The sequence below is a fragment of the Ursus arctos genome, unplaced genomic scaffold, assembly GCF_023065955.2.
Source record: "Ursus arctos isolate Adak ecotype North America unplaced genomic scaffold, UrsArc2.0 scaffold_11, whole genome shotgun sequence".
Taxonomy (NCBI): Eukaryota; Metazoa; Chordata; class Mammalia; order Carnivora; family Ursidae; genus Ursus; species Ursus arctos.
This window is the reverse complement of record NW_026622775.1, coordinates 61,298,305-61,585,042: the sequence shown is the minus strand read 5'-3', so window position 1 is coordinate 61,585,042 and position 286,738 is coordinate 61,298,305. Positions and strand designations below refer to the sequence as shown.

Sequence of the window (286,738 nt, the reverse complement as noted above, 5' to 3'; positions counted from 1 at the left end):
GCCCCAATTCTTCCCTTCGTAATCTACCAGGATGGTCACTTTGTGCCACCATCACCACAGACATTTCTACTAGTGATTCCTGAGCTCTTTTAAGGGACCTGGGGAGTGATGGTCTTTAGGTGAGATTGTGCTTTGTCCTAAGGGCCTCTTCTATCAAATGCTTCAGCCTCTCATCTCTGGACTTCCCTAACTGGTCCTCAGTCCATTGACAAGAACTATCGCTCCAATCACAGCCAACCTGCTGCCTGTGGAAGCTCAGTTTCCTAGGACATCCCTCTCTTTTCATCCCAGCATGCCTCCCACCCCAGGATTCCATCCAAAGGTTGAATCCTTTATAAAAGAGTTAAAGTGGAAGTAGCACAATGGATAGGGACATTGCTGCTTGGAGGCAGATACACATCTGGTTAGAAGGGAAAGTCTCAGCCGGATAGCTCGATTGGCCTCTTGGGTTCAGTCAGTTCATAATTTCAGTTTATTCAGTACATGTGTTTCACAACTCTGCATGCTCCAGAAAGTGCATGTGAGGGTTTTTTTTTTTTCCCCCAATACTGGCTAAAATGTGAGAAGTTCATAAGAAGCATACAGTAGGTTTAAATATTTTTCTTTCTTAATGATTCTCTGAGTGAATTAACTCTTTGTTTCCCATTGAGGTGAAATTCACATAACATTGAATTAATTTTAAGGTGTATATTCAGTAACATTTAGTACATTCACAATGTTGTGAAGCCACAACAATCACCCCTATCAAATTCTGAAATATTTTCATCATCCTAAAAGGAAACTTCATACCCCTTAAGCAGTCACTACCCATCCCCCTCTTGCCTAAGCCCCTGGCAACACACACCCGCTTTCTGTCTCCATAGAATTACCTATTCTGGAGATTTCTTATGAATGAAGATCTCTCTTCTCAAGAATGGGATCTTTTGTGCCTGATTTGTTTCACCTAGAATAATGTTTTCAAGGTTCATCCACATCGTAGCATGTATCAGTATTTTGATCCCTTTTTATGACTGAAGCATATTGTATGGATATACCACATTTTATTTATCCAACAGTCTGTTCATGGACATTTGGGGTTTTCCTGCCTTCTAGCCATTGTGAATAGTGTTGCTATGAACACTCATGTTAAAGTATTTGTTTGCCTACATGTTTTCTATTATTTTAGGCATATAGCCAGAAGGGGAATTTCTGGATCATGTGGTAATTCTATATTTAATTTTTTGAAGAACCACCATTCTACTTTCCACAGCAGGTGAACCATTTAACATTCCTGCCAGCAATGTACAATAGATCCAATTTCCCCACATTGTCTCCAAAACTTGTTATTTTCAGTTTGTTTTTTTCATTTTAGCCATCTTAGTGGGTGCGAAGTGGTTTCTCATTGTGGTGTTGATTTGTATTTCCCTAAATACTAATGATATAAGGCATATTTTCATGTGCTGGTTGGCCATTTGTATAACTTCTTTGGAGAAATGTCTATTCAAGACTTCTGCCCATTTTTAAATTGAGGTTTTTGTCTTTTTGTTGTTGAGGTGTAAGAATTCTCTATATATTCTGGATACTAGATGTTTATCAGATTTAGGATTTGTAATATTTTCTACCATTCTATGAGTTGTCTTTTCCCTTTCTTAATGCAGAAGTTTTTAATTTTGGTGAGTCTGATTTATCTATTTTTTCTTTTGCTCTTCTTGCTTTTGATGTCATATCTAAGAGAGTATTGCCAAATCCAAGTTCATGATTATTTATCCCTATCTTTTCTTCTAACAGTTTCATAGTTTTAGCTCTTATATACAGGTTGTTGACCCATTTTAAGTTAATTATCGTAAATGGTGTGAGGAAGGGATTCAACTTCATTCTTTGACATGTAGATATCCAGTTGTCCTGACACAATTTGTTGAAGAGACCATTCTTTCCCCATTGAATGGTCTTGGCACCCTTGTTGAAAATCAATTGGCCATCGATGCATGAGTTTACTTCTGGATTATTTTAGTTCAATTCTGTTCCATTGGTCTATATATTTATCCTTATGCCAGTACCGCACTGGTTTGATTACTGTGGGTTTGAAATAAAATGAGGAAGTGTGAACTCTCCAACTTTGTTCTTCTGTTTCAGTATTGTTTTGGTGAATTGACTAACTTCAATTACAGAAAGGGCTCCTTCCTGGGTCCCCAAGTCATCCTATGAGGCAACTTATTATAGTAGAAGGATCCTTGGAGAAAGAACTTGGAGACCTGGGTTCTGCTGGCTTTGCCACCAACTATCTAGGTGTCTTTTGTAAACCACGTCTCAGGTCTTGCTTTATTTAATCTGCAAAATGGGGACAAGCAGGGCCCAAACTTAAATTATCTGTTTGTTGTGGGACCTGAAGCTCTTTAAAAGCTCACCCTGAAAATTTCTTGGAATCCTCAGACCGAGACCCCAGTTGTCAAGGAAGTAACTGTCAGACAACTGTACTCCCACATCTATAGGTAACCAGCTTCTGCCTGCTCCTTCCTGGGTCATCAATAAAGGTGTTGTTCTAGAAAGCACTAAATTGGCAGAGAGGTGAGAAGACTGGATCAGGGAGAAAGTTAGAGATCAGGTCACCTTCACTTCTTCCTCCAACTGTCATTGAATTATGCTTGATATTTTTTAGCACTTATTTGATGAATAAAGAATGGAGTCTCATATATTTTATTTTATTTATTTTTTTAAGTCTCATATATTTTAGATGGTAGACATTCATTTATTCAAAAACATGTATAGAGAACTATTAGGTGCTGAGCATTAGGTTGGGTACTATGAGTCCCACCCTCTGGTAATCAGTTTCACATTTGAATAATGTGAAGAGGAATTTAAATTATGTTGAAAGTCCCTACTTTTTTCATTGATTTGGGTATTGCTTTCAATTTTTTTCAATTGCTACTGCACACGTTGACAGCCTTACAGGAAATCAAAGCCCTGGGCATAAAAGGTCAACTACTTACACACCTGGATGTCACCCTCAATTCCAAGCATAGTCTGTGTTACATGGCTGCAATCAGAGTATACTTGCCACAACATGTTGATTTTCTTAACTTGATGTAATTTCATAGAATTGTGCTCTTGTAGAGATATAGACCATGTGCTAGAATGTCAGCATTTCAACAGTCAGTCTACATCTGTCTTTTGTCCCCATTTCCACTTTAACTGCTCTGTATCTCCTATTCTAATGTTGGAGTGTGGATAGACCATCAGGGGGCTACGGAGGAAATAATGGTAGGTTGCACAAGGGTGGCGGACAAGATGATGGACTGCATATGGTGAGGGAGAGAGAAAAAGAGGTATCAAGCATGAATCCAAGATTCCTGGCCCACAGTACTGTTTTACTGGTTCATTCAATGAGTTCAGGAGCACAAAGAGGACCAGATTTGGGGAGAAGAACGAGACACCACTTCACTCAACAGTGTCCCGCAGAGTTAAACAACATGGGAATCCCAGAAAGATCACAAGTTAAGTTTGAGGTGTCATTGAGGCATCCAAATGACATCAGTCAGGAGGCAGATGGAGCACAAAGAAAAGGAGAGAGCTGGAGTTGTGTGTGGGTGTGGGTGGTGGTAGAAACAGTGCGACTGGTTGGGATTGCCAAGGGAGAGAGTGTAGGGAGTGGGGAGAGAACCTAGACTTGAGCCTTGAGGAACACCAACTTAATAAGCACTAGAGGGAGGATTTCCTGCCGTGGAGACAGAAATGTGACCAAAGTAGTCAGAGGAAGCAAGGATCCTGCGGAAGTACAGAAGCAAAGGAAGAGAACGCTTCAAACTGAAGGAGGGCATTGTGTCAACAATGTCAAACGCTGCTGAGAGGTCAAGATGAAGAGAGAACATGTCCAACAGATTTAGTGACATTGAGGTCATTGGTGACCTTAAGGGCCGTTTCTGTGGCATGACTGGGGGAGGCAAGAGTGAAGGGCACTGCAGAGCAAGTGACAAAATGGAGAAAGTCAAGGCAACTCCTTTGGCAAATTTGGCTTCCGAGCACAGCCGGTTTCCAGTCCTTCCCCACCTTCACTGAGTGCTGCGTAACTTTCGGTAAATCTCATCACCTCTCAGGATCTGTTAGTCCCTAAAGAAGTCCAGGGAAGTGGGGAGATACAGTATCTCTAAGTGCATTGATAATCTTTTGCAAACCAAAGTCAGCATATGTAATCTGGAAAAGAAAACTAGGCACAATGGATCAAAAGAGGGTTAGGTGGTGTCATTTCTCTAGGGATTCCCCCCCTCCCCATTTTCTTTGAGTTAAGAAGGGCACAGAGCTCTTTAGGGAATGGAAGGTGCTAAACAACCTCCAAGGGTCAAGTGGGCAATGAGTCTGCTTAAGGAAAAATGACGAAAGGGGAGAGGTGGGGCAACAGCGATAGAGCTGATCCAACAGGCCCTGAGAGCCAGTTAGTGTTGGGGGAGGGGATCTGGTCTTGCCAGTTTATTCTTTCCAGAAACTGCAGAGGAGGAAGGAGGCCAGGCAGAATTGCTCCCCCACATCTACTGTAGGCCTGAGGGAAGGCAGGGCTGGGCTGTGAAGGGATGAGGAAGGTGGAGAGGAAGGGCAGCAGGAATAATTATTTTAGCTGGCAGCCGGCCCCAACTAGAGGGTGACCCCTGGGACCCCAGGGTAGAAAAGAGTGAGCGTTCCTTTAATGGCCACAGGTGTTAGAGTAGAAAATTTTCCATGAAAAGGGGGCTGTTCCACATGATTAAAATAACCACTTGGGCCCTCTTGGCAAGCTCGGGCCTTGTTTTTTTCACACTTCGCAGCGTGTCCTTCAACTCCTTTTGGAGGCTGCTCCGAGGATAAATGGCAAAAGAAATTCCTTTTCTTCTCACACACACACTAATAAGGAAGGAGTGGGAGAGAGTGGGCCCCCCAAGGGCAGGCTGGGGAGGCAGAGGCAGGGCCCTGGGGTTTTGCTGCAGACAGAGGGAGGCTGGGGGCTGCAGGGTGAGGAGGTGCTGTGCCGGGAGTGAAAGCTTGCTCTGGCACTTGGCAACCAGTTGGGGTGGGGTGGGGGTTGGTCCAGAGACACTGTCTGGTTGGGGGCTGCTTTGCAGGCAAAGCTGGAAATAGAGTGACAGAGACTGAGGCCCTGTCCAAGACAGAGAGTGCGGGACCTGGTTTCTGGTGGTCTTAAGGGTAAGCTGACCAGGGCAACGTACTGGGAAGAAGGCTGAAAAGAAGACAAATGTGTACCTTCTGGGATGTTTCGAGACTGCCCCGTCTGTAGGGAGAAGCCAAGACCAGACACAGCCTAACAGCAGGCTTGCGCTCCACTTCCTACTCTCTGGGCAGGTAAGTGGATGGCTCACTGTCTTGGATTCCCCTCTAAAATGCAGTTGCATAGGGGCTGAGTGAGGCATTGCCCAGAAAGCACATAGCAGGTAATGTTAATGATGATGACAACGACCATCTCTCTAGCCTCATTCGACCCAGGACCTCCAGGGTTCCCAGCCACTCTCATCTCCTCCCCAGTCCTAAATTGCACTTGGGTTTTCTCGGTTTCTGTAGTCCTACATCAGGTATCAAATAACATCTCCCTCTTCACCATGGAAGGTCCATGTAGCCCCTAGAAATGAATGCAGGAGGTTACCCACTTGCACTGAAGCAGCTGGTGAAACCGTTCTTGTTACTATTGTGGCATTATTGGTAACAGGCAAAAGCCAATTATGGCCTTTTCCTGCCATCTTGCTTCCTAGAAAACACCCTTCACCCCCTCACGGGCATGCCTCTCACTATCATGGGAGGATGCCGGGCCTTTGGCAGGTTGCCAGCTCCCGGATCATTCTCCCCTTGCCACAGCACATCCTCCCAGAGTTCCCTAGGCCCTCTCAGGGGATGTCAGAGTGCCTGGCCGTGACCCCATATGGTCTCCCCTGACCATCTCAGGTCTCACCGATCCTCTCCTTCTCTGAACAACACTGTCCAGACAGCTGTGTTTCAGGGTGTGACCTGAGGGTCAGATATATCAGACACCCCTGGGAAACTTGGAAAAGCAGATTCCCTGAGCCCCTCCCCCATTCTGAATTGGAATCTCTGGGACAGGCCAGGGAATCTGCATTTGTAATGATCCCTATGGGGGAATCTTAGGAGACACGCACGTTTGATGCCCGATCATCTATCGTCCTTCACTGTGCCAAACTGGCAGAAGCGAAACACGTTGCAGTGCCTGTCACAGTGTCTTACATGGAGCATGGCTTAATAATGGTGATAGATGAGATGGAGAGCTGAGAGAGAGAGAGAGAGAGATAGACATATGATGGATGGATAGAGAGATGGTAGAGCAAAACCTTATTACAGTTTGGGTCACAGTTCTTCTGGTATCTCATGGAACCAAAATGTAGGAAGCCTGGATGTACAAAGCTGTTAAGAGCAAAAGCAGCAGGAAGATTACACTTGGACTCAGTAACCTGGCAGGACAGGGTTCAAGTTCACCACTCACTGGCTGAGTGCCTTTGGGTGAGTTACGGAAGATCTCCAAGCCTGATTTTCCTATCAGGATGGGAAGTAACAGTAACGTACTGTTACTACGTGCTCTCGGGAGGACAGTGAGATTTGACTTAGAGGATGCAGACAGCAAGAGGCCCTGTAGGCCGGTGTTGTGCACTCCCGGTCCCGCCTGTCTCTGCATGGCTGCCTCTTTCTCTCTCTCGAAGCCTGGCTTCTATGGATCCTCCCTGCTTGGAGCCAACTCCTAGCTAGTTCACAACTCCTCAGAGGCAAACACCCAGAGATGGAGGCCCATCTCTCTCAGTTTTAAACCCAGGTCCCTAGAGAAGAGAATCTGGAGGGCCTCTGGGGTCCATCACAGACCTAAACCTCCCCGGTCAGGCATAGGAATCCATGTGGTGCAGCTCCCCCCTCCCGCCGCCCAGCCCATCTCTCAGAGAGAGGGAAGGAACTTGGTGACAGGCTGAGCAGACACCCCCAGGCATCGACCGTGACTCCCCAGAAATAAACATCCTCCCAGCCCTAACCCCATGGCTGCTTTTCATCTCAAAGAGCCTTCCCTCCACATCTTCCTGGGATTAAGTCCTTCAGCTTCAGAGTTGTTCACCTCTTCGCCTGCTCCGTCCCCTAGTCCCACAGGCCTCCCTACCAGTGATCCTCCCACAACTAACCATGTGTCCTCCACTGGCGGGGTGGCGGGGGAAGTCCCTAAGTATAAGCCTTACCCTCAGGGCGCTGACAGTCTAGTTGGCAACGTCAAGCCAACATACCCAAACTGACTGGAGATGTGTCTGGTTGTAAGCCATGAGCAAAGGCTCTGAGGGCGCTAGGAATCCAGAGGAAGGGGAGTCCCACGTAGGCTGGACTGATCAGGGAAAACTTCCCGGTGGAGGAAGAACGAGCTTGAAGGCGGTGGGGGTTGGGGAGAACATTCTGGGCAGGCCCTGGAGGAATGGAGAAAGCCCTACTGATAAGCTGTCCAGGTGGGAATGATTGCAGGGAAAGGGGTGGCAGGAAGGAGAGGGAGAGAAGGCCAGCTCAGCAGGTGCTGTAATTATGGAGGGCCTCGTTGGCCAAGCATGGGCCTCCAGACTGTGTGCTGGAGGTCAGGTGAGCCATGGCCTCCCTCCCACCCGGCTCAGGCAAGCTGGCTGTCAGGCCTCCCGCAAGTCCCGGTAACACCCAGGGCTGCCCCATTGATTGGCCTGTGAAAGGCCACTTGGTGGGCCGGTTGCCGAGAGACGGCCCCAGAGGCCAGGGCTGGGATTAGCGAGTGGCCCTGTTTGCTCTCCTTGCTGGAAGGAAAGAGGACTTTGGTCTCAGCTTATCAAACTGCCCTGGGTTTGAAAGCCCAGGAATGCAGCCTTGGGCAAATGTGCAGGTTCACAGGACACCCATTAATCAAACAGTTCCCTTCCCTCCACCCCTAATAACCTGACTCCCACTGTACACACACACACACACACACACACACACGCACTCCCGCTGCACTTTCATATGGTCTTTTGGAGGTCTCAGCTCAGTGGGCAGCTGTGCCAGGTCCCAGTGGAGGTATTTCGGGAGAGGAGGTTAGCTGGGATACTATGTCTTTCACCCAGTTTGCCTGGTGGGCCTCCCGGAGGCAGCTCCAAGGGCAGCTGTGGGCTTCCACAAAGGTGTGTGGGGCTGGCCTGCCACCCCACTGCATCTTTGCTCCATACAAATAACAACACGTTGTCCCCCCAAGATGGAAAGAAAAACATTCTAGGCAGTAACTTCTGGAGAAAACTTTTACAAATCATAAAAATATTTTTTTCAAGTCTGTGGAATGAAAAAGGACATTATTTGTTCTTTTATACAACAGATGGAACTATAGTAGAAAGTCCCATATCAATCCAGAGGTCACACCTCATGGCTTCTATCCCAAGTGCACTTAAGGGCAAAGGGGTGGAGACAAGAGCACTGAATCTAAGAAAATTGAATTTCTTAGGAATAAATGTCAAGAAAAATTATAAATGTGAGTTCCTATTAATTAGGTTCTAGAAACCAAACACCCAAATCCCAAATGGGGGCACATAGCTTTGAAACAGCCCATGGGCCAACTGTGGGCTGTGGCTACCAGGTCACAGATGTCAGCCCTGGTGGCAGAAAGGCTAGAGACAAGAAGGGAGGAGAGAAAGAGCCAAGATATCCTACACTGTTCAGACATTGTCCAAAATACTGCATTCCACCGTGGGCGGCACACTTGAAGTTGCCCTAAATCGTAAAGGGGAGCCCCGCCCAAGAGGGCAAGCTGGCTGAGAAGTGTGTGCAGACCCTGGAGATGCGTGTCCAGAGAAGTTTGTCAGCTCCCCTGGCACACATACGTGACCGCCTCTCTGCAGCTGCCCTCCACCCCGTGGCTAGTGCCTTAACACAGACACCCAGCCTCTCTGGCCTAGACGCCTCCAGCAGCCCCTCCTGGACACTCTAGCCGCGTGAGAGGACAGCCCTGGAAACGCCTTCTTTACCACCAGCCACGGTGGCCTTATTCATATCCACACCTGATCCTGCCCTTCCCCGCTTAGAAGCCTGCAGTATGCTCCCACCCACTCCCCTTACCATGGCCCCAGGAGAAGGTCCAAATGATGCCCCCACATCCTGCAGTTGTCTGTGACCCCCATGCTCTAAGTTGCCTGCAGTTTGGGGGTGCTATGCTGCACCTCCAGCCTTTGCATACCATGTTTGGAGTGCTGATGGCCCCGGCACCCCCATCGGGGTCCTCCCTGCATGACCTCCAGCACTGGGCTTGCTGCCCTCTCCTCTGGGTAGCACAGCCGCCCAGCGCTCCCCCAGCTTGGCAGGGTCCTCTCCCTGCGGGGCCTGCTCCCCGCTCCTGTCTGCCCTCTCCCCAGACCACCAGCTGCTCATGGCCAATCAGGTGTCTGCTCCCAGCTCCCAGCTCCAGGCCTGGCACCTAGCAGGTCCCCTATCAAGTATTTGCCAAATGTATGAATGCCAGCTGTTTTCAAATATTTGAGAGGCCGTCATGTGGGAGAAGGGTCAGTCCTAACCTGAGTGGCTCAAGAGGCACAATCAGAACCTGTAAGTGGAAGTGACAGAGAGGCAGGACACCGGGGGGTTTCCCCTATAACATACACTGCTCCTGAGGGGGTGAGCCCCCTGTCACCTGCAGTCACCCAACAGAAAAGGATGGCCCCTTGAAGCGGGTGGCAGTCGGGGGGATTTTGTTTAAATGAGATTACCTCCATGCCTTCAAGGTCTGGGACTCTTTAAGAGTTAGTTCCATTTCTATTTCGGGGCCGCCTCCGCATACACACGCCAGTCATGGTGCAGAGTTGAGCTCTCCCCGTTAAGAAGCCTCAGGGCTGTCGAGGAGCCGGACACAGCCCCAGCTAGGATGGAAAATCTGTCACCATTCTGGAGAGGCATGCTTTGTGTCTTTGGGAAGGCAATGAGATGGAGGTTTGGCCCTCAGCCCGCGGGCCCCTAGGAAACAGATGGACTCTTCTCCACCCCAAAACCTGCGGGGCCAGGGCTTGGCTCTCACCCTCTCCTGCAGAATCAAGCATTGTGTTCCTGCCTGGAGCTGGGATCGGGGTCTTTGACATCAGATCCAACCCAGGTGCAGCAGGGGAGGGGAAGTGACCTCAGCTCAGCCAGCACGGCTCCTTGGCCTCAGCTGGGCTGTCCTCCCTCACCGGCAAGGTCACTGTTATCTGCTCTGTGAATGCGCTCGCAGGGCCTGGACGCGCTCCAAATATGTAGAGGGAGTTTTAACCTAACCCAAGACTAGAAGGCCTCCCACGCCTGACATTTTCCAAGTGCTGTAAACTGCAGGCAAGGACAAGAAAGAAAGGCACTGGAAAGCACTTCTGCGGCCAGCGCTGTCCACGTTACCCTCAGTCGTGAACGTGTGTGTGGCACTGCGTGTGGCTATGTGTCAGTGTGTATGTCTGCGACAACGTGCATGCATGAGTGTGCATAAGTCAGTATGTGTCCTGGGTGTATGTGAACACATGTGTGTGTGCACATGCGTGTGTACGTGCATGTGCACACGTGTGTGTGCACGTGTACGTGTGTGTGTGTGTGTTGAGAAGGTGTAGAGAAGCCATTTGCCTTGACTTCAAGGCTGGAGTTAGAGAAGCATTTTGTCCAGAACCCTCTCCAAGGCTGGGAAGACAGAATAAAATGGCCCCAGTTCTCAATCTGCAACTGCTTGTTGGACGTGGTCACCAGAAGTCCCCTCGGCGCCTTGGAAATCTTGAGCTGTGAATCCAGCCTCTGCAGGAACTTCTGCTGCCCCATTGCTGTCAGAGGTGCCGCCCCTTCCGGAGGGTCTAATCCTCCAAGCCCAAGGGAAAGAGTGAAATGTACCGTGGGACAGTCCTGAATCCCTCCATCCCGTTGCCAGTTGTGTGACTCCGGTGCGTCAGCCTGTCTGTGCCTCAGTCTCCCCAACTGTCCAATTTGGAAATGGTCTGATGAGCCATGGGCAACACTATTACTTATGGCTTCCCAAGCCCTTGTGAACCGTTCTCTCTGCATTTTTTGTGGTTCCCCACATTGTAAAGCCACTTTCACAAAACAAAAAACCAACGGAACAATTCCCCAACTACCTCTCCTGCAAGGGCACAGGCCCATGACTCAGGTGGCACCAGGCGATGCCCCTGCGGGCGACTTTGAGCTGCCATGGAGTGTGAGGAGCGACAGAGGCCACGGAGCCACCCAGCCGGTCCCACATGGCTCTGGGAGTTGTTCCTAGAGATCAACCTAGAGCCTGGAGCTCATGCTCGTTCTTAAATTCTTTCCTGCCCTAATTACTAGCCAATACTGATTCTGGGGTCTGCAGCTAAGCACCCAGCCACCTCAGAGAATTCACTACCGTCTTAGGGCATTAAAGTGGGAGCAATTATGACTGTGTTAAATGAGATTGGATGTACAAAGCGCCTAGCTTTGTGTCTGCTTCTCTCTGGGTAAAGCCTCTGGCATCCAGCCCTCAGAAGACAGCCAGGCTCCTTCTTGAAGCACATGCCCTTTTCTGAGCTTTGCCATAAAGCCTGTTGGACCAAGCCCCAGATATGTGTGCAAAGTCGCATGCCCTGTATCGCCTGCTGTTGGTGTTTGGGAAAAGAAGCCAGAGGTGGTGTGTTATGGAGACAGAGCCTCGAGCAGACCCTAGAAACTATCCTAACCTTATGGTCTCGCTTTGAGATTTTCCTCCATAGCTCATGAAGACCCACCAAGCACCAGGTTCTGAGTTAAATAGTTTGGGGAGTGAAAAAAAAAGGTAGACAATCCAGTATCTCATCCTAAAGAAGTTAGCTGGGTTGAGGAGACATCTCAAATGTGCTGGAGAAAAGAATGACCAATAAGAAAAAATAGATTTGATCTTTTATTATTGAGAGGAGCTGACTGTGTACCCCTGCTCCCTGTCACAAAGATGAGATGGGTCTTGCTGGAGGGGACAGGGAGGTTTCCCAAAGGAAGCTAGATAGAGCTTGGGCCATAGAGGGTAGGCAGGACCTGGAGGGACAGAAAGTCAGGGGCAGGGGTCTCAGGATGAGGCTAATTGGCTAGAAGAGAATGGCTAATCAGCTAGAATGGAGGCTCGTGGGGAAATAGAAATCTATCTGGAATTACTGGGACCATCAAAGCCTGAATAAGGAGCTTGGGTTTCAGGGGCGCCTGGGTGGCTCAGTCGTTAAGCGTCTGCCTTCGGCCCAGGGTGTGATCCCAGGGTCCTGGGATCGAGCTTCACATCAGGCTCCCTGCTCCACTGGGAAGCCTGCTTCTTCCTCTCCCGCTCCCCCTGCTTGTGTTCCCTCTCTCACTGGCTGTCTCTCTCTGTCAAATAAATAAATAAAATCTTTAAAAAAAATTTTTTTTAATTAAAAAAAAAAAAAGGAGCTTGGGTTTCAGTCCAGGATGAACATGTGGTTGGGTTGGAACAGAGATGACGTTGACTACACCTGTGTGGTCCCGCTGTTTCGACTCAGAGTATTTTGAGCATCTCATTTTGATCTCATCTGCTTCTCTCCTGGAGTCAAAATACGCTGGACCCATTTTTGGAAGATTAACCCACTGTACTCTTCTACTTCACCAAACTTACTCCTTCTACTTAACTAAAACTGCCTTGGCAAAGAACACCCAGACTCTGTCAGACTTTGTCTTCCTAGACCCCTAGTGTTTACTGCTGTGAATCTCTCTTTTGTTCTTAAAACTCTCCTCTCGTGGCTTCTGTCCAGCATGTTCCTTGTCTCTCCTCTCCTTTCTCTGACCATTCTGCCACCCCTGGCCCACCACACTTTTCCCTCTGTGACCTGGGTGATATCATTCGTTCTCATGATTCCAACCTCCACCTACCTGCTGACAACACAGCCACCGCCCAGACCTCTCCCAGAGCTTCAGGTGTGCACGCTCGAGCACCTGGATTTGACCAGCTCCTGAAGAGTGGTGCAAAATACAGGCATCCCAGACACCTTCAATTCAACATTTCCAAGAACAAAGTCACGATTCCTGATCTCCCACCACCCACAGCTCTTCATCAAACTGCTTTCCTTCCCTCTACTTAGTGATCCAGGCCAGAAACGAGGGAATTGTCCTTTTCTTCCTCCCTTGGCCCCACCCCCTACTCAATCAGGGTCCCTCCAGACTCCCCCTCCATCTCTGCCCTGTTCTCCCACACTGCCCCATCTCAGTCAGGGCTCCCAGCATTTCTCGCCAGCTCTGCGTTAGCCCCTGCCTGGGTGCTCAGCCCCCATGTCACCCCTTCCCACCCATGCTCACTCCACTAACACGAGCTCCTGGATATACAGATGTGACCACATCACCCCCCTTCCTGCATCTTTCAGTGAGTCCCCGGTGCTCAAAATAAAGTGCAAGCTCTTTAGTGAAGCGTATCTGCCCCTCTGTGACACGGTCCTGCCTCCCTCTCCAGCCTTTACCTTTCACTCTTCCACTGCGTGCTCCATGCTCGTAATCATTACCTGCTTGGGGTTCTCTGAGACCATCACGCTGTTTTCTGCCCCAATGCCTTTATCTGGGCCGTTTCCTCAGCCTGCATTATGGACTGAATATTTGCGTCCCCCCCAAAGTTTGTATGTTGAAATCCTAATCCCCAGTGTGATAGTATGAGGCAGCAGGGCCCCTGGGAGATGATTAGGTCATCCATGATTAGGTCATCATTAGGATGAAGGTCATTAGGATTAGGTCATCATTAGGATGAAGCCCTCATGAATGCAATTAGTGCCTTTATAGAAGAGACTCCAGAGAGATCCCTTCCCCTTTCTGCCATGTGAAGACACAGTGAGAAGACAGGTGGCTAAAAACCAGGAAGCAAGTCCTCACTAGACACTGAGTCCGCTGGACCTTGATCTTAGACTTCTCAGCCTCCAGAACTTTGAGAAATAAATTTATAGTTTATAAGCCACCAATCTATGGTATTCTGGAATGGACTACTGTGCCTGGAGCCCCCTTCCTTCCCTCCTTTACCCAGCTAATGCCTATCTACCTTGCAGGGTGCATCTCAGGAGACGTCTCTTCCAGGAAGCTTTCTTACCCCAGACGGTATTGAGCGCTCTCCTCCACACCCCGATGCAGCCGATACAAAAACACAGCAATGTGAATGTTCTTAACACTACTGACCCATGCACTTAAAAAATGGGTAAGATAGGGGCGCCTGGGTGGCGCAGTCGTTCGGCGTCTGCCTTCGGCTCAGGGCGTGATCCCGGCATTCTGGGATCGAGCCCCACGTCAGGCTCCTCTGCTGGGAGCCTGCTTCTTCCTCTCCCACTCCCCCTGCTTGTGTTCCCTCTCTCGCTGGCTGTCTCTCTCTCTGTCAAATAAATAAATAAAATCTTTAAAAAAAAATGGGTAAAATTATAAGTTTCATGTTATATATATTTTACCATAACTAAAAATAAAAAGCATTTACTGTACTGTACTGATTTTATCTGATTATAACCACATCTCCCTTTACCTTTGAGGTAAAGGCCTAGGACTCTGCTTAATCCAGCTTTGTCAACCTGTCACCTAGCACTGTGCCTGGCACAAAGAGGGAGCTCCATTCATTTTGTCAAATGGAACCAAACTAAACTGCAGGACGCTTTGGAAGTGGGGGTGGCCAGGGGACAGGGAGGATAGAGCCGATCCTGGTACAGAAGTCAAAGTATAGGGGATCAAGTTCAACCATGAGCTCTTTCCTTCTTCCTCTGAGGAAATCTGAAACCAGGAGGGATCCCTGAGGTAGGTGATTAGGCAAGTCAAGGGACAGATCGTCTTCCCTCTGCTCCCTGGGACTGCTTCTCACCAGGGTTCTTTGCCTTTTGAGAAGGTGTTGAGCCATAGGTCAGAACGGCTAGGTCAATGGTGAGGGGTGGGGGGTGGGGGTTTGGAAGACGTCTGGAATCCTTGGGCCACAGGGCTTTTCCCTTAAGGGATAAGCAGGGGACAGAGCACCAAGCTAAAAGACGTCATGGGGGAATCGACGAGACAAATCCAGAAGGTGGGAGACTGTGCACAGCTGCTAGCTCCAGTCTCACCAGCACATCAGCACCACTAGATAAAAGAGCATTAAGGGGTAAAATAACCAGGTGCAATGCACGATCACAGATTAGAGTCTAGTTAGGACATCTAGAGAAATTTGAATACAAAAAAATGGGTATTAGAGGAAACTAAGCAACTCATTAATTTTTTTGTATTATAATGTTATTTTGACTATGTAAGAAAATGGTCTTTTTTTTTAAAGATACATTGTGAAATACTTGGAGGCGATATGTTATGATAGCTGTAATTCACTTTAAAATGCTCCATCAAAGACAGTGAGTTTAGAAGGGAAAATGCTGTTTTCTCAACTTCAAGTTAGAGACACTATGAGTTAATAGCAATTATCTTATGAAAGTAATTACAACTGTTGAGTTTATGCCGATAATAGATTCATATCATGTTGTCTGTGGTGTATAACAGGTCAAATCATTTATAAATTTGTCATACAAAGAGCTGGATAGGTGTGCATTATGGACTGAATGTTTCTGTCCCCCCCCCCCAAAATTCATATGTTGAAACTCTAAACTCCAATGTGATAGTTACTTGGAGAAGGGGTCTTTGGGAGCTAATTAGGGTTCGATGAGGTAAAGAGGGTGGAATTAGTTCCCTTATAAGAAAAGGAAGGGATAAGATCCTCACGGTCTCTCTCATCCATGTGAGAAACAAGGAGTAGGACCCTCACCAGAACCCGACCATGATGATACCCTGATCTTGGACTTGCCAACCTCCGGAACTGTGAGAAATAAGTGTTTGTTTTTTAAGGCCCTCAGTCTATGATATTCCTGTTATAGCAGCCCAAACAAAATAAGTCAGTATGAGTGAAGTCAACGTGTCCAGTCAAAATTATTTTAATGACAAAGGGAGACCCTTGCATGTCTGTGACCGTGTATGTGCAGTTAATGCGGAGACTGAGAGCTAGCTGGGAGGGAGATCAAATGCCTGAGAAGTGACTCAGAGAATGAATGAAACAATACTTGGCAATGGCCAAGACCATTTAGATCCAAAGAGCAACAGATCCCAGAAGAGCAACTCAAGAATCAGAAGCCGGGTCTGGGCTGTGCTGAAAATCCAGGAGCCAAAACCAGGGGAAGCTTGAGCAGATGTTGGGGAAGCAAAGACAAGGACCCCAGAGGAAAGACTTTGGGACAGGCAACACACAGAAACTATGTTTTGTATATGTTGTGGTCCTCTGCATGTGGCCCGTGTGACGCCTGTCCAGTTAGGATGCAAGTATCAAATCAACTCTACAACCCAAGGGTGGTCATGCTGGAGAGAGTGAGTGTATGTGCAAGTGTGCACGCACACACATATGTGTTTGTCTTGGTGTCTGGCCCACAGCAAACAGAAGGGGTTCCTTGGAGAGCCATGCACATTAATATTAGTGAAATCTGGGTTGACAGTCTAAGAGTGAGTTTACTAAAACTTAAACCATGAAAAGCAGACCAATATGGTAATTTAGCTTAAGGGCAGATAGCTGTACGTATCTCAGTGGTCTTGGAGGACGTCACTGTGTTACTGTGAAGTACATGACGCCTCTCTGTCAGAAACAGTTATATACAGTCATGCCCTTCATTTAAGAAACCAGGGAGTTCTATGCCAGTTTTGGGGTCATCAAACATTATTGACATATTTTAAAGTGGTATTTTCAAGGAGTGTCATTCATCAGAATATTAGTCTACAAATACCTCATGTACAAATGTCACGTAACTGAAGGCGACAGTAATCGAACAGCCTGAATTAGTTTATTTCCAGGGTAGATGGAAACTTTCGAAAAATACTGCTTCTTTACTTCTCTATGTGCAAAAACTCAGCAATTCTTGGGCCAAAGAAAACCAGGAAAGCATGAAGAAATGTTCTTTATCATGGTCAAAACTGTTAATGACTACTCAAGTCCTGCGAGATGTATTTAGTTGGCATCCAAAAGAACCCACCAAAAGATACATTTGAAAACTAACTTGCGTGCGTGGACTGAAATACATTTTTCTTGCAAAGAACATATGTGTACATTATCTGTGTTTTTAGAATAAGGAGTGAGGGAAGATAAGATGCCATCTATCCCATTTTTACTGAATGAGCTTTTGCGTCCATCCTGCCATCCCCAAATACCTGATGCATCCCACAATGCGGGACTCACCCCTCCCAAAGCAGTCCTCTCCAGATTTGCAATGCTGTTTGTAACACTTCTCTGGAGTATGGTGCGATGCATTTCCCCAGACTCCCGCCTGTCGTCCTAGCCGGATTCCTGAGAAAGTTAGGACTCTTAAATTGCACATACGAAAAACAGCTGAAGTTAGCTTAAGCTAAGAAGACTTTAGATTAATCATGCAGGATGTTTCCCTGGATCTCAGGGCAGAAATGCAGGGGAAAAAAAAAAAAAAGCCAAGCATAAGAAAGGCTCTGAGGCTCTCTCCATCTTACTGCCCAGCTTTTTTGGATGAATCTAATTCAAAGAAAGTCCAATTCAAGAAAAGAGTCCAATTTATTTTTCAGCAAAGCACCTTGCACTTTGCTGTGCTATGGTGTTCCAAAAAAGACTGAGGGGTGAGGGAGGTGGCTGTCCATGTTTCCCAAAGTCACAGTTCAAGATATGCAGAAAAATGGACTCCCAATCTCACAGAACTAAAAGGTGTCCTCTGAAAAGTCTAGCCATCCTTCTTCATAGCGGCCTTCCAAATACCCAAGTCCAGGGTTGTGTCTCCTTTGTATCTTCTGCCAAAAAGACTTCAGTCTTTTGTCACCTGACCTGTGTGTCCCTTCCCCATCCTGACAGTTATCCAACATAACTGTTACCCAATGCCTCATTGTTGGCATTTATGGATACTTGAAAAAAAATCTATTTTTTCCAATATTATGACTATTCTTATGTGGCCTTAGCCAGGGAAAGTGAGCTGGTCTCTAGATTTCCATACCACCCAAGAGATACTTCTTACCAAGTGATATGAGCCCTGAGAGGAAAGAAACACACAAGTGATGAGAACCAATACAAATGGCTCAAATGTTCATACTGGGAGAACAATTGTTCCAACATTCTCATATTATAGGAAGGAAACAAGTCAGCCAGAGATTGGAAAAGATTTGCCATATACACAAGTTATTTGAGGAATAAAACCAGGGATATTCCCCGATTCCTACTCTTTAGCTCAAATAATGTCCAGGGGCCAGGGTCTTGGCTTCCCACAAAACTATGTGAGTTTATACAATCAAATTGTGTTCCCCCAAGATATTTGTTCCAGCTACACCTTCATGGCACAAACAGGCTTCATATGCCTGTTTCCTCATCTGTAATGTAAGGATAATGACAGATTTCACAGGGTGGTTGCAAGGGTTTTTAAGCTAAATATTATACATATTCTCACATCAAACGTGATCAATGAATAAATCATCATCATCATCATTATTATCATTGTCCTTATGAGACCCAACTTCATAGAGCAGAAGAGGTTCCAGGCCACAAAGCAACAGGCTCATCCAATTATTAACAACGGAGCATCTTCCACGCACAAGTCCCTGTCCACCTGCTTTCCTTCAGGCACTCCAATTACATGTATACAGGCATACCTCGTTTTATGGTGCTTCACTTTACTGCACTTTGCAGATATTGCGTTTTTTACAAATTGACAGTTTGCAGCAACTCTGCCTAGAGCAAGTGTCTAGGTGTCATTTTTCCAACAGTATTTGCTCCTTTTGTGTCTCTGTGTCACATTTTGGTCATTCTCACAATATTTCAAACTTTTCATTATTATTCTATGTGTTATGGTGAGCTGTGATCAGTGATCTTTGATGTTACTATTGTCATTGTTTGGGGGCACCATGAACCGCACCTGTGTAAGGTGGCAAACTTAATCAATAAATGCTGTGTGTCCTCTGACTACTTTACCAAATGGCCATTACTCCATTTCCCTCCTTCTCAGAGGCCTCCTTATATGCTGAGACACAACAATATTGAAATTAGACCAATTGTTAACCCTATAATTTCCTCTAAGAGTTCAAGTGAAAGGAAGAGTCTCAAATCTTTCACTTTAAATCAAAAGTTAGAAGCGATTAAGCTTAGTGAGGAAGGCATGTTGAAAGCCAAGATAGGCTGAAAGCTAAGCCTCTTGCACCAAACAATCGGTCAACTTGTGAATGCAGAGGAAACGTTACTGAAGGAAATTTAAAAAGTTACTCTGGTGAACACACAAATAATGAGAAAGTGAAACACACTGACTGCTGATGTGGAGAAAGTTTGAGTGGTCTGGTAGAAGATGAAACCAGCCACCCCATTCCCTTAAGCCAAAGGCTGATCCAGAGCAAGATCCTAACTCTCTTCAATTCCATGAAACCAGAGGAGGTGAGGAAGCTGCAAGAGAAAACTCTGAAGGTAGCAGAAGTTGGTTCGTGAGGTTTAAGGAAAGAGCAGTGTCTGTAACATAAAAGTACAAGGTGAAGCAGCAAGGGCTGATGTAGAAGCTGGGGCAAGCTTTCCAGAAGATCTAGCTCAGATCATTAAGGAAGCGGCTACACTAAACAATAGATTTTCAGTGTCAATGAAACAGCCTTCTATTGGAAGAAGATGCCATCTAGGACTTCATAGCCAGAGAGGAGAAGTCAATGACTAGTTTGAAACCTTCAAAGAATAGGCTGACTCTCTAGTTTGGGTCTAATGTCACCGGTGACTTTAAGCTGAAGCCAATGCTCTCTTGTTGTTTTGCCAATCCTAGGGCCCTTATGTTATATACACCCACTTGTGCTCTATAAATGGAACATCAAAGCCTGGATGACAGCACATCTGCTTACAACATGGTTTACTGAATATTTTAAGCCCACTGTTGAGACCTACTGCTCCAAGAAAAGATTCCATTCAAAATATGACTTCAGAATATGACAATTTACCTGTGTCACCCAAGAGCTCTGAAGGAGATGGACAACCAGATGAATGTTGTCTGTCTGATAACAGAGCATCCATTCTGTAGCCCATGACCAAGGAGTAATTTTGGCCCTAAGTCTTATTATTTAAGTCTTATTTAAGAAAGTCATTTTGCCAGGCTATAGCTGCCACAGATAGTGATTCCTCTGATGGATTTAGGCAAAGTTAATTGAGAATCCTCTGGAAAAGATTCACCATTCTACATGCCCTTCAGAACATTGGTGATTCATAGGAAGAGAACAAAATATCAGGATTAATGGGAGTTTGGAAGAAGTTGATTCCAACCCTCATGGATGACTTTGAGGGGTTCAAGACTTTCATGGGGAAAGTGGCTGCAGATGTGGTAGAAATAGCAAGCAAACGAGAATTAGAAGTGGAGCCTGAGGATATGAATGATTTGCTGCAGTCTCATGATTAAACTTGAAGAGATGAGGAGGTGCTTCATATGGATGAGCAAAGAAAGTGACTGCTTAAGAGAGAATCTACTCCTGGGGAAGATGCTATATTGTTGAAATGACAACAAAGCATTTAGAGTATTACATAAACTTAGTTGATAAAGCAATGGTGGAGTTTGAGAGGACTGACTTCAGTTTTAAAAGAAGTTCTAATGTGGGTAAAATGTTATATAAAACAGCATCTCATGCTATAGAGAAATCGTTTATGGGGGAAAAAAGTCAATCAAGCAGTAAATATCATTATTGTCTTATTTTAAGAAATTGCTACAGCTACCCCAGCCTTTAGCAGCCACCCCCGATCAATCAGCAGCCATCGACATTGAGGTAAGACCCTTCTTCAGCAAAAAAAAATTATAACTTGCTGAAAACTGAGATGATGGTTAACATTTTTTTAGCAATAAACTGTTTTTATTTATTTTTTTACTTATTTGTTTCCAGAGAGATAACAGAAGAGGGGGGGTTGGCAGGGAGGGGCAGAGGGAGAAGGAGAGAGAGAGAATCTCAAGTAGGCGCTGCACTAAGCACAGCCCAATGTGGGGCTTGATCTCATGACCCTGAGATCACAACCTAAGCTGAAATCAAGAGTTGGACACTTAACAGTTGAGCCATCCAGGGACTCCTGTACATTGCTTTTTTAGACATAATATTATTGTACACTTTATAGACCATAGTATGGTGTAAACATAACTTTTACACGCACTGGGAAACCAAAAAATTCATTTGATTTACTTTATTGCGATATTTGCTTTACTGCAGTGGTTTGCAACTGAACCAGCAATATCTGCAAGGAGTGCCTATAGTAAGCCACTTGAAGTCATCCCACAGCTCACTGGGGTTCTGCAGGCTTTCCCAGTCCTTTCCTCTGTGTTTCATATTGAATAGTTTCCATTCTTATTTCTTCAAGTTCACTAATCTTTTTTGCTGGATATCGAGTCTATTAATCTCATCCTGTCTAGCTTTTATCTCAAACATTCTTTCTCACCTCTAAAAGTTATATTGAATCTCTTTTCATATGTTCCATATCGCACTCATGTTTTTCTCTATCATCTTCAATGTATAGAATATACTTATAATAACTATCTTAGTGTCCTTGTCTACTGATTCTATCACCAGTCTCACTTCTGAGTCTGTTTCTATTGAGTGATAGTTCTCTTCATTCTGGGTCTTATTTACCTGCTTCTTTGTACACTTGATGATTTTTAATTGGCTGAGAGACATGATGAATTAATTTTACCTTCTCAAGTCCTGGATATTTTTGTATTCCTTTCAATGTTCTTGAGTTTTGCTCTGAGATTGAGTTAAGTTGCCAGGAAACAACTTGTTCCTTTTAAGGCATGTGTGTAAGATGTGTTAGTCAGGACCAGCACAGCTCTGGGTCTTGGGCTAATCAGACTTACTGCCACTATGGAGGTCGTAACCTTCTGAGTCCTCTACCCAATGCTCCAAGTATTACCAGGTGTTCCACTCTGGCTTGTGGGAACATGAACTATCACTAATCTGTGTGAACCCTGGGGATGGTTATGCCTATTCCTTGAAGGAGTTCTTTCCCTGGCCTCTAGTAGTTTCCTTGCATGAATGCATCCATCAGTGCTCTTCTGATTACATGAGGGGACCCTCTGAAGGTCTTCCAAGCTAGCTCTCTGGGCAGCTCTCTCCTCTCCACTACTCTGTTCCGTGAACTCTAGCCTCCCCAAGGACACTGCCAAGATCCCCCTGGATCTCCCCCTCCCAGTGCTACAGCCTAGAAACTTTCTCCTCTCTCCCTTCTCTCGGGGATCCCTGCCCGGCACTGCCTATTGTCATCTAAAAACCACTGTTTCATATATTGCGTCCTGTTTCTCAACTGTTCAAGGTGAGGTTGAATCTGGTGTCTGTCACTCCATCTTGGCTGGACGTGGAGGTCCTGCTTCAACTTTTAGAGGACATGGCTCTTCCTCGCCGAGCACGAACCCCGGGGGCTGCAGGGATGGGTGCTGCTGCTGCCATTTTACCTCTTCAAGGAGCCTGAGCCGAAAGCCAGCACAGCAGAAAGCAGAGCCAAGAGATGGAGACAAACGGAGCCCTGGTGTTGTCTGAGCCCTGCATCACACTGGTTTGTTAGACATCTTAACTAGATGAATTGAAGGGGGCGGGGGTGGGGAGGGTAGGAAATCCCTTTGTTCAGGCCAGTTGGGGCCAGGGATTCCTAGCATTTGAAGTGAATGAGGCTTCCATGATTTGCTTTTCTATTTAAAAAATACATATGAACATAGCATGTGTCTTTTAGAACTGGGACAAAGGTTAAAGAAAATATCCTGTCTAGAAGGCCTGCCATCCTGTACACAGCAGGTGCTCAGTAAATGCTACACCTCTCTCTTGTCCTTGGGGCTCTGGTATTGTATTGATCTGGCCTGCAAAATGGATCCAAGTCTCTCTCCTGCCACCTCGCCAACTCCCTTTCTTTCCAGTTAGTAGCAGGTCTGTTCCTCGGTTTCCCTCTGAGCAGAGGGAGGGCTTTACAGTTAATATCCTGCCGCCTCTGATTGCAGCTTTAAGAGGTGTAACATTTGATAAGCTCCATTTAGCTTGGCTGTGCTGCATTGTTTAAATTATTCAAAGACAGATTGCTCCCCTGCCCTTCCCTCCCCCTCCCCCAAGGATTTCTGCTCTACTGAGCCTGCCGCCTGCAAGTTACCAGGAAATAAGGAAGGGGAATCAGCAGGGCAGTTTCTCACTGTAAGGCTGAAAATCAGTTCCAGCCGTTGTTCTACACCCATCACACCCCATTATTCCTTGCTAATTGCAAGCCTGGTATGCGGGTTAACTCTTTGAGAACAATGCTGGCTTTGATTGCTAAGGAGGCGCAGGACTGCCCCTTCATCCCTCCCCTTGCCCTCCCCCCCTCCCCAGGCCTTTCCCCCTATCCTCAGCTGACTCTGCCTGTCTGGGATTCCAAGGGTCTCCCTTTGGGGAAGAGGAAATCTGTTCCCCAGGCCTTCTGTGGGCAAGGAGGAACAGAGCCTTAGGAGCCCCGGACCTAAATGCTGGCGGAGACAGACATCCCAGCCTTAACATCTGCCCCCCCCCCCCCCACTGCCTTGGCTGTCAGACTCAGAAAACACTCACTCTTCCTGGCCCAAAACTAGGATGGAGAGCAGTGAGCCATAGCCTGGAGACATGTCTCCCATTCATTACTCATCCGAGCAGTTTGCTTAGAATACACTGAATAAATGGGGACGGTTGTCAGGCACTTTGAATGGGGAAATACTATTTCGGGTACCATGTAGTTCATTGGCCTAGATTTGACAGCTATTCACTTGGAGCAAAAAATAATAATAATAATAATTGTAAGAGAGGCCGTACAGCCTGCAAAGCCTAAAAGATCTACAATCTGGTTCTTTACAGAAAAAGTTTGCTGACCCCTAACCTAAAGCCTACATTAAAAGAGACTAAGGACTGATGAGCACTGGGGGTTATATGCAAATAATGAATCATGGAACACTACATCAAAAACTAATGATGTACTATATGCTGGCTAACTGAACATAATAAAAATAAAGAATAATAAAGAATAAATAAAATAAAATAAAAATAAAAGAGACTAAGGAGACCTGGCCACTAACTACAATACCTGAGCCTGTCCTGAATTGGATCCTGGCCCAGAAAAAGGGCATTAGAGAAACAATTGGCAAAATTTGAATAAGCCCTGCAGATCAGATCACAAAGGGCATCGTACTGTGGTGCTGTAAGATGTTAACTTTGGGGGAATCTGGGTATGTGGGAGTTCTTGGTACTCTTTTTGCAACTCATTTGTGAATTTGAAATTGTTGTGAAAAAAAGAGAAAGATTTACCAAAAAATGGTAAGGAGATGGGTAGTCTTTCTCCCCAGAATTGCAGGGACCTGGGGAAGGCAGCTTTAGGGTAAGGAGGCATACTCCCAGCAGTGGAGGCTACACTCCCGTGGGAGGGAGGGGGTGCGGGTCGGGGGCTGCTAAGTGTGAGCTGCGGGACCCTGATACTGCAGAAAACATAGGTTTTTGGAAAGACTTGGAGCGAGGAGGGAGGGGGAAACAAGATGGTAGAAAGATCTCCGTGTGGTGATTCCTACGCTATAAAACCTAAAGCTTCAGTAAATTCACTAGCCTTATGAAGTACGCGTGTGATTAGATTTCTCGTCTAAGAAGTGGAAGGTCCAAAGCGGTGCTAGCTGCCGGAAGCGAGACCGAGCTGGCACGCCTGGATGTCACGGCCGAGAGGAGGACCAGGAGGAAGTGAGGGCGGCCATTCCCACACCTCTCAGGAGGCCTCCAGGCTTACCCAGGCTGGGAACCGGGATTGGAGCCAAGCTCACCTCAATTGCCCAGGGGTAGAGAGGTCTCAAATGCTGGTTTACTCTCCCCAGCGCACTTTGTGCTCTGACACACAAAATGTGCTTGACTTCCCCACAAGGGAGGGGACCCTGATCTGCTCCCTCGAGAACGTGCAGCCCAGATTGGCATCAGGACAATAAATGAGGCACTGGTGAAGTCACCCCATCCAAACTTAATAATGCCCTGGTCATACACAGCCACTCCCTGCGCTGTTTGCTTTCTCCAACCACCACAACCTGCTAACCAAACTCTGGAGCAGGTCCATTTGCTGTGTTGCAAGCAGCACAGCGGATCTGCGGGTTCCCTGCGGTTATTATAAGTTAGTAACTACGAGCAAGACAGAAAGGCCCTGCCTTGCTTAAAGTATCTTTAAGAAGAGAGGGTGTGAAGAGGGCATACTTTTATCAGGTGGGTACAAAAATGGCCAGATCAGGCAGCACGGCCATGGGAATGAACTTTGCAGTCCCTCAACCACAGAGGGCTTCGTTGCCCAGGGGCCCCAGCCGCCCCGTGCTCTGAAATCCGTGGCAGTGTTGCTAGGAAGGCCACACTGGCAACTTCTCAGTGGCTGCTCCCAGCCAGGGACTGAGTAACGCTGGTGGTATTCCTGGGACCCCCCCGGGACCCTGCTGATGGCCAATGTGAGCTCACAGACTCCTCTACTGCTGTCCCAAACTGGCCTTTGACTGCATCGCAGTCTAGAAGCTTCTACCCAATTTCTCTCCCTCTCCTTCACTCCATTTACACTTGCTTTGCAGATTGACAGCTCTCCCAGCTTTTCTGACTCCCTCCCCATTTTCCCTCCACAGACATTAAATCCAATTTGGGATCCGTTTTTTGGCGGATCAGGGCTAACCCAGGAGCCTCTGAGATGCCAACACCCACTCAATACAGAAGGAAGGGAGGGGGCGGGGTGCAAAAAGACTTCAGGGAGGAAAATATTTTAATACCAGTTCGTGAATAAAGTGTAAAATTTCAGGAATACAATCTGTTTTTTTCAAGTTTGTACAAATTAATTTTTTTTTAATTTTCAGGAATACAATCTTTACTGGAATTCGAGGGGTGATATTCACTCTAAAAAAAATCCATGAATCTATTGATTTCTGATTACTGCAATTTGAGGTAGTTACCACTTTTGTACTATCCAGTGACTATGTCTTGAAATGTTCTGTTAGACAGTTACTGAAGGCATTTTATAAGGAAAGGAAAAGCATCATCCCTCACCTCAAAAGCAGTGAGAAACTATTCCAGATGAATAGGCTTCCAATTCAGGGGTCATAAGGAGTCAAGAAACCCAGTGGAGGGACACCTGGGTGGCTCAGTGGGTTAAGTGTCTGCCTTCAGCTCAGGTCATGATCTCAGTGTCCTGGGATGAGCCCCACGTCAGGCTCCCGGCTCCACAGGGAGTCTGTTTCTCCCTCTCCCTCTGCTACTCCCCTTGCTTGTGCGTGTTCTCTCTCCCAAATAAATAAATAAATAAAATCTTTAAAAAAATCCATGTGGAAGAACATCAGGTTGATGTAACCTCTGTATCAACAATTACATATATTTGCAATATGCCACTGTCAAAGTGAGATGGTTTCACAGATTGGCTTTACTCACCCCTCTACAAATGTGTTCTCCAAAATAAAAATAGGCCAGCTAAGTCTATTGACAAAGTAAGAAGCTGCCTCGGCGATAGCATGACTTAGATGGAAAGGGGGACATGAAAAATAAGGGGAAGAGAAGGGAGGAAAAGTCACAGGGGAAGACAGAGGAAAGGGTGAGGAAAGAGCCCCCTCCTCACCAAGCTCACTTCTGTCAGGGGGAACTTGGGTGCCTACAGCGGGGAGACGGAAGGCCCGTTAACCTTGTGGCTGGAGAGCCCTCGCAGAGGACAAAACCGGGAAATGCCTGGGTTTGCCAATCGCGCTACTGACAAAAGTCCCAGCCAAAACTGTCCAAAATGGACCTTCACATTTTCTAAATGGGTGAAAAAGTTTAGCGTAGAGGGAGAATCTTCTTTCTCTGAGAAGCAGAGGGAACTGTTCGGAAAACATCTCCATCTCCACACACTCCAAGGATGTTGGAAGAGCTGTCTGGGAATCCGGGAGGAGGAAGTGGTCCTGAGGTGTGAGAAGACAAACATGGCGTTGGGCTCAGCTCCTTCTCACACTAAGGAAGCCCAAAGGGTTGCCTAAGAACAAAAAGGTAGCAACCTCCAAAATGTTAGCACTGCAAAGGCCTTGGAGCTCACAGAAGTCAGCCAGTCCTGTTGAGTAGGTTAGGCAATGAGGCTCAGAGAAGCTCAGAGCTACAATGTTAAGAGCTGGGGTTAGAACCTGCTTGGTGTCACAATATTGGTGTCATGACACCATCCCGTGACTCAAATCAAGAAGGCATTTCTGGGCTCCTCGCCTCGGTGACTCTGTCAGCACTCACTTCCTTGGCTGGATTTTGGACTCAAAGCTGCCCCAGTGAGGTAATCATATTTGTCTTTGCTTAAAGCAGCGCTTTTTTTAAAGCACAACTCACAGGAAGAAATATCTTTTTAATTACAGTCTGATATACATACACCTAGGGATATGTATAAAATACCTGAAACAAAAGTTTCACAAACCGACACCCTATTTGCAACACATTCTAGTATTTTCTCCTCCGTCTCTTCTCGTCTCTTTTCTGTCACTGAAAAGAAATGCTGCTTGTGATTGGACAAACACTGGCTGAAGGGAGGACCACGCTGACCTGAGGGTTAGATACTTCTCTCCGCAAAGGGGACCCGGAAGAGATAGCAGGTCACTAGTGAGGCTCTACTCACAGGTGTGGCTGGACGTCATCATCGGGTCTTTCTGAGAAGACTGAAATTGCGACTCGATGAGGTCCCCATGACTGTGATTTCCATGGGTCATCCCAATACATTAGGTCAATGGACATGCCTCAATTCAGATGCTCATATAGCTTTTGACTGCAATAACAATACATTTTCCTTGCCCTGCATGCATTCTCTCACTAGAAATTCCTTCGGAACAACCTAGCAGAACAGACAATGTTATTCCCTTGTTTAACAGATGAGAAAAGTAAAGGTTAGACTATCTAAGTGACTTGCCCCAGGTCACCTGTGGCCAGGGCTAAGACCTGGATCTTCAGATACTCTTTCTACCATGACGCCTCCCCCACCCCAGCACCTTGACGATCTTCTGTTAGGATTGGAGGAATCCTGATTCTAGAAATTCTCAGTCCTTCTCTCTCTTTCCCTTTGGAAATCCCTTCTGGTTCTCAAGCTCTCATGGGACTAGGAAGGTCCCTGAGTAAGAGAAATTTCTAGTAGTCGCACAGCAGTTTATGCAACTGACAGCCCCTCCAACAGGGGCTTCCACCAAAGTCAGCTTCCACAAAGTGCCTGAGCAAGTGTTTAGGAATAATGGAGAGAGTGGATGGCTCAAGAAGAAATATGAAAAAGCCACAGTATTTCCAGCTCTGCCTGGGAACTCTTTAAAGCTGCTGAGGTCAGGAACAATTTGCAAAGCCCTCCAAGAAACTTGACCAAAACACACTGTGTGCTAGGGGTTAATGCTTTTATTAATGGATTGTGTTTTCAGCTTCTTAAAAATATTGTATACCCATTGGCATACGCCCCCAGTCCCACTGTGACAACCTCAACCCAGCCTCCATTTATCAACACAACTGCATCAAGAGATTGCCTCCTGGCTTCATCCATCAAATAGGCCACTGTCTGCAGACGTTCCGGGATTTGTTGTATTTGGGATTAAACGCAGAGGTGGGGGGTAAAATTAACGGAGCTTCTATAAATATAACTTCTCTGGCTCTTGTTAAAACTCTAGGGGTCACAGGAAATCTCTGGTTTCAAACAAGGCTATGCAGAGTGATCCTGTTTACTTGAAGTGTCTAGCCAAGATCTAACTTTGCCCCATTAATACTAAATAAATAATTTCCACAGAAGCTATTTTTTGGTTACCTTTGCCAAAAATTTTGAGAAGAAGGGCCAGCACAGAAGCCTTATACGCATGTTTCATGTAAAAGCAACAGGATCAGTGGGAACTAGGCTTTCTTATATTTTTTAAAGCTGTTTCATGACAGATAAAACTCAGCTGGTGAACCAATCTATATAAAATGACCCATCAGGACTACTGCACTGGTATAAAAAAAAAATCACTGACACTTGTTGAAGATGGTGAGGCAGACTATTTAAGACCGTCAGGATAGGTGTAGGAACCACTGCAAGGAGATTTAATGATGGGAGAGAGAGACTGGGCTCAACTCTGACTACAGCATGGGCAAGTGGGGATTTGTAGCCAAGGTGGGGGTCAGCAAACAGAAAATGAAGAGGAAACATCGGGGGCAAAAGGGGTTTTGGCTAAAAACTAACCTAATGGGATTCCTGCTGAAGGCAGACCAGGGTGATCAGACATCACCTGCAGGTGGTGGGGTCCCAGGATCCTGATCTGGTATGGAGGATGAGGGTGTTCTGGTTAAACTGACTTAGCAGCATTCTTGCTAAAACTAGATTTTACAAGGAAGTGCACAGATGGGCCTAGGAGAAGGGTCAGGTGCCAAACTAAAGTTTTGTCAAGCGAAGAATCTTTTGTCATTGGTTTCCACCAAGAAGTCGTTCCATGAGTCTGCTAGTCTCTTCCTAACCAAACCTCTCTGAGAAGGGTCAAACAAATATATTTGCCCAAGATGCCAATGACCAGTAAGCAGGGTTGCCAGATTTAGCATGAAAAAATACAGAACACCCAGTTAAATTTGAATTTCAGATGAACAATGAATAATTTTTATTATAAGCATGTCCCATGCAGTATTTGAAACATACTTACACAGAAAGTTATTCACCATCTATCTGAAAGTCAAATTAAATTGAATATCCTGTATTTTATCTCACAGCTCTACTGGTAGGACTCCATATGCTACTGTTCCAGGGGAATTGGATATTTAATAGGGATAAGAGTAGATAATGATGTGGTTAGAAAGGAAGACCTATAGAGCTGTGCTACTTTTCCAGGTAAGAGGCCTTCCTTGCTTTGTATAGAAAATTGGCTTTGTATAGAAAAGGTAGCTTATGGGGTGCCTGGGTGGCTCAGTCGGTTAATCGCTCAACTCCTGGTTTCAGCTCAGGTTGTGATGAGCACTGGGTGTCATACGCAACTAATGAATCGAACACTACATCAGAACTAATGATGTACTATATGTTGGCCAACTGAACGTAATTTAAAAAAATGATCTCAACGGTTGTAGGACTGAGCCCCACATCAAGCTCTGTGCTCGTTGTGGAGACTGCTTCAGATTCTGTCTCCCTCTTATTCTCTCCCAAATAAATAAATAAAATCTTTTTTTAAAAAAAGTAGCTTATCTAGCCATCTCCTACCTTGTCATTAAATAATAAAGCTTTGTGCCTTGACCTGTAGGACTGCTAAGAGCTGACATTATTGAGTGCTTATCACTGTACACTCACAGTGAGGTGGATATTATGACTCTGTTTTTACAAGAGAGGAAACAGAGTGCAAGGAGATCAGAAAATATGCCCAGTTCACCCCCGAGAGAGTGCAGGCCAAGGTCAACACAGGAAGGAACACGCTCTTCCTCAGGCCATCATGCTGGGCGTGGGGCAGACAGAGATGGACAGCAGGGAGGCAGAGGGACACCCAGATGCTGGTGGATACATCCGATAAGATGATGCTTACTAGGGGAGTTGAGGAAGCTTTGGGGCCAAAGTAATTTTGGAGACAATCAATAAAGAAAAGAGGGGATTTAATTGGAGGGAGGTGGAATGGGCACCAGTTGTGATCCTGAAAACTGTGATCCTGACTGCCCTCAGACCCTCTGTTTGGTAAAAATGTGTCCTCTCCCATTGGGTTTGCACCCAATTTATAGGAAACTCAAGCCAAAATTTTGGAAACGCCGTCTCCTCAACCTTATTACTGAAAAAGGACTCCTCGTCCCCCCGCCATTCTCTCACAGGAGCCCCTTCAGCACGAAGCCTCCGCAATGGCTGTTGATCTCTGATTCTGCTTTAACAACATCAACATCGGTGTTACACTAACTTTGGATGCACCAGCAGTGCTTCTCTCAAGAGGTTCAGAAATCTCTGCAGGCTTCACGGTGCTTCTTAACTGGGTGATTTTGCCCTCTGGGGACATTTGATGATGTCTGGAGATATTTGGGGTTGTCGACGCTTAAGAAGGAGGGTTCTACTGGTCTCTGGCAGGTAGAGGCCAGCCATGCTGCTGGACATCCTACGGAGCACAAGACAGCCCCCACAACAAGGAATTAGCTGGCCTGAAATCCTGGCCTAAGCTATACATTTAATCCCTTCATTTGGGGCGCCTGGGTGGCTCAGTTGGTTAGGCATCTGCCTTCAGCTCAGGTCATGATCTCAGGGTCCTGGGATGGAGTCCCCTGCCGGGCTCCCTGCTCAGTGGGGAGCCTGCTTCTCCCTCTTCTCCCTGCTGGTGCTCTCTCTCGCTATCTCTCTGTCTCTCAAAAAAGTAAGTAAAATCTTTTTAAAAATTATACTAATCCCTTCATTTGAGAAGCAGCTATTTCATACCAAGCACATCAGATATGGGGCAAGATGCTTGGAATGTGAGATAAATAAGCCAGGTCCTTGATTTCATCAGCTCACACTCTGGGTAGGAGGAAAGGCGCAGAACCAGGGCATCCGCATGTGATAGCAGCTGTGCACAGGACTCGGAAGCAGAGAGAAGAGGGAGGGGTGATCGTGCTCCTAGAAGTCCAGGAGGCCTTCCAAGAAGGGAACATAGCAAAGGAGCTGTAAAGAATGAACAGGAGTTTGATAGCAAGAAAGGGAGGAAAAGTACTCAGACAGTGGGCCCACCTCAGAGGCCCAGGGGCAAAAGAGTAACACAGCACATTCCAGAAACTGTGAAGGGTTCCCTGCAGCTAGAGCACAGCCCGCAATGAAGGACAGGAGTTGGGCCAAGCAGGTGGGGAGGGGCTCGGTCATGTGATCACATTTGATCTTAAAAAATTAACTTAGCATAGCGGATGTTCTGCAGCAGAGACCAGCGCGAGAGGACGCAGGGACAATACTGCAGAGGGAGAAGGTGGCCGAGGGGTTAGGACACTGAGGGGAAAAGCCGGGAGACCAGAACTTAGTGACTGATTCTCCGAGGGGTGGGGGTGAGGCTGCATCCTGGATTTAGAATTTGGGAGAAGAGAGCGAAGGTTGCTATGGTTGGTGAGGAGCAGGGTCCAGAGCAGCTTTGCCGTGGGAACTCGTAGGATTTTGCTGAGGCCGCCGTAACAAAGTACCACATGCTGGAGCTTAAACTGCAGAAGTGTATTTTCTCATCATTCTGGAGGCTGGAAGTCCAAGATCAAGGTGTCAGGAGGGTTGGTTTCTCCTGAGGCCTCTTTCTCTTGGCCTGCAGACAGCCGTCTTCCCCCTGGGTCCTCACGTGGCTTCCCTCTGCACATGTCTCCTTTCTAATCTCCTCTTCTTATAAAAACACTAGTCATATTGGATTAGGTCCCACCCCAACTACCTCATTTTAATGCAATTGCCTCTTCCAGGCCCTATCTCCTTGCACAGTCTCATTCTGAGGTACTGAGAGTTAGGACTTCAAAATAGGAGTTTGGGGATGGAAGGTCACAAATGAGCCCGGAACAGGACTGGAATGAGTTCTGTCTCCTTCAGCCCAGGGACCACCAGCTTCTCACTGGGTCACGCACCCACCTGACAGCTGGACTACAGCAACTTCCTACTGACCAGGCAGCAGCTGGTTCTCTAGTCCAGAAGGGAAAAAAAGAAAGCCCATTTATTGAGCAGCTACTATGTGCCAGGCATGTTACAGCCATTTTAACCTCGCGGTAACTCTGCAGGAAGCTACCGCTCTCCTTGTCACACAGACGGGGAGACTGAGGTTCAGACAGCTTCAAACACTTACCAAAGTTCCCATCATTCATATGAGCCACATTTGCCTGACGACTGCCCGGTCTTCCCCTGCACAACGATGTGCCTGCCCGCCAAGCCCAGTCTCCACCAGAGGACCTGGCACATGGTTCCTCGGGGAGATGCTTGGCCTCTGCATTGCCTGTCTCTTGGCTGGCAGAGCCCAAGCCTAAGATGTCCCCACCGCCTCAGAGATGTGCCCGTGAAAACAACAGGTAGCTCCTGGGACACCAGGGCCTCGGGTCAATATTTACCCAGTAATTCAAGCAGGCAATAAACAGCTTACAGGTAGCCTCCCTCACACACCATGCAGCCCTTGGACTAGGCCCAGCCCGGCAAACCTGCGCTGGGGCCTCCTCTCCTTGGCCCCAGAAGCAGTGGCTCTCTCCCTGGCTGTACAGCAAACCTCCCAAGGGAGCTTTGAAAAATCCGAGGGCCCAGGCCATCCCCAGTTGGATGAACTCAGAAGCCTTGGGAGAGAGACTCAGGCACCAGTATTCTTATAAGCCTCCCCAGTGTGCACGCAAGCCTGGAAAAATGCCGCCATCTACCACGTGGTAAAGGCTCCTCTTGTCTTTTGTCCCCAAAAGGTGTGACATTCAGCACCATGCCCCCTCCCCTCCATGTTGCCACCTCCAGCTGCTCGTCATACAGGCAGCTCATGGATGGCCACACCCCACCACACACATGCTTACACGCACCTACACACACCAGGACCACTTGTCATAAGCCCGTAGGAGAAATGTCCATCAAACACAAGCTCCTCTGGGGCTTCCCCAAGTGGGGGACCATGAGTCACAAACCCTGGCTTACCCCGACATCACCCCAGCATTGACAATCTCAGCAGAGCAGTCTCAGCCCTCGCTGCCCCCAGAAGAAAGGGGCCAGGCCTGCCCCTGAGATGTCACAGGGGAGTCTTAGCCATGATCCCAGCCCCTCTTTTCTGTGTGGGAAACTGAGGCCCAGAGATGTGTAGGGATGTGCCTAAGGTCGCCCAGAAAAGGGCTGACCGTCCCCAGGCACCAGCCCACAAAATGGAACTAACAAGCATCCCAACAGTGAGCACGACTGACCGCACGCTCTGGGCTGGCTGCTTTTCTTAAGTGTGAAATGTGTTCACACATCCTCGGAGGTCGGGGAGGGGTTTTACCCAATTTTAGAAAGGAAGAAACTGAAACTTCGGAGTTTTCCCCCTCTCTCTTTTTTTATTTTAATTTTTTCAAAGATTTTATTTATTTATTCCACAGAGATAGAGACAGCCAGCGAGAGAGGGAACACAAGCAGGGGAGTGAGAGAGGAAGAAGCAGGCTCATAGCGGAGGAGCCTGATGTGGGGCTCGATCCCAGAACGCCAGGATCACGCCCTGAGCCGAAGGCAGACGCTTAACTGCTATGCCACCCAGGCGCCCCTCTCTCTTTTTTTAAATTACAAAATACACATGACATGAAATTTACCATCTTAACCGTTCTTAATTGTACAGCTCAGAGGCATTCAGTACCTTCACCCTGTTGTGCAACCATCACCTCCATCCATCTCCAGAGCATTTTTTTAAAGAGGGGGCACTGGGGGAGGGGCAGAGGGAGAGAGAGAGAGAATCTCAAGCAGATGTCCTGCTGAGCATGGAGACCGACACGGGGCTTGATCCCACACCCCTGAGATCATGACGTGAGCTGAAATCAAGAGTCGGGCACTTAACCGACTGAGCCGCCCAGGGACCCCCCAGAACATTTTCATCTTCCCAAACTGACCTTGAACCATAACCCCCTCACCACCTTCCCCCAAACCCTGGCAACGACCTTTCTACTCTCTGTCTGTGGAGTCTGACTACTCTAGGTACCTCAGGTATGTGGAATCATACAGTCTTTTTGGTGACTGGCTTATTGCACTTCTCCCGACTTCCTCGAGGTTCATGCATGCTGTAGTCTGTGTCAGAAAGTCCTTCCTTGCGAAGGCTGAATAGAATTCCATTGTGCATATATACCACATTTTGTTTATATCATCAACTAACGCTTGGGTTGTTTCCATCTTTCGGTCATTGTGAATAATGCTATGAACACAGTGTACAAAGAGCCGTTTGAATCTCTGCTTTCCATTCTTTTGTGTATATGCCCAGAACTGCAATTTCTGCATCAAATGGTCATTTTATGTTAAATTTTTGAGGACTCTCTATCCTGTTTTCCACAGCAGCTGCACCAACCATTCCCACCAACAGTGCACAAAGGTTCTGACTTCTCCACACCCTCACCGACACCGAGTTTCTGTTTTTCTGCTAGCCGCCATCCAGACAGGTGTGAGTGGGGCGGCATCTCAGTGTAGTTTTGACTTGCATGTCCCGAATCATTATTGATGCTGAGCATCTTTCTGTGTGCTTCTTGACCGTCTGTGTGTCTTCTTTGGAGACCTGTGAAACTTAAGACTTTTCAGTATCTTGCCCAAGGCTACAGAACTAGCGGTGGCAGGGTGACATTCACACCCAAACATCTAACTGTGGGAACTTGCTCTAAACCACTAGCACTGAGATGACACATGGAGAGGTCTTGAACCAGTGACTCGGAAGCATTAGCTCAATAAATGTTAGCTATTGCTACCATCAACATTCCTACTATTATGGCTACCATGAACATTGCCACTACTCTCGTAACCATTAGTATTAGCACTTTATTAGCATCATTAATATTAGCATTACTGCTGGGGCACCTGGGTGGCACAGTCTGTTGAGCGACTGACTCTTGGTTTCAGCTTAGGTTAGGACCTTGGGGTCGTGAGAATGAGACCTGTGTCGGGCTCTACACTCCGCGGGGAGTCTGCTTGAGATTCTGTCTCCTTCTGCCCCTCCCACTCTCTCTCTCTCTCTCAAATAAATAAATGTTTAAAGAAATATTAGCGCTGCTAAATATTGCCATTACTATTACTACCATTAATATTACTGCTGCTGCTACTACAAGGCTCCTTAAGACTGGAATCAGCCAGTTCTCTCTCACCACGCAGCTGTGACCCCATCCCTGTATCTAGGATACTACTAACGTGGTTGGGACTAAAGGAGAAAAGATCGGGACGATCAGGGCTTTGTGATTCACTCTTTGTTTTACCATTTCTCAAAAAGTAGGCTGTGGACTGCGTGGATCAAAGTCTCCTGGGAATATGGTGCTTTTTTTTTTTCAAGATTTTATTTGAGAGAGAGAGAGAGAGAGAGAGAGAGAGAGCAGGTGCACGCGTGCCCAAGAGATCGCATGAACAGGGGGAGGGGGAGGGGCAGAGGGAGAGGGAGAAGCAGGCTCCCGTCTGAGGAGGGAGTCCAACGCTGGGCTTGATTCCAGGCTCCTGGGATCAGACGCTTAACCGCTTAACCGACTGAGCCACCCAGGTGTCCCCTGGCTTTAAACTCCGATTCCAGATCTACGTCTCAGACTTGGCCAGAATCTCGGGCTGGGGGAACAGTTCGACATTTGCAGGACACAGGCCCCAGGGGACCCCGCGCTCAGTACGACTGAGCATTTTGGCCCACTGATGCCGGGCAGGAGCCTTGCTCACCCGTGAGCCTCAGGCACATGTGTTGGTATTGGTAATAACGATCCCCCCCCCAAAAAAGCAAAAACAAACAGATTGTAATTTACTTTGTTTTTCCTGCTTTCCTGAATTTCTAAATTTCTCTGGTGATCTTGTATTAGTTTTACCCTGAAAAATAAACATGTTAAAAAAATAATCAAAAACTTTGAGGCACCAGTATACTCTTTTTTAACAGCTTTATGGAAGCATAACCCTATATATCTGGGTTGCTGCATCATTTAAGTATACAATTTGATGAGGTTTTTTTTAAGATTTTATTCATTTGTTTGAGAGAGAGAGAGAGCACGCACGCACAAGCCGGGCAGAGGGGAGCAGAGGAAGAGGGAGAAGTGGACTCCTCCTTGAGTGGGGAACCCCCGCAGGGCTTGATCCCAGGACCCTGAGATCATGACCTGAGCCAAAGTCAGACGCTCAACCAACCGAGCCACCCAGGTGCCCCTACAATCTGAAGGCTTCTGACACACGTATGAGACGATCACCAGAGTTGCCAGAACGAACATATTCACCATCCCAAAAGTCTCCGCAAGTCCCCTGTCGAGGCACCTGTATTTATATCGTACGCCTTCCTGCCCTTCTCTTATGCCCACGTAGCCTCCACTCCTCTGCAGGACCTCCAGCATCAGAACGTGTAGATTATAAGGGGGAAAGGGATGTCAGTACCCATTTCCGGTGAGCGCTGCCGTTGAAACAGCCCTGGTGACACTGCCGGGAACAACAGACCAGGTCTCAGCAGCCGCAGTAAAGCAGCAGGCCTAGGGTTACACAGGCTGCAGCAAACAAGGCCGTGGTAAGGGGAGCAGAAGGGAGGGGCTGGATCAACAAACACTGGTCTCTGCGTCCAGGATGCCCTCCTCTGGCATCATCCAACTTTCAAACTCCTATTCATCCCTCAGAACCCACTTCTTCTGGGAAGTGTCTCTTGGTCCACATCCCCACAACTGCCTTGTCTCAGGGATGGTGTCCAATGGCAGGCAGTATCTTTTGCTGAGTATTAAACAAAACCAAAGGACTCGGGACATCATCCTGGCCACCTCCCAACAACAGGAACTGGGATTTTTGAACCTAGCCCCAAAGGCAGACATCTATCTTCTTTTTCTATGACCTTCCAAGGAAGATTCATAAATGCCCATCACAGTGCCTAACTTACGTCCAGCTCCTTGGCAACTACGGCCTAACACCTGGCCCTGCTCACCCACCCCAAATCACCTGCCAGGGTCTCCTGGCTGGCCCTGCTCCCCACCCAACCCCAACTCTTGATCCGTGTTCCTGGAACTGAGCCTGTAGCCTCTCCAACCTCCCTACACTCACTCCAGCCTCCCACAGGGAGAAGGCAGAGGGGAGGGAGGGAGGCAGGGTTACAGAGGAGTCAGATCTGTGTTCTGAATGTTCTCAGAAACAGGGCAGGAGTGGCGTAGTGTAGACAGGCTGGACTTCCCTAGCGACATCGCCTATCTGGCCTCCCTACCAGGCTGCACATCCTTCAACCCAGGCACTTGGGCACAACCACCGTGATAACCATCATCAGGCCGGCAGCTGAGTTTTGTTGAGCATTTCCTAGATGCCAAATGTTTTTGTCCACAGTATCTCACTGACTCCTTGCAGCAGCCTCACAAGGTGGACCATTATTAGCTCTATGTTCGCAGAAGACACAGAGGGGCTAACTTGCCCAGTGGCCCAGCTGAGATGGGGCAGAACCAGGATTCATGTGCCTGCTTGAGACCTGACCTCCTCACTCCAATGCTACGGCCCCTCCCCCACCTCGAATCCCAGAACCGCCGTATAACAGACATTCGCCCATGTGGCAGTTGAGCTCTCCATCCAGGGCTTCGGCCTCCACCCCTGGGAACCCGTCCTCAAGGCTTTGGGACAGAGCCCACCTCCAGGCCTGCTGGGAGGACATGGGGGCTGTCCTGGCCTGTCACGCATGCACCTGCCCTGCTGCTACAGCCCCTGCGCGCCACGCGTCAGGGAAGCAGCCCCGCAGTCTGGGTCAATGGGGAGGCTCATTGCTTGTGTCTAAACCTCACTCCGCACGTACATCACCTCCTTGCCTTCTCAGGAGACACCTGACTGGGGCTTCTCAGAAGAGCAAGGTGAGTAGCACCTCCCACATCCCCAACCACAGCCCCCGGGAAGCATGGCAGCCAGGCACAGAGCTGCCCGGCCTGCCTGCCATGCATGGTAAGGTGAGAGGAGCTTTGAGTTTCTGCACAATCTGACAAGGAGGGAATAAAGAGTCTGGGCAGGAGGAAAGGCGAGAGCAGGAGGAGGGTCTGGGGAGAGGGGTACAACACGGCAGTTGGTGCTAAATTCTCTTATGAGGGAAAATTTTCTTGTGAGGGAGCCACAGAACCCCAGAACAATACTGCCCAATGTCGCATTTCAGTGTGTCTTCCGTGCTGTCCTGAGGGATTAAACATCCCCTCCCCAGCACCCAGGCCTTCGGTAAACGTCAGCCTCACACAAAAGGGGTATTTCTCTGCTGCTTTGGGGCATGAAGGAAGAGGAACGGCCTCCAGCAGGAGACAGAAAAGGTGGGGGGCAGACAAGAAGCTGAGAGCAACAACGCAGAAGGTGGGCAGGTGCCTGGGACGATGAAGAGTTTCAAGGGACACCAGAGAGAGTCTAGACCGATCGATGGCAGCATCAGCCCCGGGCTCTGCCCACACCCTCTCCCATCCCCAGAAATCCTACTGAGGATTGTTCTGGTGAACTCCTCCCAGGACTGGCGACGGGGATGAACCACAGGCCAAAAGCCTAGAGGACCTGTGTCCTGAGGACCCCGGTAAGGAAGCTGGCTTACAAACCCCATTCTGCAGATGAAGGGACTGAGGCTTCTGCCTACTTCTCCCTCCACTCAACCACAAACCCCTCCCTTTCCGTCTCTAAAACAAAGGAGTTGAATTTTGGGTCCCTCCCCACCCTGCCTCTCGTAAACGCCACCTCCCCACTCCCTGCCTGTGTCCACCTGCACCTTCTCTCTGGAGAAGACCCTCCATCAGCCTTTCCTTAAGAACAGGGGCCACCCTTCCCTCCCAAACTGCCTGAGTAAATTCTGCACCAACCCATAGCCTCAGCTCTGTTGTTTTTTTTTAATTAACTGTGGTAAAATACATACATAACATAAAGCTGACCCTCTTAACCCCTTGTAAGGATACAGTTCAGTAGCACTCACTACTGTGCAGCCATCACCAGCATCCATCTCCAAACCTCTTTTTGTCTTTCTGAACTGAAACTCGATCTCCATTGAACAACCACCTCTCACCCGCTCCTCCCCACAGCCCCTGGCAACCACCATTCCATTTTCTGAATTCTAGGAACTTGATCATTCTAGATACCTCACATGAGTGGAATCATACGCTCTTTGTCTTTTCGTGGCTGTCTTATTTCACTCAGCATCATGTCCTCGAAGTTTATCCATGTGGGAGCCTGTGGCAGAACGTCCTTCCTTTTTAAGGCTGAATAATATCCCATTGAATGGCTAGACCACGTTTCGTTTATCCATTCATCCACTGATGGACACATAGGTTACTTCCATCTCTTGGCAATTATGAATAATGCCGCTCTGAACATGGGTGCACGAATATTTCTTCAAGCCCCTGTTTTCAATTCTTCTTTTTCTTTTTTTGGATATATGCCCTAAAGCAATATTTCTGCATCAAATGGCAATTCCATGTTTAATTATATTTGAGGAACTTCCCGCAGTGGCTGCCCCATTTTACATTCCCACCAAGAGTGCACAGGAGCCCAAATTTTTCCACGTCCCCTTGTTATTTTCTGTTCCCTCAGCTCTTTTTTCCCTTAGTATAGTTTCCAATCTCTCCCTACTTATGCTCGTGAAAAGTGGGAAAGTTCAGCCTTCCAATGTATTTTTCCTCTGGACTCCCAATTTCTGTATGGTTCCTGGTGCTCAGATGTTTTACATCATATAAAATAAAATCCAGATGACTTAATTCTTCCTCCTTCATCTTGTTTGGCTTCTGGCCTGGAGCTGGTCGGAGGTCACTTTGACCTGACTGCGGGAGGGTCTGGACACCTGTCCTGAGGGCCACCAACCTAATGGCTGGCTATGAGCCGAGGGCTATTACAAGCTCGTCAGCTCAACTGCTGATTGGCTAAAAAATGAACTCGCTGCTCATTGGTGGAATGTGGGATTTTCGCAGAGATATTCATAAACACAATCAGAAAAAGACAGTCCCAAAGAAGCCCTCACACATAGAAAGGCCACCCCTGTGAAAACCCGGATTTCAGGGTCAAAGGACCTGCAGAAGATATCCTGTCATCGCCCTCCCTCCAAAACTCCATGGCAGAAACACATCTGCCCTCTTCTTAAAAATCTCAAGGGAAAGGAAGGAGCTTTCTGTGTATTTCTTAAATTATACTGCTATGATCTGAATGTTTGTATTCCCTCAAAATTTATATGTTGAAATCCTAACCCCCAAAGTGACGGTATGCAGAGGTGGGGCCTCTGGGAATTGATAAGCAGGATTAGTACCCTTATAAAAGAGACCCCACAGAGCTCCCTAACCCTTTCAGCCATATGAAGACAAAAACAAGACAGCTGTCTATGAGAAAGTGGGTGTTCGCCAGACACCGAACATGCTGGCACCATGATCTTGGATTTCCCAGCCTCCAGAATGGAAAGAAAGAAATGCCTGCTGTTTAAGATACTCAGTCTATGGTATTCTGTTATGGCAACCTGAACCCCCCAAGACATACACCACTAAAAAGCAGGGGAGGTGGCTAAGGAAGGTAAGGAGCATCAGGTCAACAGCTACTCTGTGCAAACCCCTCGCTCCATGCTTTATATATTTTATATTACAGAACTCTCCAAATCCTGAGGGGTATATAATACTGAGACCATTTTACAGATTAGGAAGCTAAGGCTTACAGGGAGTTAGCAGCTTGCCCATTAATGATGGCGATGCAAACCCAGATATGTCAGACTCCAAAAACCATGCTTCCAAACAGCCAGCTGCTTCCGACCAACACCATCTACTTCCAATTTCCCACTTCTTGTTGTGGTGGAGGGAGGGGAAGGGGGGAGGGGGTGCTGGTGGCTTCCGACCCTGGGCCTCTACTTTTCAGGTTGGGGGCTGGACTTCCATCTTTCTCCCAGAGGTGAACAGGCTCCAGAAATTTGCCCCCCACTCAGAGGAGACTGACTTGAAAACAGGGTAGGGTTTATCCTTGTATTATGACCAGATGGTGACTCCCCATCAGTCACCATCCCCTGGCTCAGAGAGCCAAATCAAGGTCAGAACCCGACTGATATGAAGAAAGCCCATGCCAAGTGACTTTTGGATTTTTTAATGCATTTAAAAATGTAAGTGGGGTGCCTGGGTGGCTCCAACAGTTAAGCGTCTGCCTTGGGGCTCAGGTCATGATCCCGGGTCCTGGCCGGAAGCCTCTGCTTCTCCCTCTGCCTGCCGCTCCCCCTGCTTGTGCTCTCTTTCTCTCTCTCTGTCATACAAATAAATAAAATTTTTTTAAAAAATAAAATAAATAAAAATGTAAGCTATACATAAGACGTACTGTCGTAACTATTTTTAAGTGTACTATTCAGCAGTATTGGGTACACTTACGTTGTTGGGCAACCCTCAGCACCATCCATCTCTAGAACTTTTTCATCTTCCCAAACTGAAACTCTGTCCCCAGTAAATACGAACTCCCCACTCCCGCTCCCCTCAGCCCCTGGCAGCCCCCATTCTACTTCCCATCTCCTTGATTTGACTGCTCTAGGAACCTTATTAAGTAGAATCATACAGCATTTGTCTTTTTATGGTTGGCCAATGTCCTCAGCCTGATGTCTTCAAGGCTGAACATACGGATTATAAGATCCTTTGTACAACATGTTGAAGCCTGTAAAGTCACCCCTCTCTGCTGAGGAATCCAATGCCAGCTGGCCCGCCTAGAAAACCACGAAGAAACCCACACTGGCCTCTCTCCCCATGGACCACACCTCTGATAAAGCCACAGTAGGGGGACATCCTCTTCTTCATTTCTATCCTTCCAGATCTTGCTGAAGTCCCTAGATGTCCAGATCACTTCTCGCTAACTTGTTTTGGGGGAGGTGCTTTCCTGTCACAGCTGTACGGGCCCTTCTTCTCATCAGGGTTCAACACATCCCCAAAACTCCCCAGGGGTGATTCCCTCAGGGAAGGCATCCAGAATGGGCAACCGCCTCGTGGGGCTAGGGGCTCTTGGTAGCTTCTGCCATACAGCTGGGCACCTGCTGGCCTTATTTGAGTCTTCTGCTCCCTGGTACTCTCCACTCAACTACAACCCCCAAACTAAAGCTTCTCCAAAATAAAGATGACCTCCGGGTCCCCCCCACCCTGCTTCATTCCAGCTACTCCACTGTCCTGCTCCCTGCCCGTGCCTACCCGTGCCAACCTGCCATTTGTCCCCTCACTGCTCCAGTCATTCCTTGTGGGTGGAGGCCATCTGTCCCTCCCAACTACGTCCTGGCTGCCCCAGACTGCCCAGGGCAGCTTCACCCTGACCTCCTGGGAATACGAGCGGCCATGCGATTGCATCATGCACACCTTTAAACTGCAAGTGCCACATGGGCAAGGACTCTGCTATTTGTCTTGGCTACACCTTTTTCTTTAATTCCCTGCTGCCCTCATTTACGGCCCCATAAAACTACAGGATTAGAAAGAAAGAAATAACCAATTGGCCTTTGGCGCTCCCATTTCAGGGAAGAGGCTAGGAGGGCTCCTACTTTTCAAGTTCAGAAGTGAAAATATCACCTTTCACCTAAATAAAGAGAGGAACCCAAGAGGCCTTGCAGAGCTCGACAGCTCCCCTCCGAGCCCTTGTTGTCTGCTTGCAAAAGGATTTCCTCCCCGAGTGACATCTTCTGGACTCTTCTTCCTCTCCCACCTCGTCCCACGTCCTACCTTATCTCCCACCTTCTCACTCCCAGCTGCCCGGTCACTTGTAAGTGTCCAGAGCAGCCCCCAATCCCCACCATAAGCCCTCCCCACCATCCATTTTCCCTCCTGGATCCTAGACTTCTCCCTCCACCAAGACTCTCAACAAGTCCCCTCCATGGGACCTCTCTCACCTTGTCTGTAAGTGAAGGAGAATCAAACTAAGGGCCCCTCCCTGGAAGCATCCTCCCTGCCTCCTCAGCACCATGTGTCACCATACACCACCTGCCCCTGCTGCCGCCCGGACGAGGCGCCACTGGCGGAGGGGCAGGGCCAGCCCCTGGTGCCCAGAGAGCCCTTCCGACCTCTCACCCCCCCATCAGTCACCTTAGCTGACTCTTGGAAAAGAGCTGACAAAACTTGCATCACTTCTTTCCCTGGTGGGAGCATTCCAGAACTGGGTTCCCACTTCCACATTTTTTTTTCATTTTTTTAAATAATAATATTTTTTATTATATTATGTTAATCACCATACAGTACATCCCTAGTTTTTGATGTAAAGTTTCATGATTCATTACTTGCGTATAACACCCAGTGCACCACGCAATACGTGCCCTCCTTACTACCCATCACCAGCCTGTCCCATTCCCCGACCCCCCTCCCCTCTGAAGCCCTCAGTTTGTTTCCCAGAGTCCATAGTCTCTCATGGTTCATTCCCCCTTCTGTTTACCTCCCCTTTCTTCTCCCACCTCCACATTTTAGAAACCACCTGTCTTGTCATCTTCCTCTCAGGCCTACTTTTAAAAAGTGAGAGAACCCCATTTTCATAAACATTCTGTCCCACTGCTGGACGTGTTTTTTACTTCTCACTCCTTCTCCACTCATGTCCAATTTATTTTCGTGACTTAAAAATTCGTACTAGAGGAGGGTTGGGAAGATGGCGGAGGAGTAGCAGACCCCTTTTTCAGCTGGTCCCCTGAATCGAGCTGGATAGGTACCAGACCAGCCTGAACATCCACGGAATCAGCCTGAGATGCAGGAAGATACATCTGGATCTCTACAAATGAACATCTCCAGCACTGAGTATTGAGGTACGAAGCGGGGAACCGTGACACCGTGCACAGATATCGGAAGATAAACGGAAGGGGGAGGGAGCCGCCCCGCTCGGCCACTGGGAAGCCGTAGCCACCTGCACGGGGGAGCGGGCTGACTCGCGGACCGGCACCCGTGAGAAAGTGGACTGAGACCGGTGAGCCGGGAGCGTGCGCCACCAGACTGAAATGGAGCTCCGGTGTGCTCACTGGAACCAGACTGAGACCAGGAGCGCGGGGGGAGGGGGGGTGGCTGGTGGTGTTAGAAACACAAAGGACAGAGACGCGCCGGCCCTGGAAGTGAGGGCTGGGAAGCCGGGTGTGGGGTGCACATCCTGGGATGCTGAAGGGTTGGGCAGCACCAACAGAAACAGAGTTAAGGTGGCCAGATCATCAGTGAAGGGCCCGCGATCCCCTCTGTTCTGTGACAGAGGCTGAGATTCAGCCACTGCTGCTCTGACTCTCAGAAGAGGCACAGCAAACTGCCAGGGAAGCCGCCAGAGAACAAAAGCCTGGAAATACCAGCTCACAGTGTGCCCATCCCCATCCCGCCTCGCAGGGGACACGGAGACTCTACCCAAACAGGGTTGCCTGAGTATCAGCGCGGCAGGCCCCTCCCCCAGAAGACAGGCTGAAAAATCAAGAAGCCCACATCCCTAAGATCCCTATAAAACAAGGGCACACGGCCTGGGTCCCAGTCAATAATTTGGGCTCTGGACAACACCGCAACCTCTCCTCATCAGAACGACCAGAAAGGGAAGATCCCCCCCCAGCAAAGAAAAGACAATGAGTCCGTGGCCTCTGCCACAGAACTAATGGATATGGATATAACCAAATTATCAGAAATGGAATTCACAGTAACAATGGTCAAGATGATGTGTAGACTTGAAAAAAGTATTAACGAAAATGTTAATGAGAATATAGAATCTCTAAGGGCGGAAATGAGAGCGAATCTGGCAGAAATTAAAAATTCTTTTTTTTTTAAAGATTTTATTTATTTATTTTGACAGAGATAGAGACAGCCAGCGAGAGAGGGAACACAAGCAGGGGGAGTGGGAGAGGAAGAAGCAGGCTCATAGCGGAGGAGCCTGATGTGGGGCTCGATTCCATAACGCCGGGATCACGCCCTGAGCCAAAGGCAGACGCTTAACCGCTGTGCCACCCAGGCGCCCCAGAAATTAAAAATTCTATGAGCCAAATGCAGTCAAAACTAGAGGCTCTGACGGCCAGGGTCACTGAGGCAGAAGAACGTATCACCGAATTGGAGGATGGGTTAGTAGAAGAAAAAGCGAAAATAGAATCTGGACTTAAAAAATTCCACGCCCACGAATGTAGGTTACAGGAGATCACTGACTCAATGAAACGATCCAATGTCAGAATCATCGGCATCCCCGAGGGGGTGGAGAAAAACAGAGGTCTAGAAGAGATATTTGAACAAATTGTAGCTGAAAAGTTCCCTAATCTAGCAAGGGAAACAAGCATTCATGTCCAAGAGGCAGAGAGGACCCCCCCAAGCTCAACCACGACAAACCTATGCCACGTCATGTCATAGGGCAATTCACAAATATTAGATCCAAGGATACAGTATTGAAAATGGCCAGGGCAAAGAAATCTCTCACGTACCAAGGCAAAGGTATCAGAATTATGTCAGACCTGTCTACACAGACCTGGAATGAGAGAAAGGGTTGGGGGGGGACATTTTTAAAGCTCTTTCAGAGAAAAACATGCAACCAAGGATCCTTTATCCAGCAAGGCTGTCATTCAGAATTGATGGAGAAATAAAGACCTTCCAGAATCACCAGTCATTGACCAATTTCATAACCACGAAACCAGCCCTACAGGAGATATTAAGGGGGGGTTCTATAAAGGTAAAAAGGCCCCAAGAGTGATACAGAACAGAAAGTCACAATCTATAGAAACAAAGACATTACTGGCAACATGGCATCATTAAAATCATATCTCTCAATAATCAGTCTCAAAGTAAATGGCCTGAATGCTCCCATAAAATGCCACAGGGTTGCAGATTGGATAAAAAGAAATGACCCATCCATTTGCTGTCTACAAGAGACTCATTTTGAACCCAAAGATACATTCAGACTGAAAGTAAAGGGATGGAATACCATCTTTCACACAAATGGACCTCAAAAGAAAGCTGGGGTAGCAATTCTTATATCAGATAGATTGGATTTTAAACTAAAGACTATAGTTAGAGACACAGAAGGGCACTATATTATTCTTAAAGGATGTATCCAACAAGTGGAGATGACAATTATAAATATATATGCCCCCAACAGGGAAGCAGCAAGATACACAAGCCAACTCTTAACCAGAATAAAGAGACATATAGATAAAAATACATTAATAGTAGGGGACCTCAACACCCCACTATCAGAAATAGACAGAACACCCTTGCAAAAACTCAGTAAAGGAACAAAGGCTTTGAATGCCATACTCAACGAGTTGGACCTCATAGATGTATATAGAACACTACACCCCAGAACCAAAGAATGCTCATTCTATTCTAATGCCCGTGGAACATTCTCAAGAATACACCATGTTCTGGGACACAAAACAGGTCTCAACTGATACCAAAAGACTGAAATTATTCCTTGCATATTCTCAGACCACAACGCTTTGAAATTGGAATTCAACCACAAGGAAAAATTTGGAAGAAACTCAAACACTTAGAGACAAGAACCATCCTCCTCAGGAATGATTCGATAAACCAGGAAATCAAAAATCAATTTAAACAATTTATGGAGACCAACGAGAATGAAAACACAACGGTCCAAAACCTTTGGGATACTGCAAAGGCAGTCCTAAGGAGGAAATACATAGCCATCCAAGCCTCACTCAAAAGAATAGAAAAATCTAAAATACAGTTTTTATATTCTCACCTCAAGAAGCTGGAACAGCAACACAGGGACAGGCCTAATCCATGCACGAGGAAGCAGCTGACCAAGATTAGAGCAGAAACCAATGAATTAGAAACCAGGAGTATAGTAGAGCAGATCAACAGGACTAGAAGCTGGTTCTTTGAGAGAATCAATAAAATTGACAGACCACTGGCAAGACTTATCCAAAAGAATAGAGGAAGGACTCAAATTAATAAAATTATGAATGAAAAAGGAGAGGTCACAATCAACACCAATGAAATTGGAACGATTATTAGAAACTTTTATCAACAGCTTTATGCCAATAAATTAAGCAATCTGGAAGAGATGGAGGCCTTCCTGGAAACCCATAAACAACCAAGACTGAAACAGGAAGAAATTGATTTTTTTAAACAGGCCAATTAATTATGAAGAGATTGAGTCAGTGATAAAAAATCTTCCAAAAAATAAAACTCCAGGCCCGGATGGTTTTCCTGGGGAATTCTACCAAACATTCAAAAAAGAAATAATACCTATTCCCCTAAAGCTATTTCAAAAAATAGAAACAGAAGGAAAGCTACCAAACTCATTCTATGAGGCCAATATTACCTTGATCCCCAAACCAGGCAAACCCCAACAAAAAGGAGAATTATAGACCGAGTTCCCTTATGAATATGGATGCCAAAATCCTCAACAAGATCCTGGCTAATAGAATCCAACAGTACATTAAAAGGATTATCCATCATGACCAAGTGGGATTCATCCCTGGGATGCAAGGGTGGTTCAACATTCACAAATCAATCAGTGTCTTAGATTTTATCCAGAAAGAAAAATTCAGAAATCATATGATTCTCTCAATAGATGCAGAAAAAGCATTTGACAAAATACAGCATCCTTTCCTGATTAAAACCCTTCAGAGTGTAGGAATAGATGGTACACTTCTCAAGATCATAAAAGCCATCTATGAAAAACCTACAGCAAATATTATTCTCAATGGGGAAAAGCTGGAAGCCTTTCCCTTAAGATCAGGAACACGACAAGGATGCCCATTCTCACCACTATTATTCAACATAGTACTAGAAGTCCTTGCAACAGCGATCAGACAACAAAAAGGGATAAAAGGTATCCAAATCGGCAAAGAAGAAGTCAAACTGTCTCTCTTCGCAGATGACATGATACTCTATATGGAAAACCCAAAAGAATCCACTCCCAAACTATTAGAAGTTATAGAGCAATTCAGTAATGTGGCAGGATACAAAATAAATGCTTAGAAATAGGTTGCATTTCTATACACAAATAATGAGACTGAAGAAAGAGAAATTAGGGAATCCATCCCATTTACAATAGCACCAAAAACCATACGTTACCTTGGAATTAACTTAACCAGAGACATAAAGGATCTCTATTCTAGAAACTATAAATCACTCTTGAAAGACATTGAGGAAGACACAAAAAAGATGGAAAAATATTCCATGCTAATGGATCGGAAGAATTAACATAGTTAAAATGTCCATGCTACCCAGAGCAATCTACACTTTCAATGCTATCCCGATCAAAATACCGAGGACATTTTTCAAAGAACTGGAACAAATAGTCCTTAAATTTGTATGGAAACAGAAAAGGCCCCGAATCTCCAAGGAACTGTTGAAAAGGAAAAACAAAGCTGGGGGCATCACAATGCCGGATTTCGAGCTGTACTACAAAGCTGTGATCACAAAGACAGCATGGTACTGGCACAAAAACAGACACATAGACCAATGGAACAGAATAGAGAACCCAGAAATGGACCCTCAGCTCTTTGGACAACTAATCTTTGATAAAGCAGAAAAAAACGTCCAGTGGAAAAAAGACAGTCTCTTCAATAAATGGTGCTGGGAAAATTGGACAGCTACATGCAAAAGAATGAAACTTGACCACTTTCTCACACCATACACAAAGATAAACTCCAAATGGATGAAAGACCTCGATGTGAGACAGGAATCCATTAAAATCCTAGAAGAAAACATAGGCAACAACCTCTACGACATCGGCCAAAGCAACCTTTTTAATGACACATCTCCAAAGGCAAGAGAAACAAAAGATAAAATGAACATGTGGGACTTCATCAAGATAAAAAGCTTCTGCACAGCCAAGGAAACAATCAAAAAAACTAAGAGGCAGCCCACGGAATGGGAGAATATATTTGCAAATGACACTACAGAAAAAGACTGGTATCCAAGATCTACAAAGTACTTCTCAAACTCAATACGCGAGAAACAAAGAAACAAATCATAAAATGTGCAGAAGATATGAACAGACACTTTTCCAATGAGGACATACAAATGGCTAACAGACACATGAAAAAATGTTCAAAATCATTAGCCATCAGGGAAATTCAAATCAAAACCACACTAAGATACCACCTTATGCCAGTTAGAATGGCAAAAATTAACAAGGCAGGAAACAGCAATTGCTGGAGAGGATGTGGAGAAATGGGACTCCCCTACATTGTTGGTGGGAATACCGGTTGGTGCAGCCACTCTGGAAAACAGTGTGGAGGTCCCCTAAAAAGTTAAAAATTGAGATACCCTATGACCCAGCCATTGCACTACTGGGTATTTACCCCAAAGATACAGACGTAGTGAAGAGAAGGGCCATATGCACCCCAATGTTCATAGCAGCATTGTCCACGATAGCTGAATCGTGGAAGGAGCCGAGATGCCCTTCAACAAATGACTGGATTAAGAAGCTGTGGTCCATATATACAATGGAATATTACTCAGCTATCAGAAAGAACGAGTTCTCAACATTTGCTGCAACATGGATGGCACTGGAGGAGATAATGCTAAGTGAAATAAGTCAAGCAGAGAAAGACAATTATCATATGATTTCTCTCATCTATGGAACATAAGAACTAGGGAGATCAGTAGGGGAAGAAAGGGATAAAGAAAGGGGGGGTAATCAGAAGGGGGAATGAAGCATGAAAGACTATGGACTCTGGGAAACAAACTGAGGGCTTCAGAGGGGAGGGGGTGGGGGAATGGGATAGACTGGTGGTGGGTAGTAAGGAGGGCACATATTGCATGGTGCACTGGGTGTTATACGCAACTAAGGAATCATCGAAGTTTGCATCAGAAAACAGGGATGTACTGTATGATGACCAACATAATATAATAAAAAAAGTTAAAAAAAAGTCGTACTACACCAGGTCTCTTGCAAAGCAATTCCCCTGGGTTCCACAGCTACCTCTGTTACTGGGGACCTGGTCCTCTCTGGCCCGGGCTGGGACACCAACCACCCAACGGCTCTCCCCACCCGTCCTCACTGCTGCCAGACGACCTCAGCAAACCAACACAGGAAGCCTCCATGGCCCCCTTCCTCAGAAACCCTAAATGATTCCCTGTCTTTTCTAGAATAAAGCACTTGAAACCAGCCTCCCCTTCCAGAATCACCTCCCACAACCTCATTGTACCTGCCACTACAACTGAATGCACTTACTCATTCTTCATAGAATGCGTGTGGTTTATGCCCTGCTTTCAGCAGACTGGACAATTAAGAGAGAATTTAGCTTTGAAAGAAGGCAGCTATTCTACTATGGCTGATGGTGGCAGGAATGATCCAGAAGGAGAGAAAGAATAGATGAGTCAAAGGAGAGAAGGGAGGTTTGTGGGAGCCACCCCTTGAGCATCGGGAAGGAATGGGGTCCAGCCCACAGGAGAGGACACAGTGGCCTTCCAGAAGAGCAACGGCAGTGTGGCCACACGCAGATGGGAAGGAGGGTCACAGACAGGCCGTGAGAGAGGTAGGTGGGTAAATGTCAGGGTAGGAGCACATGGATGGCTTCTGTTTTCTCGATGAGATAAGAAGCTGAGAGAGGGGAAGAGGAGGAGGTGTGGAGCTTTGGGGAGAGCAAAGGAATGAAATATAGGGTGACATCAACTATGAAAATACACACCTACTTATGTAGCTATTTCTGTCTGTCTAACGATCTTTCTGCATACCAACCTACCTCTCCCTCTATCAAACCTGGAGAGAAATACAGCAGAATGTAATGAGGCTCCATCTCAAGAGAGGTTTTACAGGTGGCTCCTATTTTCCTCCTTATATATATTTATATTTTCCAAAATTTGTCCAATGAGTGTGAATTAATTTCATAGTTAAAATAGAATTTTCCATAGTAAAAACAAAATGAATTATAGGTTGGTATATGAAGTTGAACAAAATGGTCAGAGAGTTCTCAAACCAGAGTCAGCCTTGAAGGGAAAAGGCAGATTCTGGCCCAAAATAAACAGAAGGGTCTGCCTCCTCCCTGGGGAAGGAACAAAGTAGCTACAACCTTTCCCTTCCTCTCTCTCCCTCACGCACGCAAGCACACACGTGCATACACCAGGAGCTCTAGGGCCAGGATGAGCACAGGGCTATGATCCTCCATTCTCCCCACTGGTTGGGGCCCCGTGTTCATGAAAGTTCCTGTGTCCCTGGCTCTCCAAGACCATCCCACCTCTCACAATCCTTCCACTGAACACCATAAGGACCCTGAAGTTGTCCACAAGAGTGGTCTCTATGCTGTGTGTCTCTCAGGAAAGCAAGAGGTCACAAATTCCAGAAAATTGTGGATATGGGATGGAAAATGACAGCATATTGTTGAAATAAGGCTGAGCTGGCTGAGGAGAGAGGGCACTCCTGGATTGTCACCATCTTGTCCCTCCCAGTCCACCGCGGTAAATGTTGTGGAGATACATGACAGAATCTTTTCTCTCCAAGCGGGGCTGATGTTCTAAGCCCTGATTGCCTTACCAGGACCAAAAAGAAGAGGCTTTAAACTAATAAATGATGGTACTAAAGGCAAAGGCAACAAAAGAGAAAAAGAAATTGGACGACATCAAACTTTAAAACTTCTGTGCATCCAAGGACACAACCCACAGAGTGCAAAGGGAGCCTACAAAATGGGAGAAATATTTGCAAATCCTATATCTCATAAGAGGTTAATATCCAGGATATCTAAAGAATTTTGACAACTAGGGGCGCCTGGCTGGTTGAGTATGCAGAGCTTGCAACTCTTGATCTCAGGGTGATGAGTTCGAGCCCCACGTTGGGCATAGAACTTAGTTAAAAATTACCAGCCCTCGCAGTTCGGAAGCGGTTTTCCCAGGAAGAGAGAGGCCTCTGTGTCACTGGGCCGTCTGAAGCATGAAATTAGACACCCCTCTTAGGGGAAAGGTGGAGATGATGCTCTTGGGGTGACTCTGGGCCGCCCCAGGGTTTTCACCGAGACAAGCTCATTACCTGTATTCACAAACCAAGTGCGCCTAGAAGCCAGAGAAAAGGCCAACTCAAGCTGGATCCGTGGAAAAGGCTCAAGGCGGATTAGTGTTCCCTGGCTCTCTATCCACCCTGTGTGAGTTCCAGGGCCACGCGCCTCCAGCCCGAGCAGTGCAGGCATGGGCTGCTGCCTTCCTGCACCTTGGGGCACTGGGCACCCTGGAGCACACTCCTAAAAGACCAATTCTGGAGCCCAGAGAGGGAGGGGGCCTTGTTCAAGGCCTCCCAGCACGTCAGAGACAGAGCTTCACATGGGTCTGTCTCCACCATGCTGTGTCCGTCCACCACCCCCCACTATTGCCTGACACCAAGCCTGAGAGACCACCAGCTTTTTCCAGAAGCGGCCCCAACATCTCAGCAACTTCATCTGATCTAATGCAAGCCACTCTCTCCACTTTGACCCTCTTCCCCTGTCTGTGTCTGTCCCGATGTCTTTATTACCCAAACTCAGACTTCCTGCCCTGCCGGAGCAAGGCTGCCCATCTCATCAGTGTTTCAGGTGTTCTCCTTTCTAGATGCGTTGGTGGCCTTGGGGGCCCACAACCTCTTCCGCCGAGCTGTGCTCTTTCCCACCACGGCCCTCGAACGCCAAAGAGCAAGTGTCCAGATCTTCTCCCATCAAGCGAGATGGTACCTGTTCTTTTCCCCCCGGGGTAGTCTAAACACGCATCTTAAGAAAAAGACATTTATTGCCAGGACAATTGGAGATAAGGAAAGATTGTCTGTCTGCCCGAATGGCTCGAGCTGAGCCTGAGTTGCAGCGTTGTCAAAGTGATTTTAGCACAGACCTCCTAGACATTAGTCTCTTACCAACTCTAGATAAGGCCCTCGTTTTTATAAGGCTCGGAGGAGTAGAAGGGAGACAGGGAGTTGCATGATAGTTGCCACTGTAGATAAGGAGAATATATATTTTGTTTAACCAAACCTGTCCTTTGGCTGGAAACTCCAATGAAGTAGTATCCATCAAATCCTTTTCTGATTTACACAAATACCTGATTCCCCCGATAAGGAAAAGTGTAAGTCAACACTGCTCTGTTGTAATTGGGTGTTACCTGCCCAGATACCGGACTTTTTATCTACAGATCCTTTTGCAGGCTCGCTTCAGCTTTATCTGCCTCGTAGGTGTGACCAAATTGCCTCTGTGTGTGCGTGCGTGCGTGTGTGCGTGCGTGCGTGTGTGTGTGTGTGTGTGTTGGTTCCAAGGGTCCATTCATGACTATGTCCCAAAGCAATGCCACAGAAAAATAGTGACTTGGAATCTAAAGAGGAGAAAAAAGGGAGATGACAGGAGCACGATGGATCTATTTAATAATCATACCTAAGCTGGCTCGTATTGTCTGCTCTTCAGAGATGTTGTCTGCTATCCATCACCCATGACACCGGGAAGCCGAATCCTGGGGCTCCCTGATAAGAGCCCGACGCTGTGGTAAATCATCCCACACCTCCGGACTCAGTTTCTCCATCTTGGAAAGCGAAAATTGTATCTCCCACCACGTATCTATCATAAAGATAGACGAGCTGCGTTATGCCAAGTGATCTTACAACAAGAAGGCTGGTGGATTAAATAAAGATTTGCAAAGAATTACATCCAAAGGATCATTATTTATGATGTGCTTCATGAAGGTAATAGATGACATCTGGAAGGGACCCCAGAAAAAACCTACTTCCGGTGCCTCATTTTCCAGATGAAAAAAAAAAGGGAAAACAAAAACAAAAGAAGAAGCACTCCCCTCCCCTTCCTCCACTGGTCAAGGAAGCCAAGTTGGTGATGCAAGTCACTGGTAACTCAAAGTCCATCCTCTAGTGACTCTTAGAATTTATAGCAATGTAGAGAAACAGCTGTGATAAAATTTTGAGCAACATAGCAGAATACAAAGTAGCACGCATTTTATAACTATAGCTGTGCCATGTGCGTGCATGAGAAACGCACTATTTCAAAGTGAATGAAAATAATTGTATCTGGGAGTGGCTTTTGGTTTAGAATTTGGTCTCTAATTTTACCGCTTTGTTACTGCTCTATCAAGAAATCATTACATTCTCTTTATAAAAAGATGGGGGTTTTTTTTGCATGCAATACAAACGTGTATAAAGTTTAAAAAGTAAGGTATAAAAAAAAAAAACTACCGCACTCTCAGTCTCCAATCTCTTAATCCCATTCTCCGAGGTTCACTAGCTTTAAATTTGTAGCGTCTTTCCAGACCTTTCTTAGATAGAAACCTGAATCTCAATGTTTGTACTTACGAGGTTTTTTTGTTATTGTTTTTTGGTTTTTTATTTTTTTATTTTTATTTTTTTTAAGATTTTATTTATTTATTTGACAGAGAGAGAGACAGCCAGCGAGAGAGGGAACACAAGCAGGGGGAGTGGGAGAGAAAGAAGCAGGCTCCCAGAGGAGGAGCCCGATGGAGGGCTCAATCCCAGGACTCCGGGATCATGCCCTGAGCTGAAGGCAGACGCTTAATGACTGAGCCACCCGGGCGCCCCTGTTTTTTGGTTTTTTAATGAAGAGGGCATGAGGTGGCGACTTTCAAGTGTCACAGTATTCAACAACTGGGAACAAATCATCCTATGACAATAAGCTGTCAAAGAGGAGAGGATACACTCTCCACCAAGGGACCAGGAAAAGGTGACTTGTGGAGCAGGGAGAGAAAAGAGTTCATTCACCTTCCTAAGAGGAGACTTTACTCCCAGAAAAACACCAACTCAGCATGGCTCCTCCTGGCCCAGCTCCTTCTGGAACTTTCAGCCTGGAAGCACCAAGTGCGTTAGTCTGTGGACTCAACCTCCATTGGCTTAGTCACGGGCCAGTTTGATAGAGGTAGGCTCTGAGACATGAGTGAATCAGTGTGCATGAGTGACTTGAGAAAAACAAATCATAAAACAGGAATTATGGGACTAGGAGGTGGAGCAGGCAGGGATTATGTCCAACATATTATGTTATGTACTTGGATAATATTCCTGAGAAATCTGCCATCCTTCATGATGCAATTCATATGCCACTTTCATTAAATATTCATTTATTCTTAACTCTGGGTTGTCATAATGTACTAATACAAATTTTGGAACAGGGTGCTTTCATAATGCAGTGCCCTAAATACCCTCCAACTATGAGGACACCCCCATTTACATGCCATCCCCATCAACACACGCCCCCATCTACTGACCCCAAAACACTAGTAGTGGGCTCTCCACATTCAGTGTTGCCCGATTCAGTAAATAAAAACACAGGAAACCCAGTTAAATTTGAATTTCAGACAAACATATCATATTTTAGTCTAAGTGTGTCCCAAATGTCCTGAATTTTACCTGGCAACTCTATCCAAATGCTATACTCTCTATTGGCCAGATGATTTAATAATTTTATCTGATAATTTTATTTGTTCAAAAAGCATAGTCTAGGGGCGCCTGGGTGGCTCAGTCAGTTAAGTGTCCAACTCTTGATTTCAGCTCAGGTCATGATCTCAGCCCCCACGCTGGTCTCTGCCAGGTAATTAAGACTCAGTATGGCAATTTTTATTTCTTTTTTGTGTGAGATGTCTATTCATATCCTTCATCTGATTTTGTATCAAAGCCTTGTCTTGTTCTTACTGATTTGTAAGAGCTTTTTATATATCTGTCATGCATAGACTGGTCTTTCCTACCCTGAGATTATATAAATGTTCAGTGTATTTTTTCCTACAATTTTGTGGTTTTATTTTTTTATATATTCGATCCAACTAAAATTTATATATACGGTGTGAGATAACTTTTGTCATCAAATGGTTACATTTGTTTACAAATGGTTAGAAGTTGCGCACTTTTATTGAATAGCCGGTTCTTTCTGAAATGCCACATTTATAATGTAGCAAACTCCTATGTATATTTCTGGACTACCTATTTCTGTTCCATTGATCTCTCTGAATATTATTACGTCAATGCCTCATTGCTATCCTTACAGTTTTATAATACATTTTAACATTTAGTGGTCAAGTCCCCTATGATTACTTCTCTTTCGTGGTTGTTTTACCCCTTTATTGTTTCAAATAAATGTTAAGATAAATTTGTGAAGTTCTAAAATATCAATGTATCTTTCAATATTGAGCTTTCTCATCTAAGAGAATAGTACATTTCTCCATTTATTCCACCTCTTCCTTCTCCTTCAATAGAGTTTAACGTTTTTTGTGAAGTCCCCCACTTTGCATTGTCAATGAAAATCACATAGGAACCTAGTCTCATCACCCCACCCCGTAGCAACACAGCAACCACACTCTCAACTGGAATGGTGTCAGAGTAGCCTCATGGAGTCAGGACTTTCACTGCCATACATCAATAATGAGACCACCCTTTTTCTTGCATAAGTGGAGGCCACACAGAGTAACAACATACCTCTGATGATCTCAGACAGAGTGGCGTCAGTAGAGGCATAGTGGGGAGCCAGATTTCCAGCAGTGTCAGAAACCTACTATAACAGAAGATTTAAATAACATCCAGTCTTGTAATGTAATATGCAAAATGTCCAAGTTTCAACTGAAAATCATTCCTTATACTCGGAGAACCAGGAAAAATCCATCTTGATAAGGAAAGACAATCAACCAAGATGACACACGTTAGAATTATCTGACAAAGATTTTATAACAGCCATAATAGAAATGTTTCAATAAGCAATTACAAACACACTTGAAACAAATGAAAAAGCAGAAACTCTTAGCAAATAAGGGCAAGTAAAGAAGAACCAGTGGAAATTTAGAACTAAAAAATACAGTAACCAAAGTTAAAAATTCAGTGGATGGATTCAGCAGCAGAATGGAGGGGACTAAAGTAAGACTCGGTGAACTTGAAAATAGAACAGTAGGGACACCTGGCTAGCTCGGTCAGTGGAGTGCGCAACTCTTGATCTCAGGGTTGTGGGTCCGAGCCCCACGTTGGGTGTAGAGAGTACATAAAATTAAATCTTAAAAAAAAAGAAAGAAAGAAAATAGAACAGTAGAAATTATTGCCCAATCTGAACAATGAGAGAAAATAGACTTAAAAAATGAAGAGAATCTCAGAGATGATGAGACAATAACAAAAAAAATAACATCTATGTCACTGGAAGTCTCAGGAAGAGAGGAGGAGAGAGCAAGGCTAAAAAGGTATTTAAAAAAAAAAGACTGAAAATTTCCAAATTTGGCAAAAGACATAATTCAAAAAACTGAGTGACCCTCAAAACAGGATAAGTTTCAAGATATTCATGTCAAAGTTAACCTTTGGAAAAATAAAGACAAAGAACAAAGTCTTGAAAGCAGTGAGAGAAGAATGACACCCTACTTTGTGGGGAAAAACAATTAGAATGATGGCATATTTCTCAACAGAAATCATGGGGGCCAGAAGAAAGTGGCATAATATTTTCTAAACACTAAGAGAAAATATTGTTAAGTCAGAATTCTATATTCAGCAAAAATATCCATCAGGAGTGAGGGTAAATCAAAGCATTCTCAAATGAAGGAAAACTAATAGAATTTTTTGCCAAAGATCTACATTAAAAGAATGGCTAAAGGAAGTCCTCTAAACAGAACAACAACAACAAAAAAGTCTTGGAACATCAGGAAAGAAGAAAGAACAACACAAATAGGAAAATAGGGGTAAATACAATAGATTTTCCTTCTCTTTGAATGTTTAGAATTATATTTAGCAGTTGAAGCAACAATTATAACATTAATATGGTTGGTTCTCAGTGTATGTAGAGGAAATACTTAAGACAATTATACTATAAATGGGAGATAGTAAAGGAACATAAAGGGAAGTAAGGTTCCTACATTTCACTCAAACTGGTAAAATGTTGATACCAATAGATAGTGAAAAGTTATGTACATATAATGCAATACTTATGCACCTACTAAAAAAATTATACAAAGAGACCTTTTAAAAACATTGTAAGAATGCCATCAACCAACAAGATATGATCAACATTTACACAACATTCCACCCAACAACAGCAAAATACATATTTTTTTCAAATGTCCATGGAACTGATATAGACCATATCCTGGCTCATAAGACAAACTTCAACAAATTTAAAAGATTTAAAATCATACAGGATGTGTTCTTTGACCACAATGAAATAAAAACAAGAAATCAATAGCAGAAAAAATAACCGGAAAATCTCTATATACTTGGAAACTAAGCAATACATTTCTAAATAATCCATGGTTCAAAGAGGAAGTTTCAAGGAAAATCATAAAATATATAAAACTGAATGAAAATAAAACATAAAAAATTTGAAGGATGAAAATACTAATTCAATGAGATACATGCAATCCCATGTTCATTGCAGCATTATTTATAATAGTCAAAACATGGAAACAACCTGTGTCCACCAACAGAAGAATGGATAAAGAAGGTATGGTATATACACCATGGAATATTACTCAGCCATAAAAAAGAATGAAATCTTACCATCTATGACAACATGGATGATAACTTGAGGGCATTATTTTAAGTGAAAGATAATGCCATATAATCTCACTTATATGTGGATTTTTTTTAATGAACTCATAGATACAAGAACAGATTGGTGGTTGCCAGAGGTGGGAGATGAGGGGTGGGCAAAATGAGTGGAGAGAGTCAAAAGGTACAAATTTTTGGTTATAAATAAATAATTCATGGGATGTAATGTACGGCATGGCAACTATCACTAATAATACTGTACTGCATATTTGAAAAGTTGCTAAGAGAGTAAATCTTAAAAGTTGTCATCACAAGAAAAAAATTGTAGCTGTGTATGGTGACAGATGTTAACTAGACTTATTTATGGTGATCACTTCACAATCTATACAAATATCAAGTCCTTACATTGTTCACCTGAAACTAACATATTATATCTCAATTATATCTCAATGTTTTTAAAAAGCACTGAGAGGGAGGCAAACTATAAAAGCCACTGAATTCTAGGAAATAAACTGAGGGTTGCTAGAGGGGAGGTGGGTGGGAGGAAGGGATAATGGGGTGATGGGCATTAAGGAAGGCACTTGATGTAATGAGCACTGGGTGTTATATGCAACTGATGGATCACTAAATTTTACCTCTGAAACTAATAAAAAAAAAAGAGTACACTTATCTTGATGAGCCCTGAGTAATATATAGAATTGTGAATCACTATATTGTTCACCTTAAACTAATGTAATACGGTATGCTAATTATACTTCAATTTTTAAAAATTTAAAAAAAGAAAAAAAAAGCACTGTGGTAAAATAAAATAAATAAAATTACAAGGCAAGCTGCAGAATATAGAAGAAATAACTAGTCCTAGAGACAGAGGTTTCTCTGCCACTGGCTAGTTGTGTGCCTTGAATTCTTGTTTTGACTTAGTTTTCCAATCTGTAAAGAAGGATATAATTTTTTTAAGAAAAATTTGGAGGGGCATAGCTAATGCAGTGCTAAGAAAGAAATTTATAACACTAAGCCTTTGTAGCTAAAAGGAGAAAAAGCTCTCAAATAATCTAAGCTCCCACCTCAAGAAGCTAGAATCAGTGAAATAAATGCAAAGCAAATCGAAGGAAGGAAATTATGAAGGCAAGAATAGATACCAATGGAATTTGAAAACAAAAAAAAATAAGAGAGAAAAAAATGAATGGAATAAAAAAGCTGGTTCTTTGAAAAGATCAGTAAAATTGACAAAACTCTAACAAAATTGAAAATTTTAAAAGGAGGTGAAGATACAAATTGCCAAGCTAAGAAATGGAACAAGGAATATTATTTCAGACCCTACAGACATCATCAGACAAAAAGTGAATACTACAATCCATTTTACACACACATTTGACAATTTAGATGAACTGGACCAATTCCCCAAAAAACAAACTACCACAACTTGCTTAATATGAAGTAGATCATTTGAATAGCCCTATAAGTCTTAAGAATATTACATTTGTAATTTAAATACCCAAAAAGGAAATATCCAGGCCCGGATTATTTTATTGGATATTCTACCAAAAACGATAAATGTGAAGAAATAACACCAATTCTACACAATCTCTTCCTAAAAATAGAAATGAATGAAACATTTCCCAATGTATTTTATAATGCTAGTATTACCCTGATATCAAAACAACACTAAGAAATACACAAAAAGAACATTACAGACCAATATCCTTCATTTATATAAATGCAAAATCCTCAACAAAGTATTGCTAAATAGGGGCCCCTGGGTGGCTCAGCTGTTAAGCATTTGCCTTCAGCTCAGGTCACCATCCCAGGATCCTGGGATCAAGCCCCACATGGGGCTCCCTGCTCGGCGGGGGGCCTGCTTATCCCTCTCACACTCCCCTTGCTTGTGTTCCCTCTCTCACTGTCTCTCTCTGCCAAATAAATAAATAAAATCTTTTTTAAAATTTTTCCTAAATAGAATACAGCAATATATAAAAAGAATTACCAGTGAGATTTATTCCAAGGATGCACAGCTGGCTCAATATTTGAAAATCAATCAGTGTAATCCACCACATTAATAAGCACAAAAAGATAAATAATATCATCATATCAATTGGTACAGAAAAAAAGCTTTTGACAAAATTTGACACCCATTCACAAATAAAACTCTCTAAAAACCAAGAGTAGAGGAGAATTTCCTCTATTTGATAAAGATCATTTACAAAAGACCTATAGTGAACATTATACTTAATGGTGAAAGACTGAATGCTTTCTCCTTAAGACTGAGAATAAGACAAGGATATCCACTCTCACCGCTTCTGTTCAACATAGTACTAGAAGGTCTAGCCAGAACAATAAGGCAAATAAATAAAATAAAAGGAATGTAGATCAGAAAGGAAGAAACAAAAGTATGCCTATTTGTAAATGACATGATCATCTACATAGAAAACCCCAAGGAATCTACAAAAATAAATTTCTAGAACTAAAAAAAATGAGTTCAGCAAGGTTACAGGACACAAGATCAACAATTATATTTTTATATATGCTACAATGAACATGAGAACACCAAAATTGAAAGTACAGTATTATATACAACTGCTCAAAAAAATAAATACTTAAGAGTAAATCTAATAAAACATGTATAGGACTATATACCAAAAGTTACAAAACACTGGTGAAAGAAATAAGATTTAAATAAATAGATATACCATGTTCATGGACTGGAAGACTCAACGTATGCCGATTCTCTCAAAATTTGTACTTAGGTTTAATGCAATTCTTGTGAAAATCTCAGTAAGACTTTTTGTAACTACAGACAAGATTATTTTAAGGTTTATGTAGGTAGGCAAAAGATTTAGAACAGTTAAAATAACTTTGAAAAAGCAGAATAAAGTAGGAGAAATCACTTCACTTGATTTTAAGACTTACGATATAGCTATAGTAATCAAGACAGTGTAGTATTTTTAAAGAAATAAATACAAAACCAATGAAACAGAATGGAGAACCCAGAAATAGACCCGTACAAGCACAACCAGCTGATTTTTGACAAGTGCATGATTCCGTGAGGGAAGGATAGTTTTTCAACAAATGGTGCTGAAGCAACAGGATATTCATAGGTAAAACAAATAAATAAACTTTGAACTAACTCATACCTTATACAAAACTAACTCAAAATGAATCAACATAGATTTAAATGTAAAATATATAGGTATAAAACTTCTAGAAGAAAGCATAACAGAAAATATGCAGAACCTAGGATTTGGCAAAGGCTTCTTAGACATCACACCAAAATTATGATCCATAAAAGAAAAATTAACAAATTGAGCTTTATAAAAATTAAAAACTTTTCTCAGTGAAAGACCTTCTTAAGAAGATTAAAAGACAGGAGCATCTGACTGGCTCAGTCAGTGGAGCATGCAACTCTTGATTTCGGAGTTGTGAGTTTGAGCCCCACATTGGGTGTAGAGATTACTTAAAAATAAAAAACTAAAAAAAAAAAAAAAGATTAAAAGATAAGTTAGAGGGGCGCCTGAGTGGTTCAGTTAGTTAAGCATCTGCCTTGGGTTCAGGTCATGATCCCAGTGTCTGGGAATCAAGCCCCACATTGTGAAGAGCTCCCTGCTCCGCAGGGAGTCAGATTCTCCCTCTCCCTTTGCCCCTCCCCCTTGCTCGCACATGAGCCCTCACTCTCTCTCTCTCTCTCTCTCTCGCTCTCTCTCAAAACAAATAAAATCTTTTCAAATAAATAAAATAAAAAACAAGTCAGAGACAGGAAGAACTTATTTGCAAGTCACATATCTGACAAAAGATTCATATCTAGAATCTATAAAGAACACTCAAACTCAATGGGGAAAAAATAATCAGCCCAGTTAGAAAATGGGCAAAAGACACGAAGAGACGTTTCACTGAGGAGAATATACAACTGCAAATAAGCACACGAAAAGATTTTCAAGAAACATCACTAGCCATCAGGAAAATGAAAATTAAGACCGTGATAAATATCACCGCACACCTATCAGAATAGCTTAAATTAACAATAGTGAGATACTACATACTGACAAGGATGTGGAAAAACTGGATCTCTCACACATTGCTGGTGGAATATAAAATGGTACTGCCACTCTGGAAGACAGTTTGGCAGTTTCTTACAAAACCTAACACACAATTACCATGTGATGCAGCCAGCAATCACACTCCTGGGCATTCATCCCAGAGAAACGAAAACGTGTTCACACAAAAACCTGTACACAAGTACTTTTAGCAGCTTCATTTGTAACTGCCAAGAAGTGGAAACAGCCAAAATGTCCCTCGGTGGGTTAATGGCTAGATAAACAGTGGTGCATCCGTGCTATGGGATTCTACTCAGCAATGAAATGAACTAATGATACATGCAACAACTTGGATGAGTCTCAAGGACATTATGCTGATTTCAAAAAGCCAATCTCACAAGGTCATATACTGTATGATTCTATTTATACTACGTTCTCAAAATAACTGAATTACAGAGATGGAGAAAATTGGTGGTGGCCAGCGGTTAGGGAGGGGGTTGGGTGTGACTAGAAAGGAGCAGTACTACAAGGGGGAGGGGGTCTTCATGATGATGGAATAGTTCTGTATCCTAACTGTAGTGAGGGTTACTTGAATCTACGTACCATAAAATGACACAAAACTATACACACACACTGTCAGCTTCCTTGTTTTGATATCGTACTATACTCACGTGGGATGTAATCATTGAGGGAAACTGAGTAGAGTACAAGGAACATCTCTGTACTGTCTTTTCATCTTTCTGTGAATACATATAATCTTATTATGTTAAAACATTATATTATTGTATATATTCAGTGGTGTATTAGCAGCCAAGAGACTTTCCTACGAATAAGGCCTGTAAAGGGAAGAATATTTGGGTTACAATGAGTCCTTTCCTCTATTTTATTTCATTTTTTTAAAAAGATTTTATTTATTTATCTGAGAGAGAGAGTGAAAAAGAGAGATCAAGAGCAGGGGGAAGGGTAGAGGGAGAAGCAGACTCCCCGCTGAGCAGGGAGCCTGATGTGGGGCTCCATCCCACGACCCTGGGACCATGAGCTGAGCTAAAGGCAGACACTTAACAGACTGAGCCACCCAGGCGCCCCTCCTCTATTTTAATTGCACACATCTCTTTTAATGAACTATGGAGGATGGTCAAGGATGAGAATAGTGATGGCACTGTCTTCCTTTTAAAGTATGTAATGTCAAGGGAGGCTTGATCACTTGGAATTTGATAGAGATTGTCAAACCATGAAAAAAACGGAAATTCAGTTTCTTCAATTCCACAGCTTCCCCGTTTATACAGGCCAGCCAGTCAATGGAATTCCAGATTATTCTATGTGTGCAGCCCTATGTTGGTACTCTTCCCATTGCAAGTGTCTAAAAAAACTTCATGTCTGCTTAGTAAAGGTGTAGCTGAATCTAGAGGTTCAAAATATGTCATCAGGGTCCTCATTACCTAGCAGACCCTCTTCCATGTGTGGAGCTTGAAGATGCACATTCCACCAACTTTGGAAGCCCAAGACACAGATGGCTTTTTCATCATTAGCTCTGGCTGGAAAGTCTCAGGAAAACTCTGAGCGCTCTTAGAATTGGCCAACTTGGGACACTTGTTCCAACTAAGCCAGAATAAACAGATGTCCTGTAGGAAAGAGGATTCTGCCACTTGAAGAAGGGATGAAAAAGGCCAAGTGCTGGGACTAGCCCTCCATAAAAGTTCTCTCTGCCCTTAAAAAAGGAATTTTCAGACAGTCCTACCCCTGCAGACTTTCTGTTCCATAAAGAGAAACAAGACAAACCCAAACGTGCAATTTATATACCACAAGAGATAGGAGCTTGCAAATATGTACATTGAACCCCAACTTTATGAAAAGACTGATCTGAGTAGGATGCTGGTAAAGTGAGAATAACAAAATGCTGCACTGGTCTTGGACGTGACCGAGGGCCTGGAATCTGGTAGATCTAGTGGGGGAAGGGGGATCTAGTTTCCAAGAAGGAAAGCATTTTGGCTCTTGAAAACATAAGGTTAATGGGTCACATGAGAGAACAGAGGTGAATGCTTGCCAACCTGTAAACTGCTACACAAGTATTATCTAGCAGAGAGCATGAGGAGAACATCCTTGAGGAAGGGCCCAATGAGTGGTTCAGAGTCCGCTGGCACAGCAAGAAGAATATCAGGGTTGAAGCTAGCAGCCCTGGGCTCAAGGCCCTTCTGTGGAGTTAGATAAAAGGGTAAGAGAAAATGCACACGAAGTGCTCAGCATCATGCTTGGTACATGATGAGAACCCAAGGAATGGTCGCCATTCAAAGCGACCTGGCTCATCAAGTGGATGTGCAGGACAAGAGGGGGGAGACTGAGGGTGCAGACACAGACCAAGCTAGAATGAAGTGAGGCTAATAAAACCCCAAGGGCAGCTCTAACCAGAGAGCCTGGGATCTTATTTAAGAAACTTCCAGGGCCGCCTGGGTGGCTCAGTCGTTAAGCGTCTGCCTTCGGCTCAGGGCATGATCCCAGCGTTCTGGGATCGAGCCCCACATCAGGCTTCTCTGCTAGGAGCCTGCATCTTCCTCTCTCACTCTCCCTGCTTGTGTTCCCTCTCTCGCTGGCTGTCTCTCTCTCTGTCAAATAAATAAATAAAATCTTAAAAAAAAAAAAAAAAAAAAAGAAAGAAAGAAACTTCCAGTAAACATCTGGTGAATCCAGTCAAATTGCAGTCGGGGTGATGGGACTGTTCTGGATTTAGATAGTGGTGATGGTTGCACAACCTTGTGAATATACTAAAAACCACTGAATGGTACATTTTGTAAGAGTGAATTTTATGATACGTGAGTTATATCTCAATTTAAAAAAATTGGAAACGGACAGGCTAGAGAAGAGAGAGAGGTCAGAACAGGGTGGAAATGCAATTAAGTCAGAACTTAGCCCCACAGACCACTTGTTTTCCCATTGTCCTCACCTCTGCCCATGCCACAGGGATTCAGGTACTTCTAGAGTCAATGAGATCTTTTAAAGACCCAGGCCCAAATCCTGGTCCCAAGGAGACACTTACCAGCTGTAATGTCACCACAATAGGAGGAACTACCTGCTAAGCATAGTACAGCCATGAGCTCCTGAGCCTGGAAGCGTTCTTGGACAGCTGGTCAACACTTGCCAGGCAACTGTCCATAGATTTCCTGCCTGGACACAGGTTGGCACAGGTGGCCAGAGTAGGGTCACTGGGCCAAATGCAAGCCTCCTCTTCTGCCCACAGCTAATAATATTAATAACAGCTTATTCATTCAGTCATTTGTTCATTCATTCATTCATTCATTCATTTTAATGCCAGACTTCACACTAACTGACTCCCATCTCATTTAACTTTCATAAGAACCCTACAAGATAAGAATGGTTATCATGCCCATTTTACAGATTTGAAAACTGAGGCTTAAAGATGTTAATTAATTTATTCATGCAAGAGGAAGAAATATAATTTCTGGAGACTGTCTCTTCATCATATGTTCAATGTCAACACCTCAGAGAAAGGACAGTCTTCATAAGGGAAGTCAGAATTTAGGAGTTATTTGGTGAGACGAGAGGGGCAGGTGGTAAGAAAGACTGTCACTTTCTACCTTCTACAGGACTTTTAATTTTAGTAATAAATATGTAAGACTTTGATAATAAAAAAACTAATAAAAACTCTGCATGTGTATGTGTGTGTGTCTGTGTGTGTGTGTGTATGTGTGTTTTAAGGAATAGGGAAAGCAGATCTAAAAACAGGTGTTCCTCAGATCCTCCGAAAATCTGTCTCAGGCTCTCTCCCTGGTGTGGGTCTTGAGCGATTTTTAGAGAGTTCTGGCTGCTTTTATCAGCAGTTCCGTCGTCTTCATCTCTGGGGGTTACCTTCTGACTGAACAGGACAAGCACGTGAGCATGTATGATAATCAGCCCTTTGCCAGGTGAGCACACCAGGGAGTACCTGGCAGGAGGCTTTGCTAACTCTGAGCCCAAAGCACAGCTGGCTTCCCTGGCCCTGTCTCACCATGTGATCCTTCACCATTCTGGGCAGTGAGGGGCCAAGGACTCCTGTTTCCTCCAGGAAAGGCTGGCGCTAGCCTGGACCAGATGGATAGAGCCCCAGGCTAGGCCGCAGGATGGTGAAATTTCAGGTTCCCCAAAATATATAAAAAGCTCTGGAAAGTTTAAAACCACAGAGGACAAAATGGGCTTCCCTCCACCTCACAAAAAATTCAGAAATGGAGGGAGAAATGAAAACATGTGAAGTTTCATTAACTCTCCCATGATTATTTTTATTTTATTTATTTTTTAATTTATTTTCTTTTTTAAATTCCTGAACACACACACACACACACACACACACACACAAAATGTGCAATCTATAGCTTGCATTTCTTTCCTGGACATTGCTAGCCTTGGCAGTTGCGTTGTGAGGCTCCCAGGTTCTTGTGGTCGCATGTAGTAGACTGAGGCAAAAAGATGTCAGAGCTTGGGGCTTCTGGGTGGCTCAGTCGTTAAGCGTCTGCCTTCGGCTCAGGGCGTGATCCCGGCATTCTGGGATCGAGCCCCACATCAGGCTCCTCTGCTGAAAGCCTGCTTCTTCCTCTCCCACTCCCCCTGCTTGTGTTCCCTCTCTCGCTGGCTGTCTCTATCTCTGTCAAATAAATAAATAAATAAATAAATCTTTAAAAAAAAAAAAAAAGCTGTCAGAGCTGGAATTCCAACCCAGGTACTTGATGCCAGAAGTTACATCCCTTAATCTTTTAGCAAAGAGGTGAGTGTTCTCTCTGCTCCACTGTAATTCACAAGAGAACCTCATGCACTATGACCTTCCGTACTGTAAAATCATTCTCTTTGATGAACTTCTGAGCAGGCAGGACATTCTGCCCCTGGACAGAACCTTAACTAGGATAAGTGGAAGTTGCTGCTCCCAGGTCTTTGCTACTTAGAAGGATGGAGACCTCCTCTCCAAATTTTAGATCAGAACTCCATAAGGAGTGGAAAACAGTATAGAGGTTCCTCCAAAGACTAAACATAGACTGTTTAATGATCCAGCAATTTCACTTCTGATGATATACCCAAAAGAATTGAAAGCAAGTATTTGCATACCCATGCTCAGAGCAACATTATTCACAATAGCCAAAATGTCCATCCATGGATGAATGGGTCAACAAAAGTGGTCTATCCATATAATGGAATATTATTCAGCCTTTAAAAAGGGAAGAAAATTCTGGCACATGCTACAACACAGATGAACCTTGAAGACATTATATCAAACGAAATAAGTTATATGATTCCACTTATATGAAGTACCTAGAATAGTCAAATTCATAGAAACAGACAGGAGAATGGGGGCTGCCAGGGGCTGGGGGAGGGGGAATGGGGAGTTAGTGTTCAATGAGGACAGAGTTTCAGCTGTGGAAGAGGACGTATACTTAAAAACGGTTCCCATGGCAAATTTTATGTTATATATATTTTACCATAATAATTTTTTTAAAGTTCATAAAGGGAAGCCACGTGGGAACAAGGCAGTCCTCTCGTGAAATAACAGACACCCCGCCCCTGGAGAAAGAAGGTGGGCCCAAGCTTCTGCATCTAGGCCTTATACTGTTCAGCTCACTCTTTAGGAATTTTAATGATCTGACACCACAAGGAGTCTTACACTAAAATCTTCCTGTAGTGTAGTTTCTACAAGCTATTTGGCGGGGGAAGAGTATAAAGGCAGATAACAATAATAGACACCTTATTCATCACTTACAAAAACATTCGTAACTGAAAATTCTGAGAAGGGAAAATATTCAATTTTCCCTTATGTTTCCCCTTTTTCCCCAGGCCTTCATCCCTCTCCTTTCTTTTCCACCATCCACTTGCTCTTTGATTTCTGGCAGTTCGCCTCCCTTTTCTGTGGAAAAAAAGTCATCACTTACACATTCTCTAATCACTTTGCAGGGAGGCTGTTGTAAGGATTCTGGGAAGTGGGAAATAGGTTAAAATATAAAGGGGTTGTGTTTCTCCTTTCTCGTATTAGGAACTGCCTGTGGGAGATACCGACTCCACCGATGAGACTCACCCTAAATCGTGCCTGGTGTGAGAGGGTAGCGTTCTGCCCTCATTTGCCTGATGCCTCCAATCAGGCCACAGCGGCCGCTCCCTGTTTCTTCCTGTGTGCCTGGCACAGCCCCGCAACCCTGGGTCATCTGGGGGACACGGAAGTGTGGTGGCTAGGAGAGCTGTACCTCCATGCAATGTAGCGTGATGAGCTCCCCGTACCGGGAGTATTCAAACAGTGTACAGACAATGACGCACTTCACCGGGGGTTCCTGCTCTGCGTAGGAGAGTGGAATTCTGAGGTATCTTCCTACTCTAAGAATCCAGTGATTTCTTTATGGCTAGATGAGGAATCAATTCATCACTTACCCCTTCCTTGCTGTGTGACTGGGCCACGGGCCATTTCTAACCGCTCTGAGCTCCATTGTCTCAATTCTCTCACCTGTTAGAGGATCTGCCGACCTGCTCCTGTTGCGAGGAGCCCAGGAAATACTAGGTAAACAAGTGCTTTGAAAAAAAAATCTGTTACTTTGTACTGCCGTAGTAGGAAAGGCAATGCTGCGGTTACTGTGATTTCGACCCTCAGAGGACGGCATCTAAGCAGGTAATGTGAAGCAGCCAGCCCCACTCCTCAGAAAGGCATGACGACCCTCAGAGAGACTTGGGGTGGAGAAGCCTCCTGCTGTGAAGTCAGCACTTTTCCCCACAAATGGTGATTCCTTCGGTTCTGAGTGACCTTCCGGAAGCATCTCTGGAAACTTGTGAACATTGACTTTTTAAAAAAATGTCCAATTAGGGCTACATTCCCTAACAGGGTTTCCTTCCACTTGTACACATACCCAAAAAAAAAAAAAAAAATGCTTGCTGAATTAATGAACCACTTCTCTTATCTATTTTTTCTGTTATCTAATTCCGAGGGGAAAGCTGGGAGCTCCGAGGGAGCCGGAGACGCAGCTCACAACGCCTCCCTCCTACCCTGCTGAGAGCAGCCTGGAATCCCTAAGACTGAGGGACGGAGACCGTCCCTGAGAGTCTGCGTTGCACCCGGCCAGGGGGAGCTGCAAGGACACCGCTCCCACCGTGGGTGAGTCCTTTCCTGGCCTTCCTGGGGACCCTCTGTCTGGGCCGAGAGGGAGATGCAGGGCGCCAGCAGGAAGCCAGGAGGGCCGGGAGGCACCGGGCGGAAGGAGTAGAAAGTCGGTGGGAGCTCTGAGTCGGAGACTGTGGGGAGAGGGGAGGTGAGGGAAAGGGGGAGGGAAAGGACCTACCAGTGAGTGACTGAGGATGAGCAAGAGGCGCTCAGACCTTTGAGGACAGGAAGAAAGGAGGACATTCTTGGCAGGCCAAACCACGGAGGCAAGGCTTCCTTTCCCTACTTTTTCTGTTTCTCTTTCTCACAACTTGGTAGCATTTTAGTTTCTCTATTTCCGGGTTCAGCCTCCCACTCCAACAATCAGAAATCGATGGTGATGGTCAGTCTCCTAAGAAAAAGTAGATAAATACATACCTCACAAAAAATCAAATGGATCTGACCAGGTGCCCCTGGGCCTTCTTGCCTTTGCTCCCTTCAACACACCCAGATCACTTGGCTTTCCCCCCAGGGGGCCATGCTGCTGAGGTTCAGTCTTGAGAACACCCTGAGAAAGCTTAGGAAAAGCCTTCCTGACACATGTCAGACCTGCCTGGTATGCTTTCAGGCCAGAAAGTCTCACCAGTGTTTCCTGTTGGCTCTATTGGTGAGTTAGTGAATAGGCCTCATGGCCTTCAGGATCTGATATTTTTCTTTGCCTATTTACAGGCCAAGGGTCAGCCAGGCTAGGTGTAGGGTTTAATTTTTCATTTATTCTAGAGCCAGGCATGTGATGAGAAGGAGGAGGAGAGGTGGGCTTTGCAAGCCCACTTCATGCTTTGAAGAGCTTGCTTGCATATGCCTTTGCACCCAAGTCAAAATTACCTCTGCTTCCTCTAAATCCAGAGTTGGGGCAAATGAGCTTTGAATCTTATTTGCAGCTGAGAAAAGGGCTGCGTCCAAAAGAAAAGGAGAGACAAAGGTAAAGACAGAGGAGAAGCTTTGAGAAGACACAGGTGATGAATGAGAAGACCGGGAGTCCACAGTGAAGCGCTACTGAACAGCTAAGGCTCTGGGAGAGTTGGAAACCAACCAGTTGTCGGAGCTTCCTCCCCTTGCCCAAAGGTTGAAAACAGACAATGGCCTATTTTAACTCTGTAGCCTTAGGAGGACCAAGCAAGTGCTCTTTTGGAATTGGGTAGAATTTAGTGCAAAGTTTCTTGGTGTCTGTGCACTTACTACAAATATTAGCAGAGAATGGAAAATTGCTCCTTCTGGTATGTTTCCCCTCTCCCGAAGCCTTGCTTCCAGCAGGATGAATTCAAAAGCTGTTCTCAAAACTTACACTAGTCTGCTTTACTTATCTTTCTCCTGCCCAGCTCCTGTTCCCCCCGCCCCGTCCCTCCTCGTCCCCCCCCTCCATGCAGACATTCTCACTCTTCTGCATATTCGCCAAAATTAAAGGAAATTGAAAGGTCTTTAGCTGGACAAGATTAAGGAAGTGCCGATCTGAAAATGAGGGAAAACCTTACTGTGAAAGGCTGCTAGAATCCCACGACCTATCATCACAAAATTGGTTTGGCTTTTTTATTAGTAGTAGTGATAAGTGTTTTGTTTCTATTAGTCTTATTCGGATAAATCGGCCTAGAGTTAAAAGGAGAGTTGAAAGTCCTCATCTATGAACTTTTTTTACAGAATACATTGCAGTTCATTTTTAGCGAGGTAGACATTTCCTCTGTCTTCTAAAGAATTTGTCTGTGAAAGTGATTTTGCACTGGCCAGTTCAATGGGGGGGGGGGGGGCTTTAAGACAGTTTTGTGTGGTTGGTATTGAGGAAATGGTAATAAGTTGCTCTTTATCCCTGTTCTATTTCTCAAGCCCAATAAAATATCCATTTCAAATGACTTTCTAATGCCTAGTTATATTTGCCAAGTGATTTATAGGATGTAAAATTATAGTTTGTATGTGTAAGCCCGGAGATGTTTTAGGGCTGGGGACAGGAGAGAAGAGGGCATTGAGGGCTGAGGTAGGACAGATACTGAAGAAATTCAAACGATCAATCTCCAACTGTCTAAACACAGCACCAAGTGGAGATTCGAGACAATTATCCGAATAATTGGGAGGGAGGGAGGCACTTTCACCTGCCTTATCTAGATAAAGGGGCGACACAGGAACATGTGCGTGGGCCTCAAGGCTCTGCCTCGGTTCTCTGCAGGATCACGAGAATTCAGACGATTTTTCTGTAGGTTCTGGGAGCGGAGTCGGAATAGGGCGGGAAGGAGAGGTTTCTAGAAAAGCTTAAGAAGGGCTCCCACCGCGCCTCTGGGGGGCGGGGGGTCGTGCGCCGCGGGGCGCTCGGCCGAGCCTGATAAAGCCCCGAAGCCGATCTAAGGTCAATAAACCAGGCGGCGTCAGGCTCCGGCGGAGGGTGGGAATGGACAGGGGAGGGAAGGGAAGGGAGCAGCAGCCTTAAGGCTGTCGGCGAAATGAAAAGGAAACGAGAACTGCCGAGTTCCAAATCTGGGCGCCCGAGTCCGGCGCGCGGGGCGGGAGCCCAGGGCCGCAGTGCGGGCGCGCAGCCCGGGAGAGGGAGCCGGCCCAGCGGACTGGGTGGGGTCCCCGCAGCACGGCCCAGCGGGAATGACGACCTTGAAAGTGTCCCGAGCTGGCCTTAATGGGCAGGGTCTGGGGCGAACAGTCCTAACCGTATCCAGAGTTTGGAGAAGGAAATGAAAAGTAACTTTCTTTAAGGGACAGAGGAGGGGGGATAGGTAATGGAGATTCCCAAATAAGGGGAAAACTCAATAAAGCTTTAGAGACCCCTCAGAGAGTCAGAGAATTGCCCCTAAAGTAAAAAAAAAAAAAAAAAAAAAAAAAATTTAAGAAGACGACGACCATATTAATTAGTGGTCAGTTTTAAGCCCTTTTGGATGGCGCTTAAAAGTTTCCAAATTCATTTCACATCGGGGTGGTGTTTCTCCCACACCTCGCGTGACGCAAGAAAGATTGGGAGAAGTTACTCTGCCCAAAGTTAACAACGCTGGGGTGTCCCGCAGAGGGGCTCAAACCATTTGCTGAACGCCTCCTCATCAGAGACGACCTTCCCAAGGGAAAGCCCCAACGAGAAGTACGCAGCCCTCGCGGAAAACTGGGATGGAACCCCGAAAGAACGCTGTTCTCCCATCGGGTGCGTTTAACGTCCCGAATCTCTGGTCCCTCTGGCTGAGCCCCCCGTGCAAAGCCCGAGTGGCCAGGTGGGAAAAGAGGCGGTGGTGGTGGAGAGGGCTCTTGTAGCAACAGGAGGCTCGGAGGAAACCCTGAGCGCGCGACACCACGCTCTAGAACCCGGGGATCTTTGCAAATAAACAACTAGACCGTTTGAGTTCTTTGCCACTGTGCAGCGGAACTTCCTCTTATCATTTCTATTTCTGGCGAGGCCGAGGTTAGATTGGTTCGAACGCATTCAACCATTATGGCGCCACATAGGCCGGGTCACCTCGGACAGGGGTCGCCCCAGAGGTCTCCAGGGTCGCGTCTCCAGCCCCAGGATCCCCGCGGGACCCAGCGTCCCCGAGCATGGCTAATGGGCGAGAAACCCCAGGCCGCAGACAGCAGAGTCCAGGTCTCGATCGGTCGTGCGACCCCTGGGCCTGCGCCTGGTGCTGCTCAAAACGCGTCCCGGATCGCCCTCTCCGCAGGGGACCCTTTTGGGGAGCTCAGAGCCCGGGGGATGCTCAACGCACAGATGGACCCGGGAGCCGCGGAGAAGGTGCGCAGAGCTTCCACCCGCCGCCTGCCCGCGCCTTTCCAAGTGCAGGGGGCCGGCGCGACCCTGGACCCGCTTGTCCCAACGCCGCTGCCCCCTCTGGTCAGGGCAGCGAGGAGGCTAGCGAAGCCGCTTCCCTTTGCTGTCTTTCCAGTCGCTACGGCCCACGTAAGGTCCCAGAACAGGCCAAGAATTACAGTAGGCGTTTCATCTAAACGGGTATTCCTTACACGCACATACACCCCACCCCCGAGTTAGGCTGTTCTACATTTCAACATCCCTGCGCAGAGAGATATCTCCTCCCGACCCTAGCCGAGGGTCTCAGCGAACCCGATTCCAGTCCTCAAGGCACTGATTCAGTCCTTTCTTGGGGGGTTACTAAGGGGCATGGATGACACCCCGAGCTCGCTTGCGGGCTTGGTGGCTACAGACACAGAGTTCAGAGTCTCCCTCAGCCCCGTTCAAAGAGGCTTAGTATTTTCTGTCCAGTCCCCGGGGGCTCGGAGACCGGAAGCAGAGATTTCTCGAAGCTTCGGGACCTGGGACTTGTGGAGAAACCACTGGATTCCCAGGCCTGGGCAAGCTGGAGTCCTGGGGAAGGGCGCTGTCTTTTTATCATTTCTCGGCCGCAAACTCGACAGTTCCCCTACACCCGTCCTCCTGTTCTTAGAGAAGACTGCCGACAGACCCTTCCAAAACCGCATTTCGCTAAGCTCAGGGGCAGTAGCGGCAATCCCTGGAGCAGATGCCGGCGCGGGGGTTAGGGGGGGCGGTGTCCAGGCGCCGGGTGCGGCGTTCACGGGGGTCGGTGTTTGGCAAGGTGGAGTTTGGAATGGCTGCTGCTTTTTCTTTAGATACTGTGATGTGCTCTTCTCCCTCATCCACCCTAAGCAACGGTCTCAGGGATTTTCTTTATTCGTTCAGTATTGTCTTAACTTTCCTTGTTTTCCTCTTTCCTTCGGTCATCCCCACCCAACCCCACCTCCCTCCCTGATTCTCGTTCTCCTCCCTCTAATTCTTGAGTTTCCTTTTCTTGCTTAATCAAAATCCCTCCCCCTTACTTTGTTCTTTATCTATAAAATTTTCTGTTCTTCTTCTTCTTCTTCTTCTTCTTCTTCTTCTTCTTCTTCTTCTTACCCGCGTGCCATTCTATTTTGCCCGGTCCCTGGCAGCTGCAGACCCGGCTGACTTTAGTGACTACGGGATGCTCGCAGACACACGTTCCAACCTCAAAAATTTCCCGTGTCTCGCTTGCTCCTTTCTCATCCCAACGCTAGATCCTTACTCCTCGTGGTAAATTCGTTTTCATTAATTTGGGTGTGCTGCTCGCATGCAGAACTTACTGGATAAAGATGTCTTGTTGTGTGAATCAGAAGCCGTCCTGTTGGCGAGTTATTTTCATTTCTGTCTATTAAACTACACAGTAGCTGTGTTGTTTCCTTGAAGAAATGTCTTAAATTTCAACTAGATAAATAGCACACTGTAAAATCATTTTCCTATGGCTAGGTGGATGTCTAACAAAACTGATTCACTAAAAAAACACGATGCAGGGTTTTTTTTTTAAATGTTGTAGAAACATTTCATACTGAGCCAGATGATTTGTCCTGCCACACCATTTATTATGGCTTTTCACTAAGTGCAAGATTTAACAGGAAATTGATATGGTATAAATAGATAACTTTTCCTTGTTCACCAGCTAAGATTTTATTTGCTTTCTGTTATATCACAGTAGTTCTATCATAATAATGATTGAACAAGTAGTATATCCTCGTAGATAAATAATGATTTTGAGCATTTATCATTGTTTTATGTAGAATTTGTTGTTAGAGCATACATGAAATTTTATTTTTATAAGTGTTGATAAATAGTAGATCCTTTTTACTTTTAGATAATGACTAGAGACCAAAAAAAATAGCTCATAAGAAAAAAACTTAAGGTTTATTTAAGAAACTTTAAATTCTAAAAACAAGTTTCCCTAAGAAACAGGGTCATTAACCCGTAGAAACTTGGCCGTGGAGAATTAGGAAGGGAGATCAGAAAGTCAGCTTTGCTTCCTCTGCAGTAACTTAAGAATAACAAAAAATTAGGAGACGTACAGCCCTCCTCATGTACTAGTCGCTGTGCAAATGCATCTCTCTGGTATCAAGGGGGGGGGGAGTGTCGTCCAAGTGTTCTAGCTTCTCGAAAGTTGACAAGAAGAATCTACGTGTTACTGTCTTAGTACACCCTAGGATGCAGCAGATAGTAGTTATCGACCACAAACCACATCGGATCCCTGCTTCCCTAAATGCTATGAACGTGGGGGCAGGATCTAGGGTCCAGGGCAAGTTCTGAGAAGAGGCGCTATGTGGAAACAGCCCTGGGGCCCCAGGATTTGTCAGCAGCTCTCTGCTCTCCCTTGCCCTCTAGATTCCCCCAGGCTTCTTGGGGCTGCCTTAGAAAGCTCTCATCGTAGTGGCCGCCGGGGTTTGCTCCAACCACGATAACGAAGGGGCTCGCTATCTAATCTGGACAGCAGCTTGAACAATCCATTAGACCTCGGCATTTATCCGGGGCGGGGGTGGAGGGAGGGATGCGGTCTGGCCGCCCCACCCTGTTCTGGGAGGCTTTGAGCTGCCCCATTTGGCGACAGGAGGGATTAATGAAGTAGAGAATTTTGTGTGTACTCGAAACTGACCACTGCATAGTATGCTTCTTGATGCTAGTAAATAAAATTGTACCCATTGTCAGTATAAGGATGAATTAGAACCCATTTGGGTTCGGTGGATCACGTTTCCTTTTGAGAAGTTCAATATATTTTACATTGTCTCATTCAAACTCCACACCAATCAAAGGGCACTGGAAGGATCCCATATTCACCAATATTCCTCGGGACTTGGGAGACTTAAATCCATCCACCATTCTTTCCTTCATTCATTCAGCAAACATTTACAAAGCTTTACTCTGCGCCAGGCATTGTGCCTTGTACTGACAGGTTAAATTATTTGCCCAAGATGAGAACTCCCCTGGCGACTGGGGTGGGACCCTAAATCAACTATTCCAGTCCCGTGACTGCTCACTTCTTTACTCCAACACATACAAATCAGAGACGTCGGGAGCTAGAAGGGCCCAGAGGTTATCTGGTTCAGCCTTCCATTCAATGCAGGAATCCCCTCCCCAGAAGGCCAGCAACAGTCTCTACCCTCAACTGGCTCAGTAATAATCACTCCTGCCTGGGTTTTCCCCTTGAAAGTGACTCACTGGACTGGCCGAATTTTCCCTGAGAGACCATCTCTGCCTGCCCATGCCTAAGTTCATGGTGCTAGGTCCCTCATGCTGCTGCAACCCAGGATACCCCACGAACCCAGCCGTGCCACTTCCCCTTCAGAATTCTCCTGGGAAGGGTGACCCCCACTCCTGGACACTACCCTGCATGAAACTTTAAGGCTATGTGGGCCTTAGTCAATCCTCACTTGCCCACAGAGGATATCTGCTGGCAGAGAAAACACTATAGGCAGTAGCCAAAGAATTACGAGAGCCTGGATTCTAGTCCTAATGCAGCCACCTGTAAACTGGGTGAGCTCAAGTAAGTTATTTCTCTTCTTTTTCTGGCATATCTTAGAAATAAGATGTATGAATGTGTTTCTCAGTAGTTGAGTGCCACCTTCTTCAAAGATAAACTTTCCCTTTGTAGATAATCTGAGATTATTCTCATTTGCTGGTTAAAAACATAAAGGCTACAAAAGGCAATCTGGACAATAAGCTTATGACAAAGTATGCTCTGGAAACTTTAGATTTGATGAGATACTAAGTGCAAATTGTCCCTGGGTCAGTGGTAAGAGTTTGGACTCCAGGGTTAAAATAATAGGATTTGAATCCCATCTGTACTACTTACTGGCTGTGTTATCTTGGGCAAATTTCTTAACATTTCTTTTTCAGTTTCTCATATTTTGAAATCCTCATAAACTTTACAGGACAGGGCGCCTGGGTGGCTCAGTCCGTTAGCGTCTGCCTTTAGCCCAGCCCTTGATCCCAGGGTCCTGGGACCAAGCCCTTCATCAGGCTCCCTGCTTCGCCCTCTCCCTCTGCCCTTCCCCCCTATGCTCTCTCGCTCGCTCGCTCGCTCGCGCGCACGCGCTCTCTCTCTCAAATAAAGAAATAAAATATTAAATTTAAAAAAATTTTACAGGACCCGCAGGACTTCTCCCTAGTCCTTGAAATAATCTTCACAGTGTGATTCACTCATTTGAACATCAGGATCCCCCTTGGTTTCATTTGGCTTTGTTTTGTTTCTTACCTGAAGTTTCAAAGCCCTTCAGAAATTAAATTTGTCTGATAAAGGGTGGAAATTGATAGATATATTTTTAAATTATCTTACCCAAAATTGAGTGCTGCTGGTGGTAGTGGAAATTTTGGATGCAACATTTCTAGAAGGCAATTTTGCAATACGGATCCAAACCCCTACAAGTGTTCATATTCTTTGACCAATTTTTCCAGTAATAGAAATTTACCCCAAGGAAATATTCAGAGGTTTACAAGGTGCTCTACTTACCAAAGTTTATGTCAATGTGACAAGGATACATCAAAGTTCTATTTCTTATACCAAGAAGTAGAACTCTGAACAGTAAGAGTTTATTTACATAACGCAAAACCCATAATGTAGCCATCACACTGTTTCCTTAAAATATTTAATGACATAGAGGGGCGCCTGGATGGCTGAGTCCCTTGAGCCAGCCTTGGGCTCTCAGTTTCAGCTCAGGTCATGATGTCTGGGTTAGTGAGATCCAGCCCTGCTTAGGGCCCAGTCTGCTTGTGCCTCTCCCTCCCTCACATTTGCGCTTGCTCTCTCAAGCACTTGCTCTCTCTCTCTCAAATTAACAAATAGATAAAATCTTTAAAAAATATTTAATGACATAGAAATGTCTCATATTTTTAAAAAACAAAAAGTAGATAGCAAAAACACTATACAGTGTGAAACTGGTGGAGAGAGGTGGGGGAAGGAAGAGCACTAAAGTCAGTGGTTCTTTCTGGGTGATGTGGGGAGGAATAGACTTTCTTTTTCCTTGATATGCTTTCCTGTATTTTCCAAATGAACTACAATGAGTTCCTGTTTCTTTGAAATTAGAAAAAGAGATGTTTTGAGAGGGGTGGGGAGGGCTGATCAGATCCAAGATATGTCTCTTCCTAAGATTTCATGACTATTGTGCTTACCACAAAAGCTTATCCACTTTAGAGAATTCAGCTGTAGCCTTCCTAAAACTCAATGCACTCAAACTCCAAGAATAGTCCTGGACTCTTGATTCCTGGCTGAAGACATTTACAATTGGTAGGAGTGATTTTTCCACAAAGAGGCCTCCCCTCCCCCTTTAGAAAATGTTTTCACAGCCATCCAGATTGTCTCAGAATTTCACTTGTAACCTTGAGTGTTTCTGAAATTGAAAACAATAGTCTAAGTTCTTGTAACTTTTCCTCTTCTCAAAACTCCCTTTGCTGGCAGAAGGATGTGCTGGAATGTAAGGCCAGGTGCTGGTCCAGCTGCAGATAAAAGCTGATTGTTGCAATCTGGGAGAAGGGGAGGAGAGGTTGGACCAGGGAGGGAAGACAGACCTTTCGTGGTGGCCCAAAAGCTGGAGAGGGTGTTCAAAAAAAAGACCTTTGTGGAAGCAAGAAAGTCAGCCTCTAAGGATAGGACTGAAGACCAAGTGAATTACGGGACAAGTTTTAATGAATGTCAGGTGCAACTATTGAACTGAAATAGTTTTAATTTGTAGAGAAAGGAGTAGCAGTTTATTATAAAGGTGAAGGCTGCTTTCCTCCCCCTTTATAAGCAGAGTGTGAGATGGGGTTGGGGGGAGAATGGTAACAAAAAGAAACAAAATCCCACCATAAACTTAGGGAAACTTGGGGGCATCTGGCAGCTCAGTGGGTGGAGCACATGACTCTAGATATAGGGGGGGACGGGAGGGTTATAAGTTTGAGCCCCATGCTTCGTATATAGTGGTTCCTTAAAAATAAAATCTTTAAAAAGTATATTAAACCTTAGTGAAGTTTCAAAAGACCTGTCACTGAGATTTTTAAGTTAATGTAACACATTTGGTCAAGAGAAGATGAAAGTAAAATCGAACTAAACGTCAGTATTTTATTAATTAGTAAATAAACATTTAGCAAATAAAAATTGTAGTCTGAGTATGGTAGGAAATATAGACTTAAAATACCACTCCTATTCTCTTTCTCTACGCTCTATACTTTTTTTTTTTTTTTTTAACATTGAGGTCAGCGTTTGTGTATTTGTTTGGTTGGCTGGTTGGTGGTAAAGGAATATGAATAGAATTTTGATAGAACCACAGAACTCTAGTTTTTGTAGAATTACAGTTTTTGTAGACTGTTAATTCTCTGCCCTTCTCCTCTATAAGGCAAGCAGGACCCAGTCAGGCACCATATTTATCTTTATGTCACATTTGCTAGCCCCCTGCTCTGTACAGACATGTAATACTGTCTTGAAGAATGATTCTCACAGGGGCATGTTCCAGGCACTTCTGCTGACTGAACTATGACAAAAATCCTCAGCAACAACTGGTTTCTCTGCACATCTCTGAAGGGAATCAAACTCAAAGCCTTGGGCAGACCATATGTACTCTTGACATGGCCAGGATGCATCCCAAACCAAGGGGTATGAGACGTGAGGAGAACCAGAGCTGGGAAGGGTGTATATTTTCAAAACCTTTGGAAAATGCTTTATTTTCTACTAGCTGGAAGTTCAAAAGTCTGTAGGCCAGTAAGACATTGACTGATTTTCCTATCGCTATGCTGGTTAGCATTCCCAGAAATGTCCCATCAGACACAGGTTTTTCTTGAAGACTCAACCTTTATATATTCTTTATATAAAGATTATGTAATCTCATTTTTAAATAATTTCAATATGTAATCAAAGTAGAGTAAGAGAAAGTCAAACAATCCTTCCCTTGGCCCTGCTACAAACCGACTAATCAAACAGTACCTAGAATGGTCCTCTCATATGTAAATTTGGGGAGAGTGAATAACATTTATGAAAGTGTTTTTATATATATGTCACACTTGATCTTCACACTTGATTGCTCTATGGAGTAATCAGCGTATTGTTGGAGTATGTTGTCCGTTTTATAGATGAGGACACTGAGACTCAGAAATGTTGCCTTGCCAAAGGTCACAGCACTAATAAGTAACAGAATACAACTGAAAATGCCCTGGTCTAACTACCAAGTCCTGCCTCCCCCACCCGCCAGGGATATGCCAAGGATTCATGAGATAGTCCATATTAACTGATTTGTAATTGCTCTAATAGGTGTTATCAGGATCCCTTAATTTCCTCATTTGAAAATCATGGAATCAAGAAATAACAGAGCTGCAAGGCTCTTCAAGCTGATCTAACACACCCGCATCACCTCCCCCCCCCACTGTCTTCATTCTGCAGGTGTGGCCCAAAGAGGTTAAGTGATTTGCCAAAGGTCACCCCACAAGTTAGTGGAAAATGATCAATGTGATTTTTAAAAATTAGTTTAAAAAACTGCCTACCAAGCCCATTTTTATGGCTTATTTTAAGCAGGTTAATAAGTATACCAGACATAGCTTTAAACCCAACTGAGTAAATGCTGACACTAGTTTATAGATTTAGCAGATAAGTAGCAATAAGGAATTATTCATCTCCCATTTATCATCCAGCCTCTCCAAGGTGCAAGGTATAAAGTGAAGCAAATAGCACTTTAAGAGCCCCCGCACACGTGAGATCAAAACAGTAAAAAATAAAGTGGTTTACTAAGTCATACGTGTACCATGTAGCTGTGCCTGAGGTCTCCTGAAATGTGAAAAAAGAAAGAAATTGAGGCAAATTTTTGCGTTTCACAAATAGGCAATTTCTTATACAGACCTCCAGATTTGGTCTCTAGATTTCTCCAAGCATTAACTCATTCTTTTAAGTATGTACCGAGCACCAGGGCATTGTGGGTGATCTGGAGAATTACTAAACACTATTCCAGCTATCAAGGACTTCTTAAGCTTAATGAAGTGACAAAATAAAGCCCACACACACATTTACACATGAGCTTGAATTTCGAAGGGAAGAGTCAGTGGGTATAAGAGGAATGTTTACATGGGAACAGGAGGAGAGGGGAGACTGCCGACTGCTGGGGTAGCCACAACAAGGAGTACACTGAGGAGGTGGCCTTGCCACAACCTTGTCCCCAGTACCATTTCTTTATCATGAAAATGGGGTTGGGAAACGTCATGGGCAGGGAAAAAAAACTAAAACATGAGACAGTGAATTGATTACCCTAATTAAGAACCAAATAAAAAAATCCTGTCTCTTCCTTTAGCTAGATATTAAATACAAACTTACTGATGGAGAGATGGAAGAAGGACTCATAGGGGGCCAAGAGCAGTTATGATATTTGTAACATATGACAAAAATGAATAAAATTGACATGATTTGCTTATTTGGGAGGTGAGATCCAATGAATCTCACAAGTTATTCAGAAGGGCTGGTTTATTTTATTATTTTTAATCAATCCCAGTTTTTCAATGGTGAGCCTGAAGCCCAAAGTTCAATGTCATTAACAGCAATCACCAATCCGTAAGTGACTTTGCTCTCAGCTGCCCAGACAAAAAGAAGCTACTAGGCTTCTGTTGGAGCCCCACATTCATACGATTGAAGCATTTTCCAGTGAAAAGAAAATGAAAGATATTTACTCAAAACCCTTTACTTTGTAGATGGGGAACGGAGGCTCAGAGACTTCAAGTGACAAATTGATTATGTGGGCTACTAATAATTGCCCAGGATAGCAGGCGTAAACTGGAACATAGGATCACCCTATGAAATGGTGAGAGTCAAAACAACAATAAAGTCCAGAACCCTGCCCATGATATGCCCTCCAACATTGCTGTCTTATTTTCTTTATTGTGAAGCCTGGAATATTTATAAGTCCACAGGATATTTGGAAGATACTCAGTTTGGAAATGTAAAATGTATCGAGTGCCCCTTTTGGCTTGGTTTAAGTTCCTCAGTCTAAGAGGAGCATGGAATGACTACAGTTGTGAACGTCTGTGATTCTTTGAGACCCTGGACCACATCCTCATACCCCCAACTGTCCCCACTGGGGCTGAGCCGGGCTCACTCTTTCCACCTTCCTGCAAAGGGCGGGCCCAGCAGTGCTAACCAGGTTCCCAGACTACCCCAGAGCTCAGGGCTGCCTTATCGCTAATCCTCTCACCCTGGTGATTGTATCAGGGTGAGGAAAGCGTGGCCTTGGGGTTCAGATTTATAGAGGGGAGATATCAGTTCCTACAGCAGCATGTTGAAATGGAAGAACAGGGTACACAGCCAGGGTCCCAGAGCTCCCAGCCCTGTCATTGAAGTAGCTGTGTGATCCTGGATAAGTCTGTATCCCTTTCTGGGTCCTTACTGCCGCATCTATTAAATGAGTGGATTGGACCAGAATCCCTGAGGTCCCTGGCAACTCCAGCGCACTACATCGATGTCAGTGTCAGAGAGAGGCTGTCCTGTGATCAGTAAGTGATCCAAAGGTACACACGTGGAACCACAGTCACCCCACCAACAGGTGCACTGGAGCTGAGATGCTGGTGAGGCGTCACATGGCATCTCTGCACGTGAGCTTTTCCACGTTCACACTCAGTCCCACTTCTCCAGTCATGAAGGAGGGGGATTTTACACCATGTGACGACAAGCTGGAACTCCAATTTTCCCAGTTCAACTCAACAAACTTCATAAAACATCCACTATCTGTTAGGAACTACGGAAAATACAAAGATATCAAATATAGGCTTTCTGCCCTCAAAAAGAGTGGAATTTGGGAGAGAGGGGGATGTGGAGACAGGCAGACATGCGGAAATAGTGAGCTGAAATACAATGTGTTAGACGTGAAACCAGAGGGAGGAAAGGGATTGATTCTGGGAATGGAAGTCTTAACTATTTTTAAAAATTTTTGAAGGAGGATATATAAGAAAGCCCTTGCTTTTTCCCTTCTGTGTCCCTCACAGTACCAGTGCCTTGTTCCTATTGGCAGTGTTTGGGTTCTGAAGGCAAACTACTCTCCTGTGCATCTTGGCTCTGTTACTTATCAAGCTGGGTGAGCTTTGTGCCTTAGTTTCTTCATCCATAAAATGGGGGAAATAGAGTGATTGTGAGGATAAATGAGCTAATCAATCCATGCAACAGACTTGGCACCATGCCTGGCATATAGTAAGTGCCCAGTATTAGCTGTTACTCAATAAATGTTTGCCTAGTAAATGGATTGAAGTTTTCATCTGCAGTCCAAGCCTTTTATCATACACACTCAGAAGGGCCTTATATTTTGGGTTCCTCGCTCAACACACTCATTATCTGTGGCTAAGATTAGGCTCAGACTTAGAGGTCTGGCATACCCACCCTTCAAATGTGCAGGATCAGAGAATGAGCCTCTTGGTATCAATTCTTGGAGGGGCACAGAATGGTATGATTTGGTGATATCGACTTCAGGAGGCCCCCTACATTACAAATATTGGTGTAGGAAGGGGTCCAGTCTCTTCATCTTACAGACAGGAAATTGAAGCTTGGACAAGTTAAGTGATTTGCCTACAGTCCTGTCACTCACTGGGAGGCAGTTGTCACATTAGAACCCAAGACTCTGGACTCCCAGATCAATGAGTTTCCACCACCTGGGGCCTAGACCCTGACCTTCCTGGCCTAAGCTGCATTCTCCAAAGAGTTTCTTGGGCTACACCAATCTCCACTCTCTCTACTGTGCCCCAGAGAAAAGACTACCTGTTTTCCAGTTCTTAGGTCACACCTAATGCAGAATTTGGGCCCTTTACCTGTCAGGCTAGCCCCTGCCTCAAAGTGGGGAAGACAACAGCTTGTGCCCCTTAGCTCTTGGGGTTAAGTTGTCTCCAGTGTTGGCTAACTCCTTTAATTCTCATTAACTGAAGGTGCTTTTCAGGTATTACGTCCACGATCCTCACATTCGTGTCACCAAGGGAAAGTGGCCTTGGGTGCTCTCACTAGAAAGGCAGGGGAGCTAAAGCAACCTGCCCCTCTTCTGCAGCCTGTCAGACGCTCACCTAATAGCCGGGCAGCCTTTCTTATTCTGAAAGGGCAGTGGGAAGGAAAGGAGGCAAAGCAAGATGGAAGAAGGAGGAACTGGGAGAAATTGAGCCGGGAGGCGTGAGAATGAACTAAGCTCGATCATACCGCAAGGAGGGCAAGTGAAGTGCCTTTGCTATTATAAAAAGAATACTTGCTCAATTAGAAAGTAAGTGTACAAACATGGGGGGGGGGATGCCACGTGGGAACATTACCGTCTTTACATGGAGATGTACCTACTTTTTTTTAATCTCCCTATCTTCTTATCTATCACTATATGAATATCTAATGAACTCAAATGGCATGTTCGCCAGCGTCCTGACTTTTCTCCTCTCACGCGCGGCGTGACCGCCTTGAAACTGACCGCTCGCCTCCTAAACTGTGTTGCCTCTGAGACTTGTGGCGGCGGTCCCGCCTCGCTGGGCGCGGCCCCTTCACTTGGGAGAGGCACTCCTCTCCCGGGGGCCGCGCCGGCGGTCGCCGCAGCCTCGGACGCCAGCACCGGCCTCGCCGCCCGGGTAAGAGCGAAGGTCCCGGTGCGGGCCGAGCGGGAGAGGGGGCCCTGCCGGGGAGGTGCCGGCGCCGGGACGAGGCTGCAGCCGCGGCCCCGAGGGAAGGCGCGCGGGCGAGCGGGGGGCGGGAAGCGAGGCGGCCCCGCTGAGGAAGCGGGCCCCGCGCACGGGGGCGCCAGGCTCGGGAGGCGCTTCCGCACCCGCCACCCCCTCGGCGGAGCCGGGCCGGGGCGCGCCGGAGGGGCGGGCGCGGCCGGCCGGGGGCTGACCCCGAGCGCCGCCGAGTCTGCGGCCGCCGGCCGGCCCGCGCTCGCCTCCTGCCGCCTCGGGTTACGCGGCGGCCGTCAGCGCGCACCTCATCAATAAGGCCTGACAGGCCGCCGGCTCCGCTGCCATCCATCACGCCGGCCGGCCCGGCGCGGCCTGCGCGGGCGGAGGCGCAGGGCACCCCGCGCGGGAGGCGGGCGCGCGGGCCCCAGGAGCTGGCGAACCCCTCGGAAGAGCGAGACCCGGGAGAGGCCCGCGTTCACCAGGGGGCCGGCGCGACTCTGTGTAAGCCCTAAACAGACCCGCGTGGCTCGGAGGAAGCATTTTTCTGTCAATCAACAAATATTTGACTTTATTCCACCCCTTAATCCTAGTGTCTTTTAAGGATGTGTTCATTTGTTTTTAAAGAGCTGCAAGGGAGCTTAGAAATGATCTAGCATAACTTGTACATTTCACAGATGAGGAAACTGAGAGCCAGATGGCAAGGGTGGGGAGGGGGGCTGGGCATGCCTGAAGTCACCCTAGAACCCACATCTCCGGACCCCGACTCCGACTCCCAGTCCATGCGCGGGTCACATTGGCACTCTGCAGGAGCCGTGACCGAGATGCGTGTTTGGCATCAAATGTACAAAATGGGTGAAGTTGTGCATCTTCGAAGTTTTGGGTGTGCTTGTCAGGGTATGAACTGTGCAGGGTCCGCACAATTCCTACTCCCAAGCCAGGCCTCCCGCGTCCCTCGGTCTGGAAAGAGAATAGTTAATAAGGCAAAAGTATGGGCGGTGGGAGACACCTACACAGACAAATAATACAGTTCCTTGAATTCATTCATTTCCTCCCATCTACTCTCTCCCCACACCCACTAGGAATTTACATGGTTTCTCTTCATACACTTATCTGTTCCAGAACTTTCTCCCTTTGCCTGTTTGCTGGACCTATTTCTCACTGATGTGAACAGTTCGAATGTAGAGGCTTGTGTTCATCTTTACATCTCTCCAAAGTTTGCAGGGTGCCTGGCACATAGTAAGTATTCAGTAAATGTTGGCTCTATGAATTGCAACATTTGTAAGAGAATTTAAATAACTCAGGTTCAGAAGACATCAGGCTGAAAGCACTATCAACTCATGGTGTCCAATTTCATTTCATAAGAGAAAGACTGTGGCCCACAATCCTGTCCTTGATTTACCCAAGGCCTCCCAGGGGGTAAGGTCAGATCCTTGGTGGTCCCCAGGGTTCCTTTCCTTGTTTCCCAGAATGTTGCCTGCCATCAGGCTCTTCTAGTTGTGATCCCTGCATCCACTTCACATCTTTCCTTTCCTTCCCACCTTTTGGTTCTTCCACTGATTAATTAGCAAGCTCTGTGAGGATGGGGATGAGAATAACAGGGAAATCGACAAAGCCAAACTGTTTGCTTTGTTTCTAACAGGAGACACAGTATTTTGTGGGGTTTTGTTCTGTTTTGTTTCTGATGGTGTTTTGTTAGTGTTGGTATTGTTGGTTTTTTAATTCAAGTGAAAAGGATAAGATTAAAGCCAACGACCAATGGATGTCTGTTAACCTTAACATTCATTTTCCCTCTATGACCACAGTGGTTTGATTGGAGTTAGAAACAATGATATCAACAACTCCGGCGAGGGTAGAAATCAACACACACACATTTATATTGAGCAGGAAAAGTAGCAGAGCCACCCTATGGCCCAGGCAATCAGTGGCTTTTGGGCTCCCCTGTGATGTCCACTGGACTATGATTTCTATAAAATACAGGTACAAAGTGTGGTTTTATCTGGCACAGGGCATACTTTCTTCCCATTATCATCCAACCCAATCGTTGTGCATCCCTGTGCACATCCTAACCTGCAGCTGAGTGTAATGACATGGATGTAAAAATTAGAGCCCAAACCACTTATTCTGCAGAACTGTTGTGAGGGTTGAGTAGAATCATGTATAGGAAGGCCATGTTGCAGCAAGTGCTTTTCCTTCAGTCCATTCAGAAATACAGTCCTACTGTCAGAGGTAAACTTTTTTTTTTTTTTCAAGGCCACGCCTTGGCTTATTCTTGCCTCATGGGAACAGCTGGACAAAACCCAGTCTCCCTAGACAGACTGGGTTCTGGCCAGCTGGGTCTTTCACTCTCCATCCTCCACCATCCCCCAGGGGGATGGTGGTGTTGCTGAAAGTGGCTTAACAGTTTCTGAGCTTCTGATACCCGGCTCCACAACTCTCCAGATGAGAGAACAGAATAACCCTCCCTCACAGGTCACCCTCCCTGCAGTCCATTGTGAAACAGGAATGCAGGTGTGGGACACGTGGGAAACAGGCCCTGGAGTTGTGTCCAGGATAGCTGCTGTAGCACTTCCTGCTGACCTCCAGGAAGGATGAGCAATAGGGAGGACCAACCTTGGAAACTGGATCCTTCTGAAAGAGATGCAAGGCGTTCTTTTGTATATAAATCACTCTTCTGAAGTATTTTAGGTGGGAGTTGAACATGTACCAGGGATGTGGAGTCTCGCTAAAGACTGGGGATGGGTGCACGCACAAGGGTGGGTGGGGAGTGGGGAGAGAGAGAGTATAAAGGCTGAACAATCTTATCCTACCCCAGCAATACTCGATTTTCCCCATGTTTTTTGAAAAACCTGATTTATTGAGATGAAATTTACTCACAGTAAATTCACCCTTTTTCGTGTACAGTTCTTTGAGTTTTGACAAGCACACAAATGATGTAACTACCACAACAATCAAAATGTAAAATAGTTCCAGCATTCCCCCAAATTGCCTCCTCCCCCTTTGTAGTCACCCCTCCCCCCACCCACTGCCCCTGGCAACAACCTCTGATCTGTTTTCTGTCCCTATGGTTTTACCTTCGTGGCAGTGTCGTATAAATGGATTCCCTATTTTGTCTTTTGAGTCTGGCTCTTGTGCAGCCCTAGCATGTTGGAGATTCAGGCATGTTGCTGTGCGCGTTGGCATTTCATTCCCTTTCATTCCTGAGTAGTATTCTATTGTATGGATGTACATCCTTTTATCTATTCCCCAGCTGGGGATCATTTGTATGGCTTCAAGTTTGGGTCAGTTATGTATACAACTATAGGTTTTGGAGATACCAGCAATCCTCTTTTATAGATTAAAACATAACTTACATTTAACTTTTCTTATCCTGAAGCATACTGCAAAGAATATATCTGCTGACCAGTCACATTCAAAGAGTTTGGGGTGAAGATGTCAGAGTCCCTGACAATAGCGGGGTATGGAGGTGTGTGGTGGGGCGGGGGAGGAGGGGGAGAGAAAAAAAGAAATGAATGAATGAATCTGGGGAAGAATGACTGTGTGCTAGCTACTGAACCAGGAGGGGTGGAGAGAAAGAGGGGGGGATGAGAGGAGAATTTAGAGCTTTTGAGGCGGAGTAAAGACACTTTCTCACATAGTGATTGAGAAATTGATCACTTTTGACTGATGAGGCTGTGTCTTACATTAATCTGCTCACAGCTTTCCAAGCAGAGTGTGGGCTTCTCCGGAGACTTCTAGAGGGTGGGTGGGAGATTCTTCCCCTCACTAGGGAAAGGCTCCAGCTCCGGAGGCAAGGAGGTAATGAGATGGGGGGAGGGAGGATGGGAGAAGGTTAGCAGAGACTCCTGAGGTTAGCTCTGCACCTCCATGAGTGAAAAGCTCCCCTTTATCTAGGTGCTGATTATTCATTCCATTTCGCTCAGACCTTGGCTTCTTGCTTTGTCTCCCAGGACTTCCTTGCCCTGTGGCAATTTGCTGTTTATTAGCACCTCTGCTGAAGAGGGCCTGGGCTTGTGGAAGAAAGCAAACTTTAAAGGTAGAGCACCGCTGTCTTTCAATCAAACACACAGATACCCCGCTGAATGTGCGGGAAAGTTGAAACTGGTGGAAAAGAAATGGAATGAATGCCCGGGATCTTTCGTTCTCCGTATTCTCTCAGGTCAGAGTTTAGTACATACTCTTGGAGAGAAATATGTCGGTCTAGTTATTGCAAGCTCCATGCCTCCCCTTTCCTCCTGCTGTGGTAAGAAAGCAATTATTCCCTAACCATAAATACCTCCAAGCCCGGATGGGTGATAGAAGAATGAACAGACCACTTTCTGTGGGCACCTGCTACAACCGTGGGGTGGTGGCGTGTGAAGCGACGCTTGGTCCATTACAGGGAAGCCCAGGCCGGTGTGGAGTGAGTCCTCACAAGCGTGAAGGACCTCAAGGCCTCCAGCCGCCAGCACCCCCTGCCGCCCCCGGCCACTCCCCTTACCCCCCCCCCGCTGTTTTCGCACTTGGGCTTCTGCTTCCTTGACACTTTCCTGTCTCTCGCTCTGCCGCGCCAGGTCGCGGCGCCTGCCTGGGCGTCTTCTCCAACTCCGGGTCACCTCGGGCTCCGTGGCCAGGGGAAGGGTGCCGGGGCTGGCGGAGGAGGGGGCAGCCTGGGCGGAAACGCGCCGGAGCTGGCGATGGGAACATCATGTCTCTGGTGGCCCCACAAGTCCCCCGATACGTGTGTCAGGGTCTGAGGACTGGCAGCGCTCCAGCTGCTGGTGTCCTCATCACCACCACTGCCCACCCCGGGAGCTGGGCGGAGTGGGGGTGAGGGAGCCCTCAACTCCGGACTGACCTCGTCCCTATCTGTTCCCCCACTCCTCCAATCGAGCCCTGGCGCTTTCCTTCCCTTTTCTCTTGCTGGCTTTCTCCTCTCCCTGGGGGTCTCGATCTCTAGTTCTGTTGCCACGTCTAACTCCTATCTCTCCTTCTTTCTCTGAGTTTGTGTTTTTCTCTCCTGTCTTCCCCCTCTCTCTTTTCTCTGGTCTCCGTCTCTGATTTCTCTCTCTGGACGTCCTATTCCCTGCCCTGTTTTCCCCATAACACTTCACCATTTAACACTTTATAGATTTGACTTTTTTATTGTCTGTCTTCCTCTTACAGAATGTAATCTCCTGGAGACAGAATTTTCTCTATTTTGTTCCATGCCCAAGCTGAGCTCCTGGAAAGTTCAGGGGCACAGAGAAGGTGCTCAATAAACAGAGAATGAAGGAAGGAAGGAACGCATGAATGATCCCGTCCCTCTCCAGTTTTCTCAGGCCTGTCTCACTCTCTACTTGCTCCCTCGTTTTTTCTCTGTCGTCGTCTCCGCCTTCCTTCCTCTGTCTTACCCCACTTCCCCTCCTTTCTCTTGTTTCTGTCTTTCTCCATACCCCCTCTCCTTTGTTTTTTCTCGGTCCTAGCATTTGTCTGGGTTCCTCCATCTTTTCAGGATTTATGGATCGGGCCCTCCGTGCCTCGGGAGACGCCGCACCTGGCGTCCCTTCTCTGTCATTGGTCTCTGTTCCGGGGAGCCCCAGGCCGCCCTTGCCAATCGCTGCCATCTGAGCGCCTGATCGAGTTGTCTAGCTCAACTCCACTTCCAAAATCCTGACTGCGCGCCCGCGCCCGGAAATCCCTTCTTCCTGCAGCCTCCAGAGTCCAGGGACTCCGGGGTTTCCTTAGGGGCAACCTATATTGGGCAGGAGATTTGTAGTCGGCCAGGGTGGGGCTGCGCTGCGCAGATAAATGCTCTCCAGTGACCCAAATCTTGGTGTCTTGCCTGGGCCTCCATGTCCTGGTGGTGACCCTGGGCACCTACTGTGTGCCAGGGGACACATTCCCTGAGGAGGGGAGTGTTCCCTTCTCCAACTCCCATCAGTCCTGAGAGATGCCGTTAGCAATCCCTTTTGTAATTTTAATCCTTCGACAAACATTTATTGAGTATCTACTAAGTGCCTGCCACAGTCGCTGTCCTGGATCTTACCTTCTGGGGTGTGTGTAGGGAGGGAACCAACCACAGATAAACGATTTATAACTTCAGGGAACATAAGGCCTATGAATAAAGCATTAACATTTTATGTATTCCAAGAACGTATATGGAGTTCGTGCTCTGGACCCAGCGCTGCCAGAGCAGCAACTTCTGTAAGTCCCTGACAGGGAAGGAGGAGGGAGGACCCCCAAGTGAACATGTTGAGGCCCGCGTCACCAAGAGAGATCCCCGAGGTGACAGTGTTTGTCCCCAAAGAGTAGGTACCCTCTGGACAGCTCAGAGAGTCTGCAGACCAGGAGCCGGTCTCCCCGCAGCTTGGACAGTAGGGGCAGGAAGCTCCGTTTGCAGCTGTTTTCTTAAGGCTCTTAGGTGAGGAGGGAAAGAGGGAGCCAGGCTGGGAAGGGGGACAGGGGCATGTGCGAGGGGGTCAGTATGGCCGCAGCAAGCTGAAGGTTTCCTGCTCGGCGCCCGCTGGCCCAGGCGTCAGGACTTGCGGGCGCCGCGGACAGGTTTCAGTTCTGTCCTCTGCTGTCCTGGGACTGAGGAGCGCCCTCCGCATTTACAAAGCCTCTGGCATCCTTCCCAAATTTAATGAAAATGTGGAACCTCCTTTTCGCTTTTCTTTCTCTTCTTCCGGGATCTTACATTATGAGACACGACCTGCCTTATTTTAAATTGATTATAATTTTTAAATGTCAGGCTTACTCAGTAAAGGAAATTTAGAGATATTTGAAAAACAAAAGGCAGGTTTTTAAAAGTGTTTCAGGAGCGCCTGGGTAGCTCAGTCGGTTAAGCATCTGACTCTTGATCTCAGCTCAGGTCTTGATCTCAGAGTCCTGAGTTCAAGCCCCACACTGGGCTCCATGCAAGGCATGGGACTTATTTGAAAGGAAAAATAGGAAAGTGTTCATTATCTCAGTATTAAATAGAGTGGAAAAAAGAACTAAGACTCAGGAATCTAGATCTGAGACCTATTGTCCAGTGCACTGGCTGTGCCACCTCAGAAAAGTGTCTCAATGTCTCTGGGTCTCTGAGTTCTTGTTTGTATGAGATGGTAACACCCTCTCTTCCTTCCTCTAGCTCCACAATGTTGTTGTTTCCTCCAGAAAAATGGAATTCGAGAGCGTTTGTAGATTTGGAAATGACTATAAAATATTAGGGGGTGTGCCAAAAACTCTGATCCTCAGGGCCAGAAGCACCAAGGAGGCTTTCAGGGAGGTCTGTGAGCAGGACCTTGGCATCATTTCGCAACACTAAATAGTGTTTTTAAATTATTTTATTTTATTTTATTTTACTTTATTTTAATTTTTAGAGGGGGGAGGGGCAGAGGGAGAGGGAGAGGGAGAATCTTTAGCAGGCTCCACGCCCAGCCAGAGGCAGAAGAGGGACTCAATCTCAGGACCCTGAGATCATGACCTGAACCCAAATCGAGTCCCACGCTTAACCGACTGAGACACCCAGGCGCCCCATCGAATACTATTTTTAAAAACGAGACAGAATCAAAAAGCGTTACTGCCTTCTCTCCTCACATCTGCCCCCGGGAGGCTGATGATCACTTCCTGGGGTGCCGAGCTTATTGGGGTGGGAGGGGGAGGGGGTCTCTATGTCCCCGACACCCCCAAGCCCACCCCACAAAGAATTCTGGGTGTTCAAACGCCGGGCACAGGGAGGGAAAGAAGGTCTACGTAGTCTAGCAGCTTACTTCATTCTCCAATTTTGCGTTAGCGGGGACTAGCCCGGCTCCGCAATTTGGTTCTCCCAGCTCCGCCCAAGGGGGGGTTACACAGGGTGCAGGGTGGGTCACGCGAGTGAGGACTAAGAGTCGCAGGGGAGGAAACGTGCGGGCCCGGTGGGGGAATTCGACGGCCGTGTGGGGACCGGATCCAGCCTACGTTCAGCGCGGGTCACTTTGCAGGTCTGTCATGAGCCCTTGCGCCCAAGTCTGCAGAGAAGTGTCAACATCTCGGAGGAATTCGTTACAAAGGACGAGGGGGGACTTCCTAGTCCCCTCTCTGGTTCTCTCTCTCTATGGGGGTCTCTTGTTCCGATTATAAGACTTTGGGAGCCCCGTGTTTTTTCAGGCGTTGTTGGTTTTTGTAAGGCGGCCGCGGAGGCTGATTTCCGCAGGGTGCCAAATGGCTTTACCAACCAAAATCTGAGATTCTGGCACCCGAGGTTGCACTGCGTTTAAAATAAGCTGGCTCGGGTCCCGCCAGGAAATCCCGTTACCCCTCGAGGGGAGACCCTGGCTGGTGTGACCGTGATTTTCACCGTCCACAGTTTATTAACTAGTTCAGGGAACTAGAGTTCAGATTCCTCTGTACGCCATGTCCGGTCTACAATTGCGTCTCTACTAGGGTATGGACCAGCTCAAGTCCCGGGGGCCTTAAGAGAGCAAGAAAATGCAATTTATTCTTGTGTCCTGGGCAGATTTTTTTAAAAGTGTGCAGTACATCTAAGTAATTCTTATTTGTCTAAAATCTCATTACTTGACTCTTCATTAGATCCAGGCCCTTAGTAAAAAGAGATCAAAGATTTTTACAGTATTAAAATTTCCCTGTCGACTATGGGAAAGAAAAGCGGAAAGAGGACGTGAGTGGGGTTGGGCCACCATCCCAGGCCAGCCCAGGGACATGTCCTTAAAAATAGCCAAGAATCCGAACCTCAAAGCACACCCCCACCCCCCTTCCCAGAGCCTCCTGAGTGAGAGAGAAGCCTGGGAACTTAGCGGCAGCCGATAAACCTCCTCCAGCCGGCGGGCCAGCGAGGCCTTGAAATGCTCCCTGCTCCTGGCAACAGCGCCGCGGACGCGGGGGCTCCCGCCTTGCCCTAGAGAGGGAGGGGGCCGACCTAAAGACGGAGGGAGGGAGCGAGGGAAAATCAAACACCCCGAAAGAACAGACCGCTCGCCAACCACCTTCTGGACCGTCCTTGAGCTAACCGCTTTGGGGAGAAAGTTGGGGCGCTGGGCCCAGAGAAAAGAGCCACAGGAAACAGACACAAATTTATCCCAGGCGCATTCCTAGAAGGAGCGAATTTCTCAAGGCTCCCAGGCCTCAGCCCACCTGAACTGCGCCAGAGGGGGCGTGGGTAAAAGAGCTCTGTCGGGTCCCTTGCCATAAGAGGAATCCCAGTGGATCCGGGGTTCCTAGCATGCGACCGCTTAGAAAAACCAGACTCTTCCATCTGGGGTCTCACAACGGCCGCGTAGAGCAGGCAGGGCCTGCTCTGCACCCCCGCTCCCCCGCGGTACAGGGGAGGAGACTGAAGTTCCGGGAGGCCTGCTGTGGGGGCAGTGGGGAAGGGGGAGGCTCGCCCCAGGGTACCCAGCTAAAGCGAACCTCGGCACACAAGCTCTTGCGCCGCGGGCCAGCCCGCACTACTGGTAGAAGCCCGCCTGGGAGTGGTCTGTGTCCTTGGCTTTGGTGAGGACGCTTGGATGGCCGCTCCACCAGACGCTAAGCCCCAAGCCCTTGGCTTGTTGCTAAGAAAATCCACTGCCCACAGGCCGCAGGCTCAGCTCTGAGGGTCTCATGCGTAAGGCAGCTCTGAGACCTCGAGCTTCGCTGGAGCCACAAATTCCCCCACCGAAAACTGAGAGGCCAGAACGGCTTGCCGCTTGCCCAAGCCCACACTTTTAACTCTCCAGAAAGCTCTTGTAGGCCAGTGGGGATGTCGTTTTAGACCGCGCTGGGGTCGCGTACCCTTCTCCGCCATTCGTCTGAAAGTGCGCCCGCCGAGTGTCTTCCCCGAACAGCTCCAGCCTCCGGGGTCCCCAGGACCCCCTCCCTCTTAAGTTTCCAGACAACTGGGAGCTGCCGAGCCAAATTCTGCAGAGGCGTTGGCGAGGAGTTGAGGGAAGCTGGAGCAGGGTCCCTAAACAGACCGTCCTAAGCTTCCGGGGCGCGAAGGGGCCTAGGCAAGCCGCTGCCTGGGGGTCGGGGTGCGGGCGGCGAGCGTGCATCCAGCCCCGGCGCAGACCTTCCGCGGCTCCGCGGGGCGCCTCAGTTTTCTCTCCTGCGCTCGGGCCCCTCTGAACCTCCGCACGTTTCGCTCAGGAAAGAGAACTCCCCGCGCAGCCGCTCTCGGTCCTTCCTCCGGGATTTTCCTGAGAATCCCCACGAGTTGGCCACGATCCCTTTGGGGGTTTCCTTCCAATCAGCCCCGCGTCCTAGTCTCGTCCTCTGCGCCCGTGTTGCCCTCGCTCAGGCCAGGAATCCACTGCCGATTACCAACAGCGGAAGCTGGCGTACCCCTTACCCTTCCTTCGCAGCCGCACGGGTTTCGTGAAGGGTGGTATCCCGGCCCCCTCCCGACCCCTCCAATGTGGTATGAAAAACCTGCTCTAGAGAGAGAAACTCGGCTTTGGGGGGGGGGGTAAGGTTTAACCGAAAGCGTGAGAGCCACCGGCCGACTGTTATCTGGGGCTGAAGGCTGCGGTAATCGATGGGTTATTTTTACGCGGTAATAGGGCCCTGTGATTGCTCTATTAACCTTTAGACCTGTCTGAGGGACTCTCCGGCTCGCAGCCCCGCTGCGCTGGGGCCTCTAGGTTCTGACGCCGACTCCAGACTCAGGCCTGCCACCCTCCCCGCCCCCAATTCAGGGAGGGGGGCTGAGCTGGCTGGAAGACCTCGCCGCTGAGAAACCCTGCTGGACTGCCAAACTCCTCAAGCCCCAGCCACGTTCCTTGGATTGGTGCAGCAGCGCCGCAGGCTGCAGGGAAAACGGAAAGATCTGAAGGTGGGAGGCCGTAGGAGATGGGAAGTGTCTCCAGGAAAGGGTGCACGTTTTGCATAAATACATAAAATCGAGGGCTGGAGAGGCCCCTTGCGAACTCCCCAGGCTGCTGAGAAGGCTAAAGGGAAGCTTCCATCACTGCGCTCTGACTTGAGTGGGCCAGTCCAAGGTTTCGTGTCTTTTCCACTTGCAGTCCCGGGCTAGCAGGATCCCCACTACCCACTCCCTCCCGGGGACTCGCAGCCAGCCGGGCTCTTCTGGTGACCCTGTGCTCCACAGCCGATCAGGGGTCTCGTCCAAGAGGTCACCTTTCCTTCTATCAGCCCCGCCCCTTGCCCCGCGAGTCCTGGGCTAGGGCAGGACCCAGACCACCGGGCGGCCGGGGTGGGGGATGGGGCGGGGGACGGGGTGGAGGGAGGAGGTAGGAGAAGGGAGCTCCTGAATAAAGCTGACCCTGGGCAAAACTGCAAACCGAATCGACCTCAGGCACGGCGGCGGGTGAAGCCCCGCGCCCCGGCAGTGGCACTTTGGCATTTTCCGAGATCCGTGCGCCTGGACTTTGCCTGCTGGGGAGTTTTTTGCACAGCCCCGCAGCCTGGCTCGGAGCGGAGGTGCAGCCTTTGCGTCGCACCCCCGCCCCCCGCCCTTGCACGTGACTCCCACAGGCCAGTCAGCGCCCGGGAACGCGAGCGCAGGGGCGAGGGGACCCGCGCTGGGAGCTGGGGGAAGCGGAGGAGGCCGGCACAGTGGCCGCAAGAGGCACCGCCGCTGCTGTAGCTCCCAGGGCGCCCAGGGGAGCGCGCGCTGGCCCTCCAGGAAGCTCAAGTCCCGGCAGGTACGGCTCTTTCTTCCTCGCCATGCTCTTTCCCGTCGTCAGCGAAATTCAGAGCTCCTCTGCGCTGTTTGCCTGGGAGTAGAGAGGTAACTGGTGGATGGAAAGGAGACGTTGGTTCCTCCTTCCGCCCCCAAATTGTTCAAAGACTGCTCAACTTTGGACATTGGCTTAGTAGCGTCTTTAAATCAAAGTAAGATTTGGGGGGAAAGCGAAGGGGGATATTCGAAGTGCTTTTGGATTTTTTTTTTGGTGTAAACTTGAATGTTTTAAATCCCCGCCTCCTCGTATATATTCTCCAGCCCTTGTTTCTGCACTTCCCAGGCCAGGGCTGGATGGGGATGATGGCTGTGCGAAATCACACTGACGAACTGACCCGGGACAGGCCGCGCGGAGGGGCTCACACGGAGGAGTGTCGCCCGTCGGTGACTGCGGGGACTCAGACTGGCGGTGGGAGGCAGTGCGACTGGGCCTCGGGCCCCGGGGAGGCGCTTCCAAGCCGGGGACGACTAGTGAGCGCCCAGACTTGTTAATGCCCTTCTGGCCAGTCTCTTAGCCTTCCTGACTGGGGTCCAGGGAGTCAAACACCACCCACGAAGCTAACAACCCCACCCACTCACACTGCTCCTGGGCGAAAGTAGCTGGGGGCCGGAACCCGGGAGGAAAGCAGTGAAGTCACTCCGCCAGCCACGGGTAGCTGCCCGGATTCATAGTATTCTGTCGCATGGCTTTGGGCTGGGGGCGAAGGGGTCCCTCAGGGGAGAGGAGGATGCCTGGGTGGTGAACTGCCACCAGGTTGAGGGGACGAAGAGGCCTTTCTGTTGGGAAACAGGGTGGAGAGGGACCCAGGGCTGGTAGGATTTGGGGCAGCACGATGGCTCTTCGGGGAAGGTTGGGGAAGCGCCGCAGGGAAGTATTTCCTGTGTTCCTCCGAAAAGGAATGGACAGCCAAGAGCAGGTTTCAGGCTTTTAAAGAAAGGTTTCATTGGGATGACCCCCCACACTTCTGAGTCTCCACATTCCCCTGCAGCGGCCAGCTTTATTATTGCTGGCCAGTGTGTGCGTTCGTGGGTGACAGTTTTCTGCGCAGCAGGCCGAGAACCGAGACGCGAGCTGAGCCGAAAGAGCAGAGTGACTTGTAAATAGACGCGGACATTAGGGCAAGCTTTGGATCCTCCCGCAATGAGAAATAGATCGGAAAGAGGCTGTGAGCTAAATCACGAAGAAGGCATTTCCTGGTTGGTCTGTGAATTTGAGGTGAACTAGAATGAGTGATCAGAAGGAGAGGAAAAACTGGGGGGCAGGCATGAGCCCCCATGGCGAGGCCCAACGTGCCATTCTCAGTAGCTCGATCTGCTACCTCCGCGGATGTCTGAACCAAGGCTTAATAATAGAAACAAGCAGAATGATTTCTTGTCTTTCCAGAAAGGTATGGAGGGGTATTTTCTCCACCTTCTATTGTTCAGTAATCCAACGCTCAGGCAATGGACCAGCCATTTAAAAAGGCAGAGCGTGTAATAAAGACAAATGTTAGATTTATGGCGTTTTTAGCATTTACATTTTAAAGCTTGTAAATTAGCGTCTGTATTTATATTTGGAAGTTAGCTTACAAAATTATAAATCTTCCTTTCCTGCAGTTAGGTGAGAAAAAAGTATGACGTTATGTTTTAGAACTGCAGAAGCTGAGTATTAGAGAAAAATACAATGAAATAGGTCAACTATTTGCCGTAAAAATTAAATATTGAATATTTTATCATGGGAAGCCTACATATTTACTTACTGAAGCCCAGAGATTCCTATGAGGTACTAATTTTTTGCCTTCATTTTCAAAGAGGGAAGTTGGTGATCTCAGATCAATTTTTTTTTTTAGCATTTAATTTTTAAGTAATCACTACACCCAACTATGGGGCTTGAACTCACAACCAGGAGATCAAGAGTCACATGCTCCGCGGACTAAGCCAGCTAGGTACCCTTCAGATAAAATTTTTTTGTATCCACTCTCTAGCCAAACTTCTTGCTGGAAGAAAATGGCCAACAAACCAGTAATTTCTTGTATAGTTTCGAAAGCAAATAATAAACCATCTAGGAATTAACATGTGACTATAGAACACAGTGCTATTAACTCCATTATCATTAGTGATGTTGCAGAAATGGTTAAAAGCATTATATACTGTGTTCCATTTTCAGAATTTGTTACAATAATTAAGATGCCCATTTGTTATAGTATGATTATATCTGAGGCACTGTCTTATGGCACACTAGAAATCTGTAATAATAATGACCAACAATTATATAGAACTTTGTGCCTGTTACAAGTTTTATAAAACCCTGTTATAAGTGCTTTGTATATATTAATTTATAATCCTCACAGTCCTCACAGGGACTCCACAAGACAGATACCTTTAACATTTGCATTTTTGCAAATGAGGAAAATGAGGCACAGAGGTTAAGTAATGTGTCTAAAGTCATTCATTAAGTGACAGAGCCTGGATTTAGTATAATAAATGTCAGTTAATATCTTTGTAATTCTACTATTGCAATGAAAAAGAAACCACTGTTAATAGTGGCTGCCTCATCTTAAAGGAGAAAAGTGGGAGTGTAGTGGTCAGCCTCAAACCCTGGAGGCCCACAGATTCTGTCTTCCTACCCCCCTATAATTGTATTTTGATCTTTGACAAGTTTAAAAACTTTCAGATGCTTCAGTTCCGTCTTTTGTAAATTGAGGAGACACACATCCTTAGTGGGCCTGTGACAAAAAGGACCTGGAACGGGGCAGGTGCTTCAGAAGGTAGAGCTCTTGTTTTACCAGAAAAATTGCCTGAGAAAATACAAACACAGGATACAAGGATACAGCCAAGTCCTATGAGCTGTTCTTCCCCTTTAAGCAAGGTCATTGGTGTTCTGATTCCCTACATGGGTGGACCAGGGATTCTTCATGGAAAAACCCATTCAGTGAATCTGAATGGCCCAGTGAGTAGTCCTGTAAAGTGAACTTGGACATCCCTTTCACTTTTCTGGTTTTGATACCTAGTCTGCAAAATGGCTAAAATATAATTATTTGCAGGAAACAAATACCTCATCTGATTTGACTTCCACATGGTCAAGTGTGTGGATGGATAAGAGATTTCACAATCCTTTTCACAGAGATTTAGCAGACACTGTGCTCATGTGTAAACATTTAGACTCTACCTCTAGTTAAAAAAAAAATTACAAACAAAAATTTCTTAGGTTGCTGGTTTTTATAAAGTTTGCCTCTGTCTTTCACGGGCAATCTAAAGTTTTTCACGACGAGGGACACTTGGGGTTAGGCAGGACAGAGATGAACGATATTTCTTGGGTCCCAGGCACTGCGCCGGAGACGCGAAACCCTTGAACTTAGAAAATACCGTGACAGGAATATGCTTGAAAAATAAGGTAAAATTAAAGTCCTTCCTGACAAGCAATACAAAAAAAAAAAAAAAAGCCCTAGGTCACAACCAATGATTACATGTCCAATAACCGCGAAGTCCCATGTCCCTAAAGCTGCCCTCCCTAAGCTTCCTTGGAGCAGCCAGACCCCCCCCCCCCCCCCGCTTCCCCCGGCCCCCCAAGCCTCTGCAAAACAAAGACCGCAACTTCCTTCGGAACCGCAAGGCTTCCAAGCTGAGAGTGACGATTTCTCGGGTTAGCAGTACGAGCGAAACAACCTCAAGCATAGGGAGATTGTGCTCGGACGGTTCCTGATGAACTTCCCCTTTTTGTCGTTCCTCTTTTAGGACCGCGACTACAGCAAGGAGGATAGGAGCCAGCCCGGCCGTCCGCATTACAACCAGCCTACCGCACCCAGCGCCGGAGTCCGCTGGTGTCCTGAAGACCGCGCGCAGCGACGGCCGCCGGCGTGACCCGAAGGCCCGTGCCCCGCACAGGCGCCCAGGCTCTACCCCGCATCTTCTGCCACTCGTAGGCGCTCGGGACCTCTGGGCCGTGGTGTAGATTCAGCCCCTCCTCCAGCACCTCCAGGAAGAACCAAAAATTCAATTTGGGATTTTCCTATAAACAAGAGCCTAGAGTCTTTCTTACTCGATGCTGGATTTAATACGTATATATTTTTGAGATTTGTTTTTCTTTACTTTTGATTTTTGATCTTCGTTTATGTGACAGGCTCTCACCTGTACATTATTATTATTTTTTCCATTACTGTTTTCTCTCCCTGCATTGCGCCTTGACTCGCAAGTGAGAGCGGACTCAAGCTGAGAGCTCGCGGGGGCGATGTACCAGAGCTTGGCCATGGCGGCCAACCACGGCCCCCCTCCCGGGGCCTACGAAGCGGGCGGCCCTGGCGCCTTCATGCACAGCGCGGGCGCTGCGTCCTCGCCAGTCTACGTGCCCACGCCGCGGGTGCCCTCCTCTGTGCTGGGCCTGTCTTATCTCCAGGGCGGAGGCGGGGGCGCTGCGGCCGGAGCCACCACTGGCGGCAGCTCCGGTGGGGCCCCGTCGGGTGCCGGGCCCGGAACCCAGCAGGGCAGCCCGGGCTGGAGCCAGGCGGGAGCCGAGGGAGCCGCCTACACCCCCCCGCCTGTGTCGCCGCGCTTCTCCTTCCCGGGAACCACTGGGTCCCTGGCCGCCGCCGCCGCCGCCGCCGCGGCCCGAGAAGCCGCGGCCTATAGCAGCGGTGGCGGAGCGGCGGGTGCGGGCCTGGCTGGCCGCGAGCAGTACGGGCGTGCGGGCTTCGCGGGCTCCTACTCCAGCCCCTATCCCGCCTACATGGCCGACGTGGGTGCGTCCTGGGCCGCGGCCGCCGCCGCCTCCGCCGGCCCCTTCGACAGCCCGGTCCTGCACAGCCTGCCCGGCAGGGCCAACCCCGCTGCCCGACACCCCAATCTCGGTGAGTACTGAGCTCAAGCACCCGGGCCGGCTGTGGACCGGAACAGGCTGTCCTGAGCACCGTTGGGGGCATTTAATTTTTCACAAGTGTGTGTGTAGGGTGGCGGGCGGTAGGGATGAGGCAGGATCCGTGAGTTTCCAAGAAAAGCAAACTGGAAGACAGAAGCTGGCGGCGCCGAACGATGGCGGTGGTGAAGGTCACAGCCCCAAAGAATCCAGATTCTGTTAAGTGAGGGCGAGCCTGCTTTTTAGGTTTTCTGAAAAAGAGAGGACTGCAGGGTGGCAGGGGCTGAGTGTGTCCCCATGAAGCCCCAGACGTCGGGTATGTCTGAGCCCGCCATACCCATCTGTAGGTGACTGTGGGAGGCCGACGGGCTCACGGGAGAGCTGGGAGGAGCAGCCCGGCGAGCCCTTGGTGGACAGCCTTAGCGATCGCGGGGTTTCTGCTCCCATTTCCTCTCGGCCCTCCCTCGGAGTCCTCAGCAGGGAACTAATTACATTGGCTAGGGCCCAAGATCTTCTGGGCCATTTGGCGGCCCAGTTGGAGGATCCTTCGGAGTGGCAGATAATTCCTCTGTCGGGATTTCACACCTGGGACAAAGGAGGGACTGGAGCAGTGGAGATGGGTTGAACTGGGGCTGGCACCTTGTGGGTGCCTCGGGGCCAGAGCGTGTTGCGCACTGCGCGGGTCTGCGGCGGCACAAATGGCGGGGTGGATTGAAAGCTCATGCCTGGTCAGCGTCCAGGGACACCGGCAGCCCAGAGGGGCTTCTCTATAATACCTGACTTCAATGGAGACTTTGCAGCAGCTTCCATAAGTTGAGTGGCCTCTTGTCTGGAGGGCTGAGGTTAGAAACAACAATCGTAATGGGCACAATTTAATATTTCCTGTGAATGTCAGACCTGGGAACAATGGCAAAGGTGTGCTCCCTTGCTCCGATTTACAGATGAACAAAATGAATTCTGAGAAAGGGTCTGGTTGCTTTGGGCTGGCAAAGTAAGGGAAGTGCAACCACTAGTTCAAAATGCAAACGACTGTGGCCTTGTGGAATTTCAGGAAGGGACAGGATCGGGTTTGGTTGGAGATGGCTTTTGCGGGGGAGGGGAAGGCCAGACCTGAGAAACAAAGTTAACATTTATTGACTACCTACTAAGTGCTAAATCCTTCCACATTTGTTCTCGCTTTGAAGAGTAAAGCCTGTCCCTCCCAGGTTTCCAGTCTTAGGCTGGCTCTGAGAAGGGTCCCAGCTTTGAAGAGCTTTTAAATTATCCTCTGACCCTGGGTGGCCAGGGAAGGTCCCCAGGGGGGTCCAGCCAAATACACATCCCAGGTAAACTGATTAACCATGGAAGTGGCGCCGGGGCTGGGTCTGTGGCTCCACGTTTTCCCCTCCCCTTCTCAGGGGAGCCAGACGGCACCCCCCAGGGGAGGACGGGCAACTGGCTCCTGAGCCTTTCGGAGGGCCCGAGCCAGATAGCTCTCTTGAAGCATCTCCATACAATGGCAGCTGGGGGTGGGTGTGTTGAGTGGGGGTGGGGGGGAGGTGCTTTGGCTCTGCATTCTCAGAACTCTCCGTTGTCTCTAGAACTCTCTTTCTGGAACTTATGTTTTAAAATAGGGAGAAATGGTCCCCACAGTTCCACTTCTTTTAACTTGTGGTAGGAGTGGAAAGGTTGCTTCCTCACCCATATAACCTGGAATGAGAATTTGGTGTTTGGTTAGGGAAGAAAAAGTTCAAGGTCCAAAAATGGAGGATATGCTTTTCTGGTCAAGAGAGTTAACAACCACAAGAGTGTAAAAGAGAAGAAAAAAAAAAAAAAAAGATACTGTGTGAGTGCACACAGTATTTAAATTCTAAAATGTAACCCATACCACTTAGGAGGGTGCTGAAGTAAGTAATGTTTCCCAGATTTCAGGGTCAACCAATGACAAGCTGACCTCCAAGGATCACCTCCTTGCTGAGAAGTGTGGTCTGTCTTCCCAAGACTCTGCTCTGTTCCACTAGCTCAGGAAGTCCCACCTGAAGCAGCCCTGGGGTCTGGCCTAGCAGCTGGATCATCTCCTCTATACATAGCCAAGGGTGTTAAATGGTCTTCATGAAAACTTCCATGTTATCTTTGTGAGAGAGCGTGAGGCATGTGGAACTTGCTGGCAATCACATCTTCGGCGTGTTTTGTAGGTGGCACTTACATAAAAGCAAGTTAATTTAAAATCAGTGCATGTAAATAAATATTTTTTTTATCTGTTCCTCCTATCACATGGACCCTCCTGTAAATGCCTGCCAGCTTTATCGAGGACCAACACTGGCATATTAGCTGATGCTGAGTGATAGAAGCATGGTGTAAGTGGTTACCGATTCCATGATATGTATGGAGAGCCTGCTTTTTGGAGTTGCCACTGGCCCCTCAGATGGCAAGACAGTGTGGTAGGATGACAGGCAAACTTTCATTTGATTCCAGGTACCCCTGTGATCTTGGGCAGGTTACTTACCTCTCAGTCTCCCCTCCTTTTCCGTAAAATGGGATAATCCTAATTACTTTCAGTGTGCTCTTATATTAGAAAAATAAGGCAGTATTTGTGAAGTAGTTGGTTTTCGCCTCTCATAAAAGATGGCGATTTTGTTAAACAGCTACTCACAATCATGTGGAGTGACCTATTTTTTTCTGATTTTCTCAGGACTGAGGGGTTTCCCAGACCTGGGATTTTTAGTGCTAAACAATGCACAGAGATGGTTGGTGACCCTAAACAGACATGAAAATGGGTAAATGACCCAGTAGCATGCTGCAGTAATGAGCTAAGAGCAAAGGCGAGAAGACAGAAGTGGTTCTTTATTCTGTGTAGGAATCTGGAAGTCTTCACCTTAGTGGTGTCATCTGCATTTGGTCTAGAAGGGTAGGTAGGAGTTTGCCAGGAAAAGCACAGCACCTGCAATTAAAAAAAAAGAAAAGAAAAGTTAAACCCTCATTTGCCATCACATTTTGTAGTACTGTGAAATGATACTACATAGCTTGGCTTTTGTGTAAATAATATATTTACAGCCATAGGTAAAACCACACAGACTCACTCACTCTTCACCTTGGTAACTAGTTTCAATTTCAATGAGAAGAAATAAGAGAACAACTTTATTTTTTATGAAGTATTAACTGCCTCATTTTTAACAATAGTTAATATCTTGCCAGAGTTCTTATGTTGGTTTGGAAAAGACAAAAATCCAAGTAATAAAACCAGCAAGGGCCTCTGTAAAGCCGTGCACTTAGGTTGGAAGGAGTTATTTTGCCTTGACCGCAATGAATATGAACTTCAGCTCATTCCAAGTTCAATATGAGCCTGACCCTGAAACAACTGCTGACATCATTAATTAGACTGCATTAATGGAATTATGTGACCTTACTGAGGGCAGGTATAGAGTCTTAGTCATATTTAAGTGCCAGGCACATGATGGGCACTGGGCAAATATTTGAGTAGAGATCTAGGAGGCAGTTGCCACAGTACTCTGCCCAGGTCACAACACACACAGTGGCTGCTTCAGAGGCCCATTGGGGAGCCTGGGGGAAGAGGAACAGGGTGGGGAGAGAGTTCTGGAACCCTTGAGAAACCACTGAAGCTGCTTTAGGTTTGCTGAGAGAGAGAGAGAATGACTGTGTAAAAATATGTGATGGGGCGCCTGGGTGGCTCAGTGGGTTAAGTGTCTGACTCTTGGTTTTGGCTCAGATCATGATCTCAGCGTCATGCGACTGAGCCCTGTGTCCAGCTCTGGGCTCAGTGGGGAGTCTGCTAGAAATTTTCTCTCCCTCTCCTTCTGCCCCTCTCTCTCAAATAAATAAATACATCTTAAAAAAAAAAATACCTGAAAGGCAAAAGCCTATGTCCTTTTAACATTGCGTTGCTCCAGGTGAGCGAACATTAGGTTTGGCAAGAACACTTTCTCACACAAGATTGTAGTTGTCGAGGTGGAATATGGAATATGGCTTCTCTGCTTAAGGAGATTGTGGGTTGCCGTCTGCTCCTGGAGCTGGGCAGGAAATGCTTGCATTTCAAGGGCTAGAGCCCATGTTTGTATGCACGTGAGATACAGCAGGTAAGAAAGCTGTGTCTCCTTGTGAAGGAACCAATCAGGGTGGTTATATTAGGTATATTAGTTTGTCAAAACCCGTGGAAATGCACTTTTAAAACGAGTATTTGTATGTACGTTAAACCACAATAAAGTTGATTTTTGTATTAATTAATACTTGCAAATACTTAAAGCAGAAAAGGAGACCATGGAAATTATGTGTAAATATGCCATGAAGGAAGTAGTATTGTAGCAGATGTTCCTGGAAAAGCGAAGAAAATATGCTTTATTATGAAATAACAATTCTTTCAGGTAATAGAGAAACAAGCAATTATAATGCTGTCAAAGGATCTCAAATTTTTAAAATCATTTTAAGGGTTGATTTAAAAAAATAACACAGTGAAATACATGCATATCACCCAGAGTGTCAGCCAGGTGGTTTCTTTAAAAGCTCTGCCTCATTCGTGGGGTCGTGAGAGTTTGTTTATGGTATAGGTCAGTGGAAAACTCTCTCAAGTGTTTTCTGGATCTTTGGGGACTTGCTTATCAATGAAGCCGGTTTCTTTCAGAGCCAGTTCATTTATATAGGGAACCTTGCAAGATCAACTCTGAGGTAGCTTGTTTGGCTAGGGAATGATTTGTCAGTCTCTGAGAAAACTAAAGTTGTTTGACTTTCCGGTTACCACCCTGAGCAGGTCAGTCAGAGCTGGGGCTGGTCTGTGGTGCTAGATTGAGAACCAATTGAGTGGGGAAGGTGTGTGCGGGGTGGCCAGGGGTGTGTCACTGCTTCCAGTGAGATCTGTCACCTGCCCAATTGTGTCCCTTCAAAAGGTCAGGCCACATTTGCTAGGCACTTTCTAAGCACTCAGGTAGAATGATGCACAGGAGACAGTTTTAGATAACACTTTCTTCTGTATCCCTTTCCATTTTTTTTTTTTTAACTTAAATGAGCTAAGAAAACAAACATTCTCTGAGGCGTGAGGAAACAGGAACTCTGATACCTGTGGGTGGGAGTGTAAATTGGTATAAACTTTATGGACAGCCCTTGGTGATATCCAACAAATTTTAAGGTAGCTACCCTTGACCCAGAAATTTAACTTCTAGGAATTTATTCTGCAAATACACTGGCACAGTTGTAGCCCTGTTTGTAATAACGAAAATTGGGAATAACCTATATGTTTATTATCAGGGGAATGTTTGTATACATATCATACATACAAACAATAGGATATCATGTAGACTTAAAAATTTAGGAAATTCATTATGTGATGGTATAGAGTCCTCTCCAAAGATATATTTATACGTGCAGGGTATGTATATTGCCTGTTACTTGTTAAAAAAAAAAAAGAGAGAGAGAGAGCAGGGGTGGCTGGGTAGCTTATTCAGTTAAGGGTCCAATTCTTCTTCTTTTTTTTTTAATATATATTTTTTATTTATTTGCCAGAGAGAGAGTGAGTGTGAGAGTACAAGCAGGGAGAGCTGCAGGCAGAGGGAGAAGCAGGTTCCCCAGTAAGCAGGGAGCCAGATGTGGGACTCGATGCCAGGACCCTGGGATCATGACCTGAGCCAAAGGCAGACGCTTAACCAAGTGAGCCACCCAGGCGTCCCTAGGTGTCTGACTCTTGATCTCAGTGCAGTCTTGATCTCAGGGTCCCGAGTTCAAGCTTTGTGTTGGTCTCTATGCTGGGTGTGGAACCTACTTAAAGAGAGAGAGAGAGAGAGAAGAAAAGAGTGTATGCATTTGAAAATACATCTCTGGAAATATAAGGAATTTGTAATGTCCATTGCCCGTGGAGAGGATAACTGGGTAGGTGAAGGATAAGGGTGGGGAAAGCACTTATACCACATATGTCTTGGAACTTTTTGATTTTTTTTTTTTAGATTTATGTATTTCAATTTAGAGCAAACAGGGGGAGGGGCAGAAGCTGAGGGAATCTCAAGGGGGTGGGGCAGTGGGAGAGAGAATCTCAAGCGGACTCTGTGCAGAGCACGGAGCCTGATATGGGGCTCAATCCCTTGACCCTGAGATCATGACCTGAGCCGAAACCAAGAGTCGGGTGCCCAACTGACTACAGCACCCAGGGGCCCCTATGGAACCTTTCGAATTTTTAACCAGCTTAACCATGTTTTATTTAATTTATTTTTTAAGATTATTTATTTGAGAGTGAGAGAGAAAGAGAGAGCGTGCACAAGCACGAGCAAGGGGAGAGGGAGAAGCAGGCTGGGAGCTGGGAGCTGGGGGCTCGATTCCAGGTCATTGGGATCATGACCCAAGCTGAAGGCAGACGCTTAACTGAGCCACCAAGGCGCCCCTTAACCTTTTTTTAGTAGTCACTTCTATGCTTCTGTATTAGCCCATTAAATAATAAAATACTTTCAAAATATAGGGAGGTCAAAAAAATATAGGGAGGTTAAAGTTAAGTTTTATTTGATTTTATGCTTTATCATCTTAGCCAATTTTTTTTCTAAGATCTTATTTATTTATTAGAGAGAGAGATAGCCAGTGAGAGAGGGAACACAAGAGGGGGACCGGCAGGGAGAGGAAGAAGCTGGCTCCCAGCAGAGCAGGGATCATGACTGAGCCGAAGGCAGACACTTTATGACTGAGCCACCCAGCGCCCCCACCTTAGGCATTTTTAAGTGTAGGGTTCAGTAGTGTTAAATACATTCTCATCGTTGAAACAGACTGTCAGAACTTTTCATTTTGCAAAACTGAAACTCTGTACCAATTAAACAACAGCTCTCTGTTCCCTCCTCCCTAGCCCGTGGTAGCTGCCATTTTAATTTCTGTCTCTGTGAATCTGACTACTGTACGTACTTCATGTCAGTGAAATCGTATAGTATTCATCTTTTCGTGACTGGCTTATTTCACTTAGCATAATGTCCTCGAGGTTCATCCATGTTGCAATATGTCCTATGATTTCCTTCCTTTCTAACACTGAATAATATTCCATTGTATATATATATCACATTTTTTAAGTCCATTCATCCATCAACACTTGAGTTGTTTCCACCTCTTGTGAATAATGCTGCTGGGAACATTAGTGTGCAAAGGGAACCTTTTGAATTTTGAACCATGTGAATATATTACCAATTGAAAAAAACATATTAAACCAATTAAGTTATTAAAGAGACATACAGCATTTATGAATTAACCTCCTGAGAGTCTCTCTCCCTCATTTTATTTAAAACAGGGTTCTGTATCTAGAGTTATGGATGCGCAGGAAAACTACTTTGTAGTATAAATTGTTGTTTATTAAATATAGCTTTTGGTTTTTGCTTATCCAACAGGCAATTGCTTTACCGAGGGAACAGAAAACCCTCATCCTACACTCAGTAATGTCTCTTAGTAGCAAATCTCAGCAGTTGTCAAATTGCTGGGATTAGGGGCACAGACACAGGTGCCCTTTCTTGGTGTGGTAGTTCTCTCTCAGGTTGTACTGGGGCTAGAACCAGAAAACCACAAAGGCAGTGATAGGATTATGTTAGAAAACAAATTACCTTCCCCCAAGGCAAGCTAAGTCTTTTAACCAATTCTTTTCAGCCTGTCCCTTTTTTTTTTTTTTTTTAAGATTTTATTTATTTATTTGAGAGAGTGAGCTCCCGAGCGCAAGCAGGGGGAGAGAGAGGAGCGGCTTCTCCACTGAGCAGGGAGCATGATGTGGGGCTCCATGTGGGGCTTGATCCCAGGACCCTAGGATCAGGACCTGAGCCTAAGGCAGCCCAGACGCCCCTCAGCCTGTCCTTTTAAGGCAATTGAGTTGTACCGAATTTAGAGCTGAAGCCTGTTGCAAATGTTGCTGCTTTTGTTTGCATACAAAAGAGGAAGGACTGATGGTTTTTCCATTGCGTTGCTCTAGAGGGCAATTCTTGGAGGCCCCTGGATGCTGCTGCTTTAAGAACTTGAAGGAGCCTTTTTGATATCTGACAGTATTTGTCCGCTGGTAACCTTTTGATCTGCACATCCTGAATAAGGTGCAGGTGGTAAGCCCCTCTGATGGTTTGGGGATGGGTATCACTGTTCTATCAGCTTTCTATGGTGCATGTCGTAACACAGTCCATGAAGGATTATTTAAACATTTTATTGGCTAACTATAGAGCTCTTTCTTTGTCTCCTTCCAAAACAGGTAGGGAAGATGATATGGGTGGGATTATGATAGGAATAACCTTTGATCTGTTTTAATTTGTACAAAATAAATTTACAAGTTTGGATACATTCATTTTTGGAAACTAACAACTTTTTAGGGACGGGAATTTCTATCTTGTGCTTTATACGTACCTATATCTTGCTCTCTATAGTGCAATTTATATATAGTAAGTTGGATCCTTTATCAAGTGGGGGAAGTTGTCATGTGATAGGGACTTTTAAGTCCTTCTTGAGCGGCAGATATGGTCTCCATTTTACAGGAGACATAACTGATCCTCAGAAAGTTTAAGTAGTCTGCCCAAGTTCCCGGTGGTAGTAAGCAACAGTTCTGGCTTAGAACTCAGGCAAGTCCAATTTCTAGGACTTCCATGCTTCCCTTTCATTTATCTCCTTTTGCATTCGCCAAGCTTAAGATGAGGGTGCTTATCCCCTCAGGACCATAAGGTGCATGGTGGATGAAAGACTCAAACTTTAGGATTTTTTTTTTAAAGAATTTATTTATTAGAGAGAGAGCACACGAGAGAGCATGGGGGAGAGGCAGAAGCAGACACCCTGCTGAGCAGGGGAGCCTGCCGCTGGCTCCATCCCAGGACCCTGGGATCATGACCTGAGCCAAAGGCAGATGCTTCACTTACTGAGCCACCCAGGGGCCCCTCAGACTTTAGGATTTTCTATTATTTGGTCTCCGCCCGCTCCCTCTCCCCAAGGGAGGAGTTCCTCTGTGTTCCTGCTTCCCACCAATGCTTTTCCAGGTGCACTATTTTCTCTAGTGACCTTCCATCTCATTCTGATTCTGCCCACCCTGCACTTAGGGAGTACGATGTTAGGAATCCCTGCCTTACTTCAACTTCCTTTTCAGCCTCCTGATTCTGCTGTGCAGAGAATTAAAGAGAGATTTCCCAGAATTCAGACCCTCCAAGCTAGAGGAGTCTCGCATTCTGGGAGCATTGCTGGCTGCAAAAGAAGGGCAAAACTATATGGTTCTATCAAAAAATCCTTTTCCTAAAGGAAACCTACAACAAGCTTTTCTGTATTCCCTTTCCTCTGAAGATTTAGATGTGTCTGTGGTAGGAGCAGAGAAAGGAGGGGAGAAAAGCACTGTAGTAATTATGGTTTTAATGAAGATGAGAATAGGGGTCTGGATGAGGACAGTGACTGAGCCACATGCGGCTGGGCTGAGCTGAAACAAACCATCGGTGGAAGCTTTCTCGTTTCTGGCAGGGGGCCTACGGTTTTATCTATTACTGCTCTGTAATCAGAATTGAGCCAGGATATTCAAGCCTCTTATCTGAATGAAGGGAATTTGGTTTTCTGGCCTTCAGCATTTTGCAGAAGCCCCAAAATTGACTTCATGGCTCTAAGTATCTTTCTTTCCACCAAAGGAGGAATATAATCCAGACAGGTAAGCCTTTCCATACGTTTAAAGTCATCAAAAAGCCTCTGCGAGTGGAATGTGAGGCTCTCTTTCCCTCTGCGATGAATAGTCACAGATACACCTTATTTTGGAGGATGAGAAATCAAGGAGATACCACCACAGTTTGGTGGATTATTAAACCATAGGCTTTGGGAGTCCCTGATTGCAAATCTTAAAATGGAATTGATTCTTAAATTATTTTTGTAGTCTTCCCTTTTTCCTCCCAGTTTAAAACTCCATTTTTACTTCTAGAAATCCAGTCAAACTTTATCACCTCCATTCAGAATTGATCAATAGCAACTGGTGAGCAGGTTAATTATAATCGCAGAATAAACGATGAAGTCTCAAAGTTCACCACTTTTGCAATGTTTCCAAACCCCTCGGGGACCGTGCCAAGAGACTCTCATTGACCCATTCAGAGCAGGTGTGGGAGTTTGAACCATGGGCAGACAATCGGATCTGATTCAAGACAACTCAATTTGGTTTCTTATCTGCAGCTTTTCCTATCTTACGATGTCTGTCATTTCAGATAAAAAAAAAGTTCAGTCAATTGAGCTGGGAAATGGCAAGTTACGTGCTCTTCTGATAAAAGTTTTCGAGTTGTTGTTTTATCAGATTGGGTTGAAATTGTATGTTTCTGTCAAGGTCTGCAATGACCTTTTCAGATATTTTATCAGGTATTAGGTGGGGAGACCTTTTTTTTTTTTTTCGTTCTCTCTTCGACCTAGCAAAGAATGACCTGACTTCCAAGATCATAAATCAAACCAGGTAAAGAGAAGCAATAATACAAGTTACCCCTCGAAATTGACTAGGTGGGGGGAAAACAAACAACAAATAAAACCTTTCCCTAGCACATAGAAAGAACTTAACTTGACCCTAAATAAAGAATGTGGTTCTCACAGAGTACACACTTAATAGGAAAATATTGCTTATTTGAAAAAAGAAAATGTTTTCCAGGTCAAAGATGGCTTCAGAAAAGCAAATAGTATTTTTTTTTAAATAGTATCAGTAACACTTAATTGTCCTTCTTTTCTTAAACTCCACATATGTTTAACATGGAAAAATGAAAAACTCATATACACTAGCACACAAATAGTTGGTAATCTTACCACCCAAAGATAACCACCGTTAGGCATTAATCCTTGACTTCTTGGTTACCATACATATACAGGCATGTGTGTATGTATATATTTAAACAGTCATAAAAGTTACTGTTTAGTTATTTCAGCATTGAAGATAGTTTTTAAAGATCAGTGACCCAGACTGGCTCCTGAAGTCAGATCCCTTAAGTAGAGCAAAGATGGGGAATTTCAGGGCAGAAGGAATGGCCAGTAATAAATAGCCAGTCAAATGGGAGAGTTGTGTGTAAAACTTAGTGTTTCCATCTTCTAGTTTATTTTGTATAATAGCCAGTTTGAAGCTAGAACATATGATTACATTGTACATGGTTCTGCCTTGAAGTGAAGTGACCAGCGGCAGGATGAGTTGATTTGTGAGGCTCTGATTTGCTGGAACCATGAGCAGTAGCTTTCAATCCACTTTTTAGAAAGGGAAGTCAATGAGGTGAAGGCCCATCACCGAGGGTGCCTAGGACCCTGTCCTGTGCTCTCCTTTTCCGGCTGTATGACTTTGGGCAGCTCACCATGACTCTCTTAGCTCGAGTGCCATCATTTGTAAGGTTCAGATATCAGTCCAGAAGCAGAAATGGTAAGAAGGGGAAGGGCCGCTCTAGGGCCCTTTGGGGTATTTAAAATCCAGGGTATTATACATCCCCCAGGATAATAGTTGATGTTGGCTTTGTCTTTCCTCATACCAAGGCTATCATAGTAACTTGTAAACTTCCTGAGCTTGCCTGGGCTTCAAACTCAAATTCGTGCAGTCTCTGTAATGCTGATTTCCATGTCCACCTGCCTCATTTCAAAATTTGGGGTTTGATGGGCAGTTTTATTTTTTATTAGACATAATAAAATACTTAACCCCTAAAATGTAAGAACAACTTTTGGAAACCATGGGTTAAGTAATCTCAGAGTTGGTCTCAGTTTTTTGTTCCTTTGGTTTTGCTTTTCTGTTATTACTAAACCCATTTGGTGTCTGAGTTTCTAGGAGTCCGTGGAGACCCACAGAGGTAGAGCTCCATTCCAAACACCAGTTCCAGACACATCATTTGTTTTGTCAGTCAGCCACCAGCCAGCAGATGTTTTTGCCTGCCTCCTGTGAGCTGGGCATGTGTTCGGCTTTTGGAGATCAAAAATGAACAAGATGGCCTTTCTATCTCAGCAGCTTCCAGTGTGGGAGGGGAGATGAAGAGCGAATGTGCCGTCTTGGTGCAGGCAGGGCGCTGGCAGGGCAAATCTGGGTTCCACGGGAGCCCTTAGCATGCTTACACTGGCCTGCCACCCCAGACCAGGCTTCCTGGTGGAGGGGACTCCTATGTTGTGTCCTCAAGGCAATGACTGCCTCCCCTCTGTATTTCCACACCCATTCCCAATTAGAGAAAGAACTCTGATGGAAAGGAGGCAGCATGCTAGAAGGATGTTTTGGAGGAGTTACGTGTATGTGCATTAGCAGTAGGGCACAGCATGGCTGTGTGGTTTGTGTCTAGGCTGAGGTGGAAAGAAGGGGCAGAATTCCAGGCCAACCCTAGTTCCCAAACAGGATTCCTGCCCTGGGAAGTAGAGGGGCGTGGTTAATCCAGGAGGTGGGGTCCCACCCTCTTTTGTGATCCCACCCACTTCTGGTACCCGCCTCTAGAGGTGAGGTGGGTACCAGAAGCGGCCTCGATTAGGAATATAGATAATTACAGGGAAAAATACTGTTTATGCAGGTATGCATCACTAGACCCCATAGGATGGCTTAGCCAGAGCGTCTGCCTCCCAGGAAGTTTAGAGTGAAGATGAAGATTTTAAGTTCAATTCTCTTCATCCCCAAGCTTCAACAAATAGCAACTCATGACAAGCTGTATTTCATCGATATGCCCCCTTCTGCCATACTATGTTATTTTGAAGGAAATTCCAGACAACTTATCATTTTCATCTATAGATACTTCTGTATGAAAAGATATAAGGACACTTAAAAATATATATAGCCCCAATGCCAGTGTCACTCTGATTTGAATTAACTCTCACTCCTTAATGTCATTAAATGTCCAGTCAGTGTTCAAATTTTCTACTTGTCTAATTTTCTTAGATTATTTGTCCAGATCAGGTCCATATGTTGCCTCTGTTGATGTGTGTCTCACGTTTCTTTTAACCCGGAAGTTCTCCTTTTACCCTTTCTTCTTTTTCTTGCTATATATTTGCTAAAGAAATTAGGCTTTTCCTGTAGACTTTTCCTGCTGTACAGCCTAGATTTTGTTGGTTGCATTTCCTTCATACATTTAACATGTGCCTCTGTCCCGTTTTTTTCATGTAAGTCTGTAATTGGAAAAATAGACTTGATCACCTTCAGCAATCATTGCAAATGGTGATATTCTAATGCTCTCATTTATTATCTAAAATACATGCCTTACAATAAAAAATACTTCAGATACCAAATATTTGGTTATCCTGAGATACTGTTTGTGTAGGAAAGGCAGGATGAATGCCTGCTGCTTTCACTTTACTTTTCAAAGTAATGAATTAGTTCCCTGACAGCCTTCAAAGATTACCAGTGAAATTTTTTTTAGTATCGTTAAGAACTCAGAGATTTAAACATATATGATGTGTTATAATCCATGTAGCTATTATCCTGATTGAAGCTCAGATTGTTCTGTCTTTGCCAGTGGGAACCTATCCAAATTGGCTCCTGAGTTCTTTTGACAAAGTCTTAGTTTCTTGCTTTCTGTATGACAAAATATTCCAAGCTCTTCTTAGCATCTTCTCTTCCCAGACCTGGATTTGGCCTTTTCTCTAGGAAGTGCTGGCTCCTTTTAGTGAGGAATGGTATTTGGACACCTTTCCTAGAGCTAGCTATAATAGTTGTGCTTTTTGCCCTTGGGTTAGTAATTCCACATAGAGTTAGGAAAAGCTTCCCCCATCCCACCCAAAGATAAGATAAAGTATGGTGTCATGTGTCGATACCATACTTCCGATTGAAATTTAGGACTAAAATGCTTTTACTTCCCTTTACGCATCTTTTTAAAAACTCCCCAGGCTATACACAACACAAAATTGACCATTTTAACCATTTCTAAGTGTACAGCTCGGTGGCATTAAGTGCATCCACGTCGTCGTGCAACCATCACCCACCATCCCTCTCCAGAACTTCTTCCCCATCTGAAACTGCGTATCCCTTCCCTCTCTCCCCAGCCCCTGACAGCCACGCTTCTCCTTTCTGTCTCTATGAATTTGATACTAGTTACTTCACATAAGTGAAATCATACAGTATCTGTCCTTCTGTGTCTGGATTATTTCACTTAGCATAACGTTCTCCAGGTTCATCCATGTTGTGGCATGTGTCAGAATGTCCTTCCTTTAAAGGCTGAATAATATCCCATTGTATGGATAGACCACATTTTGTTTATCCATTCATCTGTGATGGACTCTTGGGTTGCATCTGCCTTTTGGCAATTGTAAGCAACACTGCTGTGAACATGGGTCTACACATAATCTGTTTGAGTCCCTGCTTTTTGTTCTTTGGGGCGTATACCCAGAAGTGGATCTGCTGGATCATATAGTCATTCTGTGTGGTTTGAGGAGCCCCCATACTGTTTTCCATGGAACCTGCACCTTTTGCATCTTTCATGCATCTTTACAGCTACAAATCTTTTCGCCCACACCCAAAATTACGTTCTCGACAACCCCAACATAATTTCACATTTGCTCTATGCCATGACATCCACAGAGTCTAAGAGAAACATCAACACTTTGTCTGTCTGTTACCAAAACCAGTTTTGTGTGTTTGTTTTGGTCATTCCTTGCCTTTTGATTTTGGGGTTACCACCAGTGTTTCCAGCTTTTGGCTTTGTACTCCTCTTCAACTACATGAGTCTAATTACTCCTGCTGGACTCCCCCTGCCTCTTGCTTTTTGATGCAGTGCTCCACCCTAGATGGCCATGTTGGGCATTTTGGACATTACCCCCCATTTCTCAAAACTTTTCCCAGCACACCAGCTGCCTGGTTCCATTTCAGGGATTGACAAAGTTGACACAGTTGGGGCCAGATATGCAGGGCCTTGAAATTGGGCAGAGGAGTTTGGGGCTTTATGAATAGAGGATAAACATATTGAATCAGTAAACTGGGAATACGTACACACAGAGAGATGTGTGTGTGTGTGTTGACTGTCTGGCATGGAGACAGAAAGCAGGTGGCTCAGTGAGAGGCTGTCAGAAGTATTCTCTAGCCTGGAGAATGAATGAGTAAAGACAAAAGACATGGAAGGAAAGGCAAGAAAAAATGACCACTCCAGACTGGCCAGAGAAGGGCATGGGTGAAAACCACGGTCATTACCTTTCTTTTGAGTCTCTACAGCCTTCGTTTGAGGACAAAGTGGTGTGGGAGGTATGTGTAAGACAACTTTCATGCACTTCTCATCCCCCCAGTTTACATAGGAAGGGCACCGGTGGGGTGGGGTGGGGTGGTCATCTTGAAGTTGCCCACCTGGAAATTGCATTCAAGTTGGCTTCATCTCTTTTGGATTTTGAACTGTTCTTCCATGTTGTCATGGAGAGTCAGTCCTACTGTATAGCTCTCCTGCTTAGCTGATAATCTCCTGGTGGGGTGGGGTGGGGATGGGCAGGAGGGGACACACAGTAGCAAATGGGACACAAGATCAAGGCGGGAACCCTGGGTTTGAGGCCTCACTCACATCACTGATCACTCCTGTGGACCATGCCAAGTCATTTCTTCATTCTGTGGGATTCTACTTCCCATCAGGAACTCGTACCCTTTTTTTTTGGCCCAGTACCTTAATTTGCTGGATTGAAAAGGTCTGGAGTAACTTTTGAATAGGGAATTGAGTAAATCGATGAGTACGGTTTCTCATCCCACGTTCCCATTTAAGCCTCCTCCACGGCTTGGGGAGTGGGGAGTCTGATTATCACTTTCCCCTCCTGCTTGGCAGCCTCTGACTGCTGGCTCAGCCTGGAAAATAAATGGCGCTTCTAGGAAGGGCACCAGGCAGGAACTGGGAGTCTCTTATTTGACTGCTTTCCTAGGGAGAGAAGAGCACATTCTGTATTTCTGGAAAGTCCCTTGGGTTTTACCGCTTCGGCTCAGTGGGTCTTGGTCTTTGACGGGAAGGCAGAATAATTGGAGCTTCGGAATCTAGCTCTTGACTCTAGAGGGCAGAGTTGCTGCTGTCTGTCGTGGTGAAGAGCATGGACACTGGAGCCCTGCACGCCGAGAGTATGTCACGATGTTAGCGATTATTACCCAGCACCTTGGCAAACGATCTAATATCTGATGGTCTCCGTTTTTTTCTTTCTACCCTAGTAATTCCATAATGGCTTTTTATGCAGACAACTTTTTTCTCCTGTTCTCACTCACTTGACTGTGGAAGAACTGGAAACAAACAAGGAAGAATCAAAGAAGACAGGCTCACACTGCCTCTTGGTATCAAAGAGGGAGCAGAAGTTGGATCTTGTGAATGCAAGAAAGCTGGAACGTGGTCTCTCATTGGAATCTCTTCAGTGGGCTTCTCTCTGCAGGCAGCCTTTGGCATATCTCCAGGCAGAACTCCCAAGAATCAAATAGGGCCAGTGTCTTCGCTGTATCTTATGGTGCTCTCTTTTTATTTGGATTGTAGTTCCAGTAGACTGGAAGCATTTTCAGGGTATACCTAATTCATTTTGGGGTTTGAGATAACGATCATATGGTAAATACCAAATAAATGTTTATTATCTGAAAAGATAAAGTCTGGAATTCATCCTCAGGTATATGCTTGGGCTCCCATACTCTTACCTGCAGTCTGACTGTACTGAGACATTGAGCAGAAGGAGAGGGTGCCTCCTTGTGAGAGGGGGAACCTGAGAGACAGAAGTCCAGGGTTGAGCATGTCCCCAACCATGACCAGTTTTATAGGGAGAGGGACCTGGCATGAGTTGGGGGGAGATCGGGGGGTCTTAAGAATCTCACAAAGGCAGCCCAAACCTAGAAGGCCAGGCGGAGAGAGAAGAGCACAGAAGAATCCAGGGGTCTTCTCAAAGGTAACAATAAGGAAAGAGGAAGCTAAGGGTGAGGGACATGCAGGGAAGTTTCCAGGACGCAGGTGGCATGGGCTTGAGTCTGTGGGCTCATCACCGTGATTGAAGCTTGGGAACAGAGAGCCCCTGGGGTATGGGGGAGAGCGATAGGGGCAGAGGAACTCTGCAGAGCTGGCCTCTGATGAAGGTGGGAGGGGAGTGTAGGGCAGTCCAGGCTAACAGATGCTGGGTAAGCGGAGCAGGAAAGGAAGCTAAAAATATGGTTAGGTGCCCTCCATGTTTTACCTTGGAAAATCACCTGGGCTCATTCCTTGATTCTTCGGTGCTCTGCTGGGCCCTGATGATGCCCCCTTGAGCTTCCTAAGCCCCCCCCCCCCAAAGTCTTCACAGCCTATCAGTGATCTGGCCCCAGGGCCAGATGGATTACTATCTTTCTCTACTAGTTTACAGAGACTTCTAGAATTTTGCTCATTGAGTTTGTCCTTTCCTACCTATTGAGTGCCCGAATCCACTGTTTTCCCTCCTCCCTACTCTGAGTAGATTCCCAAGATCCTTCCTCGAGAGCCTCTTGAGGCACCAGGCGGAGTTTTGTGTATATGAGTAACTGCCTCTCACCCTCATCATAACAGACGGGCTCAGGAACTCAAAGAGTCTCTGTAGAAACAAACTCTCCCGTCAGACTCTGTTTAAAGGGTGTAAGTGCCTTTTGATTTGGGTACGAGGCTGGTCTCTCCCTGCCTGAAGTGCTTCACAGAAGTGACAAGACACTCTCCTTCGGGGAATGTTGATATTAAATTTCCTGCCCTGTGTAAACACAGCTCCAGGAATGGCATTAATAAAGGGGACCCTTTCCCCGGGGCGAGGCAGAAGGGGCAGTCAGGGGGAGAAGGACGGAGAAGACGGATCTGCCGGGGAGGGGAGAGCTGACCATCTCACCAGCTGTTTGTGGTGAAGGCAGAGCCCATTAGCCACACGTGCTTTCATCATTTTCAGAACTTTTGCTTATATTCCTTGTTGGCACCTCCAACTTTTTACTATTTGGCAGCTGATAGGAGGAGGGGCAGAAGCACCTTGTGGTTAAGGTCTCGAGTCAAGTTCTAGCTCTTCTTGCAGGGTCCCACAGTTATCATGTGCATACGATTGAACGGAAGCTACTTCATAGTGTTATTGTGAGTAATAGGAAATAATGTTCATAAACCATCATATTTGACATGCAGGCAGTATCTTTAAATATTAGCCAGTAGTCACCGTTAGTAAATGTTCATTATTATCGTTAAAGGGATCAAATCGGATCTGGCCCCGCTAATAAAAGGTGGGGTTAGGTTGCTACCAAGTTGAATTAAATGACGGTTTTGTATTAGAATTTGCCCTCATTCTCAGTATTAATCTACATTTAGGGACATAGACCCCACACCCAGCTTAGTTGTGTCTATAATTCCTTCCACATAATTCCTTTTACATAAGCAGAGGCTACTTGGGGTTGCAGATACCTGGAAAGTGACTTTTGTCATAGCTTTAGAATATTCTGAAAATCCTCCTAAGGGAGGTGGAACCAATTGTCTGCCTCCAGTGAGATCCAAACAAACCGGAAAAAAACACGTTGAGCTGTGCTCAGGAAGGAAAGGTTGTGTGGCCACCGCCAGGGAGGGCGTGTGTGTGCTCTGAGAAAGCCGTGAGGGGGTCTGTCTCTGGGCACCTCTGAGAAGAAGTGAGACCCCTCCCTTCCACTGTGAACTGCTTCCTCAAGTCTTTCCTAGAGTCCCTCCGAGGATCCGAATCAAGCACCACTATGGTTAACATTATCATGGCACTAAACTGTGTTTGGTCAGAAGCAGAGGGCAAGTCGCTTGCGTTGTGGATTCTGCCAGGAAATGCATCTAACCCATGGGGGCTGCCAGACTGTGAGGGTTCGGAGAGAGATACGAAGAGGAGAAGTCGCTTATTTGTTTGTTTGGTTGTTGTTCTAATAACCCGATATATATGCCTGCCTGGGCATTTGTCTCTGACTGATATCATGGGCTGGAGTCAGGACCTAGATGTCTTTGTGCCTTTGCGTCTCCGAGAGGAGTGATGTGGACTTGGTGTCCTGTCCTGCCTGTCTTTCCAGGCGTATTAGTGGAAGCTGCACACTGTCCATGTGGGCTTTCTAGGCTTCCAGTTCTTTGGCAAAAATGAATGGGAACAGGAGGGTAAAGACTTGTGGGGGTGTTCAAATGACTCTACCGAAAATAGGAGTAGAATGTGAAAAATAGGAACAAGTGAATTACTTGTGCTGTGATTATCGGGAACAGGGCCCTTTGTCTGGCCCTCCGTTACGGACTGAGGACAGCAACTGGTTAGAAGCACAGGCAGGGAAGAGGACAATGAAGCCTGGGTCTCCATGCACAGCCATGCCCAGCCTGACTGGCTGCTGGGCAGTTTGGAGAGATTTGGTGGTAGCATCTCACACTCCGAGAGCTTACGGAGTGTTCACTGCTCTCTTCTGGCATTGTTTCATTATTTATTCCCAGCAACTGTCCTGCGGGCAGGAGTTGCAGTGTCTGTTAGCAGGTGAACTGACTGAGGCTGCAGGGCGCCCGAGACCACAAAGGGGCTGAGGCTGGCGACACTCGACACTCGGGTCAGCCTGACTTCCCCGGGCCGTGCCCTCCCCACTCCCCACGTCAGCTGCCCTGATGGCACTCACCCTCCCATGTCAAGGAATGGTACCCGCTGAGGCCAGCACAGCTGCTCCTGAGTAGCTGTCAGGGCTGGGCTGCTTTGGCAGTGTTCCTTCCCGCAGGATCTTGCTGCTACAGGATTTTCCTTTCATCCTGGCTTTTCTGCGGCTACTGCTACCTCTGAGTTTCTTCCTGGAAGCCGAATCTTAGGAAGACTATGCCATGAGGTCTCTCCCCAGCTGGGTCATCTTTTTTTGTAAAGATGAACACATTATTGACTAAAAAGAGAGAGACACAGTAGCCAAAAGGTGCAAGCAACTCAGGTGTCTTTAGATGGATGAATGGATGAACTGAATGTGGTATATATATACCGGAAAGGAAGGAAATTCTGATATATTCTGCAACATGGATGAACCTTGAGAACATTATGCTAAATGAAATAAGCCAGTCACAAAAAGACAAGTTCTGGGGCGCCTGGGTGGCTCAGTTGGTTAGGTTCTGATTCTTGATTTTGGCTTGGGTCATGATCCCAGGGTCGTGAGATTGAGCCCCACGTTGGACTCCACACTCAGTACCAAAGCCTGCTTGAAATCCTCTCTCTCTCTGCCCCTCCCCACCCCCGCTCACACACTCTCTCTCTAAAAAAATAAGAAAGACAAATTCCATATGATTCTACTTATATGGAGTGCCTAGGGTAGTCCAATCCATGAGACAGGGTGTAGAATGGGGGTTACCAGGGGCTGCCAGGGAGAAGGGAGTTATTTAACGGGTACAGTTTCATTTTAGCAAGATTAAAGATAAAGAGTTCTGGAGATGGGTTGCACAGCAGTATGAATATACTTAACACTATTGAATTTTACACTTAAAAATGGTTAAATGGTACTTTTATGTGATTTGTATTTTACTACAACTGAAAATAAAAAATAAAGAGACGATGTGAAAACCTAGCGAATAGAGAGTAAACTATAAAACTTCTCTCTCCTCAAGATCACATTCTATAACCTTCTGCAAAGGTGTGAGCCGTACGAATGTAAGAGTTGGTAGTACTGTCTTTCCTGAGTTTGTCATATTAGATTACTTTTCTGTAGCAGTTTCACACTTTTCCTTAGATGTCTGCCAAGTAAGTGAAAGTTATAAAAGGATGCACTGAACGGCTAGACCTTTGTCATCAAATATGCTCCAGGAGCTCTGGGACTCAGTCGTGGTGTTTTGGATGGGAGGAAGAAAGGCCGAGAGCTGAGCTCTGTGCAGCCTCCGTGCAGGGAATTTCCATTTCTAGACTGGAGTGCAAAAGGAGAGAGAAAATAAAACTAACCCAGTGAACAAGGTATGAAATATACCCTGATCTCTATGTGCTTATAATTTGGCTTAGGAGCAAAATGTAGTTGGGTAGAAAAGAATAAGATAATACTGAATGATCTAAATGATACTCCATGACAAGGATAAAATAGGTAATTCAGTATCGATGTGATTAATGGTCAAGTAAACCCACAGAAGCCCTGGGTCAGTCTAGGAAGTCTAGTGAGCAAAGAGGTGCAGGTGATAGGACTTGGGAAGGATGTATTGTGAAGAAGGGGGTGGACACTTTGTGAAAGAAGCAGAGGAAAGGTTTGCTTTCTCCCATACCTCCCTGAACACCAACAAATCACATTAAAAAAACCAAATCAAACCAAACCCCAAAAAGTAAAAATGTCATCTCCAGTGAGAGTAGGAAACAACTTCTGCCGCCATCTACAGAAATAAGTACAATGGCAATTCGGACCACGCTGAGGATCCATACCTCTCAGCTCTCCAGCAGGTTGTAAATTTCCCAGGTAAGAAAATAAATGTGATTGGAAAGAAAAGGCAATGTTTTCATTATCTGCAAATGAGAGAATGGTCAACTTTGGTAAACAAATCTGTAAGATCGCTATGGAGAAAGCTATCAAAACTTTGCTAAAGGATGTAGAAGAAGATGTGTCTAAATGGCAAAAGATACTATGTTCTTGGATGGGAAATACAGCAGTGTTCTTTCTTCCAAATGCCCCAAGCAAATCCATCAATTTAATGCAGTCCCAGCAAACTTCCCAACAGGATTTCTTCTTTTCTTCCTTCCTCCCTTCCTGCCTTCCTGCATTCCTGCCTTCCTTCCTTCCTTCCTAAATATTTTATTTATTTATTTGAGAGAGAGTGAGGAAGGGAACATGAGTGGGAGGGAGGGGCAGAGGGAGAAGCAGACTCCCCGCTGAGCAGGGAACCAGAGGAGAGGCTCCATCCCAGGACCCCTCCCCCCCAGATCAGAACCTAAGCCCTAGGCAGCCGCTTAACCTACTGAGCCTCCTAGGCGCCCCCTAGCAGGATTTCTTCAATGCAACTTGTCGAGCTGATTGTCATATTTATATGGAAGAGTTATTGTACAAGAATAGCCCAGATAATTTTTATAAAAAAGACAAGAAGGGAGAAGTTGCCCTGTCAGAAATCAGAACAAATGAAAATAAGCAGTTCCTGGCACAGAAATTAATGCAGTGATGTTCATGACAGCCCTCTTGTGTGTGGTAGTGAAAAATCTCCTGCCAAAGTATGGCCAAGGCATAAGAAATGGGGAAGCTGTGGCATTGGATCCTTTCAAATATCAACGTACAGCTAAACAACTGTAGGAAGTATGGGATAAAATGTAAGTGGCATATACCTTGTTTTGTTTTTTAAGTAAACTCTACACCCAGCTTGGGGCTCTAACTCATCATCCCAAGATTAAGAGTTGCACGAGTCACCGACTGAGCCAGCCAGGCGCCCCTTAAGTGTCATGCACCTTTAAAATGTAGAACTAATTAATCTTCTTAAAAGAGGGAGGTCGATCTGTACTGATGCAGGAGGATGTCCAAGTAGATGTGCTTCCATGGAGAAGCTAAGCTGCAGAAGGGTTCTTACGATATGATCTCATTTGTGTTCAGGCAAATGGCATTGTTCTTCCCAGGAGCCCCTTCCTGGGGGAGGGTTATATCCTCCACCCTGATCACGCAAGCTTGCCTATGATATCTGCTTTGATTAGTGACATGGGACTAGAAGTCACTTGTATAGCTTCCAAGCAGAGGTTTCAAAAGCCATTATGTGGTTCTTACATAACTTTTTGCCCCCTGCCATGAGGCTGGCAAGACCCAGATAGAGGTCTTGCCTCAGTCTGGATCCCAGAGTCTGACAGAACTTCAGCCAGTTTGCAGCTGATCTGTCATGTGGAAAAGCAGAAAAATAAATCTTAAATATAGTAAGCCAGTGAGATATGGGGGGTAGTTTGTTATAGCATAACTTAGCAAAAGCTAATTGATACATTGTTAAACAGAACCCAAACCAAACATAAGTGTTTTATAAATATATTTTTGAGCATGTCTATAACATGTCTAATCTATCCTAAAGAAACTTTTCTTATGTATATAAACAGCTATGGACAGGGATGGCTACTGCAGCATTTATTACAGCAAAAATTGAAAACGACCTGAATATACATCAGTAAGGAAATGAAAAGTTAAATGTGATACGTTAATATAGTGGAAAATTATAAAAGCAACTCAGAGTACCTCCATGTTTACCAATGTAATTAAAACTCAGAAGCATAATAATAGGCAAAAAAAAAAAATCGCATGTTATTTCTGTGAAGTTTAAAACACTCAAAAATATTATGTATTGTTTGGAAAAATACATATATTGCAAGAGTAAAAACATTCACATGAATCATAAACATGACATTTAAAATAGAGGTTATTTCCACTGAAGGAAGGAAGAGGCTGGGGTGATGGGATGCACAGAGGAATGAACTGTATTTGCAATGTTTTTTTTTTTTCTTTAAAAATATCTGAAGCAAATATGGTAAAATATTAAGATTGACAAAGCTAGGTGGTGACTTTAAGAGTGTTTTATTTTTTTCTCAATTACTGAAATACTTCATATTTTTAAAAAAGTAAATTTGTAAATGTGATATAAGTGTGAAGGCATTCAAGTACATTTAAAAAACACAAAACTAGACTTATGATATTCAGAGGTGCATATCCATTATGTGTAAAAATACAAAAATGAATTGGAAGGATATATTGTAAGTTCAAAATAGTGACTGGATAAGAAATGGTGACAGGAAATACAAGGGATTATTATTTTATTCTTGGTACTTTTATGTAATTTCTAAATTTCTAAAGTAAAGTTATAATTAATAAGGTACAAAATGTCTGAAAAGATAGAAAAATTGTTAGCTACCATTGCCTCTAAGGGAGTGTGATACTGGTAATGGTGGAAACTTTTTATTTTTCATGTGATATCCTTTTGTAGTATTTGACTTTTCATAACAGTTAAATTAAGGGGCAAATTTTTTTAAATACATAAATGAGAAGAGTTACAATGTAGTGCCAAATTGGATTTCAAAAGTAAGGAGCTAGAAATCATCTTTTCCAAATACTCCTTTTTTGAGTTGTGGATACCAGAGCAAGAGAGGTAGAATTACTGTTGGTAAACATTTCCACCCCTGCTTGCTTATGGAATTGGTTCTCATTGCTCCCAGCCTTTAGGTTTGGTAAATGTAGTTTGTGATACAGAAGCAACGGACGGATCCCATTCACATCACTGGTAGAATCCTGCAGCTATGCTCCTGCGCCCTCTAGTGGTCGGAGGACCCTCTCAGGGCCACTAGGTGTGTGAATGTCAGTACGTAGAGGGGGATTTGAAAAGAGTCTGGGACACCCTTCTTTCACCTAGTTCGCTGTGCTCTTCTGTTGTTTTACGTCGGGCTTCCTCAAATAAAATTTTCTCTGAAGAAAGGATTCTGCAGTTCAAAAAAGCAAGTGACAGAAAAATCACTGGTGCAGAGTAATTCATACATTTGATCTGACATTAATCTGGATAATTTTCAAACTAGGAAGGACCCAGATTATCTGGTCTAACACCCTCATTTACAAAGACGATCCTAGGCATTGACGGGTAAAATGTATATAGCCCAGGTCCGTTGCTAGGGAGGCACAGTTTCCCAGCACTGCTATACGCAGTCTTCATCCTCGTTTTGTGTTGTTTTGTCTTAACTGAATGCAAAGCAGTGCCCTCCCGGCTCTCCTTAGACTCCACACTTCAGGCAAAAAGCTTGCAGGAAAAGTAGGTGGATTAGCAGAAGATGTAAAGTGGTGGTGATTGAACTGAACTTTGGTTTAAGTAATCCTCAAGAAACCCCCAGAGGAGAAAATAGTCCCCTGTGTATGTTTCTACACCTTTGTTCCCCTCCCCTTCTAAAAGGTGTAAATCTCCTCTGAAATGCCTCCCTAACATTCAGAGCAATAAAGAGGTCACATTATAACTCCATAAATCTCCCTGGCTGGCTGGCTGGCTGCTGCCATTCCAGGAGGCGAAAGGGAAGTTGTTTCCTCCTGACAGCCGCTGGGCTGGAAGGAAAAAGCCTTTTCCCTCCAGACCCATTGTCTTGGTCCCTGAGGGAGCTGGTCTGGCAATTTGTTCAGTATTTCCTTTTTATCCTGCCAGCTTACAACAAGCCAGAGAAGGGTTTCAGAGTCCAGCGGGCCCAGATTGACCTGGTTTAAGTCTACTCAAATGGCCCTGAGAGAGGGTCTGGCCAAAGCTCCCGCTCACTCTTCCTAATTATAATAAAAGGAACGAGGTCTAAACAGACAGTGTGCATGTATATAATTGAGCATTAGAAGCCAAGCCAGATCCAGTGGGGGCTGGAGCCTGAGCCGGCTTGTGGAGGCCTGTCTGGGGACCCCTGGAGCCAGGAACCAGGGCACTGTGCGGGAAGACAGTGGGTCAGGGAGACTGAGAACCCACTTGGAAAATGGGAGGCGATAAGATGCTTTTATGGGAAATCAGAAAATGGAAACTGGCCTAAATAGAACCTGCTCTAAATTAAAATAATGCTACCTGAAACAGTGGTGATGTTACAGCATATTTATTTACTTATTTATTTTACATACAAAAGAATTATTTATTGCAAATAGGAATTAAATTAACATAATTCAGTATTAAAAGATTGACAAGAATGTAAGAACAAAAGCATCTGTGAGCCACCAGGACTTTTTCCTGGAAGTAATCGGTATTACCAGTTTTTTGTCTGTCCTTGTATTTATTATATATGCAAACGAATGTGTGTATAGACTGTTCTTTTGTAAGAGGGTATCATAAGGTACTGTTCTGTACCTTGCTTCTCATATTTCACAGCATATTTTGGAAAGGATTCCACATTAGTATGTGAAAGATCTTTATTCTTTATGGCTACGTAGTGTACTTGAATTGAGGTAACCAGTTCCATACTGATTAACATAGAAGTTGTTTCCCAGTCCTTTGCTATTGCAAAAACAAAAACAAAAAACCCCACAATGAATATTCTCATAGGTGAGCTGTTTCACACAAGTGCAGGTGTATCTGTGGAATAAATTCCTGGAAATGGAATTTCTAGATCACATGGTCCATGCTTTTGCTAAGATATTGTCAAACGGCCACCCCCCACCCAGCCCCAGGCTGTACCATGTCACACTCACCATCAGTGCGGGGACTGCTTGTTGCCCTACACCCCCACTCCCAGGGCACATTTAAATGACTGACTGACGCAGGTTGGCAGGAGGCCTAGAGAGGGACATTGATCCACCCCGATGACTTGGAGGATCCAGGACCAGTGTTGGACTTTGTCCGCAGTGTGATTGGCCAGGCAGCTTTTGATGAGCTCGTCATGTCCGTCCACACACTTTCTGGTCCCGGAGCTTGGAAGGAGACTTTCTCTTTCCTTCTGCGGTGTGGGAAGAAGAGTTGGTGCCATGGTGGATGCTTAAGCCCAGAGGCGGCTGACCCTGTGGAAGGGGAGGCGCTTGGGCTCAAGATAGACAAGGCACTTTGTTTTTGGAATGAGAGGATTCCAGGAAATGGAAGACATTAAATAGACATCTCCAATCCTCCAATTTGTAGGCAGAGATGCTTTTTAAAAAATTTAATTTGATTTTTTATTATTTTGTAACGGCTTTATTAGTAGGTATTTTACATTCTGTAAAGTTCACTCATTTAAAGTGTACTCTTCAGGGGTGTCTGGCTGGCTCAGTCGGTAGAGCATGCAGCTCTTGATCGTGGGGTCATGGGTTCAAGCCCCATATTGGACGTGGAGCATACTTAAGAAATAAAATAAATGTGTACTATGCAAGGGATTTTAGTATATTCACAGAGTTGTGCATTCATCTCCCCAACAGTTGTAGAACATTTTCATCATGCCAAAGAGAACCTCGTACCTAGTAACAGTCGCTCCCATTCCCTCTCCCCCCTGCCCCTGGCAACTACTATCTATGTCCTGTCTGTGGATTTCCCATTCTGGATATTTCATATAAATGGAAGCACACACTCAGTGGTCTCTTGGTGTTATTGTTAACTGTCCATTTCCCCCCAAGCTTCAGACCTTTGCCCTGGTGTTCCCAGTGCCTCCTATGCTCCTCTCCAGATACAGAGATGCTTGTTTAATTAATTGCTTCATTAATGAATTTAAACTGTGTTACAGGAAGAGAAAATCTTAACATAGTCCATATAATTGTCATTTTAAAAATCAACTCAAATTTTCCCATTTTTTTTTTGTACTGCGTCTCAGTTTTCTTACTGATTTTCCTATCACCTCAATTGGGTTGTTTCCAGTATTTTGCCATGAACATCTTAAAAATAAACATTTCTCTCTTTCTTTTTTGGGGGGGGGCCTTTGGTTATTCCAGTGTATTATTAGAGCAGTTTTGACACTGCATCATGGACTTCTTTTCCGTACCTACCCATCCGTCTGTTATGTATAATTATGTAGACACACATTATATACATATGAGAAACCTCTGGCCCTACGTAGTTAACTCTCAGTTGAATTATTACGTGTGTCCAGGAGCATGGCCAGGCTGTCAGGCAGAGCCCTCAAATTTATACCATTCTACTTGGCATTATTGCTGTCTCGTTAGATACTTTAGGATGCTGGATTTTGTTGAAATCTGATCCGTCTATGTGCACTGAGTTTCTGCTGTATGCCCAGCGCTGCAGACAGAGTGATTCAGCCTAAGGGTAGTGTGGTGCTGGGGAGGGCAAGGATCAGGTCACAGAACATTCTGGAATCTCACGTGAGTCACTCACCTTCCCTGGACCTTGGTTTCTTCCCTTGAATGTTCATGGAATCACCCAAACATCACTTCCAGTTTTTAAGACTTTGGTCCACTCGCCCTCCAGGAGACTTAGAGTCTTAATGGAGACAAGTCAGCCCAGGGGGACCAATGATAGGGGATGCTCAGAGCTAACCAATGGTCATAGTCACTGAACAAGGCAGGGTCCAGAGAAGGGAGGGTACAGTTTAGGCTCAGGACCCAGAGTGCAAAAAGTGGCAGACGTCTTCAATTGCTGATGCCCAGTCAGGGCTCTCTTGGCTGGAGCTGAGCCTAAGGCCAGAGCCAGGGAGCTGAAGAAACCAGAACCCAGGGAGCTGTGAGATATCAGCGGCCAACTAGGGAGCCCAGCAGTTAGAGTGAGTTTACACACCTCTTTCCTTGCATTTTGCATGGCACCCTGTCTGCGAGGCCGTAAATCAGCCCAGTGATAAGTCACTTGGTGACACTAGGGAAAAAGGAGTGCAGGGACTACAGAGGGAAATAAGTGTCAGAGAGGGAGGTGTCAGCCAGGGTTCTGCTGAGAGGGGCCACGCATCCTGATTTTAAATCTCTTGTCCCGGGGCGCCTGGGTGGCACAGTGGTTGGGCGTCTGCCTTCGGCTCAGGGCGTGATCCCGGCGTTATGGGATCGAGCCCCACATCAGGCTCCTCCACTATGAGCCTGCTTCTTCCTCTCCCACCCCCCCTGCTTGTGTTCCCTCTCTCGCTGTCTGTCTCTATCTCTGTGAAATAAATAAATAAAATCTTTAAAAAATAAAAATAAAAAAAATAAATAAATCTCTTGTCCCAGAATAATTAGCAATCAGCTCCTCCCCCTCAGAAGTATCCCATTCTGGAGGATGAATGATGTGGCCTCCTAGTCAGACCTGGCAGAAAAGAGGCAAGCCAGTGTGTCCAGGTTTAAGAGGGTCAGTGTGAGGGCAGGCTTCAGGACCAGGTGCCCACGGGACACGGCAGCCTGTAGAGATTCAGGCTCTTGCACACTAACTGGTCTTAGCTTACATTCCGTGGGCCTCTTCCCAAGGCCCCACAGGGAAGACTCTAGACTTCTCATTCACTGGACGGTAATGGGCAGGAGGCAGGGAGAGCACAGCCCCAGAGAGAGGAGCCCAGAGGAGACACTTGAGCAGAACAGTATTTGTAAAAGCATTTACCATTAGAAGGACAAAAGTACACATTAGGGAAAGTTTTACAAATAGAAATTATAACACAACCCAGTCTTAGAGTATTCTCTTCTTTGCTTTGTTCATTTGGCTCCTTTCAAGATGGTATCCCAACCCATGGATCACAGGTGGGAAGGGGCCGTGGTGACCGTTTCCTGGGAGTGTGTGAGTGTTTAATTTCCAGATCGGGCAAGCAAAGTCGCACTGTCAGTCCCTAACACCGTAGAATTTCTAATAGCAATGTGGCGATCTCTGTCATTAATGGATTTAACTTCGTATAGTGCCGAAGGCCCAGGACCTAATCATCACTGAGGAGCAACTTCAAATAGTAAAACACCAGGAAATTTCCCCTGGGGCTCCTGAGTGACACTGCATTTCATGGGGGAATTATGCTGTAAGTATGTTCTCACGTGTAGGAATTCTTGAAGGTCTCAGAATCTAATCCTCACAAAGACGAAGTCTAGGGAGCATTTCTCAGTTTGCTGTGCCGAGGGGCATCGAAACAGATGTGCCTTCCAACACTTCTGTGATCAGATGAGGTGGGAAAACAGAGCCCACGTGGGTCCTGGACTTTTTGTGCCCCTGCTGCTAACGTGATATTGTGGCCTTAACCTATCTTCCATATTCTGATTTTTGAACTGTTCATGTTGACACTGCTGCTGGGGAAAGGATTGGGTCCCCAACTGGATGGTGAAGTCAGGAGCTGGAGCTCGTGGGATTCTGGGCCCACAGTTGAGAGACTGGTCAGTGAGTGTGGGTTTCCAGACCTAGCTCTGCTGTTGATTCGGCAAGATCTTCTCTGAGCCATGTTAACTAAGTTAATATTCTCCTATTGCCTGCCCTCCAGGCCAGCCTTCTACTCTGCCCCTGCCAGGAGCACAGACCAGGTAGGACCGGAGACAGATATTCGGGGGCTTGTAGATCTGCAAGGGAGGGGCAGTTGGTCAGAGAAAGGAAAGACAAATGGTTGACTCTTTCCATAGTCCCTTCAGTGATGGGCACCAGTCACCTAGCGGGGCCTTCATCTCATCTTTCCCTTTGTAATTTGTCATTTCTCTTAGCATATTAGGGGGTATTAACTCTTGGCAACATGCTGTAAATATTTTTCTCCAGTCTCATTTGTTCTTTCACCTCCTCCTTTTGCTTTCTCTTTCTTTCTGTCTTCCTCCCTCCTTATTTTTGGTGCTTTTTCCTTCCGCCCAGAATGTTCTTGCTTCTTTGTGGGGTTTTTGTTTTGTTTTGTTTTACTGAGCCACATTCTTTAACTTTCCTTCCAAGCTGGAAGCCAGGCTCCTAGATGAATGCCAGTGTTTTTTGTTTGTGTGTGTGTAAAGGTGAAAGTTTATTTCCAGTACAATGACAATATCCACCTGGAGAAAAGTTTAAAGGTCTCTCATATTATTCAGTGACTATTACGAAATGTAGCACACTAAGTGTTTCATATAGATTTTTCTCCGTTTCTTGTTCGTAAAATTCTAAACATGTTCTGCATGTCACGGCACCGCAGTCAGAATGGACTGGGAAGTCTCCATGAGACGCTGCCATTTTGTCCTCTAGTGCCCAGGAGTGGAGGCCCTGGATTCACTGGGCCGCTCTGGCCAGGCCTGGCGGGAGCCGCTTCTGTTCAGTGGCTGCAGGAGCTTTCAAACGAGGCGTGCTGATCCCTGCCAGCCCGGACACTGCCTGAGCTGTGTCCGCCTTCCCCTTGGCAGCCCCCTGTCACAGTCCAAGCCTGACAAAGCCCAGAAGACCGAAGGCTCGGGCTGCCAGAAAAACTTCAGGGTTTGTTTGCTCCTTATGCCCCAGCCCCAGGCGCCAGCCCCGAGGACAGATCCAGGGCTGTCAGGAAATCCATGCACAATCTCTGGTGAACTTTGGATGGGACACAGGGCTGGGGTTCAGCAAGGGACATTTGGGTGGGGCTCGGGACTTTGTTCCTGAAGCCCCTTTGGCTCTGGGGAGGTCTCTGGGCAGGTACCTCCTCTCTCATTGCCCAGGCTTTGGATCCCCTCTGGCCTCTGTTTCCTAGCATTGAATAGCTGCCCAGAGCATGGGTAATTTCCATTGTGTTTATGTGTCTTCTCTCCCCAAATAGATTGTAGGGTGGTCTAGGATAGCTGAAGATGTGCAGCTAAGGGTAGAGGGGTGGGGGTGCCCGATGGAGCCCAGGCGCCATTGCAGTTTGTGACATTTCATGTAATTCTTTGAGTTTTGTATCCCCAGCTAGACCAAAACAGCTTTGAGCAGGGATTTTGCCCGGGTTTTGTCTCTATGCCCAGCACTTGCTACAGGGGCCAGGAGAGCAGACACATGACAAATGTTTGGGCTTCAGTGCCCCCCACAGAAATGGTGGAGGGCCTGAGGTCAGACACTGTCAGGAGAGTGAAGGGTGAGGGTGAGCAGGGGGCTCAACATGGGCTCTGGCTCAAGACCCAGCTTTCCCTAGCAAGAGCAAGCCGCTCAAAAGACAGAAAGCTCGAGAGGCACCTCCAAGGCCGAGCAGAACCAGGCCCTGTGGCACCAACCTGGTGGGCTGGCATTCACGTTGGCAACGCCCAGCATTCGGGAGACAAATCCAGCTTTCAGGCAGTGCCCAACAGATGTTGCCAGCCATGACCCTGGCCTCTGATTCCTTTCCCTTCTTCCTCCTACTTTTCTCCTCTCCCTCTTCCTCCTTTCCTTCCCCCAGTGTAGCTGGGGCGCAGGGGTGGGCCCCACACAGACCATGTTTGGCCACTCCCTGCTGACAAAAGCCAAAGGCAGAGACACGGATTGGTGGCGAAACAAGAAAGGGATTTATTTCGGTGAGGCCGACACTGGGAAACAGTGGATTAGTGTCTCAAAGACTGTCTACAAAGTTCAGAAAATACTCTCAGGTTTATGTGAGGAAAATGAGGGGGGCAAACATGGGTGGGTGCATGCGAGCAGGCAGTGAAAGTCAAACCCATCACTGTCCTAGGGTCAGTCAGGGGCAGGGTCTTGCTGGCTGCCGGTAGGTAGTCCTCCTTAAGAAAGGGGATAGTTTTGATTCCCAGCAGGGAATGCTTTGCCCTTAGGGTCTTCCGGCCTGAGTCCAGAGACAAGCTGGAAAAAAGAACCCAACTAAAAAGTTTGAGGTCAAAATGGAGGCCGCCGAACTCCTCCTTCACCAGCCCTGACTTGCTTGTTAGCTTTTGCTGTGGGTGGGTTCCCCAAGATGGATGGAGCAGGTCAGGGGAGAGGTCGGAGTCTTTGCCTTTGATTGCGTCAGCTCTCTGTGGGGAAGTCATGGGTGGGATCCTTCAACCTCCTGGCCTACATTTTTCTTTTCAGGCACTTGGGTAGAAGTAGTCTGTCGTAATTTCTAGGAACATCCCTACGAAATCAGATGCCTCAGAAATCAGGCTGAGTTTGCTTCCCTCTTTAAAAACAGTGTTCTCCTAAGTGGGTCTTGGATGGAGGTGAGGCGTTTGATCCCCATTCTCCGGGTTAGGGCCCAGTTCATTTTGTGTGTCTGATTGCTAAATGTCATTTATTACAATTCCCCATGAGCAGCAGCCTTGTGGCCTCATAGGTATACACTGTCAGCCCTGCTGCCAGTTCCTTCTCCACCTGCAAGTCTCGAAGTTGGCCAAGTCTGAGAGTGATACACAATTTACAATTCTGAGCATGGCCCGCCCCGTGCTTGGCGAAAAGGTCAGATTCCCAAATCTCCTAGCTCTTTTATCTATCCCCTCCCCCTGCAAAAACCCAGCACCAAGATTTGTCCCTGGTCTTCCCACTCCCTCCCCACCCCTCCAAACCTAACAATAATCCATCACTGTTATCTCATTTGGTGTTTACAAAGCACTTTACGGCCATTGTTGTGAGTTTTTCCTCGTATTTGCAAAGTACTTTACAACTATTATTACAAGTCTTTCCTCCAATGTGGGGTAATGCTGACCCATTTCCGAAAGAGTTGGATTCCCACTGCCTTCTAAGTGGTTGGACCAAGTCCCATGATGCCCAGCACTGGAGAGGTGGGGCTTTCATAAGTGAAGGTCACAGTTGTGCCCTTAGAAATCGGCTTAGAAACTGGCATCAGGCCACTGCCCGCTTGCCCTTTGGGAAGTTCCACCCAGCGCCTTTCTAATGAAGGCATAAGAGATGATCGTTACCAGGGTTCACACCACCAGGTGTTTGTCCTAGTGTGGGGCTCACTGCCTATCACCTCCCACTTCTGGCAGTGTGGCTGCTAAGCAGCAGGGCTTGAACTTCGTTCTCTCCTTTCTTCAGTCCAAGGTAGGGTGTGTGTGTGTGTGTGTGTGTGTGTGTGTGTGTGTGAGAGAGAGAGAGAGAGATGCAAGAGAGTAAAATAGTCCCCCCCATAGTGGACTGGGAGCTGCTTAAGGTGATCAAAAGTCTTTTTCTTTTTGTTTTAAATTTTTATCAGGTTTTTAAAAAACAGCAACTATGACATTCCAGGATGGCATTTTTAAGAAAGGAAAGTCCACATGATAATAACTAGCCTAACGAAAACTCTTTCCTCCGGTGGCCTTAGCTGCCATCAGGGTGGAACTGATGGTTTATGTGTTGCACTTTTCATGTAATGTGAGGGGTAAGCATTGATTGTTATGGTGTCTTTGTAATAATCATTTAACCTTTTGTAACCTGTCACTGAGTAGGTTGGATAGAAAGACTTTCTGGTAGAAAACATGGAAACTTCTGTAGATTTGGAGGGTGGTGGATTGTGGAGAGACTTGGTGCATCTGACAGGGCGCCTTTAGGAAGCATGGCCTTGGCCTCCTATCCAGTTTCTTTGGCTACTGTTGTTAACACCTAACCTTTCAATTTGGGTCTGACTTCTGCACTTCCCACCCTAGACAAGAACTACCTGCCATCCAAATCCCAGCTTGGTTAAGGTATGTTCTGAAAATGAGTTGAGCAGTATTTTTTTTTTTTTTTTTTTTTTTTACAGAGATAGAGACAGCCAGTGAGAGAGGGAACACAAGCAGGGGGAGTGGGAGAGGAAGAAGCAGGCTCATAGCGGAAGAGCCTGATGTGGGGCTCTATCCCATAACACCGGGATCACGCCCCGAGCCGAAGGCAGACGCTTAACCGCTGTGCCACCCAGGCGCCCCTGAGCAGTATTGTTAACTCATTATTGGTATTTTGGCCCAATTTGCCCAACTCGTTATCAGCCTTCTGAGAATTAGGTCCCTTCTTAGCTTCTGGGACATCTATCAGACAGCTTAAATTGCATATGCTCAGTAAATATTTGTCAGTGACAAATACATACTTGCCAACCTCCAGTGCTTTTCTCCAGCCAGTAAAATAATTGCCATGAGTGTAACCTAAGGCAAACCTTTGAGTTGGGGTCTCAATAAGGCCAGTAGGTAGCAGAGACCTATAATTGCCAGGGTGGCTCCTTCGATGAGATTCTGCCCCTGCATATAAAACCGGAAGTGTGAAGAGAAGAGGAGATCTCCCCTCCAAAAGAGAAGACCAAATGATGAGACTTTTGTCTCTGGAAGCTTCTTTAGATAAACCAGAACACGGGAAAGAAACCGGTTTGCCTATCTTTTTTTTTTTTTTTAAGGTTTTATTTATTTATTTGAGATTGAGGGAGGAGGGGCAAAGGGAGAAGCAGACTCCCCACTGAGCAGGGAGCCTGATTTGGGACTTGATCCCAGGACCCTGAGATCATGACCTGAGCCAAAGGCAGACGCGTAACTGACTGAGCCACCCAGGCGCCCCTGGTTTGCTATCTTTAAAAGGAGGAGAGTGTGAGTCTTCATCTGTGAGAGCTATGTACTGGAATATTTATGAATGAAATGGTAGAATGTCTGGGATTTCCTTCAATTATACAGGACGGAGGAAAGAGTGTGGAGAGATACATGGGACAAGACTGGCCACAAATTGTTGGAAGCTGGGTGATGATTAAGAATTCATTCTGTCTACTTTTGAGCGTGTTTAAATCTTTCCATAATAATAATTTAAAAAAATAGAATAAGGGTCGAATTAGGTTTGGACTGGGAAAATGATCTGAAATGGTCCTCCATCCCCAAGCATGATTTAGGCTGGAATGCCACATATGGGTTCAATTTTGAGGCTGTAGTGCCATCTAGTGTTGGCTGCAAACACCCACCCAAAGGACGACATTGCAGACGCGTCTCCTTGTTCCAAGGTCCTTCTGTGAACTCCCCTGGCCTCAAGGGAAGGCCTTGGCGGAGGGAATGGTGTTGTCTGGCTCAGGGCAAGGGCAGCACTTGCGGGTTTGGAGGTGGAGGTTGCTATGATGGGGGTGAGGGTGATGTGTGGGCTCATTACTTGCCTCACCCAGGCCTAGGGAAGCAAACTGGGACGGAGTTGTCGTTTTGTGTGCGACTCTGAGAGCAGGTGACCTTGCTGAGGGTTCTCAGTGTGACCCAGGTGCAAAAATAGCCTCTCTTGTGACCGGTGTGTGCTCAGCTCCCTGGCCTGAGCAAATAGCCCCTCGCACCTGCACATTGTTGACTTGGTGTGGACACACAGCTACTTGTTTGCAGGTGCAAATGACTGTTTGTGTACCCAGAGTTGAGGGGAGGGCCCCCCACCATCCTCTTCTTCAGCCCACGTTCCCTTAGAGCAAGTAGCTGGGCCACAGAACTTGCAGAATGTATGACCTTAAAACCCAGTGCTAGGTCCTGGCGGAGGAAGAGCTCTTAAAACCCCTCCTCTCCAAATATCCCCTACCTCATTAGAACAGAAGAATCCACTCTTGCCTTTGGTAGTAGGACAAGAACAATCTGAACACCAGGGTAGCTGCATTTGGGGACAGAAGATCTGGATAGGGTATAAAATAGGTTTCAAAATAGGAAGCAGTGTACATGGAGTCGGAGATTTCTGGAAGTTCTGAGCCAGGTTTTATACAGATCATAGGGAATAAGAAACCTGGTGCAGCCTAGCTCAGCAGAGCAACTGAGATGGGCATGAGTGAAATTTGTCAATTGTAAAATTCTATAGACCTGGACAAAAGAGGTGGTGGGGAGTGGGGCTGGGGGTGGTGAGTGAGTGCAGGAGACTGACAGTGGTGGCAATGTGCCCACAGGAGTTTGAGAGACTCTAAGTCACAGTTACTTACAATATAGACCTTTATTTTATGTGCCAGTAAGCAGGAAAAAGTATCAAACTATGATACTGTGTATCATACAGATAGACTGAAGTAGTGAAAATGAATGAAAATGAATCACAGTCCTTTTTGCAGGGCCGTTCGAAAATTTCAAAACTTTCAAAAAATGTAGTCCCTTGGGTTCAGTAATTCTACTCCTAGGGAAGTATCCTAAGGAATAGGCAGAAATGCTAAGATTTGTGCACAAAATGAGCAGTGTTTACAAAACAAAAATCAGAAACTGGGTAGGGATTAAGTAAATAGTGAAGAATGGAACATTTATATGGTGGGATACCATACTACACTAAAATGAGTTTATGAAGAATTTCTAATGTGGGGAAAATGCCCTGGCGTTACGTGGAAAAAAATAGGCTCAAAATTATATAGCTTGACTCGACTAGGCGAACTATGTGTCAATATATAAAATATTGCAAAGGATATCATTGAACAGAATGTTAATAACACTGGTGATCTTGGAGTCACAGGATTACATACGATTTGTGTTTTCTTTACACGTTTTATTTTCTAATTTTCCTGGAGTAAATCTTTTTGTTTGTTTGATTTTGTATTTTTATTGAAAGGGAAAAGGAAATCTCAGGTTTGAAGGGCAAAAAGAGAGGAGGAAGGTCTGGGCAGAATTCAGTGTTGGGTGAAAACCTCAGGGCTTCTGGCTCTGAAGGAGAGAGGGACTAAAATCCAGGCTGCTGGTGGTCGCTGCCTGAGTGTTCCTTTCCTCGTGACCCGGGAGAGCCTTGCTGTGTCTGCAATGCCCAAGAGTAAGAATGCCCACGTCCCCTGACAGTCCTGTGAGCCCAGCCTCCAGGGCTGAAGGTCAGAGTCAGGAAAAGGGAGGCAGCCCGAGCTGATCCACCTTTGACTCCTTGCGAGGAAAAGGCATTATCTCCTTGGCCTCTGGATTCTCCCATGTAAGGTTTCTGGGCACAAACAAAAAGAATTAATCCTCTGTCTTATTTTCTACCCAGTAGATATGTTTGATGACTTCTCGGAAGGCAGAGAGTGTGTCAACTGTGGGGCCATGTCTACCCCACTCTGGAGGCGTGATGGGACCGGGCACTACCTGTGCAATGCGTGTGGCCTCTACCACAAGATGAACGGCATCAACCGACCCCTCATCAAGCCCCAGCGCCGGCTGGTAAGCAAGTGCCCTGACTGCTCAAGTCCACCCTTCTCTCCTTCTCTCGGCACCTGGCTTTGGGGCTCACGCTTGGGTGGAAAATTCCCAGGCTCTGAATTGTGGACTTAGGTCATCTTTTAATCTAAATTTTTTACAAAAATATTTTATTTATTTATTTGAGAGAAAGAGAGAATGAAAGAGACAGAGCACAAACGGGGGATGGGCAGAGAGAGGGAGAAGCAGACTCCCTGCTGAGCAGGGAGCCTGATGTGGGGCTCGATCCTGGGACCCTGGGATCCTGACCCGAGCCGAAGGCAGACACTTAAGCGACTGAGCGACCCAGGCGCCCCTCAAATCATCTTTAAAAGAAGGTGTGGGTGGGTGGCAGCACAGTAATTTCTCCCACCTTTAGGGTTAGCTCCGGCTACAAGGATGTTCTGGACCATCCAGTTGAACCCCTTCATATGCAGAAGTGAAAAGGGGTGCTCAGCAAAGCTACCAGCCTTGGCCACAGTCACACGGGTACCGAGTCTTCTGTCTGGAGCCCCGGTCCAGGCTTCCTGGTTCCCCATCCAGCCGTGCCTTGGACATCGTTTTCACATCAGCCCCATGAGGAAGGGGAACTGTTCCTTACCCTGTTTTCAGCTGATCCATTAATTAATCCCGAAGCCCAGAGGGGAGATTAAGCAGTGTGTGTTGGGCCCTGTGGCTGGGAAAGAGTCTGTAATGGGGTTTCTGGTTCTCGGCTCTGTGGTCTTTTCTAGTATAATTTGATTTTGACCAACACAAACTAGCTTTCATGTACATTAGGGTGGGAGGAACGGAGGGGTTAAACCCTGACGCTTACCTTTCTTGGGGTCCCGAGGCCCATCCAGCCTTTGATGACACTTGAATACAATAATTCTACCCGTACCATCCTTGTCTGGCACCTGAAGACAACAGTTATTCTACTTTTGAGGAAGGCTTTTCTGCCCCCAGGGCCGTCTGTCTGATGAATGACTGATACGCCATGAATGCCAGTGAGGACTAGAATGCACTCTGCTCCTCCTGCAGCTGAAGTCCTTGTTAACCCCCCCACCCCCCAGGAGTGGCTTAGGCGAGGGGAGAATCCGGCACCTCTGCGGCTCTGCTGTTCTCATTCGGGGCTCCCACCCATTCAGGGCGGGCCAGCCCCTCGGTGCTTCCCGTGACGTAGAAGCAGCAGCGCCTGCCTTCCGCTTGGACTCGATGGGTCTGTCTTCTCTGTTGCAGTCCGCCTCCCGCCGAGTGGGCCTGTCCTGTGCCAACTGCCAGACCACCACAACCACGCTGTGGCGCCGCAACGCCGAGGGTGAGCCGGTGTGCAATGCCTGCGGCCTCTACATGAAGCTCCATGGGGTAAGTAGCCCCCGCAACCCCCCACCGGGTAGCAGCAGCACCTCACCAGCCGCCACACCGGCATTCCCATCCTTCAGCTCTCACCTGGCTTCCCGCTTGCAGACTCGACGTCATTGTTTCCTTCTTTGCAAAGACACTTAGATTTGGAAGGGACCTTACCCGCTGTCTCAGTCCATGTGGGCGGCTGTAACAAAATACCATGGACTGGGTGGCTTGGAGACAACGACATTCCACATTCCTAGAGGCTGGGAGTCGGAGCTCAGGTGTCGGCGTGGTCAGATGCTGGTGTGGATTTGGGGGAATACTCTCATACGCTATTGATTTGCGTGTCAGTTACTGCAAGTATTCATTAGGAAATTAAACTGGCAGTACTTTTTTTTTCTAAGATTTTATTTATTTATTTGACAGAACACAAGCAGGGGGAGTGGCAGGCAGAGGGAGAAGGAGACTCCCTGCTGAGCAGGGAGCCCGATGTGGGACTTGATCCCAGGACCCTGGGATCATGATCGAGCCGAAGGCAGACGCTTAACTGACTGAGCCACCCAGGTGCCCCTGGCAGTCCTTATTAAGGATAAAAAACACAAATATCTTTTGATTTAGCAGCTCTGCTTTTGGGAAACTAGCCTGTAAAACAATAAACGAATCAGTACCTAATGATTTTGAACTGTTTATTGCTGCAGTATTTGTAGTGGCAAAAACTGGAAACTCATAAAGCCTCATAAAGGAATGGCTGACTGAACTATGACAATACTGTTATGTGGAATATTGCGCAGAAATGTAAAAAATATTAAGAGCCATGTATCTTGACCTGGAGTAACACAAATCACACTGTGAAGTAATATACATAGTATGACCCCATACTATGGGGGTGAGGGTGTGTTAAATACACAAATACAGATGAATACACACGTACATACATGTATACCATCTATACGTGTGCATACATGTTTGAGAATGTTTTCAAATATAAAACACATAACAGGCTGGTCCTCCAATTGCCCCATGGGTACAGGATTAATGAAGACGGGTAGAAGGGGCGTTACTAACTTAGACTTCATGAATCTTTTCATGTTTTCTTTCTTTCTTTTTTTAATTAGTTTTTTAATTTTAATTCCAATGTAGTTAACATACAGTGTTATTTTAGTTTCAGGTGTACAACACAGTGATTCAACAATTTTTTTTTTGAGGGAGGGGAGGGGCACAGAGAAAGGGAGAGTGTCTTAAGCAGACTCCATGCTGAGCGTGGAGCCTGACACAGGGCTTGATCTCATAACCCTGAGGTCACGACTTGAGCCAAAACCAAGAGTCAGACACTTAACCAACTGTGCCACCCAGGTGCCCCAGTGATCCAGCAGTTCTGTATGTTATTCTGTGCTCATCAAGAGAAGTATACCATGTTTTTTCTTGTTAGTGAGAAAAAAAATAGCCAAAAATATAGTTAAGAACATTCATAAGAAAATATACTTCTTTCTGCAGAAAAGTGTTTCAAGGTTACTTGTTGAATCACTATGATAGAGAAAATGGAGGGGAAAAAAACCTTCAGTAGGGAAATGGTTAAAGAAACTCTTGTTCCTCAATAGAGGAATGGTAGAAGAAATGGAGAAAGGACTATTATGCAGGTATTAAAAAGATTGTGTCCTCAGGATGCCTGGGTGGCTCGGTTGGTTAAGCATTAGCTCAGGTCATGATCCCGGGGTCTTGGGATCGAGTCCCGCATTGGGCTCCTTGCTCAGTGGGGAGCCTGCTTGTGTGCTCTGCCTGCAGCTCCCCCTGCTTGTGTGCTCTCTCTCTCTGACAAATAAATAAATGAAATCTTAAAAACCAAAAAAAAGATTGTGTCTTCAAAAAATTACAAAATAAAATTAGCACATGACCCCGTAATCCCACTTCTGGGTATAGATCCAAAAAGAATTGAAAGCAGAGCCTTTTTTTTTTTTTAAGATTTTTGTTTATTTATTTGACACAGAGAGACAACGAGAGAGGGAACACAAATAAGGGGAGTGGGAGAGGGAGAAGAAGGCTTCCCGCTGAACAGGGAGCCTGATGTGGGGCTCGATCCCAGGACACTGGGATCATGACCTGAGCCAAAGGCAGATGCTTAACGGCTGAGCCACCCAGGAGCCCTGAAAGCAGAGCCTTGAACAGATACATGTGTCCTCATGTCCACAGCAGCATTATTTACGATAACTAAAGGTGAAAGCAACCCAAGTGTCCACGGTTGGATAAGCAAAATGTGTTCTGTCCATGTAATGGAATACCATTCAGCCTTTAAAAGGAAGTAAATTATTTTTTAAAAAAATGTCTATCATTTATTTTTGAGATAGGGAGAGAGAGATCATGAGCATGAGCTGGGGGGAGGGGCAGAAGGAGAAGCAGACTCCCCCACTGAGCAGAGAGCCAGATGTGGGACTCTAACCCAGGACCCTGGGATCATGACCTGAGCTGGAGACAGATGCTTAACAAACTGAGCCTCCCAGGCACCCTAAAAGGACGTAAATTTTGACACATAGTACCAGATGGATAACCTTGAAGTCATTCTGCTAAGTGAAAGAAGTCGGTCACAAAAGGACAAGTCTGGTATATGATTCTACTTACATGAGATACCTGGACTAATCAAACTCACAGAGACAGCAAGTAGAATGGGGGCTGCCAGAGGTTGGCAGAGGGGAAAAAGGGAGTTTGTGTTTAATGAGTACAGAGTCTCAGTTTTGCCAGACGAGAAGTGTTCTGGAGACGGATGGTGGTGATGGTTACCCAACAATGTGAATATACTTAACACTACTGGAAAGGGTGAAGATGATACATTTTATGTTATGTGTATTTTACCACAATTTTTTTAAAAAAGTACTGAGGTTGGTGGGGATAAACATGAGGGCTGTATTCTTCTGAGGTCAGGATGGGCTCCAAGTGGGTCAAAGTCAGGGTGGGGAGCTGGGGGGAGGAGTGGACACTTCCCTCCAAAGGTGAGAATACTGTTTGATCTCTCAGTTGACTAGAAGGCAGGTTCAAGTTCACCTAATCGGCTGCACTTCTCTCTTAACCATTCCATGTTTAATCTCTGAAGTGGTAATTACTTTTCTTTCAGTCTTTCAAGTGTGGTGATACGAGTCCCATACAGGAGACAAGCACAGACCAAGAGCTGAAAGATTTGCTTGGCCTGGCCTAAGAGAAACCAGATGTGGGGAAGACACACAATTTAAAAATACTAGGAAGATCCAGCAAGCCTCCTCCCCAGACCCTTGTCCAAGCACCTGTGAAGGGTTCAAGAGCAGGACGCCTGACAGTCCCTCCTTGTTTATGAGAAGTCAGTGCGATAAAAGTGTTGTCCATGGACAGTTTATCTCAGGACCTAGCCACAGGGTGGTCTTCCCAACATGATCTCTTGTTGCTCCCCACCCCCTACCAGAAAGACCACGGTTGGCTCCAACCAGACTTAACGCAGTGCAGAGCTGCTCCAGGAGAGTGACTTGACGTCTCAATTCATTGAGGCTGTCCCAGCGTCTGCCTATTTTCTTGGCATAATTATTAATAGCACCCCCTTTTCACTTTCATAGTGTCCTAATTTTGCTGATAAACTAAGGGCTTTTGCAAATACTGTTCCTGCTCTCTGAAATGCCTGCCCCTTGTCTATTCGACAACCTCCCACAACTTAGGCATCACCTCCTAAGTGAAGCCTTCATTGATATGGTCATGTACCACCTCCCTTCCTCCCTAGCCAAGGACAGAGTTTAGTGTTTCTTCTCCATTCTCCCATGTCACCTATGAGTCTGGTTGTTTCCTGTTTGTGTCTTTCCCAGTCAACTGTGAAGCTCTGGAGGGAAGCTTTAAGCTTCCATTTCTCCAGGGTGAGTGTAAGACACAGCTGTAGTATAGGTTCTCAATATATATTTGATTTCTTTCTCAACAGGGGCTCCAGGGGCTGATTCACCTAGTCCCAGCCCCAAGGTTTGTAGAGGAATTGCTTAGATGTTGCCTTCTGCTAGTTCGTGTGCATGTTTAAACACTGTAGCAGATTGTGTACAAGTGGAAAACCATATATATTGACTTGTAACCCTCTAGGTCCCAAGGCCTCTTGCAATGCGGAAAGAGGGGATTCAAACCAGAAAACGGAAGCCCAAGAACCTTAATAAATCTAAGACACCGGCAGGTGAGGAAAAGAACCGTGTGTAATTATATGACTAACCCAGTGGCCCTTGGAGTATGTGAAAATCAGGTATTCTTAGTTCGGTGGGCCAGCCCAGGCTACGGAGGCATGAAAGCATTGTCCAGCCCCAGCTATTCAGGACAGAATGATAACCCAGGGAAAAGTAGCATTACTGTGCAACATTTGGGGAGATTTTGAGGCAGGCTTAATTCAAGGTACATGGTACTGTCAGTCACAAAGGCCTCTGGACCAGTTGAGGCCAAAAATAGAAAAGAACACTACTCGTCCCTCCATCTTTGGTGCTGTAGCTGGCCACTCAAGAGCTCAGTTCCTTCCTGTTCTCCTTGAGATAACTGGGATCTAGGAGGACAGGACCCCATTAGTCCTGTTGACAACAGCTTGATTTGTAAGTCAGTGTACAGTTAACATCATGTAGTACTTAGCATTTTAGAAAGCTGCTTTACCATTAGTAGCTCACTGGTCCTTAAAGACCCCCATGTGACCCATTATCCCCATTTTACTCCTGAGCAAACTGAGGCACAGACAGGTTAGTGACTTAATTAGAGTCACCCAGTCGTGAGTAGGTAGACCTGGAATTAAAACCCAAGTCTTTACACTTCCAGGTCCATATTCCATCCCATGTGCCACTTTGCCTTCTCAGTTTCTAGATGAAGAATGAGGACGACTCAGTGTTCCTATCAAGAGCACTCCCTCCTTAATACTGCTACCAAATTAAAGATTTCATGGGGAAATGCTGCCATTGCAGAGAAAATAAATCAGCTGATCCAATGGAAAGTGTATCTTTTAATCTAAGGCACAACAAACAGATAAATTGCCCCTTTCCACTATCAAGAATATGACCAAAGTTCTCCTTTCCCAGATTCCACATCGGCTTACCCCTTCTGGCAGTACGTCTCATTAGAATTTTCCGTGTCTCACACCGGTGCTCTTCAGCTTTTCTGCCTGTGTCCACACTGATTTATAAGTACAGCACCTTCCCCTGGGGAACTTCCTCTCCTTACATGTTGTAGGGACAGGGAGAGCAAGCATTTGGTTGAGGTGAACAGTCCCCTCTTCAAACTTCCAAATCCAGGGAGCTAGAGTTGGCAGCAAAACCTAATCTGAACAGACTCCGGCTATTTATAGTCTTTAGTTATTCCATGTGTGAAGATTCTCATGTTTTGCTGCAGAACCATGAATGTATTTAATCATGTGCTGTTGTCTCAGGCTGCGCTGGAAATATTCTGTAACATACAGTATTAAAATCCAAACTCTTTTTGAATCCTGAAACACGCGTGGTCTCAAGGATTTGGAATAAGGGGTGGCGAGCCCATCACTTGAAAAAGTTCCCTTGAAATTCTGGTATTTCCCATTTTGGGAACCGTTGCCCAGCACTGACAAAGGACGCTGCTTCGCTCCCCAGCAAATATAAATAAAGCTGTTAGCAGAGACCTACCCTGGCTGTCTCCAAGGGCCGCCATCCATTTGCCCCTGCCCTGGGCCCGGGTGTCCTGACTCTGCCTTCTTCCAGGTCCCTCGGGCGGTGAGAGCCTTCCTCCTGCCAGCAGCGCTTCCAGCAACTCCAGCAACGCAGCCACCAGCAGCAGCGAAGAGATGCGCCCCATCAAGACAGAGCCCGGGCTATCGTCCCACTATGGGCACAGCAGCTCCATGTCCCAGGTACACCCCCCAGGCGGGGAGATAGGACCGCCAGTGGGACAGTGGTACACTGCCAAGGACCAGGTGGCTGGGTCAGCACGGGAACATGCGAGCTGTAGCCGGGCCCCAGCACGTGGCGGCAGGAGCTGCTCGGTACCGCACCCGAGGCTAGGGGCTGTCTGCGTGAGGGTCTGTTCCAGCACATCTGATCAAGTTACAGTGATTTGAGCACACAGCTGTGGCACATAAATGTTGGCCGGGACCTGCCGACACAGGGAGTGGGGAGAGACACATTAGGACACCACCACAACCTCAGTCAGACTGCGTGCATTGGGGGATGGTGGTACGAACTGTAGCGGGCTGGAGAAGGTGGCACATGGACTTTCTAGGCAAGTCCGTCTCCTCAGTGAGAGGTGCTTTGACCTTGACGTTGAAGGCCCGATAGATTTTTTTTTTAATTTTATTTATTTATTCGACAGAGATAGAGACAGCCAGGAGAGAGGGAACACAAGCAGGGGGAGTGGGAGAGGAAGAAGCAGGCTCATAGCGGAAGAGCCTGATGTGGGGCTCGATCCCATAACGCTGGGATCACGCCCTGAGCCGAAGGCAGATGCTTAACCGCTCTGCGACCCAGGCGCCCCACCAATAGATTTTTTTTTTAAAGATTTTATTTATTTATTTGAGAGAGAATGCATGCAAGAGAGAGCACAAGCCAGGGGAAGGGGCAGAGGGAGAGGCACACCCCCACTGAGCAGGGAGCCCTGACGCTGGGGCTCGATCCCAGGACCCTGCGGTCATGACCTGAGCCGAAGGCAGACGCTTAACTGACAGCTACCTGGGTGCCCCAGGACAGATAGATTTTAACAGGAGGAGGGGAAGGAAGAGGACCCTCCTTGTGTGGGCATAGGTGTGGAAACTATAGAGGGCAGGGTGGGTGGGCACAGGCAGGGTGCCATTTAATGAGGGTCAGCTACAGCTCCGGCCTCAGACATGTGTCCAGAAGATGGGTCAGCAGTACTGTCATTTCCCTCTTTGGAATATGATGGCATTCCTACTCCCCAACCCCTTCCCTCTTTGGTTCTCCTCTTTGGGATTAGGATAGTCCCACACTTGGTTGTTGTTTCCCGTTAATTCTGATCTGTTCTCCACATGCGCTTGAGGGAGGCCATATCCTAAAGAGCTTTTTACCGTCAGGGTAAAGCAGCTGGTCCCATAAAACCCAGAGAGCCAGGAGCCTCTTCTGGGCATGGAGATGTGATGGTGATAAGACCATAGAAAATGTCTCATCTAACTATCAGAACCTTCTGAGAAGCCGCAGTATCCACACACGTACTGGGTCCCAGTGCTCAGAAGAAGCAAATGAATCACACAGACCCTTCTCCTCCCCAGCCCAGGGACTTGGGAAAACAGAGACGGCTGCTTGGTGTCTTACCCTGCCTTTGTCCTCGAGCCCTCTCCCCTCATCCCTAGGGGTGGGAGCCAGCTTGGGCACCTCTGTGTCATGGGGCTCTCCTCCCCAGCCCAGGTCCCCTTCTTGAGCTCTCAGAAGTGATTCCATTGAGCTCATCTTGTGCTTTTTGCTTTCAGACGTTCTCAGTCAGTGCGATGTCTGGCCATGGGCCCTCCATCCACCCAGTCCTCTCGGCCCTGAAGCTCTCCCCGCAAGGCTACGCATCTTCTGTCAGCCAGTCACCGCAGGCCAGCTCCAAGCAGGACCCTTGGAACAGCCTGGCCTTGGCTGACAGTCATGGGGACATAATCACTGCATAATGTCACCTCCTTCCCTCCTCAGATTCCTGCACGGACTTGGGACTTGGAGGACAGCAGAGATGAGGCTCTGGGCTCCCAGGAGCCAGCCCTCTCTGTTGGGGAATGACTCCAAAAGAACAACTGGGAAGAAACTTGAAATTGACAATTTGGTTAGGGGAAGTGGGTGTTGGATTTTATCGGATGCCTTTACAAGGGTGGGCTACTGGAAAGATCCCAAACTCTGATCTGGAAGAGCCCACCCTTCACTATGAGCACAGTTAAGTCCCTTCTGTGGAGTAAGAGACTTCTTTCTTGTTTTCCACCCCACCCCTCCCCCACAAGAGACAAGTTGTCCTTCTGCCCTACCCTTCCACCACTGTGGCCTAAGATGGTGATTTTTCCATGGTGTTCCCAGCACTGGAGATCTGAGGGTGGGTGGAGGGGTCAAGGCACTGGGACCCCTGGTCCAGCCTGAACCAGGGCACCTGTTTGAGACGCATATGGATGCGACAAGCCCCTCCGGGCCGCTGCTGCCCCTGTCCAGCACTCCCCATTCAGGCTTGGCACATCCCTGCAATCCTCAGTACCGAATCTTGACCCTGGAAACATTGGGTATAGCCCCGATGTTACTGAATGCTTCATGGGGAGATGGAGGAGAGGGCCACTTCACCCACTGCAAGATGTGCCTTTGGCAACTTCGCCTCTCCCAAGTTCCTTTCCCTGGCTCAAACCTCTACTCCTCCTCACCCCCCAAGGCCTCTGAAAATAACAATCCCTTGCACTGCTGAGTGATTCAGCTCTGCCTTCAGCTCGAACGGGTCTCCCCCTCTGCAGAACAAGAGCGCGGCAGTTCCGCAGCACAGCAGTCTCCTCCACAACTGTCCCCCAAATCTTTCATCCACCCCATCACACACAGCTGGGTCCCGAGTAAGTACGAAAGTTCTGCTGCTAAAGCAAGTTTGACACTCATCTGAGACTTGAGACCCTTCCGGAGAGCATGTCTGGTGGACACCGTTCCCGGGGGTGCGCAGGGGCTTTCCGTGGATTCTGGCTCACTTGCACGTGGATCTCAGATGCCGCTCTTGTTCTGTGGAGATGCGCCTCTTGGTCAGGCAGCAGGCCGAGTTCATCTAAGGGGTGTGGAGCGTCTGCACCCGCACCCTTTCCCCAGCAGAAGTCTCTCATCCGGGAGGCAAAAAGCTAGGGACGTTGCAACATCAATTCAAAGCAAGCAAACACAACAAAACCAAACACAGAAAGATGATGACCGATAAGAGAAGACACCGAGGGTGGGCCCCGAGGGAGTCTCCGGCTCTGTGCTCTTCTGGAATTGGCCGCCTCTCCATGTTGCCGTTTCTGCCCATGATGCTGGCTCACAAAGACTCCTCCCTGGTTGTCGTCCTCAGCAGAGCTATAGCTGACTGTGGGCTTCCTACATCCTCCCCCCAGATGCCCAGCTCCCCCCCCCCAAATCCTACTGGCTGTAGCAGAGAATATTTTTAAACCAAGATTCTGTTTTAATCATCATTTACATTGCTTTCTTCCATGAAGGCCGCCCTCGTATACCTTCCCTAACCCACAAACCTGTTAACATTGTCTTAAGGTGAAATGGCTGTAAAATCAGTATTTAACTAATAAATTTATCTGTACTCCTCTTTTCCTTCTCCTCCCTCAGAGGTCATTACTGGGAGGCTCGATGCTGCCCTTTGCAAGGCAGTCTTGGGCCACGGAGGCTCCTTCGCTGATCTGCTCACAGGCTGCATAAAATCATGTCTCCCTTCAGTCATTTATGGCAGTTGGCCAAGACTTCCTCTGTTTGTGGTGGTGGCTGGTGAAAAGAACACTCATCCCGGCCCTGCTACTGACTAGTTGGCGACCTTGCCAGGTAACCTCTAGGCTTTGGTTTCCTAAGAGAGGGCTTGGCCAGCTGTTAACTAAAGTTCCTAAAACCCGACGGTTGTTGCCTGATGAAAGGGGCCATCTCTAGAGCTTTCCTCAGGGCCAGCAGGGCTGGGGCATGAGGCAGAGGGCAGGGCAGTGGTCCGTCCAGCCCACCTGGTTTAAGATCACCCTGACTTGCTCTTGCCCTCTTCCATTTCCCCTTTATGGTTCAACCCAAACAAGCTTCTAGAAAGATGAAAACTCCTTTATCCAGTTGTCTTCACTGCTGTGGCTACAGAATTGTTTAATTGCTTCATTGTAAAAGTGGGCTGGGAGCGGGGGCTGTGGTCCCGAGGCCACCCTCTGACTCAGTACCTGTGGGATGGGACACAGACAAGCAAACCTGCTGCCACTCAGAACTGTTAGTGGTGGCTGTCTGCTGCTCTCAACTAGCTTTTGCCAAACCCACAGGCGACTGGTGGCCTTGACCTTCCACAGCACCCCTGTAGTTTCAGAACAGGTAAGAGGGGGAAAAACCAGGACAACCAGTATTTTATGTAAAGTCAGAAAAGCTTTTAAAGTTGCTAAGGAATAGTTAAACCTACCAAATAAACATAGCTACCATCCAGAAGCTCGCATAGCGAATGGCAACTACGAGTCACAAAAGAGATTCAAAAACAAAATCTACCAGGACTTATGCTGGCCTGGGAAGCCCATGTTTTCTGGTGGTGGAATCTTTGCTGAAGACATCTGCCACTTCCTTTTGGAATGGCTTTCGAAACAGAATGACCTACACCGGATCAACCTCGTTCGTTATAGAGTCATAACCTGCACTTCACCCCAGATGGTATAAGCAAGCTTCATTCAGCTTCCCGGCTCACCAGCCTTGCTTGCTTCCCCAGATTGCATCCATCCTCAGAGGACGTCAAGTTGCTATCAGTCAGGATATTCTAAAGGATGCAATTCCCCAAGGGGCGGGAATTGGCTGGTGGGGAAGGACCGGGGGGGGGGGGGGCACTTGCAAGGATGGCGTCATCACAATGAATGTCTGGCCTGATGTGGTGAGGGAAGCAGACAATGCATGTGTCCGGGTTAAGCAATCTTTCACATTCCCCTACTGTCTCCCGTCTTGCTAGGACAAAACCTTTGGAAGCACAGTTTAAAGCGACAGTCGGAGAACATTTTTGAATGCCTTTAGGGGATGAGTTGTAGCCCATTTAGATGTGATTATATCTGGCTTGGGATGACAACAGTGAGAATACGTTTATATTCGCTGAACCTAGCCCAGTGGAGCCGGGGTGTGGGTTATTCGGATGAACCTCCCACCCCTTGAGCCTCCAGAACTTGACCCACTTGAATACTGGCTGCACGAGAAACAGCCACTTGCAAAGCTGCTTTTGGAGCGGAGGTGACTGTGTTTATGGCTTTTTAACCACCTTCTGACATTGGAGACCGCTCTTCAGATCACAGCCTCGCCTCGCTTGAAGCTAGAACACCAAAATGCCATCTCCCGCAACAACCCAAATAGGTGTCATCCTGTGACCAAGCATCAGCCTCAGAGCTTCAGGGTTTAGCCTGGGAGGGGAACCCGAATTCCCCAGGTCTCTCTGCCCCTGGACACTTCTTTCATTTCATCCACGGAGGCCTCTGTCCTGCAGCCTTCTGGGGGCGCGCTGCTACTCTCAACCACACTGGCTCCAGGATGATTTTTCTCTCCCCTCCAGGAGCTGTGGCATGGCGCTTGCAAAGAGACTATTTCGTAACAAGGAGAACTAACTAATCCAAGGGAAGAGGACATTCAAACAGACCCCGTTCTTCCAAGTCCGGTTTTCTTTTGGTCTGTGAGTTGCTTCTTCACTCTTCTGGCAGAAGCCTGAGAGCCTGTGGGTTTGGTTTTACACAGGGGACCGACAGCAGTGCTGGGGGTTACCAGGACCAGAGGAGTTCAGAAAAAGCCTGCAAGGTGCCCAACGCTCTTGCACCCAGGCTCTAGAAGTGGCCGCGGGCTCCATGTGGGGAGGTCTTCAGATAGACCCAAAGAGAGAGCTTCTCCTGAGTGAAGGGTGATAAATGACACCCCCTTGCCTACACCTCCCTCCCCTATACACACACACTTCATCCCCCCGCCCCATGATTGCCTTCTGTGGTACAGCTGTGGTGGCCCCCTTGCACCTGAGAAAGTGTGCCCACCTCCACCCTGGGTTTATAAGAGGTTTTTTAAATAGGGGCACCTGCTCTTCTAATCACTGAGCAGTGGCAGGTTTCTAACCAGTGAATCTCTGATCACAAGGAGTTAATTCAGAAGAAGCTCAGTGCTAGTAAATAGTACTAGCACACCATACTATGGACTCCTTATAGTGACTGTGGTCTCTTGTGTGGCCTCTTCTTTAAGATGGATTTGCTCAAATGAAATGGGTTCTAGTTAGAGATGTAAAAAATTTAAATTGATCCTTCCTCCCTTGTTCTTTTCCTTTAGAACTCAAGAAAATAAACAAATTGACACTATCTGTTATTTCTAGGATTCTTGATTATCTGAGACGTTTGAGTTGGGATGGGGGACAGATATGGTAAGACAAGACTGAAATAACAGAATCCTCAGTAGGCCTAGGACCAGGCCTCTCTGCAAACAAAGCGATAGGTAATGTGCTTTTTATCCTAAAGGTGTTGCTATATTATTCAGAGAATCCCCCAGCATTGCTGTAGTGATGTGGGTGGGAAACACTTTCAGGAGGTCAACCTGTTTCCCCCCTGGCTCTGTGACACCCCTGACAGCTGTTTCGTGGTGCAGCTCACCTTGCAGATTTCCTTAGTACGGCTTCCAGCCTTACAACCGCCAAAGTCCCCTTTACCCCACCCCGCCCCGCCATAATTCTCAAGTTTTGAAATTATTTTATTTACATAATTATTTAGGCTTTTCCTCATTTTTCATAAATCAAAAACAGAACCACATGTAAATGACACCTCAGTTTTTAAAAGAACAAAGACATAACTGCTAATTTGTGCTCACAATTGCCAGGTAGTTGATACACTGAGCTGGTTGAGTTCCCACCCATTGCAAAGACATTCAGTTTAGTTTGCTTTATGATCTTGGTGTGGCAACTGGATGGATGCTTACCTTGGGGCATTGTGACTATTCAAAAATGGCTTGTAGGTTCCTATTGGGTGAGTCTCTGGGCCCCAGGGGCTCTAGAAGGGGACCACTGTCATATACATACTCCTGCAATGGATTCCGTACTCATCTCTATCCATGCTTCTGCTTCCTCAGACAGGTTTGAGGTCAGTCTGGCTGTTGTCTAGCTGCCTGAGTTGGGGCAGTTCACTAAACGGCTCTTCATCTCAGTATCTTATAGGCAAAATGTTTTGGACCTAGGGGATCTTTCAGGTCCGTTTGAGTTCTAAGCAGTCATGAGAGCTCCAATAATCTGAAATTATCCTTGCCATATCTGATATCATACAAGGAGCACAAGCTGCCTTTCCCTTTTGTCATGTCGAGAGAGCGGTCAGGAAGACATCAACGCGTTACTCCCCAGACACACACTGAATTAGATCTAGCATCCAGGACTTTGGGCCAACAGCTCTGAAGTTATAAGAAAGTGGCTCACCTCTCAATCTTTTTTTTTTTTAAGATTTTATTTATTTATTTGAGAGAGAGCGAGAGAGAGAGAGCGCATGCGCACAAGTAGGGGGAGGGGCAGGAGAGGGAGAAGCAGACTCCCTGCTGAGCAGGGAGCTTGACGTGGGCTGGATCCCAGGATCCCAGGATCGTGACCTGAGTGGAATGCAGACGCTCAATGGACTGAGTCACCCAGGTGTCCCACCTCTCTCTCAATCTTAGTATTCTTGTTGGTACAGATGAAACCTCAGGGTCCAATATTTGAAAATGCTCCTTCTGGAGACTCCCGATTGATGTTCTTCAAACGGAAAACTGTACCTTTTTCTTGTGACCTACGTAATGAGCTTTAAAAATGTTTCCGAAGCCATACATTCAGTAAGTATTGTCTCACAAAGTAGCCACCTTGGAGACTACTTATTCTAATCTTGTAGCCGTTGCAAAAATATATGTTGGAACTCCCTTTAGACGCCATCCAGAATCTGCTCATCTCAACCTAAGAGAACCAGGCTATTGCTTCTTAGCCACATTTAGTTTGGGGCCCCAACTAGAATTACATCGCCTGATCAATTTTTGTCACCTGGCCTTTCTAAATGCCCCTCATAAGGATAGGAATTTGTCCTCAGTGAAGAGCTATTGAGGAATGTTCTGTAGACTCTGAAAGCTGATGCCAGCAAATAAAGCAGGGGAAATGGGAAACATTTTCAGGTCTTCTATGGCTGCCACACTGCGGAGGAAAGCATGCTACGCATTAGTTCTGGTGTGTTTTCTTAAATCCATCCGACGACGTTGGTGTCTTCCCTCACTACCCAGCTGCACTGGAGAGGTTTGAGAGGGACCGCAGGTCATGGAACTGGAACGCACTTCTGAGGCTTCCTGCAGGGTCCTGCGTAAAGCGTTCTAAGTAAGTCATTTCTGCAATTTGGAGCAGTGATTTTTTTTTTTTAATTTTGGGGGTCACGGACCCCTCTGAAAATATAATAAAAGCCAGGTCCGCTTTCCCAGAAAGGTACCCATACTCTGAGACTTTACACACTATTCATCATTTTAGGGGGTTTAAGAACTCTGGAAACTTCTCCATACACCCCAGGTTAAGAATTTCTGCTCTCAAGGCTCTGGTTTAGTCCAGTGCTGCAAGGCTCTGTTGGTCAAACTGACCAGGTCAGCTCCATCTAGGATGTCCTGGCACTTGGTAGGACCTTCCTATTTAAGCTATGAAGTCAAGCGATCAAACAATCCCAGGGCATTTGTCAGGGGCGCTAGTGCTGCTCTAGGCTCCCAGGAAGCCCTGCAGCCTAAAATCCAGCTGTTCCCACAAGGACAGCAGCACTGAGGAATTCCTGGTTGCTTCTTCCTTAGGGGAGGATATGGGTCTGGAGTCTGTGGGAATACAGTGGGGTTACAAGACACAAGCTGCTAAGGATTTGGGGAAGTTAGTATTGCCAAGGTCTCCAATAGCTGGTCTGGGAGGGTCAAACTGAAAGAAAACTAAACCCTGTGAGGAAAAAGGATACCTGGATTGGGAGACAATGCCTGACTCATTTACAGATCATGAGGGGTCTCAGGGATCATCTGGTCCAGACGCTTCTGTCCCACCATTGTCGAGGGAACTCACCCAAAGACATGGAACTGGTGTGAGGAAGAGCTCTGAGACTGGCATCAAGGTCCAATCCTTGCAGTTAATGCACTGACCATGTGGGGGCACTAGCATTCTCCTCTCCTGTGGCTACCAGACTATAAAAGCCTGATTTTCAAGCACTCTCAGGTCAGCCCAGAAATTGTGTTAAAAAAAAGTACCTACTGCTTATTAAGCATTAGTGTAGGTCCAACTCTGCTAGTAGCTTTATATATCCACATAAAACATGTATATATCCTCACAGCCATGTTTTGGACTCAAGGAAGATATGACCCATGGATTTTAAGTAACTCACTGAAGGTCATAGAACATGTATGCCTCTGGAGACATATAAAACCTCACTATGGTTCAGAATCCCCAAGTTCTTTCTTTGGCAGTCTGATTCCTCACCAGATTCTACTGCTTTTCTCCTTCACTTCCTTTCTCGCTGTCTGTGAGGTGGCTGTATTTTAATCGATTTTCATGTTCACTGTAACTTTAATCCTGTTGGAGAAATCAGGAGCACAAAGGAAGATGGAGGAATTGGCTCCATGACCCTTAGAAAGCTAGGTGCTGAGGCCAGGCTCCTGTGGGCTTTGGGGTTGCCCCCAGTCCCGGAGACAAATAATAATAGCTAAAAGATATTGAACTCTAAGCCAGGCCCAGTGCTACGAGATCAATGTGAATCATCTCAGTAAATCCCACAGTAGCCCAGTTGAGGTACGCATTTCACTCCATTTTACAGATGAAGAAACTGAGGCACAGAAAGGGCAATTACTCGCCCAAGTTCTGCCCACTGAGTGGTGAGATTTGGATCCGGGTAGTCTGATGCAGGAACAGTACTCTTCACTGCTGTTCTACGGAGTTACTCTTCTAGGAATTTGTCCTTCCCCAGCCTTATTGTCCTAGAATGATGATTACATGCACTTGCACAGCACTTTACAGTTTATGAGTGTTTTGCATCTAGTATCTCATTTAATCATTCATTCAAAGAACACTTATTATTGAATGCCTGCCAACTGCCTATCAACTTCCAAGTCCTTGCTGCTCCAAGTGTGGTCCCTGGACCAGCAGCAACAGCAGCAGCCCCTGGGAGCTTGCTGGAAAGGCAAAATCTTGGGCCCTGTTAGAAACCTGAGTGAGGGGGTACCTGGGTGGCACAGCGGTTAAGCGTCTGCCTTCGGCTCAGGGCGTGATCCTGGCGTTATGGGATCGAGCCCCACATCAGGCTCTTCCGCTATGAGCCTGCTTCTTCCTCTCCCACTCCCCCTGCTTGTGTTCCCTCTCTTGCTGGCTGTCTCTATCTCTGTCGAATAAATAAAATCTTAAAAAAAAAAAAAAAGAAACCTGAGTCAGAATCTTCATTTGAATAAGATTCCCAGGTGATTCAGGGGCATATTAAAGTTTGAGAAACCCTGCTTTATGATCTTTCCATGATAAAGCCATATATATCTCACTTAAAACATGAATAGATACAGGGATACTGTGACTTGCTTGTCTTCCCACAACTAACAATGAGGCAGTCTAACATAAAGAGCTTACAACAGTGCTTTGCACATAGTATGTGCTCAACAAATAGCTATTATTATAAATGGTAGAGTCACTCTGTGAACCATTTGGTTTCCTAATTTCATAGTTCTTTGGGCTCTGCAGAGCCTTCTTAGGCATCAGGCATTCATTCCAAGAGGTGAGGCAATGATTGTGATTCTGGTTTCCTTTGCAGCTCAGCCAAGGTCTAGAGAATGGGGATTTAGGTGCTCCAGAAGCTACTGTTTGTGTACACCTGATTCTACAGCAGGGGGCCTCCTAGTGGGGATGTTGTTCTCCAGAAGAAGCCAGATGTAGAAAGAGGGAGACCAGAAGGTTCTCAGGGGATCCCTCCTGGAAACTCAGCACCTGCAAACCTCATTCCCTCTGTCTCCAGGGTCCCACTGTGTTGTGAAACTTCAGTACCCCAAGACTTCCTAGCCTTCCTCTCCTCACTTTCTGCTCCTGTTCCCTTTAGGCCACCTGTACTGCTCCCTCTCAATCAGCAGGACACAACCTGAGAAAGAACTGGGCCTGTCTCCTGTGCTGACCAAGTCCTCCTCAGGACTCTCTCGGGTCCGTGGTGCCTGCTATCCTGGACAGTTTCTGGAACACCTGCTCTGGCACTTCCCCAAATTTCCCTGCTGTCTTCTGGAAACTGCTGGCTCCCCATCCTCTTTGGAGAACTAACAATGGAACATAGATATTTCTGAATAGTCTATCGTTTTATCTTTATTACTCTCTGAAAACAAAAATTTGAATATTACTTTTAAAGCAAAATTTGCTTATGGCAAAATCAATAATATTCAAATAATATAAAATGAAAGATCCCACTCTTTAAATTTTTCCTTAGAATTTCTTGACAACCTGTTTCCTTTGCAAAATGACGTGAGCTTGGAAGCCGTTCAAAATCAACTCAAAGACTTTGCCCGAACTACCCAAAGTTCTCCTATACGGGAACTTCACTTTTCTCTATAACCGCCTGTCTCCGAAAGACAATAAATGTTTCCAAGGCGGTTTGTCTCGTTTCTACGATGCGCCAGATCTGTGTACCTCCGCCCTTCTCCCACTTTCTCCCGCCCTTTACACCCCAGGCGCGGCCGCGGCCCCGCCTCCAGTCACCCCCTCAGGGGAGGAGCCTCGCGCCCTCACCTGCCAGAGCAGGGCTCCTCCCCTGCCAGAGCGGGGCGGAGTCCCGCTCTACCCCACGCCCCGGCGGAACCCCGAGCCCTCCCCCCCCCCCCGAAGGAGGAGCCTCGCGCCACCCCTCCCATCCCCTCCTCGGGACCTATCCCCGCTGCCGGCTCCCGGGAGCGTTCTGCGTCCATCCCGGGGCAGAGCGTGTGCGGACGCCGGGCGGCCCTCTCCGCCTTGCGCGGGAGGCGGCGTGCGGGCATCGCCTCGGTGCTGGGGCGGACCGAGGGGCGCGGGTCCGGAGCCGGTGAGTGCAGCCGCCCGCCCTTCGCCGTGGCCCGCGCGGGCGGGGAGCGGGGAGCAGGCCGGGGAGGCGGCGCGGACTCCGCCCGGCGGTGCGCGGAGCCGCTGCCGTTGGCAGTGCCCGGCTTTCCCGCGGCCTGCGCGCAGTCGTCCCGGCGAGCCAACGCAGTGACCGACAGTTTGAAGGAGCATCCCTTATGGAACCGCACCCCTGGCCCAGTTTTTTGGTTGGTTGGTTTGCCACTGTGCCGCCCTGCATTTACCCCTGGGAGCCTCCCCCAGTGCCCTTCAGCCTTGTCTCCGCGGCCCCCCATCTCCTCGCCTCGCCCCGGGAAAGAATTGGGATAAGCAGCCATTTTAGAGTCTCCCTTGGGGAGTGAGTGGCTAACCTTAGAAAAGAGGACTCCCTATCGCCCCTCTCCCCTGCCGCGTTCAGTGTGGCACCCTAGGGAGCCATTAACCAGCCTCACTGCAGTTAGCCTCTTGAGGGAGGGGGTTTGAGGGTAGGCAAGACGGCCCCATCAAACCTGTGTCCTTTCCGCTTCTACTCTCTTAAGGCCAGAGCAGAGACCACTTGCTGCCCAGTTTTATTTCTGCATAAGTATACCTTAAAAACTATGCGCTTGTGTTGAGATTTCAAGGATTAGGTGCATTTCGGATGAAAGCTTTTCCAGAAGCTTCCTCTGTTAGAGATGACCTGGGCACTGAGAGCTGGTTGAGGTTAAGGTGGGTTGCAGTCAGGCAAGTCTTGCAACCCAGCACTTTTGTCAGTATGGCCTCTCCAGTGTCTTGAAGGTCTGATTAGGGGAAACAACACTACTTTTTAACGAATATAAAGCGCCATCAAATGTAAAATACACATTATTGAATGTGCTGATAATTCAACTATGAGAAAGCATGGATATAGTAAGAGGCATCATTTTAGAAATTTTTAATTGTTTTTTAGAATTGGTGAACTATAATAGCTACCACTCTGGCAGTACCTACTGAGTTCATAACTTACAGAGTCTTGTGCAGGGGGGGGACAAGGACAGGTGGTTAAGTAGTGTGCCCTGGGTAAGGGGGATGGGGAGGAACTCCTAGCTTTGAGAAGCCAGGTTACAGACCACTCAGACTCAAACATCTGAAGGCTTTATACATAAACTCTGAGTGAACTTGGGTTATTTGGGGCAGAGAGGGATAGGGGTTACAGATAACCATACATCAGGGTTAAAACAACCCCAGCTGTTTTTGGTTTCCAGGGATAATTATCTGCAGTTAAGCTGGAGGTGGCCTCTCCCTGCTCTGAACTAACATGACCCTGTGTCTGCACTTGTCATGGTTCTGAGCTCTGCATTGTCATCACATACACAGTGCCCCTTCTAGTGGGGTGGTCGTGGGAGGACCAGATTCACATCTGTCTCTGTGTCCCTTACAGTCTTCTCTTCCGTCACTGTTTCTCCCGTAAAAGTGGGGAGATAAATCAGCAGTAGTGGGTTCGAATGATTGGTATTGCTGAAGGAGGAGGACAGAGGAAGTGTGGAGATGAGTTGCGGGCCCACCGTGCAGGCAAAAAGTACCTAGGGCCAGCTCCCATTCAGGGTGCCACAAGGACTCCCATGACCTGATGGCTTAGCACACTGTTGGTGCTTAGTAAGTGTTTGAGGTGAGAAGAAGGTGAGAGGGGCTGGAAAGGGAAACCATTACTGGGAAACTGACCCACACCTAGCCACAGCTGGTCCTTCTCTTTGATCTGACCCCTTTTCCGAGCCACACCCCCTTTTGGCCATGTATGCATTTCAAGTCAATGGCAAAAAAATAGCTGCTTGAAAGCTTGGAACTTGGCACCCACCAGAAATGCTAGAGAAGAACTAGTGAAGTCAGTGGCTTCTTTTCCCCATTTCTGCCTGCAGGGATGCCGGAAGGACCATCTGTGAGAAAGTTTCACCACTTGGTCTCCCCCTTTGTGGGGCAGGAGGTGGTCAAGACAGGGGGCAGCAGTAAGAAGCTGAACCCTGCTAGCTTCCAGTCCCTGTGGCTCCAAGACACCCAGGTGAGTTCTTCCGGGCTTGTCCCATACCTCATGTAAATGGGCTGGCTCCATTGGCCCGTCCTGTGACTCCCTTAGCATTTATCTCAAGACTTTGATGCCATCAATTCCTTGTGCCCAAGGCAACCACGCTAGGAACCCCACGTAGCTCCGCCTCTTTAGGTCTGATGTTTCTCAGCCAGGAGTGGGCATCTCAGTGGCCTTTAGAACTAGATAGAGTACCCTATGCACTCATGAGCTGGAGATTCCAAATTAGAGAGTCTGGAGTGATTCTGGTCACTCCAGCTGACTGATGTGCACCTGTGGCTGGGAAGTAGCAAGGACGTAAGGAAAGAGCATAGCTTTCTGATCTGGATTCTGGTGGCCTTATCCATACCCTGAGCATAAGGTAGAATTGGCTCAAGGGGCTCCCAGGGCTCCTGTGGTCTGACTTGTGTGTCCTTCTCTAGGCCCATTTCTTCCCCTGTCCCAAATCTCTCTTCCAGTCTTGTTGAACTGTATGGGGCTCCTCTCCCAATCCTCTTGCCCATGATTTTGACATGCTGCTCCCCTGCTTGGATCTTCCTTTTTTTCCCCCAACTCTGCCCCCGTTCCCGTCCCTTCATGTGATCATGGTAATTCCTGTCTTCAGGATTCAGACTTGCCATCACATCCTCTGAGAAGCCTGGCCTGCCTGTTCTAAGGGTGGGGAGAGACTTCTCTGTGCTTGTGGGGCACCCTGTACTTCCTCCTAGTGGATCCTCATTGCTGAATTTGTCCTGCTGGTTGAGTTGCAGGAGACAGAGCAATGGGGCAGGGCCTGTTCCCCCATCAGTATTGTATGCCTAGCACTTTGCTGAGTGCCGGCTCTTAGGAAGCATATGTTGGTAATTGGCTATAGAAAAAATAAATTAGCTCTGCTGCTTAGCTGTGTGCTCTGAAGCAAGTTACTTAATCTCTTAGCTGTAGTTTCTGCACTTGTAAAATGGGGATAAATCACTTAGCGGTTAAAATTGTATTAAACAGACTTTATATGTGGGACAGGGGCTCAATAAGTGGTGATTCTCTTTGTACCACCTTGTCTTCACACACACCTCGCGGGTTACAAAGCCATTCTTGGTTAGAACTGAAAGAGGTCTTGTAGACCTTCACTTACATTTTCTGCATTTGGAGATAGGGGTTCAGAGAGAACACTCAACCCAAGTTGACATAGCTAGCTAGAGCCCAGGCCACCTGACCTCCAGTTCTGTGCTCCCCTCTGTGAGAGCTTTTGGACTCTTTGCCCAGACTACCGCAAGGTTTGCAGAGGCAGGGTTAGATCCTTTCATCTCTGGAACCCCAGCATTTCACCTGTGCCTGTCACAGAGCTGGCTCGCAGAGAATATTTATGGAATGTCTGAGTGGGCAGAAGAATGTGTGGACAGGGAGCCTTGAGATAGAACTGTGAGCTGGTTTCCTAGTAAACCAAGACAGAAATCAGTGTTGTGGGAGCCCGAGAACCCTGAGGGTCACAGCCTTCAGGAACTGCCTGGCATTTGGGGGGTGAGTTCTCATCACTGTGCTCCCTTCTTTGCACCTCTACCTCCTAAGGATCTGAGAGTTGAATTTGGAAAGTAAGACCTGTATCAACAACAGGGGAAACTGTTAGGTAACAGTGAAGGGGAAGGAAGGCATCATATGATTAAGCCCCATTTGAGGGCCTCAGCAGGGAAGAGGTCCTTGTGGCCTGGAGTAAAAGACTTCATGGGGACACCTGGGTGGGTCGGTCTGTTTGGCCTCTGCCTTCAGCTCAGGTCATGATCCCAGGTTCCTGGGATTAAGCCCCATGTGGGCTTCCTGCTCAGCAGGGAGTCTGCTTCTCCCTCTGCTCCTCCCCTCTGCTTCTGCGCTCAATCGCTCTCTCTCTCTCTCACTCTCTCACTCTCAAATAAATAAATAAATAAAATATTTTTATTAAGAAAAAGACTTCATGAAAGAGGTGGGATTTGAGTTGGACCTTGAAGGATGGAGGATTTAGATGGACCAAAAGGAAAAGAAAGGGCATTTCAGGTTTGAGAAGCAGTTGTAGACAGGCAAATGGAGATAGAATGAGTGCAGTGGGCTAACGAAGCAGGGAAGAGATTGGCTCCACTCTGTGCTACCTGTTTTTCTGGCATGTTCCTTCTCTGTCTTTCCTTGTTGGTTCTCCAGTTTCTGTGTTGGAATTGTGTTTGATTATTCATAACGGATTCAGAACAGCTTATTCGTGTCTGGAGTTTGTGTGGTGTTTTTTTTTTCCCCTCCCTTGACATAATGGGAAGTCCAGAGGAGGCAGTCCAGGATGGTATGGGAGCAATACAAGATCATTGGGCACCAAGCTCCTTCTGCTTTGCCCTCCCTGGGGTGTGACCCTCATCCTCATGGTGATAACATGGCAGCTGAGATTCCAGCCATTACATTCTAGGCAGGAAGAAAGAGGAAGGAAAGGAGATAGGGCAGAAGGGACCTAGAAGTTGATTCACCTGTTTCAAAGAGCTTTTCTGGAAACCACATTTGACCACTCCTGCGTGTATTTCACTGGCTGCTCCATCTCTAAGGGAGTCTGGGAGACAGAGATTTTTAGCTGAAGACATTGAGGTCTCCCTAAATCAGGTTTTTGAGGTCCCTGTAAATTGGTAGATTTGTTAGTAGGGAAGAGGGTAGAGGGATATTGGGAGTTAGTCAGTAGTCTCCTTACACCCTGTCCATTATCTTCTCCTTCGTTTAACCCTCTCATTTTGCAAAGCATGTACTCCAGTAGCTGCCTGAGAAAGAGTACATGGGGCGTACGTATTGAGTACATGACTGTCACATGACTTACATGACTGTTAATGTTTCTATTCCATCCTAGTTCGGATGGTGTGGGAGCTCTCATCCAATCCCCCTACATACTTAAGACTTTTAACCAGTCCTCCAATTTTTAAAAAATATATGACAGCTTTACTGAGATATAATTCACATTACATACAATTCACCCACTTAAAGTGTGCAGTTCAGTGGCTTTTAGTGTCTTCACACAGAGTTGTACAACCATCACCACAATAGATTTTAAAACATTTTCATCCCCCCAGAAAGATACCTTGTGCCCACTAGCAGTCCCTCCCCATTTCACCCCTGCCTTCCACCCCCAGCCCTAAGCAACCACTCATCTATTTTCTGTTTCTATAGAATTGCCCTTTTTTGGACATTTCACATATATGGAATCCTACAACATGTGTTCTTTTGTGACTTCCTTTTTTTTAAAGGTTATTTACTTATTTGACAAAGAGTGAGAGTCCACAAGCAGGGGGAGCAGGAGAGGGAGAAGCCGACTTGCAGACTCCCAGACTCCCCGCTGAGCAGGAAGCCAGACCTGACCCAGGGCTCCATGCGATGCATGTCCTGGAAGGCAGACAGACGCTTAACGACTGAGCCACCCAGGCGCCTCCTTTTGTGACTTCTTTTACTGAGCATATTTTCAAGGTTCATCCATGTTGTAACGTGTGTCAGAATTTCCTTCTCTTGGGGCGCCTGGGTGGCACAGCGGTTAAAGTGTCTGCCTTCGGCTCAGGGCGTGATCCCAGCATTCTGGGATCGAGCCCCACATCAGGCTCCTCTGCTGTGAGCCTGCTTCTTCCTCTTCCACTCCCCCTGCTTGTGTTCCCTCTCTCGCTGGCTGTCTCTATCTCTGTCGAATAAATAAATAAAATCTTAAAAAAAAAAAAAGAATTTCCTTCTTTTCAAATACTTAGTTTCCAGAGGGAACTAGTGGATGCTGGAATGGCCAGCAATCCCTATACCAACGGATGAAAGATTACTCCAAACTTTGCTGTGAAAGAGAGAAGGCACGGGGCTTAACGCTCAAGAGACGAAGACCCTTTGCTCTTCTTTGGTCCCGCTTTTATTGGTGCTTGAGGATAATCACAAATCCTTATCACTGTTCCTCAAGCATGTGATGTGTGACGAGGGGGGTCTTACTGAAACTGGGAGGATATGTTTCCGGGAAAGATACGATGTGCTAATATGCATGTTCTGCCAAGTTCTGCTAAACATGGCCTAAGGGGCAAAGCCTACATCGCTTAGGCCACAGAGCGGCTATTGGGGCTAGGAAAGTTTCAGGAAGGCACCTCCCTGTGGCATTCCGGCCGCCGAGTGGTCACACAGGCCTAGGCATTCCAAAGGCCTACTTCCTTCTCCCAAACCTCCTCTGCCCTCAGCGGCCTCTGTGTAACACTTTAGCGAGCCAGGTATTGTGGCTGATTTCATGCTCTACATTAACCCCAGCAAGTGGAGCCTTCCTCATCAGTATCCCCTCAGAGCCTAGCATACTGCCTGGCACATTGTAAAGGCTCAGTTAATGGTCAGTTAATTGAAGTAACAACAATGTCCCATGAATTTAAAAGAGGGACAGTAGAAATTGCCGTAGTTGTAGAGAACACAAAGATGTCCTGACCTAGGCATTTTTGACCTGCTAAATGTTTTGACCCTGAGGGGCATTTGACAAATATTTTCATCAGCATTATACCAATGCTGGTGAATTTGCATCAAGAAAGTCTTTTCTTTTCCTTTTTTTTTTTTTTTTAAAGATTTTATTTATTTATTTAACAGAGAGACAGCCAGCGAGAGAGGGAACACAGGCAGGGGGAGTGGGAGAGGAAGAAGCAGGCTCCCAGCAGAGGAGCCTGATGTGGGGCTCGATCCCAGAACGCCGGGATCACGCCCTGAGCCGAAGGCAGACGCTTAACGACTGAGCGACCCAGGCGCCCCAAGAAAGTATTTTCTGGAGCGAATTCTATTATGCCCTCTGAGTTCCTGCTCAGTTTTTTGTGTAGCTCAGTTAAGCCATTTCTGATACGTGGCAGCCACTGCTGTGCTCACATTTGCAGATGAGTTATTCTGGAATTATTTAGAAAGGGAATGCCCTCTTTTAGGGAGAGGATTTCAAACTTTTCATACTAATTGACAAGTTGGAGATCGTATCAGAACTGTGGTCTCTAAGTATGTACTTTTGGAGGCCAAAAAAGTAACACAGGCATTTCCATTATTGATGCCAGGTGTTTTGGTTTTGAAAGGCTGCCTGAATTTCAGATCATGCAGAACTGGCTCATCCTGGAATCTGGATATGCACATTGCATAGTAGGGCTAGCAATATGAAAATAGAATACAAAGCAGCTGGAACATTCTTTTACATATATTTCTTTTTCCCATCTTCTTTTCTTGAAATCATTTTCTTCGGGATGAGGTGAATTCTTTTCCTTTGTACATATTATATATGTTTTATGGTTTGATCCGTTGGTTAGTTTTTGTGTCAATATTCAGTTTCTATTGATTGTCGTTTTTTTGTTGTGAGTTCTCTCGTGGCCATTTCTTCTACCAAATCCTATTTCAGTGAGTGAGAGGTACCAAATTTTACGATGTGTAAAATACATTGTTTATTTACAATATATAAAACGCAGTACTTTAGCTGCAGTCAGTTTGTGTATGGTGTGTGTATGTGTGTGTGCGTGCTGATTATTTCTAACAGAGAAGTATTATGAATTAAATACAAGATGACAATTTATATTTATTTCTCAGCCAATCTGTGAAAACATCGGGAGCATTTTCCCTCAGTTATTCTAGGGTGGGCCTGTTATCTGGCATGGATCTGTGTTACTGCTAATCCAATTCTTCTAGCTTTCAGTCACTTTGAAAACCATGTGCTAACTGCCCATACCACTGGAGCAAAGAGCAAAAGGCAGGTCCGAAATACTCAACTTGGGAAAGCTTCACGGAAGAGGCAAGAAGGAATAAGTTTGCATAGGATAAACATCTGCACATACCTCTTCTAGTCTTCCCTATTCTGGGTCTGTAAGGCTGTCTTACTTAGGCCATGCAGACTACTATAGCAGAACACCACAGCCTGGGTGGCTTGTAACCAACGGAAGTTCGTTTCTCATAGGTCCAGAGGCTGGAAATCCAAGATCACATAGCAGGGCAGTTTTGGTGTCTGGTGAGAGCCTGCTTCCTGGTTCATAGACCGCCACCTTCTGGCTGTCTTCACATGGTGCAAGGGGCGAAGGAGCCCTCTGGGGCCGCTTTTATAAGGACACTAATCCCATTTACGAGGACTTCACCCTCATGACCTAATTACCTCCTGGAGGCTCCACCTCCAAATACCACCGCATTGTGGGTTAAGTTTCAGCGTAACACATTGTGGGGGGAGGGGCACAAACAAGTCCTTGGCAAAGCCTTAGATCATGTTCGGTTTTTTCTAGGTCCATGGAAAGAAATTATTCCTTAGATTTGATCCAGATGAAGAATTTGGGTCCCTTGGCAACATCTCACTGCCAGAGTCTCTAGAAAAAGGAGAGAGGAAGGAAGAGGCCTCGGACCAAAAGCAGGCCTCGGGACCCAGCAGCCAGAAGATCTCTCACCCGTCTTCTCAGTCCCTGGAGCTTGTTGCTCCCAGGGGAGACCATGGTTTGGAGCGTTTGCGGGGAGACACGCCTGCAGAAGGTGCTGAGAGGTGGCTGCAGGTCAGCTTTGGTTTGTTCGGCAGCATTTGGGTGAACGAGTTCTCCAGAGCGAAGAAAGCAAACAAGAGGGGCGACTGGAGGGACCCCATTCCAAGGTAATGGTGTGGTTGGGCAGACTGTGGGCTATGGCTCTGCAGGGTCTGTGGTGTTTCACACGGCCCCTGTGCAGGCTTGGGGCTGGGCTCTGTGGGCTCACTCAGGTGGGTATCCCCCCCGCTCTGCAGCAGCCCACTTCCTAGGGAAGAGTACCCATGATAGAAAGTAGACTGTGGTCTGCATCCAGAGAGGGGTGGAAACATACTGGGGCAGCTTAGAAGAAGGGAAGAACTTTCCCAACAAGCACATCCCTCCAGAGGGATGGCTCTGAAGGACATTTTATGGCTTGACTAGTGCACTCTGAATTTAGGGACAGAATTGTCTTAGTTTTCGTCTGCTCATGGTGAGGAGAATATCTTGGTGTGTAAAACTCTGTCCATGTTCAGGATTATTACTTCTGTAGATTCCCAGAGGAGTCATTGCTGGTCACTGAGAATGAACATCCTCTCGTCCTTGCATAAGTACTCGCTTAGCTGAATTCTTAACTAGTTCTGAGTTGTTTGAATACTTTTTATCAGTTTGCAGGGGCTTTTGTATATTGCGTGTTAATCTTTGTGATATCTGGTGCCACTGTTGTTTCAACTCTGCCTGTGTCCTTTGACAGTGTTTGTGCCTTTTAGCTTTCAGGGTTTATAAATTTTTAGGGGCACCTGGGTGGCTTAGTTAAACGTCCAGCGCTTGGTTTCAGCTCAGGTCCCAAGCTCATGGATTATGGAATGGATCCCTAAGTCGCATCGGGCTCCACATTCAGCAGGCAGTCAGTTTGAGATTCTCACCCTGTGCCCCTCCCCCCACTCATGTGCTCTCACTGTCTAAAATAAATAAATCTAAAAAGTTTTTAAATTTTTATCTATTTTTTAAAAATGTCTCTTGAAGTGTAGTTGACATTAGTGTTATCTCAGCTTCAGGTGTAGAACGTCAGGATTCAGCAATTCTAGACATTACTCAGTGCTCACGATGATAAATGTAATCATCATCTATCACCAGACAGTGTTATTAAAATATTATTGACTATATTCCCTATGCTGTAGTTTTCATCCCTGTGACTTATTTTATAACTGGAAGTCTGTACCTCTTAATCCTCTGTACCTATTTTGCCCATCCTCCCACCTCCTGGGATTTTAAATTTTTAGGTAGTCAGTGGTCAGTATTTTTCCCAATAGCTCTTGAGTTTTCCCCTCTTGCTGAAGAAGGCCCCTTCTGCCTAAAAGCCCCATTACTCTTCCATTGTCTAAAGTTTCATAATGATATATTTTTATGTTCAAAACTGTAGTGTTTCTTTACAGTATGATGTAGCGTTAGTAAGATGCTTTGGAGTGGAAGGATAACTCAGACTAGATTAAGTGGGGAGGAGATCATGAAGTTTCAGGCGAGGGTGGGCTTTGGTGTTGACTCAGTTCCCAGCTTTGGGCTTCATGTTCTGTGATTCTCCTGTCTGTGCCTTTTCCCACATGCTGGTTTCGTCCTTAGACCAGCAGCAGGAGACTCCTGCAGTCCCAGGCCTTATGTCCACACATAAAGAGAGAAGAGGGGAAGAGAGGGTCATTTCTAGAAGTTCCGATGCGCAAAAAGAGCTCAGAGCCTCCCAGCAAACCTCTCATGGCCTGAAGCTGGTGCCTGGGCTGGTTGCTAGATTAGCCACCAGCTGGGGCAGTTGAAATGCTCTTCACTAACAAGCCTCCTCCCTAACTAGCTTTTCGAATTTATTGTCACAGAGTTAACACATATCATTCTCTTATTTTTTTGAATCTCTTCTTGTGAAGTTATGTCTGCTTTTTTCTTCTAAGTGTTTTTTATTTTCCTTTGTCACCTTCCCTCTTTTTTTTCTTAATTAGGCTTACCAGAGTTTTATCAACTTTGTTGGGCTTTCAAATAAGTAATATTAGTTTTATATACTCTGTATGAGAAGAGTATTTTCTGATTTTCCAGATGTTTGAGTGGGGTCATCATTTTGTTTTGCTGACTTTTTTTTTTTTTTTTTTTTTTTTTTACTGGATTGTGATCAGGATATCAGCCTGTAAATTTTCTACTTTGGGCATCTATTAAAATTTGCAAACACATCATTGATCTTTGCTTACATTTTATGTACATAAATGAAGATAGTATGTTCATAAGAAGTAAAACCTTCTGTAACTATTAAGAACAGGTTAGTGATTTGATAATTCAAACTATACTTTCTTCTTTTTTGTTTACTTAATATGCCAAAGGTAGGAAGAGGAGCATTAAAATCCTCTAGGGTGATTGTAGTTGTATGAAGTTTCTCCTTGTCTTTCTAGTGTGTTTCTATGTTTGCTGCCCTGTTGTTCAAAGCATCAAGGTCTCTGACTCTCATAGGTTCTTTGCAGCTTTATTAAATAATAACATACCCTCAGGGCACTGGGTGGCTCAGTGGATTAAGCATCAGACTCTTGATTTGGGCTCAGGTCATGATCTCAGGGTCATGAGTTTGAGCCCTCTGTTGGGCTCCATGCTGAGCATGGAGTCTGCTTAAGAGTCTCTCTTCCTCTCCCTCTGGCCCTCCCTTCCAACTCCCTCCCTCTCTCACACACACACAAAAATAAAATAAATAATAACATGCCCTCTATTTACCTTTGATCTTGAATTCTGCTTTTCTTGATGGTAATAATGCCACTCTGTGTTTGGCCCCCCACTTGGTCTTTTTATAGTCTGTGCTTTATAGGTGTGCTTTTTAACTGATTTTAGGTATATTTCTTAGAGTGAGTATCTGGCTTCTATATCTCTTTAAACTCAAACCAAAACTCTTTTGTTTTGAAATGTGGTAACTGTGGTGTTTGTATTTTCTTCCATTTGCCTTTTTATTTTTTATTTATTTTTTTTTAAAAGATTTTATTTATTTATTTATTCGACAGAGATAGAGACAGCCAGCGAGAGAGGGAACACAAGCAGGGGGAGTGGGAGAGGAAGAAGCAGGCTCATAGCAGAGGAGCCTGATGTGGGGCTCGATCCCATAACGCCGGGATCACGCCCTGAGCCGAAGGCAGACGCTTAACCGCTGCGCCACCCAGGCGCCCCCATTTGCCTTTTTTTAATACCTCGTTTCTTTTCTTCTGTTGGGTTTCTCAAGTTTCTTCCCCCCCCCCCTTTTTCCACTCCTGTTGGGTATAAATTGCAAGTATTGCTATTCATCTTCTTTCTGTTGGTAATAACGTTCCCTTTAAATTAGACTCGTAGTTTTTCTTAGTTAATAATGACCAAATGTTTAATAACATTAATAACATTTCTCCCTTCTTATTAAAATTGGGTTTTGCTCCTTTCCTTCATCCTTCTGAGAGGAGGCCTTCGAAATATTTCTAGTTCAACACTTTTTTTACCCTATTTCCTGCGTTTGCTGAGATAGTTTAGAATTTTAGTTCCAGATTGTTAACTATATGATACTATTAATTATGTATAACTAAATTAATTAATACTAAAAACACATTAACATGGGTATCTTCTTTGTTTTTACTCAGTTTTGCAACCTTTTATTTTTGTGTGTGTAATGGTTATTAACAAGCCTCTTTAATAAGGTTAGGATTCTAATGAAAAGCAGCGTTTTCGTGAAAGCCTTCAGGGCTCCGTTGTATGTCATATCAGGGAGTAGCTCTGAATTTGGCATGAGACTTAATGACCCTATTTACAGCCTGCAAGGAATCCTCCTCAGTAGCGATTTTTCACTGTGTTCTGATGGCAAGCATACCAGCTTCCCTGCAGATGCTTCTCATCTCAGCACCAGAGCGATTTGGACACAGGCACACTAACAATTCAAATCTGACATCTCTTTCAACACTCATTGAACGAGCACGAATCTGAAAAATGTGAGTCCAGCCCTCTAGATCAGGTAAGCTAAATGCAGTCTTTCTGTCCAGTCTCTCTGGCCTCGTCAGTCCTAGATCCGAACCATCAGGTCTGGTGGTGGCCATGAGCCCTTTAATGTTACTTCGAGGGTCAAAACCGTCCAGTTGATTGATCAGTTTCAGGATCATTCTCTGCACTTCGTTGTCTCCTTCAGCATCATCCTCAACATGAGCCCCTCCAATAGCATCGCTTTCAGCAAAGAAGATAAGGCAGGCTATTTTTGTTCTGGGCATTTCAGAGAGTTCATGAACCATTCAAGCCCCCTCACCGACATTATTCTGTAAAAGTTCAAATCCAATTGCTCTAAAAGCAAGCATCGGTCCTGTTAGCATCTGCCCAAGCCCGGAGTGTCTTGCCTGTACCTGTGGACCAAAGAGCAGCACACCCTTGGGAGGCTCAGTGTCAAGGTTAACAAACGTCTCTGGATAAAGTAACAGAGTTTCAACCACTCCCCACAGTTTCTGAATCTGTTCCTTAGAACCAGCCACATCGCTGTATATGACATAGGTTTTTCCTCCCCCTGCATCGTGGTAACTAGTGGATCAGTCTTAGGAGGCAGTGGAATGTGAATTTGATACTTATTTCTGTCCACTGTCATATTCTGCCGACTCTCATTCCTTCTTGTGTCGGTAGGTGCTACCTGATCACTAAGATCCACCGCACACTTGGCAAACTGCTTCACGTTGATAATGTACTTGGGTCCCCCGAATCAGCACACATTATCCTTGTACACCTTGCAACCTACAAAGGCTGATCACCCTACAGTGTTTGCTTTTCGGCGGCCAAATCCCAGAGTGCCGATGGGGGCAGGCCAGTATCAGACTCTTTCATACCAGTGAGCTTATTAAGCTGCTTCATCTGCTTAGAGTCAGTGCTCTGACCAGACGTTCTCAGCAAGGCGATATCCCCCCCATCCAGAGCTCAGGTGGGCGTCTCGTCCTCCTCATCCTCTTTGTTTTCCACTGGTGAGCACTGAGCTAATCCAGTGTTTAAGGAGCTCCAAGTGCCTCAGCTCCTCAGTGACCACACAGAACCTCTCTCTCTCTTCCAGTGGTCAACATGGGTATCTTCTGATTCAAGAATTCCTTCTTAACACGTCACAGTTCTGTTGTGCTATCGTCCAGTCCTCTAGGTCTCTCACAGTAAATATTATGCAATCCAGGGCTGCCCCTTACGACCTGCCCTCTCCCTCACCCCTTGGCTTGAAATCCCTGCTGATCTCATTTCTGTTGGGCATTTATTTTTCCTTGAGTAATTACGTGAGATACCACGGTAGATGTATCTCTGAGGCCTTCTCCTCTAAAGTGTCCTTTTAGGGGTACCTGGGTGGCTCAGTTGTTGGTTCAGCGTTTGACTTGATTTCGACTCAGGTGGTGATCTCGGGTTGTGGGATCAAGCCCTGAGCTCCGTGCTCAACACAGAAGCTGCTTGTCCCTGTCCCTCTGCTCCTCCCCCGAATCACATGCTCTCACTCGCTCGCTCTCTCTCACTCTCTCAACAAGGTTGTCCTTTTACTTCCACATCAGAATACCATCTAGGTCAGATACATGGATATTCCCTTTCAGATATGGAGTCCAGTTGCAGTCTGATTATCTGCCCTTACACAGTAACCCATTATTTCTTTATCAAAGTTCAGACAGTTTCTCCTGTCCTTGGAATTCAGGAAGTCCATGGGCATATGGGTGCGTATGTATTTCTTGGTAAATCTTGCCTGGATGGGGAGCGGTGGCTCTTTAGCATCCATTTCTCTGTCCTTCCTAACAAACTCTGCCTTTGTGCGGGTAGCCACACCTCCTGAGCTTTGAGGCTTCTGTACGTCACGTGGTCTTCAGTGAACGTGTATGGCTGTGATCAGGAAGATGGAGCGATATATATGTTTTCTTTTAATTACTGCATTTAGCCATGAGATTTTTATGATTCTGGCAGAGCCATCCCTTTTCTCTTTTGGGTTCTTAGCTTCCCTGGTGAATCTTGGCTGTGGAGTGGGAGCACTATGGACATGTGACTTGAGTCTCCGAGTGGGAGCTGTATGTGTGTGTGCCCTGAACAGCATGCACTTAGGATCTTTTTTTTCTTCCTAGGTTGGTCCTGTACTTTGGTGGTGGTGGCTTCCTGGCATTTTATAATTGTCAGATGTCTTGGAGCTCTTCCCCCGTGGTCAGACCCACCTCTGACATCTTGTCAGAGAAGTTCGATCGAGGACAAGCCTTGGAAGCTCTGGGCCAGGAGCAGCCTGTCTGCTATACACTGTTGGACCAAAGATACTTCTCAGGCTTAGGTATGACTGATGGGAAAGGGATAAGACCCACCTCCTGCGTGCTTGTGGCAGTCACTTAATCTCTTTAGCTTCACTTCCTTCATTTTTAATCTAAGGGAGTTAGGGGCGCCTGGGTGGCCCAGTGGGTTAAGCATCTGCCTTAGGCTCGGGTCATGATCTCAGGGTCTTGGGATCGAGCCCCATATTGGGGCTCAGTGGGGAGTCTGCTTCTCCCTCTCCCTCTGCCCCTCTCCACCCACTCATGCTCTCCCCCACCTCCGTCTCAAATAAAAAAGTAAGATCTTTAAAAAAATAAACTGAGGGAGTTAGATTAGGCAATTTCTAACTTCTGTCCTGGCTTCAGAATTCACATCCTAATTATATTATCAGCTGGAATCTGCCTGTGGCCACATCATAGCATAACTTCCTAAAGGGCAGGAGTCGTGTCTTCTTTCTCTTGGAATCCTGCACTGCCTGGTGCAGTGCCTGGCACACAGGGGGTACTCGATTACTCAGCCAGTATCTGCCGGGAACCGGAAGCTGTGCAATTTGCTTAGGGAGAGCAGGGTGTTTGCTAATGGGGCCTCTCTTGGTCAGAGGAGCTGCCTGCTGGCAAAGCACGGATGCCTCAGGCCTCTGTCAGGATCTTAAAAGACATGAGTGAAGAAGCAGGTTCCCTCGCTCTGTTCAAGTGTCCTGAGCAATGAAACCATGAGCATTTTCAGGTGGGGAAAAGAGCTGAGCGATCTGAAAACTAGAACAGCTAACTAGCAGAACTGTAAGAACTGACTGCTCTTACTACCTCCACAGAGGACTGAGTGTCCCTGTGACTGGCTGCTGAGGCAATTGAGTGAGCTGATGACAAAACTACCTCATCTCCAAGGCGTGGTGGTGCCTGCTGCAGGCACAGCTCCCCTCAGCGGGGAGGAGGCCCCGGGGGCTCACCAGACAGTGGCCTTGCATTTTCACATTAAGACTGTGGGAGCCCCTGCACCCTGAGGGAGACAGACCTCCAGAAAGCGCCTTTGGGATATTTACAGCAAGAGCTAATGCTCTATTGACTAGTCATTGTTACTAACGACAATAATAACAGCCGACATAAGCGATCCCCATCTTACAGGTGAGGACTGTGAATCTTATGGAAGCTAAGGAAGCTCCCAGGGTCACATAGCTAGGATCTGGTTGAGCGGGGTTCAGACGCAGGCAGTCAGCTTCCCTAGCCTGCCTTGATAACCTCTTTGCTGTAACGTGGGCCGCACATGAATTTTATTTCACCACAACAACCTTAAAGGTGAGTATTAGCCAACCCACTTGGCAGACAGGGAAGTGGACTCAGAGCAGGTGACTTGCCCAGGAGCCCCCAGGCCGTGGCAGAGTTGGTTCCAGGTCATCTGGAAGAACTCTCCTGCCGCCGTCATGCCAGCTTCCATCTGCTCTGCTGATTTTGTGGACGGGGCTCTCACCAGTGTGTTCTTTTTCCTTCCCTTGTCCTCTCCCTGCCTCCTCCCAGGGAACATCATTAAGAATGAAGCCTTGTACAGAGCTGGGATCCATCCCCTTTCTCTCGGTTCGCTCCTCAGTCCTCAGCACCTTGAGGCCCTCGTGGATCACGCGGTGGAGTTCAGCGCAGACTGGCTTCAGGGCAAATTCCAGGGCAAACAGCAGCACACGCAGATCTACCAGAAAGAGCAGTGCCCTGGGGGGCACCGGGTCATGAAAGAGGCATTTGGGCCTCCAGGAGGCTTCCAGAGGCTCACCTGGTGGTGCCCGCAGTGCCAGCCCAGGCTGCCACCCGACGGGCAAGCGCAGGTCCAGATCTCCTAGGGGTGCTCCTGCCCCGTCTGCACAGAACCTGGCCCTTCAGGGGCCATGACTCCTGAATGTCCAGAAAGGGGGGTGTTGTCAGTGTTTGGGCCTGGCTACAGGAATTAGAGGGCTGGTTGGGGCAGGGGGATGGATGTCAGGACTGTTGCGAGCCATCACTGGAGTTCGGTGGAAGGCGGTTTCTATAGGGTTAGATTTTTTTCTTATTTTGGTTAATTCTTCCCATCTAATTCTGCCATTGTGAAAGATGAGGAGAAGTCACAAGGACGATAAAAGGAAACACCTCCCAGTGCGGCGACGAAAATGAAAGCACCTGAAAACAGCCGTGCCTCAACATTGCTTTGCAGGTGTTTGGTTTTGTGTTTGAAACCTTGGTTGTTAGGCCCTCCATTTGAAAAAAACGGGAAAACGGAATTCCCTTCCTTTGTTCCCCTAGAGGGATCCAGCAGTGAGGGTGGATTAGCACATGAGAGGAGGCTGAGGCTGACTCAGCCTCCCGCCTGGGTCCTTCCCGTGGGATGGAGACCCCAAGAGAAGGGTGGGAGGAGGAGAGGGACCAGGGAAATTGGCCACCTTCCTGCTGTGCCCAGTGAGCTTTAGAAAAAAGTATTTATGTTCTCCGTAAGGTGATACGTTTGTGACTGTTGCTATGTTGAATGGTGCAGGAATCAAGGGTGGTAGAGACACACTGTCAGGTTGTTAGCGACAGCTAGAAGAAAGTAGGACGGTGACAGGAAAATAAAGCTCTTTGTTATTTTCTGTTGTCGTCTTTATTTGGTGGTCCAGTCTCTTTACACTGGGAATAACTGAGCTCCTAAGTGAAGGCGGCTAAGTAGGGCTCACTGAGTTGGCCTGATGGGTCCACTTCAAAGGAACAGGGTAGGGAGGGGGTGAGCACACAGCTGCTCTTCTGTCCATAGTACGCTGCCCTACATGAAATCTGGCAGAGCACAGATGGATTTCGTTCTGTTGCACCAGCCTCTGGCCTGCAGAAGGTAGTGATTTGCATGAGTGAACGTACTGTGCCCAGCACCTCCCCAAGAGTTGTTAACAGTGGGGAAAGCCACTATGTCAGATGTGTAACCTGTAGGATAGTTCATTGTCTGAATACTCCCATGGAAAGCCTTTAGCCTCGTTCTTGCCATATCTGCAGAAATCCCCGTGGTGATGAGTACTCACTGTACGTGTTTTATAGATGAGGAAACTGAACTCCAGACCAGAGGCTGAGGAGCTTGCCTAAGATCACACGGCTAACAGGGCTCAAGGGCACGCACTACTTTGTGGTCCTCTCGGTATCGGGCCTCTGTAACTGCCCAGCACCGCCCCAGCAGGTGGCTGACACCATTAGGAGGATGTCACTGAAAGTAGCCAAGCTTCCTTTGATCCCTCTGCTCTGAAAATAGACCCCTAGGAAGAATCGTCACCAGTGGTGTCTCACAGATGAAGGGTTCTATCATCAAATGTCCCCCTCTTGGACCTTCGTGGAGCTCATAAAAGCCTCCAAGAAATTCTGCGGTAGAGCAAAGTAAAACACTTTGTTTCCAAACTTCATTTTACCGTGAAACCCATTTTACCTTTACCCTTCTTTGGGACAGAGTGTAGAAAAGGGTGTAATCCACTAAGATCTATCCTTTGACTCTGCTTTCAAATGTGCCTCTCCGTGGTCTGTTTTTCCTTTAGATCCTTTCCTGCAACCAGTTTTAGCAACCCGGTTCAGTCATGACAGTTCTGACATCGAATCTGAATCCTTCCTGCTTTGTGTTTCCTTTGCATCACATATTTTAAATAATCTTACACAACTGTACCTCAGTTATCTCTTTTACTTGACAGAAGTGCCAGTTCTTTTGGCCTTAGATTATGTATGCCTAAGTAAACACCTCGGTCTGGGAGACTTAAACCACAGAAATTGCTGCTCTCGCGGTCCCGGAGGCTGGAATTGTCCCATCAAGGTGCCGGCAGGTTGGTCTGTCCCGGGCTCTCCCTCCTGGCATGACAGCTGTGTCCTTGCTGTGCCCTCTCAGGCCCTTTTCTCTAAGTGCAGGCACTCCTGGGGCCTCTGCGTCTCCTTAGAAGGACACCAGGCCTATAGAGGGATTAGGGCCCCACAGTTATGACCTCATTTCACCTTATTTACCTCTTCAAAGGTCCTATCCAGATATCCCACATGGTTAAGGCTTCAGTGTCAGAATTTGCTGGGGGGTGTGGTGGGGGTAATGGACACAATTCAGTCCATAACAGGATGCAAGGGTGTTTTGGAGAGAATCTCTAAGTTCTCAGAGGCCATGTCTCTGCACTTTTTTTTTTTTAACTTGAATTAGTTTGTAAAACCCTACTTCAAGACCAGATGCTGTGAAAATACTATTTGAGTTAATTGCTATTTGTATCTACAAGAATATATTTATGCACTTTTACGTGTGTGTGTGTATGTGTATACACACACACACGTGTGAAAATATATGTGGGGGGGGCACCTGGATGGCTCATTTAAGTGTCTGCCTTCAGCTCTGGTCTACCTTCAGTTCAGGTCATGATCTTGGGGTCCTGGAATTGAGCCCCACGTTGGGCTGCCTGCTCAGCGGGGAGTCTGCTCCCTCTCCCTCTGCCCCCCCCCACTTGTTCTGTCTCTCATAAATCTTAAAAATGTGTGTGTGTGTACATATACACACACATATATATGTTCCCTTAATAAGAATTGACCTTTCTAACCCATATGGGATAACAGAAGTGTGAAATGTTAGGTATAAGCTGGGGCAAAGATGGTGTCCAGCCCATTTCCTCTAAGTCAACATCCGATCAGTACAGCAGCTTCAGAGTGCAAGGGGGGATGGGATGGGGAGGCTCTAGAGATACGAGGGGAGGGCTGTGCACCACGGCCTGCATGGGGGTCTGCACCCATTGTGATTGGTAGAAAAAGAAAAAGGAAAACGCTGTTGCTGTTGTTGATAAAAGTGCTGGAACCTTGAAACAGCAGTGGGAATGGAAAGGAGGAGAGGTACAAGGGCATCATGGGGTTGGGCTCCTGGGTGACTAGCTGTGCAGACTTGGGCCGGGATGGGGGGTAGGTGTGGAAGCTGAAGATGGCTCAGGTCTGGCACCTGCACCGGAGGAGCCCAGCCCAGCTGCTGATAGGGAAAGCCAGCCAGGAGATGAGCAGGTTCTGTGAGGGAAGGTGATCACCTGTGTGGCACTGCAGCTGGGGGGACAGCATAGCTAGGACATAGCCCTGGCTCTCCACGGATGCAGGCTGGGCTGGAAGGCACAGATTTGGGAGCTTTCCTCATGGTGTGACAGAGAAGGGTAACAAGGGCCATCACATGGCATGAGAAAAGATGGCAATCACAGTGGAACCATAGAGAAAGTCTTGTGTTGAAGGGGCAAGAGCACAGAAAGAAGCCAATGAAAGATCAAATGTAACAGGAGGAAAAACAAGCTTCAGGTGGAAGCAGATAGTCCATAATACTGGCTTACGCTGAGTTGAAGGAGGAGAATAAGAAGAGGACTTTGGATTTGTCAGTTGATCAAATTTGAGGTCATGATCACCTCCCAAGAGAGCAATTTGTGCAGAGTGGCTGCCAGTCTAAAGGGGCTGAGACCTGCATGGGAGCCGAGGAAGTAGAAGTGATGAGGGTGGTCTGCTGTCCAGGAAGGTTAGTCCTGAAGGAAAGGGGAAAAGAGGTCAGGGAGGAGAGTCACTTGTTAAGGGGTGGCTATAATGTGAGGATTTGTAAATGAGTTGAGAGGAAACACTAGCAGGGCGAGAGAGCACACCAGCGCCAGCACTTAAAGATGACCAGGCCAGGATAGGGAGAGAAAAACAGATCCAGAGAAAATTCACCAAAGGCGAGGTCTTTTGAAGTACAAAGGAGGAAGGGGAAGGTTTGTAACAGCTGTTCTGGGAATTTAGAGCCACTTAGGTTTCCAGGGAAGGGTTGTAGAGCCATACTGGAGATCCAGGCTAGATTGCTTCACCTCCCGACTTTCTCCAGCAGTACCCAGTAGCCAAGGCTCAAAACCAATGAAATGGATGCTGTATTAGCCCACAGTTGAAAGTGGTGAGGGTAAGAACGGTAGAAGGCCAGGAGGGTGAATGAGAATCCTTTCTATTTAAACATTTTATTATTATTTTTAAATTACAGATAGCAAAAGATTAAAGTGATAAAAAGTTTACAGAACAGAACATGGAAGAATAACTCTCACACCTGATCTGACCTCTCAGGAGCAGACTTCATATTCCTCTGACTTCAGGGACTTACTAAAAGTCTGTTGAGTGGGGAAAACAGCGCCCAGCAGTGGAGTTGTAGGGGTTGTTGTCAGCACCATCAGAATTCTAGTGGAAGTACGTAGGCTGGGTTCAGTGTGGAAGAAATGTAGAAGCAGAAACGTGGCTGGCTGACCGAAACCACAGTTGCCATGCTCCCTCATTGTGGCAGGAGGCTCTCAGAAAGTTTCAGTTAGTCCTGAAAGGAGGGAGGGAAAGGATGGCATAAGTGGAGTGAATGGGAACTAGGAAAGAGGTGATGGGGGCGGTGGTGTGGAACAGTGGGAATTACTCAGATTGTCCCTGTGCCTTTTGGATGGAAGGAGGGGCTTCTTGCTTGACAGAATTGCAGGTGAGGGATGAGATACATAGAGGGAGAGTCCAGGTAATCTGGAGAGGTGAGATTTGTATTCAACAGATTCTAGGGGAAAGATTTATTTATCTCCTGAACTCGAGTTTTGTGATAATTGTGAAAAACTTGATATTTAATGTCAGGTTTCAGTGGCCCTAGCCATTCAATACGTATTTCTGACAGGCGGCCTAAATGCTGGTTCTGGGAACACAAGGAGAAAAAACACAAGCAAACCCCTACACTAATAGGAGGAGGCTGGCTTATTACAAAGAATGTTAAAAGTATTTCAGTAGGTTGTAGAAAAAATGCTGTGTGAGGGCGGGGAGGATATAAGTGTGTTCTAGAAGTTCCAGTATAGGGGCACCTGGGTGGCTCAGTCGTTAAGCGTCTGCCTTCGGTTAAGGTCATGATTTCTAGGGTCCTGGGATGGAGCCCTGCATTGGGCTCCCTGCTCAGCAGGGAGTCTGCTTCTCCCTCTGTGCTCTTGCTCTCTGCTCTCCTCTCTCTTTCAAGCAAATAAATACAAAAAAAAAAAAAAAAAAAAAAAAAAAGTTCCAGTACAGTCCCAGTTGCAAACATTGTTATTCCACAAAAAGTAGTGGAGACTTGTTATGTGGCAAGCACTGTGCCAGATGTTATGTTTAGACAGCGTCTCTGACCTTGAGGACTTCACAGTGAAGAGACGGAAATGAGATCATTGGAATACACCAGGTTCAAGACGAGAGCATCCACTGAACATGATGGAAGTACTGGGTCTATGGAAATGAGAACAAACGAGGCTCTCTATTCAGAGCTTGCTAGAGCAAGGGCATGAGCCATTGTCACCTGTCACCTGCATTGGCCGAAACTCAGAGGCAGGCAGGGGAGTGGACAAGCTTTATAATGAACAAAGGTGAAGGAATCAGGTGTGCTCGGGTTGGAGGAGGTTGGCATGAAGAAGCTGGAAGCAGTCTAACCAGGAGCTGGGTTATCTTAACGTGATTTGCTTGCAGAGTATATTTGGCTCTCTTGGTTGGCCCTGAGTTGAAAGTAGGGGCAAAATATAGAGAAGTTACCTTGTCCTGACTACTCTGGGCCTATTGTACAGAGGTTGTGGGTTGGAGTTCTGTTACGGTGTATGGTCTGGCCATTGTCTATTTGTATATGCAGTCTCTGGGCGCCTAGGTCAGACTCAGGAAGCTGGATTAGAATCCAACTATGTCTCTAATAAACAGCAACACCATTCCATCAGCCATGTCTGTCTTTTCCTCTGGTCTGATGCCACTGGAAGCTCTTTGGGGTCAAACCTCATCTTGCTCATCTTTGTTTTTTACCCCAGTGTCTGCCACATTGTTGGTGTTCAGTGGATGTTTGTTGAATCTAAAGAACAGATAAAGGAGAGGCCAGGAAACTTTAGAAAAGGATTTCTGAAGGAAAGGGATTCCACTTGAGCTGTGATGACTCTGAGGCATCAGGGTGAAGAGCTAGGCGAAGAGCAAGGAAGGGCATTCTGGAGGTGAATTACTCTGGCAGAGACTGGAGTATGAAATACTGTGGCCTGTTTGGGAACCGCAAGTGCTGCCAGGGCTGGATCAGGGCTAGAAAGTAAGGTAGTGATGGAATAGAAGGCAGTGAAAATCCAAAAACAGGAATATAGGTGCCAATTGATGAGGGAGTCTTTATTCTACGCCAGAATCCTTATTTTTATCTTGAAAGGCATTTCCTTTAAGGAATTTAAAATTGAAGAATTGTAGGCACGAGAGCAATATAATAAAGTGTGTGTTTTAGATAAATTACTCAAGCTATCACATGGGAATGCATGGAAAGAGATGGGAAGTTGACTTGAAAAATAGTTTGGGAGACAAGATGGGGCTTAAACCAAGATGCATCAAAGAGGAGAGATTAAGACTAAGGAGGTTTATTTCTTAGGCTCCATAGACTTGATGAACGATTTCAAAGGGAGCAGGTGTAGGAAGAGAAAGGAGTTAGGGATGACATCAGGATTTGATAATTAGTCAACTGGGACGCTGTTAGTGCCATTAACTGAAGAAGCCGTTTCAGTGGGAGAGAGATTTCAGTTATGGACATCATAACTTTGGGGGACATCAAAGAGGAGGAAGAAGAGGTACAGGGCAGTTCAGTAAATATTCATTGTGCCCCTAGTATGTGCCAGGCACTGTTCTAGATGCTTGGGGGTATGTTAGTGAACAAAATAAAGGTCTGTCAATCATTGAGCTTACGTTCTAGGAAGAAGAAACAAGACACTGAACATCAAAAGCAAATTTTGTATTATATTAGCACGTGATAAATACTATGGGAAAAACTAGAACAGGATGGGGATTAGCGGCGGTGGTGGTGGGTGGGGAACAAGCGCAGTCTAAAACCGTGATCAGTGGGTGTCTGGGCGGCTCAGTCGGTCAAGGGTCTGACCTTTGATTTTGATTTCGCTCAGATTAAGATCTCAGGGTGGGGAAATCCCGCGAGGGGCTGGGGAGGGGAATTCCCGCTCAGCCAGGCGCTCTCTCCCTCTCTGCCTGTTCGCTCACGCGCTCTCTTAAAAAACAAAAACACTATGGAGATATAAATTTCCACATCACTCTTTACATAGGGGTAGAAACGCTTCAGATCCATTTTGGGGACAAAGTGGGGTCCAAAACATTAAAAAGAGGTCCTAGAGTTGAAATTCTAGGAATAAAATCACCCAGAGAGAAATGAAAAGCTTTGAGGGTTGTGAAGCCGGAAAAGGAGGGGTGTTACTGCTGGACCAGGTGCCCGGTGTTTTATGGGGCTGTTAAGTGCCGCAAATGATTTTTGCTCTCTTGTGTCAACGATAAACGCCAACTCGATGGTGGGCCCACCCGCCTTTTAAATGGTCCGCAGCCTCGCGCAGATACAGCACAGGAGGTGTGCGTCACTGAAGAGCTAATCTGGCCGGCAGGACAAACACGATTACACACGTGGTGGGATTATTGACAAAATCGTAGCGAACTCTCGCCTGCTGGGCTCTCACCAAAAGCCCACGCACGCCTGAAGCCAGGATCCACTGCACTCCCAGCTCGGGTCTGGGTTCGCGTTCCAACCTCCACCTGGGGAAGTGGAGGAAAAGGCCCACCCCCATAGAAGCACCAATCCCGCTCGCCCGCCCCTTTCTCTTCTCCAATTAGCTTAGAGGGTATGGTCGTCACGCCAGCCTCATCCTACCGCCGGTTGGCCGGCGTCTTCCTGGGGCGAGCGGTCCTAGCCAATCAGAGCCCGTCAGTCCACCCCGCGAGCCCACGAGAAGTGGAGCGAGAGCCGGAGACCCGTTGGGGGGGCGGGGAAGTGGGCGTGGCGCCCCGCTCTGGGCCCGCCTCTGCTCCGCCCCAGTCGTCGCGCCTTCTGGTTTTAATCCTTCGTTGAGTGCCGGCCGGTGTCTTCCAGAGGTGTGCGGGTATTGAGCGCCCAGCCCCGGCAACCTGCCGCCTGCCGCTAGCATGGAGTTCGTGAAGTGCTTGGGGCGCCCGGAGGAGTTCTACAACCTCCTGCGCTTCCAGATGGGGGGCCGGCAGAAGGTGATACCCAAGATGGACCAGGTGGGTCGAGCATCCTTGCATCCCGGCTGGGGCGGGGCGGCTGCGCGCGCTGCCGCGGCCTAGGGCCTGACCGGCAGGCCCCACAATCGAGGGCGAGGGGCGCGGCGAGCGAGTGCCAAACGCCTCCGGGGTAGCAGACCCCCACCCCTTCTGGCGGCCCCACCCGCCCAGCCTGGTTCCGCTTTCCTTACCCCAAATCCCGCGCAGCTGGCCGACGTCCCTAAGGCTGGCCTCCTCTTCCCGCCCCCACCCTCCCTCAGGTGATGGTCTTGATGCTTAAAATGTTTCTGTTCTTTCAAGACATTGGTTGTCAGGTAGTTTTTCTTTATATTTCCTTCTGCCCTGGAGCATTGATATTTATCGGTGTCTTAATAGGTGGTTGCAAAATTGAGATTATATGGGTAGATTAAGTGGGAGAGAACGTGTGAGAGAATTTCATGAAGGGAATGAACTATGCAGATATGGCCACAGTACCTTTTTGGGAATGAAACCTTGCTCATCTTTCCAGTTTTCGGTTACACTTTCAAAAGCTTCCCTCACTATCCTGCAGCCTTATCAATCCCTATTTCTCAGTCCTTCCTCGGTTTTTTATAACATATTTACTCTTCCAAGTTCTTATTAGTTATCTGTATGTCTGTTGATTAGCAACATTGTTGGTCTCTTGAAGGCCAAACTTGGTTTTATTTACTTCTATTTCATCTGCCTCATTCTTGTATCCTTTGCTAAATGAATGCTTGTTTACAAAGGTATTTATTAATACAAGAAAATTATTCTTAAGTGATTAATGAATGAATAGACACATTCAGCTGAATATGTGGATTATATCAAAACTTTTAAATTCTTTTCTCCAATGGGGACATCACAAGGACTATTCTTTGTTTTAATGTACTCTTAATTGGTGTCCTTTATTAAACCACTTTAATTTCTCATCAGAAAAAAATTCTTCTCTTTCCCTCGTAACTCAGGATCCTTCTCATCCTTCAAGGTCTAGCTTCAGTAAGTGCCACTTCTAGTCACCATTCAGCGGACAGTTTTGGACACCTGTTCTGTGCTAGGTGTTATGCTGTGTGCCCCATGGCAGGATGGCATGTATAGACAAATAATACTTACAAAGAGCTCACCATCTTGTCAGGTCAATAAAATATTACCAGATTGTTCATGGAAAATTCAGGTAGGCACCATAACAAGTTACCTGTGAAACTCCCTCCGCCATTTTCTCTGGTACTACCTGTAACAGTCCCATAGCCTTGTATTGTGGTTATTTGTGTATGGCTTTTATGATCCGCAAATCCCTTTCAGTTTTAAGATTCTATATTTGATTCTGGACTTTTAAGCTGTTCGGATATAGGAATCTTGTTCCATGTCCCTTTAGTGAATTAATGAATAAAAGGTGGATGCACTACCCTAGAAACCTCTAGTTTTTTAAACAAGCTAAACTTAAGTAACTGTGGCAGAATATATCAGGAAGTTTACGGTAGGGAAAACTCAGTTCTGGTTGGGATAGGGGATTCATCTTTTGGGGGATGCCTAAAGGAATTACAACTTTACATTGCTCCTGTGCCTTGCTCAACAGATGTTTAATTAGAGATTCTTACTACGAGTTTTTGGAGCTTTCCTGAAATTATTTGCAAATATTTATGTTATTGCGCATTTGTGTGTTTTGAGGGGAGAACAGTGGAACATATTCTTCCAGGGATCTGTGCTCTAAAACAGATAGTCAGTGCTTTATAATCCAGTTTGTACAGTCTCCTGAACACCTCCTCTGACAGGTAGTTCACTACCTCTGGAGACTTGCCCACTCCATCCCCAGACAGTTTTGGATTTTAGGAAGCGTTACCTTACAGTAAGCTGACCTTTTTTCACTCTGTTCTCCCTCTGGAACCAGAGTCTCATCCTTGTTGTGTAATACAGCACTTGACATATTTTAAGAGAACTCTCATATTCTCTGTGAATACTGATATTCAAGCCAAATGTTTTATGTTCTTCCTTTAGTTATCATTATCTGTTACTCTTTCCAGACCATTTACCAACCTGGTGTCTCTCCTTTTGAAGTCTAGTGTTCAAAGTTGAACAGTACTCTTTCAGTCTGGTCATTTCAGAACTTTAAATTCCTTTCTTATGGATGCTGTATTTCTATGTAATGTAGTTTAAGACTACTTTCACTTTAAAAAATATATTTTAATTATAAAATATTTCAAGCAAATAGAAAAATATTGAAAATACTGTAACCAGTTTGTGTCTATTTCCAAGATTAGATGTATAGTGTTTGCTGTATTTGCTTCATCTTTTTTTTCCTTAAGAAATAAAACGGCCATGTACAAATAAAGTCCTTTTCCGCGTCCCACCTCCCCACCACATCAGTGTTCCCTATCTTTTTTAGGTAGTCTCATCATGCTGTGGACTTAGAATTGTGGTCAGTCAGATCCCTAATTGCCTTGCTCGGGATAATTTCTTCCATTCTGATGCCCTGCTGAGAGACTTTTTAAACCTAGATCATTACCTTTTAGATAAAGAGTATCATAATAATGCCTAACATTTTTTGAGCTCTTACAATGTACCAAGCACTATTTTATATACCTCCTTACATCTATTATTTAAACATCACAGTAACCTTATAAGGAAGGTACTATTATTTTTCCCGTTTTGTAGATGTAGAACAGAGGCATAGAGAGGCTAATTAATTGCCTGGGGTCCAGTTATTCAGGGGTAGAGCCTCTCTTTGACCTTGGCTGTCTGTCTGCAGAGCTCACTGTCTTACCCCCACTGTGCTGCTTGTCATTCAAATGATGGACCAGACCACACTGAAAGAGTACTGTTGAACTTTGAACACTAGACTTTAAAACGAGAGATGCCAGGTTGGTAAATGATTAAGCAGAGGAGACACATTAAGCAGAGGATGTCCAGAGTCAGCTAAAAATTGACACACTTCCGTGTGATGGGCACAGAGTGGAAAATGCCCACCCTGAGTATGTTCACAGTCTCATGGAGAATAAATAGATGTCCCAAAAGTCAGATAACCTAGGAAGTGCCAAGTAATCTTAAGAACATTTTGCTTTCAGGAAATTTTAGCAAAATGAGGAAATGCCTTCAAGCAAAAGGTTTTTAGAAAACACAGGAAAAGTGCTTTGTAAGGTACTAGATTTAATTTAGTAGGGAGGCTCCTCAGTTGAAAAAGCTACTGTGAGCTTTATAGAGGACTGACCATGACCTGTATGGAGTGATGAGAAAACCAACCTGGAATTGAAGAACACAAGCTAGAAGTATAAAGTTCAGTAAGGGCATGTGGGAGTCCAAAAGCTGAGCTCTAAGCAGTGAAGCAGGTAATGGTTAAGAGCAGAACGATGATATGATGAAAGCAACGTTTTTGGAACACAAATTTGGCAAGTGAGTGGGATTAGGAAGAAATTATATTGTGAGTTAGACTAATAAAATTAATAATGATAATAACCATGTCCTAATAACAACAGACCGCATTTATTGAGTTTTTATGTTTGCCAGGCAGTATGCTAAGCTCTGTTATCTCCAGCGTATCAGTTAACTTTCATTGAGTAACAAACCCATGCCTAAACTGGAGATTGGGTGCACAACTGTGTGAATGTATTTAACACTACTGAACTGTATACTTAAAAGCGGTTAAGATGGTAAATTTTATGTTATGTATATTTTACCACAATTTAAAAAAAAAAGCAATTTAGTAATTTAAAATACCAACAACTTGAGTTCACAGTTCTCTGGGAGAGCTGAGGAGTTCTACTGGTCTGGGCCAGTTTGGTTGCTTTCTTCTGGGTTTGCTCAGCTGGCTGGCCGGGTTGTGGCTAGACAGTCTGGTGTTTGGCAGACTGTAGGCTGGACCGTTAAGGGAAGACTGGGCCATATGTGTCTTATCATCTGCAGGCTAGCCCTGGGGTTCCACATGGCAGCTGGAGTTTTCAAGCCAATGCTTGAGTCACATTTGGTGCTGTCTCATCGGCCAGAAACAGCCACAAGGGAGCCCAGATTCAGGGAGGCAGAGAGAGACCCCATACCTTGATGGAAAGAGCCACAAACTTTTGTGGCCCTTTTGTAACTCATCACACTTAGTCTATCTTGACAACAACCTTAAAGCGACAAGCACTATTATTACGGCTCTTTTTCCAGGTTAGCAAACAGTGGCATAAAGTAATCAGATAACTTGTTCAAGTAGTGGTTCCAGGGTGCACACCCAGGCTACTCTGACAACCTCCATGCTCCCGGTTTGGAGGCTGCCTGCAATGAAGAGCTCAGGTTTGGCCCCAGACAGCTGATCGGATCCCAGCACTGTCAAACGTGCTCCTGGCACATCGCAGACACTCTATAATTCCTAGTTCCTTTCTTCCCTTCCCAACCTGGTGTATAATAGCTTCCATCCTTCCCTCCCCCCCTTCTTCCCCCCTTCCTTCCTTTAAAAATTTGTGACCACCAATTGCGTGGCAGATAATGTCTCAGGTGCTAGAGATACAAGAGTGAACAAGATCGGTGAAGACCTTGCTTTTATGAAACTTACTTACATTCTGAAGGAAGACAGAATGAAGAAAAAGCAGTTGACCCTGAAACAATATGGCTTTGAACTGTGTAGATTTACTTATACATGGATTTTTTTCTGATAAATACAGTACAGTACTGTAAATGTATTTTCTTTTTTTATTTTCTCTTTTCTCAAGCTTGCTGTATTGTAAGAATACAGTATATAACATACAAAATCTAAGTGTTAATCGACTGTTATCAGTAAGGCTTCTGCTAATGGCAGGCTATGAGTAGTTAAGTTTTGGGGGAGTAAAAGTTATACGCAGATTTTTGGCTGTGTGGTGGTCCATGCCCCTTATCCCCACATTGTTCAAGAGTCTATTGTATGTAATATTTCAGGTGGAGGGGGGTAAATACTACAAAGAAAAATAATAGCAGGGCAAAGGATCTGAGTGTCTAAAGTCAGGGGACACAATTTATAGGGTTGTGATTTGGTCCAGAAACTTCTCTGAGACTCATTTTCCTCTCTATAAAATACGACTTTTGGAGAAAATGGTAGTGTTGGTTATCACCCCTAGAGAGAGAAGTGGTAAGGGGTAGGAGAGAGACTTTCCATACAATAATCCCTTGATTTTTTTTTTTAAGTGAGACTCTTAGCTCTATGATTTGATGAACAATATAGTACAATATTATTTGTTTTGTTGCTCGCAGTTTTTTTGAGTCCTAAAAGCCCCAAGAGCCATTAAAAAAGAAAATGGTTGAATATAGAGGAAACATAGGAACACATATTTTCTTTCACTTAACATGATCTTAGTTTCTCTCTCTCTCTTTTTTAAGATTTTATTTATTTGAGAGAGTGAGCAGGAGCAGGGGGAGAGGGTGGAAAGAGGGAGAAGCAGATTCCCCCTTGAGCAGGGAGCTTGATGCCAGGCTTGATCCCAGGACCTGAGCGGAAGGCAGAGGCTTAACCGGCTGAGCCACCCAGGCGTCCCCTTTCACTCTTAAGTAACAAAGAAACTGGGGGAAAATGTGCACTTAGCAGATATTGATGGCTGACTATTTCTTTTTTTTTTTTTTTTAAAGATTATTTATTTATTTGACAGAGAGACAGCCAGCGAGAGAGGGAACACAGCAGGGGGAGTGGGAGAGGGAGAAGCAGGCTCCCAGCGGAGGAGCCTGATGTGGGGCTCGATCCCAGAACGCCGGGATCACGCCCTGAGCCGAAGGCAGACGCTTAACGACTGTGCCACCCAGGCGCCCCAGATGGCTGACTATTTCTATCACAGAAGGATTTGGCTGTAGGAATTTAGGGTTCAGTAAACTTGATTTCTACTGGATTTTTAGGAGCCGATCCATAAATCAGGTCATGCTGCCGCCTGCAAGTTGTGTGATCACTCACAGGGCACATCATGGAAAAAGCAGGGTTTTATATCATGCATTTCTGGCCTCTCTTAAGTCTAAATCCTGACTCTTAGCTGAATAACTTTTGGTAACTTAACCTCCAGGCAACAGTTTCTTCATATATAAAATAGAGATACTAATCACAGTTCCTGAACCACGATTTCTCAACTTGGAAATGGTCTGAAAATGAGGAGTGTTTTCCTAAATCTCACTCAAAGTCATTTGACAGCAAACCTGCCCCGACTTGAAGTGATCCTGGCTTAGTATAAATATTCAAATGTTTTGCTGAAGAAATATTAACAGTTAATTATGGGATATTACTCCATAGCAGTTGGGGCTGTATATGCATCTTATTGCCTATTTCCTAAAGCGCTAAAAATTCTGAATTCTGCCATACATCTGGCCATGAAGTTTGAATGAAAGTGAATATAGGTCTGTAATATCTTCCTTAAAGGGTTTTGTAAGAATAAAAAGTAATATTTGTATTGTGCTTGGTATGCAGTAGCTGCCCAGTAAACGGTAGTTATTAATCTTACTGTTAAACATAAATTTGGTTATTTGGGGGGTTTCTCCCCATTCTGAGGAACCTGCATTGAAGTCTGAAGGAAAAATGTGGGAATGGTTGGTAGCTGTTCACCTGTGGGACTGTCTTTCCTGGGAGTCCCAGTCTGGGAGTTCAGCCTTGCTCTTCTAGCCATTGCACAGTCTTCCTCCAAATGCCCTTCATCCCTGTTTTTCTCTCACTTGAGAGTTCTTGGGAGTGTGCGGGAGTGTGCTTCCTGTCACACAGCAGTGGGAAGCATCAGGAGGCTCTAGAGACAGGCAGCAGTTAGCTCTGGTCTTTTTTCCACCCTCTCCTCCCTGCCAGCGCATGGGAATCAAGCAGTGGAAATTTTCATAGTGAGTCAAGTTCTCCAGTGCTTAATAGTTCTGTCTTCCTGTATCGTCCTGGTAATTTGAGGAAATTACTGTTATGGAGTGAGGAACTGAAGCAAATAGGTGACAGGAAAAAGAATGGTGAGGGAAGGCGACAGGGAAGGGATTTATGGACCTTGCTCATTTTCAGAGTGGAGGTGTGTTGATAAGCAGGGCTTGTATTCCTTAAGGTTGTTGCTCTTCAAAAACCTGTCCAGCTTTTATTGGAGCTCATGGTTAGAAGTCAGCCCCCAAACCATTAGTTGTAGCGGAGGATTAAAACGCTGGGCAATGCGGTGAAAGGAATCACTGTGACCTGGTAACAACGGTTCCTGTGAAGAGCTGCCATAGAGCTCAGTAATACCTGTTATTCTGTGTCTTACTTGATTGCAAAGCCTGGCCTCTCCACACTGGAGAGCGAAGGAGATGGTGAATGGTTTTTAAATACTCTGAACAGGAGCATGTGGGTGGCTCAGTTGGTTAAGTGTCTGCCTTTGGTTCAGGTCATGACCCAGGAGTCCGGCTCCCCCCCCCCCCACCTCAGCTTAGCGGGGGTCTGCTTCTCCCTCTGCCTCTGCTGTTCCCCCTGCTTATGCACTCACTTGCTTGCTCGCTCTCCGTCAGATAAATAAAATGTCTTAAAAATAAATAAATAAATACTCTGAAGATATTCATTTATTCATCAAACCTTCACTGAGTATATTTATATGCCAGACACTGCATGAAATGATTTTACTAATATATGGTGCTCAGTAAACATCAATTTTTACTAATCATTTTTTATTGAACATGGCAAGGAAATGAAATTCTCATGATTATGTGATTTTCTTTAAAGCTTTACTCTTGGTAATATGATATGCATCCATGATAGGAAATTGAGGAAATAATATACATATAAAAAAAACATGGGTCCACTAGGGTCCAAGGTTCACTGTTAACATTCTAAAGCGACTGCAGTATTTCCCACCAGTGGATATGCCATATGTATATTTTTAACCACTCTTCTGTTAGATATTTCAAATGTTTTCGTTCTCTTAAAAAGAGAGGGATACCGCGGGCTGGCAGGATATATGGGAACTCTGTACTTTCCACTCAGTTTTCCTCCGAACGTAAAACAACTCTAAAATTAAAGTCTGTCTAAAACAAACACACAGCAGGTCTTTCAGCTATGCTTGCTTTGAAACTATGGCTTTTTTTTTTCCTGGAAAAAACGATTCTTGTTTTCCTTAGGGAAGAGTAAAGTTCAGAAAGCAGCTCATTATAGCTCACTAATTTGAAAGAGAAAGAGGATTAGAAATCTTAAAAGTAATAGCTTTCAGGAGGATAGAAGACATTTAAGAGGTGTTAAAGAAAAGTCAGAGGTGGACAGTAGTTAAAGCAGTAAAAACAGGTTTTATTCAGAATAGCCATTGCAGTAGGGGAAAAGAGACCTCAGTATAGAACTGGGCTCAATATTGAATACAACAAGGAAAAGTGGGAATTTCTAGCCAAGGAGCAGAGTGGAGGGGTCGGTGGATGGAAAATAACGAAGGTGGAACATTTGGGGTGAGGGCCATTCTCGCCAAACGACCTAACCTAACGGGATTCCCGCTGGAGGCCGACCAGAGCGATGGGATAATGGGGAATGAGGAACCCTGCCGGACCAGGCGGGGTGATCAGTAGCAGGATTCTTGCTAAAATTGGGCGATGCAGGGATAGACATAGAAGTACAAGAGTGGAGGGTTCAGTGGAGCCAGACTAAAGTTTGGTGAAGGAAAGATTCTGGCACCAGGAGGAAGAGCCAGCTTCTCTGAGTGACCTGGGCTCCGCTAGCTACCGGTGGGTTCCGGGAACAAGGGGAAGACTTGGAGGGAGGCACCGGTGGCGAAGGGGTGGCAGGCGGGTGGGGGGGGCAGGGGGCGGGGCGGGACAGGGGCGGGGTTGACCTCCGTCCCCAGTTGGGGGGCGGGGCAGGCCACCCGCGAGCCTGCAGGGGTGGAGGGAGAGCCTGCCCCGCCCCTCGGGGGCGCCTCCCAGCCCCGCTCGGGTCTATGGAGGAAAAACTCTACGCAGGCCCTACGATTCCCATGGCCGTGGCCGCCTGCGGCACCAAGGCCATGTCCCTGTTCAAGCGGACGTTAGTTCTGAGCCCCACCGCGGCACCCCGAGGCACGGGCACGGGCGCAGGCTCCCCGCCGCGCGGCTGCCCCTTGTCTCCCGCCGCCTGGCCGTCCAAGGACTGGCCGCGGGGAGAGGGCGTCTGCGGCAGGCTGCGGACCCCGCCGGCAGCTGGCCGCCTGCCCCAGTCCCACTCCTGCTCGTCCACATCTCCCACCTCCGTGTGTCTTCTCTGCCCCCAGGACTCGCTGAGCAGCAGCTTGAAAACTTGCTACAAGTATCTCAATCAGACCAGTCGCAGTTTTGCAGCTGTCATTGAGGCGCTGGATGGGGAAATGCGGTGAGTGGCCAGACAGCTCCTTTTCACTTGGGGGAGGAGAGCTTTTCCCGGGGACATTGAGCCGCTCGAGGCTACTTTCTGACAGCCCCTAGCGTTGCAGTCTCCGCTGTGGCTCAGCTAGAGCGTGCCCCACCAGAGTGAAGGAAATGTTCTGGTTGGAACACCCATGTGTTTACTTTAGAATGCCCTTCCAGGCACTTTGCCATCTAATAGTGTCCCTGTGGGCCCAGCTCTTTCAGGGAAGCGGGGAGGAATCGGGGTGGGGGATGGTGGTGTTTATTAACTTTTTTTAGTCCTGGCAGCTGAACCTGTCTCTGAGTAGGTCATGCATTTTTCTTGGCTTCACCATGCTACTTTGCAATTCTAGTATATGGGGTTAATTCTAATGAAGTTGCTTTTTTTTTTTTAAAGTTTTATTTCAGTAATCTCTGTACCCCACCTGGTGCTCAAATTTAGGACTCCTGACTGAACCAGTCCAAGCTGCTTCTGGGCAGATTCATACATGAACCTAGACAAATTGCCTTTGTGTATGATAGTATTTATACTGAAAAGTTACTGTGTCTTTTGACTATATTTTTTATCTGCAAAAATAGTTCCATGTAAACACTTGGCCTGTTGATCGTTGTACATTTGTTCTGTGTTTGTTAAATGTAACTCATTCTGGAAGTAGTTGTGACATCCAGCTGGTAGGGTTTTATTTTAATTTTGTTTTTTCTGAATAAACCACTGAAGTTCATTGTTCCCATCCAAGAAAGGAAAACTAAGATGTCTCGCTGAGTACAAAAACCTTTGGCTATCCTTTCATAGTTCTTTAGAGGTAGGGCTGTAGGAGGGTTTGCATAAATGACGTGTATTTTAAAATAAATATCTTGGAACGTTTGTCCCGTTATATTAATAGTTATTCCGTTTTTACAGTCATGCCGTATGCATATTTTATCTGGTCCTCCGAGCTCTGGACACTCTGGAAGATGACATGACCATCAGTGTAGAAAAGAAGGTTCCACTGCTACACAACTTTCACTCTTACCTTTACGAACCAGACTGGCGGTATATGGAGAGCAAGGAGAAGGATCGGCAAGTGCTAGAGGACTTCCCAACGGTAGCGGAATTACAGCTCTCTTCTGCGTGTGGTTGTTTGTATAACTGATGATGTAGTTGTCAGCCACCCCTCATCCCTGTAGAGAACAGCAAAATAAGCAGTGTGAGGGCAGCGTAATCTAATGTGATGGGTAAGAACTCCGGTAGCCGAGACTCTGAAGCCACACTGCCTGGGTGGGAATCCCATCTCTTCCAGTTATTACCTGGTGCGGAGTGATGTGTCCTGTGTAAACGTCAGTTTCTCTATTTATAGAGATAATAACAGTACCTGCCTCATATTGTTGTGAGGTTTAAAAGAGTCAAGATAGTCCAGTGTTTCTTCCTTTGGAAAAATACATTCTAATTCCAGCGTTGTAAAAGTTGGATTCTCAGGCTCGCTCACAAAACCTGTTGCCTATCTAATACAGCCTGAGTGTAGAGGGCTGCTGGCTTCTGGTACCCTTAGCCTGGTAGCATGGATATACTGTTCAGGATGGGTCCAGCTGGGGGAAGGACCGAAGCAGGGTGATCTTCTGTCACTTACAGCTGTGTGAACCTGGACAAGTTCCTAAGTTTCTCTGCCTCAGCTTCCTCATTTGTAAAGTTAGAGTTCTGAGGATTGATAAGTTCGTATGTATAAAGTACATAGAGGAGTGCCTGCTATATTCTAAGTATTCTATATATATTAGGTATTCAGTCCATTCCGTTGGACTAAAGTGGGTTGTGATTAAAATCTTGAGTTTTAGAAAATTGGCAAGGTTATGTTATATATGTGACTAGGTCTTACTTTTCAGGAATTTGCATGTCTTATCACACAAATAAGTACTTCTTTCATATCTCATAAATAAAAGGTTGATTTAGTGAAGTCTCATGTTCTCTAATAGACCAAAGAAGCCCTTCTTTTTGTACGCAGTTGCCAGAATTTGGGGAAAAGAATAGTCCTCAGGCCGTTGCTACTGAAACAGATCTATATTCCTGAGTGGGGAAGGGAGGAATCCACCTGATACAAAAGAATGTTTGAGAGACTTCTTTGGATCAAGGGCTATTTCAGATTACTGAGATGATGTCTTTGCTGTCAGAGATAAAAATAAAAGACAATAAAGTTCAAACCAAAAGAAAAAAACCTGTGAGGAGTAATTAGATGGAGCTGATACAGTACAATACAGTAGAAAAGAAGAAAAAGGAAAAAGACCTGTGAAGAAGAATTAGATGGGGAATGAGAGAGCTCACCTAGAGAAGGTACCAGTGATTTTGGCTCTCCCAGGACATCTCTCACGTGACCAGAGGCTGGGTGTCCTCTGACTGGAAATCTGGGGCCATTCACTGATGAGCTTGTGAAACTCTGCTAACACAGAGGAAGTGCTGCAAACAGGGTCCCATAGCATTTATAACTGATGTGTATTCTCACTTAAAAAAGTTGTATTCTAGCTAGAGCCTCCAAAACCAAAAAACCCTTCCAAACTATTTCCGAATTGGGTAGATTCATAACAAATACTTTCTAGTCATGGACTAAAGGTCATCGGTATTTTAAAAATCAAGGCAGCCCTACCCACTCAGCCAAAATGAGAGAATATGAAAATGTGTGAATGTCAGAATAATTTGGGGGGGGGGTATAGCTAGTAAATGTTTAGCTAATATTTCAATATGCTTAGAAAACCAAAGTCTTCTTTATAAAGAATTACTGCATTCCAGTGGAAAAACAACAGTTTGTTCAAGCAAATTTCAACATGAAATTGATCTTTTCCTGTGTTGGGTAGTAGGGTGAAAGCAGAAAGATACTCCCCTCCTGAGAGCAGAGACTCCCCCTGGCAGTGTAGAAGGGAGCAGAGGGCACAGGCCAGGCATCACTATTTCGCTGGTGTTAACCTTTTATATCCTTAAGAATGTGAAACATATGAAGCTATGTGTTTCGTGAGGATGTAACTTTGAATTGGAGGTCCTTTCAGCCTGTCCTTCCGGTTGAGATAGGAATATATGAAAAGTCATAGTGTCTTATTTTCGTACGGAATGCTTTGTGCACCTGCTGATCTGTCCCAGCATCTCCTTGAGACAGGATGCACAATTTGAAGGGTAGTGCAGTCTTCTTGGGTTAGGTGTACCGTCGGTTTTGGGCGAGGTCCTAAGGCAGAACAGATAACTTGGACTCACTCACACAATACTGCTCTTAGACTGAGGTAAGAAGCCCCCCCCCCCCTCCTGGCCTCTCACTTTAGAAGGCCCTACTCAAAGAGGTGAGGGGTCCCCAGGGCCATGGGAGTGTGCCTGCCCAGAGCTTATGCAGCTCCCCTTCTAGACTATGTTCTGGCTGTGTGGAATTCCCTGCCCTCGATTCCCTGAGCCTACTTCCTGGGTTTGCAGTCTGTTTCCTCAGGTCTGTCTTCTCCAGGATGAACCATATACCAGCGATCCTGCCCCTAGGCCTTCTGGTGCTAGACAGAGCTGGGAGTGGGAAGGCCAGGGTGCAGGCTGGGAGCTGGGGATCAGCAGTCTCTGCTCTGCTGCATTTTGGAACAAAGCCCTGAGAGAAATTTAAATTCACATCTGAGTCTTTCAGGGTGTGGTGAAGGTGTCTTTGTAAAAGCCCGAGAATAGCGCATACTGTTTAACAAGTTACTAGTGTGACTGATAATTTCAAGATTTTGAGCCAGTACGGTATGTGGGCCTCCATTTGTGCTCTTGTCCCGGGCCCCACAGACTTCAGGCATAAGCCTAGACAAAGTATTCTCACCAAGTGAGCCCTTCCTCAATGTGTGTGCATTGAAATTGAACCTGGTGTTTCATGCTTTAGTGGTCATTAGTTGGTATCGTTTGAAGCCAGGCTTTCTAGAGCTTTCACTGTATATTATGGATTAGATTAGAGTGTATCTTTTTCACCTGGTACTGGTAGAAACTGGTGGTCTTGGAGATCTACCCTTAAACACAACTTAAGGAATAGCATAGGGTTATTTTTAAATGCTAATAGCAATGATAACATACATTTATTGAGCTATGAATTAGTTATGAAATATATTTCATTATTGATTTACTATTTGTATTATTTTATGGTAATGTAGTTTTAACATTTAATCACTGGCATACTTTTCTGCTCTTTTAAAAATTGGTTAAAAACAATGAAACTATTGGTTTTTCCAGAAAAAAAAAATGGTTGAAAACAGAATTTTGCATATAAGGGAAGAAGGTAGAATTACCCAGTGTTTGGTCATACCGTCAACGTCCTGAAGTTCATAGGAAATTTTTATTTGTAGGTGAATGGAAGTGTCCTGCACCTTTGACCCCTACTTGGTATTTGGTCCTCCTCCATTATGCTAGTGGATTCACCATGATATCCTTCCTTCGTGTACTTGAGTCACCAGAGAGTGACTTAAGCCCCTACAAATCTACTGTAGTTGTCGAACAATTACCTGGAGGGACAGTAAAAAGGCCTTGTGGTTCATTTCACTCGGCAGAGCTCGTCACTCCTACAGAGTCGTGAAATTGGGTGCCTAGTGTGGAGGAGTCAGCAGGGCTCTCTCCCTCCTTCCCGTGTCTGGGAAAACATCACTTTTCCCTAGGTATTTTTGTTTCCATTTTTTTTGCATTAGATAATAAGTCCCCAAAAGTTGTTGAAGGGGATTGTTCTCATTCAGCAGTGAAGTGTTTACTTCATTTTGGAGTAACCTAATTCAGAATCAAGCCACTCCTCCCCCCACCTCACCGGGCTTTGCTCCCTTAAATAGAATGACCTAGTCCAGGGTCTGTTGAAAGAATGGGGTCATAGGGAGATTTCAGGGATTCAGATACCCTTTCATACAGTTGCTCATTTGTTTCAATCCACAATAGGAAGGACATTTTGGCTGTCTTGGAACAACTATTCTGGAAAGAACAGCATTGTGGAAAGACTGGGTTAATTTTATGGATTGTGGGGGAGTTTCACAGTTGATGTTGATCAGAGTAGTCCTAAGGTTTCTTAGGCTTCTGAATCGCTTTGGTGCTGTGTAACCAGCTGGTTTTCCCCTCAGGTCCTTAAATATAGGTGTTTCCTGAGGAAGCTTTTCTAACCTTTCTGTAGACATACACCAAGTATTTCTCACTTTTGATGCTTAATAAAGTCTGTTAACTTTTTTCAGTATTGTGTGTTGGCTCTAGTAATATTTTGCAGCATTTTAAGAAGTTTTGTGGTGTTTCTATACTGTATTTTGATCATCTAGAAATACTTCTTTAAACTTAAACAGGATGTTGTGCAATAGCAATGAATTTAAAACCCATCAGTACAATTTCTACATTAGAGCTCAGACAATGAAAAAAAAAATGTTGGGTACCGTGCCTCAGATTGAGCTAAATTGAGTTGTTTAAGGAATTAAAATGTGTAGCCTTATAGTGGGGGAGACATTATAACTTCCTGATAGAAATTGGGAAATTGATGATAGAAAACGGTTGGCTGATCTCCTCAGTAGAATGTAAACTGTACTGGGGCTGAAGTTTCTGTTCCTTTCCAGGCTGTGTATCCCCAGTGCCTAGAACAAAGCTTGTGAAGTAGGAAGTGCTTGATACATGTTTGCAGGAATGAGTCTTCCCTGTCATGAGGTTTGTCTGAAAGGAGGCGTTCTTCCTAAAATTCTTACATTTATGTCCACTTTATGTTGAAGCACCTCATTTATTATCTGTTGGAAAGATGAGTGTAGAGTGAGACTTTGATTTTCTTTTGAGTCTAGAAACTTCAGCATTTTTAGATCCTTCTATTTTAACAATTATAACATTTCTGAGCTTATTATGCAATATGTAGAAAACTAGCACAGTTCTAATATTAATTCTACTATTGCTTTGTTTTATGATCTGTAGGTACCATGTTGGTTCCCAGTGTAAATATGTATTTCATATTTTCTGTTTTTTGTGATTTCCATTTCAGATCTCCCTCGAGTTTAGAAATTTGGCTGAGAAATATCAAACAGTGATTGTTGACGTTTGCCGGAAAATGGGATTTGGGATGGCGGAGTTTTTGGATAAACACGTAACTTCTGAACAGGAGTGGGACAAGGTCAGTGTTTACAAAGCAGCGTTGCTGTGTGGTGAGTAGGACAGAGCTGGCAGTATGCGCTGTGAAGTTCGGAGTGAGGAATAAAGTTGTCTACCGGTTCCAAACGTTCTGGTTTTACAACCCTCCTATGTAGCTTGAATGTCTCATCATAAACACTTAATAAAGGGGCTTATAGTTGAATGCTTGAAATAATCCCTGCCCTACGGAGTTTACCATTAAGTTAGGCCAAAGTGAATATAACCTGTCCCCGAGGTACAGACATGAAGCTTCTAAAAGTGCCTCTGACTTGCTGTGAAATTTTAAATAAATGGCCAAATTACTTCATGTAATATAGAGATACCCGAGGTTTTCACATCTTAACAATGTGTTTTTTGTTATTTACTTTCTTCCATTACTGAGTATGTGTGTATGTAGACACACCTTAGTATCTGAATCAATCTCCAGTTCCATCTTTGCACAAGATGACTTTTAAATTCCGTGCCAGCTTGACCCCATTTGTTGACGAGAAATAGGTATCACTTAAACTGTTAAATTGTATGTGTGTTTCCTTTCCAAGTTAGGAGAATCCAGAGGTACTAACTTAGGATCGTAGGTGTGTTGTGCTGAGGAGTGAGTACCTCTCCAGTACCTTACTTCTTCCTTTCCCATCATCTCCTTACACAATTAACACGATAGGAGAAGTTCCAAGTTTCTCGACCTCCCTCCCCAAGTTCATATGGCGGTTATAAACGAATCCGTGTGGGGATTAGCAGTGGGAGACCCTACGTGGATGAGATTGTCTTCCTCAGGAGACAGGGTAGCTGGAAAGGGCTGTGAGAGCAGATGATGTGGCAGATAAAATTATAATGGCTTTTCTTTGGCCCGAGTTTATTCCTGAGCAGCAGCTGTGGAGGATATTGGCCAGGGGAGGAGTGAGGGGGCAGGGAGAAAGTGCTTATCCAGACAAAGTGACCTAATTGACAATGGGGACTAAACTAAACATCGAAACACCGGATAGGAAAGGGGGGTCTTGCCCATTTTCCATAGGAAAGATGTTTGTGAGACTTCTTCATTTCCCCAGTGGAAGCAAAGACATGTTAAACATCTGAACTATGTGTGTATTTTATATCTTTAATAGTGTTTAAGTTGGGATCTCAGAAGAGACTCAACTACATACATACTCCTTGGGTGAGTGTAGGTTCAAAGTCTGGCCTCTTAATCCTTCGATCCTCAAAACTTACTGGCAACATCTTTGGGGCTGCTGGCTTATGCTCTCCAAGTTAGCATGAGTGAGGTTGCTGTTGGAATTATTCATTTATGAATTTAAAGTTAAAGCTGAAACTCCTCCTGGCCGAAAATCAGCACTGGTTAGCTGCACAGTTGACTCCCTTTTCTGCCGTGCAGACCTATTCAGGAGACCCAATGATAGCTTGTTGAATACAAGTTCTGATTAGATGAAATTCAGTACTTTTAGTGATCCGCTCCGCCTACCCCCAACTTTGAAGGAAGAAGACTCCTTCCATTCTAGGAGTATTTCTATCCGAAGAACTATTATCTTAAAATCTACTTTTCCTTGGGCAGCACTAAGGACATACTATGTTCTTTAATTTCTAGTAATTCTTTTTAAACTTCTTGTAGCTGTCTGCAGCTCATTTCTCTGTATATTTTAGCATATCTATACTCTTTCCAGATTCTTCCTTTCTTAGACCATATTTCAAGTACTTTTCTCTTTGCCATTTCATTCTGCCCTTTCATTAGTCTGGCTTTGTCTTACTTTCATCCAGAGCCCTCCTTTGGTCTTTCCCGAACTTTTACCCTTCCTAATGTCCACCCCAGAGTGTACCTTCTTTAACTGCTCTCCACTTCTTAAATTGTGTAATGGACATTCATTTTGTAAGAGTATTGCATTAAGTTGTCTTGGAATACTGTTTTCAGGAGAGGATAGCTTTGAAAAACCACTTTTACAGGAAAAAAACTCTTTGACAATCAAGAATGACATTTACCAAGATCTCTTTTGAGAAGAGGCAGTTTCAGCGAAGTTGTTAGAGCCTGCCTCATAAGCCAGACTACCTGGCTTTGAGTCCCTGCCCTTTGTCTTCCAGATGAGTGATTTGGGGCAGTCAATTAACTAACCTCTGTTTGCCCTAGTTTGCACATCTGTAAAATGGTGATGGTAATGATGCATGCCTCATAAAGGTGTTTGTGAGGATTGAATATGCAGAGTGCTTAAAACAGTGGCAAGAACAGAGCCGTAGTACATATGTATATTTGTGTTTTTTAATCAAAATGAGATCTTGTACATTCTGTTTGGAAACTGTTTTGGGGTTTTGTTTTTTGGTTTTGGGGGTTTTTTTTGGTTTTTTTTTTTTTGTAGCTAATGATCTTGGGTGTTTCCATTTTAGTAAATACTTCATCATTTCTTACAGTACTGTCACTATGTTGCTGGACTGGTGGGAATTGGCCTTTCCCGTCTGTTCTCAGCCTCAGAGTTAGAAGATCCCTTAGTTGGTGAAGACCTAGAGTGTGCCAATTCTATGGGCCTGTTTTTGCAGAAAACAAACATCATTCGTGATTATCTGGAAGACCAGCGAGAAGGAAGAGAGTTTTGGCCTCAAGAGGTAATAGATCTAGGGGATTTGGGAAAAATAATTTTAAATACTTTCTGAAAACAAAACAAATCTTTTGGTTGCAGGTGATAGATATGTGAATCAAACTACCTTAGACAATGTAAGAAAATGTATAAAACAGGTTAGGATTTAGTTTGCTTCATGGTAGACTGGCTAAATCCAGGGGTTCAGACTATATATAGTCATACACACACACACACACACACACACACACACACACACACACACACACACAAACTCATAGAGAGGCTCTGTCCCCATTCTTTCTCTTGGATAGGCTTTCTCCAAGTGGTGGATATAACAACTCATGACTCACAATCTGCTAGTTTAACAAAGCGTTCTTAGGAAGGCCCAGTTGGTGGGGCTTGGATCCTGTGCCCCACCCATAATCAGTTACCGCAGCCAGAGGGCTGAGTACTCTGGCCAGACCTGGATTATATCTTCCCAGCACACATAGGAAGGATTCCCCCCAAAAGAAGGATTCTATGGCAGGAAGGAGGAAGATGCTAGAGAGACGAAAACTATAGAATGTTCATCTTGATCTTTGACTTAATTTTTAAAAAAGGATAGGACAAGGAAAGGCTTGGACATTGGCTTTATTCAGAGGGAAAGCCAGAAAATCTTAGGACTATTTCCTGATTTTACTCCAGCATTTGCTTATTGCTTTCCATAAAATGGTTTCCTGAAACCAAGTGTTTCTAATTTTTTTATTTTTTATTATTTAAAGATTTTATTTATTTGAGAGACAGAGCATGAGCAGGGGGAGGGGCAGAGGGAGAGGGAGAAGCAGTCTCCCCACTGAGTGGGGAGCCCAATGTGGGACTCCATCCCCGAGCCCTGAGATCATGCATGACCTGAGCTGAAGTCAGATGCTTAGCTGAATGAGCCATGCAGGCACCCCAACCAAGTGCTTTTAAAGTGAAAAAAAGGCAGGTGACAAAGTAGGGAAAATATTTGCAACTTATGCTGCAAATATGGGGCTCATATTCCTAATATAAAAACTGCTAAAAGTTAAGACCAGCTATGTTATAGAAAACTGGGCAAAGAAATAAGAACAGATTGTTCATGGAAAGAAAGATCTTTTTTTTTTCTTTTTTTTTTGAAAAGAAAGATCCTTAAACAGCTGAGAAGATGATCAATAAAAAATTCACATTAAAACTACCCTGGGCTGAGACATCCTTGTTTGGCAAGCTTCCCAGGTGACTCCTGTGGGGGCAGGGTTGCCACAGAGCTCTTGGTCGCTCTTCCTTGGACACCAAGGCTCAGCGAAGGGATGGGGTGTGTATGAGGACCCACAGTGAGTCAGTGGCCACCTGGAAGGGCCGCCTCAGTGTCTGGGTCCCAGCCGGGGCCTGCCTCCTCCACCACTCCCCCCCCCCCCCCCCCGTTATCACACTGCCTCTCACCCAGGCACGTCCCCCCAGCATGGGTCAGCAGGCCTGCACACAGCTCACTTCCCTCTTCTGTAATATTGAATAGCTGTTAGACCACAGGGTGGTGGTGTGAATAAAATGAGAAAACCTTTAGCCTGGGTGCTTACTAAATGTCAGTTCAAATAGCTTAACCAAAAAGGAGAGAAAAGAACCCTGAGAGACTATTTCTGGCATCGGATTGGCAAAAAGTCCTAAGTTTGGTAATCGCCAGGCTAGACTGGGGATACAGGCACTCTGTGTGGCTGGTGAGAGTATATCCTGGTACAAACAGCCCTGAGCGCTGGTAGCTTGGCAAGTGACTAATACTGATATTGAATAATACTGATGCGGCTTTGTTTCTAATAGTTACAGTTTATAAACAACTGAGATGTCCTTCTAGACAGGACCGATTGAATGAACTATGGTATATTCACTTGGTGGAGCACAGAAAGAACTATACAACTAGGGAATAATCTCCAGGTTATATTATTAAGGGAAAAAAACCAAGGTGCATAGTAGTGTAAACATACTCCAAGTAATAAAATGTTTTCAGTAATTATACTGTGAATAATATTGTTATTGAAATACTGAAGCTATTATAGAAACTCCAACATATAGCAAATAGGCAATTGTGTTTGTATCATTCTAGGAACCAAGTCTGAAATAAAAGGTACAAATATAAAACTATTAATAAAGTTAAGCAGAACTCCCATAATCCTAAACTGAATTAGAAATATCAATATGAACTCCTGATACAGATTCTCTTAAAAAAAAAAGTCTGGCTCTCTCTACCAAGTGTTGTAGAAACAAACCGGTAGTAAAATGTACTGCTGGTGTTCCAGTTTGGTCTTTTAATACCATTTCCCACCACACAGAATAGTGGGGGCAGGAAGTATACAAAATGAATTTGGAATATACTGTCACACCAGGAAGTAAGGAGGCTATCAATGTAAAAAGTACGGGATAAAAAGGTACAGGATCCAATTTAAAGGGGCTTTCACTGACCACATATGAAACAATTTGAGTATCAAAAAGAATAAAAACTGCAATGGGTTGAAACACACCAAATGTGTTTTAATCTAAAGAAAAATGAGCATGCGCCTCTTGAAAGATGGTGTGTTCTCGGGGCGCCTGGGTGGCACAGCGGTTAAGCGTCTGCCTTCGGCTCAGGGCGTGATCCCGACGTTATGGGATCGAGCCCCACATCAGGCTCCTCCACTATGAGCCTGCTTCTTCCTCTCCCACTCCCTCTGCTTGTGTTCCCTCTCTCGCTGGCTGTCTCTATCTCTGTCAAATAAATAAATAAAATCTTTAAAAAAAAAAAAGATGGTGTGTTCTGTTATCGAGAGGCACACAACGTCTGATCTTTGCCCACTTATGATATTAGCAGTCATTAGGCTTCATGCCTAGTTCTGTTAATTTATTGGGGTTGCGAAATAGTATTTTTTTTATCACAGCCTTATTGAGACGGAGTTCACGTACTATACAGTTCATCCTTCTAAAGATTTTAGTGGGTTTTTTTTTTTTTGGTATGTTCACAGAGTTGTGCTACTATCACCACAGTTAGTTTTAGAACATTTTCATTTTCCCAGAAAGAAAGATGATGAATTTTCTGTCATCCTCAGAAGGTGACCAGTTATTTTTTGCTATCATTATGAACTCAGGGATTAAGACATATGTGACTGGGGACTCCTGGTTGGCTCAGTCAGGTAAGTGTCTGCCTTCGACTCAGGTCATGATCCCAGAGTCCTGGGATCAAGTCCCGCATTAGGCTCCTTGCTCAGCAGGGAGACTGCTTTTCCCTCTGTCTCCTGCTCCCCCTGCTTGTGTTCTCTCTCTCTCTCTCTGAGATAGATAGATAGATAGATAGATAGATAGATAGATAAATTAGTTCTTTAAAAAAAAAACCCTATCTGACTGGGTTTAATCTGTTGTAATTATACTCACTCTTAAAGCTCAAAATTTCCCTCCTTTGGTCAGGAAGAGGTTCAGGTTGGCTCCTATGTCCTCATGAGGGGACTCTTAATAGTCTTTGATAGCTTCCTTGCCCTTTGGTATGTGAAGATGTTCTAAGCTCATTTTGTACATTTCTTGCCTGAGCCCTGGACTCTTCCAGCTCTTAAGAACACTGCAGCTGCTCCTGGGATAGTCACTGTGTATGTGTTGAGTTTTAAAGCTCAAATACCTTGTAAGTTTATATTGGTATTTCCAATTCAAACTCAGGACCGTAGGTTGTTACATAATCTCCTCCTCTGTGTTACATCTCTACTTCATTTCTTCCTCATCAAGATTCATACTTTGCAGGAAATCATAGATGCTAGAATTAGTATATGCCATGATTACTCATTTGCTTTTTTTCCCCACATTACAGATCCTGCAGTCTCTGAATAATGATACTAATGCTACTACCACCAAAATGATTATTGAAAATAATTGAAGACATTTTTTGCATATGCTATACTAATTCCCAATTTTTTATGATTATATTTATTTCTGAATCATCAGATTAGATAACCATTGCTACTGTAATATCTCCCTTTCCCCCTTACTTAGTCTTAGTTTAAGCTCACCACCAGTCTTTATATTGATGCCTCTAGTCATTTTGGTTGTCTGGAGCTTGCATGCTGGTAGATAGGAAAGACCCATGAAAATAATAATTCCCCATGTTTATACATATTGATAACAATTTGTGGCTTTGATATTTGAAAGTTTTCCTAGAAAAAAAATTTTTAGCTCACATTTTTGGGTATCCCATTTTCTTCTGCTTTACAGACTGGCTGTTGAAAATCTAAGGATAATTTTCTTTTCCTTATAAGTTATGGGTTCTTTTTCTTTTCCTTTGTGGTCACTGCCTAGATCCCTTATCATTGGAAATGCCAAAAGGTGCTGTCCTAATTCTGTCATCCTTTCTGCATCTCTTAGCAGGAATTTGGGATTTTGTAAAAATGGTAGTGGTGGTGGCCAGTCATTTATTTGGAGGAGTGTATAAAGTGACAATAAGCATTCTTTGGGAAGCTTCAGTGACCAAAAATGAAAGTAAGTTCTTTGCTAGCTTCAGAGACTCCTTTAAATAATATCATTAAAAATTGTCAAATCAATCCCACCGTTGGAGTTGAAGACGTTATTTCACTTTTGAGTTACTAAGATCCAAGGAGTTAATGTTCTCATGGTATAGACTCAGCTCATTTTCCCCCTTACACTTGTTCGGCAGCATTCTTACCAGAATTGGGAATGCCATGTTAACCATGAATTACTTTGAGGCCTGACCATCTTCAGAATTTTTAACATTTAGCTTGCACTACTGTTGTAGCTGATTTTGTATTTATCTGATTATTTTTTTCAGGAGGAGACTAATGCCTTCTGGAATAACGGGAGTCCTCTTTATCTAAAGTCATCAATTAAAGTATTGCTTAGTACATGCTGTACTAAGTGTTGCTAAGGGACAGTTTCCCAAATACTTAACTGACTGCTAGGTTGTGATCAGACCCTGACTGGTCGTCATAAATAGCCACTGCGTGCAGCTTAAAACGGACTCAATCTTGGTGAAAGATGAGTCCGCAGCTAAGAAAAACTTTACTATAGATCATAGTTCTTATTCGCAATGATTCTTTCCTATTGCTTGTGGATTCTGCCCCTTATACACGTGCTAACTTATTTTTGAAGGTTTGGAGCAAGTATGTTAAGAAGTTGGGCGATTTTGCTAAGCCACAGAATATTGATTCAGCCGTGCAGTGCCTGAACGAACTTATAACCAACGCACTACACCACATCCCAGATGTCATCACTTACCTTTCAAGACTTAGAAACCAAAGTGTGTTTAACTTCTGTGCTATTCCACAGGTATGCAATGGAGCTATTCTTGTATATGAGAGGTGGAAGCTAAAAGGAGCAGCGTGGTGGTGGTGATGGGGTTGGAGAGAATGCATGTACTATTTTGGGTTGCTGTACTCAGGAATATGGGTCCTTTAAAAGATGATTCTGGTCTATTTTCTTTTGCTCGGGGGGGGGGGGGGGGGAGGCAGGCGGTGCTTCACCACACCTCCCCTCTGCCCCACAACCACCACACCCAGCTCCGCCTCCTTAGATCCTTAGCCTCACAATTAAATCTAGAGCTTTGGCTTAGATTTAGGGGGAATGCTGGGTAAAATGTAGGTGAAGGTGTATCATTACAGAGTCTTACTTAAGCGCCTAGTTTTTGCTGTCCTTTTCCCAGACTCGGGATAACACAACCTGATCCTATGGAACTAGCCCCTTAGTCCTCTGGGAGCTTACACTTTTTTAAATGCCTTTACCAGTTATTTCAGTTTTTAACTCAAATTCATGAAAGTCATAGGATTTAACTGATTTGGAAACTTGATTTGACCTTTTTTTTTTTTTTTAGATTTTATTTATTTGAGAGAGCGAGTGAGCATGAGTAGGGGGAAGGGCAGAGGGAGAGGGAGAAGCAGGCTCCATGCTGAGCAAGGAGCCCAATGTGGGGCTAGATCCCAGGACCCTGGTATCATGGCCTGAGCCGAAGGCAGACGCTTAACCGACTGAGCCACTCAGGCGCCCCTTGATTTGATCTTTTAATGACCAATCTTGAGTGGTTGTTGGAACTAAACTCTGCATGCTTGATTTACGTTCCGATTTATCCTAGAAATAATTTGCCATTGAACATGGGAACTGTCCCCCCTTCCCACTTGTCTCCCACCTCCATGCTATTTTTTCATGTATAATGGTTATGTTTGTTGTAGGAAAAATAGAAAATTCTTTGTAGATAGTATTTTGAGATACATTTTTTGGCTAACTCATTACTTGAGCATAGAAAATGATGTATGGACTTCATGTTTTTCTCCAAATAAAAAGGAACTTTCGTGGTCAAACCAAAGAATCATTTAAGACACAAAGACCACTTGATTCTGTGTGTTGTTGGGGAAGGGAGGAATGGGAAAGGTCCACCTTTTGACATTGCTTTCTACGTGGGTATTTTTTCTTGGTTAATTCCATCTTAGCCCTTTGGCACTTTCTTATTCTACAGAACGTGTTTTCACTTTTTCAGAATGATGATTGCTTAGAGTGCCATTTCTTACTTTTTTTCACGAGATGAAATGAATTAGTGTTTTTTTTTTCTTTTCTTTTTCTTTCTCCCTCCTTGTATCTGTAGGTGATGGCCATTGCCACTCTGGCTGCCTGTTACAATAATCAGCAGGTGTTCAAAGGCGTAGTGAAGATCCGAAAAGGGCAAGCAGTAACTCTCATGATGGATGCCACCAATATGCCGGCAGTCAAAGCTATAATCTACCAGTACATGGAAGAGGTGGGTTCTTATTTTACTACCTGGAGAAGTTGTAGCTGTTTTTAGGATTTAAATAATGTCACTCTTAAAACAGTTCATATTTAATATTAGATGATCCTAACAACTCACTATGTTATGGTATAAAGAGACAGGAGTTGGTGTCCTTTATTAGGACAAAACGTGGGCACAGGTTGCTGATTGATCAGAGCCTCCCAGCACCCTGGAGGGAGGGTATAAACGCAGCAAGCCTTTAGGGTGGAGCCCCTGAGGAGGGTCAGATTTTTTGAGGCGGAAGATGATGGTAGAGGCCAACCAGGCTTCTTGGTTCATGGGTGAGCAGAGTGAAGCCGAGGCTTGTGCATCCTCATGCAGTGTCTGACCGAGTGGATCTCGGACCCCAGGCTAGGTTGCCTGACACCCAATCCAGTACTTTCCATTACGTCATAAGCCTCAACTGAGAAACCACAGTAGGGAATTTCAGCAAAGGACAACCATCAAGTTGCAACGATTTCTCAATTTTCTAATGCAAATCTCATTTCAAATGCCAAAACCACCCTATAAAGCAAAACTTATTTGTTCAAGTCTGATCTCCTACTGTGGAGGGTATATGACTAGGTTCAAAAAACTTTTTCTTAGAGGCTAAAACTAATCACTAGGCACTAGAGAGGTGGTTCATAATTGAAGGGGCTTTGGTGCTCTCTCCCCCCAGGGGACATTTGGCAAGGTCTGGAGACAATTTTTATGATGGTCACACTGGCGAGAGGGGTGGCCTTCTGGTGAGTGGAGGCCCTGAGATAGGTATGTTCTTACTGAAGATTGAACTACTACAGAAATACATGAAACATGAAAGACCTTCCTCCTTCCTCTCTCCCAGAGAGAGCTACTGCTTTCAATAATTTTCTGCCTTCTTCCCGTCCCCTGGTTACACCTTTACAGGGATGCGATATGTAATAGTGGTTTCTCCTAAACCGAAATCTGCAAAACAATGATTTCTATTGCATATTGCACGTTCTCCTTGGAGTTTCTCCCTGTCTTCTATCTGACAAGTTTGGACCTCTGCATTTCTACCAGAGACACCTATAGAAGACATAAGAGACAGGTCATGATCTTGAGGTCCTGGGCTGGAACCTTGTGTCGGGCTCCCTGCTCAGTGGGGAGTCTGCTTCTCCCTCTCCCTCTGCCCCTTCACCGCCCCCCCCCAACCTGGCTTATGCATGCTCTCTCTCTCAAATAAACCAATAAAATGTTAAAAAAAAAAAAAAAAAGACCAAATTTTTTTAAAAATCCTTAAATTCTTTAAGTGACTAAAGTATTCAGTCATTGACTAAAAAATTGCTACTAATGAGACTTGAGGACAGTCTGGTTCACCATATCGCTAGCCCTTCCTCTGAGCTTACTCTGTGCCTGGCATAGCAACGAATAGGTGGGTACTATTAATATCAAGGAAACTTGATGCTGGAGCCATAATTTGGACCCAGATCTGGCTGACTTCAGAGTCTATGCTGTTCACTACAATTCTAAGGGGGTTGGATTACCTTTTCTAAACTGACTTATACCATATTAGGCACCTTTTCACCATTTTATATAAATTAGAAACCTTTTATATAGTATGTGATTCAGAAAAGATTTTCGTTTCACAATTTTTTTACTGACCACTAATTTTAGAATACCATTTTTTAAAAAAGGTTGTAGGTAGTTTCTTTATTAAGATTCAGATTTTATCTGATGTTTTCCTTAACCACTGGAATTAAATCCTAGTTGTGATTAACAGTTTGATTTAGGACACAGGTTGGCAAACCCCAGCTGGCTGCCCACCCCGGCCCCCATAAATAACATTTTATTAAGACATAGACACACTCATTTGCTTATGCACTGTCTGTGGCTGCCTCCTGAAATGCAGCAGCAGAGTTGAGAGGCTGTAACAGAGGGTGGCCCATGAAGCTGATCCTTTAAGAATGTGTGCAGACCCCTGATTTAGGGCATTAATTGTTCAAAGCTACTCCAGTGAAACTCAAGATAATTTGGGGGAGATGTTAATACTTGAGTTGATTTGATGGGGAAAAATCTCTGAAGACTTCCAAGTCAGAAGGAATAAAATATAATCATGGTTTTGATGTTGGCATGAATGAAATTTCAAGTTAAACTTTTTGTATCAAGTCCGCAAGTTGTCTGGCTTTTTTTATTTTTAAAGATTTTATTTGTTTTGAGAGAGAGAGCGCACTAGTGAGGGAGGGGAAGAAGCAGTCTCCCTGCCGAGCAGGGAGCCCCATGTGAGGCTCGATCCCAAGACCCCGGGAGCATGACCTGAGCCAAAGGCAGACACTTAACCGACTGAGCCCCCCAGTCGCGTTTTTGCTGCTGTCCAAATATTAACATTGAATCCTACTTCTCACTGATCAAGCCTGTCCTTTGCAGGAAGACAGGAAGATACATTTATTCTGTCAGGTGTCTGGGCCTAACTGGTGGTGACCGTAATGCCCTTGCGGGGCACCTGAAGGTTTTCCTCACGCAACTCTAGTGTTACAGGGTGAGTCAGTGCTAGCCGAACCTTGCCGAGTAGGTGAGCCCTGCTCCTCAGTGTCCTGCGTCCTCTGGAAAGGCCTCCGCTTCAAGCCAGTCTGGATACCTGTCAGCTGGCGAGAAGCTCCACCAGCTATTTTGGGACAGAAACAAATGCTCAGGCACACAGCCAGAAACCATTATTTCCTTCTCTGCCAATGCACATTCCTTGGCGAGGGCCATCTTCTCAAGCTGGCGCGGCTTCCCACTTCACCCTGTGCCGTGATGGTTCGTCTGGAGCCTTGTCCTGCCCTTCAAGCCCCTTTTGTGCTCACGACTCACAAGTGTGGTCCTCGGGCCAGTGGGAGCCGTGGCCCCTGGACACTTGCTTGAGTCTCACCCCTACTCGGTCCCACTGAATCAGAATCTGCCTTTACCAAGATGCCCAGGTGATTAGCTGTGGACAGGAAGTTTGACAAGCACTGCTGCAATCCCCATCCTGTCCTCCTCAGCTGGCCCTGCCTTCTCACCACGTGAGGAAGTGCGAGATTGTATGTTGTGAAGCCCCTCCGCTCCTCTGTGTCCACCTCCCCTTGTGAGCCTAAGCCCTGTTTGTTCGCACTCCTGCTCCCCCCTGCGACCCCCTCGAGAGTGGGGGTTTGTGCCACCTCTTTATCCAAAGCCTCCTCCTCCCCCGTCACTCCTCTCCTTTGTATGTGAGCTCAGGCCACTCAGCTTCAAAAAGTGAACAAATCATGACTCTGGCTTGACTTGCTCCTCTCTACCTATTCCCCTCCCTCTCCCTCACAACTAAGCTTCTTGAAAGATACATGTACTTCATGTTATTTATTCCCATTGTTTTCTCAGCCCACCTCATGCTAGCTAGCTTTTGTTCCTACCTTGTCATGAGGTAACATAACTTCTCTTTTTTTTAAAGATTTTTTATTTATTTGACAGAGAGACAGCCAGTGAGAGAGGGAACACAAGCAGGGGGAGTGGGACAGGAAGAAGCAGGCTCCCAGCGGAGAAGCCTGATGTGGGGCTCAATCCCAGAGCACCGGGATCACGCCCTGAGCCGAAGGCAGACGCTTAACCGCTGTGCCACCCAGGCGCCCCAACATAACTTTTCTTATGGAAGTGATTTGATGGCCTTCAAATGACCAATTTTTAAAAACATTCTCCCCGATCCCACCGTATTATTTGACACTGGTTCTTACCTTGAGAGCCCTTTCCTCGCTCGGCTTCTGTGACACTCGCCTCTGGTTTAACCTGTTACCTATCTGTCGACTCATTTGCCTTTCTGGCTCCTTATACTGGTATTTCCCGGAGTTCTGTCTTGGTTTTCATTTCTTCTCACTGCACAAATCTTTCTGGTATTCTCTTCGATGGCCAGGCTTCTTTCTCCACCACATGCTCATCACTCCTGACTTGATTAGTCCAGCTCAGGACGTGGTCATAAACTTTTTTTTTGGTTAATGACATTACTATTCACCAAATCAAGGAATCCAGATAACGCAGGCTCCTCCTTTATTCTCTCTAACCCTGATCCATAGGCATCTCCATATCCTGCCTGTTCTACCTATAGGCTTTCTTACTTGTCAGAATTTTGCATGCATTGCCCTCTGACCAAGCAATTCTAGGACTTTATGTACAAAATTAGCCAGAAAATGTGCAGAGGTGCTCATTGTAACATTTTGTCCTTAGTCCTCATTGGGATGGAATTGATTAAATTATTGTACATGCACATTATGTGGCTTGTGTTTAAAAACAAAATGACATTTTATTTTCTAGGTTCTGGCATTAAGAAATGTCCGTAAAAATTTATGTGAGTGAGAAAAGTCAAATTGCAGCATAATCTATTTATAACCTATTTAAAAAATAAAATTGTATATAATTTTATATGCGTAATCTAGTCATATATTTATACGTTATATAGAATATAGTCATTTTTTAAAGATTTTATTTACTTGACATTATATAGAATATAGTCTTTTTTTTTTTTTTTTTAAGATTTTATGTATTTATTTGACAGAGAGCCCAAGCAGGGGGAGTAAGAGAGCGAGAAGCAGGCTCCCTGCCAAGCAGGGAGTCCGATGTGGAGCTCGATCCCAAGACCCTGGAATCATGACCTGAGCTGAAGGCAGATGCTTAACCAACTGAACCACCCAGGCGCCCCTAGAACCCAGTTATTCTATATAGTATATAGAATATATAATACATATATACATTTTATGTGTTTATGTATAGGCATATATGCACATGGCAACAGATACAAAAGTAACTACACCAGTTTATGATGTTCTATTATTATAGAAGACATTTTATACATTTCTATGTAGGGTTATTAGGGCATAGTGAGGAAAGGTATAACAGTAACTACACTAGGCTGTGGCTGAGGGAAGAGTACTATAAAGGAATTCTGATTTTTTTATTTTTGTATTGCTTGTTTGTTTTGAAGGTGTCATTTATTTATTTTGAGAGAGAGTGTGAGCATGCATGCAAGCAGCAGGAGGAGGGGCAGAGGGAGAGGGAGAAAGAGAATTCCAAGCAGACTTCCCACTGAGTGTAGAGCCCCACGCAGGGCTGATTCCCACAACCCTTGAGATCATGACCTGAGCTGAAATCAAGAGTCAGATGCTTAACTGACTGAGCCACTCAGGTGCCCCTGTATTGCTTGTTTTAACAAGTGTAACTCCATCATCTAAAAATTTTTTTAAAAGAGGGGCTCCTGGGTGGCTCAGTCAGTTAAGCATCTGCCTTCAGTTGAGGTCATGATCTTGGAGTCCTGGGATCTAGTCCCACATCGCGCTGCCTGCTCAGTGGGGAGTCTGCTTGTCTCTTTCCCTCTGCCCCTTCCCCCAACTCATGCACATGTGCTTGCTCTCTCAGATAAATAAAATCTTTTTAAGAAATTTAAAAAATAAAAATTTTTAAAAGGAAAGTAAAGAGGAACTTGTAGTTTCATCCCAGTTTCTGTTTTTCTCTCTAAAGCTGTTCTTCTTACCATAATATTAGATATTGGATATCATTAGCATATTTCTGTAGGCATGTTTTTTTTTTTAATTTTAATTAAGTGAGCTCTGTGCCCATTGTGGGGACTGAACTCATGACGTCAAGATCAAGAGTCACATGCTCTCCTGACTGAGCCAGCCAGGCGCCCCTGTAGGCATATTCTTTTATTTTCTTATGCTAAATTGCAGCTCTGCCCTTTTGGTGGGGAGGTGGGAGGATGGCAAGAATATAATATATGTCTGTGGAAAAAAATACCCATTATATAATGAAAATTTTGGGAAAAAATTATTTAAAAATATGCCTGCTCTGTCGTCTTCCTCCTCTTTGCCTCCGTCTGGCTCAGATCCTTGTCACTTCCCACATCCGTCATCTTAGCTGCTCTGTCAGTTTGAGTCAGTGACCATTTGTGCAGGGCCTCCTGCGTGCCAGGCACAGAGCTGGGCTGGAGGCAGAAAGATGAGTAAGACGTGGTGCCTTTGAGACTTGCAGTCCAGGGAGACACATAGAAATAGCTGAATTCAGGGGCGCCTGGGTGGCACAGCGGTTGAGCGTCTGCCTTCGGCTCAGGGCGTGATCCCGGCGATCTGGGATCGAGCCCCAAATCAGGCTCCTCCGCTATGAGCCTGCTTCTTCCTCTCCCACTCCCCCTGCTTGTGTTCCCTCTCTCGCTGGCTGTCTCTCTCTCTGTCAAATAAATAAAATAAAAAATCTTTAAAAAAAAAAAAAAAAAGAAATAGCTGAATTCAGTGATACGGTAGGAGAATGTGCAGGAGAGGGCAACTGGAGGGTTCAAGGCAGGTTTTCTTTTCTTTCTTTTTTTTTTTTTTATTTTAAGATATTATTTGAGAGAGAGAGAGCACAAGATGGGGGAGGATCAGAGGGAGAAGAAGACTCCCCACTGAGCAGGGAGCCTGATGCAGGACTCGATCCTGGGATTCCAGGATCATGACCTGAGCTGAAGGCAGTTGGTTAATCAACTGAGCCACTCCGGTGCCCCAGGACAGGTTTTCTAGAAGACCTAAAACCTAACTTGAGACTTGGACAATGGGCAAGAGTTGGCCAGGTGAAGGAGTGTGACGGGTGCATTCCAGGAGGGGGTAAGGTGTGAGCGGGGAGGAGAACAGAGGCGTGCAGAGCATCATACGTGTAAGACAACAGTTGAGTTGTTCCAACAGTGAGAAGAGACAGGTGGGCAGCAGCAGGTGAAGCTGGAGAGGTTCCGTGTGCCCAGGTCATGGGTGGCCTTGCGCTCCACATCTCGGAGCTCAGACCTTACTCAGCAGGCAGTAGGGAGCCACTGGGGGTGTCAGGCAGAGGTTTTTGGTTTCTTTGGTGATGGTGTGGAGAGCTGGTGAGTGGACTTCAGGGTCCGGTAGCGTCAGGAGCTCAGTTTGGAGGCTGGTCAGAGCTCAGATGATGAGGCACTGAGGGCCTCACCCGCAGCTGTTGCAAGCATGGAGGTGAGGCCCAGGTTCAGCAAATACTTTGGAGGTGTGTGAAGGGGGTAGGAGGGGCAGGGGCACCAAGAGGATTCTAGTAGGACTACTCTCTGGCTCCCAGCCTCTGCTCTTGCCGTTCTTCATCCAGCCTGTGGTCCACACCACAGAGTCCATCTTGTCTGGCTGCGTGTGCCCCATCTTTTCAGTAGCCTCCCCCTTCTGCGTGTTGCTCTGCTCCAGCACAAACTCTGCTGACATTCTCAGCCTCCCCGTCTGCACCCAGCTCTGTGAGGTGCTGGGGAGGTGCAGCCCGGTGAGGACCTGGGTGGGTCCCCGGAGGCAGGGACAACTCCCTGGTGCTCCCTAGGACAGGCTGCGGGATGATACAGGCCTCCGTGGACAATCCTGCCTTATTAGTGGAGTGACTTTGGGCTGTTCCTTTTGTGTTGTCTGAGCCTGTTTGCTCATTGGTAAGAGGGACATAAAATACCTCTGTGTAGGGTTACTGTAAAAGTAAACACAGAGGTGTTTATAAAGTTCCTAGGACTCACAAAGTGGCACTTACAATTTTCTCCTTTCTTCAACAGATTTATCACAGAATCCCCAGCTCAGACCCATCTTCTGGTAAAACAAGGCAGATCATCTCCACCATCAGGACACAGAATCTTCCCAATTGCCAGCTGATCTCCCGAAGTCACTACTCCCCTATTTACCTGTCATTTGTCATGCTCTTGGCCGCCCTGAGCTGGCAGTACCTGAGCACCCTGTCCCAGGTCACAGAAGACTATGTTCAGACTGGAGAACACTGATTGGGTATTAGTCTGGAAGCTCCAGTTCGCCATGAAATGGATTGGCCTTTTCTTCAAGAAAAAGGATATTTTTTCTTCCCTCTCCCCCTTTTTTCCCTCCCGCTTTAATCCCTGAAAGAACTCTGTGGACTTGGGATTTTTAGAAACTGTGACATGCAGTCGAGAAGCTAAGAATAAAAGGGAAGGCTACCTCACCCTCGGCAAGCTGGCCCTTGTGGGCAGTGCTCAGGTCTGCACGCCGTGGCCGGCAGCAGAGGGCCCCTCACTGCAGGTCAGGGGACATGGTGGCATATGGGGCTGCTGAGAGATCTTATTTAGTGTGAATCCTGGCTAGAATTATAATTAAATGTATTTAATTTGAAGCAACCTTGGAATACATGTCCTTATACAAAGTGAAGTGAATTTTCTCGGTTGGGTTCCCATTTTTCTTATCATTTTGTTTTCTTCCGTTGATTTGAACGTCGTACATGTCTGTGTTTGTAGGTCTAGGCAATGGCCCCAGGTGTCCTAAGAATGCAGACTATCTTCTGCCCATGAAGGCTAAGGACTGACTTCTGGGGGTTCTGGAATCGCTTCCTGGTTTAAAAGGAGGTTAGCTTTCAGAAGGAAACTGCGGGATTGCTTTGGGCCCCGTCGTCGAAGATTGGCCTCCAGTTAAGGCTGACTTTTTAAGAAGACATCATATATAAGGATGTGTTTATAATAAAGAACTGAATTACTTTGCATTTGTCGAGGGCAGCTCATTTGAAAGCCTGGATTCACATGGCAAATAGGAACACAAGAATGGAGCTAGTGATGGAGGGACAGATGGCCATCTGTGGTCCCCACAGAGCCAGCCAGGGCAGGACCAAGAAGAAGGATCCAGTTCCCTGGGCCCTGCACGGCTGTGCCCGCTGGAGACCAACATGTACAGCGTTGCCTCCCTGGCCAGCTTGTGACCTGCACTCCCTCTGCCAGCCGGCTCTCACTTTGGCCAACTCTTGGCTGCATGCAGAAATATTATGTCCAGGGGTTTTGTGGGATTTTTTTTTTTTTGTCTTTTGTTTCTTTTTTTAAAAATCACTAGTTTATACACAGAAGCTTCGAGAAAGGTAAAATGTGTTTTCCGGTGATGGGCTGGAAAGCCGAATGGCATTTAGCCTCATTCTTCTAGCATCGCTATTTGCTGCCTTTAGCCCCGCACAGCAAGGTTGGGGGGATGTGTGAGGCCCACTCACCCAGTGACTTCCTGTGAATCCTGGCCTGGGCCGGGGAGGACACGGCGCCTCTCTAAGGGAGTTTGAAAAAACCCCTCAAGCTGAGGAATCACTGTTGTGGGGCATGAAGGTACTTTCTAGAAGACATTCATGCTGTCAGTGTATCTAGCCTATTCTTTTGCTGCTGTCCTTTGTGTGTGGTGATTAAATCATTGAAGCTGAGGGTTTTCCCCGGCGGGAATGCTCGCCTTGCGTTGTTATACACATACACTGATTTCCTCCGTGTCCCTGGCTGCCACCGGACACAGTGGCTTAGTTTGGGGCCATGGAAGCTGCAGTGAATCGGTTCATCTGAGGCTCAGTCCTGGACAAACTTGTCACCACGCCGAAGCTAGTCATTTGCTATGTGAAGTACAGCTCTGAACTGGGCTCCACAGGAATTTTCCTAGTAGTTTAAGCATCAGAACTTGGTTCGAGAGTCCAAGGTAGGTTGTTAGAAATGTGTGTGTTGAAATGCCGGATGTAGGACAGAGGACAACCTGGTGGAGAGTTGTGGTCTGAGGTGGGTGTACTGGAAGGTTTCTTTCCTGGCTCAGTCATGACCTGTGGGACTTCGTGAGCCTCTTCATGGTTTAGAAGATGTCCTAGGCCCCTCCCCGCCATGAAGTTATGTAACTTTTACTATCACGGACTCATGCAAAATCTTAGCTCTTGTGCCCACTCCTGAGTTCTTTGAAAGATCGTTTTCCTTCTAAATATATTTCTCTCTTAAAATTGCCAGATAAAATGTGGGATGCCCAAACTAGAATTTGACACACTAGTGTTTTTTATTTTTTTAAGTAGAATTATGTCCCAAGTATTGCACAGGACGTATTTCTACTAAAAAATTACTTGATCTGAAATTCAAATCTGATTGAGCACCCTTTTTGTTAAATCTGGCAACCCAGATTTAAAAACTTAAAATTAAAGCGTCCCGCACTTCAATCAATCAGATGTATAGCATCTCTGGCCTACAGTCTACTTGATTTCTATTTACAGGGGTATATTCTAGCTTTTCCTCAGAGGACTATCTGACCCATCTGAATCTAGGGCTCTAAATTTTAAAAACTCCATTACAACAGACAGGAGCAGGAGCCTGATCGCATTTTGGGAGCTTCTAGAGCTCCAGATAACCTGCACACATGCACAGCCATCTCCCTTTGGGAAAGTGCTTGGAGCAATGAGCTGGAAGCCCCATTCTGTCTGAACCGTTTCTCTGGGGCTTGCATGCACACGTGTGCCGGGGGTGGGGAGTGGTCCCTAGCCATTTGTTGATTAATCTTAGCAGTTTTGGAAGCAGCGCTCTAAAACGATGGTTCTCAAATTTTAGCATCCAAATTGCCTGCAGGTCCCAGATTGCTAGGACCATTTGTCTCTCAGGTCTGGGGAGTACCCCAAAACTGGCATTTTTTAACAAGTTCTCAGGTGATACAAATGCTGCTTGCTGGTCGGGAGCCCAGTTTGAGAACCACTGCTCTAGCGCCTTATTTTTCAAACTTTAATGAACATACGAATCATCAGGAGTCTTGTTCAATTCCAAGGGTGGATTCAGAGCTCTGGCCCCAGTTCCGCATTTCTAACAAGCTGCTAGGTGACGGCCACGCTTTTGGTCTGAAGCACAGCTAGCTGACGCACGTTAAGAGTGGAGAAGTTTCCGCTATGTGCGCAAACTTCTGAGTCCAAACTGAAACCACACCCTCCTCTGGGTAAAAAACAAAAAGGAACGGTCCCTTCCATCGATCCTCTTGTTTGGACAGGCACCCGAGAAAAACATACCGCTTGTTGAACCGAGGTGACAGGGTAATCAATGAGGTCATCTGAGGTTTATTTAAGTATTGACATTGATCCCAATCCTAAATAAACATTGCTGGTTTTGTGTCCTAACAAGGACTCCTGAAGTTCCCTTGGGTCCTTGCTGTACTGCATCCCCGCCGGCTTCCCGGCTGAGCGTGGGGCTGCGGGTGGGTGCAGGATGCCACGGGGCGGACGTGGCATCGTCCAACCCCGTTCAGGGGCAGGTCGAATTTGTCAGAACCACAGTGAGGTTATGAATGTCTTCCAACTGAAATTTTAAGAATAAAGTGATTGCAAAGTTGTGGCTTTCGTAGCCTTTGTTAAACACTTCAGTATTATGCCAGGTTTCACGAATTTTTAAGTTTTTCATTGATAATTCTGGCTTTCACAAATTTTCCCTTCCACATTCACCAGGTGTTTTAGAGCTTATCTGATGAGGCAGTTTCTGATCCCTAACTTCTAATTCCAGTCGGAAGTCAAACTCCCTGTGCTTCTAGAACTAGTCCAGCCCTCGGCTGGGAAAGAAGTCGGGTACTGACGGGCCAGTGGGATGGGGGCAATTCTTCTAGTTTCCTGTTCTCTCAAACACTAGTGTACTTTGCAGCTTGGGATTCTTAACCAGTACTATGCAAAGCAACAGTTCTTAACCAGCAACGTAATGCAGAGACCGAAGGAACTCAGACTGGGACACAAGGCTCTGCTTCCACCCTGTCCCAACATCGCCAGGGACCAGGGCGACCCAGCATTGCCCACACGCCATGCTTGTTTGAATCCCCATGCGGTTGCTGCTGGCGTGCGGCTGGTACAAAGCCGACTACCGCTCTTGAAATGAAGCAGGGGCACAGCTCATCGGGGACTGAGACAGTTCAGGGGACGAATATACAGAGCAGGGGTGATGAAAGTGACAGGGAACCAAGAGAGGAACCACGGTTTGAGGCAAGAGTTTCCTGGTTTCAAGGACACCCAGATGCAGGGAAACAGGATTCTGTGGGGTAAGGACGGACGGCAGCTGCAACCCTACAGACCGCGGGCTCCCACCAGAACACAGACTTCATGTTAAGGGAGAAAACGTTTTATTGGCACAGTCATTCCTTTTCTTGTTAAATTAACAGACTGAAGCAGTGATTTTTACATAGTTGAAGCTGGTTTCTCCCAAATGAGTTTCATTGTATCAGGTTGGTAGCCAGTCAGGTCATGACCACCCGGGGTTTTGTTGGGAGACAGTCTGTGAAGCCGGGACAGCTTCCAACTGTTCCTCTTTTCATTCACATGATCAGCTGAGGTGCACACAAAATAAAATGTATATTTAAAAAGGAATCACGCCAAGGACAAGACCAGAGAGGGTCTTCACAGCAACACTGTGAAGCTCAAGAGATGCAGGGGCCCTGGGGGAATGGCTTTCTCCCAAGGGCCGCCCCATTGGTTTTCTTTTCAACCTAGCCCAAATCTAGCGAGCTACTTGCTTCGAAGTACCGCCGCTGGTGGGGCTGGTCTTGTTAGGAACTCCACTTTCTATTGGTCTGGAGTGCCTAACAAACCCCCCAGGTCTGGGGCTGGCTTCCTGGTGTGCACGGACTGGGAGGGGGCGGGGCGGCGGCAGCAGGTGCTGGAGCGGAGGGCACTGGGCGCAGCTCTAGGGTAGGGGGGAAGCCTTGCTTCGCTTGCGGCGGGAGCTCACATGGTCTAAGTGTGCACGGGGACTGCAGTCCACCCAACGGGCTGGGAGGTAGCCAGGCCTTGGACGTGCCTCCTTGGAAGACGGCTCTGATGGTAGACACGAGGTTTGGCCCAATCCTTCAGGCCCTGTCCAAAACCTCTTCTATCTTATTTGAACTCAAAAGAATAAAAGACATTCCTACCCTCCATCTCCTCACCAGCCCAACTGGCTGTATTTAGGGAAACACTGCCCCAGAGCTGGCAAGACCAGTCCCATAGCAGATTAGATCTTTTTCCAGTACTGGTCAGTGCATGGGATCCCAGCCACAATTTCTGATTCGATTCCACAGTGATCCCGTCCTCTGAGGATTTTAAAGAAGCCTGGAAAGCAAAAATAATATGCCTTTAAAGCGTGCTGAGTTTTGATCCTTGCCAACATACTCAGAATCACCCAGAAAGACCCAGGAGTAGGAGACACCAGCCTAGCCCCAAAGCAGTCACCAAACGTGCCCCAACTCCTCCTGTCCGCCCAGTAGCCCGACTCCACAACATGAGGCCTCTGGACCCCACTTCCATTTGACCCCACATAAACAAGCACTGCACCCGGGGTGTGGGGAACTGTGAGGGACAAGTGACCTGAAGCCGTGTGCTGATCCCTACCACCCTCTCGGGATCAGCGCCTGCCCTTAGGGCAAGGGAACCCCCAGAGCTCACCAGCACCCAGAAACCCGGGAGGTCACTGCTGAGTCCCAGGACCAGTGTTTGGAGCAGAGCAGGACAAGACGACCACTCCGTCCTGGCTCACACATCCCGTGAGCAGGCAGGGGGCCGCCACTCACCATTGTCGCCCCAGTCCGTGTTCCAGGAGTTGCCAACCAGCCAGTAGGGTGTGCCGTTCTCCACTCCCCAGCCCAGGATGCGGACAGCGTGGCCCCCCATCATCTCTCCAGTGACGTGCTGGTATACTCCTGAGAAAGGGACGGCCCGTTCAGGCAGAGACGGGGCTACTGCCCCACTCCCCGGAGCATCCCTCCAACTCAGCTGGTTGCCCCAGCAGGACAGGGTCCACAGGGCCCACCAAGCCCTCCTAAGAAACTGTTTGCAAACAAGGTTATACATAGCATGCTCTGATGTTCTCTCAGAACGCTCCAGGGGCTCCCACGACATGGGGCAATTATTTCAATAGGTTTTTGAAAGCCCAACACCCAAATATGTTGAGTAAATATTAAAGTGGAGTCCCAACAAAATGAGCTTGTTGGTTGTCTTTAAAAATGAAGCTATAAATTCTCACTTAAGAAGTCAATTTAATGTTAACATTCAATTCCAGCTATCTGTTCTACATGCTAGGACTCCATGGAAGGATCTGTCAAAAGGGTTCTGTAACCTAAGGAGTTTTACATTGCTGCCCTGGGATGCACCCTGCAGGGGTGGAGAGAGAGAGAGGCCGGGGTGGCGGCAGCCGGTGCTGACTGGGGAAGACAAGACAGCCACAGGCCAAGGTGCTCACGGGGCCTCTGAAGCAGGCGATCCCCTCACTAGTGAATCACTCTGTCAAGCTGGAAATGCACCCTTTTAAATTATTAGGGGGGGAGGAGGTTGTTAAATTGTTAAACCTGCCAGGTTTATAATCTTGTCTCTCTAGAATCGTCTCCCTTCATCCAACGATGTTTCCTAAGAGTGGAGAGCACTGAAGTGTTCGATGTGGCAGAATGGAAAACTGGAGACAGCAGTGGTCAGCCACAGACTGTTCTAGAATGGGGGGTTTCTAAGACAGCCCTCTGGCCGGGGGCCATCCGGTTCCCGGGGGTGACGCCCCACAGCCTCGCGCAGGGCCTGGTGCTCCCTGCTCCCCCGGCCACCGCAAGTGAGGCGTGGCCTGGGACTTCGATCTAGTCCTGCTGGTCCCCCAGAACCCGCGCCTCCCCAGCCCCCACTGCCACGAGGGGCCACCACGCACCAGACTTGTATAGCAGGAAGTCGGAATACACGGTGAAGGCCGCCTCCACCGGGCCGTTCTTGTAGATCTCCGCCATGATCTCCTTCTCGCTGCTGGACACGCTGTACGAACTGCATCCTGGCAAAGGAACCCGCCCGCTGAGCGTGGGTGACCCGTGCCCCCCGCAGCTCCACCTGTCAGCTCTTCACTGACCAACGGGAGCCGCCAGGGAAGACAGCATCTGGCGACGTGCCCAGCCCCGGGGCCAGGAAAGGCTTGGGGGGGTGGGGCGGTGAATGAATGACGGCTCTGGACGACCCGGGGTGCTGGACAGCACCAGCCCCACCTTACCGTAGTGCTTGTCCTCTTTGTAGGACGGGGTGTAGCCGGGCTCGCAGAACTTGCTGCACTTGGGGGTATCCCCCTCCCCTGTGCATGGGGGCCGGGAGCCGTTCACATGGTGCTCGCAGGGAGGAATGGAGTAGGGTCTGCAGCCTGAAGGGCCAAGGAGAAAGGAAAGGATCAGCTGACAGCCTCTTCAGAAGCGCCTTGTGTGCAGCCCTGACACCGTGGCCAATTCTGCCCTGTTCTGCCCCGGAGGGGACTGCCTCCTGTGTCCACGGAGTTTTTAGCTTCCTGCCCTCAACTCTCAACCCTCACTTTATAAAGCAAGCGGAGAGCATTCTTACTCACACCTTGTAAAATCCAGCTAGCCAGATACGGGCTGAGGGCAGACACTCACCTACATGAGATTCGTAGAGACCACCGGAAACCAGGCCTTGTTTTGTCCAGAAGTTCCAAGCTTCAGCAGGAAAGCCCCCGTTACAGCTAAGAAAAGAGCCACTCATTAAATTCACCATGAGAGAACTTCCAGCTGCTCCCAGACCACACTGCCTGCCGCCCAAGGCCCCGGGGTCGCGTACGGACCCACCGCTGCCTCCCGCAGCTGGCCCAAGAGCTCTCCCAGGCCCCAGCCAAGCCCACCTCTCCGTCCCTGGGAGTCACCCAGCTCCCAGGCCTGCCCACCACCGTCCCCCACAAGACAGAAGGACTCTGGTGTTCACGTCTACCCCACACCAGGCTGTCACACGGGTTCTCAGTCAGCACACTGCAATTCCCTGCTGTTTTAATACACACGAGGCTAATGCTGGGGGCTGGGTTAACTGGAATGAGGTGGGGCCTGGACACGTTTTTTTAAACTCCCAAGTCTTCTAATCTGTAGCCGTATCTGAGAACCACGGCTGTAAAACCAAGGCCAGAGCTGGCAGAAAGGCAGGCACCCATGGTGGGAACAGGATGACACCAACAAGGCCCAAGATCAGAAACTCAGCCACGTACTCTGAGACCATCTCGGCTGTGCCTGCAGCGTACCGCCCACACCCAGCGCTGCAGGTCAGCCCGGCTTTAGGTGGCTCCGGGACGGCAGCAGTCACACCGCGGCCTGCTTCCAGACACCCCCGGTCCCCAGGCTGTCTCAGCAAAGGACCCTCATCCGGCCCGGAGTACGCTCCTGTTGTCAGGGAGGCCTCAGGCTGGGGGCTCCTGGTGCCATCCCCAGGGGCCTGGCGCCCACGGTGGGAGGGGTGGCTTCTGACTCACCCGTCCCCACACTGGTCGCCACAGCAGGTGAGCATGTCCTCGGCAGACACCTCCACGTTGACGTGCCCGTTGGTGCGGATGCAGATCCGGTCAGAAATGGCTTCCACGGCCCCAAATGCCTGTGGGGACAAGCCCCACCAGATGAGCCCCACTCCTGGACCGTGGGCTCTGCCAGCCAGAGGACCACAGTGGACCCTGCAGACCTTCTTGGTGGCTATTCTCTCCCAATGTTAGGGAGGGTCCTGGCGCTCAAGTCTGTCTTTAAAACAAGACACCAATCCACCCCAAATCTCTACCTGCACACTCAGTTCATTTCTTTTCTTTTTGTTAGTATTTTATTGATTTATTTGAGAGGGAGAGCATGAGAGAGAGAGCACAAGCAGGGGGGAAAGGAGAGGCAGAATCCCCGCTGAGCAGGGAGCCCAACACAGGACCCTGGCGTCATGACCTGAGCTGAAGGCAAACACTTACCTAACTGAGCCACCCAGATGCCCCTTCCTCAGTTCATTTCTAAAACATGGTTTTTGTTAACATAAAACAGCTCACACAAACGACGAATACTGTATGATCTTACTAATATGGGGTATCTTGACTGGTCAGTAAGAGACGGAAAATAGATGGTTAAATTTATACCAAGTGTACCTTACCAGAGGTAGAAACAAAATTAAGACAGCTCACTGAGGGGCGCCTGGGTGGCTCAGTCATTAAGCTTCTGCCTTCAGCTCAGGGCGTGATCCCAGGGTCCTGGGATCGAGCCCCGCATCAGGCTCCTCTGCTGGGAACCTGCTTCTTCCTCTCCCACTCCCCCTGCTTGTGTTCCCTCTCTCGCTGGCTGTCTCTCTGTCAAATAAATAAATAAATAAAATCTTTAAAAATAGACAGCTCATGGGATACTTCTTTGTGAAGCAGAGTAGGGCTCAAACTAATGGTATCTGCTGATGGCCCTGATGGCCCGGGACAGCGTGTCAAACAGAGAACAGCTTCTCCACCCACACAAGGGCCACACCCATACTCCACAGAGGGCACTCTGCACATTTTCCCGCCTAGTCCTTGCAGTAACTCCTGACCATGGGGACCTTCCTGATTTGTATGCTGACAGACCTGGAGACTCAGAACATTTATACAACTTGCCTAGTCACGGCGGGTCTGACACGGGCCCCCGCCCGCCAGGGCTCCAGCCCCTCCCCGCCAGCAGGGCCTCACCCAGCAGGACCCGCAGGAGCCCTGGTCTCGGATCTCTTTGATGGTCGGGCAGTTAGGCCACTGTTCCCGGGCATCGAAGTTTTCAGGCAGAACCATGTTCTCGGCAAACCAAACTCTAGATAAAGGAAGACCTCCATGACAAACTTGCATCTTACATCCCTCCCCCGTCCCCGCAGACATCAGCGACTGCTGGCTGGGTCATCACCTGGAAAGGGAGGCACAGGGAGGACAAGCCGAAGGTGACGTCTGCAGGGATGTCCCCTGGGAATGTTATGCAACCAAACCAAACCAGGAATTCTACCGTTCAACACATCTTCTCGTTCCCTATGCTTCTTTCTAGTCTTATTTCATCAGGTATTTCCAGGAGTTTGGCCACAAGATCCACAAAACTGTGTTTCTTACTCCCCTCACCCCACCCCGGGGTCTGCCCACAGTCCTCACAACACTTTTAGTATCTTCTCCATTGTGTGATATCCCATAACCCCTCCATCCACATTGTCAGACAGTTCTAATGCTTCCTACAAGAGTAATGCTCACTTGAAAATGCCCAGCGCAGAGTTCTCTAGAAAAAATGAAACATTAATGGTGGATCAGATGGCTTTTCTTAGATTCTCCTTCAATTATTGAAGACTGGATGCATCCAGGTCATACGGGACAGACCCGGAGCCCTGCCCACTGGGCTCTGAGACACGTGGAGAAGCACAGTAGGAAACACGGCACGGGGGGCTGAGCCCTGTCAGGTAGGCTCGCAGCTCCGGGAGAAGGGAGACCTCTGGATGCCAAGGAGGCCTTCTTACTTCCCTCCTTCCCGCCGTCCCAAACACACAGCTGCTGCTCGTGTGGCAGTGGGGCAGGTGCGGTGGCCTGTCGACCCCCAGAGAGCAGGCACTCACCTCTGGGGCAGCTTGGGCCCACCCAGGAAGGTGCCACACAGCCTGCTCAGGTAGCCCGGGTCCACATTGTGGAAGTTGTGTCCAGCCTGGAAGAGAGCCCCAGCCCCAGCTGTCAACAGAGGGGGTGTCTAGGGGTGGGGGTGGATGAAGGCCTGACAAGGCCAGGGGTCCCATCCGGCTCAGCAGAGCAAGGGGGTTGGGGCCTTGCTACAGAACAAATGTGTCCCCCCAAGTTCACACTGAAACCTAACCCCCAAGGTGATGGCACCTGGAGGTGAGGCCTTCGGGAGGTGATTAGGTCACGAGGGTGGAGACTTCGTGAATGGGATTAGTGCCCGTCCGGGAGCTGCGAGGGAGCTGGCTAGCGCCTCCCACTAGCGAGGGTACAATGAGAAGTCCCCCACCTGCGACACAGGAGGGCCCCCGCTAGAACCCAGCGACGCTAGCACCCTGAAACTGCACTTCCAGCCCTCAGGACCGCAACCAATGCCCTTCTATTTATGACCCACCTCATCCGTGGCATTTTGTGACAGCAGCGGGCGGACTAAGACAGGCACCCGGCCGCAAGTGAGTCCCCGCCCCACAGGAAGTGCGGGGGGCGGGGCACGCCGCCGTGGGACCACTGGCTAGCTTCTCTGATCTGCTACACTGGCTGAGGTCCAGAGAAACCCTCTACAGCCCTGACACGGCTCATTCTTGCTTCTTTCTTCCTGCAGTCCCAGGCTCAGGGCTGGGCAGAAGCAAGCAGCTGCTAATGAGCCAACCAACTACCATGGGGGGGGCCGTTCAGGGTCTTCCTGGCTGTGAGCCCTTCCAAAGCCTGCCCATCCCCCATGCACCACCACGAGCACGTGAGCACACACGGCACAAAGGGGAAGGAGCAGGGAGGAGGTTAGCACAGTCCTGAGTAGCTATGACTCTCAATCAGACCAACTGTCCGGGGCAGACCGTCCTATGGGCCACAGCAGCAGCCACCACCCTTGGGAGGCAGAGCGCACCAACCAAACCCCTTGGGAAGGGGTGCGTGCAGAAGTGGTCCCCACAGCTCACCTTCCACGTAGTGTTACGCTTGTTAACATAGTTCACCAGCTCATCGGACGGCAGCTGGAAAGGCGGCCTGCTCTGGGCACCGGCCAGCACCACCAGGCAGCTAAGAGAGGCCAAAAGCTGCCACATTTTGGAAGCTGGATCCTCGATTCACCTAGAAAAGACAAGGCATCAGGCCACTGAAGGTCAAGTGCGTAACATACACAAGGGTGCCGGCTCAGGCAGCATGGTTCTGGGGCCAGAAACCACCCAGAAAGACCCATGTTCTTTTCCCGGCTCTGCCATTTGCCTCCTTCCATTCCTCAGTGTCCTCCTCTTCTGTAAAGCCCGGGTGTGGGGACAGAGAGCCCCCAAGGACCTACAGTGTGCATGGGCTCCCAGGCCCCGTCTCAGCAAAGTCCCAACCTAGGCCCAGAGCACACAGGGTGGTGCCGTGGACTCAGTGTTCGTCCACCCCAGCCCAGCCCCCCACCCAAACTCATGGAAATCCTAACCCCAACGTGATGGGATTAGGAGGTGGGGCCTTTGGGGGGTGACCGGTCATGAGGATGGAACCCTCATGACGGGACTAGTGTCCTTGAGACCCCAGAGAGCTCCCTCTCGCCTTCTGCCATGTGAGCACACAACAAGAAGAAGGTCACCTGGAAGAGGACCCTCACCTGACCGTGCCAGCACCCTGACCTCAGACTCCCACACTCTGTCCCAAAAGGAGAAACGGATTTCTGTTTAGAAGCCACCCCACCCGTAGTATCCTGCTGTAGCCGCCACAGGGGCTAAGACGGACTGCGTGTGCTTCTCTCCTCCTCCAGAGGCCCGGGGGGCCAGGAGAGAGAAAGCTGCGAGCAGCGAGGCCCCTCCGTGGCTGCGGCCTGGGGACCAGCGCATACTGCTTGGGTCTCCTGGGGTCTCCCGGCTGTCAAGCCGGGCTCACAGTCTGAAATGGCGCTGGTCCCTGGCTGGTTTGCAGCTCTCTCGGGAGCTGCGAGGATGGGGCCAGCACCGCCCTGCCGTCCGTCAGAACCCCAAGGCCCAGGCCACAAGCGGTACGGACGACTGCATCCGAAACACATCAATACACCCCGATCTTCAGGCTAAATGGCGTTCAGGGCCCTCCCTGCCATTGCCACCTCTCCCCTGGGTTTGTCCAAGTCTGAGACTCTTCCAGGTTTGTGCTGAGAGAGTAAGCAGTCTTAGTTATGGGTCCCAGGTGGAAGACCAGTAAGATAAGCAAAATGCAAAAGAAAATATATTCCATGAGCCACATTCTGGATATAAAACAAGCAAACAGCGGCCAGCGAAGCCCAGCATGCGCCAATCTCAGCAGCGCCAGGAGGCAGAGCTGGTTTGGCCAGTGGCACAAGTCTGGGACTTTCTCTGGTTTTTCCAGTCAGCCAAGGGCTCTGTTTCAAAGACGGGTCCTTCCAGGAAGGGCACCCATCAAATTATAACCACAGTCCTTGGATCTTAGAATTGGCTTGCAAGTCAGGAGCCCGGCTCCGCCTCTGAATCAGGCTCTTAGGCAAGCTGCTGCAATGAAAGCAAGAAATGTTCCGGGTGCCACAGCACCCCGGGGCCGTGCGGGAGACCCATGTCTGGGGGAGGGGTACGGGGGGGGGAGGGGGAGGGTTTCCCATCCCTGACCTCAGGGGCTTCCAGAGGGACCCACCTCCTCCCAGGTCACAGGGTTAAATGAAGATGCACTGGGCACGCTGCCTCCCACGGTGAATTACAGTTGAGGCAAGATTTCAACTTGATGGTTGCTTAAGCAACAGTTTATCCTGAAGATAATGGTGTGACAACAGCAAACAGTTCTGGAAAAGAGCACGATGGAGGCCTGCCCTCTGGGGTAGTCGAGATATTATAAAACCCTGGGTGACACTGGCCCGGGAGCAGTCCGACCAACAAAATAGGCCAGTCAGAGGCATATCCTCCGTGGGGGGATTTAGCTTCGTGGCACAGGTGGGAGAGGAAACGGCACGTTTCCGTGGACAGGGCCTGCACCCCTGGCTCTGCATTTCGAAAACCATAGTAAGGCGCAATCTTTACACCTGATTTCTCACACACAGGAAGGGCTACACGAACAAAGACCTTGAATAAAACCAAGCAGTATGAAGAACATAAATGCACTTTAAACACTAGTATCAGAGTGAGCAATACCTATGATCGACAAGCAGAACCTTAAAGAGACAATGCTTGACTACATGACAATAAAGCCTCTTTTTCCAGAAGACAAACAGAACAAAACAAATGTGGCAAGCCGACAAAACAGTATGTCCATATACTTAAAGCTTCATTTCCTTAATATGCAAAAGGCGCTTAAAAATCTGAATAAAAGCAAAATAGAGAAATGGCAAAAGGACACACAATAAATTTATAGAAAAAGAAGTACAGGGCGCCTGGGTGGCTCCGTCGGTTCCGTGTCTGCCTCTGGCTCAGGTCATGATTCCAGGGTCCTGGGATCCAGCCCCATATCGGGCCCCCTGCTCAGCGGGAAGCCTGCTTCTCCGAACTCTCTCTCTCTCTTTCCATCTCTCATGAATAAATAAATAAAATTAAAAAAAAAAAAAGAACTACAAATGGCCATCAGATAGCAAAAGATACTCGACCACAGGGAAGTACGGATAAAATGGAGGACTTGCGAAGGCTGGGCAGCTGGCCAGTTCCTGGCAGCGGTCAGACAGCAGAAGCGCTGGGGGGCTGAACCCCGGCGGTAGGCACAATCATGGAGAGGATGGCTGCGCCATTTCCATTAATTCTGCAATCTGCACGCCCTCTGACTCAGCAATGTGACATCTAGAAATTTATCCTACTGGCCTCAAGTTCAAAGACGTTAAGTATACAGATGTTTACTGAGTATTCTCTGTATAACGAAAGACCAGAAACAAAGCAAGTGTCTGATGACAGAATACTGTTAAGTTATGGTAAATGATTAACAGAACACAAAGCAGCCACGAAGAACGAACTAGGTGAAGTGAATCATATTATACTGATAAAGTAAATATGCCCAAGATACACGTAAGTGGAAAAAAAGCAAGTCGCAGATGAGTCATGGTAAGCGTGTGAGCCCCTGAGGCAAGGTACATGCCTATTACCGTTACCACATGCAAACCACCAAAAAAACCATGAAAGTAGTATGTGTGGTGGGGAGACTTATTTTTCACTATCCTTTTTTAAAAAATTAAAGGGACATACTATATTCGAAGTTTTGCTCCTTTAGGAAGAAGAGTAGCTAGGGCTACCCCAAACCCTGAGCCCCCAAATGCACTTCCAACTAGCCACTATGCACTTCCTAGCCAATAGTGAGGCCTTCTCCTAGTGACCTTCTGCTCACAACACTTCACCTTCTGGTCTTCAGTGACTCAGGGGAGGCTGGTGTTCCCATGGCTACATCAGGGACGCACATGGCCTGCAACTGTTAGGTAAGCATCTCACCGTGTCCTCACACGGCGGAAGGGGCAAGGGAGCTGAGGTCTGTCTCGTAACATCTTCTAGGCAAAGAGGCAAAGCAGTCAGGTTTTTCTCCTTTATCCTGACACCCTCTGACTTACACTTGGCACCTTCACATTTTCCCAGGATAGGAGAGCCTAGCGAGCGAACACTGGGGTGTACGCTCCGGGCACATGTCAGACCCATGCCAGCAGGGCCAGGCCTGGCTGACAAGCCCACTAGAATCACACCCAGGAGGGTCACCCTCCTCGGCATTCACCGTGACCCACCAGGGGTCCGGGAACATGGCGGGGTGCTGAGGCAGCCCCAGGTGAATGCTCCCCACAGGTCCTAGGGAGGCATCCCAAGGTGATCCCTGGGGGCTTTGTCATCTGCTGAGATGTTAAGTCATGAGCAAGTGGAGAATGGGAGCAATTCCACAGTAACTTGGACTTGAAACAAGCTTTTTCTGGTTTTTCTGGTGGCAGAGAACACAGGCACCCCCCATTTCCCAGATGGTTCTCCGTTTCTGTGCCAATGGCTGCCATGGCCATAGCTAGGCCAACTCCTGAGGCTGGCCAGGCCTCAAGTGAGACTTCCATGAACCTGCCCTTCTTCTCTTGGTTCCACAGGTCCTCCTCCGTACTTCCTGTCAACGTCATTCTCCCCATCATAACAGGGAGAACCAGGGGCCCCAGCGAACTGCAGAGCTGTGAGCCTGGGGGATGGGAGCTTAGCTTGAACCACTGACTCCAAGCCCCACTAGCAGTGAGCACTTGGGCAGCTCTTCCCTTCAGCTCCGCACCCCAGGCAGAGGGCTGTGGTCTGGACTGGGGTTCAAGTAGTGAATACCTGCTGTAGACCATGGTGAGGACGAGCACTGGGCCTGGAGTCAGGAGACCTGGATTCAGATCTTCCACTTATTAACCGTGGACCCTTGAATACCAATCTGCAATGAGCCTCAGTGTCACCAGCTATAAAATGGGGCTGATGACCCTTCGTTTCTCCAGGCAGAAGTCAAGAGTGCCATGACGGTGCCTGCTCTATAGTCAGAAAGCAGCGAAGGGTTGCTCACTTGGGCACCCTCAATTTCCAGGTTCCATTCACTACCCTCCTTTCTTCCCTCCCTCTCCCCTGCCTTCCCCCACTTCTAGCCTGTGCCAGATAATTCCAGTTCACTCCAGACCTGTCTGCAATACCTCTCCATCACAAACAGTCTGAATTAAAAATGAGGTTTTTAACCTCAATTAACCTCCAAATGGGCTTCCATTTTTAGAGCTCAGGAGAATGCTGAGCCGGAAGAATACGAAGTCAGACTTCTCCTGCTGGAAGGGCCAGCCGCAGCTATCCCAAGAGCAGCAGCAATCTCACTCCAGGGAGGGCCAGGCATCTTCCTGCATCTGCACAAATCATCAACCCCCGCCCAACTGCAGCAACTGGCTAACACAGGCCGTGCTCTGAACAAGCGGGGCCTACGGCCTTCACCTGAAACAGAACCAGCTTTCGCTTCCCCTCTTCGGGGCAAATACTTCCCATTTTCTCAGTTTTGTGGGTTTATTATTTTTTTTTTAATTGCAGGACAGAATGAACAGAAAGTCCTTATTCTGTGAGAAAAGAGGGGCCAACTAGATGAGAACAGTTGCAAGTCACCAGACTCCCTTGCAGGGCGTGGACGGGTGGAGGGAACAGCTGTGGGCAGACCCTACTTCTTCCAGCCCTCAGGCAGCTGGTCCTCCTGGGTGGACCTGGGGTTCCACTACGCCTCTGGCCCTTTGCCAAGCCAATCTCTGGCTAAAAAAAAACAGGCTCTGGCAGTTCTTCTCTCTCCAGACCCCCACAGCACTCGACAGTTTCTATGGAAGCACATCCCACTCAAGTTTTGTAGAACGTTGTCGTGGGCAAAAGGGGCCTGTGGCCCACTGATCCTATTAGCTCCCCCCCCCCCATAGCATAACCATTCCTCAGACTTATTCTGAAGCCATCTCAGGACTAACGTGGACCTTGGGACTCTGGAAGGAGATGGAATGAACGCAGGAGAGGAGCTGTTGCCAAGTTGCAGAAGGCTTCGGTCCTGATATTCTCTAAGGGCATGGAATCGGTCTGGGCTGCCACCAGCTGGGTTTTTAAAAAATCTTCCCTATGAGGTTATGGAGCCCTCGGGTAGTCTGGATTCTCAATCTGTCCCAAATCTAAGGAGACAGGACATCTGAAAATTCCAAGTGCGCCCAGCTGCAAGCTTCTAGGCAACACAGAAACAGATGAATGGGTGTCCACGGAACCTCCTTCACAGCTGGCTCTAAAGAATCAAAAACCGAGCGCCTCGGTTTTGCCCAGAGCCACGGGGTAAGGCTGTGCGCGGCAGATCGTCACCAGAGTGCCCGCAGACGACAGGGACGGTGGACCGGAAGGAGCACTGGGAAGATTTAGTGCGACACTGCCAGAGAACCTGGCTGCAGCTTTCTCGCTCACACTCACGGCAGCTGGTCCTGAAGTTTCGACTACTTCAGCGTACCACCTACACACCAAAACCAGGCAGATCTTCATTTCCTCCGACGGCAGCTTGCCCAGCGACGCCTCCGTGTTGGGGCTGAGTCAAGCGCCCTCGTCTCAGATCCGCTCCGACCTGACTGAACCAGACCTTGCCCTGGAGTCTGAATCACCGCCTTGATGTTTCCTGTCTCTGCTCGTAATGGAAACGTGTCTAACTGCTTCATGGCTTATGATCTTCTAATGAAAAATAACAAAACAGAAAGGGCTCCTCGTCACCATCTGTCTCCTTAGAGTTGCGAGGGTGAACCGGCACCAGCCGGCTCTGTTGTCTGGAAACAGGCCCCCTGCAGCTGAAGGCCCCCAGGCAACCGCTGTGTGACCCAGGAAAGGCAGTCACTGCAGTGGCCACAGCTGCGCAAGCCCCCAGCCCTGCTGGCTCCAGGGGAAGCAGGGGCAGCAGTGAGAAGGCCCCACCTGGGGGCGCCTGGGTGGCTCAGTCAGTTAAGCATCTGCCTTCAGCTCACGTCATGAACCCCGGGTTCTGGGATTAAACCCCACGTTGGGCTCCCTGCTCTGCAGGTAATCTGCTTCTCCCTCTCTCAATAAGTAAAATCTTAAAAAAAAAAAGAAGTAGAAGAAGAAGAAGGCGGCCTCACCTGCCTCACCCATCTAAACAGTTTAGGCCAGTAACAGGCACTCCCCCTGCTGCCCCCTGCCAACCATCTGTCCCCAAATCAGGGACTAATCCCCACCAGGGTGAGCAGGGTGGGCCTACTCAACTCATCTCCCATAGTGCCCGGAAACCATCTAGCTATGGTGCCCAAAAATGGAACATGGCTTCAGATCAGTCATAGCGGCCCACATCCTGCAAACAGAAGAAAATCACTACCTTGGGCTTCAAACAATGGACCCCAGGAAGGCCCTCAGCAGGTGAAAATTTTTGCACTGTTGAGAAACAAGAATTTGGGCAAAGTTCTGGAAGCTTCTGCTCACCAGCTTTGCTCACTGAGTCTGATCCTGACTTACTGAGATGCTAAAGGGGGCACTACATTCTGGTGTCTCTGTTTCTAAAACGGGCATACTGCCTGGATTCTGAAGGACTTTAGGACTACTTTATACAGGATTGCAGAAAGCCTTGGAGATTTCAATGAGATTAGCGTCCCATGCCTCCCCAGCTCACAAGAGCACCCAGTCGCTCATTCCACTGCAGGCGAGATCTCATCTCCCTGCCGGCTGGGTCCTCAGGTGCCTGAGACACTGGCGGTGACAAAAGCAAGCAACAGAAAAGCGCTGCCTCCCCAGCTTGGCCCTGGTTCCTCTCTCGAGGCCCCAGGAAGAGGTACTCATCTCACGAGACTGCTGGGAGACGGAAGGAGATGGCCTTTTTCAAAGTGCCTTCCACGCAGCCTGGCTCGGAGCAGGCAGCCCTGACGATGAACTGCCACAGGAAATGGTTGTGTCCTTACTGGGGAGGGGAGTTCACAGCTCTCGACTCACAGGCTGGTCAATTTGTGCCATCCCAGGCTAGTCTGTTTTTTATTCTCAGAAAAATTATGATCACCCTACTTTTAGCAACAAGCCCTCCAATACTGGTTCATTCTGCTCTCCTGACCCCCAGAACAAAGCACCCTAAGCATCCACAGGGTTCAGTGGAAGCAAAGATGGCTCCCAGCTGGCACCACCCTCCCAGGTCTTGTGCAAGCCCAGGGGCTGCGTGACTTGTGCATGTGTAAGCACACCCCGCCCAAGCCCAGGTCAGAGGGTCACCGAGAAGCCCAGCCCCGGCTGGGTATCCTGGCAGAATACCTCCACGTTCTGGCAGTGCTTTGGATTGGATCAGTTTACTATTTTGGTGGTACCTATCCCATGCTCCTGCCCTCACCCTTGCCAGTGGTGAGGTAATCTTGATGACCAGACTGAAGTGAGTTACGAGTGTGGGAGAGACAGATAACGTAGGAAGGCAGCTTCCTTGGCACCCAGCAGTCCAAAGACAGTAATGCTGGGAAAGCATTACTTTGGTCCTGTATCGAACTTTGGTCTTGTATAGAACTTGTTTTACCAATGAGGGAAACCGGTGCTTGAGAAAATGCCATGAGCGAGCCCCGAGGAGTGTATCTGAGTAGGCAGGAACAGTTACCAAGAGATCAAAGTCTAAAATTCCACAATTATTTTAGTGACCCCTGTCATCTCACAAGCTGGCAGGAGCCTCAGTGTTCTCATCTGTAAAATGGAAGAGTCAAACTGCACTACCCAAAACTCACATGCATTCTAAAAGTTAGAAAAAGTTATCTAATCGCAGAAGTCCAGGGAGCTGTTAGGATCTAAAGAAACCTCGGTGAGCTCTAGCTGTTAACAAACATATTAAAACCACAAGCACTGTCAGGGATCAACAACAAAAACAGAAATCCTCACTTGCCAATGATCTCCAAAAATAAAGAATTATTTGAATTCCTGGTCAGAAAAATTAAAAGAGTGACACCATTTCAAACCTATCAGGTTGGTAAAAACTGAAGTCTGGTAATACCCAGTGGTGGCAACTGAGGAACAGGAACCCTCACCACTGCTGATAGCTTGCTCATACAGGCAAACTTGGACAGCATTCTACCAGGATCCAGCAAAACGGAAGACGCACACATCGTACGACCCAGGAATAAACAGGCCTTCCCCAGCTTTTGCCCTACGGAAACTCCTGGGAGTGCCTGTGAGATACAAGGATTTACTGCAGCGCTACGGTGAACAGTGAGAAGTCAGACCCACCTGTCCCTCAGTGAATACTGCGCGTTTAAGATGAATGGACGAGATCTGCATGTATCAACATTAAGTAATAAACCTCATAAACAGGAATGGAAAAGGATACAGACAGCACAATTACAGTTGTATCACTTTTAATAACACGGTTCATGGACTGATACCAAGTATTAAAAGTACCCCCAAAAATGTGCAGGAGAATTATAAAGAGAACAAGATAGGAGCTACCATGCCCCTTGGGAAGCCCAGAAGCAGGCAGGGGAGCCGTAATGGGTTTGCAGAGCAAACAAGCTGAAACCTGCCTCCTGCCAAAGGGACCTGTGTCAAAGAGGAAATGCACTCCCTGTGAACCGCACACATGCCCAAGATGTGCAGACCCCAGATGCTGGGGAAAGGGTGTGGGGATGAGGCTGGAGGTTAAAAATGAGACTGGTTCAAGTCTAAATATACACTGGCACTTGCTCCCTAGATGGGGTATGAACAGAAATGGAAAGACTCAGGATTTATTGCCCACACACCTTTTAGTGGCTTCTGAGCTTAAGCCAAGAGGTGATGATATACCTGGGAGTGGGTGTAGACACTGCTGACGGCCTCCCAACATCCGCTGAGTACAATACACACCCCCCACCTGCATGTGCCCCAACTACATTCATCAGCTTGTCAACCCCCCCACCTCCCGGCACGTGAGGCTGAACCATATGAGAAGCGTCTGATTTCCATCCTTCCTGATCTAGAACATACCCAGTTCTTACCATCTTCGCATTTTCCTTATGTCAAACTATCTAAAACAGGGAGCAGCCATGAGGAGCCCTTACTCCAGAACACTCCAGCCCTTCCCTGCCAAGGACAGGGGTATTCCACACAACCACAACTCCCTGCCACATTTAAGAAAATCACCCAACAGAAGCCCCACAACTCCCCTGAATCTGCTCTCCCTTGCTTCTCAATCCCACTGCCCAACAGGAATACAAAATCTCTCTTACCCCTAATATGTGTGCAACTTGCTACCCCCACTCCCAGGTCCTATAATTGAGGAAAGAACAAGCCAGCCTCGGCGGCCTCAGTTCAAGCTGCCGAACCGCCAGCGCACGGACAGGTTCATCCTGGGCCCAAAGAGCTTCCACCCTCACCGCCCGACCAGGCCCGAAACACAGATGTCCTGACCCAACAGCAGGGGAATTACTAGAGCCAGGGCTGGACTGGCTGGCGAAGGCCCCAGATAAGGGATCTACACGCTTCCACTGCTGAGTGACAATACCCCAGCTCTGGGTGCTTTCTCCAGGGCACCTTCCACTCTCTTTGGGAAAGCCACACAGGGTGTGTGTGTGTGTGTATGTGTGGAGGGCGGTGCAGCTCAGCCCCTTTCTCTATAAAGTTCAAGGGCTCTAGGTCACCATCACCAGTGCCAACAGGAAACAACTCTCAGGGTGCCTGGCTGGCTCAGTCAGTAGAGCATGTGACTCTTGATCTCAGGGTTGTGAGTTCAAACCACGGTGGGCACGGAGCCTACTTAAAAACAAAACAAAACAAAACCTGAAACAATTCTCCATTATCTTAAGGACGTTATGAAGAAAAGCGGCCCTTACCCAACCAGACACCCTTCTAAGCCTCTTCACCTTACCTGTACCTGAATCTGCAGAATCACCTGGCTGCACACATCCCAGCTGCGTTTGCGTCTAGTGGAGGCGCTTGAAGATCAGTTTTTTCCAAGCTAACTCAAGATGCTAGGGCTCCGTTTGAACCCCACCTCCGCCCCTCCCACTGGGTGAGAGGAAGGGGTAGAGGGCTGTGGGGCCTGGGTTACTGTCCTTATCCTTGCACAGCCTGCTGGCTTCCTCGGTGCCAGGGGAAGAGAACGACCTAGGTCCACTAAGGCAAATGCAATTCATATCTACCTGGACTCAGTCACCCCTCACTGCTCCCCAGATGCTCCCTCTCCCAGGCCTCCAGAGTCATTAACTGAGGGAAGAGGTGGTGACCCAGGGGCTCTGCCTTGCTTTCCCCTCTCCCAAACAATCCTGGGCCTCCGGAAGGCACTGGCTCCCTTCCGCCGCAGCTGAGAAGGAGGGAGTGGCATCTCCCCCTTCCACTCCAGCCTCTCAGGGAGAGGACGACTGGGGGATCCCAAGGCCTTTACCTAGTCTCCTAACCCCTCTGCTTAATTTGTCCTCGCATCAGTGGGTTTAACTCATCCTGTGGCCTCCACCCTACTCCACCCAGTTCCAGGTTCCAGTTTTCTGGTTTCTATTTTCTGGGGTCCCTAGAACTGTGCGTGTGGTTGCGCGTAATTAAGTTACTCAAGCAAACCCTTTGTAATAAGAAAACACCGAAAACAGATGTAGGGAGACACTATTATCTCAGCAATTTCCTGAGGAAACTAAGGCCCCGAAGCTCACAAGGGGCTGGGGAGCTAGATTCTAGCCATAAGTCCCCAGGATTCAAGCCAAGCGCTTCCCGAAAGCTCCTCCCCCGGAACTCCCCCGCAAACTCCCCAGCTCCTCCCGGGCTGCTTCCCAGGCCCGACCCCAAAGCCGGGCGGACCGCGGCGGGGCCGGGCTCAGCCGACCCGGGGTGGCCAACACAGCCCCAAGGAGAGGGCCGGCGGGCGCCTGCTTTCTGGCCGGAGTCGGGGTGGGTGCCAGGCTGCCCGCCTGGGGTTTGTTTTTACTTTTCTCACCGCAACGACTTCTAGGAGCGTGCGAGCTGCCACCCCTGCCCGCCGGGCTGTGACAGCACGAGGGTCCCCCGCCTTCTCGCCCGCCCCGGGGATGCCGCGGGGCCGCGCCTGGGCCTGGCGGGGACGCAGAGGGGCCCCGGCCTGCCCGTCCCCCTCCAAGGTCAAGTCCACCGCGCCGGCGCCGCGCCCCGGCCACCCGCCCGCACTCACCGAGCCCCGCAACCGGGATTCTGGGCCTGCAGCCTGCGAGCGCGCCGGGGGCCCCTGCCAGCGCCGGTGCCCGAGCAGCCGCCGTAGCTTCCCGGAGCCTGCCCCGGCGCCTATTTACCGCGCCGGCCCCGCCCTGCGCGCCCGGCTGACTCGCCACGTGACGGCTGCGAGCCCAGGGCCCGCCCCTACCTCCGCCCAGCCGCCCGCTGCCCCGGGGACTTTGCGCCCTCCTCCGCGCCGCTGGGGGTGGGCTCCCTGCCCTGGGAAGAGGGTCTCCGAGGCTGCTTGGCCTCCAATCTTACCGATCGGGGCCAGTGGGGAGCGGAGGGGAGACGAAGGTGGCCCTAAGGGCCTCCGTCCAGCCTGGGAGAGATTCCCTTGGGGCCGCCGGCGCCCGAAAGCCGCCTTTCAAAGCCTGATGGATCTCTGCTTGGAGGAGGGGACCACTGCCCCTTATTTCATTCATTCAGAAACCACTGATTGAGTTGGGGGTATCATGATAGCACGCCTCCCAGAAGAGCCTTAAAAAGCTCTTTAGCGTTGATATTCTGAGAACATGCCTATTAAGATCCTCCAGGTACGTAATAGTAAATGGGTATGAATTTCAGGACCTGCGTCAGGATTTCTATAGGGAAGGGCCTTAGGGGCCGACATCTGTTTGGAAGAGGGGTGCCAGACCTGTCCTAAAAGGGACACGCACAGCAAGTACACCATTTTACCTTGAGTTTATGTGGGGAGTGGCTCGGGAGGCTGATGGAGACGGTGGGGTGGCTCAAGACCCACCCCCTCCACGAATCCCCATGTTTCTAATCCTTTGAACAACCTTGCAACCTAGGTATGTTCCCAGTTGTATTCTAGAGGATCAGGAAAGTCTAGTATTTTATCCAGGTGCTCCTGGTAATAAGAAAGCTGTAGGTCTGGAGAACTCCAAGAGGTCCTGGTGGTGTCCTATTTTTTGAGTGGTGTTGTTGGGATCCAGAGCCCACGGCCAAGAAAAAATTATTGAGAATTCTTTGGTGCCAAAAAGATGATTTTTATTAAAGCACGAGGACAAGACCCATGGGCAGAAAGAGGGCCAGCCCCAGGATTGTGAGGAACAACGACTTATATAATTTGGGGTAGGGGGAAGTAAAGAATAGGGAAGTCCTAAAAGGACTTTCATATGCTAAAGAAGACTCACAGGCTCCTGGAGGCCTCGCTATTGTCAAGCTAAGGTGGTTTTTCCCCTCTAGCGAAGCATTAAGACAGTTGGGAGCTGCCTGGAGAATTGTTACATTCTGCGGGTCTCAAGTATTTGTCAATACCGGCTACAGGTTATAAGGATGTTTAATTTTTTCTACATTCCTTCTGCCTTTGTTTCCCATATCACTGGCTCCTGTCTGCTGCATCTTGCAGATATCTGGCCCCCAGCAGTCACACAGTCCCTGTGATGAGGGAACGGAAGGCAGGTTGAGGACAAAGCAGAAGCTGACACCCTGCAAACCCCTCCCCCCAGATGTAAGCGGCATTCCCTGGGCACTCCTGGCTGCCCCAAAGGACAAAGAAACAGTTAACCTATAGATCTCTCAATTTTGCAGAACTAAGTTTCCCTCAGTTTGCAAATGTATTAGCAGTTTACAAGGACAAATCATTTCTATCACTAACCTAGTTTCCAGAAGGATATGTAAATACAACTAATGTCTTACAGCCTGCAAACCATAGACATATACTTTTAGGAATCCAGGAAGTTCCCAACTATCTTAATGTTAATGCCTTGCTAGAGGAAAAAACAACTTAACTCGACACTGGCAGGGCCTCTGGTGTCCTGTGAGTCTTCTTTAACATATGAAAAATCCTCCTGAAATCTCCCTTTTTCCTTACCTCCTCAACCCCTTGGTATATAATCAGTCACCCCTCACAACCGCATCGCAGCTCTTTCTGCCCACAGGTCCTGTCCCCGTGCTTTAATAAACCACCATTTTTGCACGAAAGAAGCCTCAAGAATTCTTTCTTGGGTGCCTGGGTGGTGCAGCGGTTAAGCGTCTGCCTTCGGCTCAGGGCGTGATCCCGGCGTTCTGGGATTGAGCCCCATATCAGGCTCCTCGCTGGGAGCCTGCTTCTTCCTCTCCCACTCCCCCTGCTTGTGTCCCCTCTCTCGCTGGCTGTCTCTCTCTCTCTCTGTGTCAAATAAATAAATAAAATCTTAAAAAAAAAAAAAAAAAGGAATTCTTTCTTGATCGTCGGCTCCGGACTCCACCCCACTGAACCTCACGAGGTATTGCCGTGTCCTCATCACCTGTGCCTGCTAGGGCACATCAGAGAGCTAGTTGGACACGTGTACTTAATGCCTGTTTGGTTCCAATTAGAGAAAGGAGTGGAAGGAAGTCTCCGAGTCCCCCCATGGTTACTAAACCCTCAATTGAGTGAGGTGGCTGAGGAACTCAGAACAGAGGGGAAGAAGGCTGCAGGTCACGATGGTCCCAGCTGCAAGCTTACGCAGTCATATCTTGAGAACCATGGACTCTAGACAGTGTTTTGACATGTCATCCCCCACATGGTGTCAGTCATTTTCAGATCCCATAACGTAGCTTATAAAAGGAAACCCAAATGAGGAGGACACACAGATGACCATGGTAAATCTCCCCTTTTCGTAACCGGAATGCTGAGTACTTTGCATTAGCTCTTTTTTATGTAATTCTGAATGGGTGCCATTGTAGAGATAGAAATCACTTTTTTGAAATAAAAGAGAAATAAGTACTACAGGAGTAGAATTTAACCTTTCCTGCCCCATCTGGGAATGCTTCATGGAGAAAGGAACACACCATGTAGTTTACTTGTTAAATCTCCTCAATGCCCTCACTGGATCTTAAACTCCATGAGGATAAGGATTTTTGCCCAAAGTGAAAAAGAAAGCCACAGGCCCAGGGAAGAGTTATTATAGGGTTGCGGGGTTCTTGTCTCACGGAATTGAAGAATGAATCTTGCAGACACAAAAGGGTGAAGTGAAGTGAAAGTTTATCAAGTGAAAGTGAGAGCAGAAAGGAAAGAAGAAAGCTCTCTAGAGTGAAAGGGGTCCCGAATGGGAGCTTTGACTGGCAGTCTTTTATTGAGAACTGACAGGAAGCTTGTGGCCTTGAAATTCTTATGTCGGCTTGGTTTGAGCAAGGACTAATGATAACATCCTTAATGACTTAATTCTTTGAGGTCTAGTCATTTTCTGTGATTACACTGTAGCTCCCAAAAAAAAGAAAAGAAAAGAAAAAAATATTCCCTAACATTCAGGGCCAGGTGGTCTGATTTGTTCCCTTATCTCTGGTTTTGTCCACCTCAGCATTTCTCCACATTGGGGATTTCCGTGAACCTATTCGGGATTTCTGTGAGCCTGGTCACGCAGACTTTTGCATGAACCTAGTCAGGGGAGTCAGGGGCCTCCTATCTCTCCCTGCCTATACCCTAACCCTTTCCCTCAGAGGCACTTGCCCCCAGGCTTAACTGCAGTTTCTACCTTCTCTAGAATGGAATTTTAAGCCTGGGAATTTCAGGTCAGCACCAATGAGGTAATCTGTCACATGGGCCTTTTCATCCCCCCATGCCCCAAGGAAACCGGCATGACCCATCGTAGAAGACCCCTGCCCTTCTGGCTAAGGGGAGGTAACCTTGCTTGGAACAGTCCTTCCTTTGGCTAGTAACTTTTTGCTCCAACCTCTTTCCCATAAAAACCGTCCATTTTGTAGAACTCCTTGGAGCTCCCCTTAACTGCCAGATGGGGGATGCAAGTCAATTCGTAAACTGTTTAATAAAGCTCATTAGATCTTCACATTAACTTGGTTGAATTTTGCTTTCCAATGCTATGTTCTTTCTTCATCCCCGGCACGGAGCAAAGAGGCTGGCGCCTAGTAGAGAACGAATACACATTTATTGAGTGAATGGATCCGTGCATGAAGGGGGCCTTGAAGGTTCAGTAGAATTCTGGCTTAACCTGCCAGGTCAGGGGCTCAGCAAATACCCCTCAGAGCTTACAGAAGGGCCTGAGCCTGTACAGGCAGAAGCCGTTTGCCTGCTCAGCTTCTGGAAAGGAGGCCTCGGTCTATACCCAAAAGAGATGAAAACCTATGTCTTCACAAAAACTTTGTGCTCACGTGTTCATTGCAGCATTTACAATATCATCAACTGTTACAGGATTTACTTCTCCTTCGGTGCCCGCGGTTCTTGGTCACGCCACTTCGAAGAATGAAGAAGTAGACCGGACAGAGTGGTGGCAGCAAAGCAAGGTTTATTGAGCGATAGCAAAGTGATAGTATAAAATATCTCTCAATAAGCCTATTACCGAATAACAGGGTTGATGAAGGTAGCACTTATTCTGGCTGTCCTTTAAGAAGTCCCTATTCTGAAGAAATGCCTGATTTTTTTTTCATTTTATTTGTAAACGCTGGTAAATTCTGTTTTCCTCTGGCTTCTCTCTGCCGGCTTCTAAACCCCAGGGAGTTAGACTCCGTCGTGGGGACCTTGCACCGACAGCCTGCTGCTACTAGTGACTTCTTCAGTAGTTAACAGTGGTTTCTGATGGTATTGTAAGCAGAAAAAGTTCGGGGTCCCCAGGAAAGGAAGACAGACACAACTCTCTTGACACGAGAAAAAAATCATTTTAGGCCCCCAGCCATCTTGAGAAAGAATGTGAGAACGATGCCAGGCTCAGGCCAGGAGGGGGCTGAATCACATGCAAACGTGAAATGTGATTGACACACACTCTTGAGTTATCTTTGCAGGATCTAAACCCCTTTGAGGGACGCCTGGGTGGCTTGGTCAGTTAAGTGTCTGGCTTTGGCTCAGGTTATGATCCCGGGGTCCTGGAATCGAGTCCCACATTGGGCTCCTTGCTCAGCGGGCAGCCTGCTTTTCCATCTGCTTGCTACTCTCCCTGCTTGTGCTCTCCCTCTCACTCAGACAAATAAATAAATAAAATCTTTAAAAAAACCAAACCCGTTCGAGCACTCAGATACCGGACCAGCTGGAGCCAGGGAATTGATGATGCTGACTCGTGCTGGCCCTGGTGACTTTGACCTAGTGGTGCCGGAAGACACTGCTTTGGGAAAGTCCCAGCTGTTCTTCTGCACTTGTTGCAAGCAAAACCCTTCCTTTTTCTAGTCTTTGACTTGGTTGTATCTTTTGGCTCAACACTCACCAAGAGGTGAGTCCAGTTTCAGGTAACAGTTTTAGCAGCGGTCAGTTCTTTCTTCCAAGTGCAGACCCAACGGTGATATCTGATGAGGGAATCCCCTCTCTACCTTTTCTTTCCTCCCAATCAGTGCTTGAACCTGGTAGTTCAAATTTACCTTTAGGCATTGAGTTGCAAGGATCTTACAAGATCAGGGGCGCCTGGGTGGCTCAGTCGTTAAGCGTCTGCCTTCGGCTCAGGGCCTGATCCCAGGATCCTGGGATCAAGCCCCACATCGGGCTCCCTGCTCCACTGGGAGCCTGCTTCTTCCCATCCCACTCCCCCTGCTTGTATTCCCTCTTTTGCTGGCTGTCTCTCTCTATCAAATAAATAAATAAAATCTTAAAAACAAACAAACAAAAAAGGATCTTATGAGATCAGACAAACCGTCCTACCCAGACTGATTCAAAAGGACAGCAGCAGGCCAAGAAGGTCCTAGGCCCAAGGCAAACCTGGAACAACACGGAGCTGTTTTCAGGATCCCCAGAGGAATGGGATAGTATTTAACACAACAGAACAAGTTAACTTTCTTTCTAACAATCTATTTGGCCAAAGACCAGAGGAAAGGAGAATTAAAAACAGTAATTGATCATCTATAATGTAATATGCTCTATTACATAATACGTACCTTGTAAAGAATATTCCCAACAACCCTGGGACGTGGGAAAGTTCCCTCCATTCTACACATGAAGGAAAAGGCACTCAAAAGACATCTTAAGACAATGTCTTAGGGGCAGAGTAGCACTTACCACAGCCTCAAGCTTTCTCCTGCTTTCTCAGGCAATAGCAGTGGCCACCACTCACACACCCGCAGGTCATAGTGTCTATGATGTGATTTTAGGGAAGGACAGAAGCTTCCCCCCCCCCCCCCGGCCAAGGTCTTGTGTCCTCAGGAGATTGCTGCTAAAATGCACTATACGTAACCTTGGAGAGATGAGTGCCCAAGGTCCCCTGGCACACTTGCGACTGAGAATCGCTCTCCCTTTGCTGGGGCTCCACTGTGCCCAAGTGTCCCTCTGCAGGGAAGCTCCCCTTCCCCACCTGATTCGGGCTCTAGTCCCAAGGCACTGCCTTCCCTCAGGATCCACATGCATCAGCATTCTGTCTCAGAGGTGGGGTCTCAACACAGAGTGGGTGCAGTTGAAGCTGAGTCTGCCTTGTTGAGAATGTCACCTTGGTAGTGGATTCTCACATGTGGTCTGGCAGGTTACAAAGAGTGTTCTCTCAGCACCCCGGCTCCAAGCCTGTAATTCCAAAGCCCTTGCATCAACCCTTTCCATGAGGAGGTGGACAGAGTTTGCAATCTTCCGTGTAGAACTGCAGGACTTAAGATAAGTGACTCAAACCCTCTGATCTTCAGATTCTTCATCTGGCTGGTGAAGATGTTTGTATTTACCTCATACGGATTGTGATGGACGGTCTCCCTGCACTGTTTCCTCCCTGTGTATATCCCCAACCCCAGCAATGACATATTCCCTCAAATCTGGGAGTTCCCCAGGGACATCATTGGCTCCCACTGGGTCAAACAGCCCATTTTGGGGGATATTATTTAAGCAAGGCAGAACTGTAACCAAGATTAGGGCTGCACCCAGAACCCCTTCACCCCAGAGACAGAAAAGATCTTTGGAAGTTCTCTCTGGGCCCCTCATTCTTCCTTCAGGCCTTTCATGGGTCTGAGAGCTTCATTTCCTAAGACCTCTAGCAGGTGGAAGGAAGCAAGTGTTTGGAGAAGGATCTCTTTCCCCGCTTATCCTCTGTTCCCAAGTCATCCAAACCTACAGGGTCAGAAGCATCAGCTTCTAACATGAACCAGAATCTTCTGAGCTTCCTGGAGGGTCCTAATGGGAAACGGTTGACAACGCTCCTTTGCACAGGGATCTCCCAACTCAACACCTTGCTTCTAACCAAGGTGGAAAAAAAAAAAAAAAGGAACCAGAAAAACCTGGGTTTGAATCCCAGTTCCACAATTACCTCACTTCTGCCAGCCTCTGAACAAGTTGTTATGAGCATAAAAGTGCTGACTGTACATGCTTAGTGACGGAAAGCCCCTCCCATTTCCTAATGTCCAGAGCCATATACAGAGAACGGTTTGGTTTTATTAAAAACACTGAAGACACCAAATATTGGCAAGGATGTGGAGCAATGGGGTAAGTGCACATTGTTAGTGGGAGAGTAAAAGGGCGCAGGCTCCTTGGTTTAAGAAACACTCCCGCAGTTTTTTTTTTCTTTCTTTTAATAACAAAACTAAACATACCCTTACCCCATGACTCAACAATTGCATTTTTATGTGTTTACCCAAGAGACGTGAAGACATATGGCCCCAAAAAGACTTGTACAAGAGTGTTGATGGTGGCTTTATTCAGAATAGCCCCAAACTGGAAACAGCGTAAGTGCTCATCTGTAGGAAATTGGATCAACCAGCCCTGATGGTATTTAACAATACTTCCCAAGCAGCAAAGAGGTCAAATGACCCGCACACAACCGCAGGATCAGTCTCAAACACTTTATGCTGAGTGAAAGAAACTGTAAGCAAAAAGAATGCATACTATATGATTCCTTTTAATGAAGTTCTAAAGCAAACAAAACTAATCTATAGTGGAACAAATGTTGTAACAGTAATTGCCTCCAGGCATGGCGAGGGTGGCATTGACTGAGAAGGGGCCTGACCACTTTCTGCAGTGTTGGTTAAGTTGTACATCTTGATAGGGGTTTGGGAACCCATGTGCGTGAACAAGACTGACGCCATCTTGGACAAATCAGCCATGTTGACTGGTCAGTGACCTGAAACCTCCTTGAGCACAACTCTCTCCCCCATTCTTTCCTTTTGTTTAACCACATCCTTAAACACACCCTCAGGACATAATGTTCTTGCTTTACCTTAGAGATACGACTGTAACACAAACCCATTCTTAAACATTCTCCTTTTGGGTAATGCCCCAGCAAGTCCTCCCAGCCTCTGAGGGCTATAAAAGTCTTCTGGGAGATGAGGTTGCAGAGAGATCTACTGGTCTTGCATCCACGCAAGACTTGCTTCTTTCCTAAGTTCCCTAAATGAGTCATTTCTCATCTAGATGAACTTATTAGCAGACTTTTTCTTCCAACACAGGGCTCCTTAGGCCTTTATTGGTCTTTTTTTGTTTTGTTTTGTTTTTAAAGATTTTATTTATTTATTTGACAAAGAGAGAGACAGCCAGTGAGAGAGGGAACACAAGCAGGGGGAGTAGGAGAGGAAGAAGCAAGCTCCCAGCAGAGCAGGGAGCCCGTTGCGGGGCTTGATCCCAGGACTCTGGGATCATGCCCTGGGCCAAAGGCAGACGCTTAACGACTGAGGCACCCAGGTGCCCCCTTTAGAGGTTTTTTTGCATATATCTAGCTTCCCCAGAACAACAGGTATATATCACCGTCAACAATCGGGGAATATACACTTGAGGTTTGTGAATTTCATCATTGTAAATACATTTACATGAAAAGAAACCACTGTAAGCAACAACTGGATTCTGGTTAATGATATGGATGCTGAAAGGGAAGTTATAGATACTTGCAACTTACTTTGAAATGCATTAAGATGATGGATGGGGTGGAGAAAGCGAGGGAGGGACGGGAAAATGGATAGATGTGCAATAAAGCAAACGCAGTAAAATATTAATGGTAGAATACTGGGTACACATACCAGTGTTCATCATAAAATTCACTGTAACATGCTTCCGGTTTTGTTGTCTTTGAAGTTTTTCTTAATATCACTTTGGAATAAAAGTTCTGGTCTTAGAACCATATGTAACAAAGCATGATATAAGTTGGAACAACTCCGCCAAAACTATACTTAAAAGGTAGGCTCAAATCTCTCTCTCTTTTTTCGTGCACACACAATCTCTGGTGTCTCTTTTTTGAGTCCTCATCTCCTTTTCTTATAAGGACACCAGTCAGATTGGATTGCCCCCCCCCCCCCCCCCCCCCGGCCAAGAATCATTTAACATAATCACCTCTTTAAAGGCCCTGTCTCCAGATGCAGTCACACTCTGAGGTCCTGGGGGTTAGGACTTCAACATATGAATTTGGGGGGAGGCAATTCAGCCTCTAACACTGTCTTAGAAGACAGAGCTACTTTGGACTTTTTCAGAAGCAGGCTTTTTGGCAACCCCAGAGGAAAAACTGACTGGGGATCTTCCTGATTATATGTTTTTGAACCAGAAAGTGAGCAGAAAACATGAGGGAGCAAACGGCAATCATTCTCAGCAAATGTTAATTGACAGCCTATTATGGGACAGGTGCTCTGCTGGGTACTGGAAGTTAAAAGGAAACTTTGCTACGAAACAAATTGGGTTTGGGGGCACACGTGTAGGTAATCAAAATACATTTCCTTGAAGACAAATGTAACAGCAAATGTGCTTTCCTCTATTCCTTTTAAAAGTATCTTTGTGTTGGGATGCCTGGGTTGCTCAGTTGATTAAGCGTCTACCTTCAGCTCAGGTCGTGATGCCAGTGTCCTGGGATTGAGCCTTGTTTGTGGGGTGGGTCTTTGTTCAGCGGGGAGCCTGCTGTTCCCCCTACTTGTGCTCTCTCTCTCTATGACAAATAAATAAATAAAATCTTTAAAAAGAAGTATCTTTTTGTTATTTCCTGGTTTATAATTAGAGGTAGTATTCAGGTTTTTACATCGTGAACAAATAGCTTCATCACTTTCACAGAAGATGCTGGTTTGGTTGCCTTGATGTTTAGAGCTAACCTTCTATTGTTAAACCATCCTAAATGGTAGGACCCACTTGCTGCCTGTAGCTCTAGTCAAGAGAGAGCTCAGTAGTCCCTGTTAAGAAGGACTCTTGGAGACGTATTAGTCAGGGTAAGTAATACCAGCTGCTATAACGAGTAGACCTATCCCAACAACAGTTCATTTCTTATTGAAGTTGGAGACCAGTGAGGGTTGGGTGGGTGGGTGTGCTCTGCTTCCAGATGTCACTGAGCGACCCAGGCTGCTCCCTTCTTGTTACAGGGCTATCTCCTACACATGGACACTGAGGTCCCTGCCAAAGGAAAGGGAGAGAATGGCAAAAACGTCCCTGTCCTCTTCACCACCCTGGCTTATGGGCAGTATACAGTGTTTTCACATACATTCCACTGAAGAAAACTCTCCAGGTAACAGGGCTGGGAAACATGGTTTAACTGGGTGCCCAAGAAGAAGAAATGGTTTAGGTGAATTCTGGCTGGTCTCTGCCATGAATTCATAATCCTGGTTCCACTGCTTCCCAGGTGATGGCCTTGGACTTGGACAAGTTCATTAAACTCTCCAGTCTCCTTTTTTCTCATCTGTAGAATGGCCGTGATGATAGGGGTGGTCTCAGGGTTGTTAGGAGACCGAGGGAATGTCTAGCTCAGCTTGGGCTGCTAACAAAATACCATAGACAGGGTGGCATAAGGAACAGGACTTTATTTCTCACAGTTCTGAAGGCTGGAAGTCCAAGCCCAAGGTGCCTGTGGGGTTGCTGTCGGGTGAGGGCTCTCTCCTTGGCTTGCAAATGGCTGCCTTCTTGCTGTGTCCTCACATGTGGACATGTGAAGAGAGAGAGGAGGCAACCTCTCTAGGGTCTCTTCTTATTCTGATGACCTTATCTAAACCGAATTACTTCCCAAAGGAGCCATCTCCAAATATTGTGCCATTGGGGATTAAGGCTTCGACAAATTTGAAATTTATGGGGACACAGTTTCGTCTATGGCAGGGAGTTGGTACACGTACAGCCCTGAGTGCCCAGCACAGAGCAAGCTCGGTGAAGGGCCTCTCTGAATCAAAAGCACTGACAATACCTGGAAGGGTGTTTATCCTTTTAGAGTTTCTTACAGTTTACAACGTATTCTCACCCTCAACCTTTTCTACTTAGAGCCGCTTAGCAGCCCTGTGAGGCAGACTTTTTCCAGATGACAAAACCAAGGAAAGGCTGGGCGATTTTCCAAAGTCACATGCACTTAAGCAGCTAAGCCTCCTGACTCAGGCCAGTGTTCTTCCTGTCTCGTTCTCTGAGGTCGTAGTCACCACCTTCAGCGCCCTGTGGTCCCCTGGACCGATTCCAAGGCTGCTGAGAAGCTTGACAAGAGGGTCTGAGCTAAGAGAATGGATGAGTCTACTTTGGGTCTCCTACCTTGGGCTCTCACGCAATGTTTCAGAGTGCTTTTGTCGTAGGTGCTGAATGTCCCCCTAGGGACAGACCTACTGACTTCGCTGTCTGTGAAAAGGCAGCGCCATGCCCTCCAACAGTGAATACGGAGTGTCCAACTCCTGAAGTTACCAGGAGGGGTGACAGTAGGGAAGTACCCCAACTTAGGATTTCTCCATCATTTGTGGCCCAGCCCATGGTCCAAAGGGAACATTAAGAATGAACTGTTTCCATTTAAATGCATAATCATTGCTCTGGCTCATTTTAGACGTCAGTGAGATGGGCCATAGAGAATGACCTAATTTCTTTATCATTTTAGAAATATTGCCTCATTTGCTATAGATAGCCAATAAGTACTTTTCAAAAATTAATTTTTGGAGAAGCGCTTTTATTTTTTGTAAATTCTGCTTTTGCTTGAGAATGTCTTCAGAATTTTTTATTTTACTTTTTTTAGGATTTTATTTATTTATTTGAGAGAGAGAGACAGAGATAGTGAGAGAGGGCACTAGGAGGGAGGAGAGGGGGAAGGGAGCTCCCCAGGGAGCAGGGAGCCTGATGCGGGACTCGATCCCAGGACCCCAGGACCAGGACCTGAGCCGAAGGCAGGTGCTTAACTAACTGAACCACCCAGGAAACCAAGAATGTCTTCAGATTTTAGAAATCCGTGGTAAGACACGAAATCCTTTGTTTCCTCCAGACACTTACCTGTGTGAGCTTTCCATCCCTGTTTGTTTATCTAGGGTTATATGTGGACGAGAAGACCTCCTTTAATTGCTGTGTGCTCATGAGTAAACGTATGAAGCGTGTTTCACTTGTTAATCATCTCATCTGTGAGTGCGAAGGGAAGTAGTGGATCAGTCATCAGAGGATCAGGTGGGGGAAGTTGATGAATTTTGTACCGAGAGCTGAGAAGGGGTTGGGCATTCAGTGGGGTGCAGGGTACAGCCTTAATCTCAACTCAGTTTACTGCCCTTCATGCAGCCAGACATGGCCCTCGGTCCTGGAACAGGAGTTTCCTGTTGGGAAGGTTGGCTGGGGTTACAGACTCCGGAACCTATAAAAGAACGGAGGCTCCTGCTACCAGAGGGGCGCTGACATGTAGGAGGTAGGGTTGTAGCGTGACCAGACCTGTCATCAGAGCGAGCCGGTAGCGCTGAGCCAGATGTAGGTCAGGTGGCCTAGGGCAAGAGGACGGGCTTTGCTCAAGCCTGAAGCCAGCCTTCCTGGGGAGCCAGCACATCAGCTCGAGGCCACGGGACAGGAGGGGATCCGTGGTCTGGATCGCTGAGATTAACCTGACATAGTTAAAGCAAAGATACCTGTGCTCCAGGAAGTTGTTCCTTTTATGCTTTGCTATTTTTTTGTCTTTGCCTTAGGTTTTCAATTGGGGCTTCCCCTTCCTTTAGATTCAGGTAAAATGGATGGAAACTTTCTGTTTTCATGGCCCTCAGGCTGTTTAAAGCTGTCCCTTTAATGTTTGCATAGGTGTGGGGGACGAGGGGGTGCTTGCTTTCTGAGGACCGAAAACTCCTCCACCTGCTTGATTTCCATACACAGCTGCACAAATCCCCGGTGGGCTTACAGACCTTCCTGGGAAGCTGGGAGTAGGCAGTGAGGAAGGGCAGGAGGTGGCCCAGAGGCAGAGAAGGGTTGTATCTTGCGGAAATGTATCCAGAACCTGAAGCATCGCCTTTCAGAAAACGTTCTTTAGTGACCCCCAACTGCACTGGATTCCATTTACCCCCAACCTCTCCATCTTTTTGGCTCTCCTGCTCCTTCCCATATCTCTCCCCCTCCCTTTCAGGGGCCAAACAACCCTTCCTTCCCTGTCTCCTGCACAGCAGCCTCCCCGTTCTGTGAAGTCCCACAAGGCTCACCTACCCCGATCTGGACTGACTAAGGAGTTCCTGCATCAGTTAGAGCTGGGGGGCCAGCCGTAAGCTCACCTTTCAATTTCACTTCTCTGGGAAAGTTCCTTTAGTGGAGCTAGGCGGGTCAAGGCAGGACTGCTGGTGGGATTGTGTGTGCCTGGAGACCCAGCGTCGTGCTGGCCTCCCAGTCTGGGGTGTGCCTGGAGAGAGGATGCGCTGGCTAGCAGGGAGTCCAGCCACGGGGTTGGGCGCAGGGCACAGCTCCTTCGCGGTTGGCACAGTGGCTTTGATGGGGCTGCCAAAGCTCTCCTGGGAGAGGGGATATGTTCCGGACACACTTACCCAGACAACACACTTGCCCTGAACTTTTTTTGTTTTTCTTAATAGACTTTATTTTTTAGAGCCATTTTAGCTTCACAGCAAAATTGAGAGGAAGGGACAGATGTTTCCTTTATCCCCCCTACTGCCACACACCCACTGTTTCCCCTACTGTCAACATGTCCCACAGAGTGGAACTTTTGTTACAGCAGATGAATCTACATGAACACATCATTGTCACCCAGATTCCAACAGTTTACATTCCGGTTCACTCTTGGTGTCATACGTTCTTGTGCGTACTTGTAGCCACCATTACTCAAGGTAGCCACACAGCCCCACTACTACTCTGCTCTCCACCTCTTCATGCCTCCCTCACTTTGGCCCCAAAGTTGTCATCTTACAAACGCATGTCAAGTTTGACTTTCATTCATAATTTCATATTCATGTTTGTTTTAATGGGAAAAATAATGTATTCTTCAGGTTTGCGGTGTTCACTGTATGTTGATTCTGCCCCCTGTGTGCCAGGCGCTGTACTAGGCATTGGGAATTGACTCATGTGGAACTTTGGGTCTAAGTGGAGAGACAGATGTTAATCCGTCAGCCCGCCAACAGAAAACACCAGGCCTCTGGTTTTTATCTAGAGGCTGCCTACCTTGAGGGGTCTGGTCAACCAGATTACCAAGTGCTATTTTACTCTTTTCCAAAGTATTTCTGTAGCTATTCCAACATGTGACTCACAGGGGGCACTTAGACCATGTTGGCTGAATGAGTGAGTAAAGGCATAAATGTATGGATTCTAAAATTTGACTCTGATTCTCATGTAGGAGTGTGATGATTAATTTTATGTGTAAACTTGACTGTCCTGAGGGATGTCCAGGTAGCTGGTAAACCATTGTTTCTGGGTGTATCTGTGAGGATGTGTCTGGGAAAGATTACCATTGGATTTAGTTGGCTGAGTAAAGAGATCAGCCCTCACCAATGCAAGTGGGCGTCATCCACTCCACTGGGGGCCTGAAGAGAAGAAAGAGGCAAAAGAAGGGTGAATATTTTCTCTCTTGAGCTGGGACAACCATCTTCTGTCCTCGGACATCAGAGCTGCTGGTTCTTACCCTTTGGACTCCCAGACTTAAACGAGCGGCTTCCTGATTCTTGGGTTTTTGACCTCGGACTGAGAGATATGCCATGGGCTCTCCTGGCTCTCAGGCTGTTGCCCTTGGACTGAATTCTACCACAGGATTTCCTGGCTGTCCAACTACAGCACATTGTGAGACTTTCTGGCCCCCATAACTGCATGAACCAACTCCTAGAATAAATCTCCTCTTATCTATCTCTCTTTCTCTCTGTAGATCTATCCTATTGGTCTGTTTCTCTGGAGAACCCTGCCTAATATAAGGAGCTCAGTCTGGAATAGAGATGAAATCCAAGGAATAAAATCTGAAACCTCTGGTGCTTTAATGATCTTCAGAGATGATTTAGCATAACGCCTTAATTAGGGCTTAAGATGAGGCCTAGAGAAATAACACAGACGTGAAACTCTCCGAGCCAGAATAGACAAGAACCCGAGTCCTTGGGAGGCACTGTGGATCTGAATTCACTGCCTGTGCTGTCCTTCCTCTCAGGCACACGCAGATGACTGGCATCGCTGCTTGTCACAGATGTCAACGAACATGACGCAGGCACTCACCTGGCAGGGATCATCATTGTGCTGGCGTTTCCAGATTCAGAGTTAACAAACACCAAGGTTCTGGCGTGGACACTGGCTACTTCCCTAATCTCCTGGCTGCCTGCGACAGCGTGGGCCGAGGGCGTGGGGTGGAGAGGAACAGGGTGCTAGGGTTAGGGAAATGGCTTGGCACGAACGTGCCACCTGTAAACCATCTTTGGATCCCTCCTGGCTGGGTTCCCATTTTGTGAGGCGGACCATGAGGTTGCTATCCCTGGAGGTCTCCTGTCTCTTGTGGCGAGGCTACAAGAAGAGGCTTCAGTGGGCTCTTGGGGGTGTCTTCCCAGGGGTCTTGGGAGCAGCGCTCGTGGGCTGCGCAGGTGGGTCTCCATGTACCATTTGGTTTCTCTCAGCGTGAGGCAGGGCGGTGGAGAGGAAGGACAGGCTTTGGGGTGCTGAACTTGGGCTCTCTGCCTTTCTAGCTGGTGTTTCCCCGAGCAAGTCACTCAGCTTTCTAAGTCTCAGTATCATCCTCTGTGTCCTCTGTGACGGGGGAGAGCATTCGCCTCGGAATATGGACGTCAAGTGCCCGGCATCGTGCTTGGTAGATGGAAACTGTAGGTGGTGGTCATCGTCAGCATTCTCAGAAGAGGAGCCTGACTCTCCGCTGTCCATCACAGAGGCGGGCTGAGGTCAGGGTTCGTGGAATGGCGTCTCTTTGAGAGAGTCCAAAGAATGTCTGCTCCTCTCCCGACGGCTTCCCGTTGGGGCCTGTTGGACACCATGTGGCTCTAATAGCATGAGAGGCCCTGATGGTGTGTTCCCTGTCAGGCCGCCACCAGCTCTTCAGGTCCCGACGACCTTGCCGTGGGTGGTGGTAAAGCACGTCCGGGAGATGAAATGGAGTAGAGCCCCGTCTCCCTGTGGTACTGGCAAGAAATCCCTTCCACTGTACAGAACTAATGAATCATTGAGCCTTACATTGGAAACCGGGGATGTACTGTATGGTGACTAACATAATATAATAAAAAATCATTAAAAAAAAAAAAAAAAAAAAGAAATCCCTTCCACTGGAGCATCTTATGTTGACTGGAGCGGTACAGAAGAGGCTCTCGAGTCTTTTCAGTAAAATGTTAGTACTACTAGGCAACTTGATGTGGTAGAAAGAATACAATACAACATATTGTAATACACAAGCCTGATAGAAGACAGGTTTTACATTTATATTGCAAATAATGCAATGCACAGACCTGATACAAAATCCTGGCTCTGCCACTCACTCCCTGTAAGAATTGGGGAAAATTTAACTGACTTCTCTGAGCCTCGATTTTTTTCTGCAAAATAAGGAAAAAAATCTGAGTAGTGATGAGGATGAAATGAAATGTCCCGGATACTATAGTTTGCACAGACTGGGGGTAGGGGGGGAGCTTCAAGAACAGAAATTAATTTTCTCATAGTTCTGGAAGCTAGAAGTCTGAGATCAAAGTGTCCGTAAGTTTGGTTTCTCCCGAGGTTTCTCCCCTCGGCTTGCAATGGCCGCCTTCTTTCTCTCTGTCTTCGTGCGGACTTTCTCCTGTGCTTGAGACCTCTCATGTCTCCCACTGTCCCAGCTTCCTGTGCTTAGAAGGACACTGGTCATCTTGGGTTAGGACCTACCCTAATGACCTCCTTTTAACTAAATCACCTCTTTAAAGGCCCTATCTCCAGGGACGTCAGTCAAGCATCTGCCCTCGGCTCAGGTCACGATCTCAGGGTCCTGGGGTGGAGTCCCACATGGGGGGGGGTTGCTGCTCAGCCTGGAGTCTGCTTCCCTGCCCCTCCCCCCAACTCCCGCATGTGTGCACGCGCGTGCGTGCTTGCACTCTCTTTCTCAAATAAATAAAGAAAATCTGGAGATAAATAGATAAACAGAGGCCCTATGTGCAAATACAGTCACATTCTGAGATGCTGAGGCATAGGGCTTCCACATATGAATTTCGCGGGGACACAATTCAGCTCATGACACCAGGCGAAGCTTCTGGCTAAGTATGGCTCCCACAGATGCTCACTAGGAGGAGACCTGGACATTTCTGTCCCCAGCCTCTTTCTCCCTGCTCCTCTTCTGAAATGTTTCTGTGGTTTGGGAGTTGGTAATTATGCAGGGGGTGATAGTGATATTTTTCACAGAGTTCAGTAGTAAAAGCCGATTAATGGCAGGAAGAAAAACACGAAAAGCCTGCTCAGCATTGCTCTCTAAGCAGTCTACCCTCAGGGACTTTTCCCGGGCTAGTAATACTGAGAAATTATTTGCTGGTTCTGGTATATGCAGAAAATGGGTCAAAACATGCTGTGGTTACCACACACCTCTTGTGCTTTTTGAGATGGGCTGTTTGCTGCATGAGCGAAGAAAGGGTGGGTTTCGTGGATATTTATATACCCACGTCAGTGGAGGCTCTTTGGTGAGAAGGCCTCTCTCAGGAGCATTATTATTTATATGTACGATTCTTGAAGGAGTCTAAGTAATCTTAAAATTGAAAGGCACATCAAACACGATTGTATGTGTCAAGTACCATAGTGGGCTTTGGGGGTAAGATTGGCTCTTGACAGGCTCTCTGCTCTCCAAGAGGTCAACTAACTTTTTTTTTTTTTTTAATTTTTACTTATTTATTTGAGTGAGAGAGAGGAAGAACACAGAGGGAGAGGGAGAGGGAGAAGCACACTCCCCACCAAGCTGGGAGCCTGATGTGGGACTCGATCCCAGGACCCTGGGATCATGAACTGAGCCGAAGGCAGACCCTTAACAGAGTGAGCCACCCAGGCGCGCCAAGAGGTCAACTTTCTACAACATCCCACACATGCACTGTCAAAAGTTCACAAGGTGGTAGCACTTTCCAGATGTAAGGTGAACCCCTGGCCAGTGATCGCTGGCCCAGTGCCTGCACATTTGGGGTGCCGGGAACCGTGCTGCCTCACGAGGCCTCTTCGTTTTCTGACTCTCCTAATATGGAGTTGGATCTCTGCCCTACCTGCCCCACTCCTCAGGTTCGAATATCACTTTGTGTCCAGGCGAGGCTGCCACATCCTTTGGTGAAGAGCCAAATGGCTTTAGCTCCATCAGCTCATGCTCCTGGGATACAGTTCTCAGGCCTGACATCATCCTGGGCCGGCCTCTGACCATTCGCCACCATCTTCCTAAAAGCCGAGCCTCCAGAATGGCCCCAACCCTGGACTAGTAGAGCACCTGGGGGGTAGAGCAGGGCCGGGGGAAGGGACAGCAGGGCCGGGGGGAGGGACAGCACTCCCCACTAAAACCACGCACCTCTTCCTCCAGAGGCAGTGAAGTCACAGAGAGTTTTTCTAAGGGCAGGAGTATTTTCCCGCTAATTTCTAATGTTTAGACACTTTATGAAGTCACCTGACTTCTCTCTTCTCCACGTTAGGGTGGCATAATGAGGCCACATGTCTCTCATCTTCTTTATTATTATGAATAATAATATTCATTTAGTTATAAAAACGTTGACCAGCTAAGGAAAGTCTAGTGTCACAAAAGCCCTGTCCTAAATATTTTATGGATTTCTTTTTTTTTTTAAGATTTTATTTATTTATTTGTCAGAGAGAGAGACAGAGAGAGAGCACACAAGTGGGGGGAGCAGCAGGCAGAGGGAGAAGCAGGCTCCTCGATGAATAAGGAGCCCGATGTGAGACAGCAAATGGCTCAGATCCTTCTAGGCGAGGGAGCAGCATGAGCAAAGTTTTGGGAGGAGGGGCATGGCGCTGCACATCCCTGAAGAGGGCCGGCTGTGGCTAGAATGTCGGACCTGGGGCAGGGGATCAAGCACCGGGAAGGAGAAATGATAGACTCAGCAGTCTTGTGAAGTTTGTTTTTGTGGTGCCCTTTGTTTCAAATGCTCTCCCTCTCTCCATCTCCCCCGGGAGTTCCAGGCTAAGAATAAACGCATCTTTCCCCTGAAGTGTTTCTGGATCCTTGTGGCAGGAAGTGCTCTCTCCTTCTCCTGAGGCTGCTGGAGTCCGTTCTCCCTTCTCTGTAGTCACCTTGCCAGCAGCCTGTGGTTATTTGGTGGTGAGCACCCTGGGGCGCCCCCAGGAGGGACTGATGGTGCCCTGCTTATCTCCGCCCCTTCTCAGGACCCTGTGTCTGACCCTGCCCATGGTCCCCTCAGGGCCCATGGCAGCCTCCTTCCTTAGTCCTCGCCTCCCCAGACCCCTCGGGCTAAATTAATCTGTGGTCTACCCCTCAGCCCCTCAGTCAATCCCGAGAGGTCTTGGAACTCACTGAGCAATAAATTCATTATACTCTGGGGTGCAGGTGGAACTAAGCTGGGGCCATTGTCTCGTCCTGACCCCTCACCGAGGTTTGCGCTTCCCTCTCTCGGAGCACAGCCAGGCAGAGAAAGGAGAAAGTGTCATACCTGCAAAATCTCTTGCAGAGACCCTCTGGGTCTATAGAGTAGGCTTGCTTTTTAATGTTTCCAACTTGCATGATAAAACTCAAAGCCTTTGCCCCTTGTTACCATAAATGAAGGAAGTAAACGAAGACAGCAGGTCTGGGGGAGCCCGCATTCTGCCCAGGATTAGGGAAGAAGGGGCTTGAAAGCTTCTACCTGGTGGCTTCCCCAGACTTGGCTGCAGGACCCATCAACGTCACCCTGTGGCCAAGGGAGGGCCGCCCAATGGTAAGGAAATAAAGGGAACACAAAACATTTGGTCTAGTCTCTGTCTCCTCGTGTCTAGAAACTTCTTCTTTACTACCATAAAAAGCATCATGTTGAGGCCTAGTCTAGGGAGGTCAGTTATGCCTCATTGGCTCCTGAGTCTGGAGTCCTCTGCAAGCCCAGCCTCCAGCCCCTCCGACAAGGGCAAGGTGCCCAGTGCTCACCCTGGACTTCAGAGGCCTCCTGATGTTTGCTCTGCCCTCTCCCCTTTGAGGATCAGGTGCTTTCCTGAAGATGAAAGCAGCAAGAGTCAAACGCGTCCATTTTCTTCCGCGGTCTGCTGTCACGATCAACCCAAGCCTTCCTCATGTCTGTTCTTTCTTCTAGTAAAGCTGAAAGGGCTCCTTTTGTCGGCCCCCTACCCCATTTGGGGCCATTCCCTGCCTGCTCTGTTCTCACAGGTCTGTGCCACATCCGTATCTTTCTCATGCCGCCAGCATGTACTGAACAGCTGTGCAGGTTGCTCACTGCACAACCCTATGGGGCACCATTCACAAAGGCAATGAGGTGAGTTGCACAATGGTGCATAACGGCTCAGTGGGCCCCTTCCATACTTCATACACTTTCTTGGTCATGTCAGAGTCCCTCAGAGACTTCCTTGAGTTGGCAGCTCTGAGTTCCTTTCCTCATTCTTGAGAGAGCCTTGAACAGAGATATATTTCTCTGTTATAAAAAGTTCATTATGACAAGTGCATGTCTCAGTATTAGGGAGGAGCTTGGAGAATGATGAGGAGAGAGGAGCCGTGGAGAATATAGGCTCGACATAAAGGGTAACTTCTACTCAGTTCTAGCAGATTCTTGCCATGCAAGGGATGCCGAAAGAATGTTGCCGTATCTTCTAGTTTATTAGATAGAAGTAGAAATCTAAGTTTTTAGGGGCGTCTGGTTGGCTCAGTCAGTAGAGCCTAAGAGTCTTTTTTTTAAATTTAAAATCAATTAATTAATACATAGTGTATAATTTGTTGCAGAGGTAGAGTTTAGTGATTCATCTGTTGCAGTAACCTCCAGTGCCCATTCCATCAAGTACCCTCCTTCATGTTCATCACCCATTTACCCCAGCCCCCCACCACCTCCCCTCCAGCAACCCTCAGTTTGTTTCCTATAGTTAAGAAGTTCAGAGTCTCCTATGGTTTTTCTCCCTCTCTGATTTTGTCTTATTTTATTTTTCCTTCCCTTCCTTTTCCCATATGTTCATCTGTTTTGTTTCTTAAACTCCACATATGAGTGAGATCGTATGATAATTGTCTTTCTCTGACTGACTTATTTTGCTTAGCATAAAACCCTCTAGTTCTAGCCATGTTGTTGCAAATGGCCAGAGTTCATTCCTTCTGATGGCTGAGTAATATTCCTGTGTGTGTGTGTGTGTGTGTGTGTATACCACATCTTCTTTATCTGTTCATCTATTGATGGACATATGGACATCTGAGCTCTTTCCATATTTTGGCAATTGTGGACTTTGCTGCTATAAACATTGGGGTGCAGTTGCCCCTTTGAATCACTATGCTTGTATCCTTTGGATAAATACTTACTAGTGCAATTGCAGGGTCATAGGGTAGAGTAGAGCCTAGGACTCTTGATCTTGGGGTCATGGGTTTGAACTCCACAGTGGGTGTAGAGATTACTTAAAATAAATAAATAGAATTAAAGAAAATGAAATCTGGATTTTTCTATTTTTATTATTTTATTTATTTATTTTTTAAGTTGAAGAATTTGTATTTTAAGTACAAAAAGCTAGCATTAAGGTGGAAATCTTGGATGACCCATTCAAGGCAGTCCACTTAATCCAACTTAATGAAGCCCATAGTCTTTGCGCCCTGATGGGAGCATGGCGGCACATATCGAGACTGTATTTCTGGATCGGAACCTGCAGGTTTGAGCAGAGGCAGCAAGAACGTGAACCCTGGCTGAAGTTTCTTGGATAACTCCAGCAGAGCTGCTGGTGACCCAGCTTACTTTCTCAGAGGCAATGAGGCAGAAAGGGAAGAGCTCCCAAATGCATGTGCTATTCAAATTTGGGGAGGCAGGAAGGAGACACAGTTTACCCAGAATGCAGTGCTGACAAATGAGGCGGACACTGTGTGGCCAACTGGTTCAGGGGAGTGAGGGAAATCTGGATTTTTAGATGAAGCCTCCAGCTTTTAAATGTTGGCTCAAGGGAGCCTGGGTGGCTCAGTCAGTTAAGCGTCTGCCTTTAGCTCAGGTCATGATCCCAAGGTCCTGGGATCAAGTCCCACATCAGGCTCCCTGCTCAGTGGGGAGTCTTCTCTCTCTGCCCCTGCCACTCACCTTGCTTGTGCTCTCTCTCTTGCTCATTCTCTCTCTCTCAAATAAATAAATAAAATCTTAAAAAAAATGTTGGCTCAAATGAAAAACAAATACCAGATGGGACCAAAGAAAGATGATTGTGAACTATTTTTGTCCTACAGGCTGCAGAGAGTAGTGATTTCTGCTTTACATCCCCAAAGGGAAAATTGTCACAGAGAAAGGAAACTGTCATCAGCGGTTCTGCCATAGGTGATGGAGACATTTTTCGGGCAGCATCTTGCAGTTTTAAAGGCTATCTGACCAGGTGTTACCTACGGGATGTGCAGGATTTTCCTATTATGATGGCACTTCCCCCCCCCTTGCTTCCAAATTTCCTGACGATCGCATCTTTGTCCTTACAGCAAGGTGGGGACATTTCATCTCTAGGGATGACAGTCAGTTTGGATACAATGGTGTGCCCTTACCAGTCATAAAACAGTGACATGGCTTGTAGTGGTAAATAGCCCCCGAGTGCCCTTTCCAGCTTTCAAGCCCTCTTTGAAACCCTTTAAACTAAAGAGTACTAACGAGTTAATATCTAGGGTAGCAGGAAGCCTCCCGGCACCAACCAAGTTGGTGTCACTAAATACTTTGAACAGTATCTACATGGTTTCTATTTTTAGATTGAGAAAGTTTTTCTTGGTTTTGCCCATAACCAATCTCCTGCCTGGTGAATGGTAGATCATCAACTCAGGTCTTTTTATAAAGATTTTATTTATTTATGTGTCAGAGAGAGAGAGAGAGAACTCACATGAGCACAAGCAGGGGGAGTGGCAGACAGAGGCAGAAGCAGACTCCCCGTTGAGCAAGGAGCCCGATGCGGAACTTGATCCCAGGACCCCAGGATCATGACCTGAGCCGAAGGCAGACACTGAACCGAATGAACCACCTCCGTCAACTCAGGTCTTAATTTGACTCTCTTTTTATGAAAGCACAAGATTTTTAGATATTTCACAGCTTTGAGTATGAAATTTTGAAGACCCAGGTTGTCACAAAAGGTAAAGAAACAATGCTCTGAGTCAAAGGACACGGGTAGGAAGGAGCATGGTGTGTACATGAGAAGGTGGCCCTTCTTGCGTAAGACACTGGTAAAGAACGTGCCCCTGGGAGTCTCTGTCTCTTCAGAATGGGGCTCAGAACGAACATGGAGCTGACCTGCACCACATGTGCAGACCGTAGCTTGAAGCAAGCCCCTGAGCTAAGCCCAGTCTAGATCTGCCAAATGAGTGAACTCGAAAACCAGCGAGCCAGAGACCAAATGCTTGTTGCTGCACGTCACCGAGGTTTGGGGTGGCTTGTTATGCAGCATCATTGTGGCTATAGCTGACTCATACAGGAATTGCTTAATATTTTGATGTGAGTCAGACATAAGTTTGGCTTGGCTTCTGCCACCACCTGTGTGATTCTGACCAAGTTACTTAACTTCTTCCTACCATAGCCTGGAGCTTATTTCGATGAAGATTAAATGAGACCATCCATGTAATTTGCATAGAACATTATCTGGCACACAGTAAGTTGTGCAAATTCTAATTAATAATAATGTCAATTGGTTTTTTGAGGAGAAATGTACTCCCATTATCCTAACAACGATTCTCATTTTGCATATTTCTTTCCATTCTCGCCCACATGAAAATGTATTTTAGATCCTTGCAATCACGATGTACCTAGCCAGCTCCACTTTGATCAGAAATAATTCCCTTTGTCTCTGATTGCTTTCACGATCTCACTTTTCTACTGTTCACGGAAGACTCGTAGAGAAAGACCATACTTTTTTCATGAATTTATAATAGTTCTAGTTTAAAAAAATGTTGCCAATGCCACAAAAATACTAATTCAAACATTTCATTGGGCATCTGCTCTGTGCTGGACACTGTGCTAGGAGCTAGGGATGCAGGAGTAAATCAAAGCAGATAAGAATCTCAACTACACAGAACTCACATATTACGGCGGTAGAGGACCGACAATAAAACCACACGAATAAATAATAATATATGTGTCCCCGATGCTAAGCTATGGAGAAAAATAAAGCAGAGAAGGTGGATGGGAAGTACCAATGGAGTTCAGGGTGTGGCTTGTAATTTTTCATAGGATGCTGTGGGAATATCCCCTACCTCGCCAGAGAGTAAAGGAGATAAGCAGTTGAACCATCCAGATATTTGTGGAAGAGCACTTTTTTAAAAAGATTTTATATTTAAGTAATCTCTACACCCAGCGTGGGGCTCCAATTTACAACCCCGAGAACAAGAGTCTCATGCTCTACTAGCTGAGCCAGCCAGGCGCCCCAGGGAAGAATGTTTTTGACAGAGATTAGTGAGGGCAAATGCCCTGAATGCCCCATGTGTTTGAAGAATAGTCAGGAGGCCTATGTGAGTGAAGTGGAACGTGTGAGATGGAAGTGGTAGGAGATAAAGTCAGGAAAATAAAATGGAGTCAGAATGTGTAGGGCCTTGGCTTTTCTTATTTTTAAGCTTATCTATCTTTTGTTAGATAGATAGCTATGCAACCATCACCACCACCCATTTCCAGAACTTTCAAACTGAAGCTCTGTATCCATGAGGCACTACCCCCTCCACCTCCTCCCAGCTCCTGGCAGCTCCTGCCCTATTTCCTGTGCTTTGGCTTTTACTTTGAGTGTTGTAGGAACTACTGGTGGGTTTTGAACAGAGAAGGGCTATGATTTGACTTAGGTTTCAACAGACACATCTGGCTGCTGTGTTTAGAATGATGTAAAGGGGAGGAGGGGCAGAGGCAGGGAGGCTAGTTTGGTGGGAGCAGATGGAGCCTTGCACCAGGGTGGTTGCAGGGGAGGCGGTGAGAAGTAATATTCTCAAGGCAGAGCAAACAAGACTTTCGTCTGGATATGATAAGGGCTATGAGAGAAAAAGAGAAATCAAGGATGACTGCAAGATTTTTTTGGCTAAGCAACTGGAAGAATTGGAGTTGTTGTAAAGTTAGGTGGGGAAGACATCAGAGGAGGAAGTTTTTGGGGGCAAGATCAGGAGCTCTGTTTTGGACACATCCAGAATGACATACCTTATTCAACATTCAAGCTGAGATGTTGAATAGAGAGCTGAGTCTGGAGCTCACAGACACCAAATGGAGGAGCAAGATCTGCAAGCAATGTATAGATGGTGTCTAATGCCGTAGACTGATTGAGTTTACCAAAGTAGAGAGAACGGCCAGAAAAATAAGTGCTGGGAGTGAATCTGAAGACTCTTTAAGGTTAGGAGGTCAGAGATACAAGAAGGAATCAGGAGGAAAAATGAAGAGAAGCAGCCAGGGAAGGACAACCAGAAGGATGTGTCTTTATGGAATTCCAGTGAAGAATGTGCTCCAAGGAGCTCTATGCAATTGATGGTGGTTTGTCCTTGATGGGATCTGCCCACACACCTGCTGAGAGTGAGGGTCACTAGTAAGTCAAGGAGTGAGCCAGCGTTTAGGAAAAGGGATTGAGGAGCAGCTCAGGGAGGGCCAGGGTATAGGGGAAGAGGGCCCTGAGGAGAGAGTGGAATTTGTGGATTAGGGAAAACAGCTGTCCAGGTGTCCCTTGTGAGCTCCAGATACTGGGGTTGAGCCCCAGAGTAAACGAGACTGGGGCAGGGTCGGGACATGGGAATACAGCAATCCCGCAGGTCCCCAGGCCCTCCCCCATAAGAAGGGTCTCCAATGAGCTCTGAGGCTGCTGGCGGAATTGTCCTCAGTCAGAAGCACTCAGAGGCTACCAGTCTGATGGTGAGAGACAAGGATAGTAGGGCTGCTAAAATAAGATCGGGTCTATGTTATGGGCTTAATTGTATCCCTGCCAATCCCAATTTCATATGTTGAAGACCTAACCCCCAGTATCTCAGAGGGTGACTGTATTCGGAGATAAGTTCTTTAAAGAGGTGATTGAGTTAAAATGAGGCCCTAAGGGTGGCTCCTAAGCCAGTCTGACTGCCATCCTTATGAGAAGAGAAAATGTAGATACCAGACAAGCACACACAGAGGGGACCATATGAGGACACAGTGAAAAGGTGACAATCTGCAAACCAAAGAGAAGTCTCAGAAGAAACTAACATTTCCAACACCTTGATCTTGGACTTCAGCCTGCAGAACCGGGAGAAAATAAATTTCCTTGTTTACGTCATCCAATCTGTAGAGAGGCCCATAAGGCAAGAAACTGAGGGTCACTTCTGGCCAAAAGCCAGCGAGGAACTGAGGCCCTGAGTCCTATAGCCCAAAAGGAACTGAAGCCTGCTGACAACCACATCAGTGAGCTTTGAAGTGGATTCTTCCCCAACTGAGCCCTCAGATAAAAACACAATCCTGACCAACACCTCGAGGGCTGCTTTGTGAGAGACCTTGAGGCAGAAGACAGCAAAGCTGAGTCCAGATTCCTGGCCCACAGAAACTGCGTGACATTAGATGTGTACTGTTTTAAGTGCTACGTGTGTGCTAATTTGTTACTCAGTGGTAGGTACGTAATACAATCTTAGAAAGGCCCTTGAGGTGTAGACACAGGTTTCTCTTGGGCCCAATTAGCATTAGTTTGAGGTGGTCTCCTTGAGTGTGACCAGAAATTTGAGTCTCCTGGGATAAATCACCTTACCACTGATGACCTCAAATTCCGTAGGATGAAATGAGAAGTTTGCAAAGATCTCTGAGATCTCTTTGCGTACAAACTTTCTACAACACGGGTTGAGAGCCCACAGCTGGTACGCCTGGATTGGTTGGCTTGTGGCAGCCCATTTGTGCCTTATATAAAAGCCAGTGTTTGGTGTTTCAGATTTTTGCAGAAGTTAGCTGGAGCGGGTCAAATAGTGTCTCCAAAATTCATGTCCATCTGGAACCTCAGAGGGTAACCTTATTTGGAAGTAGGACCTTTGCAGATAGAATTAGGTTGACATCATCCTGGATTAGGATAGACCCTAAACCCAATAACTGATGTCCTTATAAGAAGAGGAGAGGACACAGAGAGACAAAGAAGAAGGAGATGTGAAGACAGAGGCAAGGGTAGAGTGACCAGCTACAAGCCGATGGATCCCAGGATTGCCAGGAGTCACCAGAAGCTAGGAGAGAGGCAAAGAAAGAATTTTTCCTAGATACTTTGAAAGGAGTGTGGTCCTGCCAACACCTTGATTTCAGACTTATAACCCGCATGAGAGAGGGCATAAATTTCTCTTGTTTTAAGCCACCTGGTGTGTGGTAATTTGTCATGGCAGCATTAGGAGGCTAATCAAACATCATTACTTCTTTTCTTTTAAACTTGCATATACTATACAGAATCACTAGGATTCTTGGAATATTCATGAAGAATTATAGATATCCCATTACGTGGCCATGAAGAAGGACGATCTTGAAGATTTTCGGTAATTTGGAAAGCTGCTTATAATTCAGTGTTAAGAGCAGAAAGCAGAAGTATGTACAATATGATAATAGCTCGTTTAAAAAGAAACCGCCTGCATAGGGAAAAAGAGGAGGCTGTGAGCTGAAATAGAAATAAGATGGTAGGTGGGGGACGATTTTCTCCCTTCTAATTTTTCAAAATTCTTTAATGTGTTTATATGCACTTTTGTGGATAATATTATAGGAAAATTGAATAAAAGAAATCCAGAGTTTGAGAGAAAATCGGAGAAACATGCAGGTTATGGACCGGCAGACTGAAATGAAGTGACCCAGCTACCTGACGTACAATTAACAGCATTAGGGGAGCCTGGGTGGCTTGATCGGTTAAGTGTCAGACTCTTAATTTCCCCTCAGGTCATGATCTCGGGGTCCTGGGATCCAGCCCTGCATGGGGCTCCACGCTCAGCGCAGAGTTGACTTAAGACTTTCTCCCTCTCCCTCTGTCCCCCCCAACCCCCAACGAGCTCTCTTGCGTTCTCTCTCTAAAAGTAAATAAATAAATCTTTTGAGAAAAAAGAATAACACCATTAGCCATGAAAGTGTCTCACCTATAGCCTTCCCTATCTATCTCTCCTTCCAGAGGTTACAGCTGCTCAAAATTGAGTATGTATCACTATTTTGCCTTGAAAAAAAATTTTTTTAATTGTTTTTAAGTAACCTCTAACCCGAGATCAAGAGTCGGCTGCTACACCACCTGAGCCAGCCAGGTGCCCCTATTTTGCCTTTTAAAAGATAGTGTTAGTGTGGATTATGCATCTGCAAATGATCACTGCTTGGTTCCCCTTATTTTGAGGTTCACGAGCATGGTTGTACGTCCTAGTGTTGTGACACCCTTTTTTGACCCAGTGTTATGTGCCTAACAGCCATATGTGTTGATTTATACAGTTATACTTCACTGATGGATAGCCTGGTCTTAAAATGCATGCATTCGTAGCTTTGTCGAGATATCTTAGAACACAGGAGAAGAGGGGAAGGATCCATTTTGAGGCAGTACAACTTTCACACCGAGGCAGCTCACAATCCGACCGAGTCATGGTGGTTGTTTTCTTGTCTCTCTCTCTTCACCACTTTGCATATTTCCTATTTCCTGTCAGGCGTGATTTATCTCAGGCTCCCCCAGGCCAGTTCCCGTTCTGGGTGGGAGGAGGTGAGGGCAGGATGAACGTGGGGGAAGGCGCCGTCCTCGAGTGAGGGACACCTGACAGATCAGCTCAAGGCCCAGACTTCACAGCACAGCAAAACTCTGCTGGTTTCTTGGAAGTCATTACGAAGGATCTTTCATTTTTGGCCTTTCTGCTTCCTCTCTGGATCTCTGGTCCATGCAGTGACCTCAGTGTCTCCTGACTGTGGAGTCACATGCCTTTCTCTACTTTGGAGTTTGAGCTTTATAAAGCTCCAGCTCTTTGGCAATAGATAGCATGTGGGCCTGATGTCAGCAGCAGGGAAAAGTCTTTCTGTGGCTTTCCGTCAACATCCACATGACCCCAGTGACTCCTGGTGGACCCCTGATCTGAGACGCTGATAGAGGAGGCCACGCTTGGCAGATTCTCCTGAGTAAGGCTCTTAAAGGCTAATAACAGCATCTGTGAAGTACTTGAGAGTTTGCAGAGACACACAGTCCTGTTTGACTTGGCCACAGCCCCACTGGTGAGCGGTTCAGGTCCATCTGGCAGAGTAGAAGATCCATTGTTCAGTGAGAGAACGGGGCGCAGTGTGGTGAAGAAGACAGCCAACATGTATGAAGTGTCTCCCCCGGACCTTCCACTGCACTAGGTGCTTTACGCTCATTCGATCCTTTAGACAAACTTGTGAGGCAAATAGTATTCTCACGCCATTATTTTTAAAAGATAACTGCTATGGACGGTATGTTGGCTCACCCCCTCCCATTCGTATTTGGAGCTCTAACCGCCGTGGAGGATGTTATTAGGAGGTGGAACTGTGGGAGGTAATTAGGTTTATATGAGGTTATGGGAGCAAGGCCCCCATGATGGGATTAGCCTCTCTACCACGTGAGGACAGAGCAAGAAGCCCTCTCTCTCCATGTTGGGAAGCAGGCTCTCACCAGACACGGGATCTGCTGGAACCTAGATCTTGGACTTCCAGCCTCCGGAACTGTGAGAAATCAGTTTGTTGCTCAAGCCGCCCACTCTATGGTATTCTTGTTATAATAACCCGAACAGATTAGGACAATAAATGGGCTCAAAGAATAAAGTGGCACAGCGATAGGAGAACAGGATCTGAAACTCAGCTTTGTCTCCTGTTCAGTGCTTTTGCCCATCACTACTTACGTTATCCTTTGCTAAGCAACTGATTACCCCAAAGTTAGTAGTTTAAAACAACGGCAATCATTTGTGATCTCATGGTTTCTATAGATTAGGAATTTGGGAGCTCTTCTAGCTGGGCTGCTCTGACTCAGGGTCCGTCACGGAATCCCAGCCAAGATGTCGGCTGGGGGCTGCTGGCCACCTGAGGACCTGACGAGGCCTGGAGGATGTGCTTCCTGGAGGAGGTCCAGCCCTGCTGGCTGACTCACATGGCTGGCCAGTTGGTGCTGGCTATTGGCAGCTGGCCTAGTTCTCTGCACCTGTTCTGCTTGAGGGTCCTCACATGTAGAGGCTGGCTTCCCGGACTGGGAGACCCAGGAGAGAGCCAAGACGGAGCCTCGGTGTCTTTTATGACTTTGCCTCAGAAACCACAACTGTCATTTCTGTAATATCCCATCGGTTGCAAAGGCCAGCCCTGTTTGATGTGGGAGGGTACTACACAAGGGCGTGGATAGTGGGATGTGGGAATTATTGGGCGCCATCTTGGAGTCTGGGTACAATACTACCTATGTAGCCTAGCAATGTAGACTGTTGGTGTTGGTTAAAATCCAACACAGAGATAGCATTTTCCTAGTGTTAATTGGGTTCCAGAAGCTGACAGCATGAAGCTTTCAGGTTTCCATTTTTTTTTAATTTTATGTTTTTTAGGTTTCTATGGTTTTATAATGAAAATTGGACTTATGGGCTTTTGCTTGCCAATAACGTAAACATTGGAAAGGATTAACATAAATCATAGATAGTATTATTTTGGGGGGAGTAGTTGATGAATTAAAAATCTTAAACATTCAGTATAGGTTTAAAAAAAAGACCATCTCCCAATATACTCAAGTTAACATTATCGTACTTTAAAAAACAGTAATTCTGTAATGACAATCCAAGGAGTCTGCCAAATATCGTTTTCAGTTGGTTGTACAGAACCATACATTGCATTTGTTCATTAAGTCCCTTAAGTTTCTTTTATTCAAAAGCAGGCCCTTTTATCATGACCCTGACTTGGGAAGTGCCCCAGCGAGCAGCTCTGCAGAATGTCCCACTTTTCTGGGCTTGTCTAATTGCTTCCTTGCTGAGAAGTTTAGCCCATTTATCTAACCCTTGAATTTCCCATAATTGAAAGTTAGGTCTAACGTTTTGATAGGTTTAAGTGAACTCTCTAAACTAGGAGACATCATAGGAGACAGATTTCATGTTTCTGCATATCAAGAGACACATTAACTCTAGTGTTTGTGGTATTGTAATATAATAACAAATATATATTTGGTCTGTGATAAGATAAGAAATATATGCTTGGTCTTCACCCCTGGTTCCTGGCACCGGAGCTTCTTAAACCCTCAGAATTTCCTGAGTGGTATGGGAGAGAGGAGTGTCCTTTGTTATTCATTAAAAAAGCTCTTTTCCACCGTACCTGGGTTTATACTAATGAAGTGACTCTTGGTGGATCCCTCCATAGCCTCAGGGTGGGGGCTGGTTGCCTGTGGAACCAACCATGTGATTAGAGGCTTGGAACTCTCAGCCCCATCCCCAGGCCTCCAGGGGTTGGAAGAGCTTCCATATTGGTGAACTATCCTGGTGCCGGGAATGTGATGCATCCCAACTCTACCAGGACAGAAATTCTTGTACTAGAGATCCTTCTGGTCCTCACCCTATGTATGCCTTCACTTGGCTTTTCCTCTGTATTCTTTGTAATATTCTGTATACTAGACCAGTCAACATAAGCAAATCTTTCCCTGAGTTTTGTGAGCCATTCCAGCAAATGACCTAACCCAAGAAGGGGGTTTGTGGGAACTCTGATGTATATGTGGCCGGTTGGTCAGAAGTACGGGACACCTGGCCTTGCGACTGGCATTTGAAGTGGGGACAATATAACCTAGGGGGTCTGGGCTAAGTCTGGGGAATTACGGTCACATTGAGTTAAATCGTAGGACACCCAGGTAGTGTTCATGAGAACTGGAGAACTGGTTGATGTGGGAAAAATAGCCCCACATGTTTGGTGTCAGATTGGTAGGAGAAGGAAGGGAGGAAGAAAGGGGGTTAAAAAGAAGGGGGAATGAACCATGAGATACTGTGGACTCTGGGAAACATGAGGGCTTCAGAGGGGAGGGGGTTGGGGGACTGGGATAGGCTGGTGATGGGTAGTAAGGAGGGAACGTATTGCATGGTGCACTGGGTGTTATACGCAACTAATGAATCATGCAACTTTGCATCAAAAACTAGGGATGTACTGTATGGTGACTAACATAATATAATAAAAAATTATTAAAAAAAAATAAGTGCTGTGAGCCTAGAAACCGCTTTCCCTTGTGTGTATGGTAACTCCAGAGTTAGGGGTTGCCGGCCTGGTCCCTTCGCGAGGCAGTCGTGTTCTTCCCCTCGTGGCTAGACAGTAATGACCGGGTGTTACTTTGGCATTACACAAAAGCTAGCTCCCCACTTACAGTTCACTTCACAATTTCAACATTAAGGAGTAATCCTCGATGGAATCAATAATTGCATTAGGCTTGGAAAATAATGATTTTCCAATTCTGTCAACATGTTTATGTTCATAGGCTGGCATTTTCCTGTAAGGCAGAGCTTTCTCTCATTAACCGAAATACAGTTTCTGCTGGAAAAGTAGAATCAATGTTAAAGCCTTTCTTTTACATGACTAATTTTCAAAGTAAGGGGTAGGTTTTATAGTCACTCCAAAGAATAACAAGTGAATGTTTTTTTCCTATTGCCTTGGATTTCTCTGCTTTGGTTATCATCCTGGATTTGTGGATTTTTATTGGTTCATGTTGCATGATTTCAAGCAACTGTGTTCATAATGTTTTGATGCTTTAATGCATTTTTAACAACTATTTTGAGGTATAATTGACTTATGGTAAACTACACATACATACATATATATATATATATATAGTACAATTTGATGATTTTTGACATATGCCTACATCAATGAAACCATCACCAAATGAAGAAGATGGATACTTCCATCACCCTCAAAAGTTTTACTCTGCCCTTTGTAATTCATCCCTACTCCCACCCTTGTCCCCAGGCAACCACTGATATACTGTCTGTCACTATTTGTTTTCATTTCCAAGAATTTTAAATACGTGGAAGCACACAGTGCCTTCTAGTTTATGTCTGGTTTCTTTCATTCAGCTTAATGATTCTGACATTCATGCAGGCTGTTACGTGTATCAATAGTTTGTTCCCTTTTAAAAATTAAAACAATTTAAGCAGCTTTATTGAGGTGTAATTGACATACAATCAACTACGTGTATTTAGCATGTGCACCTGGGAACGTTTTGATTCATGAAAATAAGCCGTAAAACATCACTATAATCAAGATAATGAAATCATACATTACTCCCCCAAATTCTTTTGTACCCCTTGGGAATCCCTCCCTTCTGCTTTTTTCTCTGTCTCCATCCCTAAGCAACCACTGATCTTGCTCTTTCTGCAGATTCGACTGCACTTTCTAGAACGGGATCATATAGTACGTGGTCTTTTGTTTGATAGTCACCTACGCAGGTGCATGTATCAATAGTTCACTTTTTTTTACGGCTGAGTGGTACTTCATTGAATAGATAGACCACAATCCATCCATCCACTCACCAGTCAATGAAAGTTTGGTTTGTTTCCATTTTTGAGTTATTATAAAGAAACGTGCTATGAATATTTGAGTACAGTCTATGTGTGAATGTATATTTTCATTTCTTTTGGGTAAATACCTTAAAGTGGAATGGCTAGGTCATATGTAGGTGACTTTTTTTTTTTTTTAAAGTAGATCCCACACCCAGCGTGGAGCCCAGCATGGGGCCCGGACTCACAACCCTGAGATCAAGACCTGAGCTGAGATGAAGAGTCAGATGCTTAACCAACTGAGCCACCCAGGCACCCCTGTCAGTGACTTTTTAAGTAAACTGTCAAAACTGGTTTTTGAAGTGGTCAAACCATTTTACTTTCCCACCAGCCGTGTCTGAGAGTTCCAGTTGTTCCCCAGCCTCACAAACACTTGGTGTGGGCAGTCTTTCCGTGTAATTATTCCAGTGGGTGGGCAGTGGTGTCTCACTGCGGTTTGAATTTGCATTTCCTTGATGACTACTGATGTTGAGCATCTTTTCATGTGCTTATTGGCCATTCATGTACCTTCTTTCATGAAGTGTCTATCCAGGCCCTTGGCCCATTTTTGAAATTGGGCTGTCATCTTCTGAGCGTATAAAACACAAAGCATATATAGAGTTATAAACATGAAAGCTATTTGCACGAGGACAGTGGGTTCTGTCTGTAGCTGCTCCTGTCATGACCAGAAAGCTGTTGGTCGTGGTGGAAGGGCACTGTAAATTCATGGGCAAGTGCAGCAAAGATGGTCACATAGCAGGGGAGGAGGGCAGGTGGAAGAGAGGGAAGGATGAGGTTGCGGCCATAACATTCAAACCTCTAAAATGGGACCCATGTGACTGGGAGGGTCATTCCATCTGCAGGCTTCTTCTCACTTTTTGGTTCCAGCCCATGGCTCCGAGTCAAAAATCCTTCAGACTACAGCCGTAAATTACCAGGAAATTTGGCTGCAAACCATAAACACTATAGCTTAATACCATCTCCGAACTGCTAGTTGTGTGAAGTCAAAGCAGCCAGGAGTATGGGCTTCGTGATCTTTGCTCTGCTGCCTCAGAGAGGTTTTGCAGATCACTGGGCAATGACTTTGCCCACAGCGGTGATTAGATTGGGAGATTCTATACTTTTTGTGCATCTAACAATTTTGAAAGTAAGTCCTGGCCTAGTATACTCCTTCCCTTTGTGATGGGCAGGGCCTTGGTCAGTGTGCCCATTTTACAGTGAAACAAACTGAGGTTCTGCCAAGTTAGGAGTAGTGAGGCCAGGACTCCTTCTCTAGTCCAGAGACCTGGGTGAAGTCATTCCCAGGGCAGTGTCTAGCATCACCTCGTTGTGACCTCCCACATGTTTACCAGGCCTAAAATCATAGATCTGTCCTGTTAATACCAAAAATTCAACTGAGCACATTTTAAAGATGTTGGTTTTATGACACAATTCATGAACTGGGCAGCATCCCAATCTAGCAAGTAGAGGGGCTCCCTGGAGGTGTACAAAGTAGAAAGTTTTTATAGAAGGAGGGCCAGGCAAGAAAGTTACCAGCAAAAGAAAAGGATCATTCCAGGCAAGGCTGCGTTCCCAGAGAGGGAAAAGCAAGCGGCCTCATCATGCAGATTATCTCAGCTTTCTTCAGGGGCTAGAGAGGGAGCCCATGTGGTGCGCTCATTGGCGCTGATGGAAAAGTTCCTAACTGTCTGGTTAAGACTACATTCCCCGGGGGAGGTTGACGCTGCCGTTAGATTAGGTATCAAGCTCGGGTTTGGGAACTTGGTTTAAGTGATATCATTTGGAGCCTGTGGTTTTGTTTTTAACAGACCTATCTTCTCTTCTCTCTTTTCCCTGTTGATTTATTGCACAATCAGGCACTGTTCACAAGACAACAAAAAGAGAAACAACTGTGCCTACTAGACTTCGGAAGCAAACAAACTTGTAAGTCCTGTAACCTCCAGGGGCCAGCTTCCTTCCCTGTAAAATCCACAGCCACCAGTCATCGTAGGAGATTCCACGGACCCTCTCCTGGAGCCCCACTCCGAAAGCAGCCAAGAGCCAGCGGCCCGGGCTTGTAATCGTTTCTAACTCAGGCCTGCAAGTGGCCCCTTGAAGTCACGGGGAGCCTCGGTCTTCCCTGACCCAGGCGGGGCCTGGTAGGGCCGGGGTGTGTGGGCAAGTTACAGGTCAGGTGTCCTGCCAGCGTCTGCAAGCCCAGCGGCGCCCTCCGTTCTTGCCGACAGCGCCACCCAGCGGCCAGCCTGGCGAACTAGTATCCTTCTCCAGGCGTCTGTGACTCAGGCTCGGGTGCGGAGCGGATGGGCACAGCCCAGCTTCGATCCCGATCCGGATGCGGATCCGATCCCGATGCGGATCCGATCCCGATCCCGATCCCGATCCCGATGCGGATCCGATCCCGATCCCGATCCCGATCCGATCCCGATCCCGATCCGATCCCGATCCCGCGGAAACCATCCCAGGCAGGGCGGGGTCTTCTCCCCACGGAGGCTGGATGGCTACACACAGGCTAGTCGGAGCCACCTCCGTGGCTTCTGCTGTTGTGACCGAAGCTCCCCCCCCTTTCCTGTGCACCCGTGCACGGGGCTGTGCAGGGGGGAAGCCCCCCGCGTGGGCCCGCAGCACGTCACAGACTGCGTGGTGCCTGCAGGTTTCCATCTCTTCCTTCCGCTCAGGTCTCCCTGGGAATTCCTCCCTCCTCCCCCACCTTCTCCCGCAACTTCATCCTTAGGATTTGGACTCCCAGGTGTCTGGCGGCTGAATGAGCCAAGCGTGCCGTGGAGAGACTTGGGGTTTAGATGCAGCTGTGCCGCGTCTTCTCGCCATTAAATAGAGTTTCCTTGATTGGCTTGCGTCCTCCTGGCCCTGCCACGGAGCCCCCTGAGCCTGAAGGTTAGAGGACGAGAGACTACGCCTGCAATTCCAGACCCAGGCTGATTCTTCCAGCCTGACTCTCTGCCCCGGCAGATGGGCTCGCGATGGCCACAACCATCCCCGTGATTTCCCATCTCCACACCGTTGGTGTTCCATTCCGCAGGCTGGAAGGCAACGACCCCAGCGCCCTCTGCCTGAAACCGGCACATTCCTACAAGCGCTGCCTGCCGCCAACCGTCGTGTCCAACCCCCCCCCCCCCCCCCCCCCCCCGCTGCCTCCCAGGACATCCAGGGACAGTGGGCCACCAGGAGTTCCAAGATCAAAAGCTCAGGTTGGGTTGTGGATGCCGTCTGTTAATTATCTTAATGTCTTTTAACCAGAAGGGCAATATAGTTGCTGTTTAACACAAAAAAAGTTTAAAGAAAAGGAATCATCCATTATCCTACATAATTACTATTAATTTAAAACTCATTTTAGGCTTATAAATTTTTTTCTCTGCAAACACATGCATTTTACAGATATAAGATCATATATTTTAAACATCTTTTAAGGTGCAAAAGCGATGCTTCTGCGGCTAGTTTATTGAGGTGTGAGAAAGTAGAACTCCTACTCACCCTCCAAAGCCCAGCCGATGTCACGCTTCCCTGTAGGACTCCAATTGGCACAGGTAGTATTAACTGGTCTCTTATCTGGGTGTCGATGACCTACTGAGCATACTTTTATATCAGTACTTACTGTTTTGTATTTGGTTTATGCATCTGACTTCCCCACTTGACTGGAAATCTTTGAGGCTGGGGACCCTTCTGATAGATTTTTATATTCCTGACTGTTAAGGGGAAATTATTGGGACACTTCTTAAGATGGTAAGGAGGATTCAGTTCAAGTGTATTGCAGTAGGGGTCAGGACTCTGGCAGGAGGGGAGAGAGATGGGGTTACACTCTGAATACAACCAGGACAAGTGGGGATTCACAGCCAAGGAGAGGGGGGGAGTCAGTAGATGGAAAATTAGTAAGAAGAAACGTCAGAGTAGGGGGATTCTTGCTGAACAACGTAACAGGATTCTTACTGAAGGCTTAGACCTCAGGGGTGCCGTGTGAGGCACTTGATCAGATATGCAGGGTGGTCAGATATCAAGGGTGGGGGACTCCTGCCAAACTGACTTAGCAGCATTCGTGCTAAAACTGAGCTAGGCAGTCTGAAGACAGGATGGGGGCCAAGGTCGAGGCCTTGCTGAGAGGGGTCCTCCGAGGAGCCCGATTAAAGCCCGTCAAAGAGAGTGTTTGTCACACTACATATTCATTGAGAGTGTATATATTGAAGGAAGTATCAAGCACATAATTAAAACACACCGCGGTATCTTTTTAGCTGCTACTAAAAAAGTGACATTCATAGTTTCCTCTCTAGGGTTTATCTGTTTGAAAAGAAGGAGTTTGGCACCATGTACCTATCACCCTTGGTGCCAGAAGCCTTCTGGTGAGCAAGGAAGCTTTAGGAAGACAAGGGATCCCCCAGCCTGGCTTCTATTCTGCATCTCGAACCCCCCAAATCCGTTATGTGTTCGACATATATTTATTGAGCACTAACTATGTGACAGATAATGTACAGAGAATATAGTAATAATCAAAACAGATCCTGGCCTTTTCTGGGGCTCGTAGTTTCCTGAAGGGAATGAGACAACAAGTTAAATAAGTAAAACAGATGGTTTATCAGAGGGAGGAAAATAAAGTAGGAAAGGGACAGTCCATCCTTAGACCTGGGCAAGTGGGACCCCTGCCTTAAGCTCCACACTTTAGAGGCCTGCTCTGGCCCTCCTTCCAGGGGATGAGCTTGCCAGGCCAAGGGGATCTCTCCCTGGGAGCCTGAATCCTCTTTCTAGACCACACCCTGGTTACTTAGGACCTCAAAAGTTCTTGCTCAAATGACACTGAGTCCACGTCCCGGGCTTGCATGGATTTGCCCTGGGTCTGTCCTTAAAGAGTGGAATGGAACACAGATGCATGTTCCTCCGTGTCTGAGGGGCACGTATGCATGAAGCTCCTTGCAGTATTGGGTCAAAAGGGGTGGGAGGAGAAAGGGGACAGGTCAGATTTTGGGAACCATCACTTTTGCTCTTGCTTCAGGCTCTACAAATATTCAGGGCAGGCCTGGGTGAAAGGATAGGGACTTTTTCTGGAGTGGGGGGTGTCACTGTAACTTTAAACAGAATGGTCAAGGAAGGCATCATGGAGAAAGTGACATTTTACTAAAGACCAGAGAAAGATGAGGAAAGGAGTGATGTGAATCTCTGTGGAAGAATATTCTGGGCAGAGGAAAAGGTAAGTGCAAAGGCCCTGTGGCAGGAATGCACCTGGCATGTTCAGGAAAAGTAAATGTGGCTGCTCTCCAGGCACTTCAGCCCATGGGGACCTGCCAGATTTGTGTTTGTGCAAAACGTAAAAGAAATAGGTCCTCTGTAAATGTCGTGTTGAATGAATGAATGAATGAATGGGCCAGCCTCCTTGAGGAGCCAGTCGCAACAGCACGCAGATGCACCTTCCTTTCGCGCTCCGTACCAAAGGGCATCTCTTGGCCAGCTCTGATATCCTGATGACTAGGGACTAGTAATTTTCAGGCCAGGACTTTCCCAAACCTGCTGTTCTTAAAAGTTTCTCCCAGTTCCTTTCAGACTCTCTCCTTATCACCTCCACCTTCCTGTTTTCCTCTCCCGGCCAGCACCCTCGATCTCCCGGTGGTGTCCCCATATGCCTGCTTGTCCTCTGAGACACCAGTGTCTCGGATGTGGCTGCAGACACAGAGCTGAGAGGGGGCAGTGGTGGTGGCAGTGTGGAGCCATGCCCCCCTTTCCCCCCTCCCCAGGCTGAGGGGAAAGGGTTAGGGCCTGAGGAAGGAAATACTCAGAAGTTGGAGACTTGACCTGGTCTCAGCCCAGGGGAAGCACGTGCAGGTATTTCCATGATAAGAGGAAAAAAAAAAAAAAAAAGAACCTTATTTTTAGGGACAGGTCCTGAAGATTTGACCCAACATGGAGTCTGGGACTCAGGTTTTCAGCTGGTGGCTTCTGAGCTTTGCTGCTCCTGTGCCCTCAGTCCCAGGAGGTGGATGTGCTCCTTGTCAGGGGAGGAGTTGTGCCCCCCCCAAAGGACATGTAGACGCCACCCCTCCCTTTGCACAGGCTGTTCCTCTGGGCATGCCCTTCCCCCCTCCTTTGTCCAGGCATCACCTACTCATGGAAGACTCTGCTCGGGCCTTCCTCCTCCGGGCAGCCTGTCCTGGCCAATGAGGCTGAGTGCATACTCCCCACCCCCCACTAGAGACCCCAAACTTTTTTGTTTTGTTTCCTTGATCACTCCCTGCCTCAATGAGCTCATTTGCTTCCCTTGGTAGCAGAGGCCATTCTAATTCTACGGCCCCGGAGCCAGCATGGGCCGGACACTTGCAGTAGCTGTTCAGACTGTTGGTTTAGCGAATGAATGGGTAGAAAGCGAACCCCGGAGTATGCTCACTGGAAATTTAGGAGATATCTAATGGTGAAGGAGGGTGCCATGAGAGGGCATGCTTGTGGGGTGAAAATGGGGGCAGGACTTGGATTTGGCCAGGATTTTTCATGCAATCTCTAGAGGCCAAGGAGGGTTGTGCCTGCTGCCTGTGTTGGAAGGGAGGAGCCAGGGAGCTGGGGGAGTGCCTGACCCATATTTGTAAAATGCTTTAGATACAAAGAGTTCCAAGTTACCATCTGGGACGAGGTTCAGCCCATTGGGGAGGTAGGCGGGCCAAGGACAGTATGTTCATTACAGATGGAGAAACTGAGGCTCAGAGAGGCGACTTGACTTGCTCTCAAGGCAGGGCCAGGGCTGAGCCCAGTCTTGGGTTTTCGTGGGTTCTGTCTGTGCCTTCTCACCAGCATCTTGCCCCCTTATACAGCCTTCTCCCGGTGACAAATATTGACACAGCTGGTGCAGAGAGGACCCGGGCTGTGCGTCAGCTGGTGCATTCCATAACGGCGTGGGGCTGCTGGGTTTGGACCAGGGGCTCTCCATGGCCTCTTGCAGCTCTGTGGTCAAAGCCTCTGGCCTCTTCAGTTGTAAAAAACACTCTTTCCACATCTGCCCTCGAAGGTCCCTGTTGAAGGGGTCTGTGTGACAGAGCTGGCTGGTGGCTGCCAGGAGGTGAAGCTGAAAAGCGGTGGACTTAGCTCCCATCCCCCACTGCTCTTCTGGCTCCTGGACCCCATTTGTGATAGGTTCTCTGGTTTTATAACTGCCCTCATCTTTCCAGGCTCACCATCACTTGGGGGAGGGATAAAAGATGTTTGTAAAATGGAACACATAAATGAAGTTGACTAACTTGCATGGAGCATTCCATTCAGCATTTTCTCACGTATTTTGAAGTAGATATTGTTATTCTCACTTTGCAGATGAGTCAACTGAGGCATGATTCATAACTATAATTGGGCCCTTATGAAGTGCCCAGTACTTTATTTGAATTATTTATTTAATAATAGTGGCTTCTATTTCTTGAATACTCAGTATGAGCAGATACTGTTCTAAGCTCTGTACATTGGTGAATTCATTTGATCTCCATGAAAACCCTAACAGGAGCCCAGATAGGAAATGGGGGCCAAGAGAGGGTCAACAAATCACCTAAGGCCAGAGCGGTGGAGTAGCAGATCGGGATTCCAGGTAGTCTGACTCATATGGAAAAACCTGGCCCAAGCCACATGGTTAGTCTCTGGTGGGGCTGGGATTTGAACCCAGGCAGTCAGGCTCTAGTGACATTGGCAGAGTCAGAGCTGGGGCAGACCCTCTCCTCCAAGTGCAGATGAGAAAGCTGCTTTCTCGACATCACGCTCTAAGCTGTGCCAAGCAGTTTACCTGCATGGTCTTGGGAAGCAAGAACGCTGTTTTTGAACCATACCTGGTTTCTACAAGGAGAGGTTTTCCTTTGTTGTCCTCTGGGCCTGCCCTGGCCCACCGCTGGCTGGGATGGGACAGGCAAGTCCATCTCATTTGGGGTTCCATTAACAGACCAACTTGGTGAGTACATTCAGAGCACCATCTCCCTTTTTACTTGTTTATTTTATTTCTCAAAAATGTTCATAATACAAGCAGGAAAGTGGGGTTCTGTTTATTGAGTATGCACTTCGAGACCTCAGCACTTACACAGTACCTACAATCAAGGGCGATATTTTTAAAAACATTTTACATTCAGGATGGGACAGGCTAGAAAGTGGCCTGTGTGGCACTGGAGCTTGGTCCTGGGGGCCTGCTGTTGGGCCGGATGTTAGTCCTGTAATTGCTGAATTATGCAGGGTTCAAGAAGTTCCTGAAGAAAATATCAAGAATAATGGGGTGGCCAAGGGACCTCCAGCAGGCTCAGGAAAACAGGTATTTTACCACACATGTTGGAAGTATTTTAGTGTTTCAAGAACTGGTTGGCATGCTGGCTAAATACTAAATTGCATAAGCTCCTTGAGGATATCTATTACCCCAGTTTATAGATTAGGAAACTAAGGTACAGGGAAGTTAAGTAATTGTTCAAGGTCGCTCCACTACTTTGTGATGGAGCCAGGATTCTCATCTGTCTGGCCGACTTGCAAGTATGGGTTTTGGAGCAAAACGTTTTCTAGATGAAGAGGAAGTGTTGCACCAGAACTTCCTGGGGCCATGCCTGTGTCCGCACACGAAAGCCTGCCGAGACAATGTTGCCATAGACAGCCTCTGAGAAGGTCTCCATTAACCCCCGCTTCCCGGTATTCACACCTCTGTAATCCCCTCTCTGTGAGTAACTTGCTTATCACTAACTGAATGTCACTAATTGAAAGATTTTGACTGCTGTCTCGCGAGCTGACTTGTCCTTGCTGGCTTTGGCAAAATAAGTCTGGAAGGCCCACATGGCCAGGAAATGAGGACAGCCTTTAGCCAACAGCCAGTTAGTCCATCATTTCAAAAGGAATTGAATTCTGCTAAAAAACCACATATATGAGCTTCTCCAGTTGAGCCTTCAGATGAGTCCCCAGCTCTGACTGAGATCTTGATTGCAGCATTCTGAGAGAACTTGAAGCAGAGGACTCAGACAAGCTATTCCTGGATTCCAAACAACAGAAACTATAAGATAATAAATATATGTTATTTTAAGTCCCTGTGTTATGGGAAAATAGGTAACCAGTATAGATACATATTCAATAACATTAAAAAAAAAAAACCTATGAGAATTATATTAGCCAGATGAGTTAAAGATTAAAATACAACACTTTTAGTTTTAAACATCTTGGTAGAAGTTGCAAAAACTGTCCTTTCAAAGCTGCAAGCAGTTATCTGTCATTATTCCTCTGAGACAGAATGTTATTTGGTTGAGGGAAACCACTAAACCATTAGTTAAAGAAATGTAAAAAAGCTCAAGAGATCAGGCCATGATAGGTTAGATTATCTGACCAAAGAGCCTACTGAAAACAAGAAATTATGAAACTAAAAAAAAAAGATCTTAAAAGCATTTAAGTATGGACTTAACAGTACCAAATCAACTGGTCAAAATTGGAGTGTAAGCAAGTGTAAACAAGTATCTAGAGAAGAAAGCAGAATCTAGAAACCACTTTTGCTTTGAGAGCATTTACTGATGCCGGCAAATTTGGATTTTCCTTTGACAGCTTTATGGATTGGATGATAGGGGACAGAAACAAAAGTCCAAGCTCATGTAATTTGGGAAGTCTAACAGAAAATTTCTCCCACAATATGCTGGCATCACAAAGGGCTACATTCCGGGGCGTCTGGGTGGCTCAGTCGTTAAGCGTCTGCCTTCAGCTCAGGGCATGATCCCGGCATTCTGGGATCGAGCCCTGCATCAGGCTCCTCTGCTAGGAGCCTGCTTCTTCCTCTCCCACTCCCCGTGCTTGTGTTCCCTCTCTTGCTGGCTGTATCTCTCTCTGTTAAATAAATAAATAAATAAATAAATAAATAAATAAATAAAGTCTTTAAAAAAACAAAACAAAAAACAAAAGGCTACATCCCTAGAGTAAGGGTGAACCAGATATACACCTTTCCTACTGAGGATTAGCAATTGCAGTTCTCATTACCTGGGTGGACCGAGGAACCTAAAGCTTTGAACTTGGTTTAAGGAAGCTCTTGAGGTGCACAGCCCCTAGGCACCTCATAGAAACAAGCAAAATCCTCTTTGGAGAAAGGTATCTTTTTTTTTTTTTTTTTAAAGATTTTATTTATTTATCTCACAATAAAAGATAACTCACAATAAAAGATAACCAAAAGAAAACAAGTTACCATGAGAAGAACAAGCAGAAAGAACAGACAACAGAAGTAGATCTACAAGTACTTTGATTATTGGAATAAGCAGAAAGAGATCCCCTCTCTGTCTGATTAATTCAAGCATGTCCCCACAAAAAAAATGTAGTTAGTATGCTTAAAGAAATAAAAGAGAAGCTTGAAAATATATGCAGGTAACTCTCCAAAGTGACATAAGAGGTCTTAAAAGAAACCAAATAAAACTTTTAGAAATAAAATGTGCACTAACCAAAACTTTAAAAGTTCAATGGCTGGCTGGCTTAAATAGCAGATGAGACACAACTAAAGAGAGAATTAGTGAATAGGAAATTAGCCAGAAAAATATCTCTTGGATTACAACACAGAGAGACAAAAACAATAGAAAACGGAGAAGAAAAGAAAAGAGATATAGAAGATAGAATAAAAGAGTCTAACATAGGGGTGCCTGGGTGGTTCAGTCGTTGAGCTCAGGTCATGATCCCATGGTCCTGCGATCAAGCCCCACATTGGCTCACTGTTCAGCAGGGAGCCTTTCTCCCTCTGCTTGCTGCTCTCCCTACTGGGCTCTCTCTCTCTCTCTCTGTCTGTCTAATAAAAAAATCTTTTTTTTTTTAAAGAGTCTAACATGTTTAGTTAGAATCCTAGAGGAGATGGGAGAATAGAATAGAGACCATATTGAGGAATAATAGTTACAGATTTTCCAGAATTGATAAAAGACCTCAATCCACAGGTTCAAGGATAATAGTATAAATCCACAGGGGAGTAAAGAAACACTAGCCATATCTTAGTAAAACTGCAGAAAACTAAAGACAAAGAAAAGAATCAAAAGTAGCTGGAGGGGGAATGACAACACCAATAATAATGGAATTTAGAAGGTAATGAAATATTTTCAATGTGCTGAAAGAAAATAACTGTTAGTCTAAAATTCTATATAGTGACAATTTTTTTAAGGAATAAGAGCAAAATAAACAGGTGTCTTTATTTTCAGATAAAAGCAGAGGACTTTTCCAATATTAATAGCCATGTAAAGGAATTATATAGGATGTGCTCCAGGCAGACAGTGAAACAATCCCAGATGGCAAGACTGAGATACAGGAATAGAGATCAAAGAAAATGAGTAAATGTATGGGTAAATTTAAATTTTGTACCAAACATAGTATGAAACAACAACAATAATAATTTGTGGGATTTAAAAAAAACTGGAAAAACTAAAATATATAGCAATAGCATATAAGTTGGAAGGGTAAGTGGAATTAAAGTGCTATAGCTCGTTATATTGTCTGGGAATGGGATAAACATTTATTCAACCTTAGACTCTGATAAGAAGTTAACTTTACATGTGATGATTTCTGGGGTTATTATGATAAAAATAGGGCTTATGACTTCCAAGGTAGTAGAAGGGAAAAAATCATGGTGGAATTAATCAAGTTAAGTGATGGCAAGAAGAGAGAGGAAAAGCCAACGTAGGGCAGCCACGACAAAAGAAAGTCACAAAAATGGTAGACTTAAATTCAAATATGTCAGTACTTACATTAAATATAAATGCGCAAAATGCTCCCGCTAACAGACAAAGATTTAAGACTGTATAAAGTAACTCTATATGTTCCAGAGAAGGAACACTATCCTGCCCACGCTCCCCTAGGGAGTCGAGTCAGGGCCGGCAGCTGGGTGACCTGCTTCCTAGTCCTGTATTCTATCAAGCCTACCCAAACCAATTCGACTGAGCCCATTTATATTGCGCAGCCAAGAGTTTGTCAGGGGCTGTCAGATGTTGTAACATATAGATGAGTACAAGGTTGCTGTATTTACAGCATTTTCCTGAAAAGAAGAGAAATTATGTTTTAGCACAAATTCTAGGATGCAGACTTTTCTAGGGGTTCACGGTGACACCATATCTACACAGTGGGGGTATGGGGGTAGTGAGAGCTTTGAGGCTGTGTCTGACACAGGGCCTGATGTGTGCCTGAGTGTCCATTCTAGCAGCACTGCAAGAAGGCAGAGGGGAGGGAGGCAGGAGGTGCTTTTCTGAATGGGAATTCATCAATGTATTTCTGTCTGCAGGAGTTATCAGTGTTGCTATTTCAGTGAGTAATGGTGGAGCCTTCACCGGGCTCATGCCAGACACTGGGGGTGGGGGCACAGGGCAGCGATATGGCAGGGGTCCTCTCTTTCGTCAGAAAACATGAGCTCATGCCAAGGTTTCCACAGGTCACCGAGATAGCACTGGCTCTCTGGAGACAGGCGTGACCCTCAGGTCGGCTCCTAGTCATTGAACTAAGTGGGCTCAGATAAGGGCCGGATAATGGTAGCCAAACTCCCACGGCCTCTTCGGGCCTCCCCCAGGGCCCTGAGGCCAGAGAGAGGGCAGGTCAGGGAGGGGCCAGCAGGAGGAACGTGGACTGAGAGTCTGCTCCGAGCACCCTGGAGCCTGCCAGAGGGGGACCCAGACCTCCTGGAGCTCGTGGCCCACACTGTTGGTCCATGCCCCGGCCTCCAGACCTGAGCTGTTAGGACACACAGATGTCTCATGGGGGGACACTGGCCACCCTTAACTCCTGGAAAAGTATCAAACTGGTAGCACTTCCTTCCCTGGACTCTTTCTGATTTCGTCAGATTTACAGTATCTGTTGGCAAGCTTTAGTGAGTGGGGAAGAAGGAGATGTTTGCGCCCAGGGCCCTGCTATGGATCGGGGATAGCCAGGATTCATCTGCCTGGTGTTCTCAGGAAAAGCCAAGGCTTGCCCACAGTCCGGTTTCTCAACTTCTGTGCCCTTTGACCCTGAATTGGCCACCTATGACTTAGTGACCTGTGGCCAATAAGACTTCCTGGGACTTCAAACAAGCCACGCCCACTTAGAAAGGAAATGAAGTGAAATCTGTGTGTCACCCAGACAGAATGATGGTCGTGGCCCCAGGCCTGCTGATCTCTGGGGCCTGCTACACAGCCACGCGGGGAGGGCAAGAGGCAGATTTAGAGCGGGGGAGGGGGGGGGGGCTTCCATTCGGAGATTGTCTTTCAGGGTTGGCTAACACCGGGCATGCGCGCTGCCAGTTCTCATCTATTGCTTGTAGATTATGGAACCTTTTTTTTCCTGCCCAGAGCAGGCCCCAGGGAACCACCATCAAAGGACCACAGTCGGCATGTGAGATGCCAGGATTTGCTGTCTCTGAAGGGGTCCAGCTCCTGTATTCTACAGAGGGGAGCCCTGAGGCCCAGGGAAGTTGGCACAGCTGCTTAGTTGAGGAGCTGGGACTAGAATGTGGATCCCCTCTTCTCTGCTCATGCCTTTGTCCACACCCCGCTTTTATGAGCCTTCCCTCTAGGGAGAGGACTGAAAGCAATCCTCTGAAGTCTCCCTGCTTACGGGACGGCTTTTAAGTTTTGAAAAATAAAGCTCCAGTATCTTGCATGTAGACAAACTGCAGATGAGAGTTAAACTTTCCACAGAAGGAAATCCCAAACCTGTCACTGAGAACAGAAAAACAAAACAAAACAAAACACGAAAACAACACACCAAACCCTAAACCCCAGGATCCCCCTTGACTGGAACGCTAGTGACATCTACTGGAAAGTGCAGATGTTGCGTGCACCGGCGGTAATCAGTCGCCCCTTCATTTCAATACGATTTAATTTATGTAAACATTTTAAACATATGCAGTTCTATATATTATTTATGAATGTACACACATGTAGAGAAAGTATAAAATATGCTTGCAAATGATAAACATAACTTCGAGTTAGTTACCTCTGGGGAGGGTAGGATGGAGTGCAGGATAAAGATTTAACTCTGCCTGTAATGATTATTTTTTTCTCTTAAAGAGATCTGAAGCCAATATGGCGAAGTATTAACACCTATTAAATCTTGGAGGTAGGGGGCACCTGGGTGGCTCAGTCGTTAAGCGTCTGCCTTCAGCCCACGGCGTGATCCCAGAGTCCTGGGATCGAGCCCTGCATCGAGTTTCTCTGCTGGGAGCCTGCTTCTTCCTCTCCCACTCCCCCTGCTTGTGTTCCCTCTCTCAATGGCTGTATCTTTCTCTCTCTGTCAAATAAATAAATAAAATCTTAAAAAAAATAAATCTTGGAGGTAGTAATATTGGAGTCTGGTTTTCTGCACCTATCTCCTTGCTTAAAATAGTTTATAATAAAAGTAACAATGATTATATTTATTATGTACTCATTATAGAGTATATATTATTCTATACATTAGTTATATAGTAAAAGTTATCTGTTCATTATACATTGTGTACTTACATTTATGTAAGGATAATAAAAAATAAGAATGTAAAATTTGGGGTTCAGGTTCTTGTCCCTTATAGCATAAGTTATTCATCCTTGCTGGCTACATCCTTGCTGGCTAACTATCATTAATAGGTTTACTGGAGTTGATGCAAGTAACTGAATCGCATCTGAAGACTCACATGTGGGCTGAAGAGGAATGGGGCTCCTCCACAGAGGTGACAGGATGAGGATGACACATGCATTTGCTGGCGTGATACTGGACAGACTCACTTCTTTGCTGTGGTTGAAAAATGGTCTATTCCCCATAAGAAGATGTGTCCTGGGACATTAGAATGTCAATGGCACTGAATCTAGGCGTTGCAAGGAAGATCCCAGGTAGGAGGCTGATAGTTAAAATTGACAATCAATATTATTTCCAGATTAAGGTTAAAGCCTTGGAATGATCACAGACCACAACTGCCCATTAGGAAGTTAACCTGATTGGGACCATAATCCAGAATCTGCCTAACAGAGGCAGCAGGGCTAGAGCAGGGCTCACCCTATTTTGACAGTTTGGGTTTTCCTTCATAATTTTTTACATATCCAGGTACCTGGTATATGGTTATGTACATAATATATTTTTATTTACATAAACTTGCTTTTGGTTACCAGAGATTTGAGGTGATTGGTCTGGGTTGTGTCCTGGGATTTTTAAAAAAATGTCTTCAGTTGATTGTGATATGAGCCAAGGGGGAAAAACCACTTCTTCAAAGCAAGAAAGGGGCAATCCTGGGGTTCTGGGAATGAAGAGGGAATTGAAAACGAGGGTAGTTAGTGTGAGAGCTGATACTGTGGGCTCTGGAGTCTGGGTGGGGTGGATTCTTAGCAGGAAATGGGTCCTTTTGGCTAGAGGCTTGGTTTTACATTCTCATAGAGACATAGGATGAGGCCCTGGGCCTGTAAAGAAGGGAAGTTGGACTTGAGATCCCTGCATTAAGTCGGGGCCCTTGAAACGTCGCATGCTCAGTGCAAGGGGGCTAGATAACCCCTTCCCACTGGTGAGGGAGACTTTGTATGCCTGGGGATCTAGTTGGGAAACCCATCTTTCAGGATAACCCAAAACTCCAGCTGAGAAATTCACTTTTTAAAATTGGTTGCAAACAACCCAAATGTCCGTTCATGGATGAATGGATATACAAAATATGGCTTCAAT

At 46.7% G+C, this 286,738-nt stretch overlaps 4 protein-coding genes and 1 pseudogene across 15 annotated transcripts; 3 read left to right on the top strand and 2 right to left on the bottom strand.

The window, feature by feature from the left end:
- The first annotated feature begins 69,679 nt into the window (after positions 1–69,679).
- On the top strand, positions 69,680–151,951 carry GATA4 (GATA binding protein 4). 6 transcript variants are annotated; one of them, XR_008958678.1, is made up of 8 exons: positions 96,728–96,847; positions 100,600–101,708; positions 138,487–138,656; positions 139,890–140,015; positions 144,075–144,162; positions 145,691–145,839; positions 147,406–149,452; positions 151,173–151,951. XR_008958678.1 is itself a non-coding variant. In XM_044391152.3 (7 exons), the coding sequence occupies exons 2-7, from the start codon at positions 101,093–101,095 to the stop codon at positions 147,586–147,588; spliced, it is 1,332 nt and encodes a 443-aa protein (XP_044247087.2). In that variant the 5' UTR covers positions 69,680–69,859; positions 100,600–101,092; the 3' UTR covers positions 147,589–151,951. The 6 variants fall into 6 exon arrangements, 5 of the variants coding, with proteins under 5 accessions (XP_044247087.2, XP_044247088.2, XP_026374680.2 ...); XM_044391152.3 differs by lacking the exon at positions 96,728–96,847 and adding an exon at positions 69,680–69,859 and having other exon boundaries at positions 147,406–151,951; XM_044391153.3 differs by lacking the exon at positions 96,728–96,847 and adding an exon at positions 95,708–96,015 and having other exon boundaries at positions 147,406–151,951.
- A 5,538-nt stretch (positions 151,952–157,489) lies between these two features.
- On the top strand, positions 157,490–174,948 carry NEIL2 (nei like DNA glycosylase 2). Of its 2 annotated transcripts, none has more exons than XM_026518891.3 (5): positions 157,490–157,641; positions 159,530–159,669; positions 165,897–166,252; positions 172,190–172,386; positions 173,876–174,948. In XM_026518891.3, the coding sequence occupies exons 2-5, from the start codon at positions 159,532–159,534 to the stop codon at positions 174,187–174,189; spliced, it is 1,005 nt and encodes a 334-aa protein (XP_026374676.1). In that variant the 5' UTR covers positions 157,490–157,641; positions 159,530–159,531; the 3' UTR covers positions 174,190–174,948. The 2 variants fall into 2 exon arrangements, with proteins under 2 accessions (XP_026374676.1, XP_026374677.1); XM_026518892.3 differs by lacking the exon at positions 157,490–157,641 and adding an exon at positions 157,680–157,864.
- Positions 169,844–171,780, bottom strand: LOC113269923 (26S proteasome regulatory subunit 7-like; annotated as a pseudogene).
- A 7,137-nt stretch (positions 174,949–182,085) lies between the features above and the next one.
- FDFT1 (farnesyl-diphosphate farnesyltransferase 1) lies at positions 182,086–218,061 on the top strand. 4 transcript variants are annotated; one of them, XM_026518887.4, is made up of 8 exons: positions 182,086–182,350; positions 191,488–191,585; positions 192,501–192,684; positions 197,548–197,676; positions 200,082–200,273; positions 205,358–205,534; positions 206,841–206,993; positions 214,510–218,061. In XM_026518887.4, the coding sequence occupies exons 1-8, from the start codon at positions 182,252–182,254 to the stop codon at positions 214,729–214,731; spliced, it is 1,254 nt and encodes a 417-aa protein (XP_026374672.1). In that variant the 5' UTR covers positions 182,086–182,251; the 3' UTR covers positions 214,732–218,061. The 4 variants fall into 4 exon arrangements, with proteins under 4 accessions (XP_026374672.1, XP_048068332.1, XP_026374671.1 ...); XM_048212375.2 differs by lacking the exon at positions 205,358–205,534 and having other exon boundaries at positions 182,138–182,350; XM_026518886.4 differs by lacking the exon at positions 182,086–182,350 and having other exon boundaries at positions 191,096–191,585.
- Positions 218,062–218,816: 755 nt separating this feature from the next.
- On the bottom strand, positions 218,817–237,801 carry CTSB (cathepsin B). 3 transcript variants are annotated; one of them, XM_026518888.4, is made up of 10 exons: positions 237,646–237,801; positions 226,098–226,248; positions 225,048–225,133; positions 224,155–224,269; positions 222,952–223,070; positions 222,095–222,180; positions 221,704–221,847; positions 221,374–221,490; positions 220,256–220,384; positions 218,817–219,797 (listed from the first exon to the last, which is right to left on the bottom strand). In XM_026518888.4, the coding sequence occupies exons 2-10, from the start codon at positions 226,221–226,223 to the stop codon at positions 219,700–219,702; spliced, it is 1,020 nt and encodes a 339-aa protein (XP_026374673.1). In that variant the 5' UTR covers positions 226,224–226,248; positions 237,646–237,801; the 3' UTR covers positions 218,817–219,699. The 3 variants fall into 3 exon arrangements, with proteins under 3 accessions (XP_026374673.1, XP_048068333.1, XP_026374675.1); XM_048212376.2 differs by lacking the exon at positions 225,048–225,133 and having other exon boundaries at positions 237,646–237,783; XM_026518890.3 differs by lacking the exons at positions 222,952–223,070; positions 225,048–225,133; positions 226,098–226,248; positions 237,646–237,801 and having other exon boundaries at positions 224,155–224,228.
- Between the last annotated feature and the right edge of the window lie 48,937 nt (positions 237,802–286,738).

Coding starts and splice junctions, on each gene's coding strand:
- GATA4 (XM_044391152.3), top strand. CDS start 101,093: ATGTACCAGAGCTTGGCCATGGCGGCCAACCACGGCCCCCCTCCCGGG. Junction 101,709..138,486: donor TGCCCGACACCCCAATCTCG/GTGAGTACTGAG, acceptor TTTTCTACCCAG/TAGATATGTTTGATGACTTC. Junction 145,840..147,405: donor ACAGCAGCTCCATGTCCCAG/GTACACCCCCCA, acceptor TTTTGCTTTCAG/ACGTTCTCAGTCAGTGCGAT.
- NEIL2 (XM_026518891.3), top strand. CDS start 159,532: ATGCCGGAAGGACCATCTGTGAGAAAGTTTCACCACTTGGTCTCCCCC. Junction 159,670..165,896: donor TGTGGCTCCAAGACACCCAG/GTGAGTTCTTCC, acceptor GGTTTTTTCTAG/GTCCATGGAAAGAAATTATT. Junction 172,387..173,875: donor AAGATACTTCTCAGGCTTAG/GTATGACTGATG, acceptor GCCTCCTCCCAG/GGAACATCATTAAGAATGAA.
- FDFT1 (XM_026518886.4), top strand. CDS start 191,179: ATGGAGGAAAAACTCTACGCAGGCCCTACGATTCCCATGGCCGTGGCC. Junction 192,685..197,547: donor TGCTAGAGGACTTCCCAACG/GTAGCGGAATTA, acceptor TTTCCATTTCAG/ATCTCCCTCGAGTTTAGAAA. Junction 197,677..200,081: donor CTGAACAGGAGTGGGACAAG/GTCAGTGTTTAC, acceptor CATTTCTTACAG/TACTGTCACTATGTTGCTGG.
- CTSB (XM_026518888.4), bottom strand. CDS start 226,223: ATGTGGCAGCTTTTGGCCTCTCTTAGCTGCCTGGTGGTGCTGGCCGGT. Junction 225,134..226,097: donor AGCGTAACACTACGTGGAAG/GTGAGCTGTGGG, acceptor GCTCTCTTCCAG/GCTGGACACAACTTCCACAA. Junction 221,491..221,703: donor CAAAGAGGACAAGCACTACG/GTAAGGTGGGGC, acceptor TTCCTTTGCCAG/GATGCAGTTCGTACAGCGTG.